The 288,358-nt window shown below is 44.5% G+C and overlaps 1 protein-coding gene and 2 long non-coding RNA genes across 5 annotated transcripts; 1 reads left to right on the plus strand and 2 right to left on the minus strand.

The window, feature by feature from the left end:
* Positions 1–1,917: 1,917 nt before the first annotated feature.
* PCDH19 (protocadherin 19) lies at positions 1,918–140,349 on the plus strand. Of its 2 annotated transcripts, none has more exons than XM_081179397.1 (5): positions 1,918–5,094; positions 9,281–9,608; positions 75,350–75,408; positions 83,582–83,754; positions 136,397–140,349. In XM_081179397.1, exons 1-5 carry the CDS (start codon positions 2,948–2,950, stop codon positions 136,987–136,989), a joined length of 3,300 nt encoding a protein of 1,099 aa, XP_081035523.1. In that variant the 5' UTR covers positions 1,918–2,947; the 3' UTR covers positions 136,990–140,349. The 2 variants fall into 2 exon arrangements, with proteins under 2 accessions (XP_081035523.1, XP_081035524.1); XM_081179398.1 differs by having other exon boundaries at positions 83,585–83,754.
* LOC308578896 lies at positions 98,006–106,628 on the minus strand. 2 transcript variants are annotated; one of them, XR_014004188.1, is made up of 4 exons: positions 106,381–106,628; positions 102,368–102,475; positions 98,319–98,404; positions 98,006–98,169 (listed from the first exon to the last, which is right to left on the minus strand). It is a non-coding gene; the product is annotated as an uncharacterized lncRNA (long non-coding RNA). The 2 variants fall into 2 exon arrangements; XR_014004189.1 differs by lacking the exons at positions 98,006–98,169; positions 98,319–98,404 and adding an exon at positions 102,031–102,103.
* Positions 108,958–119,493, minus strand: LOC308578934. Its single transcript, XR_014004223.1, has 3 exons — positions 119,296–119,493; positions 115,404–116,441; positions 108,958–109,232 (listed from the first exon to the last, which is right to left on the minus strand). It is a non-coding gene; the product is annotated as an uncharacterized lncRNA (long non-coding RNA).
* Positions 140,350–288,358: the final 148,009 nt, after the last annotated feature.

Below are 288,358 nucleotides of genomic sequence, written 5' to 3' on the forward strand. Positions count from 1 at the left end.
GTATCTACTTATAATTCTCCAAATCACCACGTTATCTTTCAGGTAGCCGGCTTCAAACAGCAAAGAGAAGAGTCACAGCGGCGGACCTTGGGGTCTCTAATTTCAGCGACGCCCAAACCCGTCCCCCCTCTTGCGCTCCATTCTTAATAATAGTTGCGCTGCCCCCGAGGCTCTGCGCCCAGTGCACCCGAACTGATTGCACTCCCCTAAATTTGCCTCCGAGAGCCAGTATAGTGTCAGGGGTTAAAGGTGTTTGCATGGAAACAGGTTCAAATCTCAGCTAAGCAACGGAGCTCACAGGTGTTGGGAAATGCACCATTCCTAGCCTAGTCTACCTTACAAGGTCGTCGTCTGCTTAATATTAACTCCTGCTGAAAAAACCCTACCGAACACAGTGAAATTTAGTTCTGAGTAAAAACGCACGGGGTTTGAGCCAAGCGAGCACTTCTTTAGCAACCCCCCCCCCCAGCCGCCCTTAGTACTGTCTGCTTTTGCCGATCTCCTCTATTTCTGCGCTGAAAAGAAGGCTGTTTGTGCGTGTGGAAGCAGGTTAATCATCAAGCAGTTTCCGTGCCCTTGCAAGTTTTAAAGGGAAGGAAAACGTTGCAGGATTTTTGCCCCGAGCAAACTCCCAGCCGTCTCATGATATTTGAACAAGTGCTTTTCACAAAACAGCCTTAGAAAAACAAAACAACAAACACTGATCGCTACAAACGTTAGTCAAACCTACAGGAGGGGGTGGGAAATCACGAAACGAAACGAAATATCCAAATCTTAGATTTGCCCCATCATATTTCTAAAGGGGTGGGGGGGGTGGGGATGACAGGGGAGAGGGGAAGCCAGTTGGCTCCCTGGAGAACCCTGCAGAGTGACTCCTCTTCGCTGCATCCTCGGCGTGCGCGCGCCCACACACGAAAAGGGTACTCTTATCTCTCGCTCCCTTGGGTACCACTCTTGTACATTTCGCCCGCTGGGCCCCGCCCCTTTCCTCCTCGCCGGGCCCCGCCCCTTCGGCTTGGAACGCGCTTCCCCGGGCTCCGATTGGCTGAAGCCCTGCCGTAGCTCGGGACCGGAGCCGCTGTGTCTCTAGCTCGCGTGCGGCCAGCAGTTTGCAGCAGCGGCAGCAGCAATAATAGCAGCAGCAGAAGAAGCAGCAGCAGCAGTGCGCGCCGGGTTGGTGGGGGGAGGAGGAGGTGGTGGAGGAAGGCAGAAGCCGGCGCTTGCAAAAGTCGGGCAGGGGGAGCGGGTAGTGAAATTTAAAATTTGGAAACAGAGAAGGAAGGGAAAAGGAAAGGAAAAAAAAGGGGAGAAGCGGCGGACCGAGGAGCTGACCCGCTGGAGAGCGATGCAAGCCACTGCGGTCTGGCTGGCCTCTGCAAAGGCGCCCGCAGCCCGCCTGGTGGAGCCGCGGATTGGCTTCCAGAGAACTTAACATTAAAGAGAGACAGAGAGCGAGAGAGAGAGGGGGGAAGCATCCACCAATTTAGCTCTTCTTTGCAAGGGATTCTTATATTTATTCTTCCACCTGGCTTCCTGCTCCACCGGAGCTCCAGAGTTGTCCCCCCGCTCCTCCTCGCCCTCCTCCCTCCACAGTTTGCAAAAGGACGATGAGGTTTGCAACCAAACTTTCCTCGCCTGCGCTTTGTTCCCGTTGGCGACTAGCGGCCCGGAGGATGCCGAGTGCGAAATAATCATGGGGAGAGAGAAGAGGAGAAAGGAGAGTCTCCCCGGCGAAGGATTGCAACAGCGGCGCCTTTGATTCTTTCTCCCTCCCCCCCCGCCCTGCTTCGTGCCTCCCGCCCAGCGCAGAGCCGTCAGCGGTGGTTCCTTCTTCCTTTCTACCCCACCCCCGTTTAAACCACGGAATACCATCCACCAGCAGTTCCTCGTTTTGCACACCGAGGTGAGGAGGTGGGTACTGTGATCCAGGGTGCCCTCCCCCCCCTTGCCTGTGTTTCCTCTCTCCCTCCCCCCCTTTAGTTTAGCCTGTAATTTGGGGATGACATTGCCTCCGCTTTCTCATCTAGTGCACGGAGGTGCTTCGGCGGCAGTTCTCTAAGAAGACGCTCTCTCTGCCTTCTGATTTTGCCGAGCTGACTCCTTTCCCCACCCGCGCCTCCCAGGCCACCCCATCCGCCCGATCTTCCTTTCCCACCCAGGGCCAGTTTCGCTCGTGTGACATGACCGGACACGGATTTTTGCCTCTGCTAGTGGCCCTTTCCTTACGGCCCCTCCTCCGCATGCCCTAGCCTTACTTTCCGCCTAGCCTCCCTCTCTACACCCCGATTTCAGCCGCTCTTTATTACTGTCATTTTTCTAAAATAATAATCTCCGGATATCTGAACACCTTCGCCAAGCGGAGGCTCCCCCAGAGAGCCCGCGTTTTGCATAAAGGTCTGTACAATTTTGGGGGGGGAAGGGAGTGGAAGTGAAGGAAAGGGGGGCAAGAAGAGAAAGAGATTTGCGCATGCCAGGTGCAAGTAAATTGAGGCGCCTCTCCAATATACAGACTGCACTTAGGATGTGTGTGTGTCTGTGATTACCCCCCCCCAAAAAAAAATTGAATATAGCTGTGCTGTAACTTAGAACTCTCCTTGACCTGGCTGAGTGGAAGATAAGGATTCAGTATTTCTCTCCCCTCTTTAGGTGGTGTTGCTTATTCTAGGGACTGAGGCTGAAAGATTTGTGGCAGGGAAGCAAAAAGCAATTAGCTCTTAAAGTAACCACATCCAAAGTCTCCCCTTCCTTCTCCTGATTAACCCCCAGCCACCCACCCTGTCCAGCTCCCCTGCCTCTCCTTCTGATTCGCTCCTTTCTTTCTATCTATCGCTGAAACAAACCCCAAACTAGTAAGCCCAAATCCCTCCCTCTCTCCTCCAGCCGCAAAATCAACAGGCAACAAGAGGGAAGGGGAGGAGGAGGCAGTGGGTGCACTGAGCCGTGAGCTATGGATATTCTGTGCCCACTGCTCCGTTTGCTGCTCCTTCTCTTGTGGACTCGGGCTGGAGCCCTGATCAACCTGAAGTACTCAGTGGAGGAGGAGCAGAGAGCCGGCACCGTCATCGCCAACATCGCCAAAGATGCCCGAGACGCAGGCTTTGTGCTGGATCCCCGGCAGCCCACCGCTTTCCGCGTGGTCTCCAACTCTGCACCACACCTGGTGGACATCAACCCAGGCTCAGGGTTACTGGTCACCAAACAGAAGATTGACCGGGACCTACTTTGCAGGCAGAGTCTAAAGTGCGTGATCTCATTGGAGGTCATGTCCAGCTCCATGGAGATCTGTGTGATCAAGCTGGAGATCAAAGACCTAAACGACAACGCGCCCAGCTTCCCCACAGACCAAATCGCACTGGAGATCTCTGAGGCTGCCAGCCCGGGGACCAGGGTACCATTGGAGAGTGCCTACGATCCGGACTCGGGCAGCTTTGGGGTGCAGAGCTATGAGATCACGCCCAATGACCTCTTCGGCTTGGAGACCAAGGTGCGTGGAGATGGTTCCCGCTTTGCTGAGCTGGTGGTCGAGAAGAGCCTGGATCGTGAGACTCAGTCTCATTACAGTTACATGATCACAGCTTTGGATGGGGGTGACCCACCCAACTTTGGCACTGTGGAGTTGAACATCAGGGTCCTTGACTCAAATGACAACAACCCTCTCTTTGAGGAGCCCGCCTACACAGTGAGCGTGCCAGAGAACGCTCCCCCTGGCACGCCTGTCATCCGCCTCAATGCCACAGACCCTGATGAGGGCACCAATGGGCAAGTGTTGTATTCCATTCACAGCTTTGTGTCTGAGAAGGCCAGGGACCTCTTTCAAATCAACCCCCAGACGGGCCTGATCACGGTCAGTGGTGCAATTGACTATGAGGAAGGCCATGCCTACGAACTGGATGTGCAGGCCAAAGATCTTGGCCCCAGTTCCATCCCTGCGCATTGCAAGGTGACTGTCACTGTGCAGGATGCTAACGACAACCCCCCTCTCATTAACTTGCTCTCTGTCAACAGCGAGTTGGTTGAGGTCAGTGAGAATGCGCCTCCAGGCTACGTTATTGCCTTGGTGAGAGTATCTGACCGGGACTCTGGTGCCAATGGCCGGGTGCAGTGTAAACTGTTGGGCAGTGTGCCCTTCCGCCTGCAAGAGTACGAGAGCTTCTCCACTATCCTGGTGGATGGGCGTTTGGACAGGGAGCAGAGGGACCAGTACAACCTCACCATCCAGGCTAAGGACAATGGGATCCCAACTTTGCAGGCCACCAAATCCTTCACTGTCAAGATCACAGATGAGAATGACAACCACCCTCATTTCTCCAAACCTTACTACCAGGTCATTGTGCAGGAAAACAACACCCCTGGGGCCTACCTCCTTTCAGTTTCTGCAAGGGATCCTGATCTAGGCCTTAACGGCAGCGTCTCCTATCAGATTGTGCCATCCCAAGTCAGGGACATGCCTGTCTTCACCTATGTCTCCATCAACCCAAACTCGGGAGACATATATGCCTTGAGATCCTTCAACCACGAGCAAACCAAGTCTTTTGAGTTCAAGGTCTTGGCCAAAGACGGAGGCAACCCCTCCTTGCAAAGCAATGCCACTATCCGAGTTATTGTCCTGGATGTCAATGACAACACCCCTGTGATAACCGCTCCTACTCTAGTCAATGGGACTGCAGAAGTTTACATCCCCAGGAATGCTGGGGTTGGCTACTTGGTGACGGTGGTCAAGGCAGATGATTATGATGAAGGGGAGAATGGCAGACTTTCCTATGAGATGGCAGAAGGGGATAGAGGATTTTTCGAGATAGACCAGGTCAATGGTGAAATAAGAACCACCAGAGCATTTGGGGAAAATTCAAAGACTGCCTATGAGCTGATTGTGGTCGCCCACGACCATGGGAAAACATCTCTTTCAGCTTCTGCCTTGATTTTGATATATCTTTCTCCATCCTTGGATGCCCAGGAATCCATAGGATCTGTTAACCTGTCCCTGATCTTTATTATCGCCCTGGGTTCCATTGCTGCCATTCTGTTTGTCACCATGATCTTTGTAGCAGTAAAGTGCAAACGGGATAACAAAGAAATCAGGACCTACAATTGCAGGTAAAGTCTGTCTGTTTCTTGGTACCAGAAAAAAAAAAAAGAATTTAGTGCCTGGCCTTTATAGCGTGCCATTTAAAACAAAATAAAATTGACTGCAAACAAAAGGAAGGCATCAAGTCGCTCCACATAAAATACCCACGGCCAATTCCTGGCCGACTTTTTTTTTTAATGTGTTCACACACCCACCCAAATCCCAGTTAGTGAAGTGGATCTAATACGATGGCTTGCAACAAATTATCCTTAATATAAACAGGCCAGCTGGGATCAGTCTTAAATCTGTACCTCGCCTATCTTTGGAAAGTGTGTGTGTGTGTAGAAGTCCCACACACATGCCCCCCCCCCAAGTACATAAAATGTTAGTACAAGAAAAAGAACAAGGGAAGGGTTGCAGCTACCTTTTGGCATGTAGGTGTGGATATATGCTTCTATGGAGCTCTGTTCAGGCTTGGATGTGACAAATTGCTGGGGTGTTTTGTTAGGGTGGTTTTTTTTTTGAGAATCACTGGAGTGATTCTCCATGGGGGAAGTTTGGGAGTAGGTGCTGTAGTGATGAATAAACCCATACTCACACGGCAGTTGCCACGGATGGACATTGCTTTCTAAGGGCCTTCTCAATCCTGTCAATAGCCTGTCCCCACCAGATGAGGTCACTGTGGGTGCTTTTTAGAGCTGCACTTGTTTTCTCTGGGAGGTAAGGAACAGGGAGCTGGCAGAACAGGAGATGAAAGGAAGGAAGGTTCGGCTAGAAATGCACCACGGAAGCCTTTTTAAAAATTGTCTTTTTGAGAAAGAGAGAGAGAGAGAGGGAAGGCGAGTGCTTCCTTACACTAGGAAATTGTGCTGCAGGTTTTGCAAAGAGAAAACAACAGCTAAGCCATCTGTTCTACTCATCACCCCGGCAAAAAAACCCCCGCAACTTTAAGCCCAATTGATTGCTAAGTCAAAAGGTTGTCCATAGCTCTTTCCTGACACTTAAAATAATGCTGTCTTATTTTTGTTACACTTTTGTTTGGTGATCTTTTTAAGTCCGAGATGCGGGGCTCTGCATGAACCCCCCCGCCTGTATCTGAAAGCTTAAGATGTGGATTGAAGTCCCCTGAATATGTAACAGCCAGGCGATTATTGTCTGTCTCTTGCTATTCTCTGTGTTGCACAAGTTAGTAGACAAACGCTAACCGCACATGAATATCAATTGGGCGCCATAAAGGAGCAGCTGCGGCGGCTCATAAATGGTTTAATCCTGTTACGAGCGAAATAGCCGTGACTTCTCCCTTCCTTCAGTCCTAAGTCATTTCTGATGGAAGGGATGGAAATTAATTTTGCCCTCTCTATTGAAACATACAAATGCCTCAGGCAATTTGGAGAATCTGGGAGAATGTGCAGCCTTTTAAAGTTTTATTTATACCGATATAATGACTGAGAGCTTGGAGTTTCTCTTTCATTCATTTTTACAATGGGCACCAGGGTTTTGTGTGTGCGCACACACAGATGCATACATACCTGTGTGTGTACATGTGTGTTAGTGTGTGCACATAGGGAAAATCAGCTGCAAAAATAAAACCATTAGATGTACTCTTCTAGGGAGCTACTTGGCTTTTAAATGAGAGCTAATATGCTGAATTTCTTTTCCATCTCGGTCCATTAAGCAAGGGCAGGCACTGAACATAAGCAGGAAAAAAGAATTTACAGTTGTGTCAACGCCACTAACAGATTTGCACTTCTGTATAACCAGTTGGTTTAGTGTGATGGCTCAGGGATTAATGAAGTGTGTGTTAATTAAATCATTGGTCAATAGGAGGAAACTGCACCATCACCACCCTCCAATAAGACAGCAGAACAAATGCGTGTCGGCAAAATTTTAGATTCTGCATTTTCAAACTTGAAAGATTTAGGCAAACACAGTTAAGGCATTTTCATGTGTCTGGATCTCTTCCCCCACACCTGGGGTTTTCGAAAATGTATAGAGATGTACACTGGGAGGAACATTTATTGACCGGAGTGAGGAACAAACCAGCTCTTTATACAGCCACACCAGAAGAGCTTTGAAAGTGAATGGAGAGAAGCATTCTTGCTGCAACGTATATTTTCTGTGGAAAAGAGCGGAGGGAGGGGTGGAAGGAGATGACGAGTGTCAGGAGCTGGGCAGTGTTCTTTAGTCCCACTGGCTCGGTTCTGATGGCTGCACATCAGCCTGCTGTGTCTGATTTTCAGACCTCCAGTGTGTTCAATTTGGATTCCTATCTCTCTCTTCCACTCCTTTTTTTTTTAAATCAACATCTTCTGACATTCATCTCCTATTACCCTTTCCTTTTCCAGTCCACTGTTCTCTCAGTAATCCATTAACCTTGCCTCTGGGGGAGGGTTCTTTAGTTCAGTGGTAGAATGGAAGCTTTTGCAACATGTAAAAGGCCTGAGGTTTAATCCTTGGTATCCCCAGTCAAGCGATTTTAGGTAGCAGGTGATGGGGAAAAGACTTCTCTTTGCCCGACATATTAAAAAGCTGCTGCCAAGCAGAATAGCTCATCCTGGGATAGCTGGCCCACTGGTCTGACTCAGTATGCAGAACTATATGTCCCTTTCTTTTGATATCTTTCCACTACTATCAGGAAATTTACATGATAATACCTTGGGAACAGGCAAACTTTCCTTCCTTCCTTCTTTCCTCCCTTCCAACCTGGGTTGCATTGCTCTTTAAAGTGTCCTATATTTCAGTGAAGCTATATAAACACAAATGTGCCAGGGGAGTTTAATAAAAAGTGCTCTTTCACTCGATGCATGTGATGAGAGGTAAAGATACTTTTTCTGGCTTAGTGTCGTTCGCCACCCTGGTCAAACTCCCCTGCTATCAATTAAGTAAGAATATAAGCAACATCCTTATGTAAGGTGGAAAGATCCTCTCAGGTTACTTCCTCTTGTGGTTTCATCATTACAGTTCCTGGATTTTCAAGCCAGGCAATTCTGAAAGTTAAGTGGACCCCACTTTTGGAAACAAGTATTTTCAGGCCTTGCTTAAAGTTGAACTGATTTCTTTCGGAAGACTGCAGTGCCTGGCATCTTCTCTGCATATCTACATCTGTGTGGCACTGATAACGATACACAGTCCCCAACGGTAATACCAAGCTACGGTTACTTCAATCTAGACTTACTGAGATAACGCTGAATGCGGTCATGTTTTTAATTATTTTTCTGGTCCTTGTTTACTGATAACTCCACTCCTCTGTCTCCCCCACTCTTTACCTTCTTTCCTTGTGTACAAGAGACAAAGCAGACCTACATTCTGTAAACCGATTGAAGGTCAAAAAGATAATTTTCTCCTTCTGAAGCGCAACACCTTTGTCTGCCAAAAAACAAACAAAACAAAAACAGTAGCCAACAGGAATGTTAAGTTTGAAGGGAGCAGGAAAGAGCTGGCATTGAGGGAAAGGTTCTGACTGGCCAGATGCGATGAGGAGAAACGAAACTGAAAAGAAAAGGCAGTCTACAGATGCAATAACATTTTCAAGACGGATGTTGCATCCTGGTCCACAAGTTCACAAAAACGACTTGCCCACAGAAATGCTTACTGGCCCACCAAACTGCTTTAAAAGGTCACCCGACTTTGTGGCCGCTGTTTTACTCACCGCAGGTGACCAGACAAGTGGCTGTTCACAAGTTTGCATTTGATAGTTTTACAACACACCTACAGGGGAGGTCGGGCAAAATGTTTGTGTCAGGTTTATTGCTATTGGGAACTGCAAATAGAACTGCTCCTTTCTCTGCTGGTTTTTTTCTCTCTCCCTGCTTTTCACGTTTTATATTAATCCGTTTAAATAACTTTTCAGATCCTTATTACCAATGGAAATGCATTCACTTTTCACTTCATGGATTTTTACATAAATTATTTTCTTCCCTTTTCTGCAGGCTGAACTATATCTCTGGTAACTAGATATCAACAATTCTAAGCAGCAGACAAAGCCAAGGGAACTTTTTGTGTGTGTGTCCTTATTCCTCACTTGTTGTCTTTATGTGTCTGACCAACAAACTTTATGCCTGTGAAAAAATAAAGACCCTCCGTTATCACAAGAGCCAAGTCGATGACCCTGCAGGTGGATGGGCAACCAGTCCTTTGGGATTCTCTGTTGACTAGTATACAGTCTTTTTTTGAGGATGAAGTAAGATACTCACTTTGCTTTCTTGTGTCCTGCAGAATTGCAGAGTACTCCTATGGGCACCAAAAGAAATCGAACAAGAAGAAAAAAATCAGCAAGAATGACATCCGCCTGGTGCCACGGGATGTAGAGGAGACCGATAAAATGAACGTTGTGAGTTGCTCCTCCCTCACGTCATCTCTCAACTACTTTGACTACCACCAGCAGACCTTGCCTCTGGGTTGCCGCCGATCTGAAAGCACTTTCCTCAACGTAGAAAACCAAAACAACAGGAACACGGGGTCCAACCATATCTACCACCACACCTTCACCGGCCAGAGCCCTCAGCAGCCAGATCTCATCATCAATGGGATGCCACTTCCGGAGGTGAGTGTGGAGGGAGCGGGACTTGAGAAATGTTGAGCTTTCCCTCATAAGGGATGGGGGGCATTGCCTTCATGGTCTGCTTGTGAATGCCCAGCATCATGTGTCTTGACTTTGGTTGGAAGTTGAATGCTGGGTTAGCTGGACCTAGGTTTAGATGGCTTTAAGAAATGTTTTGACATATTCATGGAGGACGAGGAAGTCTGCCAGTGGTGGCTAGTGGTCCTGATGGCAATACAGGACTTCCACATTCATGGTCCTCATAGATCACTTGAGTAATAGCTCTTGGGGATGGATAACAAGGGAGTCCTGTTGGCTCCATGCCATGATTGTGGGCTTCCCAGGACACCTGAAGACTCAGAGGTCCTTGATCTGACGCAGAAAGTAGTCCTTAGGTTCTCACTCTATGACATACTTTAGGACTACAATGGTACCTTGGTTTATAACCATAATCTGTTCCGGAGGTCCGTTTGTGAACCAAAACAGGTTGTAACACAAGGCATGCTTTCACCAATGGGGCCTCCAAAATTTTTTTGTTCGTAATAAAAAAATGAATTGTAATAAAAAAAAAGGTTGCAAACCGGGACACGCACTTCTGGGTTTGATGTGTTTGTAATCCAAAACATATTCAAACCAAAACGTATGCAAACCAAGGTACCACTGTACTTGTCTAAGTGGAGCTGTTGGCATTGGTTCCTTCCATTAAACCAGGGTTGGAGAACCAATGGCCGCCCAGATATTGTTGGACACCAGCTCCCATCAGTCCCAGGAATAATCTGGACTGATGGGAGTTGTAGTCCAGCAGCAGCCACGGTTCCACGGGCTTCCCACCCCTACATTATGTTGACCCAACAATGTGCATGTGTGCATGTAAAAATAATGTCTAAAGAATTAATTTAGGCTTTATAGTTTGGGGTTTTTTATGTGACCCATCATCATTGTCTTACTGTGGCTGATCTGGATCTTTTCAGGTGTCACCCTGCAATTTAAACAAGAGCATTTAGCACAGGTTGTGAATGCAGATTGAGCTTTCTTAATTTAAGTAGCAATTGAATGTTGATATTGCATATTGATATTGTATAGTTGGTGGCCAGATGTCACCACGTAAGATGCAGATAGGCATGGATTTTCTTCGGTCTTCTCTTCCTTTCTTCCGTCTTCATGAAACATGGCTGTCCCTGCTAGTGACATCATCATCCTGTCCTCATCCTCTGACTCTGTTTATGAACAGGATGTTAATTCTGACTATGTTAGTTACAAATGCATGGTAAAGGAGAAGTGTCTCAACATAAGAAGCATGGGTTTAAAAATAAGTCCATTGCTCCACTGCCTTTTATTTTAATTTTTATAAATGGAAAGACAAACTTGGGCTGGGGGGGGGGAGAACCCCAAGGTTTGCAGAAGTAAAAAAACATACAAAACCAAAACACTTAGGGAAATAACTAAGTGGGGGACACCCTCCCTTCAAACAGCCCAATGGTGGGTGATTGCTTCTGTTTTGGACATGTTAAGCGATCTCTGTTTTCTTTCACTAATTCAGGCTACTGAACTGTAAGTTTATTGAGATTTGATCAGAAATTCATCCTGTTAACTGATTAAGGTTGCAGTCCTGAGCATACTGGCTTGGGAAAAACCTTGATGAGCTAAATGGGATTTAGCTCTGAGCTAAAAGTCTGGGCTGTGCAAGAAACATGGTTACTCAACTAAACATCCTTTGATTGATTTGAGCAGGATGGTACAAGTAACTCGGATCTTACGCTTATTTAACTTATGCAATTGCAGCTTTGCGCAAGGTCCACCACTGATGGGAAACTGCCAGAGTTCTCAGAAGGCAGTGGGAGCGCCTCCTTCCCAAAGCTGAGCAAGCACTCAGCGGGTTTTGAGAAGGCAGCACAGGCTTTGGGAAGGTGGTGAGAGGACTCTGGGGTGCTAGGTACCCGAGCCCTCAAGCTGTCTTCCCAAGGCAACACAAGCACGGCCTTTGTAAAGTTGGCACTGGGTTTTGAGAAGGGAGCAGATGGCTGCATGGGCACTGCCAGAGTAAGGCATGCCATTTTAGGGGGCAAAACTCAACTTTTGCAAAAAAATTTAGTGAAGGGTCTTAAAAATAAGTTTTTGGGGTGTGATGAATTCAAATCAGCCATTGTTTTTGTGATTGGAAAGCATTAGCCTTGATCAGTCTACATTTGATGGAGGAGCACACAAACTGCTTTCAGAAAACCAAAGGATTTTAATTTTACCTTTTGAAAATGTCAGATGTGAAATAATAATAATAGGTGGGAATAATATTAATATGTATCGTAACCACAAGTACTTGGCAATCATTTTTAATGATTTCTGTGCAATCTTACAAATGTGTTACTTACCAGACAGAACTAATTTGTATTAATTTAACCAAAATGTCTTGAATTCCCAAGTCATTTTCAGCATCTCTCATATTTGGAATTTGAAAGCTAAAAACTCAACACGCCCTGCTGCCAGAGCCCTCACTGCCTTGCCAAATGCAGGCAAGCAGATTTTGGGAAGGTTAAACCAGACTTTGGGGAGCGCTCTGGGACATTACACCTTCTTCCCCAGCAAGCACCCTGAGCTCTCACTCTACCCAGGCTTTGGAAAGGCAGCGGAGGTCTCATGGCAGAGGCAGTTTTGGGATGACACACTTTGGGTTTGCCTGCACTTGTGCCACACTGCAGGAGGTGCCTCAACAATGCAGTAGAACAGAGCATGAGAAGCATTGCACAGGGCGCTGCTGAAATTTGAGAGCTTGAAGTCCACGACTGCTGTTGGATACTGCAGGAACCCTGGTGCCACCCTCCCAAAGCCACGCTAGTGCTCAGTAGGGTTTGGGAAGGCAGATCTGGGCTTTGTGAAGGATGCGACTGTGCTCCCCGGGCTTTGATTTTGGGAGGGCTCAGGGACACGGCCAGAGCCCTCGCCCCACCATTTCAAAGCCAGGCAAATATTTAGCGGGCTTTGGAGGGTGGCAGAAAGGCATTTGGTGCTGCCAGAGTTCTCACGCTCATGGGGCTTTGCATTCTCCGGGCTTGGGGAAGCATTGCCTTCCAAAAGCCAGGCAAGCGCTCTGCAGAGTTTGGGGAGGCGGTACCAAATTGGGTGGTCCAGAGACTCTTGGACAATGCCAGAACCCTTTTGCCATAGCCAAGCACTTACTGGACTATGGGAAATCAACCACTCCTGGGCTTGCCAGAGCTCCTGCAGTTACCAGCTGCAAGCACTCACTGGGTTTTGGGAGGTCAGCAGGAGGGCTCTGGCATGAGCTCCCATGCTGCCATTTCAAAGCCAGGCAACTAGAGCTTTTGGACCTCCTTTCCAAAATGGGGCAAGCACTCAGCGGGCATTGGGAAAGCTGGCAGAAAGGCTTTTGGATGCGGGCAAAGTTCTCACACTCGTGAGGCTTTGCACTCATTGGACTTTGGGAAGTGCTGCCTTCCCAAAGCCAAGCAAGTGCTCCGCAGGGTTTGGGAAGATGGTGGGAGGGTTTTGGGACTGTGCTAGAGCTCTTAGACCAGAACACTTGTGCTGCCTTCCAAAAGCCAGGCAAGCTCTCAGCAGTTTTTGGTAAGGGGAACTGGGCTTTAAGAAGGCAGCAGGCTCTGGGAAGCTGGCCAGCCCTTGTACCACCATTTCAAAGCTAGGCATGTGCTCAGCAGGCTTTGGGAAGGTGGCAAGAGGGCTATGGGATGCCCTCACACCTCCTTTCCAAAGTTGAGTAAGCAGCCTTCTTGTATGTGGCCCAGTTCCGGTGGTTCCTGGTTCTACACATTTTTGTTTATATGTGTCGACCCCCAGAACCAAACTCTCAGGCAAAATGTGAATCACCTGTATAGTGGTTGGACTCAGGAGTCCTGGGTTTGAGTCCTTTCTCAGCCTTGGATGACCCCAGGCCAATCATGCTCTTTCAGGCTGGCCTATCTCACACAGGAGCATAGCAAGCTGCCTTCTACTGAGGACATTGCTTCATCTAGTTTGGTATTGTCCACACTGACTGGCAGCCGTAGCTTTCCAGGGTTTCTTGCAGGTGTCTCTCCCAGTCTTACCTGGAGACTGAATTGGGGACCTTCTGCCTTCAAAGCAGATGCTCTGCCACGGAGCCATGGTGCTACCCACATAGCGTGTCTGGGGAAACCCAGCCAGATGGGTGGGGTATAAATTATTATTATTAAAGGATGTGACTACATGTGCAGTGTCTCAAACACCTGGGGAGGAGTTGGGATGCAAATTTCAACACTTAAAGCTGCTATAAATAAGGTATTATAAAATCCAAATGAAATTCAAGAGCCTCGTGGTTTGATTACAGGGTTACTTAGGTGAGCATCAGCACTACTTGACGGAACGGGCAGAGCTTTTTCAAATCACAAAGTCGGAAGGGGCATCATGAAGGTCATCAACTTAGTCCCTTGCTTGCTGTAAACTTGTGGACAGCTTCCAGTTGAAGCTGAATAACGGAAGATTCTGAAATGACAAAGGAAACTTATTTTCACATCGCGTAGTTAAGCAGTGGCATTTGCTCCCACGAGGGGCAGTGACAACCACCAACTTGGGTGGCTTTCAAAGAGGGCTAGATAAATTTGCGGAAGATAAAGCTACCAGTGGCTACTGGTCCTGATAGCTGTGTTCTGCCTCCACTGTCAGAGGGCAGTAGTGCTTCTGAATGCCAGTTGTTGGAAACCACAGGAGAGGATAGTACTCTTGGGCTCACATCCTGCCCATGGGCTTCCCCAAGGGATGGCCAAAGTGTTAGCAGGATGCTGGACTAGATGAGCTTCTTATGTTCCTAGGACCTGCAATGCAGGCTGCAGCTCAGATCATCCCTGGCAAATGGCTGCCTGGCCATTTGAATGCTCTTTCAGCATAGGAGAACCTATCACTTCCTGAGGCCGCTCTTTGCATTAGGAAGTTTCTTCTCCCGATGAGCTGAAGCCACCCAGAGTGGCTGGGGAAACCCAGCCAGATGGGTGGGGTATAAATATTATTATTATTATAAAGCCTGTTTCTCTGCAATCTCCAGCTCTTGGTTCTTGCCATGCCCTGTTGAGCAGCAGAGGGAGCTTTCCCATTATATAATGGCTTGCTTCCAGATGGAAGGACCATTGCTCTAGCTGGTGGCTCACACAGATTTGTATGTAGCAGGCTCCCGGTTCAATCTGTGGCACCTCCACTTAAAATGATCAGACAGGAGAGAATCGGAGAGATGCTCTTCTGCCTGAGGGTCCTGGACAGCTGCTGCCAGTCAGAGTAGAAAACTCTGGGCTGGGTGGAGAAATGGTCCTCTCTTGAATCAGGCAGCTCCCTATGTTCCACCATGATGATTACGTCATTGGTGGCTGGTGTCCATTGGTACTGGTGGGGAGGAAGGCAGGGAGCCCGAGCAGTCAATGACAAGCAGATCCAGCCAATTGTAGTTGTGACCCCCATCTTCTTCCCTGCTGGATCTTACACTGAGACTAAGGGGGGGGGGAGCTGACAGGTTGTGCTGCCACACCCTTGACTGGTTGTAGGTAAGGACGCAGGCAAGTGAGGGCTAGCTGTTAGTAGACTGAGGGTGGTGGAATAATGGACCAGTCACCATTGGTGTATCTGGTGTCTCTAACACATCACATAAAAAAGGAAGAAAAGTATGAAAGCCGTTGCGGATTTCAGTGAAATGAAGCCAATTTCCCCGAGGGTGATTTTCCTACATCTGTCCCTTTTTATATTTGAACGATGAAATGCCTTATTATTATTTTCCTTTCTTCCCCCCTTCTTGGGAGGGGAGAAAACACCCACATGCTGTGAAACAGTGAAACTTTTATCATGAGATAAGCCATTTTCTTCGCTGCTAGGAGAAGGAAATGCACATGGATTTGTGCTCACAACCCTTCTGTTGGGCATCCTTGACTAACGCTGGTTTGTTGCTCTTTGAATTATTATTTGGTATTAAGTAAAACAATCAAAGGTTTTGTCATGTTTCCTGCTTTAAACAGAATAACAAAGCTGAGAAGCTGTTGAAATATTTATGACCTACTCCGCTCCGCTCTTTGTTTTTTGTCTTTTTTGGTAAATGCAGGTGACTATGGATTTACTTCTTTGTAAACAGGTACACTGATGATGACTTTAGTTTTTGGGGGGTGATGAGCCCAATCCAGAGATTTATCACAGGCAATGTATGCCTGATTTCTAGTGGGAGGAAGTTCCATAGAGTTGGTCCCACTACACTGACGACACAACTCTTGGTCCTTGCATAATTCCTCTGTAAAGACAGATACAGTAGTTCTTTCACCCCTTCACTCTGGCACCAACAGCAGCAAAATCACTCCCCTTGATGCCCTTTAACTGCTGTCTCCTCCACATAGATGCCTAAGGACAGGTCTCTGACAAAGCTTCTGTTGTTGTCCAAGGAGCCCCTTGCCTGTGTTTTGGCTCACATGAGGTTGAGTCAGGGGATGGAGCAAATGCTGTTGACCAAGGGCTGCCCATGTGGTGACTTCAAGATATTGTTGGGACCACAATTCCCACCAGTCAGGGATGATGGAAGCTGTAGTACTTTTGAAGGTCAACATGTCTGATTTTTCTGCTGTTGGCCTGTCAGCCCTTAAACAGTCATGGCTTCCCCCAAGGAATTCTGGGAGCTGGAGTTTGATAAGGATGCTGAGAGTTGCCAGGAGACGCCTGTTCCCCTCACAGAGCTACAATTCCCAAAGTAGTTTAATAATAAATCCCCCTTCCTAGGGAACACTAGGCATGAGGGGCATAGAGGTCTCATAATCCTCAGCACCTTAACAAATCTCAGGAATCTTTGTGAGATGCCATGCCTGTTTAATGTAGTATCAAAGTGCTTTATGGTGTGAATGTGGCCATAAATCCTTTAATTCAGGCATGGGGCATATTAGGCAGGCTTTGCAGTTTCAAACATTTTTAGCTTTGTTTAGTAAATAAAATAGATGTGCTAAATTAGAGCACTCCCTAAGGCATCAGAAAAATTTTCCAATGCAAATCAACCTATGCAAACCTAACTTGCATAGGCCATTCCCCCCCCCCCCAATTGTTCAGCCTCCTGGCACCAGGTATATCAGACCAGTGACTCAGGCTCTGGACATCTGATATATCAGAGGCAGATGGATTGCATGCAGGTGCAGGCCGAAGTCAGGCCAGGTGTCAGGCAGTCTGTCTCAGCACAGAAAGAAAGCCAAGCTCTCCCAGCAGCTGCAAATTGCTAGGTTGCTGGTCTTGTAGTCCATTGGGATTAACAGATTAGCCCTTGGACATTACCTGACTTTCCTGCTTTGCAGGGTGTTAGACTAGATGATCCTCAAGGTCTCTTCCAACTCTACAGTTCTAGGATTTTCCAGGTGAGGGCAGGGGGTGTCATGGGATGCTGTAGCACTCACTCTGCCAGGATGGCCTGGATTTCTTCACTCTGCTGACTGGTTGCCCCAGTGGCACTATGGGGGGGTTGCCCTGGTGGTAACCATCATTATTTTTGTGGGGGTTTAAAGAAAAGAAGAGAGGGAATGTGTGTATTTAGGAGAACCAGCTGCCAAAGAAGACAAAGTTCTTTTGCCTTAATATTTTGCATGGAACAGGAGCAGCAAATACAGCGCCCTCCATATGTTGTTGGACTGCGGCTGCCATCATTCCCAACCATTGGCCATTCTGGTTGGGACTGATGGGAGTCTGACACCTTCTCTACGCAGCTTTTTGCAAATGCAAGGGGACACGCTTCTTTGCCCTTCCCATTGATGGCTGAGATGCATGTTTTGAAGACCCACCCTATGGCTGTGACTGATTTAGTTGTTTTTTAATACCGCATTTTGAATTGTTTGTTTCCTGCCTAGGACCTGCTGGTGAAGGGTGGGTACCATCACCACCACCATATAAAAAGTTGCCCTGATATGATTTGAAGAGCACTACTACAACACAGGGTGGCGCTGTGTGTTAAACCACAGAGCCTAGGACTTGCTGATCAGAAGGTCGGCGGTTCGAATCCCTGTGACAGGGTGAGCTCCCGTTGCTCGGTCCCTGCTTCTGCCAACCTAGCAGTTCAAAAGCACGTCAAAGTGCAAGTAGATAAATAGGTACACCTCCGGCGGGAAGGTAATCGGTGTTTCCGTGCGCTGCTCTGGTTTGCCAGAAGTGGCTTAGTCATGCTGGCCACATGACCCGGAAGCTGTATGCCGGCTCCCTCAGCCAGTAAAGCGAGATGAGTGCCGCAACCCCAGAGTCAGCCACGACTGGACCTAATGGTCAGGGGTCCCCTTACCTTTTACTACAACACAACACACATATCTTTCTCTGTGTCTGCACTGCAGTGTGGACATTTACAAACCATGCTTTGTGGTTAGATCTATTTCTAGAAGAGCCAAAGTAGCATGTTGTTTTCCAGCATCTGTCAGGGCAAATGGGGCACTGCCCTGCCAACCCCAGCCTGCCCTCAGCCACCCCACTCCCAGCTGCTTGCCTTCTTCCTCACATACAACCCTAGGGGTGGCATTGGCTGCCAGCTTCCCACAGTTGCCTTTGTAGAACTCAGGCAGAAAATGGGAACAAAGCTAGAATGAATTGGCTCTGCCTGTCATCGGCTCTGGCTCCACCTACTGTTGGCCTCCTGCCCTGCCTGTCCCAATGGGCACCATCCTCTGCAGCTGTTTTCTGTTCCCTGGGAGGCTTAGGAGAAACAGCGCTGATACCTTGAGAGGAATGCTGTTTTCCATCCCTCCGCTCCAACAGAGCTTTTATGCTTTTGCTAGTTGCATATGTGGCCACAGGTTTGTTTGCATATGGATTGGAGATGGAGATTAAAGCATCCAGATAAACACCGGGATATATCAACAAGGTTTTACCTTTTTTAAAAAACAAAACCAACAGCTATGAATTTCCCGTAGACCCTTTTCTGCCCTCCTTTGTTTCTCTTTCTGTGGCTAGGTGTGCACAGTACCTCAGGTAAGATGGCAGTAGACCTCAACTGCAGGCTGTGACGGGCTCTTAGAAAGCTCCCACCTGTCCCACATAGGTGTTATGTTCTGGAATGATCAGGAAGGTTTGGAACCCAGGTTGGTGGGAAGGGATGTAACTAGGTGGTAGGGCATCTGGTTAACATGCAGAAGGTCCCGGGTTCAATCCCTGGCATCTCCAGGGAGGGGCTGGAAATGCCCCATCTGAAATCCCGGAGGGCTGCTGCCAGTCAGCACTGAGCTTGATGGACTAGTGGTCAGACATGGTTCAAGGTAACGTTCTGTGTTCTTAGCAAGGAGGATCTGTAACCATGGGGTCTAAGAAGGTGATAGAGCATCTGCTCTGCATGCAGAAAGTCTCAGATTCTATCCCTGGCATGTCCAGGTTGGGCTGAAAGGGTCCCCTGTCTGGAATTCTAGACAGTCATAATCAGCCAGTGTGGACTGCAATGAGCTGGATGAACCAGCGGCCAGAGTCAGTGTGAGGCATTTTCTATGTCCCTAAGCTGTTTGTGCACCTACTTCAGAGGGAGAGGGGAAAATGTGTCCCTTTCTGCTTTTTTTTTTTTTTTTTTTTTTAAAATATTTTTATTGGGTTTTCACATTTTATATAAACACAAACAACACACCAAAACAAACATAAAAAACAACAAACATGAATAGTTCCCGAAAATCTTATTTTCTAACCCTAGTCCTTGACTTCCCCCCACCCCCTCCCCTGCATCCCTATTCCCAAACTTATGTCAGCAAGTTGGCATTTCTTCCATCTTAATATTAGTCCTTTTATAAAAAACAAAAATAAATTTTCCCTAAGTTGGACCCCAATTCTCTTCCCTCGATTTCTCCTTTTTTCTTACATAATTTTCTTAATACTAAACCCCCTGGTCTTGAGTGTTGTTTAAATTTAATACTTCCCTCCCTCCCCTCCCCGCTTTGCGTCCTTTCCCAAGACATGTCCAAATTAACAGTTTTTAGCCTGGATTCCGGATATCCGAGGCTCTCAATTCTCTTTTAGTCCCTCTCCGCCGGTTTTGTTGGTAGTCCTTTTTGTCTATCATCGAGTCTCGAAAGATTTCCTTAACAATCAATCCAGTCAGTCCATAGTCTCTTCCCATATTTAAAGGCAACTGCTGAGGAATTTCCACAAGGCCTAAGTCTTGCTGATAGTCAAAATCAAAGTCTATGTGGAGGCCCCAATTGTACTTCTTTATTTCGAGCTCCTGAATTCCATAAAGTCCCAGGGCCTCCACTTTCATCTTCTGTATCTTTCGTAGGCTTAGAGTGGATTTAATCCAATAGTCTCCTTGCTTGTGTTCTCCAGATGCCGGCTTCTGGTTAGTACTTTCCCAGATAACTTGTTCTCTTTCTTGTTTTGTCTTCTCCTCTTCTTTGTTTATTGTTTCAAATTCAGCTGTGGGTTCTTTCTCACTCAGGCCCTCATTACTTTCAGCAGAACTACTTGTTTCCAAATCCAAGGTCGTCAATTGTTTACTCATAGCTGTAGTCTGCTCCTGTAGGGTTCCCACCAGTGAGAACATTCTTTCGATTTCTCTCAGTATCTTTCCACCCACAGCCATTGTAATTCCACAGAATTCCCCCTAGAGGGAATCTGGTTACTGAGTAACCTTTTCTCCAACAATCCTCTGTCCTATTATTGTTTCTTTGTTTCTCAAGATTTTAGTTCAATTGTAACTCCTTTTAATCCGGAGAGGTCTTAAACAGCAATTTTTTTTTCACTATTAATAGTCCATTTGACAGCTTTTGACAGCTGTCAAATTCTGCTCCTCTATACAGGCTCCAAATCAGGTCGCTCCCGGGCCCGGGAGGGAGGGTTGTTTACCACAAAACAAAGACTCTTCCAACACTCCACTCTCCTGCTCAAATTTACCTTTCTAAATCTTGGAAGTTACTGTCTTTTTAAAACTCACCCTTTACAGGGTAGGCACTCCAGCTTAGTTCTTATTTCGTTGCTCTGGATCGTCTGCAAGGGGGGGTGTGGGGACTTCCTTTTAGCACACCCCCCGGTCGTCTCAAATTCAAAAGGTAAAAGTTTTAGAGTTCAGTTCCAAATTACTCACGGGTTCTTTTTTCAGTCCGAATTTCAAGGAAGGAAGTTAGCGCTCTCCGGTTATGGCTCGCGGCTTCGCTCAGCGGCGGTAGCGGTCGACTCTCAGTGCCACGCCGTCCCCTGTATCCCCTCCGTAGCCTTTAAAAAGGCTCATTGCGAATCAGGGGGGGCGCTTAAGGCACCCGCCGAGTCTTCAGTCCGCAGGCTTCCGCGCCTGCGGTTTTTAAGGGTCCCCGTGTCGCCGGCACGGCAAAGACCCATCCACCGCTGAGCCGATTCCCTCCGGAGCTCGGAGGGAATCCGCCATTTCCCGATCGCGCCAACCCGGAAGTCTCAAATGTGTCCCTTTCTGCTTGGTTCTTTCCTCACCTCTCCCTCTAAGAACTACCTTCTCCTCCCTGGCAATCATTCCCCAGTACCTGTTGCCATTACTTTCCCCGCTATTTCCTCTGGCTTATGAATTTTCCCCCAGCTCTGCGTCTTTGTTTTGGGAACTGCGGCATATAAATAAGACCACAATAAGAGCCCTGATGGATCACGCCAGGAGCCCATTTACTCCAGTGTTCTGCTCTCGCAGTGGCCAACCAGATGCCTGAAGGAAGCCCATAAGCAGGACCTGATTGCAAGAGCATTACTCTCCCTTCTTGTTGTTTCAAGCAACGGGTGGTGGAGGTAGCTGGGCATGCAACTGTTAAAAACGCAGGAGGTGGTGATGGTAGTGGCATCGGCGTCAAGTGTAATACTCCTGGGCAGAAACGGTAGGGTAGAATGTCCTTTTTTTCAAAAAGCAATGTCCTCTATCCTTCATTACTTAATGCAATTTGTGATAATTGCTGTTTTTCTGCTTGGTGGGTCTGCAAAACAAAGAGGAACAGCAGTAGTTTAATCCCCACTGAGGTGGTCTCTCAGTTGAAGTTAATGTGGGAGTAGACTGGTATTAAAAGGCAGGTGTGAGCATGCTCATCTGAGCGTTAAAGTAAGCAGCGTTAAAGTAAGCACTGTTGCGTGGTTATAGAGCTAGCATAGCAGAGTGGCATAGGAACCAACTCCACTTACTTGGGAGTAAGCTTCAATATAATGTTCTCCCGAGTGAGCATGGTTAGGACTGCACTGTAAGAGAATTATCTGCAGTGCGTACTTTCTGCCTGCTTTCTACTGGCTTAAGTCATGGTTTTCCAGTGCTGGACCTGATCATAGTTTGATGAGCAGTTCTTAGAATTCTGTTAAGGATCCCTGGGCTCTTCAGAAAAGCCCCAGTTCCCAGTGCTCCCAGGACAGTGGGGATGATGATCAAACCAGTTTAAGGCTGTTGTCCTGACCCTTCTTGCGTGACAGCAAGCCCCATTGAATTCAATAGGACTTACTTCTGGGTAGATATGGTTAGGCTCACCAACAGAGTAAGTTGAGGGGCCTTGGTTGAAATCTCACCTGAACTGGGTTGAAATCATTAGGGGGTTTTATGCCAGCCAGTATGTCACCTGGCACCCATGGGCAACTGCCAGGGCCCACTGGAATTGCCACTCTATGTGCCTTTCTATAGGCTTATCCAACTGCTGTGGTGGGAAGTCGCTTACCTTTGTGATTCTCCTACAATACCTTGAAAATAATACTCATTTTAATATGGCTCTGTAGCATCTGGGGATGCCCATGACTGGGGTGGGGAGTGGGGAGTAGTTGACGAGGAAACCGAGCGGGCAGAGATGGGATGGGAGATAGGAATGAGTCCACCACTGGGCACTTTGCTGGAGGCCCCCTCGAACTCATTCCCCAGCAACATGGGAAGATATCACCACCCACACCTGTACAGGAGTGTTTGAAGAACAGCCGAGGTGAAAGGAGGCACTGAGTGCTCGTGCTGAGTTGAGATTTCTGCCCCTTTCCCTACTCTGACTACATTTTCCATAGCTTTCTCTGTTTCAATTATGTTGTGCCAAGTTCCACCCTAGAAAGCTCCAAACTCGCACAGTCTTGGCCTTTTCAAGGTTACCTACTCCGAGTTGGTGCCAAGGCAACTTCTGCATCATTGCACAAATGCCCAGAGCCAATAGTGAGTGCAACAGCCTGTAGCTGCTGGGAGTGAGGGAGTGTCTAAAATGCAATTAACAGAGTACAGCAGATGTAATATAGCACCGTTCCAGAGAATTAAAGCTCCGTTTCGCTGCCGGTGTTGATATGAAAACCATAATGTGGTTTTTCCAACTACACATGAATGGCATTGACCTGTGAATAATATCGGTTGCTGTTATATTAGTTGTTGTGTCAGTCCTGGATTCAGATTACTTCACAACTGTATTGGGCAAAAAACACAGCAAGCTTTTGAGTTGCACAGAATCCTTCAGGTGGGATTAAGAAGAGGAAAACCGAACTGTGTATAAATAGAACAGGAGAAGCTTATGTGTGTGTTCTAACTGCAGAACTTCAAGGCACTACCACTAATACTGAGTGGTTTTGCGATGTGTAAATCTAATGGATTCAACATCCAATCCAACTATTTTTCCTTGGAAGTGTGTCCCTTCAGTTTTAACAGGGTTTGGATCATTTAGAGATGACCTGCGTATGCAGCAGGGTCACACAGCACAATTGTATTTGGCCTGTATGCCAGAAGTCAACATGTTCTTGGGAGCACACGATTAAATGTATTTCTGATTTTCTGTGAAAAATGCTCCCTGCACCTTTGCAAATTATAACGTTGTGAGAAGAGTTCTAAGCCAGCTTTCTCTTATACATACAACTTTTCCATTGGCACAGGGACCTTTCTCTTCTTCTTCTTCCATGGGAGAGCATTTAGAGGTGTGACTTCATCTGCCTGCAGCCTGTTGTGGCATAGACCAGGCAGAGTGGGATTGCGCGAGTCTCTTGAACGTGTAGATGACATGCTTTGCACATGCTAGCATGTTTAGGACAACATCCTGAGTTGTTTAAAAACCAGAAGTTGATTCCCAAATTGATTCAAAATCTGTAATTGATTGATAACACTGGGAAGTGGTCACTCTCATTGGGGTTTTAAGCATGTTCAAGTAACTTTGTATGAATGCTGTCAAAAGTAGCATAAAATGGCATCTCCTGGATTCTAGGACTCAGCTAAAGGTAAAGGGACCCCTGACCATTAGGTCCAGTCGTGGCCGACTCTGGGGTTGTGGCACTCATCTCGCTTTATTGGCCGAGGGAGCCGGCGTACAGCTTCCGGGTCATGTGGCCAGCATGACTAAGCTGCTTCTGGTGAACCAGAGCAGCGCACGGAAACGCCGTTTACCTTCCCACCAGAGTGGTACCTATTTATCTACTTGCACTTTGCCATGCTTTCAAACTTCTAGGTTGCAGGATCTGGGACCGAGTAACGGGAGCTCACCCTGTTGCGGGGATTCGAACTGCCGACCTTCTGATCGGCAACTCCTAGGCTCTGTGGTTTAATCCCCAGCGCCACCTGCGTCCCCCAGGACTCAGCTACATAGCTGTAAATAAAACATTTTAAATATGTTGTAAAGTGCAGTGTACAAATGTGACACTAGATGGCGACAGGGAGCTATGCCAAATTCAATATATTTTTCAAAACTTTTTTTTTTAAAGCATATTCACAGCATTTTTTTTGTATGTGTGTAGATTCCACCCTAGTCTCTAAGAATATTGAAGTCACTGGTTCTGGTCTCTTTTGGTGTAGGCTTCTTCCCTTCTCCCCAGGCCACACCTCTTGCCCTCTTCTGCTCTGTGTCCTCCTCAAGTGCCCTTGCCTGGCTGGCTGGTGTCCTTGAGTAGTATAACACCTTTTGCTTGCCTGGACAGCCAGGGGTGTTTGCTTGTAGGAACTTCAGATTTTTGGGTGGGTGCAGTGTTGCCTACTGCACAAAGGTAAGAATCTCATCTGTTGCTCCACCCACTTTTGCCTCTTGCTCCGCCCACTACAAGGGAATGTGACCTTTGGGTTGGAAAAGATTCCTGGGCCCTGGTCTAGTCTCTAGTTCTGAAAATTTAGACGTGGGGATTATTGTGTTGCTTTTCCCAGTTACAATGCTAGTGCATCTGACCTGGTTTGCAGCATTGCCTTGACGTTGCATTGCTTGCTGTGCTATGGGGCTGTCGTGCTAAGTTTCATTCACACCAGTGGGCATGGTGTGACACAACAGCAGGCGTCAGTGGACATGCCATTTCACCCATGAAAAATGTCAGGAAAGAACTTCATGCCAAAATACAGTCCCAGATTTCACCATATAGCATGACACATGAAAATGGCGAGAAAAAGGTGGTGCAGAACTCCTGGGATTTTCCAGGTTAAAGGTAAAGGACCCCTGACCATTAAGTCCAGTCGCGAATGACTCTGGGGTTGCGGCGCTCATCTCGCTTTACTGGTCGAGGGAGCCAGCATTTGTACGCGGGCAGTTCTTCCGGGTCATGTAGCCAGCATGACTAAGCCACTTCTGGCGAGCCAGAGCAGCGCACGGAAACGCCGTTTACCTTCCCACTGGAGTGGTACCTATTTATCTACTTGCACTTTGACGTGCTTTTGAACTGCTAGGTTGGCAGGAGCAGGGACCGAGCAACGGGAGCTCACCCTGTCGCGGGGATTCAAACCGCCGACCTTCCGATTAGCAAGCCCTAGGCTCAGTGGTTTAGACCACAGATTTTCACTGGATCCGGTTAACACAGAAACGAGCACTAAAATTCCATTGGATTCTGCTAGATTCCCGGAAGTGTCTTTTATGTTGTGCGAAAGATCATGCAAAATGCCGAATGCATTTGTGAAATGGAATGAAGTACTGCCTCGATGCAGCCTTCGGAGTGGCAAGCATATACAGTACCTGTGCGTCGCACCGATGTTTCCAAATCATAGCCCTTCCTACCTGGGTCTCGCTTCCCCTCTTCCATGCATCTGATATGGTGGAGAACTGCCTTTCACCTGAATCGCAGCACTTTATCTCATTAATAATAATGATTATTGTTCATTAGCAATTATCTGTTTACAAAGCAGATCATTACGAGGCCCGCCAGGTGGAGATGGTTTTTGTAATTACCACCACTTCCCAGCTAGAATTCAGCTAATAGAACTAGAACAGCTAAGGATAAGGGGGAGAGGCAGAGAAAGAATGAGTGAGAAAGGGAGAGCAGTTTGGGTTCATCCAGCCAGTCTCCCCACAGTGTATTTTCTAGGACTCTGTCCGTTCTTGTTTTAAACGACTGTAGCAGCCGAGCATTGCAGCTTCCCTGGGGAGGCTGTTGAACAACAGACTTATAGATCTGAGTGTCAGGAAGATTTTCCTAATGTTCCCGTTGAACGTGTGACTTTCCCCTTATTGCCATGACGCGAAGGCAAAACATTGTTTGATGTGAGATACGATACAAGGGTAAACATGGTAAGCTTTATATGCCACTTAGCGTTAGATGTTTTGTGTCTGAGTAGCGAGTGGGTGTCTATAAAGAAAAGAAAAGGGGAGAGAGGGGAAAAAAAATAAAATAACAGCTATCTGTCTTTATAGCAGGAGAAAGGCTTGGGATTGAATTGAGACCGGGCTGGTCTTTTTAAATCTCTAGGCTCCTTTTTATTTTAACAGTTAAGAATCTTGAAATAAAAAAGTCCCCGAGGATTAGATGTTTGTAAAGATTGCTTCCTGCTCTGCAAAACAGACCTTTCCCACCCTCCCCTTCTTCCTTTGAATGGAGTAGAATTTCAGATGCTAAGAATGTCAGTGCAAGTATAGATGGGGTATCTGTCATTGGCCCTTACAGGGAAATACCCTCAATTCTCCCTAACTATAACCCCAAATTCTGTGCTGAAGAAAACTGGGATTCTGTGGCCAGAATAAATTATGCAAACGAAACAAATTCGGATTTTTCTCTCTCTACTTGTTCTTATTTTCTCCAGTTTCTCCCCAGTAGTCATACCTATGCAGCGCACTCCAGTTCCTCCTTCTGCCAATGCCAAATAAATCTTATCAAGGCTCCTCTCCGGCTTCTGAGATTATGCCGGGCATTTCCTACAGCCTTTCAAAGGGTATGCCTTCTCATGCATACAGGCTAGAGACTTGATACTGAAAAAAATAATAATAAAAGGGAGCTGGAAACCCAAGGAAGCAGAATACTGTGCCCAGAGCCACTTACGTACACTTGGTTAAAACAAGACAGTCGGTGCCCACAGGCTTGCAGTTTGAAAGTCACAACACAAAAGGAAAAAGGAACTGGGAAGGAAGAGGAAAACAATTTGAAGTGCTGATTATTATACGAGTTTGCATAATCATCAGTTGGAACGTGAATAGTAAGGGGCAGGAAGTGCATGATGGTGCTGGCCTTTCAACACAGCTGATGGGGAAAAAATGTCTTGCTTCCCATCTCTTTCATTTAGGCAGCCTCCTAGAATGACTGTACCTGTGTTTCTTCTTCTTGTTTTTTTTTTTAAACTTAGTTATCTGAAAGCTAAATGAGATGTGATGACAGAAGATCAGTTGCTGAATTTCTTGATCTTCTTTTCTTCTCTTATTTGAAATGATAAATGCAGCTGTGACTGTGCCCAATTCGGCCTGGGACCATTGCACTGAAGGAGGAAGAATTTGCTGTTTCTCCCCTTGCCATTTCCCCAGTCCTAGTAATCCATTTGTAACTGCTATGAGCCTTGAGGGGAGAAACAACTCCAGCATCTCTATATAGGGCTGGGAATCATCCTATCTGAGACCCTGGGCAGCTGCTGCCAGCCAGTGTAGGGAACACTGAGCTCAGTAGTCTGAGTTGGATAAGACAGCTTCCTATGTTCATAACCACAAGGTATAACAGAGGTACTCAGTGGTGTTAATTGGAATAAGGGACTGCCTTCAGACTGTCAAAACCCGAGATTTCAATTCTCAGGAAGATTTCATTAAGTTCCTTTGAATGGGGGGGGGGGAGAGGACCTTTTCCACCACGTTGATCCAATTTGTAACACGACTATTGTAAAAGCCTAATAAAAATGAATCAACAAAAATTGATTGCACCTTTAATTAAAATTTAAAGGTGAGTTGTGATAATTAAGAGCAATAAATTAAAGGGTACTGCATTGTTCACATTTGAATTTAGATGAATTCTCTGTTCTCCGCAGACTGCCAGTCAAAGTGTTCAACAGAATAAACAAAGGCATAGATGTTTTTACGTAGCGTGGAGAGAATGGATTGGCTTCTGGTATGGGCTCTGTAAGGCCAAACCGGCAATACATTAAATGTGTGCCTGCACTGAATGCGTATGTGTGTTTTAAACAGCAGTTGTGTGTGTCTGTGTCTGGGTGGAGAAGCTGATATAGGTGTGTGAGCAGAATCAGGAACATGGCATTGCTCACTGGGAAGGATGATTTTTCTTCTAATTCTCTGGTTCCAGTGGCTCCTTCCCCCTACCTATAGGGATGGGGTGAGGTGGGGGTGGGAATTCAGATTAGTTCACATTTAAAGTTGATTCTGCCAGGTCTGTGTTCTTGGAAATAATATGTGAACCAAACCCCAGCCATCCTTTGAAACATGCACTTCTCCAAATTTTGCAATGCAGTTCTCCAGTCAAGCAATGTGTACGACAGCGCATGTACCGGTGTATAAAGTGCACATAAAAATCCATATATTAGTAAAAGCAGTGTACAAAAGCACACTATTTTGGTGAAAATAGCTTTGCAAAAATGTGTACGTTGAGTGAATTTGCACACAAAGAAGTGTACAGGAAGAGAAATTCACAGCAAAATGCTGATAATTTTTCTCAGCCTGATGTGGAAATGTGGAGAATTGAATTTAAGACCGGAAAAGGGGGAAATTGACTGATTTGCTCGTCCCTAACCACCAAGATGCTCTTCACCCCAGGAAGCATCTGTGTGGAACAAAGCCCTGAAAGACTGGAGAGCAGCTGCCTGCCAGTGTAGACAAGAGGGAACTAGGGAGAACTAATGGCCTGACTTGGTATAAGGCAGTTTCTTACACACTTATGCAGGCAAGCAAACCAATAAAAACTGCTGTAGGTTTATTCGCAAGGTTGTTTCAAGGCCTTACCTTGTTGATAATGGTGTTTGGGACTCTTTAGAATATCCCTTCAGTGTTTCACCAAACTGGAATGTCTCCTTGCTGTTGGGACGTTGAGCATGTCTTCGGCATGTCTCACCAAATCTTTTAAAATCCCATTATTTCCCCAGCTATTCACCCATGACCTCTGTGGATGAGGTGCTTTCTTGCTTAGGAAATTTCTGCCTGTCTTTCTCAGCATAGGACCATAGGAAAGCTGCCTTATTCTGAGCCAGACCACTGGTTCATCTAGTTCAGTATTGTCCACACCGTTTGGCAGCAGCTCTGCAGAGCTTTAGATGCAGAATCTAAAAATGCTGGGGTTTGAACCCGGGATCTTCCGCTTGCAGATGCTGTACCACTGAGCTATGGTACCACTGAGCGAATGGCATTTTCATTTAGGGAATGCTCCACAATCTCCCTTCTTCCCATTATCTGACTGGGCCTGCCAAAGTTAGCAGTTATTTGCGAGCTACGGAAATGTTATGTGGTTGGAAGCAAGATCAACCTCCGTGCATTTGCTTGTTTGTCTTTTCCGTGCTTGTCAGCTCTCCCTCCCGCTCCCACAGCTTGTCCTCCCATTCTGTGCCTGTCTTTTTTTTTAAAAAAATGTCAAAAGTGTCTTCTCTAATCACATTTTTTGTTTGTTTGCGTACTGCAACTTGAGTGAGTGCGCTTCCTCTAATATGCTCAGTTTGTGGAAATCAACTTGTGTCTGGCATGGAGACACTGAAAAACAACAACAAACGGTGCCATTTATAAAAGCTTAGGAGGGGCCAAGTGAGTAGAATGCCAGGCAATTATCATGAGAATAATTGGAAGGGGATTGGGGATGAGTAATGCTGTTTTATAGTGTTTACCACCCTGTCCTTGTCCCTTCTGAACAGACATTTTTCAGTGTACTGTGTTGTTGAAACAGATGTTATCTTAAGAATGGATCATTCAAGCTGGAAGGAAAAGTTTAAATCTATGAAGTGCATGTAAAACATGGCTTCTCTAGCTTGGCTTGCAGATACAATTTCCTGGCTTCTGTTTCTGCACTCAGAGCCTTGCCCAGTCTAATGCTCTGGTCTCACAGAGCAAGTCCAGGTTGGCTGTTTCAGCACGAAGCAGAGATTCCAGTGCACAACTTCGCTCTGACAGGGGATGGAAGAGAACGGAGGCCATTCCAGCATCTGCCTCCAGTCCTCTTTTCCCTGTGCTCTGCGCCCTTTTTGGAGAACTAGGGTCCCTTCGACCCTCTGGCCTTAAGAAGGGCACTTACCTTGTGATCCATGCCTCCTGTCTGGTGTGCTCTCTATGAATGATGTAGTGTGAGAGACTCCCTGGGCACATGGGAAGGGGACTGTGAGGGTCCTAGGTCCACTCTGGTTCTGTGGGATCTGATACAGAAGGCTCCTGCCTGCCAGACTCTGGTTTGATGGACCTTTAACAACTAGCACCAGGCTCAGAGCTAGGAACTCATCTTCAGCAGAGTGTCCAACTTACTGCTGGACTTTGGAGTCTCTCCCAGAGATGCAGGGGATTAAACCTGGGACTGGCTGCATGCAAAACAGGTGCTCTACCACTGAGTCACAGCCATTCCTACCCTTTTGAGTAATCAACTAAATGTGGCTTTCCTCCTGATCTAGATCCTACCTTCTAGGGTGGGTAGGAGCAGAAATAGGAGGCGAATGGCTGACTGTACTGCTAGTTTGCTTTCTCACTCGGCATTTAGTAATTAAATCATTGTAAGTAGCACAGCTCATCTTGTTGGAAGGCTTATTTTGCACAAAAATCTTGGCAAAGCCTGTTTTCTCCTTGGGAGGTCACTGTATCTCATCACTGTTTCTCAAGATTTACAGCAAGCAAGACCTGTGTCCACAGGTCACTTCTCTAATTAGCGAGTCTTTGTTTGCTTCAAGCGGCTGCCGTGATGCTATGTAGTGCGCAAATGTCTGTGTGTGCTTTTGAAAACCTCAAAAAGACAAGTGATGTTTTTAAAAATATCCAGGAGGTGTGTTTGATCCCCCCCCACTTTCTTTCTTCCTCTTCATGCTTAAATGACAGAAAATCTTTTGCTTGACTGGGATAACATCACATCCTCCTACAGCACTGTGTAAAACTGACTGGTATATGGGCTGTTCAGGAATCAGGGATCTGCCTTGTGCTTCCTGCTTCCTTATGGGGTGGGGATTATTTTTTTGCAGCCCAATACTTATGTACCTACTGATTAGTTAGTTGCAAGGCGGGCAGAGTGGCAGTGGTGTTCCCCATTGGGACTAGAAGGCAGAAAGCCCAAGAGTAGATGGAGGCAGAGCTAACAACAGGCAGAGTCAACTAATTCCAATTTTCTCCCCATGCTCCTCCATGCCTAATTTTACAAGGGCAGTCTCACCCCTTGGGCTGATTTTAAGAAATATGGCAGGAAGGTGGGGGCTGGCTGAGGGCAGACTGAGGTTGGTGGGACAGCACCCAATTTGGTGGGACAGCGCTCCATTTGGTCTTCACTGCTCCTCTGGCTGTCAGTTCAGATTAGAAGCAGGGAAGACATTCATTTCACATCGGGCAAACCTACTGAATCCCCACTTTTCAAAACAACACATGAACTGAAACTCATCCATTCTTCAAAATTCACACTTCTTCCAGTTCTGCAGCACAGTTCTCCAGCCAAGAAATGTGTACAACAATAGATATATATTAGGGTACAGTGTGCATTAAAAAAATGTATGTGTTAGTGAAAATAACACACAAAGCTGTGTTGTATTATGGAAAGTGGCTTTGCAATTTTTGGGGGAGGTATATTAGGCAAAATGGCATACAAATGTATGCATGTTAGCAGAAAATAGCATTATACCCTGCATTTTCATGAGGATGGTTTTTTTGTTTTTTGTTTTTTTAAATGCAAACTAATGTAGAAATGTGGAGAACTGAATCTAAGACTGGAAAAATCAGAAACAGAGAAATGGTAATTGAGACATTTGCCCATTCCTAGTCCAGATCATTGGCCAGAGTAACTTGTAAGAATAGAAGCTCCCTGCAGGATGAGGTCAAAGGCCCATTGTGACCAACATCCTATTGTCACAGTAGCCAACCAAATGCCTACAGGAAATCCCCAAAGGACCTGAATGCTACAGCAATCTACCCACTTGTAATACCCAGCAACTGGTGTTCAGAGGCACACTAAAATAATAATAATAATAATAATAATAATAATAATAATAATAATAATAATAATAATAAATATTTTTACCCCACCCATCTGACTGGCTTGCCCCAGGGAGGTGGAGCACCATGTAAATGTAAGCTGATGAGCCCTCCCTCTTATTGCTTAACAGCCTGCTAATGGCTTTTTACATCATTGTAAAAACATTGACTTTTTTTCTATGTGTGTTGGAGACCAGTTCTTATGGAAATTAGGATATTTTGTTGATTCCATTCTAAGGTCAACCTAAACAAATTAGGGAACTCTTAAGGTAATCACTCTTCATGCTGAATTTCTTGGTAGTGCACATCTCACTTCAGGGAGAAAACAACACTGTTGCGTGCTTGTTTAGTAGTTCATTTCATTGACATTCACTTCACACCTTCTGTTTAGGTAACCGCAGCTAAATCCGCACATATCTTTGATCCAGGGGCAGGTTTCTTGGCTACAGGTGTGGTATCTAGGAAGTCTGTGACCTCACATTCTTCTACTCTGAAGAAACAGAGGGTGGTGTTGAGATGTCTTTTTTTTTAAAAAAAAAGAAATTATAATTTTCATGTATATTCAACCATAATTTTAACATTTCCGATTCCCTTCCCCCTCTTTCTGTCGTTCTTTACATTAATTTTTGTCCTTTCCTGCATACTCCAAATTGTCTTCATTTGGTGTACGAGATGTCTTGATGCTTTCAACTACAGCCTCCATCATCCCCAGCTAGCATCGTTGTGTTCACTAGGGCTGTTGGGAACTGTAGTCCAAAACAAATGGAGGGCTCCAATTGATGAAGGCTGGCCTAGGTAATTGTTGGATAAAGGTCAAGGTGGCTAACAAGCCAAGGTCCATACACTGAATTTTGTTTTTAAGAAAGCAAGATTTCATTTGTATTGCCTGTCTTCAGGCTTGGGGGGCCTCCACCGTCCTTGAAGTCTGCCTCCTGGCAGATGATGATGACACCAGTAATTGGTCATTTGGGCAAAGCTCTGGGACAGTGGCTGACATTCGCATTTGTCTTTGGCTCATTTTGTGACACCTGCTTTCCTTACATGCATAGATGCTCACTTCTCAGGATTTTAGTTCCTGATGGTTCTGCCTCATATACTCTGAATATCCACCAGTAGAAAATTAATATACTTGTTAGTCTATTGCAAAGGAACTATGATTTCTCTATCAGCTTCTCTGCTGCCCTGTGGCTGGCACACCTCAATAAAGAGTTTTGAACCTCATCACTCTGGAATTTGCTTCGCTTTCTGATGCATATAATAAAACTGCAGAACCTGTAACCCTCTAGATATTGTTCAATTACAACTCCCATTGTCCCTGACTGTTGGTTGTGGAGATTTGGCGGGGGGTGACCCTAGAGAATTCATCATCAGGGGCAGCCCACAAGTAGTAAAATCCTTCCCCACAGATCTGCATCTGGTAGCTTTTGGTGAATTTTGAATACAGTGGTACCTCAGGTTACATACGCTTCAGGTTACATACGCTTCAGGTTACACCGCTAACCTAGAAATAGTGTTTCAAGTTAAGAACTTGGCTTCAGGATAAGAACAGAAATCGTGCTCTGGTGGTGCGGCGGCGGCAGCAGGAGGCCCCATTAGCTAAGTGGTGCTTCAGGTTAAGAACAGTTTCAGGTTAAGTATGGACCTCTGGAACGAATTAAGTACTTAACCCTAGGTACCACTGTACACACTTCTTTATCCTGGTCTTTGAGATGTGTGTTTTCAGGACCCACCCTGTTCCTTTGACTGTAATCTGCTTATTACTGTTTTTAATTCTGAACTTTTAAGTTGTAACCCACCCTGGGACCTGATTAACAAGATCATTTAACAAGATCATCAGCAACTGCTTTGAACACTTTAAAGCAGTGGTTCCCAAACTGCCCCCTGCCTGCCCGACCACTTTGAAATTGCTGAGGGTCCCGGTGGACCATTTCATTGTATGCTTTTAAATTTTATTTTATTGTGTCTTATATCTATCTATAATTTTATTGTGTTACAATTTGAATCTCATAGAATTAACACAATAAAATACCGTGAAAAAATCAATATGAATATTTAATACGATGGATCTGCCACCTCCGGTCTTCAGCCACAAATCCACAGACATGCTACCTGAATGAATGAAGAGGTCTATGGATCCTGCTTTAAAGCAAGTAAGTTGGCAACACTGCTAGCTTTTCCTGTCCCCGATCCCCTCTCTGGATTTCTGGGAGGGTGCAAATACATTTGAAAGGGCTGTGCAGTTTGGTGAACAGGGGCTGGAAAGACTGTGAAAAGGGGAAAAAACTAATTCATTATGAGGCAAACATTTTGGCATGCATATTATTTCATTGTATTGTTATATTTCAGTTTTTAAATGGAATTTAAAGAAAAGAGTACTCCTTGCTGATAGAAAACCAGCATAGGAGGAAAATGGATAAGCTTGAACATTTCACGCTGATTTGCTAGTTTTCTGCTGTCAGGGATTTTTTAAACACGGCAGAGGCATTCAACAGCTACATGCCTCAGCTCTGTGTTCAAAGGTATACGGACTGCTTTAACACCTCAGCATTCTACCGCCCTATTACCCCCTGCTCCTTCGGCATCTGTGGAGAGAGAGGGAGAGTGTCAGCATATATTTGGGCAAAATCACCACTGAAATGGGAAAACTGCTTTTAAAAATGAGTTTGGGAGTGGGGAGTTGCAGCATTGGCCTGGCAGCATTTTAAATAGCTGAAGATTTGGAGCGAACTAATAGCTTATGTCAGCCAGACAAGTGATTATTACTTGGCCTGAAAGTGATTCTCTGTCTAACGTGGAACTCTTCGGTCCCCGCTAAAGCAACTGTGTTTAGGGCAATGATTGTTAATGAGGCAGAGGTTAAAAGTGAAACGGGCTCCGCGTTCCCCCATGCAGCATAGCCCAGATTGGAGGATGCTCAGTCTGCTGTAAATAAAAAACCTGACTTGGGAGGAGAGCACCCTCATTAAAGGCAGACTCGATGGAAATTGGAGTTGATCATAGCCTTTCAACAGCACAGGAGAAGCCAAACACTAGCCCGCTTCATACATCAGCCATGGGAGATATGCACATTAATCCTTCATGTTCTCGTGGGAGCTGTGGATGTGTTGGATTATACTATCTTTTGCAGTGGCAGGTGTCCGCCACAGGGCAAACTTTAGAATCCCTTTGTTGGTGGATTGCATAATCCCACCCCAGATCAGGTATATATGAAATTCCATTAAGCTAAACCCCTCTGGCATTTCCTTCCCTCCCTTTCGTCCCCCAGAGCTGAAGGCTAAGAGAATTGTCAGCAGGATGGTGGGTCTATTAGGGAAATGATGGTTTTAAAATAATAATGTTTGTCTTTGGCCTATGAACCTGCAGTTGTTTGGTATCAAGGATAGTCCTCCTCTCTCTCTCTCTCCCCCCACACACTTCTTTTGCAAAAGGCTTTGCAAATGGTGCTTCAATGTAGGTCAAGAGGGGAGAACAAGATTGCCGGGAAGCACAAGTGCTAGATAGAGAGATCAAATGACTCTCTCTACCTTTTTACAGATACATAATGTTCTTGAAGAAATGGCTCTCTCCATAACCAGTTTAAAGGAATGAGTTAGGGTAATATAAACATTGGGCTACCTTTCTGCCTGTTTTGAAGAAAGTACTTTGAAGTGCTTGCCATCTGTGAGGCCGTCGGGCTGTCGGGCAGTCTGAGCCTCTGGAAATAATTCCTCCCCCTGGCCTAGCAATTGCAGCACCAAGAAAGGAGAACTTGTGGCTCTCCAGATTCCCCTTTGGACTACATCAGGCATGTCCAACAGGTAGATCGTGATCTACCGGTAGATCACTGGACATCTGTGGTAGATCACGGTAGCTCTCTCCCCCCCTGAAAAAGCTTTGGCTCCCCCCAAAAAAGCTCAGCAACTTTGACCTGACACCCCCCCCCCCAAACAGGGCTTTCCTCCTTCCTAAAAAAGCTCATCAACAACTTTGACCAGAACCCCCCAAAAGGGGGTAGATCACTGGGAGTTTTTAATTCTGTGAGTAGATCACAGTCTCTTGGGAGTTGGCCACCCCTGGACCACATCACCCCTTACAACAGCCCCTGCTGGTTGGGGCTGATGGGAGTTAGAATTATCAGAGTGCTTTAACAGCCAGTCCCTCCTCCTAGGAAACTCTGGGAACTGTACCTGTCTGAGGGGAATTCTAACAGCTAACTAAAGTCCCTAGGACTTTTTGGGAGAAGCTGTGACAGTTGAAAATGACATGATAATGCTTTAAAGGTATAGTGCAGATGGGACCCTGGTCATGTTTATTAATTTCATTGGGTCTACTCTTGAGTAGGACTAACGTTGGCTACAATCCAACACATTTATTTTGGTTGCATGTGCTTGGGATCTGGGTTTTAAGAAGGAGCAAGATTCTACATTTCATTGTCAAAGCTCTGTGTTTTGATGTGTAGCCTGTAAAATGTACACACCTAGTCCACCTAGTCCACACGTAATACAGTTGCTGGCAGGCGTCTGACCCTTTTTTTGTGTGTGTGCGCGCATTTGTGTGAGTTTGTGCTACAATATATATTTCTGAACCTCGGACCACTATCGGGAGATTACAGTGACTCCCTAAGAATACAGTGGTACCTCGCAAGACGAATGCCTCGCAAGACAAAAAACTCGCTAGACGAAAGGTTTTTTCGTCCGCGATTTGCCTCGCAAGACGAATTTCCCTATGGGCTTGCTTCGCAAGACGAAAACATCTTGCGACTTTGTTAAGCCGTTTAAACCGTGCTTCGCAAGACGGAAAATTCGCTAGACGGCAAAAATTGCGGAACGAATTAATTTCGTCTTGTGGGGCACCACTGTACAGAAGCTGGTGTAGAATTTTAGACTATTTGACTGGAAACAAATAACCTATGTGAACGGGAAAATAACATATGCAGACTGAATACTCTAGCATATATTTTTTATTGATATTTATTGTATTTGAGAACTGGACCTCTGAACATTAACACATTTCAATGAATGAGCAAGGAGAAAAACAAATCTTGAATTCTTTGCCATTGATTACCCAATTGATTATTGGTTTGCAAAGGAGCAATGTACTCTAATGTGTTGACTCAGAGCAAACAATTAATGAATTAGCCTCTTACTGTTTTCTTGTGGGATTCAATCATTAGGAAAACACAACCAATGATTGGATGTTCAAATGCAGCATTCAGATAGGTGCTTAGCAGTTCCAGACAGTTCTGAGTAGCGCTACATTTGGGATCAGCCCCAGCGTCTGTTTCCTTCCACTGCTGGGGATCAGCATTGAAACAAGTGAAATGTCTGCAGAATGGAAAGCAAATGAGTTGTGGGCCCTTCCAATGTTTGTCTAGCTCTAGACCATCTAAGAGCAGTTTGCATGCCACATAAAGGCCACTTCAATTCATTCTATGAGGCAGCCATTGCCACACAAAGATTCTTCACTACAAAACATCCCTTGCCCCCTTTCCCAAATAAATTATTTTCTGTGTCAAGCCATCAACGGGAAGGAACAAAAATGACATGGAGCAATGCAACTCAGCTTCTGTGCAGCTGCCATAATCATGTCAATCAAGCCTATCAAACAGCTGAACTATCGGGAAGCATGGCAGTTTTTAAGTGCATAATAAAATTCCTGCAGATTTTACCAAAAGTCCTTCCAGTCTAGCATTCTGCTTCCCACAGTGGCCAACTAGGAGCTTTCTGAGATACCATTAAGTCCATACTCCACATGTGCTCATTTGACTACTTCAATCTGCAGAACTTGCACTGATACAGGTGCCACACAAAAATCATTCTGCAGTTGTAAGAAATTGATCATTTAGTATGGCATGTGGTATTCTGGTTTGTATTAAAAGACTTTCTGGTTTGCTGTGGTTTATTGTGAATGAGCTGCATTCAGATCTTCCTGGAGAGTGGAGTTGGGAGGGTGGCAATAATTAACCTTCCTCTCTAGCTGCAATCTCCAAGAAGATCACCTCCCTCCCATAACAATCAGGCTTGAAAAACGGCTTCCGTTGGAGCCAACAGAAGGGTTTTTTCAAGCTCAATTGCAGCGGCGGGATTTTTTTTGTGGGGGTCAGCTGTAAAGGGAAGGGTTCTGAACCTGAAGATCCTCTAGCACTGCAATTAGACCTGGAAAAAGGCCTCTTGTTGGCTACAGTGGAAGGCTTCTTTCAAGTCTTCTGTAAGCAGGGTGAGGGTTGGGGGGTGGAACCCAGCCTTGGTCCATGGGTGCCACACTGGTGACCCATGCAGTATGATCACTGGGTAACAGAGCACTGGTGTTTTTCCAGGAAAAACCCCCAAACTATTTGTCTGATGGTTGGGCAAGAGATAAGAAGTGCATTTATATATGTCTAAAGGGCTTAAGTGTCCATGTTGGTGGAACACAGACATGTGGAGTGAAATATTCCCACCATTTAGATACTTCCACTTCTCAAGTGGAAAATCCTTCTTTTCTACTGGAGAGGTGGTGATGGACTCTAGAACTCTCCTGACAAGCTAGTTTCACATGGGACCTCAACTGGTAACTGCAAACATTTCTATGTGATTGGGGTGGGCTGGGGGAACTCTTCAGTGGGACTTACCTCTGAGTAAACATGTTTATGATTGGGTTGCCAGACTATTTTGTCATGAGATGATATTTAGTTAGGTGTACTATCATTCTTTCTGTTTATCACCTTCTTGAAATCCTCATATATCTATATTGTTCTCTAAAACCTCTCACCCAGAAGTTCCCCTTCTTGGCTATTAGGTGAGCCACTAGTGAGCTGCTGTGATGTCATGGAATGTTTGCAAATATAACATCTCAAAGTGCCAGCAGCTGTATCTTGAGAAGCACTGGTGTTTTTGTGAAGAAATCAGAAAGATATTTTCCATGAGAGTTCAGCCGGTCAGGGATTTGGGTGGGGGGAGCTGTGTGGTGTTGGCAGGAAGGGAGCAAGGATTAAAGAGCAGAGATAGTGGTGTGGGGCTGAATTATGCATTTTGATGAGACTGACCAGCCTTATTTTTGATGGTTTGCCTCTACGTTTAATAGCTTGTTTCCCTCTGAAAAGATTGTATTCAGTTGTTGATGATGAGAGCAGTGGGGTCGACAAAAGAGAGGAGAAAGGTTGCTGTGACTTTTGCTCTCCCTAGATGATGTATTGTGCAAGAGGTTCGTTGCAATTTTTGGGAGTGGACCTATATGAAATGTTACTTGCTGCAGATCCAGCAGAGGGAGCCTAGAAGCATAGTAAACACTATGCAAACCAGTGACAGCAGCCGCTTGCTTTCTTGATTCAGACATGTTTGCAGAGATATGGGATGACTTTTCATTTGAATAGGAAGGGATGTGTCAGGTTTCTTCCAATTGTCAAAACAGTGCTGTCATTAATGCTTGAATTTCAGGTGCAGTCATTTAAAGATATAGATTGGCTTGATAGATCAAAAGCAACATTTTCTAAATCATTCCTGACAGATTGCACCAATCTATCCTGGGGTGAGGGGAGAAGTTAGTTTGCACACTTCTTGAAACAATACATGCACTGGAACACAGCCATCCTTTGACATTTGCACATCATTTAAATTTTGAGATACGGTTCTCCAACCCCAGAACTATGTAGAAAAGAATGCATATGTTTGAGGAAAGTGTGCATAAGCATGAATAATATTTGTGAAAGTAACATGGACAAATGCATTTTCTAAGGGAAACTGTAAAAATGTGTAAAAGTAAAGGGACCCCTGAGCGTTAGGTCCAGTTGCGGACGACTCTGAGGTTGCGGCGCTCATCTTGCTCTATAGGCCAAGGGAGCTGGCGTTTGTCCACAGACAGCTTCCGGGTCATGTGGCCAGCATGACTAAGCCGCTTCTGGTGAACCAGAGCAGCGCACGGGAATGCCATTTACCTTCCCGCTGGAGTGGTACCTATTTATCTACTTGCACTTTGACGTGCTTTTGAACTGCTAGGTTGGCAGGAACTGGGACCGAGCAACGGGAGCTCACCCTGTTGTGGGGATTCGAACCGCCGACCTTCTGATTGGCAAGCCCTAGGCTCTGTGGTTTAGACCACAGCACCACGCATGTCCCCTGTAAAAATGTGTATATTGGAATAAATGTACACTAAAATGCTGATGCATTTCCGTGAGGACTTTTTTAAAAATTGCAAACCAATGCAGAACTGTGCTTAGCTTAACTTAAAATTGGAAAAAATGGTAAACTGAGAGAAGCCAAAATTGACATTCACCTATCCCCAGGTGGAGATACGGCAAAGTCAGTTGGGGGGCAGGGGGAAAACGTGACCTTTCTGCAGCCACCGACTTTGGGAATCTGGTGGCTGTGCTTTGCTTAGTAAAACTGAGGTGACCAGGTGACTCAGGTTTTTAAAAATAAAAAAGAGCAACAGAGAGATGCACACTTTACCTGATTTATAAATGAGATCTCAGCAGCTCTGATTTCTCTGGGGCAGTTTCTATTTTGAGTAGAGTGTCCTGGAGTCCAGAAGACTCCATAGGAGTGCAATATGTTGTGGAACGATGAATGCCCAAAATGGTTGAAAGCTGTGCCAGAGAGACTGTTCACCAACTTCAGCTTCTCAGGACCCCTCTACATGAGTGAGGACAGTAGTGCTGTCAGGATCAGTGGGTATCTTAGTGGCATCTGGTCCTTGGCACATGCTTGGCTGTGGCAACTGCTAGTGCTGACCATGCCATCTCTTTTCCATGTACTTGAGGGACAGCTTGTGTTTGGTCTGATATCAGTGTGACTTGCAATGTTTTTACAACATGCTTAGATTTCCAGATTCTATGAATGAACTTTTTTCTGTGAGTATGAGAGAGGATTTACCGGATGTGGGATAGGGGTGGTGGTGGGTCAGAGCTTAAGATTTGATAGCACATAAGGGGCCCCTTTGGAGATCACCAAAAAAAGAGAGAGGAAATTTGTCACTGAGAAGAGGGTAAAATAAGACTTCATTTGCCTGCAGTTTGATGTGCTGATTTGTGTGTATAGATGCAAATTTAGAAATAAGTACTTTATTTTAAATAGAAATGCAGTACAGCTTATCATAGTAGGAAGATCGTGACCATGTGAGTCTGCTGAAATTGCTGCCCAGTTTCAATGGTTGATGGGCAACGTTAAGAGCCATCTTATTCTTCCTCTTTGCATCTAGACTTGAGGCAGACATCCCTTCAGATAGAGGATGCCTTCAAGCAGAGGACTGTTCTCTGCAAGGTAGGGCACACAGCCATCCTATACACCAGGGCGTAGAACATTTTTTTCAGCTTCAGGGCCACATTCCCTTCTTGGCAATCTTTCGGAGGCCGCATTTCAGTGGTGGACAGAAGAAGAGGCAAAAGTGGCTGGAGCAAAGGGATTTATGTTTTACCTTTGCGCAGTGGGATAGTTACCGATGCGCACCTCCTCTAGCTTCCGTCTAGCCAAGTAAGACTCATTATCTGAGTACAGAGACACATTCTAGCCAGGAAACAACAAAACAGGGTGTAAAATAGGATATGGTCTGTGGAAAGTGGGTGTGGATAAAGAGGGGATGTAGCTTGGGGAGAATTCCATGGTCCAGACGATGGCCAAATTTGACCCCTCCTCTGCTGTCGACAGGTAACTCACCTTTCACCATTTTGACAGATGGAATTGGGGACGCTCCATTTCTATGCTTTTGACATTTTTCGTGCATGTTTCCTCAGATGTTAAGTCCCACATTGCTGCATTTATTTTCCCCCCAAAACAGCCTTGTCCTATCCTGGTTTCTGAAGTAGGCATGTTACAAAATGGACCGTAATAGTTTCCTTTAAAAAAACAACACACAGCCCAGCATATATATATATATATATATATATATATATATATATATATATGCGCGCAATTGCATGTTTAAATATCCCACTGTTTGAACTGCTTGCATTTATTGAATGCAATAGCATAGCTACTACAACTCAAAAGACATCTAGCAGCATTTTCTCCTTTTTAATAAAAAATTAAAATGGGAGTTGTAGTCCAACAATAGCTGGAGACCCAAGTTTGAGAAACACGCCAAGGGTGTGTGTATGTGTGTGTGTGTGGGGGGGGGGGAAACCTGTCTCCCTCCAGGAGTGGTTGGACTCCCAAGTGTAGTTAAAGCATGGACTTTGCACAGGTAAAGCATGGCCAAGGATGAAGGGAGGTGGAATCCAGCAGCATCTGGAAGGCTACAGGTCCCTCACTCCTGTTAGGTGTCATGCTCTGCCTAGATTAGCAGTAGCCCACATAGCAGTTCAAAAGCACATCAAATGCAAGTAGATAAATAGGTACCGCTCCGGCGGGAAGGTAACTGGCGTTTCCGTGCGCTGCTCTGGTTTGCCAGAAGCAGCTTAGTCATGCTGGCCACATGACCTGGAAGCTGTACGCCGGCTCCCTTGGCCAATAAAGCGAGATGAGCGCCGCAACCCCAGAGTCGGTCACAACTGGACCTAACAGTCAGGGGTCCCTTTACCTTTTTGACAGAAAAGGTATGAAAAGCATGCTAGGATGCCACACAGGAACACAATATACTGTATATCAAGTCAGAGCACTGTTCCATCTAGCACAGAATTATAAACATTGACTGGCAGTGGCTCTCTGGACAGGGACAATCAGGCAGGAGTATATCCCAGCCCTACCTTGAAATGCAGGGAGTTGAACTTGGGATCTTCTGCATGCAGTACAGATGCTCTACCACTGAGATGCAGCCCTACCTGAGCTATGGCCACTCAAGCGGATGCTACAGCACACATGCATCTGCTTTTGCCTTGCTACAGTTATTGTAGTCAGTTGAGCAAGGAAGATGGCAGCAGCAAAGTAAGATGCAGACAGGGGTATAGGTCTGGCTTGACCTGGGCTACAGTCAGACCTTTGGGCTGTCCTATTCATGACCAGGTGTTCTACAGACTTCCTCTGATGGTGCCATGCATCGTACCCATACTGCAGTTTGGCTATACCTGTGGCCTGGAGACAAATAGGGCTGTATCCGGCCGAGTCTTACACTAAGTAAGCCCCTTGAAGTAATGAGCCTAATTCCAAGGGGTCTACCCTGAGGAGGACCAACATTGGGTGCAACCTATAAGGTTTAATCTTTTCAGGCACAGCAGCACTTTGGCATTAATGGAATTTGCATTTCATTTGAAGCTAGCTCCAATTCCTGCATTTAAACTCTACTCTAAACAATGTGCACACAAAAAAACGCTGTTTCGCAAGAGGTATATTTCTGAAAATGACTTTGCTATTAAAGTTGTTTCTTTTAAAATGACATAAAATGGAAGATTTTGGGGTTATTGCTTAAAGAAGAAGAAGGAACCAGTGAGGAAATGTGTATCTTTCTCCCCCTCCCCACCCTCCCTATCAAAGTGAAAGGACTCACAAACAGTTTGAGCTGAAACTGCTCTGAATTGGAAGTAATTGACATGCCTGGTACTTGTGAAATTCACTCGGCGTTCTCCATCCATTCTCCTGCTATAAGCGCTGTTACACTGTGCCTGAGCAGCCCATAGTGCTTCCTGGCCTAGCCTAATCTAATTCCATGCTCAAAGGGGATTTGCTGGCACATAAAAATGAAGAGGAAGAAAAAAATATATATCCATAGCCCACTTTTTAAAAAGTCCGTTTTGCTGTTACAGGTGACCCCTGCACCCCTCAGTGCCACTGTAACAAAGCTAATATAGAGGCAGGCATTCGTGCCTCCTAGACTTGAAGAGCTTGCCAGCTGCCTGCTGCCCCAGAGGACCAAGTTTAGCTCTTCCAAGCCCTCATGCGATGAGGGTGAGTGGGGACAAGCATGCAAGCTCTGTCCCCACCTCACCCCACCCCACCCCACTCCATCATCTGGACAGGGGAAAATGCTGTCCTCCTTATCTGGCCCTTCAATCTCTCCCCAGCCACATTACTCACCATCCCAGCTTCATTCCACCATTGAGAATTTTCACCTGTCATGTGTGCTTGAACCCTGGCAATGCCACCTGCTTGCCTAGAGACGGTGTGTGTGTTTATAGAAACTGTAAGAAAGGCAAATTTTGCATTTATTCCTCTGCCCACCTTTGCCTCTGGCCCCGCCCACCACTGGTAGGTGGCCCCTGGAAGGTTGGCCAGAAAGCAATGTGGCCCTTGGTTCCCAAAAAAGCTTCCAACTCCCGCCTCGAAAAGTTTCCTCTTTCTTCCCTGGCCCCGCCATGGAACTTGTGTATGGCCACATCCTAAAGCACTATGATAATCACTTTAAGCAGTCATGTCTTCCCCCTAGGGATTATGGGAGCTGTCATTCATTAAGGGTGCTGAGGGTTGTTAGGAAGCCTCTATACACCTGTAATTCTCAGAGTGGCTTAGCAGTCAATACCTCCTAGAACTATGGGAATTGTAGCTTGGGAAGGGGTGGGAATGGAAGGGAGTTTCCTAACAACTCTCAGTACCCTTGATGAACTACTGAGGCCACGACGGTATCAAAATGGCATCGTAGCGCTTGAAATATGTGGTGGGACTGAGGCCCTACAAGGTATATCTGATAGGAGCCTGCTGTTTACATAGCTAAATGTACCCAGAGCACTCAAGTCACAGAGAGGGAAATTGTTTTGCTTTGGGCACGGAGTAGAAACTGGATTTGAGAGACCTGCATTTATATACCTCCCTAAACCACAGATTCACCGTGAAGCCTTGGCCATCTTTCCCATCCTTAAGATGAGGATTATTTCCGCACAGCGTGGAGCTTGCTGCATGCTAACCAAGATTAGCAAAGCACTTGGAAAATTAAAATGGCTATTTAGTGATTAGTAGCAGAGCGGGGAAATGAGGAATCCCCCTCCGGGAGAAATGCAATGCTATGATTTTCAGGGGCTAGGCAAAAGAATTTAATCTATTATCTTCCCATTTGGAAGGCATCAGAAATGTATAAGCATAGTGGATCTGAACTGGATTTTTTAAATTTCTTTTGGGCATTAGTCTAGTTGTGTCAGTGAGGATTCTTGATTTTATGGTGGGAAAGCCTTATTACATTACTGTTAATGCCCACGAAGCATAGGATAAACCACAGGCTTAAGTCATAGAAACGGGGCAGATTTAGAATAAATGCGGGGGAAATATTATTTTTGCTGCAAGAATAGCTGGGGCATGATGTGAGGTGGTTGGGACAGCAAAGCATGTAACACTGCGGTTAGATAAATTTTGTTCTATTCTGGAACACAACACATCTGAAAATGCCTAATTTTCAGGTTAAGGCAGAGCATGGGGTTCTAGTCCTGTCAAAAGACTCCTGTCTCTTCCCTCTGGTAATAAATTTTGGCTAGCTACCAAGGCTAGGTATCACGTGTTGACTTCAGACCATACCTGCTTCCTTTAACCACTAGATGCAGCTGACCAACAGGACCCTACTTGGGATTTAATCAAAGCCTCTTCCCACAGCTGCCTTCTTCCCTGCCTTCCATATATTTCTACTTAGCACTCCCCCCCCATTTCTCTTTCTTTCTTTCATTCATTTCATGCTCACCTGTGCAAGGACCCCTTTGATGCTGTGTGCAGTAATTGCAAAGACACAGAGAGCAGCGGTCAACAGTAATGCACCCGAGTTTTAATTGGCTTGCGATTTCCCTCTAATGTTTAACATGGATAATTTTCCTCTCTGCCCTGGCCCTGCCGCTCAGATTCAGATCAAAGAGGCATCTCAGAGTGAGATGGTCCCTGAGCGTGGGCCAGTGACTTCTTATAAAGGCAGGAAACTTTGTCTCTGTTGAGCATGGTTGTTGTTTTTTTGAGGCTCGCCCACTGACCGCATGAAAACGTGCTGTTCAGAAACTATTTAGCACCGACCTTTCGTATAGTGGCACTCATTATTATCTCACGAGCCCCGTAAACTAGGCTGGTAATTATCAGGGATTGATTTGAATGGACAGCAAAGCTATTCTTGGCAGGTTAGACTACACAGTTGTCATGACAGCTGCATAAACGAATACTATGAATCGGGTTAATTAAGGGTAATTAATAACTGCTGTTTTGCCCTCATTGTTGTTGTTCTTTAAAAAAGTAAATAAGATATTTCCAGGGCGTGATAAAGAGGGAAAAATTGTCAAATGCAGTTTTCTTCACTGCCAACAGAAGTCCTTCCACACCCTTTATGCACGATGCTTTACAGCAGGGGGTGTGAAACCTATGGACCTCCAGATGTTGTCCAGCTTCCAGCATGTCTAGTGGTCACAGTGCCACCCCCTGCTTTAGAGAGTGGCATGAACAACAACAGGAGTGAAAAGACAAGGCTCTGCCTTGAGATGCTTACAATCTAAATTTCAGCAGGAGGCAGACAACAGAAAGAGGGGAAGGAAGGAAGAAGCCACATCTTTTGAGCCCTTTTTAATTTAGAAAAAGGCAGCTACAAGGGATAGGATAGAAGGTTATAAAATTATGTGTGGCATTGTGAAGATGGGAGCAAGAATGCCTAGAAAGCACGGGGTCTGAGTGGTTTTCTGCTTGACCTGCTCCTTTTCCAGGGCAAACTCACTCTTTAGTGCTAAATTGGAGCAATCTTCAATCCGGAGAAAACTCGAATTGCTGCTTGTTCCGATTGAGTGCTAACAACTGGTTTTCTCTGGAGGAAAGCGAGGGCACAAGAGGAACTTTGGATAAGCCTGAAATGTGGCTTCCTCATGATAGAAGATCTCAGGGCCAGCCTATATTACTGATGCAGGAGGATTGATTGAGGATGGGCGAAAGGAAACATTTCCTCCCACCATGTGTACTTCATTGATGGAATTCACTCTTGGTGGGCACTAGCTTTAATGGCTTTGAAAGCGGATTAGACAAACACATGGAGGAGAAATCATCCACGATGGCTATGTGCAGCGAAGCTGAGCACCAACTTCTGGTTGAGCAACAGCAGGAGTGGGCTAAATCCTTCCCACCCTGTTTATGGACTTCCCATAGGCATCAGATGGGCTATTGGACAAGGGGTAATTAATCTGATCCAGCAGCGGTCTTCTTTTGATCTTAAGAGAAGAAAGAAGTAAGGGTAACGGGGGGCGGTGGGTCTTTTATGGTGTTTACTCCCTTTTCCCTCAAAGCCGCCTGGGTAGATAATGGGTTTGATCCAGGTTAAGTCAGTTGCATTTAGGTCCCATTGGAATCCCTGCAGTTTAAGCTAATCATAACAAACTATTCATGTTGATTCCAATATGTGCTGAATACACATAAGGCTGAAATTTCGGGGGTAAGTACTGATGACCTTGGCAAGGCTTTCCTCTGCACTTACATGTATAGGGTTGCAATGTTAAGTTATTATTCAGAATCCAGCCCTCTGAGTCTTAAGAACAAGAAGGGGTGTGAACATGCAGACACCAAAGGCACCAACAGGTTACCAGCAAACAATGAAAAACAAGGTTCACTTTTGCTTTTAGTTTCTCAAAGCATCCATGCTTCTCTATTCTCTTCACCCCAGTCCTGTACAGATCTTTATGCCTGCCTAAGTGCTTTTCCTGTTTCTGATTCCAGTGGGCACCTGCTCCTGCCTTTGTTCGGGGTTAAATAATAGTGTTGAAGGCTGTGAAACATTTTTCAGATTGTTTAAAGAGCACATATTTGAACAACATTCAACAACAAAAGAAAGAGAGTTGTCATCATTAAATGCTTATCGGTCACTTTCAGAAGCTCTTCCTGGGAGCTGTGCTAGTCTAGGGTTCACATCTGCCTAAATTCTGTTGGGATGTTTCCCCCACTGCTGGGGAACAAACACATTAATAGGAACATAGGAAGCAACCATATACCACCAGGTCCATCAAGCTAAGTGCTGCCTGCTCCAACATGCAGTAGTTATCCAGGTCCTCACCAGGTAGAGGTCTTTCACATCATTTGCTCCCTGGCCCTTCTAATTGGAGATAGTGGGGATTGATGTCAGAAGGCAGTCATTTCCACGCTGGCCTCTATTTGCCACAATGTTAAGTCCTGTTACATTCATTTCAATGTAAGGAAACATTAAGACAATGTAAAAACACCCCACAACTTATTAATTGTGTGGTCCCTTCCAACGCTACAGTTCTGTGATTCTATGATTCAGCATATATTTTGCTGAGTTAAGAACAACAAGCAAGCTGAATGGATACCAGTCATATGCCCTAGAGAGATTTCCATTCATGACCACAGATGAATGCCTGAACTGCTGCAATTTCTGCTTCGTTTTCCATTTTTGTCAGAATTCTCACCTTTGTCTGTATTGCTCACTTGGCATTTCGCACTCGTTAGATGTTGCCCCTTCTCTGAAAAGCAAAAAAGGACACAGACAGACAGACAGACAGACAGACACACATAGGATCTGATTGGGGACTTAGCAGCCTTTAAAAAACATGGCCAAGACAAAAGCTGTTACTGAATTGCAATGATGTAAGTGTTGGAGAGCAAACAACCCAAAAATATTATTCAAGACAATAGCTGAGTTAATCCCCACATCACCTTCAAGCCATGTCTAGTTTTAATCATCTCTAAGGATTTTCAAGACCTCTTTTAGGCTACAGCTTGTTTGAAAACACACCTATTTTAAGATGATGCTCAGAAAATGAAGGGAAGGGGAAAAAGGAGAGAGACAAAGACAGACAGACAGACAGACAGACAGACAGAGGACTCTATAGAGCTTTTTTTTTTTTAAATTAAGGGGGTGGGGAATCATTATTGTCCAGTAACTTGAGAGCTGATATCTTGGAACTTGTATCCAGGTTCCTTAAAAAGCCCAACCAGGCAAGCCATTTTAAAATAAAATAAATAAATAAATAAATAAATACATACATACATACATACATACATACATACCTTATCATTGGCAATACATCCTTGGCCAGTTAACTGAAAGTACTCTAGGAGAAATAAAAAAATTCCTTCCAGTAGCACCTTAAAGACCAACTAAGTTAGTTCTTGGTATGAGCTTTCGTGTGCATGCACACTTCTTCAGATACTCTAGGAGAAACAGATGGTAAAAAGAAAGAAAGAAAACTGCTAGAAAAACTAGGCTGTTTACCAAATGGCTACTACTCACAATGGCTAGGTTCTACCCACTATGGTTGGAGGCAGTTTGCCTCTGCCAGTTGCTAGACTCACCGGTGGGAAGTTGTTGCACTCAGGTTCTGCTGGAGGGCTTCTCATGGGCATCTGGTTGGCTGCTGTGAGAACAGCAGGCTGGACTAGGTGGGCCTTCGTTCTGACCCTGCAGGGTTCCTCTCTTGTTTTTAGAAATGGGATGCAGGGAATGTGATTTTCAAAGATGATATAAGGGAGAGGCAGAGATGGAAGAGAACCCAGTGATAGAGAATAGGCTTTGAACCTTGTTCTCCAATTCTTCTCATGTACCAGGTGTGGTCATCACCTTGCAAGAACACACACAGAATTGTCTCCACATGCAAGGTTGGGATTTTGTACCCCTCCAGATGCTGCTGGACTACAACACTCATCATCCCTAAACACTCTGTATTCTGATGGGCTGATGGGAGATGGAGTCCAAGAACTTTTTGCAGAGCCACCAGTTTTACATGGCTTAGCATGTACAGTTATTTACCTGGTCTACCCTGACTGGCAGTGGCTCTGAAGGATTTGGGACAGGAGTCTTACCCAGTTCTGTCTAAAGATGTCAGGCACTGTCAAATGCCCTGCCATCAGGTGTCAAACAGATACGCAATTGTATGACTTTTTGAAGACATCTGAAGCCAGCCTTGTACATATGGTGCAATCCTCTGCATATCTACTCAGAGGTTATGCTCCATGGTGGAACTTGCTCTCATGTAAGTATGCATCTGCACACATTCCAGTTTGCCCTCTGCACACATTCCAGTTTGCCAATATCCTCATTAAATTATGGTGCCCAGAACTGGATACAGTACTCCATGTCAAAAATTGGAGTGAAGGGTAGAACCTGCACCGGATTATCTTGCCCTGCAACTGAATACTGCTTGTTTTATGAAGGTGAAGTCTTGCTATATGACATTGTTGTACTCATTCTAGGCATTTCTGTGTTATGTCAAAATCTACTCTACATGTAGTGTTCACCATGAAACAAACGCATCATTTCTAATCCTCAGCCTTAGGAGTGGATGATGGTGAGACTTATTTAAACCTTTAAAGAGCAGAGAATTTATGGACAATAAATAGATGGATAGATAGATAGAGCAAGCAAGCATTCATTCATAACATGAAGAGGCAGGGAAGAGAACAGCCCTGAGCTGAGATGGATTTGAACGGATTCTTGGCTCATCCCCATTACTCTCTTAAGCTTGTTGATTTTAAATCTGGGTTGTCTGGGTAGTGACAGCATTGCTTTCTGTAGGAAGGATGTTGACAGAGCTGAGGGACAACATCCATAAGCCAGAAACCATGGTGGCATATTATGTGTGAATGCAGCCATTGAGAAAACAAGTTTCTGTAGGTCAAAGGGCTACATGGTGATGATTATTTTTCACAGATGAAAATTCAGAGACTTAGGCTGCATCCATGTCACACATTTAAAGCACATTTAGAGCACATGGCTTCCACTCAAGAAGCCTGGGAAATATAGTTTACCCTTCCTGGAGTTACAATTCACAGAATCCTTAAAAAACTGTAGTTCCTGGGATTCCTTGGGAGAAGTCAGGTATGGTGTATAAGCAGGTAGGGTTTTAAAAAATGCATCTGTGGTCCCCTCTTTGCTCTCACCTGTTTCCTCAGGTTGATGAAGAGTTTTGCATACTCCTGGAAAAATGTGTTTTTGGGTGCCGTGCCTGAAAAAGTTGGGGGGGGGGTTGGGGGGGCAGAAGAACTGTGGTGCAAAATTGTGTGAGATCACGGCAATCAAAATAGCCACTATGCTCTTGTGATAAAAAAAGGAAGATTGTGTCCAGGAAGATAATGTCCTGCATTTTGGCTTTAAAGCTTTGGTCTTGTGCATATCTAGGGGCCACGAGCCATGAAAAAGCATTAGAACATTTTATTCTAATTCAGGGAACTGGAGGCTAGTATGTTTCTGTATGCTGAGAGTGGATCGGGGGGAGCATGTTGGTCCTAGCTGGAGCCCCTACCCTATTCATGTATCTGGATGCAAATGGTACCCAGTTAGTTTTGCCACAGCCTGGTAAATATTGCCTTGTAGTACTTCGGAGGTGGGTTCTTCATTGGTGGTACACACAAACGTTTCACTGACTTCCTGATTTAATCTCCTGCTTCAACTGTTGTTTTAACTGCTACAGTGTTTTAATAGACTTGCTTATTATATATTTTAATTATGGTGGTTTTGATGTAGTTGTTTTGCTATGTATTTTTAATTACAAGTAGATTTTTATAATTGGTTTTATTTTCCTTATTTTGCTTTTATTGGTTTGCGAACTGCCTTGGTATTTCTTCTTGAGATGAACGCTGGTATGTGAATAATTATAATACAGTAAGCCTGCATCTCACGTGAGGGTTTGGTTCAGGGGATCCATGCATAAGCGCAAAAATGCGTAAAATGAGGAACCCTCGGAACCAGACTCCCTGCAAGGTGGAGGGCTGCTTGCCTGGTGGTGTGAGAGCTCTGACGGGGTCCTAGAGTCCTCCTACTGCCTTCCCAAAGTTGGGTAAGCCCACAACTGCATTTATGTGGGGGAAATAAATAAACAGAGCGTGGGTTTCCTCTGCTCTCTGTTTATTTATTTCCTGTGCAAAGCTGCAATCACATAAGTAAAATAAGCATAAGATGCTTTCGTACTGTATTAAAACAACAATAATAATGCACACTTAGACCCCAATACAAAGACACGGGTGGCGCTGGGGGCTAAACCACAGAGCCTAGGACTTGCCGATCAGAAGGTCGACGGTTCAAATCCCCGCCACGGGGTGAGCTCCCATTGTTCGGTACCTGCTCCTGCCAACCTAGCAGTTCGAAAGCACATCAAAGTGCAAGTAGATAAATAGGTACCGCTCCAGCGGGAAGGTAAACGGTGTTTCCGTGCGCTGCTCTGGTTCGCCAGAAGCGGCTTAGTCGTGCTTTATGCCGGCTCCCTCGGCCGATAAAGCAAGATGAGCACCACAACCCCAGAGTCGGCCACGACTGGACCTAATGGTCAGGGGTCCCTTTACCTTAGACCTCAATACATGCATGGTTGAATATACAATCTCTGCGCTGTAATTTTAAATTATGTATTAATTGCATTTTTATCTTACCCTCCCTCCAAGGACACTAGGATGGCATGCATAGTCAACAACCCCACCCACCCCTGCATTTTCAGTGACCTTATGAAGGTAGGTTAGGTTGGGCAGCCCATTGTTGCCTGGAAAGCTTTGTCTACCAGTGGAAGTTTGATTCTGGGAGCTCTCTTGCCTCAGTCTAAGCACTCTAACCAAGGTGTGGGGAACCAGGTGCGCTCCAGGGGTTACTGGACTCCAACTGCCACCAGCCCCTGCCAGCATGGCTGATAGTCAGGGATGGTGTGGGTGTTGTAGTCCACCAACACCTGGAGAGCTGTAGGTTCCCTGCCCCCACATTATCCACCATATAACTCTGGTTTTTGCTGCCTGCAGAATACACAGTTGGAGGCTATTTGCATAGACCCCTATGCAGATGTGATAGCCAACATCTGCAGTTTGGGTGTGCTGAGGGAGTGAGGCCAGCTGGCATGGGCATTATTCCCCAACCAGAATGTCAGCGCAGGGCTATAGCAATGACTGCGCTTGTACTCTCCCCTAATGCTGTTACAGATTTCCAATATGCCAGCCCGACAAATGTAGCTGATATTATTAGTCGCTTTTGGGTAGCATAATTACATCTTCATTGTGAGCAGTAGCTCTGAGAATCTAGGTTTCCAATCCAAGCTTCTTTTTAAAAATCCAGTCACAGCTGCTCCTTCCTTTGCCTTTTAAAAAATCCGTTTTCAGATTTTTAAAAAATGAGCAAAGATGCGTGTGTGCGTGCGTGTGTATTTGGGAAGGGGGATTCAGAATGGATTAACGAATATGCTTGTGCTGTAATATATAATCTGTTGTGATACTTTTTTCTCATTACGGTACACTGAGCGATGTGGAGGGATCAGCTCTCCTTTGCCTTGGATAGTGCTTCTCCTCCCCTGCTTCCTGCCACGCTTTTTATTTTATTGGGTGGAAATGGAAGCTCAACTTGAGTTCTCTCACTCTCTTTAATAATCTCCATCAGAATCTGCTGCCCTTTATGTAAGCTCCGGCAATAATTAGAGGGTTGCGGGAGTTAAGCAGGCACGGAGGCTGACTCTGAGAAACATTCATTGTGGCTCATTAAATTTGGAATTAGGACTTAAAAGGTCAGGAATAAGTATTCTGTTTATATTTCTGGACAGTAAATCTAAATGGACACCGCATTTTGCACACGCCTCTGCCTCTCTTGTACCGCCGCTCCGCTTCAGTTGAGCAGCCATCGCAATGTCTGCTGGAAACAAAAATGGGGGCCATTGCATTGATCAGAGGCAGGGAGATGATCTCCTGTATTCCCTGTAATTATAAAACATCGATATCAAAAAGCTGAATGCACTTACTGTTTCAGAGAGAGCGAGAGGCTCTTGATTGCTACTGTTCGGTTTCCAATCTTGGGTATTATTGGGGATAGCAGTAAGCTGGGAGGTAGGAAAATGGTTTCCAAGGGAGATGGGAGAGATCAGAACCCTTTTAACCATTATTGAACTTGTTCGGGTGACTGGCACTTAAATGCTATTTAATAATAGATAGTCGGTCGACCCGCCTCCAGTCTGCTTTGTTGTCTCGTTTTGGGACGTTGAGCTGGTGTAGATATGCAATGCTGCCCATGAAGGCTGGGCAGGACAAGACTGGGCCTTTCACTGCATTCTACGTGAGGTGATTCCAGAGTGGCTGAGATAGGATTTTTGCTTCTGTTGTAGAAGCTTCGTTGGGTCAAATAGACAGTGGAGCTAGGTCTAAGCAGGAGGCAAAAAAGATAGAAGAAGAATGGATGTGGATGTGGATGGGTATGGGAACAGAAATCATGCAAAGGTCTGCTCCCTCTTCTCCCTCTGACTACTTGGCATCATCCCACCACCAACCCCCTGGCTCTGAGCCTTCTTTCCCTGGGGTTCCCTTTGGGGTCCGCCAGCTGGTTCCCCCAACACTCCTGCGCATCCAGCCAGTCCATGGCGCAAAGTTATGTTTTTTTGACCCCTGAGACTGTGCTTGGACACATGAAGCTGCTTTGCACTGAGTCAGAGCATTGGGTGAGTGATGTTGCACAATCTTGATGTATGATCTAGTTGAGATTCCTGCATTGCAGGGGGTTGGATTGGGTGACTCTCGAGATCCCTTCCAATACTACAATTCTGTGATTCTTAGCTTCTTTCCAGGGTCTCTTGCAGAGACTCTGCTTACTACATGATCGTTAAACTGGAATTGCTATGAATTGAACCTGGGCCCTTCTACAAGCAAAACTGCTGAGCTGTGGCGTCCTCCCTGGTTCTAGTCTGCCAGCAGCTGCTGACAGCTGAGGGGTAGAGCTGAATGTCTTTCTAAAGGGAGTCCCATAATTGGGGGCCATGATCGAGAAGGCCCTGTCACATGTTTCTACCCACACAGCAGACACTAAATCTGGGATGGCAAGCAGGGCATCCCTGCATAAGCTTTGAATAGTCGGTTAGGGCTGTACTAGAGCAGGTGCTTTCTCAGGTAGCTGGACCCCTAGTTGTGTAAAGGTAAAGGTACCCCTGCCCGAAGGCCAGTCGTGTCCGACTCTAGGGTTGTGCGCTCATCTCACTCTAGAGGCCAGGAGCCGGCGCTGTCCGAGGACACTTCCGGGTCACATGGCCAGTGTGACAATGCCGCTCTGGCGAGCCTGCACCACCGCAGCTCACGGAAACGCCATTTACCTTCCCGCTATAAAGCAGTACCTATTTATCTACTTGCACTTAAGGGTGCTTTTGAACTGCTAGGTGGGTAGGAGCTGGGACTGAACGATGGGAGCTCACCCCGCCACAGGGATTCGAACCGCCGACCATATGATCGGCAAGTCCTAGACACTGCGGTTTTACCCACAGCGCCACCCGCGTCCCCTAGTTGTGTAGGACTTTATAAATTAATACAAATAATTTGAATTGGCCCAATAGGTTCACAGGTAGGCAGTGCAGGGATAGGGCCATCTGGGTAATTTAGATTCTGCCCCCCCCCCACTTGCCATTCAAGATAACAACCAGGCAACTTCTGGGATTCTAGAGTCTGTGAGGCCAGGGCAGCACAAATCCTGTCTGTGCCTTTGCAAGTGAGTCCGGAGCAGAAGCCTCAGCGCCATGCTTTGCTTTCCCTACTCAGATTTTGAAATTCTGTGTGGGGAGATTTTGTGATAAGATCATAGGTTGCAGATTCCACTACCTTTGATGCTGGCAGAAAGTCACTTGCTGGTACTTCCGCCGCAACACCTGTTGCTTAATGGGGTAGAGGTCCCCAGTGAATACCTGGTGATGGTGAGTCGAAACCGTGACTGGCACTAATTGGCTCCCTTGTTGGCAGTCTCGACAAAGAGGCCCAGGGTCCAAAGCGGTCACGGCAGGGGGAACATCCTATCACTCTGGTCAAGGTTGAGGTTCGTTGGGAGAGCTTGCAGTTTCCCTGTCTGCTCTGCAGGATAATTAGAGACCTCTCTTTGTTCAACTTGGCACTGAAAATGTACAGGAAAGGAATCTGAAGGACGTTGATCCAGTTCTGATTTCAGTGGCTGAAATTGCTTGTTTTAGAGAGACTGGGTTCTGCTGGGCTAAAATAACTCCAAAAAGAGGGAGTTGATATGGTCTGTAAGGAGCAAGAGGAATTTGCCTGTTGCTCCCTCACTTTTCTCTCTCTTTCTCTGCCTCACACACTATCTATTTAATCCAGAATGGTATTCTGATGGTGAAACAGTGCTGTAATGTGTAGTGGTTAGAGCAGGCATGGAGAACCGGTTGACTGAATGTGGCTCTTCAGATCTGTCTGGCTCACAAGACTGTCTCCAGGTCACACACTCTGAGGCCTCTTAGCAGTCCTGCTCTTGCCATCCTCCTTTGAGTCCATTTTTCTCGGCTAAAATGAACTGTGACAATGGCTTTTTGTGTATGTGATCCCTCAGCAGCTCAGGAAAGTATAGGGCAGCTAAAATGGTGGAACTTCACATTTTGGTGTCCCTTTGAAGAAGCTGAATGTGAACTGAACATCTTTACATCCTTTGAAAGTGCCAGCTTCTACTGATTTAAAAGACACCCTCACCCATGATTGAAAAACCTCCAGTGGTATCCTCCTCTTCTCTTGGCAAGTGAGCAGCAGAAGATCAGAACGTGCAGGTCGCTGTGCAGACTAGGGATGCATGGATCTTGTTCTCTCACGTTCTATTTTTTCCAGTCTTAAAATGAGTTCTCCACATTTCCACAGCAATCTGCACAATCCTCAGCATCTTAAGGTGAATTTCTCCTAATGGATACATTTTCTCATACAATTCCCCTTCCTGTAATGTAGATCTGTATGTTATTTTTACTAATATATTTTTACTAATATATTCGTTTTATGCACACTTTTCCCTAATACAATATACAGTGGTACCTCTGCTTACGTACTTAATTCGTTCCGGAGGTCCGTTCTTAACCTGAAACTGTTCTTAACCTGAAGCACCACTTTAGCTAATGGGGCCTCCCGCTGCTGCCGCGCCACCAGAGCACAATTTCTGTTCTCATTCTGAAGCAACGTTCTTAACCCGAGGTACTATTTCTAGGTTAGCAGAGCCTGTAACCTGAAGCGTATATAACCTGAAGCGTATGTAACCCGAGGTACCATTGTATACGTTTTTGTTGACATTGAGAATTACATTGCAAAATTTGGAGATGTGTGAATTTTGAAGGCTAGCTTCAGTTTTCATATTGTTTCAGAAAGCGTGAATTTGATAGACCTGGCTTTAAATGCAAGCCAGCTTTCTCTCCCATCCCTACTGCAGACCATCTTTTTTGAAATGGATGCAGCAGCCACTTTAAAGGAGGAGGATGGTGGCATGCTATTGGTGCTTTGCGGGGGGGGGGATGTTGCTCTCCCCGAAAAGTTAGTTTCACTGCAAAAACCGAAACCTACCAAAATTCAGCTTGGCCTAAAACTGCCTTTGTCCACCTTGGGTCCCCAGATGTTGCTGGACTACAAGTCCCATCATCCCTGACCACTGGTCCTGCTAGCTAGGGACCCAAGCTTGACAAAGGCTGGCCTAGAATGTGAACTCATTTTAAAGATGTAAAACATGTGGCCATGGAATAGTTTTCTCCATCAGGTGACCTGAGGAGTGTAAAACCCAGTGTAATTGTTTTGGATACAAGGAAACCTGGGTTCAAGTTCCCATTTGGCTTACAATCTCCCCAGGTAGCCTCAGGGCAAGTCATTCAGCCTAACTTGCTGTGAATCAAAAACTCCTCCTTGGAGGAAGAGTGGAATAAAAATGTAACAAATAACACAAGACATATATATATATATACATACATACATATTTCTACTAGTATGAGGTGCTCTATTTCTGTTTGCACTGGTAAATGATGAGTCATTCTGGAGAGAATGAACCAGTGGGTGCGTCTTGTGATAAGAATTCGCAGTCCAGGCCTTTTTATTCTCTCAAGGATTAAAACAAGGAACGCCTTTAAATCAATGAATTTGTGCTGGCTCCTGCCCGATTGTACAGATATTTGGCTTTTGTGCCGTTTCCTTTAGGCCTCTTGATACTTTTCATTGCCTTACTCATTATTTCCAAAACAACTAGACTGAACATCGCAGCTGATCTGCAATTCTCAGAGTGGTTTCGTGAGCAATCCTTATTTCCACGGAACTCTGGGAACTATAGCTGTGTGAGGGGAATGGGGCGCTCTTAAGAGCTCTCAGCAAAATACAGTCCCCTGGATCCTTTGTGACTGTTTAAAGTGGTATGGTACTGCTTTAAATGTATACTCCAGGCTCACCTTGTTATTGGTGTGTGTGAATGTGTCAAACAGCAAAGGAGGTCTTCTGAAAGGGACTGGACACTCCTGGTGACAGGAAGTTGGACTCCCAGGACCATGGACCATTTCCAACATCTCTTGTTTCTGAGCCAGACTTTGAAGACACAATGTTGGAAGTTCAGCTGGTAGTCCTGTCCTCTAATGGCAGGTCCATTTGCCAGTTCTAGCTTACATGAAGACCATTGAAAGTCAGGGAGTAGGACCACAGCTGGCCTGAACTGCGTTCAGAAATTACCATGTTTTCCAAATAAGGCCAGCTGTTTTGATTTAATGCATGTACTCTGCATTACATGTAATCATAGCAATTAAGTGTTGGCATGATTATCCCAATAGTTTGGAGCAAATGTCTGTGAGGCTTTGCAGTTTCATGAATGATTGTCCCTCAGAGAATTCGGCGGATGGACAGAGGAAGAAAGAAAGAAGAAAGAGACAGAGGGAGAGAAAGGGAGAAAAGGACTGAAGTGATGTTACAAGCTTGGCTTTTCCCCACTGGGAAGGCTTGTGTGTGCTTTCACTGAACGATTTGACAACCCCCTCCCTCCCATTGCAGTCTCCGAGTATGTCCGCAGGCCTGACGTAAGCTCAGAACACCTGTTCTCATGATGAATACATGCAACTCGATACAGGGAATGCCAAGATGAAAACAGGGGCCTGTTGCTTGGTATTCTGCGGGATTTGCACTAATATGTGCGAGATGGATCTGGGATTTGGCGCCGGGTAAAGGTCTCTGTTGTTCGGTAATAAAGAGCGACATGCAGGCTTTATTTGTCAAGCATGCAGACAAAAGGTATTGGTGAGGGAGGGTAATGCAATATATCTAATTTTTATGCAGTCTGGTTTTTTACAACTTTATATAGGAGGGCAGCTCAGTGTGTTACACAACAAATGTGAACACTGCATGTACACTGTGTTTTCTTGAAGAAAATGTGCAATGTGCAGAAAATATACAGAGCCAGCCGCAACATCTGGCATTGACAGGTATCTGCCTGGGCTACAGTGTTCTTTTTGAAGCCACTGGCATTGATGCCTGGCCTAAATATAACAAATAATAATAATAATAATAATTTTATTTATACCCCGCCCACTATGGGTGGCTCCCAATTGAGTGTTAAAAACAATACAGCATTAAATATTAAAAACTTCCCTAAACAGGGCTGCCTTCAGATGTCTTCTAAAAGTCAGGTAGTTGTTTATTTCCTTGACATCTGATGGGAGGGCGTTCCACAGGGCGGGCCACTACTGAGAAGGCCCTCTGTCTGGTTCCCTGCAGTGAGGGAACCGCCAGAAGGCCCTCGGCGCCGGATCTCAGTGTCCAGGCTGAACAATGGGGGTGGAGATGCTCCTTCAGGTATACAGGACCGAGGCCATTTAGGGCTTTAAAGGTCAGCACCAACACTTTGAATTGTGCTCGGAAACGTACTGGGAGCCAATGCAGATCTCTCAGGACCGGTGTTATGTGGTCCCGGCGGCCACTCCCAGTCACCAGTCTATCTGCCGCATTCTGGATTAATTGCAGTTTCCGGGTCACCTTCAAAGGTAGCCCCATGTAGAGCACATTGCAGTAGTCCAAGCGGGAGATAACTAGAGCATGCACCACTCTGGTGAGACAGTCTCAGCCTGTGTACCAGATGGAGCTGGTAGACAGCCACCCTGGAGACAGAACTCTCTCCCCACCACAAGTTGCCATGTAATTTTTTCAGCAATGTCTCAGACCTCAGGCCCAAGGGATCTGAGGCAAACCATAAAATGGGGCCCTCCTCCCCACCAGGAAAGAAGTGGTGAGTGAAGATCTAAATCAGGAACCAAGTGGGGTGGGGTGAATAAAGATCTACATTGGGATCTGCTGCACCTGTGGATCCTGCCATCTGAGACAGTCGCCACACCTTGCCTTACAGCTGGACTGTCCCTGGTCTCAGAGCATGGGTTGCCAAATTTTGGGAGCCAATGAGCGCATGTGGAATTTTGAGAAAATTTCTTTGGCTCCAGTCACAAAATGGCTGCTTTGGGGTGTATAGCTTAACACAAAATGGCTGTCACATTTTAAAAGCCCCACAGAATGGGGGAAAGGCACCTACCATTCCCCTCTCCTCTTTCCAAAATGGATGGTAGTGTGTGTAATTGACTTCTGGCATCCATTGAAATGTGGGCATGTTTAAGGAGGCATGTTCGGTGTAGAAGGAAATGCACCAATGCAAACAGAAACAGAGCAGGAAGAGCAAACTATCTCCTGGTCATTGCTAATCTTTGAGGAGATATTTGTTGCAACCTTTTGTGAGTGCCATAGAAGGTACACATGGGCACTGTGTTGGTGGCCCCTGCCCCAGGGCATTTGAAGTTGCATTGTTCTGTGGCATTTTGGGAACTGAAGTTCAGAAGGGCAAAGGGCTGGATTTGCCCTGCAAGGTAAAGGTTCCTCAACCTTGCATTAAAGAGGGATGGGGGTGGTAGTGGCTGAGAAGCAGAACATCTGCTTTGCATGCAGAAGGTTCCCAGCATCTCCAGGTAGGGTGGGGAAGAGAACCCTGCTCTGGAGAGCTGCTGTCAGTCAGGTTATACCATGCTGAGTCAGATAGACCAAGTATCCGACTCAGCAAAAGGTACCCCTGGTACTTGGCAACTCCAAGCCACAGTGCTCTGAAGCAACAATTGCATCAGATGCTCCAAGGCACTGTGGAAAACTTAAAATAGTGGCTTGCAGCTACTTGGCACTGCCTGTAGGCAACCTCACAATTGGCAGGACACCATTGTAGCAGGGGTGCTGTGGTGAGCACTTTGCTGAGGCCTTGCTCAGACCTGGAGCCAGACCCAATACACCTGGTTGTGATTTTGCAGTGGTACACTGCTTAAAAGACTCACACAGGTCCGTGGCACAGATGTGCCTATACTAACAAGAACATAGGAAGCTGCCTTATGCTGAGCCAGGTCATTGGTCCACCTTTCTCAGTACTGGAAGCACTGACTGGCAGCTGCTCTCCAGGGTTTCAGGCAGGGGCACCCCTAGCCCCACCTGGGGGTTGAACCTGGGAACTTCTGCATGCAAAGCAGGCACTCTACCACTGAGCTCTAGCCATGGTTGTACAGTATAGGTGCAGAATTAGGTTTCCAAGCAGTTTAATAAGGTGTGTGGTTGGGGTCTCACTGACACTGTGTTTTGCATTTTGCCCAGCAGCCCTGCAAGCCTGGAGTGGGAGACCTTAGGCTCAGGGGCAAATGTGGCCCTCCAAGCCCTCCATGGCCCCTAGCCCTCTCTCCTGGCCACATTTGCTCCCCAGCTACGGCACTCACTGCTGGCCACGACACCCTGCACCAATCTTGACTGTTTTTGCATGGCAAGAATGTTCCCTCCTCTTTCCTTCGATGGAGGATGGAGAGGGGTATGTGAATTGGTGTAGAAACTAGCCTATTATACAAAGCTAAAAGTTCCAGCCATGGCTCCACCCATTTTTGCTGCTGGCCCCGCCCACCACTGGCATTTAGCAGCTCCTAGTGGCACTGTGGGTTAAACCACAGAGCCTAGGACTTGCCAATCAGAAGGTTGGCGGTTCGAATCCCCGCAACGGGGTGAGCTCCTGTTGCTTGGGCCCTGCTCCTGCCAACCTAGCAGTTCGAAAGCATGCCAAAAAGTGCAAGTAGATAAATAGATACTGCTCCGGCAGGAAGGCAAACTGTGTTTCCGTGCACTGCTCTGGTTCGCCAGAAGCGGCTTAGTCATGCTGGCCACATGACCCAGAAGCTGTACACCGGCTCTCTCCGCCAGTAAAGCAAGATGAGCGCTGCAACCCCAGAGTCGGTCACGACTGGACCTAATGGTCAGGGGTCCCTTTACCTTTACCTTTACCTGTATGGTTTCTCCGAAGGGAATGTGACGATTGGGTTGAAAAATGTTCCCCCTCCCTGCTGTGTTTTTTTAAAAAAATTAAAGAAGGGAGGTATGGCAACAGACCCAGCATAAAGACTTGTTGCTTCTTTGGCTATCCCTTAAAAACATCCCTGGCATGAAGTAAGAGAATTCACTGTGCTGGTGCAGAAAATATTAGCAGTTGGCTTCGCCCTTTTCACAGTGCTTGATTTTATTAATACAGATTTCCTCCCTTATATCGTTGCATCTCCCCCTGCATAACTCTCCCCCCCCCCCACTACTCAACATGAAAGAGAAGCTGTAAGCATTTTCTAGTTGGTATCTTGCAGCTTTCGGGTCACTTGGTTATGGTGAGGGCACCTAACAGCATCTGATTCCAGAAGAGCCTTTCTTGGACTGCCTAATGAGGCTTTTGTTGCTAATGAACATCATTGTTCTCCCCAGAAAGTAGTAACGGGTTAAAAATAAATAAACAAAAGAGATTAATATGTCTAAAACGTCCCTGCTGGATGCCTGTTTCAGTGGGTTTCTGTTGATATATTTGTGTTTTGTGTTGCTAAGACAACAGCTAAGAGCACTTCGAGAAATTATATATTAGTAAGCTGCATGGGGGCTCGAGGCTTTTTCGTTGATGGAACGGCTGTTAAAATGCCTGTCTGTAGAAATCAAATCCCAAAGTTTCTTTCCTACCCCCCCCCCGTGTGTGTTCATGCAATTTCTAACATTCCCTTGCAAGAAGAATGTACCTTCTTTGCGTTTAAGCAGAGAGAGGCATTCAAAATCCCCCCCCCCCGCTTCTTTCTGGAGTAATTTTACTCTTGTTTACAAAAACCAAAGGCACAGGCAGTGCTCCCCCCGCCCCCCCTGAAAAATGGGTGCCAGAACCCACAATGAAGTTGTTAGAGTAGGTCACTGGGTAACTCGGGGGCAGCCCTGAACAGATACCAGTGCCCCTGCTTCTGGTGTAGGTCAAATATATGCACCCCTGCCTCTCTTGTTCTCTTGGATTCAGAAGGATGGCTAGGGCAGCTCGGAAGGAACCTTGCGCAAACAGGCAAGTGCAATGGTAAGGGCATGGCTGGAAAACCTAAACCCCAGTGCCGCTACATGGGAAACGGATTGAAGAAAAGGAAATATGAATAGCTTGACCAATTGTGGCTAGCAGCAGTTAGCAGATAGATGGAGTCATAGATTTTTTTAACTGGCCAGCTTCCGTTTTGACTTGAAATGTTCGTTTGGGGCTTCTCAGAAGTATGTAAAGGCAAGAAGCAGGTGGGGAGAACACCGGTCAGCAATGGCTCCCACCATAAGATGCTGGAATTACGCCCCAGTGTGCTCCGACTGAGAAAGAGGTACAGCTAATATTTTAGGGTAGTGCAGGGCCGCTCTGCCATAGTCCTCAGGCTATTGACTCTCCAGCAGCGTGGTCATGTGCCCCACTTTACAAAAGATAGCTGACCTCCATTTGAAGGAATCTTGTATTTGATAGTTCCTACAGGCACTATGCACATACCTATGTACCAGCGTGATAGTGTCTACATGGTCTGTCCACAATGCAGGCCTAGAATCAACACGCAGGATGATAGCCAGGTCCTAGGCATGATTGCAAGAGCCTTGGCGCCCTGGCACTGCTGCCAGTGTTAGTGTCTTGTCTCCTTCCACTGTGCCCACAACCACTTGGGCCCCCTGATGACTGTGCTGCTGTAGTCATTGGGGCTCCGCTGGCATTTTAACTGGTGCAAAGCTAATTTGAATATAAAAAGGCACAAGAAAGGAGAGCTGGGGCCTTGATGTTGTTCATCCATCAGCAGTTAGCTCCCAGACTGTGGATTGAACAGGAACAAAGGTCACCTGGTCGCAGTCTTCCAGACTGTGGGGAGAGCGATATTGTATTTCTAGTTAAATATAGCAGTAAATCAGCATATGAACATTTTAAGCAAATCTGCTGGGACTTTCAGTTACTTTCTACATGTGGGTTGCAGCCACATGTGCTGCACCAATGGTGGCAAAAGATGTGTGTCCTTCTTTAAAAGAAATATGATTTTGGGGTGGCTGAGGTAGGGATTTGAGAAGAGAATGAATCAGAACAGTTTCATATGCATTGCTGAGAGAATCCAGGGCTTAGTGAGAAGACATGAGTGTGTGGGCTGTCAGATAGGAGATTGTACCTGCGGTGATTCTCCCTAGTCCTCCTCCTGCTGCACTGCTGTGAGCTAAGCCATGGTTTGGCTAAGCAGCTCATCTGAATCTAGGCTCATGGTTTGTCTCACTCCAGACAGACCATGAGTTGTAAACTTGAAAACAAACCTTAGTTTCAGATCACAGTGTGTTTAGAGCAAGATAAACAACAACATGCTAAGCCAACCTAGGTCTTAGTTCACAGCAGAAGCAGGACCAGAAGAGGAGCAAAGTGGCCATGATTTCCTCTCCCCACCACACATTTACCCTGGCCTAAGCCATGTGTGAACCTTGGGAGGAACTAGGTAATCAAGCCTTTTTTCTTCTCCAGTCTGCCTGAGAAGCTCAGCATGTGAAGAGACTAAGCTAGTTGCTCCAGCTTGGGTTCATGGCTTTCACAAGCCATTATTGTGTTCCTATACAAATAATTTAGGAACCACTGTAACTAAGCCAAGTTTTACTACCTGTGCAACTTTTTCTGAATGCTGTATGGAAAAGCAAATGAATCTGACCTTTGGAGAATTTGTAAGTAAACCATTTTAAACTTATCAAATATGTTGTCTTTCTCTATGCTAAGGGAAGAGGTTCGTTTTGGAACTCAACACGGGCATATTTTAAAGTGTATATTTACTTTCCTGCATATTTTGTGAGTTCAAAATCTCAGATGGGCTCTCTCACCAAAGAGTATTTGCCCCAAACCTGGATCTTTACATCCAAGAAGTCTCCTTTGTGTGTATCTCCTTGTCACCAACAGTGTTAACTATCGTGATTGGGCCCCAAAGCCTGAGATTTGTAGTTTAGTGTGAGTGATAAAAAAAATTCTGTTTTAGAGTTGTTTTTCTTTCCAAAAGCTACATTTCCCAGGGGGAATGCATAACTGTTGAAGGCCTGCCATTTAGATAATACTTGAGAAAGATAAGAGAATGAGGAAAAACTGTGTGTGTGCAAGAGAGAGAAGCTCTTTCCCCATGCTCCTTCTGTACATTCAAGCAATGCACACAGGTGAGGAGGGCTGCATTGGCTGGACTTCCACTGACTGCCGTGTGACTGCTGCCCCTGCAACATCCAAGCTTGGTCTGACCCAGCTCCAAAATTTGGGGGGCCCTGGCCAGTTTGCCACTAGGAATTCTCCCCTATGCCTGTTGCTTCTTGGGGTCCTCTACAGCAGCTTTTCTCCAACTCTGAGCCCTGCTGTACTTGCAAAGGTTTAAGGGGCAGCCACCCAGCCTCCCCCTCACTTGCAGGCTTATGGGGCAGAAGCGGTAGCACTGTAATGTTTATCTCTTGACCTGCTTGCAGCACTGGCACCTCTGAATATGCTTGTGAGTGAACAAGCGCACAAGAGGAAGTAGAGCAGTGCTGCTGCCAGGGGGCCTAAGTGGTATAGGTGTGCCTGTGAGTGTCAGGCAGGGCATTATTAGTCTTGGTGGCCCTGCAAGGGTGCTTGGGCCCTAGCAAGTCTGCCAGCATGCTTACACCGGTGGCCAGCATTGTGCCCCATCAGGAACCACGGTTCCCTGTTGGTGTGTAGATCACTCTACACACACAGTTGTGTACATGCATAGCTCATTGTGCCCACTGGTGGGGAAGTACTAGAAGCCATGAGTCAGGGGTCGGCAGGCTCACTGCAAAATGCAGCAATGAAGGTTATCATTGACTAGTAGGCACAACAGCTATATTCTAGCCCACTATTGGAGGCAGTATGCCTCTAAATGCCAGTTGCTGGGAATAGCCAGTGAGAATGATATGGTTACCAGAGGCATCTGGTGGGCTTTGTGTTTTACAAGCCCACGTTGTTGGAGACAAGTGAAAGAGGTCTAGAAAGAGAAAGAAGGTGGGACTTGAATCCCTTAGCAAAATTAAAGCTAAGTCTGGTGCTGCAGATTGAGGATAAGTATGCATGTGCAGTGGAGTGGTCAATCTGGACAGTTTTGATGCTATTGCTTGTTAGCGTGCTACACTTCCTTAGTCTTTCTTGCATACCAGCAACAAAATCATGGCTTTTTATGTGATCTTTTATTCTGGAGAGAAGCAGAACTGATATCCTTCCATGACTTCATTGAATACAGTCTTTCTTGCAGGGAAGTAATGGTGGACATAGAGTCCTGTGCCTAAATAACATGCCAAAGAATAGATGATTGGATCCAAACATTATGGGAAACTTCATAATGACGGGATAAACTCAATCAACAGGTCTGGGTTAAATGCAGTAGGAAGGAAATAAAAGGACAAATTTCTTGAAGGAATGATGGACTTTTATTATTAAATAAGTGGGATCTACACAATCATTACACACAGTGCTGCACTTTCATAAAAGATTGCATTCATATTAATATTAGATTTTGGTTTCTTTTTGATAAGAATTTGCAGAGTTGATAGGTAATAATTATATGTCTAGAGGAGTGATGGGGCCAAGCTTAGATTTCTCTCTCTCTCTCTCTCTCTCTCTCTCTCTCTCTCTCTCTCTCTCTCTCACACACACACACACACACACACACACACACAAATTTCATGTGGATATAAATGTGCATTCCTGTTCACTGGGGTTGGATGACAATTTTGTGATTATTTGGGGGAGATCTGTACCCCCCCATTTTTTAAAAAGGGGGTCTGGGGGGTGCAGAAATAAGTCTCATCCTCCCAGTTGGTCCCTTCTGAAATCCATCAATATTGTTATTATTAATTTCAGTAAAAAAATCCTTCCTATGAATCACCTCGGAGCAATTTCAGGATATATACATAGCGTCATAGCCTTATACTGAATCAGACTCTTGGTCCATCACTCTCAGTACTGTCTACACTGACTTGTCTACACTGACTGGCAGCAGCTGTTCAGACAGGGGAGATTCCCAGACCTACCTGGAGATGTCCCCTATTGAACCTGGGACCTTCTGCATTCAGAGCAGACGCTCGACAGCTGAGCTACAATTGCACATACAAAAACAAAAAAGAAGTATGTAAAAAGGAAGTGCATTAAAAGTACATTTTTAAAAGTACATAAGGCCGTTAGCCTTTGATCATGTGAATGCTGTTGCTTTTTATGTTTCTTCATCTCCCTGCCTCCTTCCCAAGATTGTGGCCTTTATTTATAGCCCTTGCTGGGCATGTCACATTTTCTCCCGTCTAGCAGGAAGCTTCCCATCTGCTCATTCTTTAACTCCAGGCACACACACACACACACACACACACAGAGAGAGAGAGAGAGAGAGAGAGCAAGCAAGAGAGAAGAGCTCTGGACCTCTTCCCTGTCCCTTCCGCACACCCCACCCCATGGGACAGATATAGGCACACATGCTCAACACATGCGTGCAGAGCTGGCACTCAGAGCGGTTTTGCACAGGTGGGAGCAGAATGGTCTGGGCATTAGCAGCTGGCATGGGGAGGTGGAGATGAGGCCAGCTTTCTTCGGAGCCAGCTCTCCATCTGACAGCACGAGATCATTCAATAGAATCCCACAAGAGGAGCAGGGGCATAAAAGCCTTCACTGCAGTTCATCCTCGCCTCCACAGCTTACCTCCTTTTTCACAGCCTGTTTACGGACTATATATCTGCCCTTTTCTCCCCTTTATTCATTTATTTATTTTAAAACAAGGCCATCTGCTTTTCAGGAACCCTCTTAACGGGGCTGTTGGGTGGATGAAAACGCCACAGTGGATTCTTCAGTGTCCTGAGGAAGCATGGATAGCCAGCTGGGTTGGAGGGAAAGACCCACAGGGATTTATAAGCAGAGATGTCGGCCTTGCGCTTAAACGATTCATTTTTCTACTGCCTTCCATGCTCATAAACGTTTGTGGGAAAATGCAGGAGCAAACTGAGGTCGAAGGAGAAGGTGATGCCCTCTCTATCCATGTACAGAGGCCAGCTGGACTGACAGTTGAATCTTACTTCAAAATTGGCAACAGAGCAGCTAGCAGAAGGGGGTCAGCTGTGTCATCCAACACCTCACTGCTTCTCCTTGCCAAACAGCACGTGCTACCTGAGGCAGCTGCCCCACTCTTCCTAACGGTCGAGCCGAACCTGGGGGTGAATTCACATGAACTTGGAGCATGAAGCTCACCATTCCTTTTGATCCCAGAATGCTTTCAAATGATTGATTGCTTTTCTGTGCAAGGACCCCCCCCCTCCGCCAATAGATCCATCTTGCAAATAGATGAATAGGAAGTCAGGGGAAAAGGCTCATCTTGACATGCTGGTTTTCTCTGTGCATATTATTATTATTATTATTTTTAAATAGAGGATCATTCATTCACACACAGTCTTATGCAGTCTAGCCCACGCACTGCTTTACTACCTCAGTAAGAACAATGCCTTAGAGAGCAGGTCAAGATGTAGCTGGTGATATTTATTTTCCAATAAGGTAGTGATTTTTATTTTTTTGGTAGGCAAACAAGCCCCCACAACCAGCAACATGCGTAGGGTGGTGTGAATTGGTTGCACATTGCCATTCTGAAGCAGTGAAACATGGACTGAGAGCATGTCATTTTGACTCTTTCCCCCCCAGATGAATATGTGGAGCTAATCAACATCCCGTTTCCTTTCCCCAGGTTGTTTGTTGTACCACTGCTCCAGGTGGTTGAGTCAGCAGGTCAAAATGTGGTTGTGCACATGAAAAACCAAGACCTAGGCACATGTGTGATCCATTATCCAGCCATTGTGTACAAACCTCATATGGTCAGCTCTCATCTCCTCCTGGTTTCATAATGGTTGCATAGTTTGAGCCACAGCCTTACTGGAAAACCGTCAGAGTTAGGGTTTTGGTGCTTTAGTTTTAACATCTTGCCCCAGAGGGGGAAAGAGGTGACATTGTGCATGTGTGGGTTTTACTTTGATGATGCACCAAGCAGCAGGGGAAGCAGGGGCGATGGTGGACAGGGGAGAGCTGCAATGGCTGGGCCAAAGTAGTGGGCATGCTGTTTCCCACAGGGGTCAATTGGATGCCTCTGGGCAGCCCAAAAGCAGAACATGAAGGCAAAATATATTTCTTGTTGTTTGCCAGGGACCAGGAGTGAGAGTCTTGTTCATCAGGTTAAGGGGGTGGGCAAGGACTCTGAACCTGAAGGGAAGGTCACACAGGGCCAGCCACAGGGGTGCTGCCACCACAAGAACCTGAGGATATGGCACTGCCATCCTTGGACTTAAAGGTAGAAGACCCTGGAAAACCCGAGGCTATCCCCACTCAGGTGCAGTAGAGCAGGATGGACCCCTTAAGGAGAGGAGCCCCTTGTAGCACAGGTGGTTCTGACAATTAGGTGCCACCTGGTGAAGCTCCAGAATGCTGTGTTCCCCAGAGCCCAGCCTTGCATCCTGCCCAAACTTCACCTACACCCTGGTTGAGCCTTGTCATACTGCAGAGCAGAGTTCCCGAGCAAGTGGTACTCAGAGAGGTACTCATGTAGACTCTGAACATGGATTTAATTATGTGTTAACACTCTCCCCTCCTGCTTTTCCTCTGGAACATATTCCTTTGCCTCATTTCCCTTCCTAGGCAGGCAGATCTGTTTCAGAACTTCCCTGCTTGGGGTGAAGACAGCTGAGAAGGGAGTGCTGTAAAGGAAAAAGCAGTGGGTGGGAGGAGGGTTAAGCAGCCCTCCCACTTGCTGCTTTCCCTGGCAAATCCCCCCTCCTCCGGTTTTGCAGATTGGCAGCAGGCGTGCAGTTCAGAATGCTGTGTTTGCTGCCAAGCATGTCATTCTGTGCTCTCTTCCTCATGTCGGCACAGCCGTGGCGAAAGCGTCATCCCAGCCCGCTTGGCTACGCTCCCGACAACCCCGTGTCAGAAATTGGAGGCCGTGTAATTTTACAAAAAAGTGTGCATGTGTTTTTCCTGCTGAGACCCCGGGCGCTTTGATATTCAAAGTCATCTTTGCAGGAACAAGGAGGAAAGAATCTCAGGGACTGAGTGTTTTGTGCACTAAATCTGCAGCTTGACTGTACAGCAGTAATTACAAAGCGGACGCAATAACTGAGCTGTGCTGTCTGTAAGGCTGACTCCCCCCCTAGCTTTCTCCAGATAACATGTTTCTCCCTGGGAGGCGCCTGTTTTTCTTAAATTAGATATTGTGTTTGTGTTTTTGAAAAAGGTCACAGTTAGCCAGCACGCCTTTAAGCTTTATTATCTTGGAACCGAAGCGTAGCCTCTACTGGCACACCCTCTGCGGTTCCAATCTTGCACGTCCTGCCGCTGTGATTGTTCTAGCAGGCGACGCAGCCCTCGTCCCTTATTTATTGCACCATTAAAGTTGCATATGTTTATCTCTCCCTCTCTTTTTTCTCTTTCTTTTTTAGGCTTTCTTTGTAATTGCCACAGGGAAAGATTAAAAAGGAGCTCTTGGAGAAAGGGGAGCATCGGAGGGTGCAAAGCAGGGGTGCAGGACTGCATCCAGCCAGCAGGCTGCATTCCTACCTTCTACCTCTCCCTCCCCACCATCTCAGTTGCAGGCCAGCTTTGTAACATTATGACATCGGGTCACCAAAGGAGCTCCTTCTCAGCACCTGTCAGCTAATGGGAGTTGCCTTGAGTCCCATTTGCAGACAGATGGGGTCCATCTCAGTGACCATCAGCTAACTATCACTTGAATAGGAGCTCCTTCAAAGGTGTGCCCTCCATGCACATCAGTTGATAGGCACTGAAAGCAGCACTACTGGTTGTACTAGGGAATTTCAGATGGGGAACTTCCTACTGCACCCAACCCAGCCTGTCCCATACCTCATGTCACATATGGCATCAGATGTTGGGCAGATTGGTGTGATTTTGGGCTGCAGTAGTGTGGGCATTGTGGTGGAACAGTGGTGACTTCTGGTTGGTTGTGCCGCTGCTGCTTACCAGGAGGTAGAGCAGGGAGGTGAGGGGGCAGCAAGGTCAGTGTGGTGCAAACGTACCAGCAGGAGCTCTCGTTGACTCTACCAGTGCGTTTGCAGCATGCCAACATCAACACTGCCAGGCCTCCCTACTTCCTGGTAAGCAGCAACAGTGGGACTAACGGGAGGCCACGTAAGGGTCACCACCCTACCATGCCACCTGCAGCTGAGTGGCTGGTGATTGGGATGAGTTCTGTGAAGCCCAGTGCTGTAATAACCTTGGGCTGTGTAAAGGGGAATCAGGCCAGATAAGAGAAGACACGCAATGCACATTCATATGAGAGTCTTGATTGGGCACTCTCTTCACTGCTTGGAATCCACCATGCTTGGTGTGTGAGACACAATTCGGTGGAAGCATCACCTTTCATTTTTTGAAATGAGAAGTAGAAACTAGGCCTGTAAGTTTGCCTGGGGGAAATCTCAGGAAATCAGTGCTTGTTACTCTGTATGTGGAATCTGAGCAGAGTGACAGATGACCAGGAACTGGGGCATCAATACTCTATATAGCTTCTCCCATGACTAAACAGTCCTCTCTCTCTAGGCTCAGCTCCCAAACCTGCTCCCCGAACTTCCAAGGTATTTCTTATTCTCTCTCTGTCTTGGGTACACAGCGTTTTCTCTCTCTAGACTTTGTGAGTTTTTCTTCAGGTTTTTTTTACCCTGCCTTCCTTCCTTTCTCTCAGACTCTCTCTGCTTCTCTGTTCCTGCCACCTATAGGTCCTGTGTTTTCTCTGCTTCTTTTTTCTGTATGCTGAACTGTTTGGTCACATCATGTTATGGGTCCCTTCACCCTGAGCGGTTTAAATGTTTGTGAACATTCCTTGACATTCTAGCAGCCCATAGACAGGCAGCAGCCATATAAGATAAAAGAGACATGACTTTCTTTACACCATACTGGCGTGGTGGGATTGTGAAATATGGAAGAGATCTTATTACTAATAAAACTACAGATTTTGAGTCGGAGCAGCTGTCAAATCTCCTTAGCCAACACATGTCGTTCGGTGCTGAATATTCCTTAGCACTTTGTCCAGCTCTATTTTGCCAAGCGATGCAGAATGGCTGTTGCTTTCCCTTGGGAGCAATTTCCATTACCTAATAGACTGTGACACTAAAGCTTTTCTCTTTCCTTTTGTTCCCCTCTTCATACCTGTTGCATGAGAAGCAGAAATAATGGGATTTTTGAATGGGGCAGGGAAAATACACAATGCTAAATGTCACTGCAAGAGGAAAGCTGCATGTACAGGTCATTGTGTGGAACCCCCACATTCTCAGGGCCCACCTGTAGTGTATGATTAAAGCTGTATCATGCCACCTCAGACAAGCATGGCTTCTCCCAAATAATCCTGGGAACTGTTGTCTTGCTGAGAGTTGTTAGGAGACCGCTTATCAGAGCTGTTTAACAATCATTCCCTCCTCCCAGAGAATTCTGGGTATTGTAGGAACTCCCAGTTTCATTGGTCACAATTTGAGGGAAGCTGATGGCCCTGTGATTTACAGTTGCTGACCTGAAGCCCTGAGGATGGTCCATCTGCTCTTCGCCTCTGGGCCTGCTAAATGTGGTGGCATATTAGTCAGGTAACTCTCACAAGCAACTCTCACAAGGAGAACTAGTGGCCTGTTATGGCACAAATGCTGCTCATCACCACAACTTCTCTGGCCTAAAATTGGTGAAAAGCCACTCTCCAAAAGTTGCCTTGGGGGCTGGGAGTTTGATCGAGGAATAGTGGAAAGGGGGCAACTATTTACCCCTGGACCTGTCATTTCCTAATCTCAGTTCCTCTGCCGCATAACTCCCCCCCCCCCCAGGGTGGGAAAACAGGTGGAGGGGAAGTTTTATGAGTAGAAAATCATCCAGAGTGGAAAGGGTTCAAGAATACTAGCATGCCTGCACTTAAACCTGAATCCTCCTGTTGTGAATGTCAGTTTTGTTTTGTTTTTAAAAGTGCTTATATGTGTAGTAGCAGTGTTGCTTAGAAATCCTAAAACCAAGCAATCAGTACAGTTTTGAAATCAGTGATTAAAACCAGTGCAGTTTGAAAGGTTCAGTCTGCCATCTTGATTTAAAATGACATCCAATCATATCCAGACATAGACAAAAACCTGCTCTGTGGTCTTCGGAACCATCTTGCAAAATTTGGTTGAGGTGTCAAAACACACACACGCACACACGATATATGGCTCATAATTATTTATTTGTGTCCCACTTTTCTTTTAGAAGGTGCCCAAAGTGCCTTACGGACATTTTGACTAGTTTTCCAAACTAGTTTTCCAAAAAAGAAATGTAAGCATTTTAGAAAAAATGTTTTAATAACAAGCAACAGCAATTGGCAGAATAAAACTGAGCACTTAAAAATATGCTCTGTGAGGCTATTTCAAGGCAATGGTAATTCTATGCGCTCTAGGTCTCCTCTGAATTAGTCTGTGCTATTGCAGACTGCTCTGTAAAGGCAGTGTTCCAAAAGACACTCAAGTGCATAAGTTTCTGATCTAAAATATGCATGCTCATTGTTTAGACGTTGGACAAAAAAGCATTTTTTATTTTAGAGACATGAGATGTTGTTGTTTATAATAAAATTGGTAACCTACCAACTCGTACCATTCCTGGACAGGTCTGGTCTGGTCACAGTGGTCTGTCTCCTGTTTGGATTATTGTAATGCAGTATACATGGTGCTCCCTAGAATATATCTCAGAAGCTTCACTTAATGCATAGCACAACTGCCACAGTTGGTATAGCCAGGAAGGAACAGACAGAAAGCAATACCATGCCTTAAAGAACTGTGTGTTTGATTCCACAGGATGTTATGCACAGGCCTAAGACATCTTTCTAGGGCCACCCAGTTGGAAAATGCTGGGTTAAGATGTCTTCGAATCCCCATGACTCAGCCATGAAGCTCACTGAATCAGTTATTCTTTCTCAGCCTGGCATACCTTGCAGGGCTGTTGGGGATCAGAGTATAGTGCATTACCTGGGGGGGGGGGAATAGGATGTAAATTCAAGTATGTAGTAACTGCAGTCACTACTCTGTGCATGGTATCAGATTTGCCAGATCATGGTCCCAGTAGCCTTCTAGAAACAGCAGCTAAAAGGAAGGTAATTCAAGCCCTCTCGGTAATCCAACCTTTGCAGGTCCTTGTATCTGTCTTTTACCATCCAGAGGTTTTCTTGTCATCACTCTGCACAATTTGGCATATAAGCATCCTGAGAATCTCTTAAGTTGAATTAAACCTAAAATCAAGGTTCCAGCCTTTATGACCATTTTGAAAGCGTATAACCTATGTCCATTGATTTCACTGTGTCTCTACTCTGGGTGTGATTCAGTTGGATACAAACTAGTATTATTGTGAGGTTGGCAGGCACTGGATCTGTGATTTTTTTGGGGTTTTTTGTCGTGAAGTCTTGCATTGTTAAGCTTTAATTCGATAGTGAGTCTTTTTTGCACCTTGTGTAAAATTTGCACCTTGTGCAAATTTAAAAGGATTTGTTTTAATTCTCCTGGATCCAGCTTTCACCCAGACCCCCTGGAAAAGCAAAGTGTGTGTATGCATGTGTGTGTGTGTTTTGTGTGTGTGTGTGTGTGTTGGTATTTGTGCGTGTGTGCACGGGCTTTCTCATCTCTGTCTGCAGCAGCTGAGTGTGAGATAAGCAACCAAAGGGGTGATGCCCATAGCACTCCTACCAAATTCCAAATGTGCCCTCGAGCCCTCGGAAAAGTTGGCAATTGTTGCTGTGGAAGAGCAAAAAAATAAAAATAAAATAAATTTCATCCATCAACTTTGTGACAGCCCTTCAAATATTTGAAGATGGCTATCATATTGCCTTTTAATAATCTCCAGGCTAAACATTCAAAGCTCGTGGCCAGCATCCCACTGTGCGGCAGCCGTTTAAATTATGTGCTCTGATGAAATATATGGCATTCGCTTTCACAAGACTGCTGTGCGGGTTGGCTTTCTTGCATGCCACTGCAAGTGGGGTGTTTTTTTAAAGCTTTGCAATTATGTGCAGTAAGCTGTTTCATGTGAAGGTGCTGGCACACCTGTATGCTGGCGAGAGGTGATGGTGTGGCTCAGATCTACATTATTCACCAACTTAGGGATGGGGGAGAAATTTGATTTAGTTCACATTTAAAGAGGTTTTCCAAACAGTATGTGAACTGGAACCCAGCCATCCTTCAAAATTTGCTGTTTTCTGACTTTTACAGTGCGGTTATCAAGCCAGGTAATGTGTAGGGAAATGTGTTTCTTAGGGCAGAGTGTGCCTGTAGTAGTGAAAATAACACTTAAAATGCTGAAATAGCTCACTCAGTAGAGTATGAGATTCTTAATCCCAAGGGCCATGGGTTCAGGCCCTACACTGGGCAAAAGTTTCCTGCACTCCGGGGGGTGGAGTGGGTGTTGTGACTCTCACAATCCCTTCCAACTCTAAAATTATATGATTCTGTTGGGGAAATGGCTTTCAAAAAGGTGTACACCTGGCAATACTGCATACAAAAATGTGTTTGCTAGGAGAAGTTTGCACTAAAATACTGATGAATTTTCATGAGGATTCACGAATTGCTGCAGGAATGTGGAGAACTGAATCACAAGGATGGAGAAGTGAGGAACTGAGGTGGGGCAGATTAATCTACCCCCTACCCCTAACTTGTGGCTTTTGTCCCAGCTTGCCTGGCTCTTTCAAACTGTGCATGTAACCATCTCTATTTCCCCTCCCCCCTCTCCTTTCAGACTGAAAACTACTCTTTTGATTCCAACTATGTGAACAGCAGAGCTCATTTAATAAAAAGGTATGTAGGGTGTTTGTTTGCTTTCTATGGGGTGGCAGTGGGGGGGGCAGGGGGGAGAAGTACTTAGTTTTAAACTGAATTCACATTGTCTAACTCTTTACTTCCCCCATTATTTCCTGCTCATTTAGTGTGTACAGAATCTGTTCATTTGAAACCCCCCCCTCTCTCTCTCTCTCTCTCTCTCTCTCTCTCTCTCTCTCTCTCACACACACACACACACACACACACACGCCCCCCCCCCAGCATTTGCATCCCATTAAATTCTCACTGCTTTGGCCTTTAGTTTACACACACACACACACACACACACACACACACACACACACACACACCCTTCTCCAATGAGCTGTGCCTCATTCATATAGGAAAGTGAGCATACAGTTAGGCAGAACCCTGTTACCCTGACAACTTATAATTCATAGAGTTTGTTCTCTTTCAATGCACAAGAATAAAATGATAGATGTGGATGAAGAGAGCTCCCTGGCATATCAGGAGAGAAAAGGAACTTGTCAGGGGTGGGGGGAGGTAAGGCAGCTGAGCTTGGGATCCTCCCCCCCCCGCAACCACTCTTTCCTCGCTTGAAGTTTGAATTGCAAATAAAAATACACACATTTGTATTGCAGTTCATTCCCATCCCCCATACTCCCCTCCCCTCGCCCTCTTTATTAAAATAAATCTATCCTTGCCCTGGCTTCATCCAAGCATAAACTCAGGAATGAATTTGGTCCCCAGTGAACGTGTTGACAATAATTACTAACATTTCAGAAGCACTTCACAGCGGACAAAAATGCATTCTAATTCTCCCTACCTTTACCCTCGCTACAATGCTTGTGGCGTAACTCATGTGCACCGGAATCAAACTGGTAAATAGTTGGTTTTGGTTTTGATTCCGTTTCTGCCAGCAAGAGCTTATTGGCATGGCATAGATGTTTTGCTAAATGGTTGCTTAGTGTGCTGATAAGAAGCATCAGCAAGCCCTTTGGTGGGGGGTGGGGTGTTCAACTAGTTAGTCCTGTTAGTGGAAGGCCATGCAATGACTTTCTCTACAGCAGTGGGTTCCCTCAGCTCTTCTCCCCTGTGGGCCCACTGCAGCCCCTGGGGAAAAAAGAATCCAGAACAACATATGGAATCTTCAAGCTGAAAAGCACTTTTGTCATAGCACTATGTTGAATTCCTTCCATAGGTTTGTGTGATCCCCACTCTTTCTCCAGTGTGCTGAAAAGAAGGAGTTTAGAAGGGTTTGCTTCCAGTTGAGATTAATCACAGCTTGCCTACGGTTTTATCAGAACTATTGTTAATGTAAATTTGGGGTAGCTAATATGGTGTCATTCAGAATTTGTGGACTCCAGCTCCCATTAGGGGTCAGGGATAATGCGAGCTGTAATGCAGCAACATATGGAGGGCAGCACATTGCCCACCCCTGATCTATGTGTATCTGAAGAAGTGTGCATGCACACGAAAGCTTATACCAAGAACTAACTTAGTTGGTCTTTAAGGTGCTACAGGAAGGAATTTTTTTATTTTGACTATGGCAGACCAACACGGCTACCCATCTGTAACTGGAACCCTGATCTATGGTTATTTGAAACAAGTCACCTTCAAAACATGGTTTGTGGTTGTTTAAACAAACCACAGTTAATACTGATCACAGTTTACGATTCAGATGACATGCTAAACTATGGTTAATCTAAATCAGGAAGGAAGGCTTCCAATCTATTCCTTGTGGCTGTCGACAAAGGTATGTTAGTAACCCATGTGATCAGAGAACATCAAGGCAGTTTAGGAGGATAACAGTGTTTCATGTTTTTTTCTTCTTTCTCTTCCTTGCTGTACCATGCAAGCTCTAATTTCACTATGTTAACTTCATTTTTAGTTTTAAAATATAATTCTGTGCATTGGTGTCATTCATATGCAGCCGAACCCTGCTGTTGTTTTGGTTAGCATTACCATAAGACTTTGGAACCCATTTCTCTGCAGTTGTTATGCTTCCGAATGCCAGTCGCAAGATGCAAAAACCCCATTTCACTGCTGATTCAGAGAAAATGGCAATCTGCAGAAAACCCAATTTATGTTTGCTCCAATTCAGTGGTAAAACACAGGTTTTCCCAGGAAAAGTGCTGGGGCATAAATACCTACTGCTTGGATTTGGGCTTGGAAAGCCCAGACCTGTGCCTAGAAAACATGGAACAAAGGTGTGGATGAGCCCCTACAGTGCAGACTTTGCTTGTGAAAGAAAAAAGCCCCATTGCACTAGTGGGGGCCCTTATGCCAGCTTCCACTAGCAGTGCTTGTTAAGTTAGATCCTGCTCATCATCTTAGAAGGGGAATTTCTTGTAGCTTCCCGCATGGAAAGGAGCTCTGTTTTTTGAAGATGGTGCTTGCCACCTGCTGATTTTACCAGGGCCAGCTCCTGCACAAAGTGCTCTCTGGAACAAAGGAAGCTGCCTTGCTTTGAGTCCAAACTATAGGTCCATCAACCTCAGTATTGTCTACACTGGCTGCCAGCAGCAGCTTGCTAGGATTTCAGAGTCTCTCCCAACCCCTCGTCCTACCTGGAGATTGAACCAGGGACCTTTTGCATGCAAAGTAGTTGCTCTAACATTGTGCTATGGTTCCTCCCTAAAGGACTTTATGGATCCATTCCATGAGAAGTTAATAGGGTAGCTACAACAAGCTGGATAGTGCTGCCTGGAAAACTGGACTGGGCATTCTCATTTTAATGAAGTAAACTATGGCAGGCATCAGTGAACTGTGCTGTGCTGCTGGGGCCCTGGCAATTGCCTGTTGTTGATGCCAGCCATGCACAAAGCATGAATCTCTCTCTCTCTCTCTCTCTCTCTCTCTCTCTCTCTCTCTCTCTCTCTCTCTCTCTGTGTGTGTGTGTGTGTGTGTGTGTGTGTGCTTGCATTATATAGGTAGATCAACCAATAGATTGATAGATCAATAGATATGCTTGCATTAAATATAGTAACAAAAAAAAATTCTGCCTAATTAACTGGAAGCTGCTTTTTGTCTATCAAAATTGTTTTTAAATTGATTGTTTCCATTGATCAATTGATTAAACACTGCAGCCTTAATTACAACTCCCGTTTTAAGCATTGAATTGTTGAGGGGAAACCCACTCAGGAACCTTTTGGTCCCTTTCCCAATTCTATGATTCTATTAGCTTGCTTGAATCAGTGCACCCATGAGGACTTGACGGATTGCACAATGGGTTCTGTGCATTTTGTTACATCCTTTCAGAGGATCTGATTATCCCCTTGCCCCAAAGCTCCCATTTTGTAAAAGAGACATAAGGAGTATGGCAATTATGAGCATGTCATGTAGACAGCTTCCATTCAGACAAGGAAATGAATATTTTTTTGTCTGCATTGCTCATGATATTCAACCACAATCTTCTAATTGCTGTGGTAGAGAAAATTGCGGCCTGCATCGTATTGTTCATTGCAGTCCAATATGGAGTTTGTCCTTTCCGTAGAAGAAATCTATTCATGTCTTTTGCTTTGCACCTACCATTAAACTAAACTGACAGTTTGGTGGTAGTTTACTGTGATTTGGTGGGAGAATTATTTAACTGCAGAAAAAGCTTTCCACACTTTGGGAAAGGGACTAAAGAGAGAGTCTGGTGTTGTAGGTTGACCTCTTGCATCATGGGCTTTGCTTCTGCTAAAAAGGCAAATGTATATATGTATAAAGTACAGATTGCCCAGATGTTTGATTATATGGAACTTGGTGTATGCAGCTCTTTCTCCCTGCCTCCCTCCATCCCTGCTTCATAGCCTTGGAAGTGAGACTAAGCAGAAATTCGGGAGCCAGAAATCAAGACCTGCGACAAAGGCATCAGGACCATGGACAGAGTACAGGGGAGATCTATGGCTACAGCCAGCAAGCAGGGATCCTTACGTGTTTCTCTGATGTTGTCTGCCTGTGGACCAAGTCTGTCCCAGAAGCTATCCCAGTTTGGTCCGCCAGGTTATTCCTGACAAATTATACCCATCTGCCCCATACCTGATGTCATGTGTGATGTCTAACTGGGACAGGTTACCAATGAGCCTTCAAAGGAACACTTGAAGCTGCTGGTGTGATTGTTCCTTTGCTGGAGCAAGGTATGCTAAAACAGACCCCTGTTCCCTTCACAGACCTACAATTCCCAGAGTGGTTTAACAGTTTAGCAGTCAATTCTTCACAGGCAACTCTGGGAATTGCAGGTCTATGAGGGGAATGTGGGAGTACCCTAACAACTCTCAGCACCCTTAACAATCCATGGGTCCCAGGATGCTTTGGGGAAAACCATGATTATTTAAAGTGGTATGATATTGCAGATGGGCCTTGGGCCAGTCACCACCTCTTAGCCCAACCTACTCATAGGGTAGTGTGAGGATAATATAGAGAGGGGAAGAGCTGTATAGCTCACCTTGAGCAGCTTGGAGGAAAGATGGTATATAAATGCAATAATAGATAGAGATGGCTCCATATGCTTGATCTGCAAAGAGAATTCCTGATATGTCAAGGGATAAAGCCGAGGAAAAAAGAAAAAAGAACTGCATCCAAGGGGTGCTGCTGAAAGTCTTGCCCTAATGAATGTCATGAGCATGATGTATTCATCAGAGAGCTGAAATGTCAACTATTAATCCTCCGGTGTGTTTTTAATCCAGCAAAACGTCGCTGTTTGGAGAAGTGTGATTGCTGCCTTAACTTTGTGGTGTGAATCTCAAAATCCTTACTTTTTAATTAATCTATTTGGTCTTTCTGAATTGATTTCTCCCTCGCCTCCTGCCTCCTGTGCATGCTGGCTAAATCCTAGGTTTAAAGGGCTTCTGCAGGGATGTCTTTATTTTAAAAGGCTGCATTTGAAGGTGTTCCAGTTTTAGTGTGTCTCAGCCCAGGCTTTTCTCTCTCCTCTTTCCTGCATGCTGTTCTTGGTTCCGCACAACATCCCGTGGTCGGTGGTCCACTTGGTTTCCATGGAGACCTGAAAAGGTCTTTGCAAACAGATGCATGCGTAATTCCCCAAGGCTTTGAAGTGTGAGCCATTTCCATGGCCCTCTTGTCCTGGTGGCCAGCAAAGAAATTTGCCAGGAAGAATTGCTGGCTGGTTTTGGTTTTTTTGCTAACTTGTTTGATCATGTTAGGAAGGGAATGTCCAAACATATTTCAATATGACAGGAGGCAACACTGGAGGCAGGGGGGATTTCGGTCACCATCATGCAAGCATAGGATTGGTGACTGGTTATCTGGGACCATGTGGGGAGGACAGCTAGACATTTAGCAATCTGCTGACCAGTCAGGAACATTACACTTGCTTGGTCGCTGACTGAGGAGCCCATTGTGTTCACCAATACCTGATCTCTCTTAATAGCAAGACTCAAAACTTCTGTTCCTCCTAAGTCATCCTGCAGGAAGGGTCTTGTTGTTCCTACTAAGAAACTGTTTCACTGGCTTCCAGTGTCTAGCTGCCTTCAACGCAGGGTCTTCTAATTTTCATGGTTTATTCCAAACCTCCAGAAAGCAAAACTGTGTTTTAGCTACTTCCACAACAGCTTTCTGTGGTCTGCCAGTTGAACTGCAGCTCCAATCACCTCTGGCCATTGGTCATGTTGGCTGAAGGTGATGGGAGTTGGAGTCCAACAACATTCAAAGGGCCACAGTCCCCCCCCCAAAAAAATCTCTATTAGAGAACTAAAAAAGGAAAGTTCCTGAATTTAAATTGGATGTTGGCTGTAATAAGACGAGTTTGGAAGTCCTTCTCAGGTAGCTTCCACATATAAAGCAAACAGGAAAGAGGATTTTGACTTAACCTTAAGAAGAAATTATTGACCCTGTGAGTTGTTCAGTCATGGAGCAGACTGCCTCAGAAGGTGGTGGGACAGGTTTTTAAGCTAAGAGGTGAGGAACCTTTTTGCATCCACAGCACAGGCCAGATCTTTATCAGGATCAGCCTTGCAGGCCAAATTTGACAGCTTTACAAGTCTCCCCACTCTTCTTTTAAACTTCTGATCTCAGTACTTTAAAAAGAGAGTATGGTGAGACTTGCAAAGTCTTATAATTTAAAATTTATACATTAAATCAAAGGTGGGGAACCTGCTCCTCTTCCAGATGTTGCTGGCCCTGACCATTGACCATGGTGGCTGGGGATGGTGGGAGTTGGGAGCCCAACAACATTTGGAGGGACTAGCAGAGATTGAAGCACTATGCAATATGTACTGCAGGGCTTGGAAAGGCTAGGATTGAGTATCCTTCCTTACTAACTGCCTACGTGTGCCCTGTCTGCTGTATTTGTGGTTGAGAAGCCATTTCCTGTCCATTCTGGTTGTTCAGCTGGAGATCCTTGGGCTTTTGCCTAGCTTGAGTCACTGGGAGCAGTGCAAGCCCCAGTGCTGTTGGAGTTGTGAGGGTTAAACTTTGGCTTTGCCAGCTTCAAAGCAGTGAATTGTAGTAGTTTATTTCCTGACTCTCTCTCCAGACTTATGGAACTATGAGTTGATTCAGCAAGACGGAAGAGGTTAAGGGGTGATATGATAGCCATGTTCAAATATATAAAAGGATGTCACATAGAGGAGGGAGAAAGGTTGTTTTCTGCTGCTCCAGAGAAGCGGACACGGAGCAATGGATCCAAACTACAAGAAAGAAGATTCCACGTAAACATTAGGAAGAACTTCCTGACAGTAAGAGCTGTTTGACAGTGGAATTTGCTGCCAAGGAGTGTGGTGGAGTCTCCTACTTTGGAGGTCTTTAAGCAGAGGCTTGACAACCATATGTCAGGAGTGCTCTGATGGTGTTTCCTGCCTGGCAGGGGGTTGGACTCGATGGCCCTTGTGGTCTCTTCCAACTCTATGATTCTATGATTCTAAGACTGTGGTTCCCCTGAAGCAGTGTCCTTATAGAACAGCCTTTCCCAACCAGGTGCCCTTCAGATGTTTTATTATTATTGCATTGGTCCATTGAGCTCGGCAATGCGTACATTGACTGGCTGCAGCAATCCAAGGGGTTTCAGACAGGGGCCTTTCTAAGCCCTACTTGGGAGATTCCAGCATTTGGACCTGGGACCTTCTAGCATGCAAACCAGATGCTCTATCACTGTCTTTGGGCTTTCCTTATATTCTTATGGCACCAGGGACTGAAGCTCTGGCAGCCATCAAAGGTGACAGTGCTGGATGCCATGGTGATGGGAGAGGGTGGGAAGAGCAGGGAAATCTCAGCTGATCGGTTGACTGGGCCTCTTATGCCATCAGACATGGGATCCCCCGCAATGGAGAGTGTGGCAAAGGAAGGGGGGGAATAAGGCAAAGCAGGTCTGAAACCAGTCTTCTTGCAGCAGCTCTGCATGCCTGACACAGGAGTTTTTTGCTGGTTTCTTCTTTCTCAGCCCTTTGGATGAATTCCTGACTCGCATTTCTCAGGCCACAAGCACAAAGCCCATGGCAGGTGCATGCAACACCATGTTCCTTGCAAATTGCCTGTTGCGAAAGATAGTCTTACAAGGATGTGAACATTTAAATATTGCATCTGTTCCGTGGGTTCCTTGCTCAGCTGCCGTGTCCTGTTAGGTGTTTCCTGTGCATTTAGTAACCTATCCCGGGAGTTCTACTTAAGCATACCTCGTAATGTTCAGCTGCACTTCACTAGCAATCACAGGAGACCACTATTTCTGTGCCATTGCAGGAGTTCAGAGATGTACATCTTGTGCTGAGCTGAATAGGTTGGGTTGTTGTTGTACTTTGTCTCTTCCGATTACTCTGCTCTTACAGAGAAGGTGCTCCTGCGCCTTCCCTCCCACCCCAATATTGCCTCTAGTGGAGCTCTGGCTGTGATCTGCTCAAGCTTCCCTCCTTGTCCTCACTTTGTTCTGCAAGCTACAACGCAGCTTAGGCTCGCAGGAGGATAAGAGCAAGAATCTTCTCTAATTTTCTGCACACCTTGGGGGCTGCCTCCAGTTCTGACTGCCTTGTTGAATGCCAAGCGCCAAGATCAATGAGTTGGAGTGGCTGCTCTCTTGTACTGGAAATAGCCCCCTTGTGACACCCTGGTGGAGAAAGCTTACCTTGCTCCCTACGGGATGGTAGGAATGCTGCAGATCCTGCCTGAGGCTTTTGACACCCTCTGAGCCATGGGGGTGCTTTGTGTTTTCAGACACAGCTCTGCAGAGTAAATCACTCTTCTTTCTTCCACCCAGCAGTTCGACATTCAAAGATCTGGAGGGGAACAGCCTGAAGGACAGCGGGCATGAGGAGAGTGACCAGACAGACAGTGAGCATGATGTCCAGCGCGGGCTGTACTGTGACACAGCTGTCAACGATGTTTTGAATACCAGCGTCACCTCCATGGGGTCTCAGGTGCCTGAACAAGGTTTGTTGTGTCAGTTATTTTACAAATGCTACTTGTGATTAGCTTTTTTTTTTTTTTTTTAGAGCACACAGGACCCATACAGATAGCCTGCTGTTGCTTGTGAGCTGTTTGGCCTCTCCTTTGCCCTGAGCCCATTGATGGTGCTGCTGTGGAATGTTTGTGAACATTCTGACTGCTCAAGGAGAAGGTGCCTGCAAGTGACCAGTAATGAAAACAGTGCTGTTTTAGGAAGGAAGGTAAAGGCCTATGGAAAAGGCTCGTGACAGACCTGCAGGCAGCAAGGGTTGTTGGCAGGTAGGTTAGTGGGGAAGAGAGTGACATCCAGGAGGTGTGAAGCAGAAGACATGGAAACGAGTAAGCCAAAACCAAAAGGAGAAAGGACTGTTAGAAAAAGATGTCTTCTGAATATCACAATTGATCATTAAGCTAACCTACGTCTGCCTGCAGATTCTGGCCTGTTTGTGAATTGACCCTGTAGCTTAAGAATAATATAATGAAATAAAATTGTCGGTCAGTTCTCTATGCCACACGAACTTGCTGTTCCAGGAGATATTTGTGTTTACTTAACAAACATTTATGGGCAGTATGTGTGATGTCTTTTAAAAAGCTCACCACATTTTTACAACTATGGCAGTGGTGGCATCCAGGAGGAGTCATGCTGGGAGAAGCATGACCAAAACACCACCACCACCACAACAACAACACATCACAAAAAAGGTGTGCGGGGGGAGGAACATTTTTTTGCGCATATGCTGATTTTTATCCCTGGATGCATATTTAGACATAGTTAAATAGGAATACAACACATTTCATTGCAGTGGGGAATACAGTAACAGACCTGCAGACTGTTAATGGGAAATGTCAAGGCCCCTCTACCTCCTTCTTAACTTTAAACTGAACTTGGACTGGACCATTCCTTAAACGGACAACTGTCATCTGCAGACTAGGATACTTTGTCACCCTAGCTGCAAGGAGTCCTTTGTTTCTCAAAAGGGTTCTATCTGCTCTGGAAACCGTTCCACCTCTTACCTAGGACTGAGAGAGATCTACTCAGTGCATGCTCAGAGGCACTTTCCTCTTTATTTTTATGCACCCCGAGTGTGAATCCTGACACTCAGACTGTTTCTGGCATGAATCTCTGCTTGCCTGTATTCTGTTTGTCCTTCGGGGCCTCTCTGTCCTTTCCTTTGATGTCCCTCAGGCATCGATGGCTGGGATCCAGTTCTTCCAGACTGTGTCTATATGAGCAAGAACGCTGTCAGAGACTGAAAATGCACATCCATTCATAAAAAGAGATGCTTTAGAAGTGTAAAGCATCTGTTTCTCATCCTGACATGATGTTTTGAAACTGTTCTTCATGCCGCTTGACAAATGATGTTGGTTTGACCTGTTGCAAAATGTTCTTCTCGTAACTGGAAGTCCCAAGTGATCAATTTTGCCTGCTGCAGAGGCGTTATACAGCTCAGCTCAGGACCTTTTCTGAATCTGGTTTCCTCCCTTGGCTGCTGCAACTTTAGATCTTGCTGGATGAGGTTCAGAGAAGATGAGGAAGTGATTTATAAAGATGCGTTTTAGGGGAATATGCGAACTACATTGTGCTTTGCACATGCCCCTCTCCATCTTCCATCCAAGCAAGCAAAATATATTAACACAGCTCAAGGGCACTCAAATGTGGAGCAGAGCCAGTGAAGGGGTGTGGCCTCTAGGGAGGGGGTGTGGCCTTGGAAGTGCTAGTGAGGGCTGGGAGGGTCCTGGATGGAGTGACCTGGACAATTGTGTTTGGCTCCTAAGCCTGAGTTTCCCACCCCAATATACAGAAACAGCAAACTTAGCTGCTGAATTATGATGGCTATGTAGCCAGAACAGGTGTAGTGAGAAACAAGAAGGAAGCATTGGCATGAGAGCAGGTTTGCAGAAGTACAAAAAATGTTTGTGTGTGAGGAATCTAAGGAGTGCCCCACAGAAAACCACCCCATTGAGGAGTGAGCGATGTTCAATGACCACAGAATATTGGAAGTCTTGTGAAGTGGGGGTAGAGGAGAGAATTGAATAGTGTCCTGAAAGAAGGTGTGGCTTGCTAAATTGGGATCATTACACACTGCAACTTTTTGTTGCAGATCCCAGTTATCAAATGGATTCTACGTCTGAGGTTTTGAATGAGAAGTGAAAAAATATGCCATCTCCATATTTTTCTTTTTCTAGCAATCTGCATAGCTTGAACTTCATACGTACTAAGATCCTGTTTTCCACCTCATCCAGACATGCCTTAACAGTTCTGATCTGCAGTCAATTTGTAACCCAGGCACTAGGCATACACATTCCAACCCCACGTAATTTGTGCGGTGGAGCACATACATTTTGACAGTAGGGGTGAGGGACACGCAATTCCCTTCTGTTTCAAAGCTTCAGTATTTCCGTGTAAGAATTAACTCCACGGAAACTGAACATTTAGAAGACTGGAGGAAGCCACTGGTTTTACAAAACAGGGATTGTTATAAAATAGGCTTTCACCATTTTATTAGAAAAGCATCTACAATAGGAATCTACAAAAAGATGAAGTTCTCCCCAGAAATTGGAAGTTGGTCATTTCTTAAAAAAAACATAAACAAAACAAAATCTAAGCATTAAAAAACAACACCTCTTGTATCAAATGGAGGGAAGCAGTTATGTGAGAGCATGTACAAGTTAAAGATCTACCGGTACTTCAGATCAGCTAACTCCCTCCAAGAAAGATTTCTTTAAAAAGACGACTCCCCCCATCACCAATGAGTTTGCCTTTCCTGTCCTTGGGAGTGCCACTTCTTTTGTGATTTCCTGTCTTTACTTGAAACTATAATGAAGAGCTTTCAGTCAACAAGATTAAGCTCCCCAAACCATTTTGAGTTTCTCATGGGGTTGGGGGATAAGATTAACTGCAAGGCTCAAAGGCCTACTCTTAGATCAACTCAAGATTAAATTACAAAGGAAGTGATGCATTTTAAGAGATTTGTTGTAGTTATTGTTCATACCATATAATAACCAGAGTTATATGTGCCCTCGAGGAATAATTCAATCTGAAGCAAGAAGATGGGGGCTCGGGGGGGGGGAATGGAGGAGGAATTATCCAGGGCCTGCAAACATTAAGTGTCTTGCAGGATTGTCAAGCCAATATTTGTAATTACCAGGGCCCTGCCCCTTCCTTTCAGTACAATACAAGGCATGTATACTTCAGTCGTGGCTTGTGCCCATTGGGGCTGTTAGGGCAGCAGGCAGGGATCCTAGCAGTAGTTAAGAGACAGAGCCAATGACAGGCCAAGCCAATTAATTATAGCCAGGGCTTTTTTTCAATTGCCTAGAACTCAGTTCCAGCACCTCTCAGCTGGGTGCCATTGCCATTATAAGAGAACAAGGGAGGTGTTCATAGTAAGTTCTGGTGCCTCTTTTTCTAGAAAAATAGTACTGATTATAGCTTTATTCCCATCCTCCACTACACCACACTAAGCTTAAGGAGGAGGAAGCTGACAGTGCTGTCCTTAGACTGGGTTGTAAGTAAGAAGGCAGACAAATGTGAGCTACCTGAGAGCAGAGTGAGGTTGGTGGAGCAGTGCCCCCATTTGTCCTTATAGAGCAGCCTCCACTGGTCTACTTGGAAGAATGTTCCAGTGGTGTTCACTCATGCTTACTCCCAGGGAAGAACAAATAGATTTGTAGCCTTAGGCTCCCTTTCATTTGGCTGTGGAATGCATGACCTCTGGGAAGATGTGGCCAGGGAATACATTGGTGTGTGGCTTGTAAGTGTGAGCCCACCTTGAGGACTGCCTCTCCCCATATAAACTGATCCAGACTCTGCAGTCATCCTCTGAGGCCCTTCTTCGTGTGCCTCCTCCACAAGAGGTCAGGAAGGTGGAAACATAGGAATGGGCCTTTTTCTGTGACAGCTCCATGATTGTGGAATTCTCACCCTGGAGAATTTCCACTGGTGCCTTCATTATACCTCTTTAGGTGCAAGGCAAAAATGTTCCTCTTCAACCAGGCCTTTGGCTGATAATAATTATTTTTTATGTGCATTTATTCTGTACTCTTAGCTTGTGAACCACCCTGATGTCTTCAGTTGAAAGGTGGTATATAAAGTATAATAATAATAATAATAATAATAATAATAATAATAATAATAATAGATAAATACTGATCATTGACCACAGGAGGATATTTCTCTGAACAACCCTTATGGCTGTGGGCGTAGCATGGTAGCTAAATGGCAGCTGGATTAGGCTAGATCCACCTCGACTGTTCTTAAGTTTCCATTGTCTCTTAGGAGAACCCCCATCTCCTGATAATTTCTTCAACACCCACCCTGGGAAATATGACAGCCCCACCAAGGAAGAAAAGCTGGCTGTGACCTAGGGAATCAAAGGGCTTCTTTCCCACACTGTCCAAACAGCAGAATGCTCCTTGCCTGAAGGAGAGGAAAGATGCCTGAAACCTCAATTCCTGGGGTATTTTGGTGACATGACTTCAGTTGACCCTGTAAAACTTTCTAAATGGGAGTCCATGGCCATTACTTTCCAATTTACCACCACCAGCCATGCTTAATGGGCAAGCGGTAAGATCTCCTGTAATAATGTATTTTCTGGACAGCCTTCTTATGGGCAGAGATGAGAAAATTAAACATTTATAGATTTGTGCTATGGAAGTTTAAATTCTTTCCAGACCTAGACTGTTTCTGAAATAACTTAGCATTTATTATTCTCCTCTAAGAAAGGAAGGAAAAGTCTTTAAAAAAAAGAAAAGTTGGTGGGAGGGGGAGGGAGCAGGGAGATTGGGTCAGTGCCATCAGACCTCGAGACCCAAGCTGGTTCGTGATTTTGAGCAAGGCGCGCTCAGAGGGGAAACTTCTCCCTGAGTGGGCTCACCTCCTTGGTATTGTCATTCCTCCCTCTTGGACTTTTCCTCTAGGTTTAAACTCACCTCAAGGGGAGCGGAGACGGCTGCTTCTTGCTTCTGTTAGTTTTTGCAAACTTCCTTTCCTGTTGCAAATTGTGTTGAACAGCAAGGAATTTGTAAACTATCTAGGGAGTTTGTAGAAGGCAATAGAGAAATTAACATTAAAACTATGAAGGATTTGGATGGGCCTTTAATGAGTTTTCAAAAAGGGTCACAAATACGACTGCTGATGACCCGCTTCTGACTGAGATATATGAGCTGACTGTAGCTATTGACTGGTGGGAAGGTATTTCTTTTCCATGCTCAGAAACAGTCTTGTTGTATCTCCTGTTCCTCCTCATCTCCGTCTCCCAACCCCACACCTGATGTTTCAGGATTGGTTTCTGCCACTGATACTTTGGTAGTAGTTTTTTTTTAAATGAAGCATTTGTGAGATTATTGTAGAGCTAGTGTGTTAAAAACTGGAGTTGCATATCTGGGGAAACCAGTTTCTTGATGAGCATAGAGCAAGTTGTCATTTTTTGTGCATACTACTGTATTTTTCGCCCTATAGGGTGCACCGGCCCATAGGGCGCACCTAGGTTTTTTTGGGAAAAATAAAGAAAAAAAAATTTTCCCCCCAGGCACGGGGCTGGAGCGGGGGAAGCCCGAGATTAACCTGACCCCAGCCCCCAGAACAGGCTGCTATCCGCAAGCCTTGGGAGCCCGGCGGGAACTCCCGCCGGGCTCTCCAGGCTTGCGGATATCTGCCCGAAGCCCAGGGCGCACTGCTCAGAGCACCCCAGGCTTCAGGGTGCAGGCAGCTCTCCGCCAGCCTAGGGAGCCCGGTGGGAACTCCCGCGGGCTCCCCAGTCTTGCGGAAAGCTTCCTGAAGCCTGGAGAAAGCCTGCATTTGCCCCATAGGACGCACACACATTTCCCCTTCATTTTTGGAGGGGGAAAAGTGTGTCATATAGGGTGAAAAATACAGTACTTTTACAAGTGAGACCTGCAATAAAAGGTTGCAGTTCACCACCAGCCATTCCCTTCTTCACAGTACTCCATTACACTGAACCTCTCACCTGATTTTCACTCCCTCCCAATCAATCAACATTTCATGGCAATTGAGTATGCTCGGGTCTCATTGGGCTGTTTTTGAGGTTCCGTTGCTCATATTTTCCCCTCCACTCTAAAGCTATTTTGTAATTCTGAAAGCCTTTCAGTTCTCTTGAGTCTGTTGCTACCTCCCTGGATATTGGAAATGCAGTGTATTTACGTCAATGGAAGCATCGTTTGTGGCAGTCTTCCCCCAACCTCCAGGTGTTTTGGATTACATTTCCCATCATCATCCCTGACCATTGTCCCTGATGCCTGGGGCTCATGGGAGTTGTAATCCATTGCATCTGGAGGACACCAGGATTGGGGAAGCAGGTTTGATTGTATGGCCATCTGGAACATTGCAGGACAAAGAACCCAAAGAGAACTGTGGACATTAGTTCCACCAATCCAGAACGGCTTTGGACTTTCCTCCAACATGCCATGAGTTGCTTCCAGAACTAATTCCCTCTGTGCTGTGCCTTTTTGTGCTTGTGAACAAATATTTCATCATGAAGCGAAAGCACCTGTAAATTGAAGCTGCTGACGGGTCTCAAAAGCTTTCTCAAAAGAACTGCTACTGCTGCTGTCTCTCAGCTAATATTGCATAGAGGAGGTGCAAAATACTTTAATGTATTCCGTGCAAATATTATGTAAATTACATTTAGGTGTGAATGAGATATGCAAATACGCTGTGCTTCTGCAGACTCTTACAGCTTTCTAACGGGAACCTGGGTGGTGATCCCCATTGCCCTCACCTCCTTTCATCTAACTGCTGCTCTCATGACTCTGAATCCAGAAGATTTGCATAAAGTACTTTTTTATTGCCAAACACAGGTGTGTTCACAATACAGTAGAGTCACATCTTCAGTGGAGGTTAAGTTCCAAGGCCAGCAGGTAAGGCAGAAATTACATGTAGCCAAAAGTATCTTACCAGATTTTCAAAATTACATCATTTGCAGCACCTTCCTTGGTCCCAGTGCTGGCAAACAAGGCAGTGGGGATATCCTGTGGGGAGGGCCTTCCCTGTGTCTCTGCTTGCCTCCCTTCACTCCTCCACATGCGAGTGACTAGCAGAAGTGAGGAAGAGGGAGGCAAAAAGAAGAAAAGGACTGGAGTTGATGGTGGCTTCTTAACTTCTTCCTTTTCTTAAGCTTCAGCATTCCTTATTCCTCACTACTCCTGTTTCGTTTTGCTAAGCTGCATTACATTACTCATTGTTTGTGCTGGTAAAAGGTTGCATTTTGAAGGATGTTGGTGGCTGGTTTATTGGGGTTGAGCATTTATGGGGCAATGTCATAATGCAGTGTTGGGTTTAAATCCTGTCATCTGCAAACTGGGGGAAAGTGAATTTGAAAAAGAGGCTGTCTTCTTAATATTTTAAGCACCGAGAGTGGTTTCTATCTACAAAACAGGTGCTGCAGCTGAGCACTTATAGTTGAATTTGCATAAGCTAAATGTGTATATGATGCAAGTTGACTGTGGAGTCAGGTGGGCCAGTGTGGGGAATAACATGACTGCTTGGAGCTGGAAAGTTATTAATCTCAGGGATGGAGGGGCGTGTAGTGGCATAAAATGATGGCACCTCAAAAAGGGTTAAAGAGAAATTGGATTGGAATCTGGTGCTAGTGGCAGGGAATTGGCAACCCGCCCCCCAGCCCAGGTGTGCCCAATTGTCAGCTTTTGGTTTGTATGCGCCTCCTGAACAATGTTATCAGGTTTCTTACTGCTATAGTAAACATGTTTTCAAGCTGTAAGAGAGAGAGAGCGCTTCCAGCACTTCAATGCTAGAGCTCTCTTTATATGTAATATAATTAATGTCTGTATCTGGATGCAACACAATTATATGCCTGAGTGCACATGCTCCATAAAGGTTAAGTCCATACTATTAAATGGTGCCAATTTTATTACAGAGCTGATCATTTGAAGCTCCTGGACATACTGTCTGGACAGTCAGTGTCACACAAGATTATATTGAAATTGGTCATTTCTGCCATGGAGGCACACTTGCTAGAATCTGCTCTCCCACTGCAGTTTTACTTACAGTTTTTCTGCATTTAGAGTAGCTGGTCTTAAGGGTCATATACACAAATGTAAGACTTCAACATCCATGGTTCAGTGTGAATGAAAGTAAACATGTCCATGAAAAAGAGAAAAAGTAGTCATGTACATGTTCTTCTCCAGGCAATGGACTCAACTAGATGGGTTTGTAGCAAACGTAGCATAATTTTAGGTATTTGTTTAAAAGAGAAGCAGCACACTGTCAAGCAAATCCAAAGCGCCAATAAGGCAATAGCAATTAAGGCAAGGTTCTGGTTTTGATAAGGCAAGTCAACCTGACCAATAAGGCAAAGTCAAGGCAAAGCAGGCAACACCCTGGAAAGCTCCATACGCAGGGCTTATCCACTTGGACAGCAGCCTCTTCAGTTAAAGGAGCCTTCCTTCCTTGAATAGTCATTGGCTGTGGTGTAAGGAAAGACCTTGCTACAATGGTGGCTTCTGGGCTAGAGTTCAGGAGATGCTTCTGAGTCAGCAAGGACATTGGCTGGTTTTGAGTGCAATTCCCTCCTCCCCAATTCCAAATCCATGGCCTTTAACATGATATCAGTTTACATTGCGACCACAGTCTGCAAGGGATCGATCCCCCAGCTGTCTCAGATATGCTATTGGACAGCTTCATTGGTAGTGCCCTTATTTAGGATTAACCAATAGTATCAAAAGGATGAGAAGGGGAGGGGGAGTCCGGTGGTCAGCTTTCAAGGTAGGGTTTAGAATCTCCCACTCAAAATGACAGGTCCAGTCAAGCATTTTCCCATTGCGGTAAATTTTGTGACTGGAATTAATGTGCCATTGTCTGTGCCTTAATGGAGCAACTCTCGGCCCTGACCCCAAGCACTTGTGTCTGCCTTTACAGGAAGTCTATGGCTCTTCCCTTTTCTCCTATTGAATTATTGAGGCTTCCCCTCCTCAGTGGAGTCTCTTCCGAGGCAAAGTCTGTCAGTGTGGCATTACAAAGGGGTGGGGGGAGTGGGGAAGGGAGGGGCTCAGAAGCGTCCTCCTGACTTCTGCCGCTCATCTTATTTTAGCAGTCGGAATTGTGCCCAGTCCTTTTAAACTTTTTGATGGTCTTAATGATTGATTAGAATGATTTCATCAGTTGGAAAGATTGCTTTTAATTGCTCTAATATGCACCCAATTTGGAGTTCATTACCGCACTGAATTGTTTTCCTTCCCCTGCTAATTGATACCAAATGGAACCCACCGGAACCTGCACTAATGTGCTGTTCCTTTGGTGTACCTGCCTACAAGTTAATAATCTGTTTATTTCTGAGGGTGCAGAGCTATCGCTTGGAATGCACTCAACATATTTATTTACTGGTTCTTTTTGTCAGCTGAACTTTCACGTAGCTGGTTTGTTTGGGAGAAAACAAGGCTCCAGAGAAACCCAGTGCCTTTCTAAAACCCAACAGTCTGCTAGGAATTTGCTCTTTAAAATGTGTAATGTGGGATTTAAAGCTCTTTCCAGCTATGCATACTCTGTGCTTTTTTGTAAAAAGCAAACAACCTAAATTTCTATGCTAAGGTTACCTGGATTCTGTGCTAAGAAAATTCATATGGGGAAATGGCCATAGCTCACTGACATAAGCAACTGCTTTAAATGCAAATGTTAAATCCCTGGCATTTCCTGGTAGGGTAGCAATTGGGAATGACTCCTGTCCGAAACCCAGGAGAACTATTGTTATTCAAAGTAGACAGTACTGAGCTAGATGGACCAATAGTCTGACTTTGTATAAGGCAGCTTCCTATGCACCTTTGTATATATTTTGTTTTGCATAATTTAGTCTGCTCTGCTAGTTATATGGGGAAAGAGTTGGAGAGTACCCCTACAGTACTGAAGTCAGAGGGAATGGGAATCGGGGGGGGGGTGTTTGTAGAAGGTAGAAGATTAATTCCTATTGAAGGAATGGCAATTGCCAGTCCAGCTGTGGCAGTGATAGACAGCTGGGTGCTTTCCAGCCGCTAACCCAGAAGGGCAGAGGAAGATGCCACTGATGGTGTGCCAAAATATTCCTTCCTACCTCGTTCAACACTACTCCCTCATAGGGACTGATCTCCACCCCCCTGCCCCCTGGATGGGAGCATAACTAGGGAGCTGGAAAATGGTACAGGAAATGGGTGAAACTTGTTGATGGGGTTCGCATATTTGATGCTAACAAAGCAAGTTTAGGGATAAGGAAAAGACTGAATGCCAGTCTCTCTCTGCCTTCCGGAGGCATGGATAAAACTAGCTAGGGTGGGACCAAGGGAGGGTCACTGGTGTGTGTGTGTGTGTGTAAGGGACACCATCCTCCACACACGTTAAGGATAGGTAAACATCTATTTGGTGGGCTGTAGCGATGCCATTTGAGTACTGATAGTTCAGCTCCTCTCTCTATGGTCTCTGGGATCTTGGCAGGCTTCTTTGTCCACTCAAATACTTGTTTTTGGGTGGGTAGGCGGGGGAGGCCCATGACTTGCAACTACAGGTTGTTGGCTATTTGTAGCCTTTATATGGCTGTACCCCACACACCATTGCATGGTGCTAAAAAGAAACAACCAATTTAACAACAAAAGAGTAAGGCACTAGTAGAAAGACATATAGAATCAATTTGCCCATTGAACAACTGTAATGGAGGTCTCTAAACCATATTAAAAACCCCTAAGGCTGAATTTCACGCTTTTTACAAAGAATTATGCCAGGCATAAGGCCTGAAACCAGACAGACTTCTTTGTTAAAGCTTCTCTGCCCATAACACAAAGGAAAATTGAGTACAAAGTGGGTCATTCCTTAAACTAAAACAGGCGTCCTCAAGGGTCTTGGCCCAAACGGTCAATAAGTTTTACAAATTTCTCCTTGAGATAGCTCTTCAGCTTTATTGACACTCAGCAAACACAAGGCAAACAATCACACATTGTTGAACATAGTCATGTCTTCACCCTGTGCAAAGTGTTAAAAGGATTGTTCAGTTGTACATGTTGTAACTGGGAGGGAAACTGTGGTAAAAAAACACCATTTTAATAGCAGGAAACAATTTGGTGTGGTCCAATAGTTCAGTGAGGTTTAATGATGGGTGTATTTTTTTTTTGGGGGGGATGTCCTTTTGCTCATAACTCACACCAAATAACATATACACTCCTAAAGTTTTTAAATTTGTAAACATCCTGAATGGAATCTGCATGGGCTTGAAAATCTGAGGTAGATGTAATTTCAGCAGCTGAATAGGAATTGTCTAAGAAAGTGGTTTTCAATGTGCCATGCCACCCTGGGGTAGTTGAATGGTGGTCAGGGGTGCCACGGGCAATACTGGCCTCTCTCCCTCTTTCCTTCCCTCCCTCCTCTGATGCCCTCTTGCCTGCCTCCCAAAGACTTGCACATCTGTTTGTTGCAGCAGCCCTGGCTACAAGCTTCAGAGGTGAATGGTGCCTCTGGGGCTAGCCAGGGGGTGCTGGTTGCCAGGAACTGAGGTGGCCTCAGAGTAAGCAAGTGGGTGAGGAAGCCCAGCCAGCCTGTCCACCGGCCCTTGCTGTTGGGAATGAACAGACAAGTCCCAGGCCCCTGTGGGCAGCTCTTTGGGGCAGCTCAGAGAACAGGGGTTGCAGCAGTGGCTGCTTGGAGGACTTCCAAGGAGAGGGGAGAGAAGAAGAGGATGAGGGAACACCCCACAAGGGAGGATGTTCGAAAAAGGGCGAGAGTCTGCCAGCTCTGCAGGCAGGGGCTCCTGCACCCCACTGGGCTCCTGTGCCCCACAGGAATGCCGCAGAAAGAATGTAGTTGGTCAAGGGAGCTGTGGACTCAAAAAGGTTGAAAACCTATGGTCTAAGAGATCATGCTAAGTCTCTTGTTGGCTAGCTAGATGTGCATGTGTCTGTGTACTTCAGAATAAATAGATACATTTAGGATTCTGAGGAGGGGGAGTGTTCCCCTTGTCTCCACCCTCCAGAGGACACCCATGACATTCATTCAAGCTTATTGTTGTGCATAAGGGCTAGAAATCTGTTCCTTTGTTTTTAAAATCGAAATGAATTATTTATCAAATTTTACTGTAGCTTGCCATACTAGGAATGCCAGCATGACATGGATAGTTCTGTCTCCTCCCCTCCCATGTTTGTGTGGTCTGGCCCTAGGTCGACACAGGTTAGCAGGGCATCATGTTTGTGCCAAAAAATACTTTGGACTTCTTAAGTGATGGTCACTATCATTGTCACCCTACCCTTTGTACAAGGAGCTTGGGGGGGGGGGTGTATTTGTAAACCACTTGGAGTTTTTTTTCTACAGTCAAGCAGTATATAAATGTTATGACATAAACATAGGGTTCCCCTCCACACCTTTGAAGTACAGTGGTACCTCAGGTTAAGTACTTAATTCATTCCGGAGGTCCGTACTTAACCTGAAACTGTTCTTAATTCATTCCGGAGGTCCATACTTAACCTGAAACTGTTCTTAACCTGAAGCACCACTTTAGCCTATGGGGCCTCCTGCTGCTGCTGTGCTGCCGGAGCACGATTTCTGTTCTCATCGTGAAGCAAAGTTCTTAACCTGAAGCACTATTTCTGGGTTAGCGGAGTCTGTAACCTGAAGCGTATGTAACCTGAGGTACCACTGTTTGTTAGGTTGAGAGCGGGTTCTGGCTCAAGGTCACCCAGTAAGCCCTGTAATTGAGCAGGGATTTTAACTTGGACATGGGCCATTGTTCAGCATGATATATATGCAGCTTTTCTAGTCATGAGTAGGTTAGATGGCCCATTGATTGGCTGTTGCTCAAGCATGTTCTAAAACCTAGAAGTGGCCTGAGATGTGTTGACAGTACAGCTCCCATCAGCCTCAGCCAGCACAGACCAATGATCAAGCATGATGGGAGTTTTAGTTCAGGAACATCTGCAGGACTGCAGGTTCTTCACTCCTGAATCAGTTGTTTTCTTTTCAGCTACAGCGACAGTGTTTATGTTTACATTACAAACTGGTTTAAGCACAAATCTTATAAGGCCTCACAAATGAAAAGGCACAGAATTTACTTTGCACAAAACATACTGGTCAGTATAGGTCTCGTTCCCAACCTCTCTCAGCAGTGGGAGAAGCTGTCTGTGCGGAATAGCTTCTGACATTGCAAAGCTGCACGGCGCCTTGCTCCATAAACGATGGCATGGACCAGATGCTCATAGCATAATTGAAAATTCCATTTTATCAGAATAGCATTTGCTGTCAGAAAGTTTTATCTTTACTTTAACAAAGAGGTTGATTAGATCCCTCAGGGCCCGAATTAGCATCTTTGAGGCTGGATACCCTCTTTTGCAATTCATGGAGTTATTTCTCCTTTGGTTTTGCTCACACTGAGTGCTTTTAAAAAAACAGACAGAAGACAACACATGCCTCTGCCCTCTTGCAAACCTGTCGGTTCCCAAAGTTTAGCTACTTCATTTCAGCCCAGTGGAGAGGGGGAGAGGGATTATTTTATTTCTTCTGCTGCCTTTTTCATGTTCTGCCTTGGAGACTAGAAACTCAATTTGGTTGGGAAATGCGTGTTTTAATGTGGGGTATGTGTGTGTGTGTGTGTGTGTGTGTGAATTTGAATGAGCTTGCTACATGTTTCGCTGTGTCTAAATTTTCTCCTAGAAGCAGATAGAGTTGCAAACTAAGTTACTAAGCCTGAGGTTTGTGGCATGGGGACTTATGAAACCACAGGGCTACAAACTGTTAGAAAAATAAAATAAAAATCTGATACTTAGGCAAAGCCCAGGGATATGGTCCAGTGGCCTGGGGATTTAACAGTGGTTTAACAGTCAATCCTTATTCCCAGTGAAGTCTGGGAACGGTAGCTCACTGAGGTGAATATGGGGTTTCCAAACTACACCCAGCATCCTTTACAAACCGCAGTTCCCAGTAGCCTGTGCAGAAAGCCACAACTTTCCAAAGAGGTATAACAATGCTTCATATAGTTCAGGTGCCATTGTGGAGATTCTGTGTTGTTGTTTTTTTAAGCAAAAACTAAACACTCATTGGAGGGTGATGATGGTGAGGAAAGAGAGAGAGAGAGAGATTAAAATTATGACTGTAGAAACATATTGTAATCCATTTGGTTTAAGGGCACACTAGTAAACAGGCTTGTAATCTCCTTTGTTTGCACATCAAGGTTTATTAAATATCACAGGCATTTGAAAGACTTTCTCTGATTTGCTTACCTCCTCCGCCCCACCGCCCAACCCCACACCTTGTCACATGAAATAATATAATGTTGGAATGTGTCTTTCACTGGAGTTAATGAATCCAAGGTCACAGGAGTTAGATAGAGATTGCAGCTATAATTGTGTCTCTGTGCAACTGCAGGAAATGGCATCCCAGATGGGAGTGTGCTGCTGATTTCCCCTCTGCTTAAAGGCCACCTGGAAAGGAAAATGAAGGTTGATCATGTGGCCTTTCTGGCTGAGACCTGGAAGGTGTTTTCAGTTTTAATGTATGGTTTTCCCCCCTGGTTTTTGATTTTTTTTTAATGAAAAAAAGAAAATAATAAAAAAATTGCCTTGATGCTCACTCTTTGTGCTTTTTTCTGCTAGCACTCTTGGCAACTGGAAAAATACGAATCAGTCTTTGAAAGTGGAGGTATTGAGTGAAAAGCAGCTAATTAACAGAAAGACAAAGCGGGTTTTGTTTAAAATCTCATGTTTTCTTTTATGTTCTTGTTTTCGCTAAAAACTACATAGCACCACCATCATCTAAACAGTGATTATTGGAGGGGGCAAGCTACACATTTCACATAGATTTGTGTATCAAAGCTCCATCATTCCTTTTTAAATGGGGATAAACACAAATCAGAAACCCTTTGGAGCAGGGTGTATCTCATGATTTTGAGGGGGAGTGGATAAAGCAGATACCATAAAGCACGGGTGTCAAACACAAGGCCCGCGGGCCGAATCCGGCCCGCCAGACCTCGTCATGTGGCCCGTGTAGCTGCCACCGGCCGCCAGCCTTCACCTTTTATTCTCGGTTTTGGGGGGTTTTTTGACACAAGGAAGTTTACATGGTGCGGCTCCCTACTCGCCTCCCCCGGTCGCTCTTAAGGACATGGCTACTGCTTCAAATGTCTCCGCGTCTCTCAACTTGCGCCTTCGTCGTCGGGGGCCGAAGCGAGGCGGGCAGCTGGCTTCTCTCTCCCGCTCACTGCTCAAAAAGAGCAAGCGGAAGGTCAGGTCTCTCCGTGCCGCGGAGGGGGAGTCTTTCTCCTCGGAGAAACTTTTTTATTCCAGCCTTGGATCTTCTCCGGGGTGCAAACTCACCAGCCCGGGGCTTCCCTTCCTCTTCATTTTGCCTCCCTCTCCATCTTTGCACAGCCAGCCTTTCCAGGACCGACGATGCCTGTGATCAAGTTGTTCTTTGGGAATATGGGGTGGCTGGTGGGGGGGTGTGAGTGGGAGAGAGACGCGCGCGCGCACACTCCAAACACCCTTAAAATAAATGTAAAGTGGGGGCGGCGATGATGATGGCTGTGATGGGAGGGGGCTGTGTTCCCTGGCACCCCCTCCACTCCCTGCCCCCCACCGCCGCCTTCCTCTTCCTCCTCCTCTTGCAATTTCGCGGCAAGCCAAGTGAGGAAGGCGATCTGGCGCCCAGCTCTCTATCTCAGCTCCCCAAGTTGGACTCCGCGCCCACGCAGCGGTGCTGGGCGGTTCTGGGCGGTTCTCCCCACCTTCCGGCACATGTCAGTCCCGCTGGCACATTCCTGGGAGGAGATCGGACGCGGCTCCCTTGCAGCCCTTCCATCACTCGGTCACACAATTGGGCGGCTCGCTCTCCGCCCTGCCAGCAGCTCCACCTTGATCTCTCCCTCCTGCCTCGGGGAAGGACAGGAAGAAGCCGGAGATCCAGTTGCAGGCAGCGTGCTCGCGCTCTTTCGCCTTTTGCGCTATGCAATGGCACCCCGAGATGGGGGGGGGGCAGGGGAATTAGCCAAGGAAAATGAGAGTGCACAAGGCATGTTGATGCTTTCCTGTCAGAGCTCTCTCTCTCTCTCTCTCTCTCTCTCTCTCTCTCTCTCTCTCTCTCTCTCTCTCTCTCTCTCACACACACACACACACACACACATTTTATTTACAGCCCCATGTCGTGTATGTTTACTCAGAAGCCAGCCTCACTTTCTTCAACAGGAGTTTCAAGTAAATGCACATAGGATTGCAGCAATCGTCTCATTAGGGCTCATTCTTTGTAACAACTTTGTTTCCTAGTTCTGCTGGATCTTTCAGCGGCCTTTGATACAATCGACCATAACATCCTTCTGGACTGTCTACATTTTTACAAAAAACAGTAATAATTGAATGCAGTGACAATAATTTATGATAATAAAGAGTGGACACATAGTCCTACAGATACAACTGGCCCTTTGAGGGTGACCAAACTGCTGATGCGGCCCCCCGATGAATTTGAGTTTGACACCCCTGCCATAAAGGGTTAAGCACCCTCTTCCCTCAAAATTAAGGCTAGACATTGATGTAGGCATGTATAACATGTAATTTGGCATCATGTCTCCAGGTTCTTTAAGATCTGTTTATGTCCCATGTGTAGAATTGATTTGGGGCCTGGAAAGAAATAAAAAAAAACCCCAGTTATTCTGTGTGCTATTAAGAGAAAGGGGGTTTACATCTTAACAGAGGACAAGAATAATGAATAAGCCTTGGAGTTTGGTGAGGTTCTTTGCCAAAGAACATTTAATCCTTGAAAAATGCAATTTCCTGCCACACAGACAGCATCTCCCATTTTTAGATGAGACTGAAATACTCCAGAATTTGAACATTTAAGTGCCTGTGAGACTGAGAGCCAGTTCTCAAATATATATTTTTTTCCAAAGCATTTTTTCAGTTTTGCAAAGGAACCAGAAGAGTTGTTATTACGGGTGTATGGTTCAGCAATAAAACTGCTAGCACCTTTGCAAAGCTAAGCGGGGTCCAGGATGGTTTCAAATTGGATGGGGGACCATGTGGAGAGCTTCCTGCATTGCAGGGGCTGGACTAGATGACCCACAGGGTCCCTTCCACTCTACAGTTCTATGATTCTAAGTGCAAGGTGAAACTAACAAGAAATCCTAAGGCAGTTCAATTTCACCACTGCTAAAGACTTTACTCTGCAGAAACTGAGCTTATCATTCTATCTACACTCCTGAACTTTGCCAGCAAAAGCAACTCATCCTGCCCTCTTTAAATTCCATCTCTGGCTGTCCAGTTGAAAGATGAGATGCTATGAAACCATTCTGTGAATGCGCCCTGTTACCCAAAAGAAAGATGTCTTGGTGCATCCAAGCTTTAAGAAATCTTTTGGCTTCCACTAGCCATACATTAAAAATAAACTTAAAGCACATTTTGTCCCCCAGAGAATCCTGGGAGCTAAACTTCCTAGCAACCTTAAAAACTACAGTCCCAGTATTCTTTTTTTGGGGTGGTGGTGGTGTGTGCTTTAAATGCACGATGTGTACTCAGCTAGGTAATGCAGCTTGTCAGGGCATGATCTTGGGACAGATGTCTGAGACTCTGCTCAGCAGAATGAAGTGATGGAGATGGTGAATGTAGCAGGGTAGGCTTAAACACATGTTGAAGTCATTGAATTAATATATACTAACACTCTAAAGAAGACACCCCCCCTTAAGACCTTTAAGTCTATAATATAAAATTACCTAATAACACTACAGAGGGGAGGCCTCTTCCGTTGATTCTTGTTCCCAAGATTGGGCCCAGTAAGTTGTTACTTCTTGAGGAAGGAACTTAACTTCTTTCCCTCTTTCATCTGCAGTTTTGAGCCCCACAAAGAGTTAAAGCCATCCATTTCATATTTAGCAGTAGGGTAGGTGTATGAATAAAAAGGAACCTTCTGCTAACACAGCAAGCGAGCAGTTCCTGATCTGAAACTGTAATCAGTCTACATAGCTAATGAGTCTGAAAACAGACTGAACCGCCAGAGTTGGCACTAGGAAGCGTGCATTATAAACTAACAGTCTCTTGTTAACCTTTTGGTGTTTCCGTCATGACACTAATTAGAGCCAAAATAAAACTACAGTATATAGATCTCTAAGCTTGAAATAGCAATGGTGTTTTTTATTTATTTTTACAAAAATGGACCAACTCCCTAGACCACCTTTGCATGGAACATTTACCTTTTAATTCTGATCTTGAATGTCCACGTTCCTCTTCAGCAGAGGCGCAGATGATTAATGCTGGAATGGAACTGTGCTTAAAACGGCAGAAAAAAGATACCTAACCTGAATGTAATTTATTGGCATTTCCGCTTTTGACAAAAAGGCATAGAGCATGGCTTAAAAGTGTTGCATTTGCGGATCTGTTAAAAATAACAACAATAATAATAATATTTCCAATTAAAATGGTTTGAATAACTTAATAACAGGGTGACTTGGATAACCCAAGCTGCACAATTTGGAATGAGAATCTGAAATCAGAAAATTGTACAAGGCTGTTGATTATGCTACTAAATAGGAAAATGTGTATTTGCCATAGCAACCTGCATCAGTCTTGCTGCTTCCCTTAAATCCAGGACACTTTTATTAAAGAAACATTATAAACACTGGACCATCTCCAGACATACCTGTATGTGTGTGAAGGAAGAGGCAGTGGGGGTGGGACACACGTTGATACTGATCAAAGAGTTGCTTAAAAGAACACTGAAGACAATGGGGGGTGTTCTTCTGCATCTCTGCATAAAATAATGAGATTCTACATAAGATGGAGTGGGGATTGATTGGCAAATATATTTGTAAAGCCCTAAATGGCTTAGGACCAGTATACCCTGAGAATTGCTTCCTTCTATACCATCCTGTCTGCTCCGTAAGATCAAAAGAGTCCCTTATTTGTGTTTTGAACAAGTGAAGTGTTATTGTGCAAGAGCATAAGCAAGTTGCTGGTAATTTACTTGCACAATCTGATGCCAATTTGTTTCTGCTAGTGTGACTGTTGCACAACAGTGAATCTCACCAGTCCACCAGCTCAACAGCTAGGAGACAGACAACCCTGGGAGCGTGCATACCGCTACTGCATAAAAACATCAAAGCCATTTTCAACCACCATACATGTATACAGTACAATTTTTAAAAAACACACATGAAAATTTGAAATCGGAGATCATCAACCAGCTATTACAGAAAGATGTTTTCATAATTGTCTGCATAAGCTTAGCATCAGCTTAGCAACACAGAAAAGTTTTCAGCAGATGTTTAAAGGTTGAAACAGAAGGTGCCTGCTGAACCTCTATTGGCAGATCATTCTGCAGCATCGAGACGATTAAACTAATGGCTCAGTTTTTTGTTGTTCCCTGATGAGCCTCACCAACTCGGGACTACCGGTGACACTCCTGCAGATGATCTCAGTGATCTAGCTGGGAGTTTAGGTGATCGAGCTATAAGAATTCAGGTAGCCCATCAGGCACTGTAGGTCTAAATTGTTCAGGGCTTTGTAAATTAATGCAAGGACCTTGAACATGGCTCAGTAGTAGATGGGCAGGCAGTAAGGATGTTCTAACAGTGATATTGAATGTTGGTGGTAGCAGTCTGGCTGCCTCATTCTGCACCAGCTGGCACTTCTGGATCAGGCCCAAGGGCAGCCACGCATAGAGTACATTGCAGCAATCCAGCCTCAGGGTTATCAATGCATGGACTCCAGTGGCCAGCTGTAAACATGTTTCACTCCATTTTTTCCCTTGCAGCAGTGGTTGCAATGATTGGCCCATAGCCACTCAGTAGCCAAGCAAGACTGAATCTTGGTTTCTGCAGTTGAAGTATAACACTCTAGTTATCACAATACACTAGCTCTTGTTATCATTGCTTCCTTTGCAAGTTCCCACTTTCAACTCTACAATTCTATAAGTATATGATTTTCCGACTCAGCAATGCCTCTCTCAGAGGGAGCACCTCCACCCACCATCCTCTTTCCAACAGTGTCCAGACAGATGTTGCTAGGAAGCCCTCTAGCAACTGATATGCTGTTTCACATTGCCTCTGAACTTGGAACCATTGTTCCTTCTTAAAGCTAACTCAGCTAGTGAATGCCAATAGCTATGCAGCCAAAACAAACCCACTGAGAAACAACAGGAATATATCATTTTGGGTGAAAGCCTGAGGTTTGACAAAATATCTCTCTCTCTCTCTCTCTCTCTCTCTCTCTCTCTCTCTCTCTCCCTTAAAAACTGAAGGGGCATTTCCTTCTGCAAGCCCAATGAGAACGGAACATGCATGATAGTCAAGCAGTGTTGAAGGTTGGGAAAGAAAACCAGACCAGGGGAGGAGGAAAGAGAATTGAATGCCTTGCCTAGGCTGTCTGAAATCCTGAACAGGAACTTTGTTGTTAGGAAGGAACACACAATGCAACAGCTTGTTGCAGGCCCTACATGTAATGGCTAACAGCCATTAACACACCTCCCCTCCATAACTTGTCCCCCTTTAAAACCATATATTTTTAGCTTTATGCATCTTATGCTGTGAACATCTGGTTATAGAAGAAACAAAGGTCAACATAGCTTTTGCCTATGGTTTTCTGCCACTGCAGTCTTTGCTGTTTTGCTTGTACCATTGTAGAGCCACATAGTTTTTTGGGTTTTTTTTTAAAAAAGATATGTTTTTATTGTTGATTTAAATTTAAATTTATGAAAGCCCCCTCAGATAGTGGGAGCAATGGAATGAAAAATGTTTTTAGTAAATAATAGTGTACTTTTTGGGGCTCTTAGTCCAACAGATGCACAACTTGAAATGCAGCCTTCACTAGCCTGGTGCCTTCCAGATGCTTTGGACTATAAAGCCCATCAGCCCTTGCTTGCTTAGTGCTGATGGGAATTGTAATTCAGAACATCTGAAAGACATCAGTTTGATGAAGGCTGTATAGCTGAATGTATAATTGAATATGTGCAGCTTGGTTTCAAAGCTATTGTTGAGTTCAAATATTTCTCCTTTCAGGATAGACACATATGTTCTGGGCCAGAAATTGAGCCTTCAAAACCTGTGTTTGCCTCATAATGCCAGTGTAGAGGATCAGGGGTGAAGTCATTGAGGGTTATGATGTCGGGGTCCTTTACCCTTTACTTTTTGAGGAGCAGGGTTCCAGCAGGTTCCCATGTAATAGTCCTACAAACCGAGATCCCCCCAAAGTAGTGATTTGCACTGGCTTGTGTCTTGTCTTCACAAACTTCTGGTGTTAATTGCCCTCTAAGTGGCTAAAGATTGAGCCTAATAGGCCATTATCTGCAACACCAAATATTTTCCCTTCAGGCAGTTTGGCAATTTTGCACCCGAATGTCTGTTGTTAAGGTCATTGCTTCTGCTTATTCCTTCCCTTTTCCCCCTATTCTCTGGAGAAACACTTCAAACAAGCTTCATTTGAAGGCAAATAGCTATTACTTTGATAAGGGCCATGATATCTTGAAACTTCATTTCATTTCTGCCTCTACCCTGTAACTTAACACTCCCCCACCCCCCACTTGTGGGTTGAATTATTGAAACTTTTGAAAGCTGCTTTACTTCGCAAAACAAAAACAAAACCACCATTTTGCTCTGAGTGTGTGATTTGCTTTCTGTGAGCTGTAATTTATTCACAGCAACAGCAACAAAACCTTCTGCTGTCTCTATCATTTGTCTTCTTACAGGACCTCAAAAAACCCCACACACCTCATCCTGCATTCATTGCTCAACCAAACCACAAACAAAGATACGGAAAGCTCATTTTTATTGTACAAGCTTAGTAGGGCGTGGTTGGGGGTGGTGTGGTATGACAACCATGAAGGCATCCTGCCTGTAACCTCATTGAAATATGTGCATCAACAGGTTGAAAAGGCTTAAGCAGACCTTTCTGTCCGCCTCTTCTCCCCTTGAAAAGACCCCTTCTGCCCATGCGTTCAGCAAACCCATGTGCATCAGGATGATGTAATTCTGCCTTGATGGAAAGGACCGAGTTTGAATCCTGTTCCCACTGGCTAGCTGCCTCTAAGTTCATTGAAATATGTGCATTGGTGATGGCTGGAGAACTGTTTAATTATCTGTTTCTGCTTTGCTTGCTTCTGACCTTTGTGAAAATAAAGGAAATGAATGATGCAGCCCAGCACTAATAGAATGGAAGGGTTGCTCGTTCACCTCTCTGTTCCCACCAATTAGTCATTTAAATGCAGAACTAGCAGCCACGGCTCCCGAAGTTCCTAACGGGAAAGTGATGGCTTTCACAGTTCACATTAGCTGCCATTGGGTCAGCAAGTCACAACACTAAATGAAGCCACATCGGGGACATTTCTGGTTTAGAAGGAAAGTGTTTGTGAGGGGCGGGAGAGAGATTTACTACATTTGTATACCACTTTTCTGATGATGATCGCATTTATCACCCACCCTTCAGCACGTACCAGGGCAGGTTACAACAATCAAAAATTCAGTATTGAAAAAACAAACAAAGCAATTTACACCACAGGGACAGGGTGGGTCCTGAAAACACACATTTCAGAAGATGCCAGGTCAAAGAGCTGCATTCAAGCTGGCTCAACATTTTTTTTTTTAAAGCTACCAATCTAATAGACATGATACAAGAGGAGAAATGGATAGCGAGTGAAGAAAACATGTCAAATTCACTTACCAGGAGATCATTCTGGGAGGGGAAGAGAGGAGATCAAGCATAGTTGTTCCCAGCTAGGCCCATGGAGGAGCTGTTGCTGTTTCACATCTCCCTCAGATGTAGCCAAGTGGAAAGACCAGGCTAATTGTCTTGCTGTCTCACCTCATTTTCTGAAATTTCTAGACTACCTATTAAAGTAGGTCAGCCTGCACAACATATCTCACATCAAGCCAACACAGCTCACCTGTCTTGTATGTTGACCTACAAGATACATGTACTGCGAGGGACTGGAACAACTAGGAAGGGTGTCCAGTAACTGGCAGGCCACAAGGTGTGGTTTGTGGGTTGGGCTTCATCTTAGTGCTTGATAAGTGTTGTTGTTGCTTAGTCGTTTAGTCGTGTCCGACTCTTCATGACCCCATGGACCAGAGCATGCCAGGCATGCATGCTCTGGTCCATGGACAAAGACAACAGGCTTGATAAGTACTAGAGCCTATAAAAACATTTGATTATGCCAGGTAAACCTATAGGTTTGTCTCCACTGGCCCAAGACCCAGAGTGCAGCCAATACAAGCCACTCAGTCATTGTTCAGTGGGTGAGCAAATAGTCTGTGCATGCATCAGGTGCATGGCCAAGGTGCTGGGTTCACTTCCTAGCATTTCCACTAGAATCCCTCAGGAAAATGCAGCATTCAAATTGGTTTTGAATTAAAAGGTCTAGGAGATTTTTAAAATATTTTTAAAGCCTCCAAGTTCTATCCAGCAGTGTCCCTCTGATAGTGGAAATTATTCCCTTTTCCCACAGATGCTTCCACCTGTGTGACAGGGAAACTGTTGACCATGGGCAGAGTCAACTAATTCTAATTTTGTCCCCCATCCTCCTTCCTGTTCTACAAAGGCAAAATGTGAGACTAAGGAAGACATTGACAACCAATGTCACCCTTGGAATGGTTGTAAGTTAGAGGGCAGGCTTAGGTTGGTGTGACAGTGCCTCATTTGCCCCAGCAGGGTTTTCTCCACTGTTTCTTGGGCTCCTCACTTCTTCATTTACCATTGCTTCCCCTGGGAAATGAGCACACTCCTTTCCCCCAAACTGACACCAAGCCACATGCTTAACCCAGAAGCTCCTGCTACTCGTGTCAATTGAATTTTGCTTGCTGTGCTGCTTAGTCTCGCCATCTTTCTAATCTTGCCATTAGCATGTGTAGCCATGTTTGAAATGGAGCTTGCATCAAACTCATTTTATGTACAAGGGAAATGAAAGCCAGTGTGGTGTAGTGGTTAAAAATGGTAGTCTCATAATCTGGTGAACCGGGTTCATGTCTCCGCTCCTCCACATGCAGCTGCTGGATGACCTTGGGCTAGTCACACTTCTCTGAAGTCTCTCAGCCTCACTCACCTCACAGAGTGTTTGTTGTGGGGGAGGCAGGGAAAGGAGAATGTTAGCCGCTTTGAGACTCCTTCGGTTAGTGATAAAGTGGGATATCAAATACAAACTCTTCATCCAATCTTGGAGCTCATGCTTCTGATGCTAAAGGTTGATTATTCCCCTTGAAGTAAATGAATTATTCTCCCTCCCTTAAAGTAAATGAATTATTCTTCATCAGCCCCATGGAAATTGCACCTTCAGAGTCCATGCTGGTTCCCCATCAGCGTGCCACTGGACTGTGTTGCAGCCGAAAGCTGTACTTAGTCCTTCCCTGGGATCCAGGAGAAATGTTGTGTCGCCATCTACCTTCTACCTGAGCCCTCTCTGTCTTAGGGAATGTATTCATTCTTGTAAGTTTTTCCAAAACTCGCAGCACCTGGGACCTTCTGTTAGTTAGAAACATGCAATTATCATGAACAGTTTTCACCATCCAAGGTCGTAAAAAAACAACCTCTGCTTCTTGCATCTTAAACATTTCACATTGGTTATTCGGAAGACCAGGATTGTCTAATAACCCCCCAAAAGTTGCTAACTTGCTTTTTTAAAACTAGCCTGCTAGGTGCTGGCAGAGAATGGGTGGGGGGACTTTCTGCATTTCTGGGCTGGGTAGAAGAGGTGACTGCCCTTCTCTGGCAGCTCAGTTGTTGTCTATGCTGAGTGCAGAAGAGGAGAGAACAGTCCCTCCCCTGCCAGCCTACTCAGTCACTTGCATGGGATTCTAAGCACTCTTCTGCATGCAGTTCTTTGTTGCTTGTGGCTGCCAGGCTAGTGCTTAAATGCAAGGGTAGTAGACTCCTTCTCCCGCAGTGTTGGAAATTGTGTCCAAAGGGCTCCCTCCTTCTCTGGTGTCCCTCAGGCTACTAAACTCTGTATATGGCATATCATGGGGAGAAAAAACACACACTTGTGATGCATACATTTAAAGCACATTCAACATATTTCTAAAGCCCTTGACATACCCCAAAGAAACCTGGGAACTGCAGTTTCCCCTTCATAGAGCTACGATTTCCAGCACTCTTAAACTACAATTCCCAGGATTCTTTTGGGGGAAGCCATGTGCTTTAAATGTGCATTGGATGTGCTTTAAATGTATGGTGTGAATATGCCCCCCTTCTGTTGAAAATGCCCACTGCTACTGTCTCCAGCCCAGGGAAGGTGATTGCTGCAGAAGCCTTTGGTGTTTAGCTGAGCACAGTTTAGTTTTTACATGGTCCTGCTTTCCAGTTACCTTGAAGATTGGGAACCCATTCCACAGCTTTCTGGAACGTATGAAATAATTGCATGCAAGTTTCTACTGCTTTCAGTTCAGCAGATCTCCTTTACTTTGTGTGAACCTTGAGGCTCATTTACAGTCTTGGCTTTCCATATCTGTTGTGGCAGCAGGTAAGGGATATCTGGGGCCTGCAGATGGGTGCAGTGCATCTTCTTTTCAAGATATGCACACCTGTTGATTCAGAATAAGAATTTAAAAGAGTAATGTTGGATCAGATCAAAAATTTATCTAGATATGGGATCCTCAATGTGGCACCTCAGAAACCATCTTTGGTGCCCATCAAGGTCCCCTGCCCCTCCTAATATTTTTTAAATGAGGTGGATTTGTTGTCGTAGTTGCTGGGGGCGGGGTCTCAGGTTTATAAGGAGTTGCCTGCTTTATATGTCTGTGTTTTATTTGTTTTGGGGTGTGTGTAGTTGGTTAGCCTGTTGTTTTGGGAGGAGGAGTGGCTCCTGAGAATCTTAGACAGGTTCTGAGCACTGCCTGTTGCTTTTCTGTGAAATGGGTATTTTGTGGTGCTTATGGCAGTTTCTTAAATTTTCTTAGAGTTTCTTAGATGTGTCCCTGGGTCCAAAAATGTTGGGGACCCCCTGATCTTAGACCATTGCAGTGTGTCCTGCAGTTGCAAAACATACACATTCCCCCCCATTTAATATTTTGTAGATTTTGTTAAAACAAAGTGCGAACATAAAAAAGAATAAAAAATGTAAGCCATAAAGTGTCACTGCTTGGAAGGATAAAAGAATTCCAAAGGGCTCCAAAGGGATAGTAAAGTATTGACTCGTACAAAGATCCCCTTTACAAATAATAAAGATTTGTAAAAATAAAAAGTATTTTCTACCTGTGAGTTCCATCACCATTGAGAATAAAAGTTCTATAGAGTCTTAGATGAGCCAGATGTTTGCATATACTGGTTACTCTGAGTAGCCATGTGCTTCAGTATTTGCATATAAGAAGTAAAACCATGCCACAAAACAAAAAACACTAAAAAACCCACCGTCATTTGAGCTCTGCCCTTTACATACTTTTAGTTTATGAGATATCTTTAAAAATATATTTTGGGTATTTTGTGGTGCCTTGGGGACCATGACAGTTTCCTGGATGCACAGTGTTGGAGAAAAGCAAACACATTTTCTTCTCTTGAATTTATAGTTAATGCATGTGTTACTTTAAACTCCAAGAGGGCACTAGTGATCCAGCTACTCCCTGCTTGTAGTCTCTCTCTCTAAATTAATTCCACCCCTAAAAAGCTGGGCCATTTTGGTTTATTTTTCTTTCCTAATATTGAGCCAAGATGTCAGTCATTTTCTCTCTCTCCTTTCCACTCATTCTATAAATAGTTTCTGCATTAATAAAGCCTTTGAACTCCAGAAACTGTAAACAATTGCTTCAATCTAATTCACCCAAGCTGCAAGGACTGTTAATACAACGTCCTCAGCAATATTCCTTTTCCTCAGGAGTAAGTTATAAATGCATGTGAGAGCCATCTGAGATTACTAATATGAAGGCTTTTGCATAGCGCTGATACACTAGGGTGTGGAACTGTGTTTCTCTGTGAATGATGAGTGCTGGGATTGGCAGCATGTCTCAGTATCCTTGCCTAAAATTGTTCATAAACGTCCCTAGATTAAATATTGTGACTCAAATGTGCTTTTCCTCTCTGAGCTCATAAAGGAAGGCTCTTTGTGAAGCACACATTCCAAAAACATTTAGTAATATCACTAGGAATTAGCTTTTTCCTACATCACCCCTTTGCAATGGATGAAGGCTTGTAAACACCACATAAAATAAAACGATCGGTCCCTCTCATTTTTCCAGCCTTTCCCTTTTGCCCTTCCTCTCATGGCAGCATGGAAACCAGCCTTGCCTGTGTGCCTTGTAGCTCCCCCTGCCCTTGGCAAGCAATCAGGAGAACCATTGACAAAAGCTTTTTCCACTGGGAGAACCCCTCTTCTCTTTTGTAGCTTCATGGGCATCATTCAGCTGGTGCTTTGTCAACTTCTGACTGTTCTAATTGCTTAATTATCTGTGCTGATGGAGTCGTCAAGCTTGTTAAAACTTTGCCCCTTGGAATATTGTGGGGGATATACAGTTCTGTCTCTGGGAAACTGGTGCTGCTATAACGGCTTCAACAGCAATAGACTGAGAGGGTGGCATGTAGCTTAGTCTTCCATCTATATGTGGCTTTGTGTTTCTTCATTTTGGGTGTGCATCTGCATTCTCAGACCTCACAACACTGAAATGTTGACCTCCTTATTTTATTCATAGGAAGCTGTCTTACACTGAGTTGGATTATTAGGCCATCTAGTTTATTATTGCCAGCAGCTGCTCTCCAGGGTTTCAGACAGGGGGCATTCCCAGCCCCACCTGAAGATACCTGGCATTGAACCTGGGATCTTGTGCATGCAGAGCAGATGCTCTGCCATTGAGCTGTTTACCCCTGCAGCCTTCATTGCAGCTTTTGTAAGATAGCTGTTTGTTAGTTACCTGGCTTTCTTTTAATTATCTTCTCTTGCATTATTACTTCTTTCTCCTGCATTTTGCTCCCTTTCCCCGGTACGCATCCTTTTGAAAGCCACGTCTTCCCCAACTCTCTTGAACCACTACAGCCCTGCTTATTTCCTTTACCAGGTGACGCGCAAAATATCAGTGCATTACTATCCTGATTCCAGCTTGCCATCCTCTTCTGCCTTCTTCCCCTTGTGCCTCATCCAATTTAATTAATTTTACTTAGCATTAGATGCAGCTTGTCAAAGTTTGAGCACCCCCTCCCCAGCCCCCTTCTGAAGTTTAATGTTTTTTTAATTCTATTGCCTGCTGCATGGCTAAGTGTTTTCTAAATGACTAGACTGCATAGTGACAAGAGGCGGGGGTTGCATCTGTGCACCAGACATGGAGGAGGCGTCAGGAAGACTCCCCATGGAGATGGTTCGGCAGGATTTCTATAGGGCTACATTTGCCCTTTCAGAAGAGGAAAGTTACTCTCAAAGTTCAAATGGAGACTCTGGTTGCTGTTGTATATGGAGGAACTAGAATCAAACTTTAAATATTCACCAGCTCCAACCAGGCTCCTTTCTGGGACTGAATTCCTGCTGTTCCCAGAATGTGAGAGTTTCATCACTCCCTAGCATTAAAAACCCTGTTGATTCCTTGTGGGGAGATCAGGGAAGCTTATTGCAAACTCAGATAGAACAGCCCTCTGCCCCACCCTGCATTCCATTTAAATGAGTGTATTTTAAAAGTTCCAAAGTTGCTTCTATTATGAAAGCCCTCTTTTCTAGAGTCCAGACTGAGGCTGAGTGAGTAGTTTAAGTACTTTGGGGTATGGAGTCAAGATCACATGAGAAAGATCCCTGATGGATAGCTCCACTATAGTAGAGCATGAGACTCTTAATCTCTGGGTTGTGGGTTCAAGCCCCATGTTGGGTGAAAAATTCCTGCATTGCAGGGATCAGGGGTCAGCAAGGTTTACCTCTCCTGGACCAGTTCACTTCAGCAGAGATCCCTTTGTGGGTTGCATTGCACACGCGCCTGCGATTTCCAGCACCTGTGCATGTGCAGACGTGATTTCCGGCGCTGAGGAAGCGAGTCCCCGTGCCACGCTGCGCTGCTTTAGCGCAGCACACGGAGACTTGCCAAGCGGGAGGATCGGTTTGGGGGTGGCTTGTGGGCCGGTTAAATGACCCCCGTGGGCCATTTGTGGCCCATGGGCCTTAGGTTGCCTACCCCTGGACTAGATGCTCCTGGTGGTCCTTTCCAATTCAGTGATTCTATGAATTATCTGACTAGTTACAGACCATTAACCAGAACTTCATATGCTCTGTAATAAGTTGTTCTTTAAAAGCAATCTGATTTTTGCACTAAGGAAAGCTGGATTCTGCATTTTCTCTCTGACTCTGGGTCTCTCTCTCTCTCTCTCTCTCTCTCTCTCTCTCTCTCTCTCCATTGCACCTAGTATTTAATCATTTATTTTGGATGTCTGTCTTTTTCATATTTTTTGCTAGTCATAGCTAAGGTTGGGGATCTATTTCAAGACCCCTAAGCATCATGCTTACTCCGTACCCATCACTGTTGGTCCTGATGATTAAATGGAACCTTCATAGGCAGAGGTAGCGTGACTCTTGAATTCCATTTCCATTTCATATCATGCTTATATCCAGTGTTTCCTGCCTAAAGGAAGCCCAAAGGAGCTAACACCAAAACAGAACAGCAACCCAATTAGCACAAATTATCAGAATGCAAGTTAGTGCAACAAATCATAGCATATATCAACATTTTAGACAAGCAAAAGCTAAATTCAGCACAAAACATTTTAAATAATGTGCTAATCCTGTTAAAGCCTTGCAAAGGTCTTCCTTCTGGCCTTATTGTCCCACCCCATGTCCTAATACTCAGCCTCCTTTGTCTCCTGGTCACTGCAGTCTCCCTTCAGGCAGCAGAGAGCATTCCAACATGCCCCCAGCTTTGTTTTCAAGGATGACATCACACTCTTTGCCTGCTCATCACCCCAAAGGCACAACCTCTGGCTGCCACTGCTAGTGTTATAATGGCAGGATTTCCTCTGTACAGCAGCAGCCCAGGTCTCTCCCATTTGGCAGATCAGTGATGAGTAAAGTTCCAAAGATGCTGCTGCATTTTTAAGGCATAGGGAGCTCATTCACGCATCACCAAAAAGTGGAAATGTACCACCAAAAAAACAAGTCATGCACTGATTAATATGCATAGAAACACATTTATAAACTATTACAATAAAGGCAGAAACCATTTTGTGTGTCCAATTGATGCCCTCCTCTGTTCGTACAACTAAGGTAAAGGTAAAGGGACCCCTGACCATTAGGTCCAGTCATGACTGACTCTGGGGTTGCGGCGCTCATCTCACTTTATTGGCCGAGGGAGCCGGCGTACAGCTTCCGGGTCATTAGGCCAAGGGTTGAAGGTTGCGATAGAGTTCATCATTCATACAACAGCCAGTGCTGGATTTACGTATAAGCTAAACAAGCTATAGCTTAGGGCCCCACTCTCATGGGCCCCCCAAAAAAATTTAAAGGGAAAAAAATCCTGGATGTACATTTCCAAAATATAAGATAAAAAACAAATAAAATAGAACCTACATACAGCAACAGTTTTTGTGTTGTGTAGGCTCCTATGATGTAAGTAATGGGCCCCGCCTGCTAGCCTGCTCCCTAAAATATCACTGGTTTTCTTATTTCTATATATAGGGTGCCTACATTCTGCATGGACTGGTTGCATGGCATATATTCAACACAAACAGCAGTGACAAATTTGTTGCTGACAAAGGACATCTGGACATATAAAGGGCCCCCTTACCTTCAGTACCTTCAGTAGCTTAGGGCCTCATCAAACCTAAATCCAGCCCTGACAACAGCCCATTGAATATTTGAAGATGGCTGTCATCATTTCACCTCTTAATCATTTCTTCAGGCTTAGTCTCCCTTCAAAAACCTACTGCCAGTGAGAGTAGATGGGCAGATAACCTTAGAAAACCTCTGGTTTGTGGCAATTTCCTAGGGTCTTATGTGTCATCCTACCCCTTCCATCCTTCTCTCTTACCTGCCTGGTATTCAGAGCCCCATTAAAATGTTCCTGTCTGAGTATGGTACACTCAGGTAATTTTAGACTGCATTTAATGGTCTTGCGGGGGCCTCCCATCAGAATGTGGTAAGTTACCCCAGCTGTGTTTGAGGAGGCCATTCTGTTCAATCTGCTGGGCCGGGCCCTAGACTCCTGCCCCCAAAGTCCTGTCCTGATGGCACCACTGTGTATGAAGTTTCTTTACACAGTGTCAGAACTTTTTGTCCATCCAGATCAGTGCTGCCTCCTTTGAGTGGCAGCAGATTCCCAAGTACTCAGACAGAGGGTATTTCTTGCCCTGCAGGCCTAAGGTCCTTTTTAACCAGAGATGCTGAGGATTGAATCTGAAACCTTCTGCACAACATAGAAGAGGCTTTGCACTGGGCTGTGTACCCTGCCCTAAGTGATGTGTGCCACTTCAGAAGAAACTTACACTGTTCACCTTTCTTCCCATGAACATTGCTTGAAAGAGGATCCCGGACTTCCCCTCATTAGTGGGAGCTACCCTCACACAGCTGAAAACTGTGCCAACTCTCTCACCCTGGCACTCTCTCTTTGTAAAGACTCCAAAATAGCTCCTTTTGATTCCCCACCCCCGCTTTTCTTTGCCCTGTGGTGGATCCATTCTGTGATAGGATTAATTAAGTCCTTGCTTACGTTCCCACTAGTGCCATAACAGCAACTGAAGTTCCTGAAACTAAAAGAAAAGAAAAGGAACACTTGGCACTTTCCCCCTTTGCCATCACTTACACTTAAGCTATTGATACTTGATTGGGATCTGTAGACTGTTGGGCTGGTGCCATGGAGCTTCTGAGCATATTCAATGGCTGGAATAGACAGAGGATTTGGCAAGCAGGAGGTCTCATTAGTCAGGCTGGCTGTATCTGACACTAGAGATTCCCATCTTGCTTGAAGAGGCACTCCCTTCCCTCTGCCTTGGCTGTCGTCCCAACAATATTTACATGAAGGACAACAGAGGGCCAGTGTTAGGTGGAGGCTGCCAGGTCCCAATAGGCAGGCTATTGAAGGGTGCTATGAATACACTTTTGACTGCCCGGTCCACCCCGAAGTTGATATTCTTGCCTTTGAGAGACGTGGGAAATGGTAGGTTTGTTTCCTCAAGCATGAAACATCACCATTATATTTACTACTGGGCTGGGTGAGTAAATAAAGGGCTGGTGGTGTGTCATTACTAAGAGTTAGGAAGCAACAGCCATAGCTCAGGGGAAGAGCACATGTGTTGCATGCTGAGGGTCCCAGGTTCGGACCCTGGCAGCTCCAGTTTTTTAAAAAACTGCTTATAAGATAGCCATTCCTAGTCAGAGTAATACTATTCTGGGCTAAATAGACCAGTAGTTTGACTTTGAATAAGGTCACTTCCTGTGCCCTAAGAGCATGAACAGTGAGAAAATCCCTGGTCTGACTCTTGCTAAGGTGAGGAATTCGCATTAGGCTATCGCAGTGGGTTAGGAGCACCTTTCATCAATTTTCAGCTGGCATGGAAACCGTGGCTGTTCCTGGACTCGGATAGCTTGACCACAGCAGCTCAGGTATTGCACTTGGTCAAGAAATTGCAGTTAGAGCAGGAAACTGCAGCTCAGCTGCTAACAGGAGTGAGACGCTGTCAGCATACCCCTGCCTGCAGTTCTCACTGTTTGCTTATCTATTCTGCAATCTGCCCTATTCCAAGAAGCTTAAATGGAAGATCTTTCTCCTTGGAATCACCCAGTGAGGTTGGTTAGGCTACTTGCTCATCTCCACAAACAGATCACCAAAAAGTACACTGACCTGCAAAAAGAAAAGAAAAAAGAATTATGTGTGCTAATTAAGAAGCATTTTTTTAAAATAAATAAATAAATAAAATACTTACTATAATTTCAATACAGTGCACCCCCCCCCACACACAAAGCAGGGAATACTGTGACCTGTGTCCCTGTTCTGTATCCTGCCTGGGTGCTAACTGTTGATGGGCAACTTCAAGGCCCCTGTGCTCTCCCGTGTTATGGTTCTTTATCTTTAAACTGAACCTTGACAAGCCAGCTTGTCAAATGAAGGACTGCCCTCTGTTAAGGAGGACACTTGGCCGCCCCTAGGTTGGACTGTGAGAATAATTGAGTGGCCCAGGATCACCCAGGGAGCTTTATGGCTGAGCAGGGATTTGAACTCAGGTCTTACTAGCGCCTTACTAGTCACTACTACCTCACTACTCTCATTTACACCATCAGCTTTTAGGATGTATGTGCCTTACATTACCTTTCAAGTCAATTAAAAAGCTAGTCAGGTTCCAGCTTCTAGTTGGAGAGCAGCAAGGTCTTTGGAGAAAAAATGTTCTGAACAAATTTTCTGCAGGTTAATTCCAGTTCTTTCCAGTTTAAGGTGTGCCCCACTGCTGCACCTTGGAATCTCTCCTCTTATTCCCCCTCTTCCCCACCCCCCCACTGGCAATTTCAGTGTTTTGTATTTTTTTTATATGAGCATAGTCAAGCGGTCATTTTCTGATTGACGCATAATTTTGAATAGGATGTTCTAATAATTGGATTCATTGTTGCAGCTCAGATTTGAATGCATGGCTTGTGTTGAATCGCAGGAAGACGAGGAATACTTGAATTTGTATCTGTGAGATTTGACAATAGGATAGAAAAAGTCACCTTTTGGATTAATTTGCTTTTATCTACTCTGGTCCCATTAAGCTGAAGGCAGCCAGTGTCAAAGGCATAAATGGAGACAAAAGACTTGCTTCCAATTGTGGAGAATGTGTTTTAAACAGCCTAGAAAATGTTTCCTACTCAGCAGGGTACAGTACACTCAAATGGTCGCATTAACTAGGAAATATATAACAAAGAGAGAGTATTTAGGGCAATCCCTCAGTATCCTGTGGTAATGAATTTTAAATTTCCGTAATGAAGTCAAAAGGCCTGTATTCTTCTCTCACGGAACGCAGTACAGTAACTCCCATTAGCATTAATGGGAATTGGGTATGCAAACTATAGAATCATAATGGATAGAGATGAAAAAGCCCTATCAGATTATTGAGTTCATCCCCCTTCTTAAGGCTCACCTTATTAATGCAAGCGGTCTTGGTGACAATGGCTTTAGTACAGAATACCCTATTAGCTACGTTGATGATTTAGCAGTCTTGCTTTGGGTATGATGCAAGGATGAAGAGCAAGCTGGTGTTGGGCCTACTGTTTACAACAAGCTTAGGAATGTGCCAGTGGGACCCACCAGATTTGTGGGTATGCAATAGACTAGACTAGAGTAGACTAGTAGACTTCAACTTTTTCAAACCCTTTAATTCAAACATGCACTTGGGGACCCATTTCCCTTTTTTAAAAAAATCAATATATTTGAATGCTGTTTGAATGCTGTTGTGACCCCCCCCCCCACTGACTGATCTAAGATGCTTTGTCACAGCAGCCTTAGCTCTATACAAATAAATATTTTAAAAAATCAGTCCATAACCTGAAGACCAATGCCACAGACAGTGGGAAACTGAGTCTGGTCAGCAGGCCAGATTGCTATCTCTTCCACCCATTGTAGGCCATCTTTGACAGGAGGGTAGGACTTCCCAACTGCCTATCACCAGATGTCTGAATGACATCAGGTGACCCTGTTTTGCCCACATGGCTTGAAACCAAGCCATGTGGGCAAAAGCACAGCCCATGGACCCTCCAAAATTTGATGCTGGCACTGGCTGTTTCAGGCTCATGTTCCTAGCATTGCTGGGAATGACAATTTCTGCAACCTTCGGTTACCTCAACAATGTGTCCGAGGACCCATCTGCACTATAGATCTGAAGCAATATGGTGCCACTTTAATCAGTCATGGCTTCCCCCAAAGAATCCTGAGAATTGTAGTTAAGGGTGCTGAGTTGCTAGGAGACCTCCAACCCAACTTACGGAGCTACAATTCACAGTCAAGCCCTCTTCTCAAGGAACTCTGGGAACTGTGGCTACGTGAGGTGAATAGGGGTCTCCTGACAACTCACAGCATCCTTCATAGAGTACAATTCCCAGGATACTTTGGGAGGGAAGTCATTACTGTTTCATGTGGTGTGGTACTGCTTTAAATATATAGTGTATATGGGACCCTAGATCTTGCCTAGGCAAACAGCTCACCACATGGCAAGACTGTTTCTATAATATACCACCAGACTTCAAGTGAGTGTGCATGTAAATATTGTTTGATTAAATGTCCCAAGAAGAGAAACATCCATACACATAAGAGTATTGTTTCAGGGAGAAAGCTAGACTTGAACCTTTCTGCTGTTTTCTTTATGAACTTTTCTCTGTTTTCTATATGAACTGAGTTTTTCTCTTTGTTTCAAATATGAAGGAGCAAGGGATTCCCATGACAATGCAGGGCCAGTTTTAGGAGAACATAGGAAGCTGGCTTTTGCCATTGATTCACCTAACTATGTATTGTCTCCATGCTGACTGCCAGTGGCTTTCCAGAATTTCACACCCTTCAGGTGTTGTGGGTCTACAGTTTCCACCAACCCTGACCATGGCCATGGCAGCTGGAGCTGATGAGAGTTGTAGCCCAACAACAACCAGATGGCCATAGGTTTCCCATCCTTGTTTTAGATGGGTGCGGCTTTCCTACTGCTGTCACCCCTCTCCTGCCCTTCCTTGTTTCTCACCAGTTCCTCCTCTTTCCTCCTCCTGCCATATACCAGGTCAGACTATTTATCCATCCAGCTTTTTAGTGTTGACTGTCAGCAGCTCTCTGAAATCCCTGACAGAGGTCTTTCCCATGATGGGCTAATCAATCAATTTTAAAACTGGAGATGCCATGGATTGTATTTAGGACACTTAACATACAAACCATGTGCTCTACCACTGAGCTCTGGTTTCTCTTTAGTTCCTCAGTTGCTGGGAGCAGAGGGGCCAGCTCATATCTCTGACATCACAGCAGCACAGCCAAAGGCTGCTGGAGGTGTCACCAGCAGCAAACCCCTTACAGTATAAGATTGTATTTACTCATTGAGGAAGCCAGTTGTGCTTCCCTTGTTAGAAACAGGTATCTGAGGCTGAACAAGAACGACTTGTGCATAGCCACCCAGTGAGTTGCTGAAGTCCATAGCTGAGAACTCATGTTCAAATTTAGCATCCTGTCTGTTGAAATAAACCACCTTTCTTGTTATTTTTGCAGCCTGAGCAGCTGCTGTTTCCTCTTGTTTTCTATTTATCTGCCCACTATGTCATGAGAAAATTATCTCGGATGTAAATAACCAAAGGTGTCACTCTTCATGTGCTACATGAGTACAGTAAACAAGAAGGAATTAAATTATTAATGGCTATATAGGCTGGGAGAAAGAAAAGGCCAGTGACAGTTTTACCTGGTGCAAATGTGCACAACTCCACTGCTTTTTTCAGGGCTACAGCGATTTCTGCAGGCTGCGGATCTAACCTCTTTAGCAGGGTGATCACAGTAGAAATCCCCCACCTGCCCCCACTCCCACCAGGCTGGATTCTCAGACCTTGGGCCTGTTTGATGGTTGCTTGATAAATTGGTGCAATTCAAATTCTCTTCCTCCTTCCCCATTAAAAGAATTTCTTTTTGAACCAATGCTTCTTTTGCCCAAACTCTGTCCATTTCTTGAAATGGTGGAACAGTTCAAATTGTGTGTCTGATTTTTTTAAATTATATATATATATATATATATATATAGAGAGAGAGAGAGAGAGAGAGAGAGAGAGAGAGAGAGAGAGAGATATGTCCTGAGTTGCTGTAAGATGTATTTGCCACTTTCCCCTGCTATTAGCATCTTCTAAGCATTATCCAAAGGGAAGCCATGCCTGGATTATATTCCTGAGGTTCTCTGATTAGCAAATGGAGAAGGCTAAGAGGTGAGAAATATTATGCAGTAATTCTTTCCCATCTTGTCTCCTGACATTAAACCGTGTGGAGAGATAAGGAAGAGAGGCAGCCTCTTAATTTATGAGCGAGCAATGATCCATCCACAGAGGGTGACTTGCATTTCACTATGGATGGCTAAGCAAGTGGGTTGTTCACTAACCAAGGACAGTGGTACCTCGGGTTACAAACACCTCAGGTTACAAACACTTCGGGTTACAGATTCCGCTAACCCAGAAGTAGTACCTCATGTTAAGAAATTTACCTCAGGATGAGAACAGAAATTGCGCTGTGGCGGCGTGGTGGCCGCGGGAGGCCTCATTAGCTAAAGTGATACCTCAGGTTAAGAACAGTTTCAGGTTAAGAATGGACCTCCGGAACGAATTAAGTTCGTAACCAGAGGTACCACTGTACACTGACTTCGTTCCATCCTGTGATTGATAAATAAATAAATACAGTAGCCAAGAACCTTCCACAGAAAGTAAAATGAAACAAAAACTTCCGACTGCTTAAAGGCATTCCTGCTTCAATCGATTTGTTATGCAGATGTAAAATGTAGATTGGTCCGAAATGCTCATTTGCATTACATATGTCTCTCTGTCTCAATCTATTTCTCTCAACAAACATAAGCAGTATCCTGTTTATTGGATCAAACGAGGGATGTAGAATCATTTTATTTCTCATCTGTGCCACGTGTGTTTTTTAATTCACTAGTCCGTTCTGCCGTGTTTCCACATTAATCTGCATTCTTTGAATAAACACACACACATAAATATGTATTTTATTTCAAGATATGCATTTTTCTAAGTGTACAGGCTTTAACAAGCTTTATATACTGCACAATCAACAAAATATATACATAAAACAATGAAAAACATTCACACAAAAATACAAATAAAATCAAACTTATATAAAATTTGTAAAAATATGAATAAATCCAGAAGCCCCCCCCAAAAAATATACATAATAAAATTATATGTGTGGGTAGGCTTGCTTTTTTTAAGCACCAAAAACAACATAGTGAAGGGGTTTTCTTAATAATATATACTATTCTCAGTATGCTCATTTCATTTCTAAATGTTTTTTCTTTGTCAAAATGCACATTTTGGAAAGACATAGTGATACCTTTTTGAGCTCTGTGTCACAACATTCATAAATGCAAAACCTAATGGATAGCTAAGCTGCTCTCTGCACATTTAGTCGGAGCAGTGTGGATTGAGTCGTTTTGTACCCGGAATTCAAGATGATCGAATTTCCCAAGCATTCTAGAATCTGCTAAGCTGTTGGTTGTCAAGTATTAGCTTCAGCTAGAAGCTCCTGGCATTGATTTATGGCTTTCTAGGACCTGGAACTTCTCAAACAATTAAAGTAAGCTGCAATTTTTACAAAATATAGTTCAAATTTGGTATGATTTGTTAGAGCAGACCAAATTGTCACATGAATGCAGCGATGCGAACAGAGCTACAGATTGTGAATTATGAACATTGCTTATCGATCAAGGATGATGTATGTATCTCGCTCTCTCCTTTTGTCATTGCTTGCCAGCTTTATGTATTGTATGATTCAATGTTTAAAAAGTACAGGGAGGGAGAAAAGAAAGCAAACAAGACACCCCCTCTGATGCTTCCATTTCATTTCAATGTAGTAGCTTGATTTGTGGTCCTGTGCTCACTTACCTGGGAGTAAGTCTCATGGAATTCAGTGGGATTTATTACCTTGCTAAAAAGGCTGCCAGAGAAGGGATTCAGGTCCTGATTTAGGCAAACCATCTAAAAGTTGTGAAACACACAAAAAGAGGGATGTGAAGGGAAGGCGGGGAGCATACTTGGGCACCAATTCCTAAAGTTCTTACAACTGCTGGGATGCAATAGTGCTGGTGTCTGAACAATTCTCTATATCTGTGATCATTTACATTTTCCCAGCTTGAGTGTAGACAATGGATGGATGGGGTCAGAGGCTTCTTAGAAAAGAAAAAGAAAAAAGTAAGATTGTGTAAACTGTCTCTAAGTTTAAATACTGTGGTACCTCTGGTTACGAACTTAATTTGTTCCGGAGGTCCATTCTTAGCCTGAAACCGTTCTTAACCTGAGGTACCACTTTAGCTAATGGGGCCTCCTCTTGCTGCGCGATTTCTGTTCTCATTTTGAGGTAAAGTTCTTAACCCAAGGTACTACTTCCAGGTTAGCGGAGTCTGTAACCCGAGGTACCACCGTACAGAGTTGTTGCAGAATGGTCTCTTTGCTTTCCTTTCCCCAAGGCCCCCAACACAATAAAATTTAAAGTTGCTTTCCAGATGCTGTCTGGGAGAGATGGATAAATGTGGGTGAACACTGAATGCAATGTTTGATCCCTTCATGTTTACTATTTATTCATATTTATTATTCATAAATTCAGGCACAAATGTTAGGCCTGCACCCCAGTGACATATTTGCATTTTATTTTAAGTTTGATGGCCCCCACCCCCCGCCCCTTGCTATCCATTTTTGCAAACAGGGATTTAATGATTTACTGTTTCCAAACCATTGCTGTGGTTCGTTCTCTCTCTTTTCCCTTCCTCGGCATTTTAGGGAAAGAGATTTCTAACATGGAAAAGTGATATTTGAATATATTCCCCTAAGGCAATCAATTTACTTTTAATTTGTCTGGAACTAAGCTTTCCTTTGTTGCAATGAGAAAGGATTGAAACTGCTGTAAAATTTATTAGCTTCCAGGAAGATTTTGAAATGAATTTTTTAACAGTCGTGCTGTTTGCTCGTACCCAGGCATGGTGTTGTACTGATTGCAGTAGCACCACGGGGGTGCCAAAAAAATGCACCAAATTTTCACTGTGGCATTGTGCTCTTGTTGGTAGGCATTCCTAATTAGGGGCGACAAAACCTAGCTAGCCATTTTCCGGTACGTTCCTTCATTGTCGTTTTATTTGCATGCCGAAAGTGGATCACAAACTCAGAAAAAAAAGTACATAACCAAATACAGTAAGCCCGAAAGTTGGGCTCACTTTATCTCAACTTTATGCAGATGGTGGTAGGGAAATAAATAAATGAATGTAGAACTGGGGAAACCCACCATTCTCCTCTCTCCATTTATTTATTTTCCCCACTTGCACCCAGCGCTTACAGGACTTTGGGAAGGAAGTAGGAGGGCTCTGGCAGCTTCCCAGAGCCCTTACATGGTGATGCCTTCCTTCCCATCCTCTGGGAAGGAGGTGGGAGGGCTCTGGGAGCACCCCAGAAGCTGGTAAGCAAGGCGCCGCTTTGCTTACCAGCATCTGGAAAGGTCTCAGCAAGGCGCCGCTTTGCTTACCAGCATCTGGAAAGGTCTCAGAGCTTCCTCACTGGTGTTTTTTTTTTGGGGGGGGGCATTTCTGCATTTCCCTGACTTTTTGTGATTTTGCACTTGCACACAGACCCCCAGATTGCTGTTCGCTTGCTAACTCTTAGTAAACAATGCACAGCCTTTTAAACAGCGTGTGGGATTATCGTTTTCATTATTATTGTATACATTATTATTTTTTGCATTTTTATATTGTAAACTGCCCTGTGATCTTTGGGTGAAGGGTATGCTATAGAAATGCTAATGCTAATAATAATAATAATAATAATAATAATAATAATAATAATAATAATAATAATGCAACATTTCAAGGCAATTCGCAAGCAGTTATGAAATATCAGCCAATTTAAATAGTCGTGCAAATATTAATAGGCCAAACATTTTATGTTGCTAAATATACTCTAAGATGAAACAAGCTGCTAATAATTCATATTAAGAAGGGGACAGGAAACATATGTCCATGCAGATTAACTTTTTTCAGCCCTAGCAACATGTAAAATGGTTAAGGATGGTGAGAACTACAGTCTCCAGCAATCTCTGGAGGGGCCACAAGTTCCCCATCCCTGTAATGAGGCCTGACAATACAAATGAAGACAGCAATATTAATCCAAATAGCGCAGAACCAGTACATCTTATTCAAATCTATATATTGATCCATATATATAGACCCATATATCAACATAAAACTATATATTAGCACCACTTAAGTCTGAGCCCTGTCCCATCCCCCCACCCTATCCCCAGACAATGGGCCCCTGAAACATCAGGAGCAGCCTTTATAACTGGAGTCAGCAAGAATCTTGCTCTATAATTTTATCCAGTATTCCAGTGCCTTGAGAATCTATTTCTTTTTACGTGGAATTCTTGATGGTAGATTCTACATGCCTTATATGTAGAGAGCCCAAGATTCAATCCCTGGTATCTCCAGTTACTAGGAACATGAATCAGGCAATAAACATCTTTCTTGGACATGGAGAGCCATAGTCACTCAGAGACTCATTTCACACATAACACTATGCCAAACTATGGCTTTCTGTGAATGTGTTCAGGCTCCTGGGAAGAAGATAATTTCTGCTTTGGTCCTCTGCTGCTGCTGCTGTGTGTTAAGCCATGATTTGGCTTAGCATGTCATCTAAACACAGGCTTGTGGTCTGTCTGAAGGAAACAAACCATGAGCCTGGATTTGGATGAGATGCTAAGGCAAACCATTGCTCACTGCAAAGCAGTGAATGTAAGAATGTAAGAATGTAAGAAAGTAAGAAAAGTTTGCTGTATCGTGCCAGCATCCTCTTCTCATAGTGGCCAACCAGATGCCTGTGGGAACTCTCAGCTCCTGTGGTTTCCAGCCACTGACATTCAGAAGCATCCCTGCCTCCAGCTGGGGAGGCAGAACACAGTTAACACTTCCAGTAGCTCTCAAAAGCCCTCCCGTCCATGAATTTGCCCAGTGCTTTTTTTAAAGCCATCCAAGTAGGCTGCCATCACTGCCTCCTATGGGAACAAGTTGTACTTGTGTTCATGAAGAAGTACATTTTTTAATCTATCTTGAATCTTCTAACAGGAGCAGCAGGAGCAGAGGAGGAGCAAAGCAGTGGCAATATTTTAGCATTACATTGAACTGTGCCAGGGTAAATAGTAGCAGGCCAGATGAACAAGCAGTCTGACCTCATAACAAGGCGAATTCCTTATGGCTGCTGAAGCGAGTTTGGAATCAGGTGAACCGTGGCTGATGAAATTTCAGAACTTGGAGAGGGGTTGGTGCTTATGGTCACTGAATAGTTATAGCAGTATTGTTGCTTTATTGACCATTTCCAGGGGGGCAGTGGTGAAAAGTAGAATAATTCTGGTGGAAATTTGGGAGTGCAGTCACAGCTGTTTTACTAGGGGTGGGGGAAGGCACGCTTGCACCATTTTGTGGTCCTGACTCTTAGCCTGCTCTTTCAGATGTGGATGCCATTTTGTGGCACTCCTATCACCCCATGGCAGCCATTTTGTGGCACCTGCAGCATTTTCTCATCATTTCAAATGTGCCCACTTGCTCAAAACACTTGGCGACTCCTGCATAAATACTTGTATCGTTAGCGTGCCAACTATCTTGAATGTAAGCACATGACATCCAGAATTCCCCTTGAAGCCTGTTTTGTCTTAAGGAAAACTTTTAGTAAGAAACAGTTTTGTCTGTATTGGTTTTCTTCAATGATGCTCAAAAGTAGGCAGACACCTGTGCCTTCTCTGCATGCTTTCTCTCTCTTCCATTTTTAAGAGACCCAGCTGCTTCAGTTCCCTTTCAGTATGAAATAGTCCAAATGGCTTCTACTTATATGCCTCTTCAAAATCCCTCTGACATAGATTGGAATGAATTGTGCTTCTCTCCACAAAATAGAAGCTCTGGGGTCTATTGTGATTGCCCAGGCTGCATAACCATACATGCCATCAGAGCATTTATCAGTGATATTAAATCCCTAAGCACTTGTACCTCAGTACTTTTCAACTTTGCCTCTGTGTCTGGTGCTGGAGATTCCATCACCAATAATTCAATTGCTTAGGAGAGCTGAGCAGGTCAGTCTTTCAATCTTGTTGTGTGCTCGGCTACAGTGAATTTGGATTTGAAATATATGGAAGTATATGTGGTCATATAGCACCCAAATGCCAGCTGATGCATATTTTAATTGCATGCACTGGGTACTTTTGTTCTCCCTTTCTATTCCATAGCAGAGTCGGATGTAATATAAAATGAGAATTCACAGCGGTGTGTCCTTCAAGCAGAATGCATAAGTCGAGTTAGTGATTCCTACTGCATTTTGTTGGGAATCATGTACTTCCAATGTATGGTGTCTACATCTTCTCGCAGCCTTAACACCCACTGTTTCTAGCGGTTGCAGTTTGCTTACATTTTGCTGCGCTGATATGAAATCATTTGCATACCATCTCCCTGCCCCCAAACTGTAATTTCAGGTTCTCCCTATTTCAAGCTGCTCTTTGAAACCAGTTTTTGAGCAGTATTTCTTGAAGCCCTCTGAAAGTGAAAACCCTCTTACATATTAGAGTCACAGTCATGTTTTCCTGATCTTATTAAACTAGCTTCATCTGCTCAGTAGCTGCCTACCTCACAAATTTGAGGAGCAGATAAAAGGGGGTGGGGAGAGCTACCTATGCCACTCTTAAGAAAGCAACCCTGTGCACATTTTCTTGGAAGCAAGTCCTATTCAAGTCCCGTTTGGGAGCATGTCCCACTTGCTTAAAAGGTAAAGGTAAAGGGACCCCTGACCGACTCTGGGGTTGTGGCGCTCATCTCGCTTTACTGGCCAAGGGAGCCGGCGTACAGCTTCCGGGTCATGTGGCCAGCATCTGGCGAACCAGAGCAGCACACGGAAACACCATTTGCCTTCCTGCCGAAGTAGTACCTATTTATCTCCTTGCACTTGGATGTGCTTTTGAACTGCTAGGTGGGCAAGAGCAGGGACCGAGCAAGGGGAGCTCACTCTGTTGCGGGGATTCGAACCGCCGACCTTCTGAGTGGCAAGTCCTAGGCTCTGTGGTTTAACCCACAGTGCCACCCGTGTCCCTTCCCGCTTGCTTACTTCTAAGCAAATGCACATAGGATCAGGCTCTTTGGTGATGAAAATGCAATAGACAGCTAGATTTTTTTTGGTTGTTTTGCTTTTAAAAGAGCACCCTGCACTTGCATCTTCTCCTTATTGAACCCACCTCACATTTCTCTGTTAACATGATCCAGGAAAAGTGCAGCCTGGTCTTGAAACCTAGTTCTGGGTTTTCAGTCTTGGCTCCAGTTTAAACCCATATCTGTTTGGGTGAATAAGAGGCTTTAAAAAAACCTAAAGCCTGGCCTGGTGTTGTGTTCAGTTGACGGAGGAGGCTTGTTCACTCCCCCCACCCCATTCCACAGCTTACCCAGGGAGCTAGTAATGTGTTTCTGTAATAGACTTCTGTAAATGCAGTGAAACCGAGGGGGAGCCGCAGTCGTCAGGCAGCCGAGCTTAGCACACACTGTGGGCCTAACGGCGGGCAATTCCGGCATGATTTTTTTTTTTTGCTCCTGCAAGGTCCTATTTGTTTTCTGCTTCCTATCAGCACTGCTCCAACATCTTCGCAGAAAATAACCACCATTTCATCTCTGGGGCACCTCTGAGCTGGGCCTTCTGCCTCCCTCTGTGCCTTCCTGCCCCTTCCGGCTTCTTTATTTTAACGATATGGGCTTCGTTCTGTCTTTAGGTGAGCGGCGGGGGAAGCGTCAGAGTTCCTCGCTACTCCTTTTTACCTAAGACTTCTGTGAAGCAATTTGGCAGCTCTGCAGCCAGCCCACATCTCAGAAAGCCTCACGGCTCAGACCTTCTCGAATCAATACAGACACAACATGTCTGTGGTTGGGGATTATTATTAGCTGCTTTGTGTGACAGTCCCTTGAGGTTGGAACAGAGGTGGTTGGAAAAACCGGGCTCACTTGGGGTTGTTAGCTGTACTTCTCCGAGAGAATGATATTTCTGCCACAGTTGGCTGAACTGAGGTCTTTTCATACAGGATGGGAATTGCTTTAAACTTTGACCATGGGAAGAAGGATTGGTTGTTAAACCGTTCTGGGAACTGTAGCTCTGTATGGGGAATAGGGGTCTCCTCTCAGCACCCTTAACAAACCACATTTCCCATTATTCTTTTGGGGAAGCCAAGGCTGTTTAAAGTGGCATAATACTGCTTTAAGTGTATAGTGCAGATGGGTGCCCCCTTTCCTACTAATACACACACAGACACCCATGACACCCATGCTATTTTTGAAAAATATAATGCTTTGTTAATAATTTTGCAATTATTGGAATACTTGTATTACTTAAATACCCATATGGTCTATTGTATCATAATTTGTTTTGTTTTTTCTTCCTCTTTCATATTACTCTCGCACTAAAAACTTTTAATAAAAATATTATTATTTTTTAAAAAAACCAACCACACACCTATGCCACTATTCCAGACCATGTTTTAAAATATGCATTCCCAGGGTTGTCATATACAGCAGCCAGACCTGCAGCCACGAATTTTGTGGTGAGGGAATCTAAAGGCTGTATGGTGTGTGTGTGTGTGTGAATTTATGCAGACATACAGTCTATAAGTCATGACCATAAGAACAACGGCAGCCCATGCAGCAGCAAATGTTTCTCAATATATTATTATACATAGACTGCTTAAAAATGCAGGATATAAAATACAAAATATTTCAACGCAATAAGGTGATGTTTTTTGTTAGAAGACAGAGAAGGACATAGCTTGCCTCCTGCAATGTGGATGAGGAATCCAAATTGGTTTAATTTTAGTAATATGCTGAAAGGTTTTGCATTTAAAAATTGCATTTTGATTATGTACAATAATATATTGAGTAAAATTTGCTGTTTCTTAAGATCTTGGCTTACTTCATAGGGTTGTTCACATGTTGCATTTGACAATTCTGCAAGGGCTCTGGGTGAGCTATCAAGGGGGAAGAGGATGAGTACCAGAGCTTGCATATGTCTAACTGGAGCTCGGGGAGAGATTGACAGCCTCACAGTTGCTAGGAGAGCATGCCTATATGGTTGTATTCAGCAGTGGTACGTCTGTTATACAGGCAGAAATCAAGCTGCTTCCCACTATTGTGGCTGGCATGCTGATTTTGCAAAAAGGTTAGGACTAGTGTTACAGATGCTGCAACTGCCATCACTTTCCAAGGACAATCCTCATTTCTTAATCCTTGTCCCTGGTAATTCAGTCTCCATTTTTTACTTTTCAGGCTGTCTTGTCAAAATGTCAGCGTGAGTTGCGAGCATTGCCATTCTTTGCAGTTCAGCCACTTCTCCAGGGTCTCTAAACCTTGGAGTGGAGAGTGGACTTGTCTCATCTTTGATGCGCATGCATATTCATTGACACATGAAAACTAAGGTGTTATGCAGTGCACACCCTCCAATCTCAAACAGTGCAGTTGCTGTGGTGTATTCTGAACTCTGCAGGATCAGACCAAGTACCACCTAGTACAGCATTTATTTATTTTTGTGCAAATTCTGGAACTATGTGGTCCAGCATAAACTAACCAGTGGCCCAGCAGTAGGCAGTCACCTGCCTTCTGTCGTCCTCAGCACAGAGCTCTGGGCTTAAACCAGTGAGCCTGCTGCTCTCACACATTGTTTAAGGCTAGGGTCTGTCACTTTGAGGCAATTCCCAACCTGGGCTGCAAAAACAGAAAGAGGTTGAAGGATGCCTAATGGCAGCTTGGCAACATCAATGGAGTACAGATAACTGGAAACTTATGGACGCACTTGGCAAATAATATAACAAAATGGGGGAGGAAAGGGGGAAGCTGTCTGGGGGAAAAGACAATCTGGGATTTTGGCAATCCCAGCCACCATCGAACCCAATGCGTTTTGACTAAATGTGATTTTGGCTTTAGGCTCTATCCCCAGGACATAACCTTTGTGTAAGTTGAGAGTTGCCTGTATTTAGTTGCTCTCTCTTGTGTGATTGAAAGCATGGGCATGTGGTAGTATTCCTTCATGTCCCAAGCCTTTTGTCTCCTTTTGGGTACAACTGGATATAGCTAATAGCTCTGTTGTTGCCACTCTTTAGATCTGCTGCCCTGCCTATTCTGCACTGAGGGAGAATATTATTGAGGGATGCTAATAATAATAATAATAATAATAATAATAATAATAATAATAATAATAATATATTATACTCCACCCATCTGACTGAGTTACCCCAGCCACTCTGGGCAGCTTCCAACAAAAAATAAACAAAACATCAGGAAAGGGGAGAAGAATTCTGCCTCCTGCATAGATTATACAAAGAAGCCTGAATGGAGCATTAACCGTCAATTTCCTAATTATTGTGAGGGGTATCACAGAACAACTTCCTAACTGGTAGAAACCATCTACAGTGATCACACTGTAGATTACATACACTTCAGGTTACAGACGCTTCAGGTTACTGACTCTGCTAACCCAGAAATAGTATCTCGGGTTAAGAATTTGCTTCAGGATGAGAACAGAAATCGTGCGGTGGCGGCAGCAGGAGGCCCCATTAGCTAAAGTGGTGCTTCAGGTTAATAACAGCTTCAGGTTAAGAACAGACCTCCAGAACGAATTAAGTTCTTAACCCGAGGTACCACTGTACCCCTTAACTTTGATTATTAACCCCCACATTTGCAGTTGGACTGGGAGCTTTCTTTAAAAGCAAACAAATAAAGTTTATCAGTGTGCAGATTTCTGCATACAGTGCCAAGTCCCATGCTTATGCTGAATGCTAGAATACACACAGGTCTTCACAGTCATAAGTACTAGGTGCATGCATTGATACATAACGATCACCAGGATGCTGATTGAGGCATGCAATACCCAATTCCACGCTTGTGCAAAATACTAGAATATCATGGTCTTGACTTCAGGTGTTCATTTGGGGATGAACAGGAAGATAGAGACATTTAATCCTTTGTTTTTGCTCAAGAACTGAAAACAGTAAAGCCAGCATTTTACTGGGCACCAGTATTTAAACACTTCTAAGCAGTATGTTTACATGTCTGGCAGCTTCATTTGCTGAGAATGAGAAGGGTCAGCAGCGCCTAGACCACAGTCACTTGCTGCTGCCACTTGAACGATGTGGTGGCTGCTGTGAAGGAGAGAGGAGCCTTTAAAGACGCAAGATTCCATCCACTTGGTTTCTTCCTCTTTTGTTTCCCTGCCTTCCACAAGTTCCTTAAGGTTTTCTTTTCTACAAGCCGATTCCCTGTAAGTGCTAAAGCTGCTCTTTCTCTCCCCCCCCTTTTCTCTTTTTTTGCTGCATTGTGTTATGTGCCAAGAATTTTTATTAGCCCCCTTTTTTGTGCTAGAATGTGGTGGAAATACAAATGGAGCTGAAAAGCAGAAGTTACATACACAGATGAACAAAGCACCCAAATGAACTATCTCCTCAGACAGTTGGGATCCACCACTGTGGCTGAGTGGATGCCAAGGTCTGTATGTTTGCAAGGTGCGAGTGAGGTTCAATACATCAAACTCTGAAGGTGTGATTTAGTTGTGGCTTTGGCTAATGTTATGGAAAATAAGGAAAGTGAGCTAGAGCTGGAAGGTGGCTAATTAAAGGTGAGAGTGTTTACTAAAAGATACTACTGAATTCCAAAGAAGAATATTTTAGTCAAGAATTGGTATGGTCAAATGAAATGGGTTCTGTTTCAATCATGTTAGGAACATAGGAAGGAGTGTACAGGCTGTGACTGTTTTAGGCACATCTAATAGGTGCATGTCTGTGCACAAGCGCATCGTGCTGAACCTGGAAGTGACCTGAAAATGTTTGCAGGCTTTGTCAGTGGTGTTTCAAATATATGCAATTTCACTTAAATGTGTGGTGCCTTGGTACGTAACTCCCGCTCCAGTTGGAAGTTGCCTGTATACCAAGTCAGACTGCCAATACAGTATTGTTCCCCCAGTGACAGTAGCTTTCCAGATGCTCAGACAAGGGTTTCACCTGTTCTGTGCTACCCAAGATCATTTTCACTGGAGATACTAGGGATTGGGCTCATGCTTTATTACTGAGGTAGGTCCAGGTTGTAAGAATGTACAAAGAGCCTTGCTTCATCATGGCATTCAAAGTGACCACCCAGATGTCTATGGGAAGCCCACAAGCAGGACAAGAATACAACAGTGCTCTTGCCACTCATGTTCTCCAGCAGTTGGTATTCACAGCCATGCCTGCCTCTGATACTAGCAGGGGTCAGCAACCTTTTTCAGCCATGGGCCGGTCCACCGTCCCTCAGACCTTGTGGTGGGCCAGACTATATTTTTTTGGGGGGGGGGGATGAATGAATTCCTTTGCAAATAACCCAGAGATACATTTTAAATAAAAGGGCACATTCTACTCATGTAAAAACGCGCTGATTCCCAGACCGTCTGCGGGCTGGATTGAGAAGGCAATTGGGCCGCATCCAGCCCACGGACCTTAGATTGCCTACCCCAGTACTAGAGGTTGTAAAAGGCCATCCTGGCCATTAGCTGTCGTTAGCCTTATCCTCTATGAATTTATTTTAAACCCCTTTTTCAAGCTATCCAACTTGGTTGCTGTTACTGCATCTTGTGGTGGCAAGAGGCTAACCCTGATATGTGTAATGGAGTTCAGGGTCCCCCTCCTTTTACCAATTCTATGACTGGCTGTTCTAGGGCACAGCCATTTAGGGTAGCTTGATAATTTCGCCCCTTTTTGTGACTGACGCATGCATTTACCCAGTCAATGTGAGGGTAATTGAAGTCACCCTTTACTTACAACATTTCCTCCCTTGGATGCCTCCTTTATTTATGTTCTCTTTATTGTTAATACCAAGTAACGACAGGATAATACATATAGACAATTGTTGGTGCTCCTTTTGGTTGCATCTAGGATGGAAATCTCCAAGAGTTTGATAGAGATATTATTAGCACTTCATTAGCAGAAAATGAAATGCATAATAGATTATTCAGAGGGTCAGGAAACTCAATAGGCTTATAGAGCTGTGATGTTCACCTTTAACCTATGTTCATGAAGTTTTATCAGGCATTTACCCTCTAGGGACATGTAAGTCCTTTAAAAAAATGTGATTGGATCTCTTTGATAAGTGCCATGCATGAACTATTTAATGTTCTCTTGTATGTTCACTAAAACATTGTGAGACTATGTGAATTCAAGATCCATGTTTGTGTTATGGTTGTTGCTTTATTGTTCAGAACACGGCATTTTGGTCCAGGAGGGGTGGGGGCACAATACATCCACAGTACTAAATTACCATAAAGCTATCCCAGAAGCCAGAACAGTGAGAGGGATCGCTGCTTTCGCTGTGAATATTTTTTTCTTGTTTTCCTCCTCCAAAAACTAGGTGCGTCTTATAGTCTGGTGCGTCTTATAGAGCAAAAAATACGGTACTTCCTATGGCTTTTGGGGGGGAGGGGGTCTATAGCTGCTTTGTCATGTGGAGTGATATCACTTCCAATGTACCCTTTGCTGTCCTTCCTAGTATAGAGCATGTTAAATATAACAACTAGCTTTCAGGGGGCCTTTGGGCTGATGGATAATTAGACATTCATACCCTCTTTTGCCCTGTTCCTTTGTCCTAGAAAAAAAAACCCGAATCATTTTTTTATTTGCAAATTTAAAAAGTAAAAGAAAGGGGGAAAGGGAAAAAAGAATTAATATAAATAAAATATAGATACAGCTACCATTACTACTAATAATATACAGTATCAGTTCACATTATGGATGCAATAACTGTCAGTACACGCAACTTAAATTAAATAGATAAGTTAATATAAAGTCTCCAGATGGCCAAATAGGTTTCCATGTGAGATTGGTACCTATATGCAATATGTTCAAATGCCGCCAGGGCCCTGAGGTCCTTAGACCAATGCATGGACAGTGAATATTTATCCTTCCAGGCTCAAAGTATTGTATAAGTCCATTAGCAATCATAAGAGCTCACAAAGTTAACTTTTGTTTTTCTGTTGTTAATCCTCATACTGTGGCCAAGTAGTAAAACAAGCATCATTTAGTTGCCCCTAAGTAACTGTGGCACATCACCTGGCATGAGTAAATATCTGGCTACACGGTGAATCTTAGCAGAATTCTTGTTTATAGCCCCTCTCAGACTGGTAGGTGCCTACAAACACCACTGCAGTTCCGTTGGAAATCAAGTACAAATCAACTAAAGTATAAAAAGAGGAGCCAGCAAAATTCATTGCCTGGTGTGGAGTTTATACTTGGATATCTCATGTCGAGCAAGGTTTAAAGCACAATGCCTTTCAGCGCTGGCAATAGGAAGAAGAAAATGCTGACTCCTACGCAGCCAGCCACGCAGGCTGAACGTGGTTTAATTTATTTCCCATCGTAATGTGTTTCCCTTCAGCTTTTTGTTCTGACAGCAGCAGCAGAAATTCTGAACGACACCTAGCCTGTTGGAGGCTGAACTTCAGCCTGTTAAAATAATAATAGAAGTGGGGGCAGGGGAGAGAAACCCACTGCGATAAAAACAGCCCTTTAAAATGTCACTTTGCCAATGTCTACTACTTGTTATAGAAACGAGAGGTGTGTATATGGGATTAAAAATAGGCAGAATCGCAGTTCTCCTGGAAATCTACCCTACAAACGTAGGTAGTAGGTTTTATGCCAATTTAGCTGTTAATGGATTCCCTAGTGTCCTTGCAGGTAATTCCTTTTCTACATGCCTTATAGTAGGGGTGGGGGAGCCTTTTCCAAGGGCTGCATTCCTGCACATGCAACTTCCCGGGGGCCACAGGCCAGTGGCAGTTGGGGCCAAAGGCAAAAGATCAATGGGCACGACTCTTCCCTTTGTATGGCAAGAAGACTGTATTCTAGCCATGCAAAAGTCAGAGATTCTTATACACCCCACCACTTGCATTCAGGCAAGCAGGAGGCACTGTCACAAGACATTCCTCCAGGCAGGAGCCCTTGAAAAGTGTGTGGAGCAGTTCTGGAGAGAGTCCAAAGGGCCTCATAAAGAGCACTTGGGGGCCACATTCAGCCCACAGGGCTGAAGTTGCCTGTCTGTGGCTTACATAATCACAATTCCAACAATTTCCCTGGGAGAAGAAATGATTGCTGAACTACTTTATCTGTGGTGTAGTTATACCCTCAAACACTAATTGGTTTTCTTGAGGCATATGTATCTGACCAAAAGTATTCAGGTATACTTAGTTGTCTGCGCCAAGCGGTCATATTCAACCAATTACTACTAATAAGAAATCAAGTTCCCAGGATTCTCTGTGCAGAGAGCACATTTGAGAGCTGTGGTGTAGATACGCCTGTTCCCAGAGCATTGTCTGAAGGCACATAAGACAATCTTGCTGAAACTAAGCAGTTTCTGGGTCTGGTGACTAGATGGAAGTGTGTTTTTGATTTGATTTGATATGATTTGATATGATATGATGTACTGTACTGTACATTGTCCCAACCACTCATACTACTGATGATATAATGGTCTTAAATGATGGCTAGATTTTTTTTTATAACCCAGTCTGCATCTGTGCTGGCCCTGTTTTTAAGTGTTTTTATATATGGAACAGTTTGTAATTGTACTTACACTTCTTTCGTTTTATAGTTGTTTTGTTTGTTTCATAATTATATATAATTTTATAGTGAACTCAACCTGGTAAGGGTATTGGGAAGAAGTAATAATAATAATAATAATAATAATAATAATAATAATTTCTCTCTCTCTTACATACTACATATATTCCAAATGGTTCAAATGTTTTTAATAGCATTGTGTATGATTGTGCCTGTGCACCAAGAGTTGGCTTTTATATTTTTAATTATTTGTAGATTGTTCCCCAGAAGAAGGATCCTGCCTTCCAAAATGTGACGAAATGCAATAAATCTTCCAAGCTGGCAATTTTGAGAACAAGTTTCTTCTCTGCATTCTTCCTTGTAATGTCGTTTATCAATAGGTCTTGGAGCTAAGCCTCAGCAAGTGAGCATTTCGGATTGGGTGTAGCAGCTCATGATATATCACCTGCCCTTCTTTGTCTTTCTCTCTACAGATCAGAGTGAGGGATTTCATTGCCGGGAAGAGTGCCGGATCCTTGGCCATTCTGACCGATGCTGGATGCCCCGGAACCCTGTGCCCAGCCGAGCAAAATCCCCCGAGCATGGAAGGAATGTTGTGTCCCTCTCCATAGAAGCTACCACTGTGGATACAGAGCTTTACGAAGACTGTAGCACAAAGAGAACTTTTGCAACATTTGGCAAAGAGGGGAGTGAACCTGTCTCCGAGGAGCGGGGCCCAGTCAACTCGAAAGGTAAAAGAACAGTGGATCCGGCCATCTGTAGCCCGAAGGTAAACGGTGCCGTCCGGGAGGCAGGGAATGGTTGTGAAGCTGTCAGCCCCATCATGTCGCCTATCCACCTGAAGAGCCCCTTGTCTGGCAAACCATCAGTGTCCTACAACGTAATGCACTGCCCAGGAAGTCGCGACCTGGAGCCGTTTGTAAACAATGGCCCTTCTCGGCCCATTGAGGCGGAGCCGAGGGGTGCAGACAGTGAAAATATCATGCATGAGATTAACCCTCTTCTGCAAGAATGTAGAGAGAAGGACTCACCTGGTGTGAAGAGGCTAAAGGACATAGTACTCTAAGTTGCACTGTAAAGGAAATGAAACAACAGTACTGGATGTGTGTATTGTTTCTAACGGCTTACTGATGGTTCACAAATTTGCTGTATTTAAAAGCTTTCCCTAAATGTATTGTTTATATAAAAAAAAATATGAAGCTATCATTAATGTGACAATCCCACTTGGTTCAACAGGCAGCAGGGGTGTTGGTCTAAGTAAAAGTAGCACCATGCTTCAGCTTCTCCCCACTATGGTAGAAGTGGTGGCATTTCAGTGGTTGGAAGTATTATCTATGAAGTATTTTGAATTTATATATTTTTGTAGCTCAAAAACTCTTATTATGAAATGGCATTCTGTATGAAGAATTGAATCTAAAAAACCCCCCAACAAAACAAAAACCGCTAAAGGAAAAACCACACCACACACCTCAGTTTCAAGTAATCTCTAGGAACATAATCAGCTGCCTTCTACTGAGTCAGACCATTGGTCCATCTAGCTTAGTATTGTCTTCTACTCTGATTGGCAGTGGCTCTCCAGGGTTTCAGACCAGGAGTCTTTCCTAGCCCTACCTGGAGATGCTGAACCACTGAGATGGCTCTTCCCCTTAGTACTCCCCTTGTCATGCCTCCAAACTTCAGCAATGGGGTGCTCGTTTGCCATGGCAAACTGGAGATTGGGTTGCCCTGATCGGCAGTTTTGGTGCACTTGTGGGAGCTCTGATGTGCAAGATGGGGCCACTTCAATGTGTTCCATGCTGGAAGGGGCTCCATGCTCAACATCTCCAAATGTACATTAGCACCCCATGGAGTTATGGACTGTGGCCGGTGAATTTTCTGTCTCATCCCACACCCAGAGCCTAATTTGTACTTTTTAAGGTGTTGCTCTTTTGCTGTGGACACCCCTGCCTTTGGAAACCTTTTGCTGCCACATGCTTCTCTGTACTATTATCGTATTTGATATTGCAAATTCCTGTATGTCTAGTGATGGGAAATGCTTTCAAGTTTGTTTTCTTTTTTTCGTTCCTTTTCTTCAAACAAACAAACAATCTTAAGACCTGGAGAAACTGCAAAATTTAGAGCCAATCTTGTCATAGCTCTTTGTCATTTTGCCAGATGATTGTACCACATACTATCTCCACCACTGTGCAATGTTTCTTCCCCAGGTCTTTTAGGGGTTATCTAGCATCTCATTTGCAGTTGTTAGATGCACTGTCTTGAAATTTTTATGAGATCAATTTCTCCCCCCTCCCACCCTTTTCCTTTTCCTTGCATTTTCAAGGAAGAATATGACATTATTTCTCCAAAACGACATTCTGGTTTCCTGCTGCAAATCTCCCATTTTTATTTTACCTATCTAGGAACCAGAAGAATAGGATGCTTTAAAGGCCTAATTTATGTATGTTGTAGGCCACAGGTTAAATCATTACTCGTGTAAACATTTCAAGCACATTCCCGACTTGCTTAAATGTACTTACCATATGCATCATCCCATTTTCCATATGGCTGGTCTAGGCAACTGTGCTGTTGACATCCTAACACCTCATGAGAACAGGCCAGCAAATGTTTACGCCCATTTATACGTAGCAGCATGGAATGCTTACATGAATAATGGCCTTGCCATTATATATATTCAAGTTAGTATTTTGCTTAACTACATTGTCCACTGTTTCAAAATCACAATCACATGGGCATAGCTCGGCAGACCACCCACTTCCTTGGGGTGCTCCATACTTCAGGTGGATGAAGTCCAAATTGTTTTATTGCAATCCTAAACTGTAATTTCATTTGGGACATTTGTGTTGGCTCCAGAAACAGTGGTCCTTGTTCATGGCTATTCCATTTCCCCACGCCCTAAAATTCTGAAATACCAGGCAGCGTAGAGTACTCCTCTTCCCTCCTTCCTTGGGAGCTAAATAGGGCTTGCACTTTTACTCTTAGGCCCCCAAGAAACTTTTTAGTGTGTGTAAGTGGGGGGGGGGAGGATGCCACCCGTGTTAATTAGCATTAGTAAAAACTCCTCCTCTGGGTGTGCCTCTTGATTGGAATCAGGGAAGCACTGAGCAAAGAGCCCCCCAGGGACACACGGAGAAACTTCAGAAAATGAAGTTTTGTGCCTGCTTTGGCAGTAACTGATTGATCTAATCATGCCTGTGGCAAAGACATGGCATAATTATCTGCCCTTAGCAGAAACTGATCAGAAGGAGGTTGGAGGAAGTTAGTGTAGTCGATCCGGTAGAGGCGCAGCATGTCTGGATGGGTACTCTTCACAGACATTACAGTGTGTTTAGCAGATTGGCTTGGATTTTCCAAACTTTTCAGAATTGATTCATCCATTCATCATGAGCCAGGTGCATGGGTGGGGGGTGGGGGGTGGGGACAGCCACCCAGAAGCAAAAAAGCTGTGTGACTTACTCTGTTTATCAAAGTTTATCAAACTGAGTGCAAAAATGTAGGTACATTTGAGTGCTAGTGTGAATGTGTGTTTGCACATCCTCACGGGATGCTCTTTTGAATGCTGGGGTTAATTTGGTTTTCTTCGTGCACCATGGAAGTAGTGAAACTAGGCAATAGAAAACGTGCATCAAAGAACAGACAGACTGGCAGAGCAGTCATTACACATGCCTACTCAGAAGTTATTGTAGTCAGTTAAGTGAGTGTGTTTTGGAATCGCAGCCTAAATATGAGAAGAGTGCTGCTGATCGCTATGGCTATATCCCTTTCATTTGAAGCAAGAACATTGGTGAATAATCATTCCCACCCACGGCAAACTATTTTGCGTGGCTACAAAATTTGCACGTGTGAAATTGTGAAGTGATGCCTGTCCCATCCCCATAAGAAACATTTGGTAAAAAAAGGAGGGACAAATTTAGTTGACTTGAATGGAATGTTTCGTTTATTATTATTACTATTATTACTACTACTACTATTTTTATTTCCCACTGGATAATTTTTCAGTGATGGTTGGGAACACAGGTTAGGGCTATTGTTCTTGCTATTAGCCCTACATCTGATAGAATTTGCTGCTCTACAACATACTCCTCAGAGCTTGGAGATCACTGGGAAGGAAATATATTGCTGTTTCAACACTTGCTCTGCCAATCAACAGAAAATAATGGTTTCTAGAGAAACAATCTTCCTGGCTCTAACCTATCTTGATAAAAAAAAAATTAGTCACTTTTGATTTATTTAAATTAAAAAATAGCTACAGAAAAACAGCCTCCAATCTTTATCGGACTGCAGATCAAATAAGCTGGAGTAATTTCTTTTCTTTAGAAAAAGGTAGAGAAAATGGATAGGGCTTGGTGTTCTGCTTTTTCATGCAGTTATCTAATTTATAGACTGTCAGTGTGCTTTTTTGGCCCAATAAGTTGAAAGTTGCCTTTTTTTTTTTTTAAAAAAAAGAAAATTTAATGAAATCACGCCCACTTAATTGCTGTTCACTTATTCCTAACTCTTGGAAACATGATCCTTTGATAGGACCTGATCCATAGGTACTGCTAGTGTAAAAAGACCCCCACATTTGTGATAGGCACCAAGATCTGAGTGCTAGCAAGATCCAGTCTGCATGCATTATGTATTTGGAAGAGCAGGAGAAGGATTCCAGCCAGCAGCTGGGAAAGAATAGAAGGGATGGCCCAGTGCCCTGCTTTAGCAAACTGTCAAGACCATGGGAGTGCAAGAGGTAGTTGGAGCTATAATGCCAACAGTGGTAAGAGTTTGGCTCCTGGGTCACCTGACTCACAAGATTCTGCTTAATATCCCAGCATGACACACACACACCTTTCATAGTTCCCACCTCCAACCAGCACTGATTTCACAGGACTCATTGTATGAGATTTGTGGCATTTTGCAATTTGTAGATCCATAGGCGAAAACATTGCGCTTACTGACATTAGCCACTTTCATGCTTCACTAGTGTTGGATCCTTGTCCAAGTAGAGCAGAAAGAGCACATCAAGGAATCAATGCCCTCTGTCCATAGGTTGCTCTGGAAGAAAATTCTGTAGTGTGCAAGTGTTGGCATATGCAAAAGCAAATGGCTCAGCGGGTGCATGTGCTCTGTTGTGTCATCTCATAGAAGGCAGGCCATGGGCCCAACTTTGTCAATACTGCCTACACTGGGGTTTCAGAAAGGAAATTTCTGGGGTTTCAGACAGGAGATTACTGTGATTGAATCTGGAACCCTTTGCATATGAATTATGTGCTCTACAACTAAGCTGCATCCCTTCCTATCAAAGCTCCCCAGCAGCAAGGGCTTCTTCATTCATTTAAATGAAGGGCCATTCATTTCAATGAAGGATTTGTGGGCCATTCATCCTTTGAAATGAATGGGCTGCCCATGCTTGTTGTAGAGCATGCAAAGCTCCAGATAGGGGGGGTCACTGTTGCGCTTGAGCCATCCTTCATTGCCTTTATCAAATATAGGATTGCAAATATTTTTCGCTGCCACCGTTTCACTTATTTTCATTTCATGGAAAGTCATATTAGCACCCTGCAAAATGTTCCTCACTGTCAAACTTGCTTTGCTTACCTGTTGAATTAGTGTAGCATTTCCCCTGCCCCCGGTCAGGTATAATATGGATTTTGATTTGCAGCAATGCTTTTTATTCACATTTGTAATTTAATCAGTGCTTATTCTCTGAGTATCTAGCTCCAAAGATACCATAACATGAGTGGATTTATGGGTAGTTCATTTTAGAAGGAGGGAAAACCCTCTGCCTACTTGCTAGACTAGCCGTCAGGCAGTTCCTCTCACAAGTCAAATTATACTTTTTCCTCCCAGGAACATCCATTTTGTTGTTGTTTGAATGAAATTTACAAAGGCAGTAGCGTGGGAAGGGCTGGTAAAATATGATTCATGGCTGGAATGAACATGAGCATTTAACTGTGTTGTCAAGATGAGGCTGTTGCCATTTCCCTTGTTTTATTGTGAAGCTGGAGATGGCTTGTGGATCACACACATTGTGCAGAAGTGAACTATGTTTTCCTTTTTTTTTTTCCAAATAGGAAACAAGTTGTAAAGAACACGTTATCCAATTAATATGTTGAAATTACTCTTGGAGAGGGAGGGCGGGAAAGAGAAAAAGAGAGAGAAACTAATCACAAATGGAAACTTCATTTGTCGATCAATGGGGGAAATTGATTATCGTGTTGGTACAGCTGTCTTTGCAGCTTTAGATAATCGTTGACCCGGCATAGAAGTTGTATTCACTTTAGTGGAGGAACCCGGCAAGATTTTCACCGTGGCATCGGTGAAAATGGATTTGTTACTGGCATCAGCTGACGTTCAGCTGATTCAAGCTGGGATCTTGTAATCTTTATGACAAAGAGCTGACCTGGCAGAAGCTTGTGTTTTTCAGCAACGGATGCCACCTGGCGCTAATCAAATGCCAAGGTCTAAAGTTGCAGAAATGTTTGAAGTCCTGCAGCAGCAGCAAAGGAGAAAAAGAGACGCGTCGCGATGCTAAAGACACTTGTGTTGCCCGCTTAGCAGTGGAAAGATTTTGGTGGGACTTGAGTTTTCTCCTGCTTTCTCACGTGTCTCTGCTGCTGATAATATGAAGAACAAAACTTGTTGTATATGCTGATATGTATGTTATGTACATTTTCACAGTGATTGAATCATTGTAAACAGGGAAAAATGGGGTGGGGTGGGGGAAATAATCACCATGCTGTCTATTTTATGAAAATGATAAAGCAGCTTTATTAAATTATTACAACTCTGTTTGAAAAGAATGGTGTACCTGCCACATTGTTTTTTTCTTTCTTAAAAAACCTGATGCAAACTGTTTTCCCCACTTTGATGTGATTTTTATTTCTCTGCTTCAAGAATCTAATGCATTTTAGTATTAAAGGCAATTATTGAATAAAAATGGAAAATAAGTGTTTGGTTAAATCTGCCTGTGTGGGTTTGCTTGTCAACTGAAGTAGATTTGTGTTTGTAGGGTTGTGTTGTTTTTTTTTAAAAAAAATCAGTCCAGCAAGAAGTGCCCAGAGAAGCAGAATCACTCTTGCTGCACATCCTTCTCTATTCCTTTATCTAGACACGTTGGTGTATTCCTTCCCTGTCCCACATATTTTGTGCTGAGCTATCTTTCAAAATGCGAAAATCCAGACACAAAAGTTGTTGAACTTAATTTGCAAAATCTCAAAAAGAGAGCTTTTTGAGATATTTTAAAGGAAATTTGCCAAAAATCTAGAGTCCCGACAAGGGTTGCTATACACCTGAATTTTCCTGGACATTTCAGCCATTTCCAAAGACCAAATCCTGGCTATGTCCAGGAAATTCTGGACGTATGGCAATCCTAGCAGAGCCCTTGCATGCATAGCCTGCTTTGGAAGTTAAGACCTTATACCAAGTCAGGCCATTGGTCCATCTAGTTCAGTATTGTCTACACTTATTGGCAGTGGCTCCCCAGAGTTTCATTCAGGAGTTCTGTCCAGCCCTACTTTGAGATTCCTGGGATTTTCTGTGTGCATTCTGCCACTGCACAAGAGACCTTCCCTGCTGTGAATAGTCTTGCAAATCTACTTCACCAAAAACAAATGGGGCCACTCTTGCAGGAGAGAGGAAGAGGCCATTCAAGAGGCTTTTGTTGACTGTCCATTACAGAAGCAATGCCTCTTGCTTCTTCTGTTTCTATTCATTCCTGGTCACCATCTACCAACTGCTTAGATGGATGAGAGCACATACATATTATGTGTGCAAGGTCTTTGGTTAAATCCCAAACATCTCCACTTAAAAGGATCTTTGGTACCAGAGCTAGGATAGGACATTGCCTGAGATTCTGGATAGCTGCTGCCAACAAAAGGCAACAGTACTGGAGTAACTGGAGCAATGACTTGGCCCAGCATATTGCAATTTCATGCACTCGGTGGTTGCCACTGCTTCTGGATAGTTTTTCTTTTTTTTTAATAAATATTTTATTAAGTTTTCACAATAGAAAAGCATTCAAGAAAATATACCAAGACAAATACAAAATCACAAAAAACAATACAATACAAAAATACAAACATTAAACACATCAAAAAAAGAAAAAAGAGATAAAAACACATATAATAACAAAAAAACAAAAAATCCCTCTTTCTTAATTTCTCATCTTCAATTAACTTATTTTCCCGACTTCCTCACGTCTCCCGTTCTTGTATCCCTTTTAGAAATTAATTCAGCAAATTCATATCCTATTAATTTATCTGTTATTAATCCAATCTTACATTTTACTTTGTTGCTAAAGCCCCTGCGATTCATTTCAATGTCCTCAACATTCAAAAATTTTACAATATTTCTGCAAATAAATTTTTAATTTCTTCCAATCTTCCTCCACCGACTCCTCTCCCTGGTCTCGGATTCTGCCAGTCATTTCCGCCATCTCCATATAGTCTATTAGTTGCGTCTGCCAATCTTCCAAGGTGGGTATAGTTTCCAAGGCTGGATAGTTTTTCAACAAAGCATAGCAGGCAGGATGTCAAAGAGTGGGAACTGAAGGAAGGACACATGGTTGATTGATCTAATAGTCATAGGCTAAATTGCTTAGGCCTTAGGGAATACCCAACACATATCAGACTCCATCTAGATATATCAGCATATTAATAATATCCATAGCTGGCAACGTTTTCCCCTTTTTTAGGGAAATTTCCTTATTCTGAATAGGATTCCTCTCAAGAAAAGGGAAAAGTTTTCCCTCTGAGTAGCAATGAGGTTTATAGTCCTTCTGAAAAAGACAAGAAAGAAGAACAGTTTCAAAGACAGGTGGTCCTTCCTCATACTACGCCTCATCCAAATATCACAGATACAAACTGAAATCACAAAACACATATTGTGATAAGAACAACCAAAACGAAAACCCAATAACTCCCTCCCACAAGCACATTTAAAAGGCCATTGATCGTTGAATCAGCCAAAGGTCTGGTTATAGAGAAACATTTTTGCCTCATGCCTAAAGATATGTAGTGAAGGCGCCAGCTGAGCCTCCATGAGGAGAGAATTCCACAAATGAGGGGCCACCACAGAAAAGATAGGTGCTTGAATTGCAAGGATGGATGCTAACTGGTGCAAGGACTACTTTGATGAATGAAGAACATAACAGAGGGGGCTAACAAGAAGCCTGTTGGGCTAGATCAAGGGCCCATTCATTCCAGCATCCTCCTAATAGGGGTGAAATAGATATTTCTGGGCAGTGATGCCATTAGGGCAGAACTTCAGGCCCCATTCAGAATAGTGGACAGATCCCCCTAAAATGAAGCTTTGTTGGCTTTCTGGATTTTCAACCAAGTGAAGCAACACACATTACCTTCTAAATAGGGAGCTACCCACAAAGTCTAACATGACCTAACTTGACCACTAAGATCTAGGAAGCCAATAGGAAGACATGCAAGCATGGTGGCTAGAAGGTTGATATATAGGTAGTGCCATTTTTTAAGGTTTGTGAATTAATTGGATTTTATAGCTCAAAACTAACAACATCACGTATGGCCAAACCTGTTGGTTTGATCTATTTTTATTTAGCAGATTCAGTGTGGTACTCAAGAGCGATGGAATCATACCCTCAAGAGTTTGGGCTACAATCCCAACCCCACTTATTGGAAATAGGTTCCACTGAATTAAATAGGACTTAACATGGTTAAGATTGCAGACTTAGAACACGTGAAGGCAGGGATGAGGAAACTCTGTTCTGCAGGCTGACCTTGGCCCACCAGGGGTCCAAGTTGACCTGAGTGGCCATTTCCCCCCAATCATGCTCACAGGATGTCATTAGCTCACTTAAGTGACTAGATGGGGGCAGGGTTCAATCCTGCTGGTTGATGTTTTGCCAGCACATTCTCTATGGAAAACACACTAGGTGGGACCCCACCAGCTGTCAGTCACCTGAAATCATCATGATGCCAGATGGCTCCACAAGAATGGAAGAAGCTAAAGATCTGGCCCACTGAGCCAAAAAGGTTCCCCACCGCTGTGATAGGATGAGAATGGAAGATATGTAGCAGCAACACCAAAGAAAGCAATGAGCAGTTGGGTTGGAGAGGGTGTTATGGAAGTTGCTGTGGTGAGCTAGAGGTAAAACTACAACAAGACAATGTAAAATGTTGAAATTTTGCAAAAGTCATAAAATTCAAAATACAGCCTTAAATGGGAAAATCAGAACTTGCCATAGAGCTTAGAAACTGGCTGCTCATGGTGGGGTTGTCTTACCATTTGCTAAATTCTATAGCAAGCCATCTATCAGACACTGTCAAATACTGCAGTAGGTAATTGACAGTATCTGATAGATGACTTGCAGTAGGATTTAGTAAAATGCTGGATGGCAGTTGCTGTCATACATTGACTGCTGCAGCACAAAATCTTTGGATGTCAAAATCCTGAATGTAAAACAGAGTGATGTTGAATATTCACAATATCTGCTATCAAAAGCCATAGGGAAAGATGAAAGAAATATCACACTGTAAGGGGGAAATCAGCCAATAAAGGCATTTTCATATAACCACCCTTCATATCCACAGAAAAAAGTGGCCCATTCTAGTTATTCCAGATGAATCATGCTAGTGTGCTCAAATTCCAGCCTGGGGCAGCTTTCAAGTAGTCAGATACAGTTTTCAATTATCTGCAATGCCAATACAAAAGCCAACTTTGGATGGACTCTTCTGTGCACCAGGAGGTTTCTCATGTCAACCTTGTCATATCCAGAGGTGCATGAATTTTAGTTTCCATTTCTTGAATTTCCAATCTTAAGTTCAGTTCTCCACATTACCACATCAGCTTGCTTTAAAAAAAGTTCTCATGAAAATTCAACAGCAATTTAGTGTCAATTTCTCTTAATATACTCAATTTTTGTATGTAATTTTGCCCATTATACAAATTTTTGTAAAGCAATTTTCCCCTAGTATAATGCATCTTTATACCAGTAAATGCATTTTTGTGCACAATTTAACTTTCTATAAGCATTTTTTGTACAAAAATGTACTGGAGAACTGCATTGCAAAATTCAGAGAAGTGCAGATTTGAAAGAGTGCCTAATTTCAGTTCACATATTGCTTCAGAAAGTGTAAATTAGGTTGGTTTGACTTTGAATGGGAAAGGAACCAAATTTATCCTCTATCCCTAATCACATCACTGGAATTCATCATGCACTGATGTTTTTCTGCAAATGCAGTTAGCCTGGTTTGCACATCACAGTAAACCAAGATATGGCTTACTATGACTTGCCCCTGCATTGCTGTTCCCTGGACTTTTAAGGTCAGTGTGGGATGGCAGGTAACCCTGACCAATTCTATTTCATTTTTCAGCCATCTTGGGTCTCTAACAGTTGACCTTTGAGCTTTCAAAATGGGGAGTGGCCACTGGTTCATTTCACCTGAACCCTAGATTTGTAACCTGTTTCATTCAGTGCCTAGCAGAGATATGTTCCATCTGCTCCAATCTCCATGTTGACTTCAACATCCAACCTAATTTGTCTGCTTCTGAAACTTTTCCTCATCCTCCTCTTCCATGTAACAACCTGCCTGGATAAGAATTCTGGAGAACTCAAAATCTTGCTCATTATTTCGTGACCTTTCGGTTGGTCCAGATATAGGTATTGCCCAGTGGTAGATTGTGGATTTTTGGGGAGAAAGGAGAGGGATGAAAGAAGCCTACAAGCACAATAGCACCATGTTCCCTTTGGATTTCACGGATGCTGAATGAGAGCGACGTAATAGAGATGGATCAGGCCGATGATCTTCAAACACTTGTTAGCCCAGAATCATTACACTATGCATTCTACAAAGCTCCTGCTTGCCGTCAGGGCTGAGCTGTCTGAAATGCCAGCGCTATGATATCTTTCCCCCTCCCAGCTTCCTGGCCAGCTGTTAACAGCCTGTGCCTCTTCCGGGTACATTTTGGGAGCTCACTGTGTCTTAAAACCGCAGCGTGCTTAGATGATAATCATGTTGGTATTGAAGTTTGCATAAATAACAGGCCTGTGGGGCACAGCTTAGGTGAGGCAGGTGATTTATAGACCTCCACAAAACAAAAGGATTCCAGAGTCACGCTCCAGCCAGGAGTAATGTGCTAAATGTTATTCCTTTCAAGGACAGCAGTCACATAAACAACAAGGGTGTGAGCCTGATGCTGGAGTTAAGGCAGCTAGACTCCACTATAGCCGAGAGCACCATGCTGATTTGTGCCATGCAAGGATTGTAACCCATGGCTTCTAATGGGCTCATGATCTATACCTTGTGTACAAAGCACATCCACAGCTCACTAGCGTGTAGAAACACAGTCGATGTTTACTGTAAAATCTTTAGATTTCATATTTTCAATTACATCCTCAAATACATCAAGATTCTACAAGGTGCCTGCGCTTACGCAAAAGCCAAACAGTGTGCTGCAGAAAGAAGCTATGAATGTAGTGTTTTAGATTTGAATTCCAGGGATGGATTTTTAATAAGGAGGTACCACTGGTTGAAAGGGCTGCTGGTTTTTTGTACTCATGTGCTATGACAACAGCCCAGGGCAAAAATCTTCAGAAGTAAAAGGCAAAAAATAAACAAACAAATCAACTTGCCCATTAAATAAAATGTATATGAAGCAGCCTCTTCCCAATCACTTGTATTTTAAAGGGACAGGCACACACTGAGACCCCATCTGCATTAAACACTGAAAGCACTATTATATCACATTAAACACTCACAGAGCTACAATTCCCAGAGTTTCCTGGGAAGAGGGTTTTTTCATTAAACCACCCTGGGGACTGTAGCTCTGTGAGAGGAATAGAGGTCTTTTGACAACTCTCAGCACCCGTAACAAACTACAGTTCCCAGGATGCCTTGAGGGAAGCTATGACTTTTTAGGAAGGTAAAATAGTGCCTTAAATATGCAGTGCGAATTGATATGTAGTTTGTTGTTGAGCCTGAGCACAACAGTACGCTCCCCATTGGTTATTCCCAGCAGCTGGTATTCAGAGACAATAATTCCTCCAACAGTGGAGGCAGAAATGGTTAGCAGCCTTATCCTCCAGGAATTTATCCAATCCCCTTTTGAAGCCATCAAATTCTACAATCACTGGTGGCCATTGGGTAGAAGATTATAAACAATCATCTCAATCAGTGCTGGAAACTGTCTCCTTGACATCAACAATCTTCTGCACATAGCCATTTTTGGAGATAAAAGCCACCGAAGCAATGAACAACAGATCAATGTTATGGATTATCTAGTCCACCATCTTGTTCTCACAGCGGCCAACTAGATGTCTATGGGAAGCTGGTAAGTAAGACTTGAGCCCAACAGCACTCTTCCATACTTGTGGTTTCCAGCAACTTGTAGTCAAAAGCATTACTGTGTCCAACAAGTGGAGGCAGAACACAGCCATCAGGATTAGTAGCCATTTATCACCTTATCCTCCATGAATTTGTTCAGTTCTCTTTTAATGCCATCTAAGTTACCTCACTCATCACTGCCACATGTTGAAGCAACGAGGGTCCCACAATATTTCTGGGAGAAGGGCTATCCATGGGTTGCCCCCAGGTAATACCTGGACTTGGCAAAGGAGTGTTTGGTAGCCCATGATGTTCCAGTAATGTGGGACCTAGGAAGGTTGGTGGTGCACTTGAATGCATCCTGAAAATACTGACCAGGGTGAAAGTGAAAATGTTTGTGAAAACGTCCAGATGGAAGAAGGGTAAAATTAGGCAATGAAAATGCAAGGGGAAATGATAGCAAATCCAGAGGCCAAAGCACTGTAGGATAACCTGCACATTCCAGAGACTCTTTGAGAGAGACACTGAGTAAGTATAGGTGAATGTCTCTGAGCCAAGATTGGCAAGCTGGAGTGCTTGGTATTTAAAGCAAGCACAAACACAGAGTGCATAAAGGAGAACTGGTAGAATGGAGATAACCAGTGAGACGCAGCTATCTCTGGATACAACCTGTTTAGGAAGAACAAAGAAGGATGTATTGGAGGTGGTGTCAGTGTCTATGTCAAAGAGCACACTGAGAAATCCCAAGGAGGACAGCCTTCCACAAAATTAGTATGGGTGGCAATACTGGGTTCCAAGAGTAATTTAGTACCAGGGACATAATATTGCCTTCCTGACCAAAAATGTCCAGGGCAATGATGAGATGGAGAATGAAACCAAGGAGGGAGTCAAACAATAAATGTAGTATATTTGAATTGCCATCCCATAGACTGAGTGAATGCATGCTCCAGCCATGACAAAGAGGTAACATTTCTAGATATCCTAAACGATTGTACCCTAGTCATGGAACTGACCAGAGGGAAGGTGACCTTAGAGTTTATCTTCCAGGACCTGGTGAGGTATGTGTTGTTGAATTAATTGAAAAGGTGGCCACAACACAACACTATCAAAGTATTTTCAAGTGGACAATTGCCAAGGAAATCCAACGTAGTCACATTTGACTTTGCAAGAAGAAACTACTCAAAAGGAAGCTGAAAGCAGATGTCAAGAGGGTCAAATCTCTCCAGAATTCTTGAGGGTTATTCAAACCCACAATAACAGGAGCTCCAGTAGAATGTGTAGTGAAAATCAGGGAAGGTTCCACAGAGGCCAGCTGGGTTAACAAGCCGAGTTGAAGAGCTTATAAGAGGCAAAAAGGCTTCATTCAGAAAACGAAAGTTTTGTTCAAATGAGAAGCAAAACTTTGGCAGAAGAAATGTAAGCAGACACCCCCAAATCAAGGAGCACATGACTAAAAACATTAAGACCTGCAATGAAAAAATATTGGGATCACAGTGGATTGTTTGATGAAAACGTTGGCTCAGTGTGCAGCAGCTGTGAAAGAGGGGATTCCATGTTAGGGACCATTAGGAAAGGAATGGAAAATAAAACTGCCAATTATCAAAATGCCATTATCCGAATCTATGGTGTGAACACGCAAGGAATACTATAGCAGGTAGAGTTTTGGTCAGGTTACTTCAAAATGGATATTGTAGAGCAGGAAAAGTTTCAGAAGAGAGCAACAAAAATGATCAAGGGACTGGAGCAAATTCTCTATGAGAAAATGTTACGTTTTGGGCTTTTTCATTTATAAAAAATGCTAGTAAGGTGGGATATGATGGAGGCGGAGAGGCCTGTGGATAACATGTATAGCAGTGAATTCTAACAGGGAACAAAAGGTTTTCTCCCTCTCTTATAAGACTAGAGCCCAGGGGACTGCAATGAAGTTGAATGGTGGGAGATTTGGGGCAAGAAGAATAGTTATATGAAATTCACTACCATAAGATTTAGTAGTGGCCCCCAACTTAGTTGAATTTAGAAAGGGGGGGCTAGACAAATTAACAGAGAAGGTTATCAAAGGCTAATAGCAATTATGGTTGCTGTCAGAGCTGCTCGAAGATCCTAGCTCACAGAGGATCACGCTAGCCAGCGATCATTAAGTAAAAGTCTTTATTGAGTTACAGTTTCCATTCTCAAGCTGCTGCGTGCAACTCTACGCCTAGTAGCTAGATCGCGAAGCTCCGTCTGATTCTCCGCCCCTTGTGCACCAACTTAATATCCTAGCCCTGCTCCACCTTTTCCGCCTGACTGTTCTCCTCTGGGTCCCTCTGCCCCCCGGGGTTTCTTCCTTCCGGGATTCTTCTGACGCTGACCCGGACCCTCCTGCCTCCTTGCGCCGGGCTTTAGGACCTGGCTCCCTTTCCGGGCTGCTTACTGCGCCGCCTTCCTCTGCATTTGAACTTGGCGCGCGCGCCCAACCTTCCACTTTCCGCTTAACCGTTTCTTCGCTCCCCGATGGAGGTGTGGCCACTCCTGACTCATGCCCTCCCTCCTGTGGTGAGCTGCCAGCGCTTGCCCCCTGGCTCCCTTCCTCCTCCCTGCTCCCTAGCGGTGACGCTGGTCCCGATTTCCAACTGCTCTCCTCTGAGTCCCCTCTGGCTCTATCTTCCTGGGGTGCCCCCCTAAACTCCCCCCTTGCCCTGGCCACTGGTGCTCCTTTCTGTGAATCCTCTGATTCACTGGAAAGACTCGGAGATCTCGGGTCGTCGTCATCACTCATCTTTTCTTCTGCCTCCTCCCCTTCGCTCTCTGTTTCCTCCCTTGCCCTTGCCTCTGCTCCTAAACCCCTGACAGTTGCGTGTTCCCTTCAGGGCCGTTTTTAGCACATGCGGCGCCGGGGCGCAAAGATCTGCCCAGTGCTCCCCAATATTTTTTTTGGGGGGGCAGGTCAAACTTGTTGACCTTTTAAGGAGCGGAATCAGTGAAAACAGCTGACTTGAAAAAATAAAAAGCGGCAGCGATAACCCCAGAATTTGCACCCCCGGGTAAAGATGGCCCTGGTTACCTCCACTTCCAGAGGTGGTCTGTTTCTGAATATCAGCTGCTGAAAAGTACAGGTTGGGGAAATTCCACTGCACTCCTGTCCTGCTTGCAGGGTTCCTATAAGCATCTGGTCGGCCACTTTGACAACAGGATGCTGGAATAGGTGGTCTTTGGGTGATCCAGCAGGGCTCTTCTTACGTTCTAATGTGAAATGTTGGAATTTTGTCTCTATCCTGGAAAAACCTTCATCCCAAAAACCCTATGTCAGAGCTGCTTGAAGATCCTAGCTCACAGAGGATCACGCTAGCCAGCGATCATTAAGTAAAAGTCTTTATTGAATTGCAGTTTCCATTCTCACGCTGCTGCGCGCAACTCTACGTCTAGTAGCTAGATCGGCGAAGCTCCGTCTGAGTCTCTGCCCCTTGTGCACCAACTTAATATCCTAGCCCTGCTCCACCTTTTCCGCCTGACTGTCCTCCTCTGGGTCCCTCTACCCCCCGGGGTTTCTTCCTTCCTGGATTCTTCTGACGCTGACCCGGACCCTCCTGCCTCCTTGCGCCGGGCTTTAGGACCTGGTTCCCTTTCCGGGCTGCTTACTGCGCCGCCTTCCTCTGCATTTGAACTTGGCGCGCGCGCCCAACCTTCCACTTTCCTCTTAACCGTTTCTTCGCTCCCCGATGGAGGTGTGGCCACTCCTGACTCATGCCCTCCCTCCTGTGGTGAGCTGCCAGCGCTTGCCCCCTGGCTCCCTTCTTCTTCCCTGCTCCCTGGCGGTGACGCTGGTCCCGATTTCCAACTGCTCTCCCCTGAGTCCCCTCTGGCTCTATCTTCCTGGGGTGCCCCCCTAGACTCCCCCCTTGCCCTGGCCACTGGTGCTCCTTTCTGTGAATCCTCTGATTCACTGGAAAGACTAGGAGATCTCGGGTCGTCGTCATCACTCATCTTTTCTTCTGCCTCCTCCCCTTCGCTCTCTGTTTCCTCCCTTGGCCTTGCCTCTGCTCCTAAATCCCTGACATCCATCCCCCCCTCGAAGCCCCCCATTCCCCCCTCCCCTCCTTCCGGTGCTGGAGCTGGGTGCTGCTGTTGCAAAGGGACGAACGTCGGATATCGTTCGCTTCCCGTGGCGGGCCTCCATCTGAAGTCTCGCGGGTCTTCCTCCCTGCTCTCGTCGACGACGGTCACCTCCGCTTCCATCTCTGTGCCGCCGTGCTCGAAACCAGGGTCGTCCCCGAAAACGTCCATGTCCGTTTCTCCCTCACTTCCTCCTGGCGGCGTTGCTCGTCCTGGGCCTTCCAGCCACCTTCTGCGGAACTGCTCCTCTGGTCTATCGTCCCACCAATACGAGGGTTCTGATGCAGATCCCGAGGGTGACCCCTCCGGGGAACGGACGTCTTGTGTCGGGTCCTCTTCCGAGTCGAACCCCCGGAAAGTGCTGGCCGAAAGCGTGGGCGTGAAAAGCCAGTCGTCGAAAAAGTCTGCTGGCATAGGTCTATGTGGGAAGAGGGCATGAAACTCGTCTTTGAGTACAGGTTCGTCCAAGGCGTAGCCCGGCACCCAGCTGTTCGCACTGGCCGGGGTGCCCTCCTTGGCGAGAAAGTATTCTACCCCCTCTTCCCCCCATCTGGAGTCCAAAATCTCTGTGACTTCGTTGATGCGCTCCTTCTGTGCCACTCCCGCGTGCCCTGTTCTGTCTCTGACCGGACTCGGCGCCGTTCCGGGTTCCTGGAACCTGTGCGGTGCCTTGTAGGGAGTGAGCACCGATCTGTGGAACACCGGATGCATTCTGGAACCCTCCGGAAGTGCCAGTCTGAAAGCTACCGGGTTGACCTGCTCTTCGACTTGGTAGGGCCCCAGTTGTTTATGCCCTAGTTTCTTCTTGGCCAACGACCTGGCCGGCACTGCGTGGGCTGCTAACCAGACCCAGTCTCCCACGTGGAGCTCTTCGCCAACCCTTCTGTGTCTGTCCGCTTGTACCTTGTATGCGTGTTTGGCCAGCTCCAGGTGGCGCCTCAGCTGATCGTGGACTTCCTGCAGCTCCGACGCGAACGCATCTGCCGTCTGCGGCTCCCCCTCCCCCATTCTTTCCAGTCCCGGGAAGGTTCTGGGGTGCCTCCCGTTGTTGGCGAAGAACGGCGTGACCCCCGTGGACACGTGCTTCGTGTTGTTGTAGGCGAACTCGGCAAGCGGCAGGTAATCCACCCACGTCGCAGGCTGTTGATTCGCATAGCATCTCAGGTACTGCTGCATGATGGCATTGACCCGCTCCGCTTGCCCGTTGGTCTGCGGGTGTCTCGCCGACGCCAGGTTGATCTTGACGTTCAGGAAGCCCATCAGCTTCTGCCAGAAATTCGAGATGAACTGCCGCCCGCGGTCGGACAGAATAGACCGTGGCAGACCGTGAACCTTGAACACGTGGTCTATGAACAGTTTGGCGGTTTGCTCCGCCGTGGCCACCTTAGCACACGGAATGAAATGGGCCATCTTGGAAAACAGGTCCACCACCACCAGCACTGCCGTCTTGCCCCTCGAGCTGGGCAGATCTGTGACAAAGTCCAGAGCCACCCTTTCCCAAGGTTCGACCGGAGTTTGCAGCGGTTCCAACAGTCCGGCCGGCGGTCTGTGCACTGGTTTGGCCCTCTGGCAGGTGTCACACCTCGCCACGTAGTCTGCGACCTCCCCTCTCATTCCAGGCCACCAGAAATCCCTGGCTACTAATTCCACCGTCTTCTCCTTGCCAAAGTGCCCGGCCGTGGGCGCGTCGTGCAGCTGCTGCAGCACCTTGGCGCGAAGGTCGTCTCCCGGCACGTAGATGGCCCCTTTACGGATGAGCAATCCATCTCGTAGCTGGAAACCGTCGGCCACAGCCTTGCCCCTTTGCACCTCTGCCATCTTTGCTTGCGCGAAGGAGTCATCCTGCAACGCTCGTCGCACCGCCTCCAGGTCCACGGTGGCCGCGGCGCACGCCCATACTGTTGGTGCGAAGATGTGCATGGCTGCCGCTGGCGTTGCGTCCTCCAGATACTGTGGCTTACGGGAGAGGGCGTCCGCCATGATGTTAGTGTCCCCCGGGACATACTCTATGCGGAAGTCGAAGTTCGCAAAAAACTCAGCCCAGCGTATCTGCCTCTGGTTTAGGAACTGTGCCGTGCGCCAGTGCTCCAGATTCTTGTGGTCCGTGCAAACCTGCACCGTGTGCTTGGCGCCGATCAGGAAGTGCCGCCACGCTTTGAACGCTGCATGAATGGCCAGCAACTCCCTGTCCCAGATGGTGTAGTTCTGCTCGGACTTGCTGAGCTTCCTGGAGTAAAACGCTCCCGGTCGCCACACCCCCTGCTGGTCCTTTTGCAGCAGGACCGCCCCCACGGCTCTGTCCGAGGCGTCTGTCTCCACCCTCATCGGCCTGCTGGGGTTGACGTGAAGCAGCTGCTCTTCCGACGCGAAGAGACGCTTGAGTGCCTGAAAGGACTGCTCCGCCTCCTCCGTCCAAACGAACTTCTTTTTCTTGGAGCTAAGCGTGTCTGTGATGGCCGCTGTCTGCATAGCGAAGCCCTTGATAAACTTGCGATAGAAGTTCGCAAAGCCGACAAACCTTTGGACCTCTTTCCGGTTGCGTGGGCTCTTCCAGTCCAATACCGCTCGAACCTTGGCGCTGTCCATGGCGAGCCCCTTGTCAGACAACTTGTAGCCCAGAAAATCCACCTCCGTCACGTCGAATTGGCACTTCTCCAGCTTGGCGTAGAGCCTATGTTGCTTTAGTCTGGTCAGCACTTCCTTGACGTGCCTGTCATGCTCCTGCTGCGATTCCGAAAAGATCAGGATGTCATCTAAGAAACAGACGCACGTCTTGTAGAGAAGTCCCGCCAACACGTGATGCATGAAAGCTTGAAAAACGTGGGAGCCATTTTGCAGTCCAAAAGGCATAACTCTGTATTCGTAGGTACCCAGTGGCATGAACATGGCCGTCTTCCACTCATCCCCCTCCCGCATGCGAATGAGGTTGTACGCCCCTCGCAGGTCTAATTTGGTGAACACTTTTCCCTTCCGCACCTTCGCCAGGAGGTCGTCGATTCGGGGCATGGGGAAGTCCGACGGCTTGGTCACACTGTTTAAAATGCGATAGTCCACGACCAGTCTTTTTTGGGGCGTGTCTCGCTTTTTAACAAAGAATACAGGACTGCCCCCCGCTGCCTTGGACTCTCGGATGAAACCGCGCTCCAAATTATGATCGATGAACTCTTTGAGTTCCTGCAGCTCGTCCTCCGACATGGAATACAGTTTCCCTTTAGGCAGCGCCGCCCCCGGCAGCAGGTCAATTTTGCAGTCATATGGTCTGTGAGGGGGTAGCCTGTCCGCCTCCTTCTCGCAGAAAACTTCCAAAAATTCTGCGTACTTGTGGGGAATCGCTTGCAGCGTGCCTAGCAGCAGCTGTGACTCCTCTTCCTCTCCTTCCTGCCGGTGCATGATGCAGTGTTCAGCACAAAAGGAAGAGCCGAAGACCAGCTGCCTCTGGTACCAAGCCAGCGTTGGGCTGTGCTTGTCCAGCCAACTCATTCCCAATACAATGGGCGTATCCGATAGTTGAGTGACATTGAAGCTGATGATTTCTTTGTGATTCCCAAGTCGCATCGCCATTGGCGGCGTCTGCTTCACCACTTGCCCCCCTAGCAACTCCCTGCCATCCACCGTGACAACCTGCAGGGGCAGTGTGGCCGGCAGCAACTGTATAGCGTGCTTGTCGACAAAGTCCTGCCCTATAAAGTCCGCGTTGCTGCCCGAGTCCACTGTGATGGGCACGTCCATGGTGATTCCATTGGGCAGCTGGAGAGATGCGGTGAGCCTCACCACTGGTTTGGGCGGGAGGGGGTTCACGGGCTGTAAAATCTCTGGGGACTGCGGCACTAACACGTCTGGCTGGGCCCCAGGGCCTCTTCCTCCAGCCAGACTGCTTCGTTTCCCTGCTGTGTTCCTCCTTGCTGCGTTGCTGCAGTCACCATTGCCGAGGCTGCAGTGAGCTTGTGGAGCCTCTGGGGACACTCTTTCGCCATATGCCCTGGCTCCTCACAGACGTAACACTTCCTGTTCCCTCTAGGAGGCTTCGCTTTCACTGCTGCCGGTGCTAGGGCTCTGGTTGCTGACTGAGCCCTTGCACCACCAACCTCCATAGGTTCGGCTCCTCCTCCTGGCGGAGGCGTGGATTGCGCCCGCGCTGCTTCTCTGGGAAGGAAGGAGGGGCCCCTGGCTGGTTCGCGCCCTCCACGCCCTTCGTCCCTGCTCCACGGGCAAGCTCCACGTCAATGCTTGATAAAAAACACCCATCCATCGCTTTAATAAAGGCATCTGCATTCTGGAGCGCCGGATCCTTATCTCTCCATAAATTGCGTAGCCATGCTTTAGCATCCCCATGCAAATGAGACATGATGAATCCCACTCTCTCTTGCTCATCTCTAAAGTCTTTATGCAGCAGTTGCAGTGCGCACAGTACGTCTGCTCTAAAGTTGGGATACTGTTGCAGGTTCCCGTCGAAGTGAGAGACCAGCCCGCCTGTGCGTCTCGCCAACCCAATTCCCTCCTGCCGGGGTGTCTGCTTTGTCAGCACATCTAACCTGACCTGGAGATCCCTGCAGGCGGCAGCTGCCTCCTCCTCTCTCTTCCTGGATGCGAGAGCCTCGGCATTCAGTTGTGCCACTGCTTTTCTGAGTTCCTCTATCTGCTGCTCAGCCGTCATGTCGTCTGCCGTTCGTGAGCTCGCTAGTGGGCACCTGCTTCTCTCCCCTCCTCGAGGTTGTAGATGCCCACAATTGAGAGAGACGGAGCTTACTGTCAGAGCTGCTTGAAGATCCTAGCTCACAGAGGATCACGCTAGCCAGCGATCATTAAGTAAAAGTCTTTATTGAATTGCAGTTTCCATTCTCACGCTGCTGCGCGCAACTCTACGTCTAGTAGCTAGATCGGCGAAGCTCCGTCTGAGTCTCCGCCCCTTGTGCACCAACTTAATATCCTAGCCCTGCTCCACCTTTTCCGCCTGACTGTCCTCCTCTGGGTCCCTCTACCCCCCGGGGTTTCTTCCTTCCTGGATTCTTCTGACGCTGACCCGGACCCTCCTGCCTCCTTGCGCCGGGCTTTAGGACCTGGTTCCCTTTCCGGGCTGCTTACTGCGCCGCCTTCCTCTGCATTTGAACTTGGCGCGCGCGCCCAACCTTCCACTTTCCTCTTAACCGTTTCTTCGCTCCCCGATGGAGGTGTGGCCACTCCTGACTCATGCCCTCCCTCCTGTGGTGAGCTGCCAGCGCTTGCCCCCTGGCTCCCTTCTTCTTCCCTGCTCCCTGGCGGTGACGCTGGTCCCGATTTCCAACTGCTCTCCCCTGAGTCCCCTCTGGCTCTATCTTCCTGGGGTGCCCCCCTAGACTCCCCCCTTGCCCTGGCCACTGGTGCTCCTTTCTGTGAATCCTCTGATTCACTGGAAAGACTAGGAGATCTCGGGTCGTCGTCATCACTCATCTTTTCTTCTGCCTCCTCCCCTTCGCTCTCTGTTTCCTCCCTTGGCCTTGCCTCTGCTCCTAAATCCCTGACACCCTACAACTGGTCTTGTAGCCTGATTCAGGTTTTCCTGAAATTCTATGCCTCGTTCTGAGGATGACAGGATAGATGGAAAACCTGCAAGTGAAGGAAAAGCAGAGTTTCCCTGCTTTTCCAGAAACACCTGAAAAAAGTTTGTGCTTATTTTTAAAATCTAAACCCTTCTCCAGGGCAGCACAAAAAACCCACACACATACAAAAAAACTCCAACCCTATCTGATGATCACGGGGAATTGCAAATGTGCTTACATTGGAATCATTTAAATGCACAGCATCCCTACGAGTTACCAATCATGAGTTAGAAAAACTCTTGACACCTTGCACTTTTGGAGTGAGTGTGTTCGCCTGCCTGCTTGCTTTTCTTCTTTCCAGCAAACCAAAGGTGTCAGCAAAATGCTCTGGACCCAAACGGCCTTTATTTATTCCCTCTCCCCCTTTCTTCTTTTCCAGGTGAGACTTACAGTGCAGAGGGCAAATGGCTTGTTATAATCAGATTCCACTCAGCCGTTGGCCTGTGGGACCGAGTGACAACCTGCTCTGATGCCCCACATTCCTAAGCAGCTGGGCTGGAGCCTAGGGAGGGGAAAGGGTCATGGGGCTTAATTGGAAAATAAACCAGGCTGAGGAACAGGCACCCCCTGCCCTCTCCAAAGTGGAAAGTTTGGGATAATGGCCAGGTTTCAATCAAAAGGATATTTATGCAGCCCCCTAAATCAGGGGCATTTTGTAGCTTAAAAATGTGGAAACAATGGCAACCTTGTGACATGGAGCGACAAAGGCCCATACATTTCAATGCATTGAAATGTGCCCCTCAGCAGTCCTGAATGCAAAAAAGTATGTTCCCAGTAAGTCAAAAAAGTATGTTCCCAGTAAGTCAAGCTTCTATTATTCCTGGAAAGCAGTTATCATTGCCTGTTCAGCCTCAGGCATTGTAGAGGGAGCCTTGTCAGAGGCAGCAGAGAAGGCTGTTGATTTTATCACCACCACCATCATCATCATCTTCCAGTATCACCTTACCCCATACATGCCCATTCAAGTGCTTTGATTTGCAGAACTTGCATGGCTGCAGATGTCATATGATATTCATTCTGCATGCATACAAAACCAATCTCCCTAACTTTGTAACTCCCTGCACCAGGTAGGCACCTTTGCCACACTCCTTTTGGTGCCTGCTTAACAATGTTTTTGTTTAGGCGAGCCTATCCAGACATATAGGAAGTTCACATGTGTTTTAATATCTTTTTGGACTGAATATTGCAAAAAGCTTCCTGATGACACCCTTTGTTTATAGTGGAGCAGAATGCTTTGGAAGATGACTGGTTCTGCTTTGTTAAAGGTTTTTAAGCAGAAGTTGGAAGGCCATCAATGAAGGATGCAGTTGCCATGGATTTCTAGCATACCTTCCAACATTTCTCCGATGAAAATAGGGATGTCCCATTCCATAACGATAATTTTACTATTTATACACTACACATCTTATTGAGTTGCCCTAGCCACTCTGGGATGCTTCCAACACATATAAAAAAATAAAAACATTAAAAAAACAACAACTTCCCTATACAGGATTGCCTTCAGGCAGCTCGGGGATCAGAATAACTCCACACCCTCCAACATTTCTCCAATGAAAATAGGGACATCCTAAGGAAAAGCGGGACATTCTGGGTTCAAATCAGAAACTGGAACAGTTTCTCTAAATCAGGGAAATCTTTGGAAAATAGGGACACTGTTCCTACTAGGGCCTGTTCCTGGTTTGATGTAAGGTTGAATCAAGTTATTCACTACCACAGATTCTTATTTCTCCAACTGACTTCCACATCAGTTTGTGATTTTTATATAGTCTTCATGAAAATTCACTAGCATTTTAGTGCATATTTATAATGTGCACATTTTGCAAACAACTTCCCTAATATAATTGCACGGCTGTATGTTGAGAAGCCCACAAGCAGAATCTGAGTGCAACAGCATTATGCCAGCAACTGGTATTCAGAGACAATACTGCCACTGACTGTGGAGGTGGAAAACAGCGCCATTATGTCTAGTAGCCATTGACAGCCTTATCCTTCATGAATTTGTCTAATCCTCTTTAAAGCCACCCAAGTTGTTGGCCATCACTGCCTCTTGTAGGAGCAAATTCAATTGTTTAACTATGCACTGTATAAATGCTTGAGAAATTGAAGATGCAGCTTTGTCTTGAATGCTCAAACTGTTGCATCCCCCCCACTCTAAAGTATGCTGATCTTGCAAGATGAACGCCATAGTTGAAAAAAGTTCCAAATCAGTTGGATGTTTCTGGAATTCTATTGTTCCAGAAAAAGGGCTGTGTTGCCTATTGCACTGGGCCAGCCCTGGGCTGGAACTGGGTTCGTTTTCCTCTTGAGCTGGAGTTGTTTGAGATGGAAGTTTGCCTGGGTTTTGGCCTTCCTTTGTGCCTTGAAGTTGACAAAGAGAGCAAAGTGTAGCTGCCTGTGGAGCTACATTTTATGAGAATTTACACCAGCCAGCAGTGGAACTCCACCTCAAGCCCACAGATCCTCTATGCTAGACCCTGTTTCAAGAGGAGGAGACCACCAACCCTGCACATCAGATAGAACAAGCACATGCAGGTCATATTGCCAAGGTGAGTGGAGAGAAGATCTGCAGAGCTTTTGATGGTGAAGATGCAAAGCCAATATTTGATACTAGCTGGAAGCCCAGAGTTGTGAGAGGAGAGAGAGTCAAGAGCTGCCATGGAAGAAAGATTGACTTGCCAATTGACCCAAGGAGCAGAAATAACAAGCAACTTAGCGATTTAAGACTTCAGCCTGGTAGTTTTCTTCAAATACCTGAAACATTGTCACACAAAAGAGGGCAAAGTCTAGTTCTTTGTTGCCCCAGAGGATAGGAACAGTTCTATGTGGCTTAAATTTATGGAGGGTAGATTTGGGTTAATATTATGAGAAACCTCTCAACAGGAGGAGCATGCCATGCCTAGCCCTGACCTGGTACCAGTCATGGGGGTCCTCAGAAGACAAACCAGACACCCTACAGGGACCTTGAGGAGCAAGCAGAACCCCCCGAATCTAATGCTGAGGATCCACTAGCAGGATCCACCAATTGTTACCTGATGAAGAACCCTGGAAATGCTGGAGGTGGAGCAGCCCTTCCATGCTCAAGGGCACTGACACAAAAAGTCTTAAGTAAGCAATCCATTATAGCTCCTTAACTGCCAGAAGTTGTGGTTAAGAAGGCAAGAGTATAGAAGGATTCCTCTTTGAGCCTTCCAATTGCTGGGAGTGACACAGACCTGTGGCTCCTTCTTCCTCCCACCTTGCTGAAACTTCAAGTGATGTTGACTTTGGCCTGTTGCCTTTGGCCCTAGACTGATTCTCCATGCTTGACCTTGGCTTGTTTGGATTGTGCTGCTCACCTGAGTACTTTGGTGAAGGCTTGTCTCTCCAATAACTGCCACCCCAGTCCTTGTAGTTTGAGAATGAAACCAATTGCCTAGAGGGGTTATGGACACTCCCTGGCTGCCTCTTGGGGATACTCTAGGTCAGGCTCTCCTACACCAAGCAAGGGACTGGATTTGATGGCCAACAAGGGCTCCTCCAACTCTGTGATTGTGTATGCATCACTCCGCACTCTTCTTACAATAGATGGACCTGATAAGATACATGTAGAAATGGATATACCAATCTGAGTGCAGCAATTGCTGCATACAGAAGTTGGGAAGCTGCTCTGTTCAGGATTTGTCACACTTGTGCTTCTCAGGTCTGCAGTTCAGGGGGAGAGCATTTGCTTTGCATGTAGACAGTCCTAGGCTCAATTCCTGGTATGTCCAGGTACGGTTGCGAGAGACTCCTGAGTCTGAAATTGTGGAGAGCTGCTGGGGGTCAGTGCAGAAAATGCTGAGATAGATGGATCAGTGGTCTCACTCAGTATAAGGCTGCTTTGTATCTTCTCCTACAGCAGGCATGGCCAAACTTGGCCCGCCAGCTGTTTTGGGGCTACAATTACCACCATCCCTGACCACTGGTCCTGTTAGCTAGGAATGATGGGAGTTGTAATCCCAAAACAGCTGGAGGGTGAAGTTTGGTCATGCCTGTCCTACAGGAATAGGAGGCAGTGCACAGCATTTCAGGAACTCGGGAAGCTGCCTTACACTGGAGTAAAGGATGTCATTTCCAAGCAGACTTCTCGAGCATTGCCATCTCCCCTTTTTTAAATAGAAATTGCATGTTAGGCCCATACTGCTAAAAGTGTTTCCACTGTCAAGTAGGCCTTATGTTTGTGATTGCTGCTTTTTCCTCACAGCTTACCTGTCATGTTGCCAGGCAACTCTTTTACCTCCCCCCACAAAAACCCCGAAATCCTGCAGCTTTGGTTTCTTGTAAGTTTCATTATCACAGCTCTTTAAAAATAGAATAAAATTGGGGCCCTGAAAACCTTTGGCTAGGGCAACAGGCCCTGCCAGAGCTGCTGCTTCCATTCCTTTATTTTAAAATCGGACTTCGTTCCTTTCAGAGATTCTGAGTTGAAAATTATTCTATTGACTCTCATAAGGCCTTGCAAGGAATAGGTCGAGCGCACAGCTTTGACCTTCCCTTGCCATATGGCTCAGTTCTCCCCTGGAGACTGGAAAAGGTTTTATTGGTAGCACCCGGCACTGAGCAGAATGTGGGAGCCAAGCTTTTTTCCTCCCTTTTGGCAGACGGCATTTTGCTGTTGCCGAAACTGTCTCACCGTTGCCCTCAGGAGCTCTGAACCCACGCGGCAATTATTTAACAGCAACCTCCTTGTGTTTTTCTTGAGGAAAAGCTTTTAAGCTTGATTGGTGATGGGGTTAATATTGTTTGCCATGTGTCTCTATTTGGTTTCAAATCTGCATTCATAGAATGCACCAGAAGAGGGGCTTCCTGTGACTGTGCAATGAAAATGCAGCTTTTAAACGACTGAATGCACCAACACATCCCAACAGTAGCTCTTTAATGCTCTCTTGAAGGACTAGCTGCCACCCACAACACATACAGACCTTAGCCACGCTGCACCATGCACTTAATAGTTCTCTGGTATTATACCTTTCTTAAAAACAATGCCATATGTCAGTATTTAATTAGGACTGCCATACGTCCTGTATGCAAACACAACCAGGATTTGGCCTTTGAAAACAGTGGCTGGGTAGAAATCGCTGAAACATCCTGGCAACTCCAGATGTATGGCAACCTATGTTGGAAGTGTGGATTTGGGTGAATTTCCTTAAAAGTAGCCCAAAAACTCCATTCAACAACTTTTGTGTCTGGATTTTCACTTATTGAAATATGGCAACCCAAATTTAATTCGTTCAGGTTTCCTGCGTGTTGCAATTGATCACCTGGGTCTAGCTTCAGAGTGGAATTAAACTACTGACTTGCTCTAGGGCAGGGGTAGGCAATGTTGTACCCTCCACATGTTGTTAAACTACCATTCCCATCATCCTTGATTATTGGCCATGCTGGCTGGGAGTGATAGGAGTGCAACAATCATCTGGAGGGCATAATGTTGCCTTCTGCACTCTAGAATAGGAGGTTTCTGACTTCTGTCCACACCTGTATTTGTCACAATCAGCACTGTTTCCTTTGTCCTGCATTTCTGTTTCTGCCAAATACTATGTTATTTGTCTTGTTGCCCACTATTTAATGTAGAATTATGTGGCTTATATAACAGAACTCACAGTGCAAAGGAAAGGGCAGAGCAAAATTTTAAAAATCCCACATCATTAATATACACTATTTGTGGAATTAAAAACAACGATCTGGACAAATATGAGTAACATTTGCATGGCTGATTTCTGTTCATGACCACAGATGAATATGCAAACTGCAGCAATTTTGACTTCCTTTTTGGATTTCATCGGTGTGAGCCAGCACAGTAGCCAACAGTGACCAGCTCTTCTTAAGGGTCTAAAGATACTCTTTTTGCATTTTTCTAAATTTTACGATGCAGTTCCCCAACCAAACAGTGTTTACAAAATGCATATATAAGAAGAGAATGTGACTAGAATTGAATATATTACTGAAAATATAATGCAAAAATGCTCTATATTACAGGAGAAGAGTTGCTTGACAGCGGAATGGATGACATTGGAAGGTGGTGGACTTTTTAAATAGAGGTTGTGTGGCCACCTGTCAGGGATTCTTTAGCTGTGATTTCCTGCACTGCAGGGGGTTGGTTTAGATGGGGTACCTTCCAACTCTACAATTCTAGGAGAAATAGCTTGCAAAAAAACATGTACATTAGTAAAAACTGCACACAAAAATGTGTGCGTTGGAAGAAATTGGCACTGACTGGCTGATAAAGTTTCATGGGGATTTAAAAAGAATAATCACAGATTGCTGAGGAAATGTAAAGATTTAGATTTAAGATTAGAAGAGTGATAAATTGAGAGATCTGAAATGGAAAGATCTGCCTATCCCTAAATGTAAGAAAACAAATGTTGCAGAAAATGTGCTCTGGAAACGCAGGAACCTGCCTTTGCCCTGAATGTGAGAAGGAGCCCTTAGTGTATAGCATGTAGGGAATGACTTCCCGTAAAGTGGTGGAAGATGTAATAACACATGAAAACCCCGAGAACTTGTACCTGGAAGCACTGGCAGGTGTGTGGGATTGAGTGCTTTCGGAGGGAGGGATGCGTCATAAACTGTAGCATTATTGAGGGGTGCCTAGATGACTTTCCGCCCTTTTGAAATATCAAAAAGCGCAGAAGTATATTTCAATCTCCTCTTAAATAAGTCATCATGACTGCTGTTTGCTGGCATTAACCACAGGAAGGCATCTTGTACAGAGAACCAGAGGCATAAATCTTATCTTTGTGCTATGGGAAAATGACACCCACCCATTACTATGGTGATGGGCAACGATGATTCCTCGCCTTGCAGGCTGCTGGAGGCAGGTGCGCCAACTCCTAGGGGCCAAGGCAGTGCTGAGCCCCCTCAATATTCAGAGAGTGTTCGGCTCCGCCTCCTGGCTCTTCGCAGCACTGTGCGCACAATGTGCATTGGTGGTTGGGGTTCCCAAAGTATTTCCCCCCCAGATGCCCACCCCTTTCCCACTCCCTTTTAAAATTTAACTTCTTCTTCTTGTTGTTGTTATTTTCCAAGCATGCAAAGCTAAATGCACACAAGTTAAATGTGCATAAGTTGTGGGTGTTCTGAAATGGCTGCACAGGATAGGAAAGCCCTATCCTGGTGAGTGTTGGTCTGCCTCTGTAATATGACTATCTAGGGCAGATGTTTTGGCCTACAAGTCCCATGATCCCTAGGTAACAGGACCAGTGGTCAGGGATGATGGGAATTGTAGTCCAAAAACATCTGGAGGGCTGGAGTTTGCTTCTGCCTGATCTAGGGTGTGGATGAGGAACCGGAACTGGTGATGTTTCCATGGATGAAGTCATCATGCTGTTTGCAGAATGGCATTCGAACCATAGATCAGCCTGACAGTAGGAGCCACCAAAGGCATTTAAAAAAGAAAAGAAAAAAGATTCTGGGCCTATCTGTATTTACGAGTTTTTACACGGAGTCAGCACTAGCTCCCACCTCTGTTAAAATATAATGGGCATCCTGCTATGCAACTCAATGAAAGCAACGGATCGAGATTTTATAACCGAGACGTGTTGTGCGTCCAGTTTAGGAAGAATAGCAGAGGTTTACTAAAGCAGCTAATGGAAAATCTGCTTTGCAGGATGCAATGCCTAGGCAATGTGTGGCCACAGAGCTTGTCCTCCTTTCCCTTCTCAGAGATCTGAAGCCCTGCGCAGGGGACAAAAAGCAAGAAGAAAATAGTAACGCCACAGACCTGATTGGCATGGTGCAAAGAAATTACAGTCTCTCTCTGCTTCCCAATCCCATTGGCTGTTCTGCTTTTTCATTCTTTAAAAAGGGGTGCAGTTCTTCATTATCTTGAAATCCAAAATATTGACAACTGAGCCACTGGAAAATGTTTAAACTAACTTTAATACCCTTTCTTACACTGCTATAGCTTGCCCTGGAATATTTTTTTATTATATTATTGGTCCTTCACCATGCTGTGCCAGGTGCCAGGGTAGATCACAGCAACTTAAAAATGCAATATTAAAAATAGTTTGGAACAAGTTATGTTCAAGGGCGGGTAAGAAATTGAATTAATAATGACCATAATAATAAACAAAAGAGGTGAAGAGAAGTTAGAGTGGGCACTTGCACTACATTAGAAAAGAAGAAACGTGCCATCAAAAAGGGCATGTTGTTGCTTAAAATTTGGATAGGTTAGTTTGTATACAAATTTAGAATTACCACAATTTAAATAGATATACATGTATCTCCCCATAATGTGGGAGGCTGTGCCAAGTGACCCATGTTATGGGCGACTTCAAAGCCCATGTTGCTCTCCTGTCATATTGTGTTCTGTATCTTTAAACTGGACAGCCCTTTAAATAGAGGGCTCCTTTCCTCTGAAAAGCAGAGCATGTGGGCTACCCTAGGAGGAGTGCTATGAGAAACAGGAGGAGCACAGCCACTTCAAATAGCCCAGTCTTCCTCTCCAGCCCTGCAGATGCATTCACTGTCTGAAATCTTCACTTTTCCAGTCCTACCATGTTTGCTGCCTACCTGCCCTTCTCCTGTTTCTTTAATAAAGGCTGCATCCAACTAGTATAATCTGCTGGCTGGTTTAACTTCCTTCCAGGTAAAGAAAGAGAGATTTCGGGGATGGAGGGAGTCTTCCTGCAACAAAGCGGTTCCCTGTGTAAATGTGACAAGTTCAAGGCTGGAAAAGAAGAGGAAGCAGTTCCAATTGTTTGAAGGAATCAGTATTGTGGTATACGCACTTGATGAGAACTGCTGTTATATATATATATATATATATATATATATATATATATATATATATATACACACACACACACACACACACACACACACACACACACACACACATATGGAGAGAGAGAGAGATTGGATAATTTGTGTTAGGGCTGCAGAGCGCATTCATCCACTAACTGCACAAACCTGAAGTTCCAGAATGCAATTGAATCCCTAAATTTTCATCTATACATTTGTACAGGAACATGTATGTATTTGTACAGGAACATGTATTGAGGGGGCAATGTGTAAGTGGCCCTCCTAGTGTGTTGAAGTTGAGACAAGGAGGTGCAGGATATAAATAAATTCTACTCAGAACAATAAAGGTAAAGGTAAAGGTAAAGGTAAAGGTAAAGGTACCCCTGCCCGTACAGGCCAATCTTGACAGACTCTAGGGTTGTGCGCTCATCTCACTCTAGAGGCCAGGAGCCAGCGCTGTCCGAAGACACTTCCGGGTCATGTGGCCAGTGTGACATCGCTGCTCTGGTGAGCCTGCACCAGCGCAGCACACGGAACGCCGTTTACCTTCCCACTGTAAAGCGGTACCTATTTATCTACTTGCACTTTAAGGGTGCTTTCAAACTGCTAGGTGGGCAGGAGCTGGGACCAAAAGACGGGAGCTCACCCCGCCGCGGGGATTTGAACCGCCGACCATACGATCAGCAAGTCCTAGGCATTGTGGTTTTACCCACAGCGCCACCCGCGTCCCCACTGAATAGACCCACTGAATTTATGCATCTTTACGGGGTCTTCGCTGCGGGATCACATTCATCCGGTGCTATACCAGCTGCACTGGCTCCCGGTGGAGTACAGGATCAGGTTTAAGGTGCTGGTTTTAACCTTCAAAGCCCTACACGGCCTAGGACCCTCGTATCTACGGGACCGCCTCTCCTGGTATGCCCCACAGAGGAACTTACGGTCCTCAAATAAAAACATCTTGAAGGTCCCAGGCCACAGAGAGGTTAGGCTGGCCTCAACTAGAGCCAGGGCTTTTTCGGCTGCGGCTCCAACCTGGTGGAACGCTCTGTCACAAGAGACCAGGGCCCTGCGGGACTTGACATCTTTCCGCAGGGCCTGCAAGACAGAGCTGTTCCACCAGGCCTTTGGTCAGGGCGCAGCCTGACTCCCTCCTTTGGCAATCTTTACAATACTTTAGTTTATGGTTGCCATCAATTTTGATTTTAATTAATTCTTATGATGTTTTTATAATGTTGAACTATTTTAGTGTTGTTAGCCGCCCTGAGCCCGGCTTCGGCTGGGGAGGGCGGGATATAAATAAAATTTATTATTTATTATTATTATTATCTAAGTTAGCCCTGTGCATTGATGTTGGTGGGGCTGCTCTGAGTGACAGCTAACACTGAATGCATACTTTAATACATATTGCCATTCATTTTTAAGGCTATTATGGTGGGGGCTGAATTAGAATCTCTCTGGGTTCAGAGTTCAAACCCTGATGCCTGGATAGCTACGTTACTCCTGGCTACATTTCTCTCATGCTTGTGATTTGAACAAGTGATTTCATGCTTTGGTGAAGACTGAAGCTGTAACTTCACGTCCTTGAGGTATTGCATTTGAAAGAAAATCACTTGGCAGGCTGGGCAGTGTTTTTTAAATCCTGTGTTTTGCTTCTCATTGCCTGTCCTCCTCCCCTGGCCAGGTTCTTCCGAGAGCACCTGGAGTGTTGATTTCATCAAAGGCCTCTAAGCAAGTTTCATTGCAAAATTTTTCACATCTTAGAGAGTCTGGGATTCAGGCTGGCTTTAACATGCCTCTATATTTGTTACCATTATGCCAACTAGGGGAAAAAACAGGCTTGTTATTAGTTCCTTGATTTAATTTTGGCGGAAACCTCCAGGAGTGAGAGATACATATTGCTTTTCACACCTAAAATGTCAGTGTCTTGACCAGAGGGGAGTGAAGAGAATCTTTACCTTATGGTGTTTATTATTATTATTATTATTATTATTATTATTATTATTATTATTATTATTATTATTATTATTAAAGGCCTGTACGCCAGCACTGATGGTAGAATATAGGGGCTAAGTAGTTGAATGATGAGTGCCTGGTTCAAATCCTACGGATGCTGAGGACTCAGAGCTATATTTGAATAGGATCTCCTGCCTTTTAAAAACAAGAGCTTGTAGCAGCTGTGGGGAGAGTGCAAATTGAAGACTTTTTACGTTGCAATTACAGTTGAAATTGTGCCCTTGAAACCAAGCAAACAAATATCATAATTATTGTATTATGCTTGCAACTTTATTCTTCCACCAAGGAGCTAAGGACAGTGTACATGGTTCTCTGCCCACCACCCTCCAACACGTCCCTGCGGAAAACCAGAATGCACACCTTCTGGGGCTGCACTCCCATGTGAGTCATGTGATCCATGCGAGAGCATAGCGTTTTGGGGCCATGTGCTCTCATGCGAGCGTGGGACTATTTCTGGGTCAGCGGAGTCTGTAACCTGAAGTGTCCTGTAACCCAAGGTACCACTGTAATGATAATACTGGTCTTCCTTACATTCAGAGTGCTTGAGGAGTTTGATCTTTGCAAATTCCTAGCCTAAATCACCTGATAATGTGTGTGAATCAGGCTAATGTTTGAATCAGAAGTTAGCTATCCACAGGATTCCACAAATTATCCAGAAGTATTAAAAGGCACATTTAGATATGTATTTTGTGCATGTTCTTTTCTTCTTCTTCTTAAATGCAGATTAATGCGGAAATGGAATTTTGGTAAATACATGTGGAAGTTACACAGACTGGAAATGGAAAGATTCTCCCATTCCTAGTGTAGATTAGGGCGTCTTTCTAATTTCATCTGCATGTTTAGTTACAGGATTTCCTCCCTAGGTAGCAGCTAGATTAGATGACACATAGCATCGTTTCTGTGATTCTAAAGCACTAGGATAAAAGTGAGCAAAGCCGATTCTCTCTCCCCCTGCCAGGATGCTTGTACTTTCCTAGGCCTACTGTTTCAAGGCATTCAGATTCATACAAAGATGTTTCCTACCAAAGTGGGCTACTCCACTGCTAGAAATCCACATACTGAGCGCATTCGGAAGAATCCCCAGATAACTCGGAAGCAGCCTTTCTCCGTAAAATACAATGTTAATACAATGCAGCCACGAATCACTAATGCAATCCTACTTCTATACCAGCATTTCTATGTCATATGAGAATGAGATTCGACTTTTAGATCTCTCCCCCCTTTTTTAAAAAAGGTAACAATTTAGCTCAGAAAGGCTTTTATTATTCATAAAAAAGCAGCACATTGCAGTCTGAAGGATAATAGCACAGGCATTTCTTTTCATTTTAAACAGGGCAGAGAGTCCTCTTGGTAACTTTATTCATACGCTCATAAAAGGCAGAGGGGGAGAAATCACCTAGGTCCTGTTATCTAAGATTGCATTATTTTTCAGTCCTTTTTCTCCAGTCCACTTCTAAATACCCCAAAATATGCTGCTCCCATTTGTCTATACACCTTGTACAAAAAGAGCCTATTCTCTCCTTCCTCTGCCACCATCTATTACGGAAGCTCAACCTTTGAAAACAAATTGGTGCATGTTTCACTTTATGTCACTTCTTAGCAACTTTTCTTGTTTACATAGTGGGTGGAAAGTTGTGCATTTGTTTTAAGTGACAGTACCTCTGGTGGGGAACACGTTGTGCTCCTTCTGGGGTAATTTGTTCACCTTTTGTCCCCACCCTGCACTCAGCTCTCACCTGTGGCTCCTAGAAGCTGTCAGCTTGTGACAGCAACCACAACCTGGCAACGGCTTTGACTGGCTGGCTAAACCAGGCGAAAGTAGCCAATGGGTCTCAAAACCTCAGTGAGTTAGGGACTTTCCCTGCATGTGAAGACAGGCTCTGGTGGATTGAGCAGTTGAGTCCAATAGTGGGTCCAATGGTCAAGACGGCCCACTTCTCTTCCTACCACTACAGTAGCCCCTCCCCTCCCACCCCCAGAGAGGGTACAGGTGGCTTCAAGGTGGAAGAGGAGACCAGAAACATTCCTTCAGTGAACTTCCATACTAGCACAATCCATGTCTACTCAGAAGTAAGCAGTGCATTTTTTCTGGAGTGATGCAGGGGTACGCATACCCCTAAACATTTTGTGAATCTAATGGGAGAAGAAACTCACTTTTAAAAAATTGTTAGTTTATTCTCTAGCATGGTGAATCGTCAGTTCCATTGAATACCACAGTGAATCATCAGTTCCATTGCTCTACCCCCTGATGGCGGCCTCATTTCCTGTCATGGTGTTTCCTGAGTCTCAGATGGAAGCGAGCATTTAATGTGTGATGTAGGAGTTGGAATCTAGCATGGTGATTGGTCAGTTTCATTGTTACCACCTCCGATGACGGCTTTATTTCCTTTCCCGGTGTTTCTTGAGTCTCAGATGGAACTGAGTTACTGTGAGCTGTCAGCTATGTAATATGAGGTACTGCATGTTCTTTGTACTTTTGTCCATTTACTGTATTCATTCCCCCTCCCCATTTGAACTATAAAATGGTGGGTTTTTTTGAGTCAAAATGAGAGTACCCCAAACATTTTTTTTAGAAAAAAGCACTGGAAGTAAGTATCATTGAATTCAGTGAGATTTACTCCCAGTTAGCATTCACAGGATTAGCCAATGTTCTTAGAAATCAAGCTGATATGCTTCATTTTAAAATGAATTCTTTTTTTTTAATTCTGACCACTGAAGACCAGTTAAAACTGTGTTGGGCTAGAACCCACACATCGCTCTGGTTTGAGCCACACTTCGGGGCTATTCCATGGGCAGTGAAGTGTTCATGGGCTCTGGAATGACGCTGAAGCCAGTAAAATGCTTCCTTCCTTCCATCTGCTAGCAGGCTTTGCCGACTTCCTTATTTCTTTGCTTAGAGCAGATGCTCAGGGTGGAAGAAATAGACTTTCCTTCCAAAGCAGGGAACTCATCACATTGCATTAGAGTCCAGAAGCTTGTCTCAAGCTTTGTTACACTTTCCCTGCTGACAGAGCGTGAGACGCAAAACACTTTATACACGAAGATCTCCACAATTGCAAAACATCTACTAATAAATATTCATGTGAACACGTTAAATAGTAAACCAGCAACGATGGCAGAACTTTTGGGAAGGCCTTGCTGGATGTGACATATCTGTGCGTTGGTGTTTGTTTGCCCTGTGTCCACAAGGTGATTTAGTGCTACAGCAGAAGATCACAACATAAAGTCATTCTCTCCCTCTTTTCTCATTCCGCATCCTGGTCAGCTTCATCTGCTACGTGCGTTTAAACCAGTCTTGGATCTCAAGCCTATAAGCAGACCTTGAAGATGGAGGTAGCAACCCATGCATCTATAAGTATTTTACAAATGTTTCAAACAAACACATAAAATTAAGCTAAAAACCAAATAGGGAAATTCAGGTAGAGCAGCAAGGAAGATTTTTTATCATCAGTTGGGGATGGCCCTACCATTAAGCAGAGTGATGCGGTGGCCTCAGGCAACAGATGCTGGATGCTATAAAGAGGTGTTGTAGGACAGAGCTATGTGTGGCATTTTCTCCAATGAAAACAAAGGTAAAGTAAAAGGACCCCTGACAGTTAAGTCCAGTTGCAGACGACTCTGGGGTTGCAGCGCTCATCTTGCTTTACAGGCCGAGGGAGCCAGCGTTTGTCCACAGACAGTTTTTCTGGGTCATGTGGCCAGCATGACTAAGCTGCTTCTGGCGAAACCAGAGCAGCATATGGAAATGCTGTTTACCTTTCCGCCGGAGTGGTACCTATTTATCTACTTGCACTTTTTGGCGTGCTTTCGAACTGCTAGGTTGGCAGGAGCATGGACCGAGCAACAGGAGCCCACCCCGCCGTGGGGATTCGAACTGCTGACCTTCTGATCGGCAAGCCCAAGAGGCTCAGTGGTTTAGACCACAGCACCACCCGCATCCCCAGTGAAAATAGAGACATCCTATTCCATAATGATAATAAAAATAATACTCTGGGTGGCTTCCAACAATATAAAAAACATAATACAGTAAAGCTATATAGGACTGCCTTCAGATGTATAGTTACTTATCTCCTTGGCTCTGGGTTCCCATAACTCCATACCCCTCAACATTTATCTGATGAAAATATGGACGTCCTAAGGAAAAGCAGGACCTTCTGGGATTAAATAAAAAACTGGGATGACTTCTGTAAGTTTGGGATGTCCGTGGAAAATAGGGACACTTGGTAGCAGTGGGCAGTCACCCTCCTCTGTGGTTGCTCCTGGCATCAGAACATAAGAAGAGCTCTGCTGGATCTGGCCAAAGGGTGCCCATCTAATCCAATATCTTGTTCTCACAGTAGCCAACCAGTCAGGGAGTCTTGATAACAAACAAGCATAGTTAACTAAAAGGAAGATTTTTTTGCAAAAAACAGAGTTCACCGGAGCGGCGATCACAGCCATCCGTCCATAAATCAAAGACGTCCCTTCTAAGGAGGGTGTTTCCGGCGAGACCAGAAACAGCCGAACTTTCTCTTGTGACGTATTCTATCTTGAAGACCCCCCCCCATACACCTAGACCTTGGTCTAAGAGGGTCAGCTCCCATCCTTTCCTCATTCTCTGAGATAGTACTTCTGTGGTCTTTCCCGCTCTCTGAGCTGCTTTCGTTTCTAGCCTCTGCATTTTGCCCTTCACTAGCAGGCTGGCAAGCTGCTGGCTGACTCTCAAAACTCTGTTATCACTTGGCATTCCTAAGGGCTCTCGGCTATAATCCTCCTGTCTTGCAGTTAACCCTCTCTCTTCTTGTTAGCCACTTTGAGACTCCTTAGGGCAGTGATAAAGCGGGATATCAAATCCAAACTCCTCCTCCTCTTCCTCCTCCTCCTCTTCTTCCTGGCTCCTTCCTTCACTGGGAGCTGGCTGCAAACTTCCCTTGGGGACTGGCTCATTCATGACACAACCAGATGCCTAGTGGAAACTCACAAGCAGAATCTGTGTGCAACAGCATTCTTCTCACTTGTCATTATGGGGGAAGGACAGCTTGGTGGTAAAGCATCTATTTTGGACAGAAGTCCCAGGTTCAATCCATGCCATCTCTACCTAGAATTTTTCTGCTCAAAAACTAGACAGGGATGAACTTTTCCTTACAATGGTGCTATTCCTGGGAGGGAAGTGGGGAGTTCAGCCTTATACTAATCCTTTGGTTAGGGACACACTTTGCCTCAACCTCACTCCTTTTGTGGCCTTGCGTAAGTATTCGAACTATGGGTGGTGGTGACCTCACTTGACATGCTTTTTAGGAGGTGGGGGGAACACTCTGCCTGTTTATGTGTGTTATAGGAAGGAAATGTTTTCAGGAGTGCCTTGAGACCTTTGGATTAAAGACACTTCAGAAGTGCAAAGGAACTTTATTAATTAACATATTAAATTAATTTGAGAGAGTGGATGGTGGAGGGGGGAGGGAGAGATCAAAAGCAAATGCTCAATTTTGATCTCTCCCTTTGGGTCCTTTTTGTGGTCTGTAAATAGAACATGGATAACTTTTATCCTATTCTCAGTCTCTCTATTTCCTGCTGGATATTTGTCTTCTTTTTTGGTGATCACTCGTAGCAGAGTAAGATTGTCTTCCATAAACACAGTTTTAACAGTGAGTCCGTCAGTGACTGTGGAGGCCAATTCTGGATCCACACATCCTTCCACAGTGGGGACATTGGTTTCCAGGCGGGAGATCAAGGTGAGGGTTTACCAAGTGTGCCTTCCTCTTAGCACGTGTCTCCCTTTCATCCTGAGTTTGAGTGTCTTCAAAGCCCATTGCACTTTTGGTAAAGACTGTTGTTGGTGTTTATACTTCATTTTTTTTAGATTTGCCTTGAGAGAGTCTTTAAACCTCTTTTGTTGACCACCAGCATTATGCTTTCCATTTTTAAGTTTGGAATAGAGTGGTACCTTTGGAAGACGATAATCAGGCATCCAAACAACATGACCTGCTGGATAATGCTGCTATTGTCCAGGGAGGAAGTGAATTTTTAGGGGATTCAGCAACCCCAAAAGGAGAGCACCTCTCTCTCCCCCCCTTAAAAGTTGAACGTGTCCAGGAAGAAAAATTATTATTATTTTGTTATCTCCAACATTTCTGAACCTTTCTTTCTGTCAGAGAGAGGGAGAGGGAGACAGATGCCCTTGTGTGTGTGTGTGTGTGTGTGTGTGTGTGTGTGTGTGTTTTGATGTTCGGCTTGTTAAATATCTTTGAAATGTATTTTACAGGTGATCAAGCCTGTTGCCTGCACCATGCTGGGCTGGCATATAGTTGTGCTGTTCCTTACCCAAGGGGAAGAGTGATTAATTTGCAAATCATAGATGCTCTTTCTGGTCAACTGCATTCAGTATGGGCCAGGGAAGGCGTGCTCTCATGGGAGATAAGATTCCAGGCTCATCCAGACTTCTTTTTTTGTGTTGTGTTTCTAGGCACAGGTCTGTGAAAACCTGCTCTTTGTCACTGAATGAAAAACCAAATGGTTTGTTCTGATTCAGTGTTAATGAGTGGGTGGGTTTTCCTGGGGAAAGAGGTGGTGGGGAAGAGTGGAAGTGCTCAGACATGAAGCTTTTAAGTGCCCAGAAAGCACAGGGCAAAAGGTAAGCATGGATGAGCCCTCTGACTCTTTAAACACACACACAAGTAATATCCATACATGCCTTTTTTAAAGCTTCCCCTTTCATTGGGCAGAGTGAGGCAACCACCTCAGGTGGCAGATAGAGACAGGCAAATCTGCCAGTGTTGGTTTCTTTCAGGTGCGTAGCGTGGGGGGTGCCAAGGGTGCTGTGGCCCCGGGCACACAATTTTTGAGGGGGTGCAAACCAGGTGCCCCCACACAGGAGACCCCAGTGCAGCACGGCCTGGCATTCCCCACCCCTTCTCCAAGGGCTGCATTGGCCAGCTGGGCTCCCCCCTGCATGGGCGGGTGGACAGGTGGTTCAGTGTGGCCCTGCTTTGGTGCGGGTGGGTGTGGGTTGGGCTGGTGCATACACCTGGCACATGCCGCCCCCCTGCCTGGCACACACATGCCTACCCCAGGTGTTGGCAAATGATGCTATGCCACTGCTCTCAGTTTCTTGTTCTTCCAATATTTTGAGTTTTCAAGGCATCCAAAGGACTTTTCATGTATTAGCTCAATGACATCCATATAAAGTTGCCCAATATTAGTATCACCATTTCACAGAAGAAGGAATGAGGCTGGGAGGTAGTGGCTTGCATAAAGGCATTGAGTGAATTTATAGCACAATTAGATTTATAATAATCCTTTGGTTAGGGTCTCTCATAGCATGTGCTCTTGGCCATTAGTGCACAAACTGTCATCTATTGTTCTGAGCCAAGGAAACAACTGTGAGATAGAAATTTTCTTGGGAATTTTGCAAGTGACTTAACTCTAGAGGTGAATGGATTTCCCTCTTTTGGTTCCTTTATCATTCCAGAAGAAGGTGACCAGGATAATGAGGGATCCAGAAACTAATGCTGCATCTGCGCTATATATTTAAAGCAATATCACACCGCTTTAAACAGTTGTGGCTTCGCCCAAAGAATCCTGGGAGCTACAGTTTGTTAAGAGTGCTAAGAGTTGTTAGGATACCCCTATTCTCCCCACAGAGCTACAATTCCCAGAGTTCCCTGGGTAGAGGGATGTAGTTAAAGACTCCTCTGCATAGTGCAGATGGGGCACGAGTCCTATCATGAATGATCGAAAAAAGCTGCTTATCCAGAAAAAAGAAGATTAAGGGGACAGGTAATAGTAGTCTTCAAATATCTTAAGTGCTACCATGCAGAAGACAGAACAGACTTGGGCAGGACTAGAGTTAATGGGTGGAAATTGCAGGGAAGCGTATTGCAGCTAATAATTAGGAGAAACTTTCTAACTGTAAGAGCTATTACACAGTGGAGCTGGCTTCCTAGGAAATTGGTGGGCTCTCCTTTACTGGAGATATTTAAGCAGAGGCTGCATGGCCATTTGTAAGAGATGATGTAATTTCACGATTCCTTATTGCCCTGGGGTTGGATTAAATGACCCCCAAGAAACCTTCCAACTCTGTGATTCCATAGATTCCCTCTGTTTTGCATTCCTGGATTCTGGTAAAACTAGGGTGATTTCAAAAACTGCTTCTGGAATTGGAGTGTGCATAGATTGCTTCAGTTTATTTGTATCTTTCCCCCTTCAGCAATACTGATGTGCAAGAGTGCACTGTAAAACACCACGAAAAAAGAGCTTTTGACATGATTCTACATACCATTGTATCAAGATTATTTTTGTATGTTGTTCGAGTGATGCACAAACGTATGCCCCTGAGCACTAATAAAACAGCACACCAAAAAGGATTGTGATACAACTATACATGCAATCACATATTTTATTTTATTTTTTGAAGTTTTACCAATGCTTATGTGTGTACTGGTGATACAGACAAGCAGAATAATGCAAGAGATTAGAAAGAACAGAAAACTCTGGCAACCTCTATACAAAATTTGGAAATTAAATGAAAGGGGGAAAACACTGAAGATTCTTAATTCATTGATTCTGCTTTGGAACCCAGAGTTTATTAATCCAAACTAGGGAGGAATTCCTATTCAATAATACATCAGGTAATTCTAGACTCTGGACTTAATGGCATTTACATGATCATACATGATCTTTAAATGGCAGTGAGTGTTTCTTTAACATAGGGTCAGCTAGTCTTGTTGTGCTTGGCAGCCCTCCTGCTCATTCCACTGAGTGGGCCTCCAAACATCTGCCCCAAAATCCTTCGCTGAAGGCAACTAGTCCCTCTTTAATCCAAGCCTAAGTGCTCTTGCCACTTAGATAAGAATGCAAGTGAAAGTGAGGAGTTTCTGATAGAGTTTCTGCTAGCAAAATATAATGGGTCACTGCAGGCTTCATTTTTCTGCTGCACAGTTTGGCCCTTATGCCTGTCAGAAATGAATAGGGAATGGATATTGTGGCAGACCAGGGACAAATTCCTTGCTTCTCTGTCATACAGGAATATTAGTCTTTGATTTAGTGGTTCCTGCTCTGTGAGCTGAATGTTAGCATGTTCTCCTTGACCTCTTCCTCCCTGCCTCCGGCTTCTGTGCTCCACAGCATCGTTCGAGCATCGATCTGACACCTCAGCAGGAATGGCTTTGAACTGTAGGGCTAACATTTGTGGTGTACCGTGGCTCTGTCAGCAGGCCTCGTGAGGCAGGATGGTGTTGTGGTGATTAAGCCTGAGGATGCTATCCAAACGGGGTGAAAGGATCTGAAGGTTAAAAAACCCCACCCTATTTCCACCCCACCCTTCCTCTAAGGAGCTCAGGGGAGCATATATGGGGCAATATATATATGGGGTCTTGAGCCAGGTCTTCCCAGTAAAATCAGGGACAGGGAACCTTTCTTTCCACCTGAGAGGCACATTCCCTTGTGGAGAACCTTCTGAGAGTGATGAGCCATTGGTGGGCCAGGCCAAAGTAAGAGACGTTATTGCCATGGCAAAGCCTGGGATACACACAGACCCACTCCCATCCTCAATCAACCAAGCAAGACCTACGTATCCCAGCCTTCTCTTCTCACAGTGACCAAACACATGGCCATGGGAAGCAACAGTACTCTCCCCTCCTGCAGTTCCCAGCGACTGGTACTCAAGAGGCATACTGCCTCCAACAGTGAAAGTAGAGCATAGCCATTATGTCTGGCAGCCACATTCTCCATGAATTTATCTAATCCCCCTTTAAAGCCATCCAAGTTGGTGGTCATCACTACATCTTTGCGGAGCAAATTCCACTGTACTGTGCACTGTGCAAAATGGCACTTCCCTTTGTCTGTGTTGAATCTTAGAATTGTAGAGTTGGAAGGGACCACAAGAGTCATCTAGTTCAACTGCCTAAAATACATTTTGCCTAATGTGGGGCTCAAACCTCCTCTACACAATTTCCCCCACGCCATGCAGTATTTTATAGAACTCCATCGTGTCCCCTCTTACTGAACCTTTATTTAAACTAAAATGCTTCAAATGCTGTTAACTTTACTCATGCGGGGGGTTATGTCATCCTCTTTATCATTTTGGTTTTACATGATGGGAGTTTTCTGAAAAGGCATCTCCCACCTGCTATCCAAAATGGGACCAAGCATTTTCCTACCCTACTCTGTTGCATATGTAGATAAAATTAGCACATGTTCCCAGAGCTGTTTTGGTGCTACTGACTATTGAGATAAACAAAACCTGAGATAAATCTGGAAGACTGGAGTAAATATGCTTTGTTTTAACTCCAGTTTCAGAACAAGTGAAACATGGTTTGATCCTGCCTTGATGCCTTTCACTGACCAGAGTTCAAACACACCACAGTTCTGAGTTCTGACACCATGAGAAACTGTAGTTTGTTTAAAAGCATATGCTCAGTAGCAGATGGCATGGTGGGGCGGCACTGGTCACCATACCTCTGGTTGGTTGTGTCTCTGCCATATATTAGGAGATAGGGAGGGATGCGGTGGCGGTGAGGCCAGCACAGTGCAAACACACTGGCAGGAGCACTGGACTGGCACCACTGATGCATTTGCAGCACACTGACCTCGTTTCCCCCTGGCCCTCTACTCTAGGTAAGCAGCAGCACAACTGACCAATGTCAGGTGAGTGGTGCAAATCATCCACTATGGCTCTTTGTAATTTGTAAGCTTTTGGAAGCCTTGATGCAGAATATCTGTGTACATGTTTTTCACCCCCATTCTTTGGTGCAATTTTTTTCCTCCCAGAATTGATTGCAATTAGAGTACTACTAGCAAATGAAGATTGCTTTCATGCTACTTTTTAAAAATAGAAAATATATTCATGCTAACTATGTTCCAACTCACTGGACTGAAAAAGCCCATGGCTTCACTTCAGTGATCTCCAATTTTGCTCTGCTCTTTACATGCCTTAACTACTTGGGAAGCAGATTCACACGGCTGCCATTGCTTAGCTCTGCTCTACAGTTGTTCACTCAGGGTGGGGGGGGAGAGGGGAGTTTCCTGTCAAATGCTCTTGGGCTTTTCTCAACTGCTGTGATTACTGTATGGCGATGGCAAATAGTTCACACTGTAGTGACTGGCTAAGAAGTCCACTCACCTTTTCCGGTGGGCGGTGTTGCAGCCGGGTGTCCTGGTCCCTGCAGTGGTCCAGCAGAGATTGACACCCCCATCATGCCGTCCTGGCTGCGTCAGGAGCGCTGGGCAGGGCCTCATCCAGGGGTGGCCCCACTGTCCAATCAGTGCCAGTAGGGAGCATGTGGGGAAAATTTAAACCCCGGTGCGGCTGGAGGGCCCTTCTCTCTCACCCTTTGCCAGCAGTTATGCATAGGATAAGCCTTTGTTTGGATGGAGGGGAGGTTGTAGCCTTTGTCTGCTCCTCCTCATTAAGGGTATCCTGTTAAAGGAATCCAGGGGTGTGGATTCTGTCTGATGCCTGGACGTGGACTTCTGCCATGCCACGACCCCAGTGGGTGCCCCTCGGGGTGCTCCTATTTGATGTAAGTCATAGGGTCCCCTATTGGAGGTTTACCCTTAGATGGACTCCCTGCAGAGGGGCAGGAGTTGAGATATTTTTTTAAGGAAGCCACCAAAATTGTGGAGCTCCCTGACACCATTTTTACACCCAAAAACCAGGACATGTCAGGAATTTTCCCGACGTATGGTGGCAAATCTACAGATAAAAGCATCATAGAATCACAGAATTGTAGAGTTGAAAGGGGACCCCCGGGGCTAATTAGTCCAACCCCCTGCAACGCATGAATCTCAACTAAAGCACCCATGATCTTGCTCAGTATAAGACAGCTTCTGATGTGCATAAGGGCTAGGAATGAAGTTGCTTTAAAAGAAGAAGAGGAAGAAGCTGAGACCTTCAGGAAGTGGAACTGTGCCTCCCAATAAATGCAGCCTTATGGAGTTTTCTGTGCAATGGCGAAATTGTGCCTGGCACTCAACAGCCCAGCATTTACATAGTAATGTAGCAAGGACTCCATGAGGAGCGAGCGGTGGGCAACTGGAGTCACCCACCGCCATGCGCTTGTTGCTAACCAAGTCACCGTGAACAAGAAACCCCATGGAATCTAGGTCAGAGATTTCTGTAGCTGCACCTTGTCGCTCACAGTGACTACAAATTTTGCTCTGAGCCTTGACAAGGAGACATGCTGTCTCACCACCTTCCCGCTGCTTCTAGCTCTATGACAACTGCATTACTTTCCCCTTGTATGCTGCAGGGCTTTCTGATGCCCATGTGACCGTAGCAAGAATTATATACCTGCATCACCAACCATGCTCTCATATCTAAGTCCCTTGTTTTCAGCACCTGATCAGGGAGAGGCACACAGCCATACAAAATAAGCCTTGCTCCAAGTCAGGATGTTGGTGCATCTAGTTTAATTGGCTGTCCAGGGCTTAAGACAGGAAGTATTTCCTAGTCCTGTGTGGAAATCCCAGAAAATGGACCTGAGACCTCCTGCATGAAAACATATATTGTAGCTAGGATGGATGGATCCGTCAGGTTTTGTTTCTCTCCATTTCTCATTTTCCTGAGCTCCTGAGTTTAGCTCTCCACATTTCAACATCAGCTTGAGATGCATTCTTTCTTCTTAAAAAAGGCCTTGTGAGAATGCACCAGGATTCCAGTGCAAATTAATATAGACATTTTTGTACATGATTTTGCCTAATGAGCACATTTTGGCAAAGCAGTTTTTCCTTATATAATGCATTTTTAAATGCTATTTTCATTCATGTGTGCATTTTAACAGGGCTGGCCCAGGGCTCTTTGCCACAGAGGCAAAACAGCAAATGTGGTGTCCCACTTTGCTGCCTCCTCCTCTGTCGTGCACCCAACCACATGCCTGCTGGCAGCAGCACATGGGCACACAGCAGAGGAGGCAGTGGGCATGCATGCTGTGGCAGGTGGGTGGTGGGTGTGTAGCAGAAGTGGCAGCAGCCAACAGATGCAGGAGGTGGCAAGCGGTGCACTCCTTGGAGGCAGGATCTGCTGGCCCTCACACCTGTCATAAGCCTGCTGCCCTGAGGCCACTGCCTCACCTTGTCTCATCAATGGCCTGGCCCTGCATTTTAGTGTACATTTTCCCCAAGTACATGCCTTTTTATAAGCAGCACTTCGATGGGGAATTGCACTGCAAAATTCAGAGAGGTGCGGATTTTCAAGGACATCTGTGCTTTGGTTCCCATAGTGTTTCCAAAAGTACAAACTAGGTGGGTTCACCTTTAAATGTGAACTGAGTTGGATTTCTCCTCTATCCTTCATTGTCCCACTGAGGTAATTCTATAACATTCCTCTGAACAGAAACCTGCCTTCTATCACTGGTCCATCCAACTTGGAACTATCTACACTGATTGGCAGCAGGGATCTCTCAGGTCCTGAAACTAGCACTCTTTGTATGGCCTCATCTTCATGATGCATTTAAAGCATCATCATGCCACTTTAAAAATCATGGTTGCCCCACCAATGCATCCTGGGAGCTGTAGTTTGTTAAGGGTACTGAGAATTGATAGACTCCTAATCCCCTCACAGAGTTCCAGTTCCCACAGTATCTGCTCTGGGAATTGTGGCTCTGCGAGAGGAGTAGAGGTCTCCTAACAGCTGTCAGCAGCCTTAACATACACTTCCCAGGATGTTTTGGGGGAAGCCATGGCTGTTTAAAGTGGTATGATGAGGTTTTAAATGTATATTACAGATTGGGGCCTATACAAAACAAGTCTTCTGCTGCTGAGCCACCATCCCTCCCCTAACCACCATCCCTCCTCTTGAAGCTGTGGCACCAGAAGTCAGCTGATCTATATTAAAGTCCCTTCCAGCTCCATAATTCTATAATTCTCGCTCTCTCGCCATTTAGCACTTGAAGTACTGCTGGCTCCTAAGTGTTGCTTCTCATGTTGCTTTTTGCTCTGGGTATTGCTGCTCCCCAAGCAAGTTGTAAGATGTATTTCATTTATGAAAGAATCTCTCTCTCTCTCTCTCTCTCTCTCTCTCTCTCTCTCTCTCTCTCTCTCAAATTGTTAAGCAAGAATTTATGAGTGTGAGTGGCAAGTTCTTTTTCTCCTCCAAAGAATTCATCTTGCAGAAGTTCCACCTTTCTGCTTCTTTGTTCTCTGAAACAAGACATCAAAAGGCTTTCCTAGCCCGCCCTCCTCTCCCCAAATCTACCTTTGCTACTACCATCTCTCTTCTTTCATAATAGAATACCTGCATCTTTGAAGGTTCCCCCTCCCCCCAGGCATGGGGTGCACACAGCGGCCACTGAAAGAAGTCCAAAACGATTGTTTCCAGAATGGCAGGTAGGTGTCTTAAGCAGTCATTTCTGTGCTTGGGACAGACTAGTATGAATTCCATTGCCCCATCCTGGAGCCAGCATTCGGGTGAGTTCAGAATAGGTGAGGACCAGTGGTGAGGAATCTCAGGCCAGGGGCCAAATATGGCCCTGCTTGTCTGGCCCTCAGAACTGTCCCTGGGCCACATGCATTAATGGCCCTGCTTTCTACCCTGAATGTGTTTTGCTTGGCTGGAAGGTGTCCTCATAAGGCCTCTCACTTGCCTGGATGAAGGTGATAGTGGGGAGTGGTACATAGAGTCTGCATAAAAAGCAGCCTACTGTACAAAGGTAAAATTTGCCACAGGCCCTACCCTACACTGTAATGGGGCCCTTGGAGAGTCTCCCTGAAGGGAGTGCAGCTCTCAGACTGAAAAAGTCCCCCACCACTGGTGTTGTTGTTGTTTAGTTGTTTAGTCGTGTCCGACTCTTTGTGACCCCATGGACCAGAGCACGCCAGGCACTCCTGTCTTCCACTGCCTCCCACAGTTTGGTCAAACTCATGCTGGTAGCTTCAAGAACACTGTCCAACCATCTCGTCCTCTGTCGTCCCCTTCTCCTTGTGCCCTCAATCTTTCCCAACATCAGGGTCTTTTCCAGGGAGTCTTCTCTTCTCATGAGGTGGCCAAAGTATTGGAGCCTCAGCTTCAGGATCTGTCCTTCCAGTGAGCACTCAGGGCTGATTTCCTTAAGAATGGAGAGGTTTGATCTTCTTGCAGTCCATGGGACTCTGGTGTGGAGACTATTAAAGCTGATGCAATTCCTTGTTGTCATGACTATCTGCTCTTATTAAGTAGATGCCATTGTGTAGAATAAATGGATCGCTGCTGTCCAATGTTGATTGTCTCTGATATTTGCGCACCCCTGCAATAGTCCTCAGTGGCTTAATGTGCTTTGTTGTGTTTGGCTGCAGGTGCAGGACCAGCCCAAAGCTATATTTGTGCCATAGTGCATGACTTTGTAGAGGATCAGAAACAGACAAATGCCATTTTAGGCCAACAGCAGCTACCACCCTGAGGCGAGTGTGTTGTGTATTGTTTGCTCTGCTTTTTGCAATCACTACCCCTCCCTTTGGAACGTACTGTTGAGGAACAGCAAGGAGAACACCCCCTCCTATAACAAGGGTGAAGGTAAGGAAGTAATACACCACAGAAATGAAGAACAAGTAGAAAAAGTTGAATAGTGTGCAAATACCTTGATCCCAAGGCAACATATACACCAACGCTTTGTAACCAATCAGCACATAACAGGGTACACCCTCTTGGTGGCTTGATGTATTAAAACATTTCTTGGTCACCCAGGAGGTGTGCAGGCTTTGGATTCCATCCCCCTATGCTTTCTTACTGCACCCTGGATGTGTTCACTTGCTCAGGTCACCCCAGCCTTGGACTCTTAATTTGTAACAGCTTATTCTGAGCAAGTGGCCTGACTTTTCTTTTACCATCTTTAAAAACATGTCCATTGCTCCCCATTGGAGACATGGCCAGATATGATGATGTTAAGAACTGTTATTATATATTATGTGATCTTTATCTATGCAGCTCTGCAATCTGGGTCAAACACAGGATAACCATGAGGAGCTGCCAGGACTTGAACTGGGAGCCTTTGGGTTCTGTGCAGCACATCGCAGCCTCTGCTCAAACAGTGGGCCACCTCAGGCCCAGAGACTGAACTTGCCCCAATCCAGGCCTGCCTATCTGTCTCTTGGGACTCTTCCCAGATCAAGCTCCCCTCAGCCACTTCCTCAAGTGCTTTTGCATAGAAGGAATGTGTCCTTGAGCTGTGATAATGTCTCATGCATTGTACATGGATGCTATGTGTACAAAGTGTGCTTATACGTATATGAAGAAGCCTTCTGCACCAAGTTAAAAAGCTTTGTCATTTTTATCCTGGAAACAATCAGTGAAATCAGGATAACCTTGCCCTTCCTCCTGCTTTCAAAAGTGACTGCCTGACTTTGGCTCACGTGATTCTTTGGCATTTTCACCTCCCTGCAGTTTCCTAAGCTATGGTTTTGATCTCTGGCTGAGTTGAAGGGAAAATAAAATAATAAAAATAAAAATAAAATACAGCCCAGCTCTCCTGCTGTTGTTCAGATAACATTCATTCAGCTAACTACTATGGCCCCCTTTCTGCCCTCTTTTTTATTGTGCATTCATTATTATTTGTGTTCCTAATGGTATGTGGGCGTTTACATGTCTTTCCTGTTTCCAATACTGTTAGTGCCTGCAAAAGTTTAGGGGTGGACACACTGCTGTGTTTCTAGCTAGTGCATGTCCCATAACATCCTGCTGAAATCCTGTAATTTTTCATGCCACAAATGTCCTAGTTTATTTTTCGTTGCACTATAGTGCATGGGTGCCCCTCCAGAAAATAATAATGCAATAACTTGCTTCACAGAACAACTAATAAAGCAGAATGATGGGTCCCAGTATAAACCCACCACTATTTTGATTTGTTGCAGAATACACTTGCAGAAAAGCACCAGTCTGGGAGTTTCAAGAGCCAAGTGGAGGAGCTTTGGGATGGCTACAATTGGCCACTGGGGTTAAGGTTCCCCACTCTGATCTACTCTGATTGGCAGCTGACAGATCCCCTTCATCAGAGATCATCAATGGCTTTGCTTGCAACACACTAAGGGATACCATTGGAATGACTACAAATAGGAAATAGCACTCCTGGTTTTCTTAGTTCCGTTTCCATTGGGGTGAGGAACTTGGGACACAAGGGTGGGGTTTTTGAGAGATGTTTACACGATGTTGTTTAACATTTGTGTAGCATTTCTAAGTGGTCAAGGTCCTTTGCATGTGGTATCTAGTTGTAATCCTTACTGTAGGAAAAGTCAGTAGTCTTTTTATTCTTCATGCTGAAGATGAAGAGAGCTCCTGCCAACCTAGAAGTTTGAAAGCACACCAGTGCAAGTAGATAAATAGGTACCACTGTGGCGGGAAGGTAAACGGCATTTCTGTGTGCTCTGATTTCCATCACAGTGTTCCGTTGCACCAGAAGCGGTTTAGTCATGCTGGCCACATGCCTTGGAAAGGTGTCTGTTGACAAATGCCGGTTTCCTCGGCCTGAAAGCGAGATGAGCAACGCAACCCCATAGTCGCCTTTGACTGGACTTAACCGTCCAGGGGTCCTTTACCTTTACTTAGTATATTCAGGGCAAAGGAAAGATTTGAACCAGGGACTTTCTGATTCACAGCTCTGCCTCTTAGCTACAGTGCCTCACTGGCAATCTTAATTGCTGCAGTGTTAAGAATATGTGCTTGGAATCAAGCCACACTGAAGTTAAAGCTGCCTGTCTTTCTTCATTGGATTTTTAAACATTACCTGGCATCTGCACCTGGGACATTCCTGGGGTTTTTCCATATCTGTTGCTTTTGAATAGCCATCTGCAAGTATTTTCCACCCTCAACTCTGTCTCCATTTCCCGGAATGCTCCTGCTGAGCAAGGGGAGTGTTAGGTCTCTGTTTATGCCTTCCTGTGGTGATAAAATGCACCAAAACCTTGTGATTGGAAGTCCATGCCTCACCATCCTGACTGTCTGAACTGGCACAGCATGTCGACAGTTACAAAGGCATATGTGCAAAAATCATTTTGTAAATTATGTGCTGGTAATTTGATGCTGACAAGCCATCCCTGGGCCAATTGACCTACAGAAAGGAAATTATATATGGACTATGAGAATAACGGCCAGTTCATACATCAATGCTTAATTAATACATTAACACCTTAGGGCAGTGACGGATAACCTTTGTTTAGACCAAGGGCCACATTGACTTCTGAGCTACCTTCTGAGGACCACATGCCAGAGGCAAAAGTGGGTGGAGCAACGAATACCAATTTTCCCATTGTACAGTAGGCTAACTTGCACATCCCTCTGTATCCCCAGCCAGACAATCAAGAAGCATTATCAGTAGTTCAAGGAGACATTCTAGCCAGGCAAAAACATTCAAGGAGGGTGCAACAAAAGCCAAAGAAGGAAGTTGCCTTGGGATGGGGGAGAGCATGCGTTTGTACTGTGACCAGTGCTCTCCCCCCTAGAAAAATCGGTACTGGTACTCCCCATGGAGTTGTTAAAGTAAGTGTTACACTTTCTAACAACAATGAAAAAGAGTTGCCAGTACTGTGTACCCTTGAGTACCCACTGGGGAAAAAATAAGCACAGTCTGTGCCTATGCCTGTACTCCATGCAATCTGCTCCCCAACACTGTCCCTATGTTTGGGAAGAGGTCTGCAGTGGAGCAGCCTGCTGGATGAGAGTAAACCATGTCTTTGAGCTGGAACCTTGAGGATCGCATCTCATGGTGACAGTCTTCATGTTTGGAAGGTTGCTGAGCTTCAGGAAGCCTTCTCAAATGCATGGGTGGTATCAAGAAGGGTCAGGTTGTGAGGTGCAAAAAAGTGAGCTCAGTTCAGTTTTCTTGGCTCAGTTGATGTTAATTGTTTGTTCTGAATGCCCAAATTAAGTTTAGATTACATATATTATTATTTTTTGAGTTTGCCATTACTGCTATCGGTTTTGGAATCTGCTTTCTGAATATAAAATTCATTTCAACACCCAAGTTGCTAGGATTTGTTTTGATCGCTGTTGCCAGAGCAGCAACATGTTTGTGTGGCCATTTATGGATTTCAGGTGTGAATCTAAACATAATGGAACAATAGTGCATCATGGAGTTAGCAACAGTAGCACAGATATTTTAACATTTAGTTGTGAAAGCGAGGTGGGTATGGCCAAAACAGCACTAGATATCTTTGTTTCTATTTTGGTCTAGAAAGTTACACTGAAAATTTGTAGTGCATTTTTTTTTATTATTATTTAAAAAAAACCTAGACCTGAATAATTATCTTCACTTAGGGAATCAAACTCTCATTTCATATTTGCGCAGTTTAATACTGGGAGAATTGCTTCTTCTTCTGTTTTTACAAAACCGATGCCAAGGTGAAGGAATTGCTCTTTAATTATCAGCCCGGAGTGAATTTTTTACAACCGAGATGAAGGGATTCTGGAAATAATTGCTAGCTACAGCCTTATAAATCAGGACATATCCATCTCAGCATTACTGGGGATTTCCGAAATTAGAGGTGGAAAAAAGGGCTATTTGCTCATCTGCCTGCCAGTACGGAGGATTATTTCATACAGTGTGGGATTTATTATTTTTTTTTCGCTTTTAGTACCTTCACAGTGACTGATGAAGCTTCAACTGCTTTCGCTTAAAGGACTTTTTCACCGGCTAATAGGCCTGTTAGCAGATTAGAAGGTTACAGTCACGCATGTTCATTGATGTTCTCCAGGATGGAGAGGGAAAAGGTGTTGTTACGCACAGCTGTAAAACCTTCGGCGTACGATTTGAGGCCGGCTTCCCTATGGTTTTGTGTCTGTGCTTTTTAAAACCAGAGATGGAAGGAAGTACAGTGATACTTAGTGCATTTGCAGAATGTTCATGTGTTCTCAAAGTCCTTTGTACATAAATAATCTCTGTAGTCTTTACGAAAGGGATGGGAAAACTTTTTTCCAGTGAAAGGCTGTTGACCCACCAAAGATTGGGCTGAAGTTGATGGTATGAGGAGCTGGGGCCAAAATAGAGGAACTGTCAGGATTGTATAGATCTCCCTCACTCATTCTCTGCCACCCCATCTCTCCAGGCTCCATGGAATTGCTTTTTAGCACAATAGGCCCAATATAAGTGACTGATCTATTTATTACTTATACCCTGCCCATCTGGCCGGGCCTCCCTCCCCAGCCACTCTGGGTGGCTTCTAACAGATAAACACACACACACACACACACACACACACACACACACACACAAATAAAAATAAAAGATCAAGCATTAAAGTTTCCCTAAACAGGGCTGCCTTCAGATGTCTTCTAAAAGTCAGGTAGTTGTTTATTTCCATGACATCTGGTGGGAAGGCGTTCCACAGGGCGGGCGCCACTACCGAGAAGGCCCTCTGCCTAGTTCCTTGTAACCACACTTCTTGCAGTGAGGGAACCGCCAGAAAGTCCTCGGAGCTGGACTTAAGTATCTGGGCTGAATGATGGGGGTGGAGACGCTCCTTCAGGTATATTGGGCTGACTTTAGCATGGTAAGAGAAAGTGAGAGTAGAAACATACCAATTTGTTCCCCCCCTCTCTCTAACCAGGAAAAAAAGTTTAAAATAAATTGAGGGTTTTCAGCTAAAATACTGCCCTTTCCAATTGTTTTGAAACAACCTAGAAAGGAGGGGGGAGAAATTTGAAAAGCCTTGGAAAATAAGGAAGAAACTAGCAGGGAGGGAGGAACTCTGTGATGGAAGAATGGGGCAATTTCAAATGACATTAAAGGACACATAAAGTGAGCATTGGGGGCCATGTGTTTCCCCTCTCTGCTCTATTAGCAGTTTGACCAGTAGCAATTAACCCATAATAGTACAGTATTCATCTCCAGGCAGGTTTCAGAGGCTGGTATCACTGGGTGCCTGTTAAGGTTCACAGCATACAAATACTGATTATGAACAAATATACCATGAGCCAATACTGTACAGCAGTTCTAAGCTCGTAAAGGTAAAGGTACCCTGACCATTAGGTCCAGTCACAAACAACTCTGGGGTTGCGGCGCTCATCTTACTTTACTAGCCGAGGGAGCTGGCGTTTGTCCACAGACAGCTTCCGGGTCATGTGGCCAGCATGACTAAGCCGCTTCTGGCGAACCAGAGCAGCACACGGAAACGCCATTTACCTTCCCGCTGGAAGGTACTGCTAGGTTTCATTTTTTTATATAATAGTTTTTTTATTTGCTTTTTTCCAGGGTAAAAAATACAACATCAGTAACACAACAAAAGCGGTTTTACAGAAAAGAAAAGAAAAGAAGTTATAAAGAAAAAGAAAAAATTCACTTTTTCAGATCAATTTTCATAATCAACCAGACTTCCCCACGTCCTCCATCCCCTGCTTTCTTTACAATGAAAAATAAACAGCAAATTAATACCTTATTTCAGTAGTTTTTGTGTTTTCATTTAGTTATATAGTCTATATTTTATACGTTTCAAAATCTTAAAACCTAGTTTCTATCATTTACCAATTTCAATACTGAAGCATGTTTTTCCAAAGCACTTAGCAAACTCTCAACATTCATATAACTTATAATGTTTTTGTAAATAGTCCTTAAATTTTTTCCAGTCCTCTTCCACTGCATCATCTCCCAGGTCTCGGATTCTGCCTGTCATTTCGGCTAATTCCATATAGTCGATCAGCTGCGAATGCCATTCTTCCAGCGTGGGTAGTTCCTGTGCTTTCCAGTATTTAGCTATAAGAATCCTTGCTGCTGTAGTTGCATATAAGAAGAAGGTTCTATCTTTTTTTAACACTCTCTGGCCCACAATGCCCAGGAGGAAGGCCTCTGGTTTCTTGTGAAAGGTGTATTTAAACACCTTTTTCAACTCATTATAAATCATTTCCCAAAAAGCCTTCACCCTCGGGCATGTCCACCAGAGGTGAAAAAAAGTTCCTTCAGCCTCCTTGCATTTCCAACATTTATTATCAGACAAATGATATATCTTTGCAAGTTTAACTGGGGTCATGTACCACCTGTATACCATTTTCATAATGTTTTCCTTTAAGGCACTACATGCCGTAAATTTCATACCGGTGGTCCACAACCTTTCCCAGTCTTCAGACATAATGTTGTACCCAATGTCTTGTGCCCATTTTATCATTGCTGATTTAACTATCTCGTCTTGGGTATTCCATTCAAGCAACAAGTTATACATTCTTGGAAGCACTTTCGTCTTAGGTTCAAGTAGTTCTGTCTCCAATTTTGATTTCTCCACCTGGAAACCAATTTTTTTGTCCTTTTTAAAAATCTCTAGAATTTGGGCATAATGAAACCAGTCTCGCACCTTTCCTTTCAATTTTTCAAAACTCTGCAACCTCCAAGTATCACCATCTCTCTCAATTATATCACAGTATCTCAACCAGCCACTCCCCATATTACGTAGTTTTATGGCCTTGGCCTCCGTCGGTGATAGCCACCTCGGGGTCTTGCTTTCAAGTAAGTCCTTATATTTAGTCCAGACAATAAATAAGGCTTTCCTGACAATATGGCTTTTAAACAATTTATGAGACTTTGCCTTGTCGTACCACAGATATGCATGCCACCCATACACATTACTGTGCCCTTCTAGATCTAGGACATCAGTGTTTTCCAACAGAAACCAGTCTTTCATCCAGCAGAGAGATGCAGCTTCATAATACAATCTTATTTGTATAAGAGGGCAAACCCCCCTCTTTCCTTTGCGTCTGTTAATATCTTAAATTTTATTCGGGGCTTTTTGCCCTGCCAGACAAATTTCGTAATATCTCTCTGCCACTTTCCAAAACATTCCACTCTGTCCACGATCTGAAGGGTTTGAAACAAGAACAACATTCTTGGCAATACATTCATCTTTACCGCAGCAATTCTTCCCGACAAGGTAAGTTTCAATCTTGACCAAGTTTCCAAGTCCTTTTTAATTTCTGACCAGCATTTTTCATAATTGTCCTTAAATAAATTCAAATTTCTCCCAGTCAAGTTAACCCCTAGGTATTTCACTTTTGTAACCACATTTAATTCTGTTTCCTTCTGAAACCCATCTATTTCTGCAGATGTCAAGTTTTTTGCCAGAACCTTAGTTTTTTGTTTGTTCAACTTGAATCCCGCCACCCGACCAAACTCAGAAATTAGTTCAAGAGCTCTTTTTGTACTGGTTTCTGGCTCCTGTAGTGTCAAAACCAAATCGTCTGCAAAGGCCTTAAGTTTGTATTGCTTTTCTCCGACCTGTATTCCCTCCACCAGCTGATCCCTCCTAATCCAGTTCAGTAAAACCTCCAGGACAGAAATAAATAACAAGGGTGATAGGGGGCACCCCTGTCGTGTCCCTTTTTCAATTTTAAACTCCTCCGTCACCACACTGTTTACTATCAATTTAGCCCTTTGTTCTGAATAGATAGCTTCAATACTATTTTGAAACGCCCTTCCCACTCCCATCCCTTCCAGATTTTTCTTCATAAATTTCCAAGATATATTGTCGAAGGCCTTCTCCGCGTCTATAAAAATCAAGACTGCTTTTGTATTCATATTTGTCTGAAGTAACTCCAAAACATCAATAATATTCCTAGTATTATCAGACAAATGCCTACCAGGGAGAAAGCCTGCTTGGTCCTTATGAATTACTTCATTCAAAACTTTTTTCAGTCTGTTTGCTAAAATATCAGCAAAATTTTTGTAATCCACGTTTAGGAGTGAGATGGGACGATAATTTCTGAGTTGAGTCTTTTCAGATTCCAATTTTGGTATCAGAGTGATGAATGCTTCTTTCCACGATTCTGGTGCCCCCTTCCCTTCCATGATCTGGTTGCATACCTCCATTAATGGTTGTGTCAAATATTCCATCAGAATCTTGTAGTATTTGGAGGTAAGCCCATCTGGGCCCGGAGATTTGCCTATTTGCAGATTCTGAATGGCTCTTTCAATTTCCTGTTGTGTTATTCTACAGTTCAGGGTTGTTTGTTTGTCTTGTGTTAGCTTTTGCAGGCCGTGACTTTTTAAGAAATTATTTATTTCAATCTCTGCTTGTGGTCCTTGGGTGTACAGCTTTTTAAAGTATCTCTGGAAACACTTTCTAATTTCTTCTGGTTTCTGAATACATTCTCCCTCGACCTCCAGATTGGTGACAAAGTTCAATTTTTGTCTCTTCTTCAGCTGCCATGCCAGCAGCTTCCCACATTTATTCGCCGACTCAAATGATCTTTGTTTCATCTGTCTAATTTTCCATTCGATTTCTTGGTTTATCAATTTTGTATATTGTGCTTGATAGAATTTTATTTCTCTTAAGACCTCTTTTGATTTTGGATTTAATCTCAATTTTCTTTCTCCCTCTCTTATTCTTTCCAAAATCTTGTCCTTTTTACCATTCCAGAGCTTCTTTTTGATAGTGTTCTGTTGTATCAGGAACCCTCTCATAACGGCTTTACTCGCGTCCCAGATTATCTTCTTTTCCACCGAAGTATTCAAGTTTATTTCAAAATAGTCTTTCAGCGTTTTTTGGGCCTTCTTCACAATCTCCTGGTCTCTAAACAAGTAGTCATTCATTCTCCATCTGAAGGATCCAGCTGGTGTAAGTCTCAAGTCCATTTTCAAAGCATTATGGTCGGAGCAGGTTTTAGGACAGGTCTCTATTTTTTTTGTCTTAGGTGCCAGTCCTCTTGATATCCAGATTTGGTCGATTCTTGTCCATGATAGATGGGCCTCAGAGAAGAAAGTTCCCTCCATGCCTAGAGGGTTCTTTGTCCTCCAAATGTCAATCAGATCCATATTGTCTGTAAGTTCAAAGAAGGTCTTTGGAAGTCTGCCATCCTTGTTCAGGTTTTGGTTTTGTGACTTATCCATGTAGGTAGAGACTACCCCATTCATATCTCCCATCAAAATGATGTTGGTGTAGTCAATATGATCCAGCATTGTCTCGTGCAGTTTCTTGTAAAATTCCGATTTCCCATCATTTGGTGCATATATTCCAACTATCAAAAATTTTTCTCCTTGTGATTGTATTTCAATCGCCAAAATTCTTCCTTGTTCATCTTTAAATACCAATTTTGGTGCCAGATTCTCCTTTGCATAAATCACTACTCCTCTTTTTTTAACCTTGTCTGATGAGATAAACTCTTGGCCTAGTTTCTTATTAATTAACACTCTCCTGTGGAGCCTGGTCACATGCGTTTCTTGAAGACAGATGACGTCCAATTGCTCTTTTCTTAAAATGTGAAAAATCTTCTTCCTTTTCTCGGGAGAATTTGTGCCATTAATGTTCCAACTGAGTAACTGCAGAGACATCCTGGATCAATTTATTTGTCGGTGGGGGTGCCTCCTTTGTCTTCTTCACCTGGAGGTGGAACCGGATTAGAACCAAACGGGGGAGGTGGCCAGGCTCCTGCTACTCCTTTCCGAAGGTCCTCCCCGTGATCGTTTAAGAACTTTTCTTGCTCCTCCGCTGTTCTAATTCTTACCTTCCTCTCTTTCAAGGTAAAAGATAGTCCTTGAGGGAATTCCCACCTATAAGGGATTTTATTATTTCTCAATAGGCTTGCTAGGTCTTTATACGTAGTTCTTAAATCCAAAAGCTGTTTTGGTATATCTCTGAAGATTTCTGCCGTCTTTCCCTGTATCACCAAAGAATTTTTAAAATGTAGGCCGAGTATGTTGTCTTTTTCTTGCTTTGATCTCAAAATGATCAAGCAATCTCTTGGTTTATCCTTCTTGACCACTCTTCCTAGTCTAAAAGCGGTGACTATTTTAAAGTCCTTCTCTTCTGTCAATCCCCAAAATTTGGAGATTTCTGTTGTCAAGAAGCCAATCAAGTCCTCTTTTCCTGATTCTGGAATATTTCTCAATCTGAGATTATTTTCCCTGTTTTTCAATTCTGCCAGGGACAGGTACGCTTGCTGTTCAGTTACCTGTCTACTCAGTGGCCTCACCTCCCCTCTTAATTCCTCTATCCTCTTTTTGTTTTCGTCTGCTTTTGTATTTACTTCTTCAACTAATTTTCGGTTTTCTGTTGTGGCCTTTTCAATATTACTTATTGCCTGTGTATTTTTAGTGACCTGGTCTGTTAATTTATTAATAGAAGCTGTCACCTGGTCAAATTTAGCAGATTGTTCATCAAATCTGGCTGCCTGTTCGTCAGCTTTCTTATTCAATGCTGCCAGTTGTTCCAATATTTCTTTAGAGACAGGATCTATCCCTCCAGCAGCCATCTCCCCTAAGGGTGGTTGTATAATTTGTCCTTCTTGCAGACCTGTCACAATTGGAACAGACGATCTGCGTAGCTGTCCAGGCAAAGTTGTTTGCACAAGTTCAGATTGTTTTGCTTTCTTTGCAGCCCTTGTTTTTGGTGCGCCACTCATTCCACAGCTGTCCCAGGATCAAGGTCAAATTGTAAATCCCATGGGAAACAATCCAGAGAGAGTAAACTTCCAGAAAAAAACCCCGATTAATTCTGTAATCCAGTAGGGGGAGCTCCCAAAAACAAATTTAGGAGAGAAGGATAAAAAGTTTCCACCATTAAATTCCCACAAAGGAGGAGAAAGAAAAAAAATAAAAGTTAAATAACATCCAAAACAGGGGGATCTTCCATTCAATTTTAACTGCAGAGAATAATAGTTCTTAACAAAGGTGCATGCAACAGTTCCCTTTCTTTTTTCCAAATACAAAGTAGCCCGATCTAATTTTGTATTTTGTATACAGTTACCGCAGTCCGATACAACTTATATCCAGGCAGATCGGGAGCCGGGTTTCGAAACTTTGTAATCCACAGGCGGGGAAGAAGAGAAACCACAGTTTTAATCCACTTACGAAGCTGTTATAACTTTTTTTTTTAAGATTTAAACAGTCTAGATCGAGTTTGCAAAGTAAATTCCAACTTCTTTTAAGCTCCTTTCGATGCTTCCGCTTTAAAAAAGTCTTTGCTTGGCACTTTAAGCAGAGCCGGAAGACTGACTTCCTTTTTAGCGTCTCCCGCTTTCAGCCGAATTTCGCCAAATTAATTCCAAATAAAACTTTAGATTTCTTACTCACGAGTAAGTTGTTTCAATTCAGTTGTTGAAGGAAGAAAGGTCAGCGCTAATCAGCAGCAGCCACGCGGCTTCGCTTCCGCGGAAAGAGCGATGGATTCACAGCACCGCTACCCCCTCCACGTTCCGATACCCCTTACGGGGTCTCTTCTACGTATCCGAGGTCGCTTCTGGTGCCCGCCGAACCCCACGGCCACGAGCTCACTCTACCCGTGGTTTATCTGGATGGGTCGTCGCTGTGCCGCAGCGCACGACCCTTTTCCGCGGAGCCCCTCTTCAGCAGCTGAAGAGGACCGCCATTGCTGAGCGCGCCGCCTCCGGAAGTCCGGTACTGCTAGGTTTCAAACTGCTAGGTTGGAAGGAGCAGGGACCGAGCAGCGGGATTTGAACTGCCGACCTTCTGATTGGCAAATCCTAGGCTCAGTGATTTAACCCACAGCACCACCCACATCCCTATTATGAGCATCTCAGCTCATAACACTTCAAAAATGCAGCATGAGAACAACAGGCACGCTAACCAAGCGAACTACAAACAAAACCCAATTTACACCATCCATTAAAAGAGCCAGAAAAAAATGGGTGGATCTTAAAAGAGACTGGCACCACAGGTCCACACTCAATGACACCCTCATACCCCATTCTATAAATCCATGTGGCTCCATTTGGGGATGCATTGATCAATCTGTTTCCAGTCAGTGTCAGTTTCACATATGATCATTCATCATAAGCCTGCTCTCTCCCATTTCCACATCAGTCTGCTTAAAAAACAAAAGCAAAAAGCAGTATGGAAATTCATGTAGTATTTAAATATGTCAGGGAGTCCTCCACACCCGCCTGTCTCCTGCCCCCCCAAAACAGTAATTCTGTCTTGTCAGGATTCAACCTCAATCTGTTAGCTGCCATCCATCCTCCAACTGCCTCCAGAGACTCACACAGGACCTTCACCGCCTTCTGAACACGGCCCAGGAGGAAGGAGCGGAACAACTGTATAACAGTGCCCCCAGCTCCCAGCCCCTCTAGACGGTCCAGAAGGATGTTATGGTCGATGGTGTCAAAAGCCGCTGAGAGATCCAGCAGAACTAGGAAACAGCTCTCACCTTTGTCCCTAGCCAAAGATCATTGACCTGCCAGAGATCATCAACCAGTGCAAGCAAGGCAGTCTCAGTCCCATGATGAGGCCTGAATCCTGACTGGAAGGGATCCAAATGGTCCACTTCATAACAGAAGTTTATAAAAATCTGCACAGCATGGAGGAAGTGGATAGAGAAAACTTTTCCCTCAATAACCCTAGAACTCATAAACATCATAGAATGATAGAATCTTAGAGTTGGAAGGGGCCCCAAGGGTCATCTAGTCCAGACCCCTGCAATGCAGGAATCTCAGCCAAACCATCCATGACAGATGGCCACCCAACCTCTGCTTAAAAACCTCCAAGGAAGGAGAGTCCACCACCTCTCATCTGTTCCACTGCTGAACAGCTCTTACTGTCAGAAAGTTTTTCCGAATGTTTAGTCAGGATCTCTTTTCTTGAAACTTGAAGCCATTGGTTTGAGTCCTATCCTCCAGAGCAGGAGAAAACAAGCATGCTCCCTCCTCCATGTGACAGCCCTTAAGATATTTGAAAACGGTTTTCATATCTCTTCTTTACCACTCTAAACATACCCAGCTCCTTCAAGCGCTCCTCATGAGGCTTAGTTTCCAGACCCTTGATTATCTTGGTTGCCGTCCTCTGCACACATTCCAGCTTGTCAACATCCTTCATAAATTGTGGTGCCCAGAATTGGACACAGTATTCCGAGTGTGGTCTTACTAAGGCACCTACTCCTACAGGAGGCAGCAATGCCCACCAAACTGGATGGCTTCAAAAGAGGATTAGGCAACTTCATGGAGGAATCATGGCTACTACACTCTGCCTCCGTAATTGAAGGCAGTGGTGCTTCTGAATACCAGTTGCTGGAACCTGCAGGAGAAGAGAGTGGTCTTTTGCTCACGTCCTACTGGTTGGCCACTTTGAGAACAGGATGCTGGACTACATGGGCAATATGTCTTATTTTCACTTAAATCATGGATTTCTAAATGTGTTTAACCCTAAAATGCACATTTTGGGGAAACATTTGGAGAAGCGCAAAATCTGAAGGTTAGCATTCTGTTCTGGATGCAAAGTTCAGAAGCTGGAGATTGAACCAGTTCATATTTCTCAAGCATCTCTAGCCCCCAACCCATGATTGTTATGGTCTGTCTCACGGGTCTTGCATCTTGGGGATGCTGGAGACATGATGCCTCTATATGCAACTTGCCTGATGTTATTTGCAAAAGTAGAAGCCAAAGCCATAAAAGGATAATGAATTTGCAACTGTAGGAACAGCAGCATGGCTGCCAAACTCTTTCTCCCTCCCTCTCTGCCCCCTCTCAGTGTGTGTGTATGTGTATGTGTGAGATATATATATATATATATATATATATATATATATATATATATATATATATAGGTTTTGGTGTCTTCGGGTGTCTTCCCGTGTAAGAGTTGGGGTGTCTAGGCGACGTTTCGACGAGGTCTCACTCGTCATCTTCAGGCTGGTGCTTTCGGCTTCTTGTTACTAGAACAGAGCAGGATCTCAGTGTTTGAGTTCCTATAAATACTGTTGAGGGGGTGTGGTGTATAGCCTCCAACGTTCTGGGCAGATAGGAAGTTCCTAGGTTAATGTGCCTTTTCTTCTTTTGTTCATTAATTACTTGAGGGATATCTTGAGTGATTACTTGAGTGATATTCTGAGTACCACTTAGGAGGGTCATTAGGTGTGGATTAGTTGCTAAAGCTTTCGTGTCTTGACCTCTTGACCTTGTGAAGAGTTTTTCTGAGAAGATGGCTGTACTGCACTTAGTTGTGCTCTGGCTTGGCTTCGTGTATAGGGGCGAGCTGTGGTTTTGTGCCCTGTGCCAGCCAGATCTGTGTAGGGATTGCAGGGGGGTGCAGCATCCGGAGGTGCCACTATGGTTTGGCTACTGGATGGTGTCTGTAATTTATCTGTGGAGAGGGTCTGGGTTTGGGTCTGGTGTGGTTGATTGGAGATGGCGTTCTGTGTGCCTCTGGTTCTGGTGTCGGTTTTTGTGGGGAGGGCTAATTTCCAGATGTCTGGCAGGCGGGACGTGTCGTCACGCTTGTTCATGTTGTGAGGGTGTTTCTCTATCTCGATGGCTTCCATGATTATTCTCTTGTGGTGATGTTCCATGTTAAAGAGCAATTTGGAATCTGCAAAATTAATTTCGTGTCCTGTTTCTTTCATGTGTTGGTAAAGAGAGGAAGTTTTTTCTTCTTTTTTGACGGCATTCTTGTGTTCTGCGATACGTGCATTTATTCGTCTGTTTGTTTGTCCAATGTACGTGGCTGGGCAGACTTTGCAGGGTATTTCATAGACCCCTTGGTTTTCTAACTGGATTTTATCTTTTGGGTTTCTGAGGATATTGGCTATTTTTTGGTTGGTGCAAAAGGCTGTTTTGATATTGTGTTTATGGAGGATTTTGCTAATTTTATCTGTAGTGCCCTTGATATAAGGAAGGAGGGCCATGCCATTGTTTTCTTCTGTGTCTTGGTTTTTGGGGGGTGTTTCTTTTTGGATTAGCTAATCCAAAAAGAAACACCCCCCAAAAACCAAGACACAGAAGAAAACAATGGCATGGCCCTCCTTCCTTATATCAAGGGCACTACAGATAAAATTAGCAAAATCCTCCATAAACACAATATCAAAACAGCCTTTTGCACCAACCAAAAAATAGCCAATATCCTCAGAAACCCAAAAGATAAAATCCAGTTAGAAAACCAAGGGGTCTATGAAATACCCTGCAAAGTCTGCCCAGCCACGTACATTGGACAAACAAACAGACGAATAAATGCACGTATCGCAGAACACAAGAATGCCGTCAAAAAAGAAGAAAAAACTTCCTCTCTTTACCAACACATGAAAGAAACAGGACACGAAATTAATTTTGCAGATTCCAAATTGCTCTTTAACATGGAACATCACCACAAGAGAATAATCATGGAAGCCATCGAGATAGAGAAACACCCTCACAACATGAACAAGCGTGACGACACGTCCCGCCTGCCAGACATCTGGAAATTAGCCCTCCCCACAAAAACCGACACCAGAACCAGAGGCACACAGAACGCCATCTCCAATCAACCACACCAGACCCAAACCCAGACCCTCTCCACAGATAAATTACAGACACCATCCAGTAGCCAAACCATAGTGGCACCTCCGGATGCTGCACCCCCCTGCAATCCCTACACAGATCTGGCTGGCACAGGGCACAAAACCACAGCTCGCCCCTATACACGAAGCCAAGCCAGAGCACAACTAAGTGCAGTACAGCCATCTTCTCAGAAAAACTCTTCACAAGGTCAAGAGGTCAAGACACGAAAGCTTTAGCAACTAATCCACACCTAATGACCCTCCTAAGTGGTACTCAGAATATCACTCAAGTAATCACTCAAGATATCCCTCAAGTAATTAATGAACAAAAGAAGAAAAGGCACATTAACCTAGGAACTTCCTATCTGCCCAGAACGTTGGAGGCTATACACCACACCCCCTCAACAGTATTTATAGGAACTCAAACACTGAGATCCTGCTCTGTTCTAGTAACAAGAAGCCGAAAGCACCAGCCTGAAGATGACGAGTGAGACCTCGTCGAAACGTCGCCTAGACACCCCAACTCTTACACGGGAAGACACCCGAAGACACCAAAACCTACATTCCTGTACCCGTGAAAATCTACGAAAGCATATATATATATATATATATATATATATATATATATATATATATATATATCTCCTTCCAGTAGCACCTTAGAGACTAACTAAGTTTGTTATTGGTATGAGCTTTTGTGTGCATGCATGCATGCATGCACAATTCATACAGCATTGCTGTTAATTTAGGAATTACTGTTATATGGGAGTCAGGAGGGATAATTTATATAATTGCCTTTTCAAGTTGCTTTAAGTGGATGTGTTCTCTTCTCCCTATTCAGATCAGCTTCTTTCCATTCTATATGTGTGTGTGTGTTCTCACAGAAAGAAAGAAGAATTAAACTGGCTTAACGAGGTTCCGAGTCAGCAGAGTTGTAAAAGGGAAGATGAATGAGGCTCTTTAACCCTTTAGCCCTGTTCATTGTTTAAACGTGTCTGTGCTTTAAAAAGAAGCAGCAGCAGCAGCTATGCAGCTTTAGAAAAGTATGCCTTTATTTTGTGGCACTCTAATGTCCTCCCTTCAAGGTCATATGATTCCCCCCCCCCCCCCATGGGATAATGGCAATTCCCTTGCTGGAGAAAGATGGTAGGTCCCCTCTTGCCTGCCTGCAAATTTTAAAGGTATTATTGAAGAAGCATCATTGCTCTTGATGTCTGCACTCATCCCACTATTGTCTTGAGTAAAGGAGGTTTTGAGGTTTCTGTCATGTTTCAAAAGCCTACAATCCCTGTTTTGCCCCATTTGCAGTCTCTGGTTAAAGAAATGTGCATGTCAAAGACATCTTCGTCTTACCATTTTCATAGGAAAACAAGAAGAGCCTTGCTTGATCAGAACAAAGGTCTGCCTGCTCCAGCATTTCCCACTGTGGCAAATCAGATACCCACAGGCATGGTAGGAAGACATTAGCCCCTTCCCAGTGTTACATCCTAGCAACTTCTACTGTCTCTGAATCTGTGGGTTGCATATAGCCATCAAAACTTATTTATGAGATCCCTAAAAGCAAGGTATGAAAGGACAACCTTCTCCAATGCATGTCCTGAACATCTGGTACTCTGGAGTATACTTTCTCTGAATACAGAGGTTCCATTTAGCTATTGTAGTTTAATACCCAGTGACAGATCTAACCACTGTGAATTTGTCTAGCTGCATATAGAAGCTATCTAAGCTAGGGGTCACTGACATGGCAGTGAATGCCATATGTTAATTATGCATTGTGCAAAAGATCTTACCATTGCCTGGCAGGAGTAATGGATCCTAACCGGACTAGTGCCTAAAAAGCACTGCAGATTTATTCAGATCAAGATGTATCCATCTATAATGCATACAACCTCAGGGGGTGGGGGTGGGGGTGGGGGGTTAAGCCAATGCTAGGTTGATTTTTGACCCCCCCCCCCATAGCTCCATGTGTTAAAAAGGAAATTTATTCCACAGTGGTGCCGTTTGAATGCAGAGTGCCTTTATAAATACTGTATTCCCCCCCTTTCCTTTTATTTTTATAATTGCACACAGTAAGAACACAAGAAGAGCTCTGTTGGACCAGACCAGCTAATCTACTGTCTTCTTTCCAACAGCGAACAACCGGATGCTTCTGTGAACCTCAAAGTAGGGAAGACTACCGTAGCACACTTTTTTCCATGGAAAAAGAGGCGTGTATTTAATTCTTAGTAACTCCTTTTAAAGCTCACGCTCCATTTTCCTAATAGACCTTTCTTTTTGCAAAGTCTGCCAAGAACAAAAAGAAAATGTAAGTCATCCAAGAACTTTAATCTGTCCTGACTCTGCAAGAGGCAAAAAGAACTCAGTGATCTCAGCAAAAAATGCAAAAAAGGTAAATGTGCACCTGAGCTGCATGCCTTGCCGCGCTGCTATTCCAAGCCTCTAACTTCCAAATGCAATTCCATCCCAGAAATTGCATGTTGGCAGATGCTTTGCATATTTGCAAGAAACACAAGACTGTCTCTCTGCAGATACTGTACATCTTCTATTTTCTTTTGATCTTCTTGCAGCATCAAGTGCCTCTTTCTGCTTAGGTGCTCTCATCCCAGGTTAGTGAGGGGGCTATTTCCCTATGACCACTGTGGAAACTTTCAGGAGAGGCAATTGGAGTGGAGGTGGTTACATAAAAGGAAACAAAAGGACAACTGTTTTTACATCAGAGTCTTCATCTGCCACCACAGCCTAAAGAAACTCTTATGCTGATTTGAGCATAATTTCCCCCCTATTATTAGCCACCTTGTAAAACTATAGCTGTAATGTCCCAGCAGCCTGGCACAAAAGAAGGATCACCAGAAGACTGAGTGCAAGAATGGCCAAAAATGCATCCTGGAAGGCACCCGGAAGCAGACACTTCCATAAGACCAGGGAACCACTGCTACCACTTCCATAGTCTGAGAAAGTTGCTTTGGCTTTGACTCTTAAGACTGAGCCCTCAGGTGGACAGATCCTCCTCACACCACAGACACAGCTAGCACCAATGGAGCCAATGCCAAAGAATCATGAGGAATCAAACATGGCTGCTTTAGGCCTAGGCACTGTGGTCTAAACCACTGAGCCTCTTGGGCCTGCTGATCAGGTGGTTGGCGGTTCGAATCCCTACAACAGGGTGAGCTCCCGTTGTCCTGTCCCAGCTCCTGAAAGCACGCCAGTGCAAGTAGATAAATAGGTAGTGGGAAGGTAAATGGCGTTTCCATGCACTCTGGCTTTTGTCACAATGTTCCTTTGCACCAGAAGTGGTTTAGTCATGCTGGCTACATGACCCAGAAAGGTGTCTGAGGACAAACGGCTGCTCCCGTGGCATGGAAGTGAGATGAGCGCCACAACCCCATTGTTGTCTTTGACTGGACTTAACCATCCAGGGGTCCTTTACCTTTTACCTTTTTAGTTTCCCGGGGTGGGACCTAGATATCCTGAGCTAACAATAGTCTATTTAAGCATTCAGTTGATTACATATCTTTGCTGGCACAGCATCATTCTCTGATTTACCTTTGTGTCCATGTACACTCAGCTAGAAACTTAGTTGGCTAGAACATGGTGATGATAATGCCAAGGTTGCAGGTTCCTGTAAGGGACAGCTGCATATTCCTGCATTGCAGGGGGTTGGACTAGATTGTCCTCAGGGTAACTTCTAACTCAATGATTATACAGATTAAACCTGTTTCTTCTCTACATTGAGCCATCCATGGTCCTGTCACCTTGCCTAAATTCTGCCCCACCTTCTCTGTTCTTCTTGTAGTCTCCATTTGGAGTGGGGTAATTGTGAGACATAAAGGGAACCAAAAATTGTGGGATAATCAGCCTCCTATAACCAACATGCTTAAGTCCAGTTAATGCATGACAGGCTTAAGCTGTCCAGCCAGGCTTAACTAGGTCACTTCCCTTCACCTCAGGAAGAAGGGTTATCAAGCCTTTGGCCTCCCCATTCCACCATGTGAACTCCTGCAAGTAAGGAAGTCTGAGCTGGTCGTGCCAGCTCAGACCACAAGCAAGCCATCTTTATGTTTCTATACAAATAATTTATAAACATTCACCACTTTGGAACCTCAGTTTTACTGCCTGGATGTTCTTACTGCTATATGGAAAGGCACATGAATCTGACCTTTGAAGAATTTGTAAGTAAACCATTTATAACTTGCCAAGGATGTGGTCTCTTTCACACTTCACTTTGTAGTTTTGTGGTTTTTAATTTCTGCTGGGGCTCTCTCACTGAAGAGTACGAGTACTTGCCCCAAACCTGGATCTAGGCATCCAGGGAATCCTCCTTTTTTTTTCCTTTCACCAAATTTAAACCAACATAAATATCTCAAGTCATTTTTCTTCCTTCTGTGAACTTGTGAGGTAGGTGAAATATTTCCCACCACTCAACAATTCTTGAGACGTGTGTGTGTGTGTGTGTGAGAGAGAGAGAGAGAGAGAGAGAAAACAATGACAGGAAAAGACAAGAAAACATCTATAAAAACCGAAAAATGCTTGTAGTGCTGAGTTGCCCTTATGCAAAAGTCAAGCACCAGAAGTGAATATTTCTTTTGCACCATCCCTTCCCAAAACAACAAGAAAATGCTTCCTAGGTAATCTTGAGTTCTTTAAAACAAATACCACTCAGCCTTAAGAGTGTGTCATTCACGTGGGTGACTTTTAGACTAAAGCAAAAATGGGGGGTTTTCGTTTAAAAAGAAATCACATTTAAACCTGACCTTTCATGTAGCAGAGCATAATAGACTATGTGCAAGCAAATAGCATCTTTCTCGTTGGAGACGGCAGTGAAGTGGAATATTAGTTTTCTAGGAGGGCATTTAATTTTTTTACAAATTCATCTGTCAGAAGTTGGTATTTCTAACTAATGGCCCCATTAATGTTGAGTCTCTCTCCCCCCCCCCAAAAAAAGTGCCTTCCCACACTGGGTGTGTTGCTTGGAGATTTGCACTCATGAGCCATTTGTATGAGCAAGTGTCTCCTATGCCAGCTCATGGTGGTGTCACCTATTGGGGACAATAAAAGTATTGCTGTGTATGTTAATGATATAATGAATGCTTCCCTGGGGACTGTATATCGGGGCTGCGGAAGAAGGGGGAGTAAAAATTACTTTAACGTTTTGCTGAAGGAGAGAGGACTAATTAAGAGTAGGGGTGTGTGTGTGTGTGTGTGTGTGTGTGTGTGTACACACTTTGGATAGCCATACAGTGGTACCTCAGGTTACAGACGCTTCAGGTTACAGACTCTGCTAACCCAGAAATAGTACCTTGGGTTAAGAACTTTGCTTCAGGATGAGAACAGAAATCGTGCTCCAGCGGTGCGGTGGCAGCAGGAGGCCCCATTAGCTAAAGTGGTGCTTCAGGTTAAGAGCAGTTTCAGGTTAAGAACGGACCTCCGGAACGAATTAAGTTCTTAACCCGAGGTACCACTGTAAACTGTAAATGAAAAGTGGACCAGTCTCATGTGGGCTGGTCTAAGACATTTTGGTGCTATTGTAGCATGGTAGCTGAGCTGAAAGTCAGGATAGCAACCCCATACCCCAACATCAACAATTTCCTCTGTCATGAACTCACAGGAGTTGGGACAGAGCAACAGGAGCTCACCCTGCTGTGCGGATTCGAACCGCCAACCTTCTGATCGGTGAGAGGCTCAGTGGTTTAGACCACAGTGCCACCTGCATCCTATTTAAGTGAGCCAAAATCTATGTCTCAGCACTAACTAAAATAGATAGGTAATACTTCACACATGCTTTAGCTGCATCCAGGTTAGTTGCATCCACTGCAATGCCCCCCACAAGGGGCTGCCACTTGTTCCACTAGTGGAGATTGCCACTGCCAGACTGTTGACTGGGACATGTTATATCGCAAATCCAGTAATGACATGGAAACTGAGGGCAAGAGGTCAGTGGTGCAGACTGAGAAGTTCTGGGCTGAGTTCACAAGCCCAACAAGCAATGTCTGAAAACCCTAGAGATAGCAGCTCTAAGCTCAATTGGAGGACAGCATCCTGATCTGATGCACCAGTGCAGGTGGTGAATCCAGTGGAAAATCACGGGGAGACGATAGAAGGCTAGATTCCAAGCCAGCAGTGCCCTCTCTAAGATTCTGAGCCAAGCAAGAGAATAGAAAACTGAGATGAGTAGGAAACCTAAAGAGTATAAAAGGTAGGTAGCCGTGTTGGTCTGCCATAGTCAAAATAAAAAAAATTCTTCCAGTAGCACCTTAAAGACCAACTAAGTTAGTTCTTGGTATGAGCTTTCGTGTGCATGCACACTTCTTCAGATACACTGAAACAGAAGTTGCCAGATCCTTCTATATAGTGAGAAGGTGGGGAGGGGTGTTACTCAGAAGGGTGGTGGGAATGGGAGATAGGCAGATAGCTGGGAGAGCCTGTTGACGACTCTTAACGACTGTAATAGGTCTTACAGGAGAAGGCAAGGGGTGAGAAATGGTTTAGTCATGTATAGTGAGATAAGAATCCAATGTCTTTGTTCAGCCCAGGTTTTTCCATTGTTTTAAGTTTGGTAATGAGTTGTAATTCAGCAGCTTCTCTTTCCAGTCTGTTTCTGAAATTCCTTTGTAGTAAAACAGCTACTTTGAGATCTTGTATAGAATGTCCTGGGAGATTGAAGTGTTCTCCTACTGGTTTCTCTGTTTTGTGATTCTTGATGTCAGATTTATGTCCGTTTATTCTTTGGCGTAAGGTTTGGCCTGTTTGTCCAATATAGAGAGCTGAAGGACACTGTTGGCATTTGATGGCATACACAATGTTAGATGATGAGCAATTAAATAGTCCCGAGATGGTATGTGTGATGTTGTTGGGGCCAGTAATGGTGTTGTCCGGGTGTATGTGGCAGCAAAGTTGGCATCTGGGTTTATTGCAGGCTCTGGTGCCAGTGTCTGTGTTAAGTCTGGTTGTAGTATTATTGTGGGTTAGGAGTTGTTTAAGATTGGGTGGCTGTCTGTAGGCAATGAAAGGTCTTCCTCCCAGAGCTTGAGAAAGAGAACTGTCATTGTCCAGGAGAGGTTGTGGATCTCTGATGATGCGTTGTACTGTTTTAACTTGGGAGCTGTATGTGATGACTAGAGGTGTTCTGTTATTTTCTTTTTTGGGTCTGTCTTGCAGCAAGTTCTCTCTGGGTATCAGTCTGGCTCTGTTGATCTGTTGTCTAACTTCATCTGCTGGGTATTTTAGGTCTGAGAAGGTTTGTTGTAGATCTCTTAGGTGAGAGTCTCTGTCTGTAGAGTTGGAACAGATGCGGCTGTAACGTAGTGCCTGGCTGTATACAATGGACTGTTTGGTATGTTAGGTTTGAGTGGGTAGGAGTTCAGGAAACGTTGTTCTAGATCTGCCATGAAGATGTTGGCATACTGTGGGGCCATGCGGGTGCCCATTGCTTCAGATCAGCGGCACAGCAATGGGCACCCGCATGGCCCCACAGTATGCCAACATCTTCATGGCAGATCTAGAACAACGTTTCCTGAACTCCTACCCACTCAAACCTCTCTTGTACCTGCGATACATTGACGATATTTTTATCATCTGGACACATGGTCAACAGACCCTGGACACCTTTCACCAGAAATTTAATGATTTTCACCCCACAATCAACCTTACAATGAATCAATATATGCAAGAAATACATTTTTTGGACACTACTATAAAAATACAGGATGGGCGCATAGACACCACCTTATACCGCAAACCAACTGACCGACAAACATCTACATGCCTCCAGCTACCATCCCAAACATACCAAACAGTCCATTGTATACAGCCAGGCACTACGTTACAGCCGCATCTGTTCCAACTCTACAGACAGAGACTCTCACCTAAGAGATCTACAACAAACCTTCTCAGAACTAAAATACCCAGCAGATGAAGTTAGACAACAGATCAACAGAGCCAGACTGATACCCAGAGAGAACTTGCTGCAAGACAGACCCAAAAAAGAAAATAACAGAACACCTCTAGTCATCACATACAGCTCCCAAGTTAAAACAGTACAACGCATCATCAGAGATCTACAACCTCTCCTGGACAATGACAGTTCTCTTTCTCAAGCTCTGGGAGGAAGACCTTTCATTGCCTACAGACAGCCACCCAATCTTAAACAACTCCTAACCCACAATAATACTACAACCAGACTTAACACAGACACTGGCACCAGAGCCTGCAATAAACCCAGATGCCAACTTTGCTGCCACATACACCCGGACAACACCATTACTGGCCCCAACAACATCACACATACCATCTCGGGACTATTTAATTGCTCATCGTCTAACATTGTGTATGCCATCAAATGCCAACAGTGTCCTTCAGCTCTCTATATTGGACAAACAGGCCAAACCTTACGCCAAAGAATAAACGGACATAAATCTGACATCAAGAATCACAAAACAGAGAAACCAGTAGGAGAACACTTCAATCTCCCAGGACATTCTATACAAGATCTCAAAGTAGCTGTTTTACTACAAAGGAATTTCAGAAACAGACTGGAAAGAGAAGCTGCTGAATTACAACTCATTACCAAACTTAAAACAATGGAAAAACCTGGGCTGAACAAAGACATTGGATTCTTATCTCACTATACATGACTAAACCATTTCTCACCTCCTCACCCCTTGCCTTCTCCTGTAAGACCTATTACAGTCGTTAAGAGTCGTCAACAGGCTCTCCCAGCTATCTGCCTATCTCCCATTCCCACCACCCTTCTGAGTAACACCCCTCCCCACCTTCTCACTATATAGAAGGATCTGGCAACTTCTGTTTCAGTGTATCTGAAGAAGTGTGCATGCACACGAAAGCTCATACCAAGAACTAACTTAGTTGGTCTTTAAGGTGCTACTGGAAGAATTTTTTTTATTTTGAGTATAAAAGGATACTTTGAGAATGGGCTTCTTTCTGAAGAAGGCACCTAAGTGTTGGGATATTCCTTTCCACCTTAAGAACAGACGTGTGGAATTGTTGTATGTCACGTGTCTGTTTACACTCCAGCACAGCTTGCTGGGAACTTCCGTTTTGTGTATAGCTTTTGCTTTAGCTTTCTTGCTTGGACACAGAGGAGATCAGACATGTTTTCCTTTTGCCCTGATGTATGCTGAATAAACTGCTTGTAAATATGCTCACACAGCCTTCTCCTGCCACTTCTCCTGCGTAGTGTTTACTCTGCTGAGCAGCATGCTCTAGCTTCTGAAGCCAGGGTCTCTGATGCTGCACCAAGGACTGGAGATCACCCGGCACACTGGCCGGTGGGCTGGAGCCACCTGGGGGCCTGCCAGTTGCCCCTGTTTCCTTGGTTGCATGCCAACACTAAGTTCCTGTTCTCTGTCCAGGGTCCTGGAAGGCTTGCCTTCAACTGCTTTTATTTTGGGGGGTGCCTGCCTGTGTATTTTCTGCTGCTCCTGTCTCACTGTCCCAGATCACTTGATAAACCTGCCTTCTCTTGATGCTCCCACAGGCTCTGCTTCTGCAGAACTGAGTATTATTTGATTGGCATTGGCTTCCTCTTTTGTTTCCAAGCCCATTTCAAAGTGCTGGATATCGCCTTTAAAGCCCCACTTCTGATCAATAAATGTGGGGCACAGTCATTTGAGAGGTTTTTCTGTGCACATCTCACAGGAATGAATGGGAGTTTTCCAACTGCGCTATAATTATCAATTGCATTCATAGCCCACCCTTCTTCCAAAGACCTTAGGGTAGTATACATTGTTTCTCCCTATTTCACCTTCAAAGTAACCCTGGGGGACAGATTAAGCTGAAAGATAATGACTGGTCCAAGATGACCCAGTGGGATTCATGGCAGAGCAGGGACCAATGAGAAGGTTTCATTTCACAGCTCTGTCTTCTGCTCTAGTACTGTTGCTTACAGATCAGAAGTAGGGGACTTCAGCTGATTGGCGATGCTTGCATAGGGCTTTGTGTGGCATAGCTGATTGGCAGTCTCTGCAACCTCCTTTTTGACCCAAATGTGTCTTTACCTGCTCCACACCTGACATCATATATGACATCTGGTGTAGGGCAGGTGGGTGCAGCTTGACCAAAATGGCTTTGCATGCCAAATGGAGGAACCTGGTGGGCTAGAATTCCCCCATTGGCTGTTATTGGTGGTCAACAGCCAGCTGCTCCTGTGAACCCATAATGGCGACCCTTTTACATTCATATCTGTCAGTCAAGATGCTAGTTGACTCAAACCAGATCAGATCCTGAAGTACTACCCCCTCGCTTGGAAGCTTACATTTACAACTGTCAAAGAAAAGAATGCTTCCTCATTTTTTAAGAAGTACAGCAGATGCTGTGTTGATGCATTTGCCTTGGTGTTTCCTTCCACCAATTTTTGCTTCACTGGCTCCCTGGTCGGCAGATGAAACATGAAGGTGCCTTATCAATAGTTTTTTTTGCTTCTACACGTGGAGCTGCTCTCAGCTTCCAATGACTCTCAAACTATTTTTTTTAAAAAACATCAGCAACAACTCTTCCTTGAGTGACCAGCACTTTGCATTCCATCCACAGCCCAACTGTTATTCTCTCAAGTGCAAGCTGGTTCCGAAAGCCGCTGCTGCTACACCAAGCATTTATGCTAATATCCTACCAGGCCTCTCTGTTGCATCACCTTCTTCATCAAGACTTGGTTTTATGCTTGAAAAGAAATGCTTTCAAAAGACCATTACTGGTCTGCCTGTTTCCCTGGCCTTGTGCCTTCCTGCTGTTAGGGCTTTTTATGAAGGCATATATTTTCTTTGCTATAAAACTCACAAAAGCTGTTTTTCAGGGCCCACATTGAAGTCTGTTGTCAGCTTAGTCATTCCTGTGCACTCTCCCTGGTTGAAATGATCTTCAGATTGCTTTTTTGTTAAGCCAAACATTCCTTCAACTATAGCAGGCATGGGGAACCTTTGCCACCCCCCAATGCTACTGAACTACAATTCCCATCAGCCTCAACAAGCATGGGCTGTGTGCCAGAGATTATGGGAGTTATGGTTCAGCAACATCTTGGGAATTGGCCTTGCCCAAACTAGAGGGCCAGAGGCAAAAGAGGATAGGATTCCTGCACCTGGTTGTGTTGAAGAGGGAATTTCAGCAGGCACAACTTGTATGGTAAACTATACCTGCTGCAATCTCCAACAGAGCCACCATAAGGTGCAGGGTCTTTGTCCTAGTCTGACTACCCTCCCGTCAACTCTTAGAAACCCACCAAAGCTTGATCCTATAACGTCAAGGAAGGGAAATCAGTGGCCCATGAGAGGTTATTAGACTCCAACTTCATCAGCCCCAGCCAGAATGGTTGCTGGTCAGGAATGATGAGAGTTGTAGTCTTAACAACATCTGGCGGGCCAGAGATTCAATCATACCTAGCTTAAGACCTGTCTGAATGTACAGTTTTATTGCAAAGGAGAAATGGGGAACAGGTGCCCTGCCAAATGCTATTGGACAACAGCTACCATCATTCCTCTACTGGCAATTCTGGCTGAGGCTGATGGGAGAGTTGAACAATATCTAGAGTGCCATCTATAGGGAGAGGGTGGTGATGTGGTCTAAACCACTGAGCCTCTTGGGCTTGCTGATCAGAAGGTTGGCGGTTTGAATCCCTGTGACAGGGTGAAAGCTCCTGTTGCTTTCTCCCAGCTTCTGCCAACATAGCAGTTTGAAAGCATGCCAGTGCAAGTAGATAAATAGGTACCACTGTGGCAGGAAGGTAAACGGCATTTCTGTGTGCTCTGGCTTCCATCACTGTGTTCCTATGTACCAGAAGTAGTTTAGTCATGCTGGCCACATGACTTGGAAAGCTGTCTGTGGACATACACTGGCTCCCTCGGCCTAAAAGCGAGATGAGTGCCACAACTCCATAGTCACTTTTGATTGGACCATGGGTCCTTTACTTTACCTTTTAGAGTGTCATTTCTGTTGCATGTAGTAACTAGAAGTCCCCATTGTTTAATGTGGAGCTTCAGGTAGTTGTGCTGCACAGGCAAACTGGATATTATTGCGGGGTCAGATGGTTGTTGAATTATAAGATCAGGTAGCAGGTGATGACAAAAACACCCATCTGAGAGCTCTGCCAGTCATGGGAGAGAATACTGGGCTCTTTGGACACCTAAGACAGCTTCCTATGACCCTGACCAGTTCCGTGCTCCTAGGGTTGCCACTTGTTGTGCCACTGCAACGTTTTCATAGACCAGCAATGAAAGGAGAAGAATAACAGAATAAGGAGCTCCCTTGAACTAGCCAGGACATCAGTCTACTTATCTCCAGTATTTTAAATGCCACCAACTTCCTAAGGTCTCAGGCTTTCTACACCAGAGATCCTTGCAGGTGAAGATGCCACAGGGTCTCAAGTCAAGGTATTTTCCTGACCTGGTACCTGAGATCCTGTACTGGAATTACATGCATGCAGAGTATGCATTGTACCGCTGCAAACATTTGCACCTTCTGCAATAGAAGAAAACTGGCAAACATCGTAGAGACGGTGCAGACTCCTCTGTCATTTCAGGTCTCGAACCAAAAGTCAGAAACTGCAGGGAAGCAGATGTCAGTTAAGCAATGCTTAACAGTATACTGTCTTAGGAGATAATTGGCTCTCCTTCACTGAAGGGTATATGGTCATCTTGAAGGGATCCTGTTGTTGCATCTTGTACTGCAGAACCAGCATTGGGAATTAGACTAGATACCCCTCCCACACACACTCCAAGGTGGCTTCCAACCCTATGATTTTTGAGGATTAGAATTCAGGTTGCCTGCATCCTCGTCCATGCATATGAACCAACTGGAACAGTAAAATAGCTAGGCTTATAATGACAGTTGCCTGTCTGAAACCACCCCACCCTTCTCTCCATCACTGGAACAAGAGATCAGCCTTATTCAAGCAAGTGCTATTTTTAACCCGAAAGGGAGGCAAGGTGTTCCTTTGCACTCTGTAATTAAGCTGTGGAACCTGCTGCCACAAGATATTATTGAAGCAAATGGCTTAGCAAGATCCAATAAAGGATTAGACACGAGGCGGGATAAGAACAGGCTCGGCAGTTCCTCTTGCGGGGATCACATTAAAAGGATTAGTTTCACTTCTGCATGAGAGCACAAGTAATATCAGCAACAGTGTGGGGCATAGGAGAAATGTCTCCTTCTCCCTGCTCCCATTTCCCTATTGTATCTTGTGTTGGCTTAAGCATTTTTTAATATATAAAAAGACTTCCAGCCAAGCATCCAGGACTGATGAACAGCAGCTTGAGACTGCATCACAAAGGCAATAATGTCTTCCTCCGCTTAATGTGGCATTCAGCTCCAGCTCTTGGCTTAAAAAATAAAATAAAATTGTGAAATTTCCCAGAACATGAAAGAACAGAATTTCTCTAGCACCTGTGCAGGTGTCCCCCAAGAATCATTACCTTTAGAGTGAGAGAGCTATCTTACTGCACCGAATCCCATTATCGCATACTCATGCGCTACACTGGGAAATCCTGCTTGCAAATGCTTATTTCAAATTACAACCCTCCCACTTAGGGAAAGAAAGAAAGAAGGAAGCCGCAGCTATATGTCACCTCTTAAAAAGCATCTTCCAGCACTGTGACACTGACAAGGCTGTAGACAATTCTTGCACTGTGTTGAAGTTCCAGGCCAAGGGCACTTCCACAAAAGATGCCAAAGCATGTTAGGGGGCATGGGAACTGTTGTTGGTTTGTGCCATGGGTGCTTCAGAGTGTGGGGGCTGATGTGAAAAATGGTCAGTGGCATAATAGAGGGAGGGAAGGAAGGATTGCTCCCCTCCCCTTTCTCACAGCAGGAGAGATGACATGTGTTGGAGTGATGTTGTAAGTTTTGCTGGAGTGGCTTCACACATGGTCCCTTTGCTTAAGTAGACTAGGGTGCAGGAATGCTTTTCAGCTTGGGGTTATATTCCCTTCTGGACCACCTTCAGAGAGGTGGGCAGAGCCAGAGGCAAAAGTGGTTAGAACAACAACTATGGATTTTATCTTTGTACAGTGGGCTAGTTTATACACACAACTCTCTAGTCTCCATCCAGACAAGCAAGAAGCAGTATCAGAGTTTGAGGGTTTGAGAGTTTGAATTCTAGCCAGGCAAAAACACTCATTGTGGGTAGAAAGCAGGGTCAGTGAGTGGAATGGCCTGGGGAGAAGAAGCATGGCTGAGGAAGGGACCTGGCCTAGGGAGGAGGAGGAGGCATGGCTGAGAAGGGAGTATGGCTTGGGGAGAGGAAGCAGGGCTGAGGGAGCAGGGCTTAGGAAGAGTTCCACTGTCAAGGTAGAGAGGCTTGGAGGGCTGCATTTGGCTCCTGGGCCTACGGTACCCCAGCCTTGGTTTAGACAGTGGTTGGCCCAAGTCAGCCAGTGACCTTCATGGCTGTTGTGAAAGAAGATCACCACAGGCAAAGCCACTACTAATACCTCCATGTACCACCAGGTCTGCCTATCTCTCATGGACAGCTGCATGCATTTTTGGGACTCTCCTTGGAAGCGTGATAATGGAGGCAGCTGTGATGAGCTCCCCACTTCCAGACTTTACCATTAAAGGTAAAGGGACCCCTGACTATCCGGTCCAGTCTTATCGGCAAGCCCTAGGCCCACAGCGCCACTATTATAGCATTGCATTCTCTAGGATGGGTTGAATTAGATGTCCTTTTGGGATACACTTCTGCCTTGTGCTTCAATAATAATAATAATAATAATAATATTAAAAGGATTAACCGCAGTAACATGCCAAATGGCAGAAGGTCTTTGGTGCACATTAAACCCGGAGAGAAAGTCTAGGGATGAAATGGTCATCAGTACACAGGCAGTCAGTCTGCCGGTGAATTGGATTCTATGCAGTCAATTCTGTGTTTTTCTCCTGCCTCCGTTGTTTTTATCTCATTAAAGTAATAGCAGTTAATTAAAAGGTCCTAATGGATTTCAAGAGAGAGGCTCAAAATGGTCCTTCCCTTCCCCTTGTCGACGCTGCTTTGAGCGAGAGTGGCTGCGTGTTTTGCCTCTGGCATACTGTTTTTTCCCCCGGAATCCTCCAGGCTTCTCAATCTTAATGTACTTTATTAAACAGAGGGACCCAGACTGCCTCCCCCAGAGAAATAAAATGCTGCCACCGGCCACCTGTTGCCAGTAATTGCCTGGCTGGGGCAGACCTGATAAACGTCTGTGTGTGTGTGTGTGTGTGTGTGTGTGTGTGTGTGTGTACATACATATCTAACAAATTCGAATGAGTAGCTTCTATTTATTAAAGAAGGTGCCGTGCCAGCAGATTGGAGAGTTTGGGATTAAAAATGTATGTAACTTTAGATGCAAATGAAGGGCAGCCTGGAGGCTCTTAGCAAGTTACTAACTTGGCATTCTGAATTTCCAACCAAGTTGACCTCTGGCTTTGAAGAAGAGGAGAAACTTGAGTTTCCTTTTCCATGCAAACCTTTCTTACAAAGATCCTTAAAAAAAAAAGGTCTGGAATGGAATTTCAGACCAATGTATAATGTAAATGCAGACCAACGGCATTGCCTCAGAGTCTGGATCTCAAGGAAAAAATGCCTTGACACAGGAGCTGGAGGGACCCGCATTTAAACTACATGTAGGCGAGGGCGGGTAGAGGAGAGAATGGTCCCTTAGGCTCATCTGTCAGTATGAGATTAATGCAGTTGGACTGCCAATATACAATGGAAACTGGTCTCCATTGTCCAGCCTTCTCCCTGATTGCTCTGATAGGAAAATGATCTTGACCCACCCGGCAAGTGAACACTGCAAGGATTTATTAAGTGGGACAAAGAGAGCATGTTTGGAGACTTGGGACGACGAGAGGGATATTTCTGTTGCATTTCTGCCTATTAATAATGCTGGCTGCCTAAGTGTTCTTTGCATCTTTCCTCTGACTCTGGGAAAACAAGTCCCATTTCTTTTTCCTTTCTAGGCAGAAATGCATCCACCTGATGGTGAACTTGCTCAGACGATGCTTTACATCAAGGAAAAGATGAAGAAGGGGAACAACAACCACAATAACAGGGTAAAGTTTTTACAGAAACAACAATGAACAGCAGTGGCTTAAAAAACAACTTGCTTCTGTGTAAGGCTGTTTAGGAAGCACTGAGCAATCTAGAACCATAGATACATAGTAGGGCTGCCATACACCTGGGGATTTCTGGACATGTCCTCTTTTGGGGGGTGGGTCTTACATGCCCATTCAGGGGAAGGACTTTACATTTTAAAGCAAATGTCCTGGATTTGGGGCTTTTAAATTTTGTCACCAAGTGCAAACCTCTTCTGATGCTGGAAATCCAGGATCCCTAAAAGGTTGGCAATCCACCTTCTACTTAAAGTAGAGACTTCAGCAGCTTCCAGGACAATCTGATTTACTGTTGAATAACTTGTGCTGAACCAGGAAGCCTTTGCTATTGCTTTGCAGAATCCCTTGCCTTGTAATTTGTGCCTGTTGGTTTGGATCCTGCCCTTTGGAGTAGCAAAGTTCCTCTACCTTAGGAGTGGGGGAACTCAGGTCTGGGGGCCAAATGCATCCCTCTGGGCTTTTCTCTCTGGTGCTTGGGAACCCCTCCAGGCTAATGCCCCACCTCCAGGTCATGGCCCTTCTTCACAAACTCCACCCTTTGCTAGTCCTCCTCCATGACCTCCTTGTGTCCTTCTGCCTTGCTGGAAGTGCCTGTAAACTTGATACATATATTTCAGGACCCACTCTAGTTCTGACTGTAATTTAAACTGTTTTAATGCTGTATTTTTCGGGACGCGGGTGGCACTGTGGGTTAAACCACAGAGCCTAGGACTTGCCGATCAGAAGGTCTGCGGTTTGAATCCCTGCGATGGGATGAGCTCCTATTGCTCGGTCCCTGCTCCTGCCAACCTCGCAGTTCGAAAGCATGTCAAAGTGCAAGTAGATCAATAAGTATTGCTCCAGCGGGAACGTAAACAGTGTTTCTGTGTGCTGCTCTGGTTCGCCAGAAGTGGCTTAGTCATGCTGGCCACATGACCCGGAAGCTGTACGCCGGCTCCCTTGGCCAATAAAGCGAGATGAGCATTCCACACATGGGGAGCCACCACCAAAAAGGCCTGTTCTTGTGTTGCTGCCTTCCTGACCTCTCTGGGAGGAGACATATGAGAAAGGGCCTCAGATGATGATCACAGGGTCCAGGCTGGTATTGATATTGATATCAGCCCTTGTCATGGTCAGATCACTTCCTGTTGAGATTAAGGCTCTCAAGAATTTCTCCACTTTGCAGAGGCAGGGAACTGCTCCCCAGGGAGGCTTGTCTGACATGCCTTCGTTGCATATCTAAATTGCCAGGTAAAGACATTCCTCTTCTCCCAGGTCTTTGACTGATAAAGCAATTGTGGCCTTGTAAACTGGGGGGTGTGTGTGTGCTTTTTTAAATTGCTATACATTTTTGTGTTTTTATATTGTAAACTACCTTGTAATCCTAAAATGAAGGGCAGTATAGAAATTTAATAAATGCATACCTTGAGACAGGTAATCCTCCTTAGTTTCTGTATCATATACTGGTAGTGCTCCCCCTCCCCACTTCCCCTTCCTCTCCCCCTCCTCCTGCATTTGATTCTTTTTGTACTTAATTGAGGTCCATGTCTTATTTTGCAAAGAGTCTTCTCTTCCCCTTCAAGTGTGCTGCAGACAGAGAACACACGTCTGGCCTCTCTGAAGGCAGCAGGTGGGCATCCCCAAGTCTAAGACAACCCTGATGGCTTATTACTTTTGATCAGAACAGGGAGACCCAACAGGGAAAAGAGAGAGACAGAGAGTTGTGTGTTAGAGGTGCATTTGGAGAACATATTACTGCTTCCTGCGAGAATGGTAATTCCCATTCTGGCACAAGAATTAGACTGAACGGTGGTGAGAGCAAAGGAGTCAGGTCAAAATTGGTTCAGACAAAAGACTGACCCTCCAGTTTCACTTCAGTGGCCACAGTTTGTGCATGGAATTAAACGGAAAGTCTATCAATAGTAATTCCTGCATTTTTTTGTCATTACAGAAAATCTCAGACCCCACGGCCTAATGGCGTTCAACAGGCATCTCTATTTGGCCCTCAGGACTCTCCCCAGCTAAACCCTTCTCTGAAAGCCACATTCCTCACTGGACCTGCATTGCACCCTCCTTGCCTGTTTTTAACTGGCTGGTTTTTAACCTTTTTGGAGTGTTTGGGTGGCATGTGAAAGAAGAAGAGTTCGGATTTGATATCCCGCTTTATCACTACCCGAAGGAGTCTTAAACCGGCTAACATTCTCCTTTCCCTTCCTCCCCCACAACAAACACTCTGTGAGGTGAATGGGGCTGAGACTTCAAAGAAGTGTGACTGGCCCAAGGTCACCCAGCAGCTGCATGTGGAGGAGCGGAGACACAAACCCGGTTCCCCAGATTACGAGTCCACTGCTCTTAACCACAACAACACACTGGCTCTCAGTGCGTAAGAGCTGTACAGGCACACTTTCAGTTACTGACCAGATGTGTGAGTAACTGTGTGGTCTTGTGACCGCTTTCATTCATTGCCCAGCACTTGTGGAGTCACCTGCACCCACATTATGTATGGGTTTGTCTAAACACTCTCTTAGTGACCCTTGATCAACTGAACATGCTGCACACCCCTGGATTCTGAGTTGATTGTGTGTGTGTGTTTTAAAAAAGAACAACAACAACAGATTTTGGCTGTGCTGCAGTTGCATACACACCGTATGTTGAAAGCACATGTCTTCCTGCCCCCAAAGAATCGTGCAAACTGCAGTTTACAGAGCTACAATTCCCAGAACCCTTAGCAAACTACAGTTCCCAGGATTCTTTGGGGGAACGCATGTGCTTTTAATGTGTGGTGCGTACGCAACCTGGTTTTTCTTTGAGGGTGGGTCCTTTTATTTCCTTTTCTTTTGGGATTGTTTGTGGTTGTTGTACAGTATTGTTCTTTTAAACGATGAGTTTTAATCCACCCTCTGGACCCTGGGGTTGAAAGGCAATGCAATAATATTTTAAATAAATAAATAGCTACAGGAACTAGTGAGAATGTTGTCCGTTGAAGGCTGAGGTGCTGCTTTGTGGCCTCAGGCAAACTGCTGTCTGTCATCCTATCCAGCCTCAAAGAGAATTTGTAAAAGTGCCGGAACATTCTGTAGAAGTGAGGGAAATAATCAACATGACCTCATTTCTCCTTCCTGCCCTTTGCATTCATTCCCTTACCCCTGCTTTTGTTTTGGCGGGGAGGCATCCAATGGGCTTTCAACTGTAGGCCAAAGAGGCCCAACAAATTACCTCAAGACCCTTCTTTCTTTCAGTTCACAGCATTCTGTAAGAAGGCCGCTGATGTTTCAGGTTGTGGGAGAATTATTGCTGACTCCTGGAATAAGGGTCATTCTCTGGAGATACTAAAATGTGTGCCCTTTTTTATAGAGCTGTTTTATTAGAGTCTTATTAGGGGAGAGTGAAGGAGTCCTCCATTTGTCTTAAGCGGCACAATGGAGACTAAGACTTTGTATTTGGGGATCTGGGAGGGAAGAGAATTTGTTTTCTGACATGAATAATAGATAGTTGGAGGCTGCACTGATTTCCGCTGTAAAGAAACTGTTTGCTGGGGGGAGTGTGTGTGTGCGTTTCTGTGTATAGTGAAAAGTGAAAAGAAGGGCAAATAGACCTGAAACTTTGAATTCTAGCAAGGCTTTTGATGAGGCTCAGAACATGGTCTAGGTAGTGGTTCACTACCAAACACTTTAGAGTTTATGTTTTGAAGCAAACTGGAGAATAGAGAAGCCAATTGCGATGTAGGCCAGAATAACGAACTTAGTGCTTTCTGGACATTGTTGGTCTGTAACTGCCATTGGACACATCTGACAAGACCAATGGGTAGGGATGATGTGAGCTGGAGTTAAAAACATATGGAAGCTACCATGTTGAAGAATGCTATACTAAGATGCATTCCATGAAAATGCCATAATGTAGGTTAAGCCTTATATACCTCATCACTAATTATAAACATACAAGGCAAATAGTCTGCTTTTGTTATCTTGATATGTCCAGTGCCAGGGTGGTGTAGTGGCTAGCGTATCAGGCTAGGACCTGGGAGTCCTGAGTTCAAATCCCTACCTAGCCATTAAACTCATTTGGTAACCTTGAGCCAGTCCCTGACTCTCAGCTTAACTTTTCTCACATGGTTGTTGTGAGAATAAAATGAGGAGGAGAACTATGTACGTTACCTTGAGCTTCTTGGAGGAAAGGTGAGATATAAATTCAAGTGCACCCCCCTCAAATTTATTTATTGGTACACAAAATAAATCATAGATAAACAGCATACAAAAACACTTGGAATTTTACAGCAGGTTGGAAGCAGCATAAAGTTGGACGTGAAGGTTAACTACTTTTGTAATGTTCCTAAAGCATTACCAAAAATACCTATTTCCCCCTAAGTCTGTTAAGCTGCTTTACTACCAGGTCTCTTTGCTTTAGCACTTTTCTTGTGCTAGGCAGTGGTCAATACTACTTTAACAATTTTTTAAAAATTATTATTATTATTATTATTATTATTATTATTATTATTATTATTTGTTTTAAAGAATCTGCTATTAAAAGGCAAATTAAATATTCATGCAATGGTGCTTAAATGAAAAGGCATTTTAGCATAAATGAGAAAAAAATATTCAAAAAAATTCCATGCTTCCTTGCATTATCAGTTGTCCACACATGTAGCTACACCACACAGCAGGTAGCAGGGATGGAAAATACAAAGGCAGTGGTGTTCTTGGCAAGGCTGGTTGCAGTTCGGCAGGTAGAATATTCATGTATTTATGGAAAGCATTTTGAGCCTGCTCAGAAAGAGAAATAAAAGACCCACCCCCCACCTACTGCCAGCAGTCTGCCTATCACTTTAGAAAAAAAGTCATTCCTAGCTAGGGGTGGGGTGGGAAATTTGATCCAGTTCACATTTAAAGGCAAGTCTATCAAATCTGCATTTCCAAAACAATGTGAGGACGCAAACATAGCCAGCCTTTGAAATTTGCACTCATCTGGATTCTGTGACACAGTTCTCCAATCAAATAATGATTACAACAGTGCATATGTTGGGGTGAGGTGTGCATATAAATCAGTGTTGTTAGGGGAAGTAGCATACAAAAATAAAAAGTGATGATGATGATGTGTTTATTTGGAGAAATTTGCACTATACTGCTGATGAATTTTGGGGTGTGTGTGTGTTTTAAATCACATAAATCTGGAGAACTGAATTAAGATTGATCAAATGAGAAAGGAGGGTAACTGAAAGTGACAGATCCTTCCAAACCTAGTCCCTGCCCTCCGGCCTGACAAAAAGGGGTAATGGACTGGGAGGGAGGGAGGAGAAGAAAAAGACCCAAGAGCTATTTCTTAGTTAGCTTTCATAAAGACCAGCTGGAACAGAATTTTTTCAAGGTGAGGATGAGCCAAAAGGTAGCTACTCTTCCCACGGAACAGATGGAGAGATTCTTAGTTTAGTCCCATCTCTGTCCTCCTCCTATGCCCTAGTGGAATGGCTGCTGTGGACTGCAGTTGTGGGACCTATGCCTAAAAAGCGTGGGGCAAAAGGCAAGTGTGGATGAGCCCATAGATGACAAAAGACATTTTGCTGTTAAGTTACATCCCTCAAACAAAATGGTGATGGTGGTCATTAGGATGGTGACAATAGGCAAAGAAGCCTTGTTAGAGGGAACAAAAGGTGCTTATTCTTATGTGGTTAAGCAATCACTACCTCCTTATTCCAGCAGATGTCGAAGAAATGACAGAGAAAACTGGGTTTTCGGTGCTGAACTCGGTCTCAGATGTAGGCTCTCACTGGGAGACTTTTTATTTTATTTTTTGACGACTGCTGCTTTCCATCTATGTGGGGGGAGGTTGCTCTCCAGAGTGACATGCGGTGATTTAGCCATTAACTTTAATGCTCCATCTTTCTCTGCCGCCTTGTGAAGCTTCTAGGCTAAGCAGTGCAAATAGCTTAGCCGGTAGTTTTAAAGGTCACTGTGTAAAGGAGGGGGGAGGGGGGAGTCGCACACCATTCAGGCAAATGTCCTTAGTAATCAAAGCCTGCTTAAGGGAGGAGCGAGTCATGAGTTCTTTCAAACATATATCTTTCCCCTCTCAGATCTTTCTGCGCAAGCCTTTGGATTTCTGGCAGCTTGAAAATGTGTGAGACGGAATCCTTTCTTTGCTTTCTGTCTTTCATTGTATTGCCTGCAGGATGAAATGGGTGCCCACTGTCATTTCTTTTTGAGGCCTCCCTTTTCCAGCAGCATTAAACGCATCCCCCTTCATTTGCTCAATGATGGTGTCAAAGGGCAACTCAGAACTCTGGAATCTAGGGCGGGACACCTTTTGTCTGAGCAGCTTCATTGTGACCAGACATTCAACCGGTGTGTTTAGACATTCAACCAGCCGGAATGTTCAATGAAGGAAAAGGCTTCTGTTGTTAAACTTCCGACTCCTGTGCAAATGTTCAAGACAAGAAAAAGCCCCTCCCTTCCTAAGAAATGGTTATTACATATTTATGCAGCACTATCAATGCACATGGTATTTTACAGCAAGGGTAGCGAACCTATGGCTTTCCAGGTTTTGGTGGACTCCAGCACTGCAGCTTCTACACCTCTGCTTTAGAGCATAACATCAAGAGGACAGAAATGCTACTCTCTAAAAATGGTTGTGAGGAAGCAAGAGGCCATTGTCGATGGTGGACATGGGTACTATGGTGCCCTGTGCAAGGCCAAAATTTGGCACCAATCCAGTCCCCGCACTGCATTCCCAAAGGTGGGTAAAGAGGCACCCAGCTTTGGGAAGCCGCTAAGTGAGGTGCCAGGAGGGATGCGGGTGGTGCTGTGGGTTAAACCACTGAGCCTAGGACTTGCCAATCAGAAGGCTGGCGGTTCGAATCCCCGCAACGGGGTGAGCTCCCATTGTTGGGTCCCTTCTCCTGCCAACCTAGCAGTTCGAAAGCACACCAAAGTGCAAGTAGATAAATAGGTACCACTCCAGCAGGAAGGTAAACGGCGTTTCCGTGCGCTGCTCTGGTTTGCCAGAAGCGGCTTAGTCATGCTGGCCACATGACCCGGAAGCTGTACGCCAGCTCCCTCGGCCAAAAAAGCGAGATGAGTGCCGCAACCCCAGAGTCGGTCACGACTGGACCTAATGGTCAGGGGTCCCCTTACCTTTACCTTTAAGTGAGGTGCCAGACTTTGGGAAGGAGGCACAAGGCTCTGCCAGGGTCCTAGAGCCCACTTCCCACTGCTGAGAAAGTGCTAACTAGGCTTTGGGAGGTTAGCAAGAGGACTGTGTGACCCTATCAGAGCCTCGTGCCTCCTTCCCAACGCCCAGTGCCTCACTTACTAGGCTTTGAGATGGTGCCCCTTTGGCTCAGCGCCTGGTGCTTCTGCACCACTCGCATAGCCCTAAATCCACCCCTGCCATTACCACATCAGAGGAAACAAGAGGGGCTATCTCTTGGCATTCAGAGCCATCTGCAATACATTCCAAGTGAAGGTGAGTCAGGAGCAATAGAGGGGATGACAGACAGGAGGGGGAAAGAGAACGGAAAATGACTCTGGGGTCAAGAAGGGTGCTGGAGGGGAAGTTTAGGGAGGGGGGGAAGGCAAGTGCAGGGTTGGATTAAGACTTTTAGAGGCCCTAAGTACGGGGGGGGGGGGGAATATGGTGCCTCCCAAATGCAATTCAAAATAAAGCAACACTAAACCGTAAAATAAAATCTTATAAACGAAACGAAACAAAGATTTATTGCAACACATGACAGAATCTGATTTCGTCACATTATTTTGATCTATGTTAGTAGGATGCCTCCTGGCTAAGGTGCAGATGAGTAATAAAAAGAGAACAAAGGGAGGGAAGAGTGTGTAGTGGAACTTAAGGAAGTCTAACAAAGTTCTGATTTTTCCCATGATGACTACTTTGATGGCATAAAAATATATATATCAAATGTCAAATTCTTTTTAAAAACTTTTTTTTCCTTTTTGGTTCCTCTGCATTGCTAGTTCTCTAAGTGCATACTTGGTTTGCCTACTGGGTAGTTAAGCACTGAGTTAGCAATTGGCCTGGCATCAGCAAGTACAGTGGTACCTCTGGTTACGAACTTAATTCATTCCGGAGGTCCGTTCTTAAGCTGAAACCATTCTTATCCTGAGGCACGCTTTCACTAATGGGGTCTCCCATTAGCACCTCTGACGTGTGATTTTTGTTTACATCCTGGGGCAAAGTTCATAACCAGGAGCAGCTACTTCTGGGTTAGCAGAGCTTGTAACCTGAAGTGTTTGTAGCCAAAAGCGTTTGTAACCAGAGGTGCCACTGTAGAATCCTTAGGTAGGTTTTTTTTGGGGGGGAGGGGTAATTATTGCTGATGTTTCTCCTAGGCCCTCCTCCTCCAGTGATCTTCTGATGAATGCAGGTGTTCACTACATAGTATGATTAATTAAAATAGTGTGTGTGTTGTGTTATTTGAAGAAATGGCACAAAGCAGGGAAATTCTTTCACATCTTCTCACTGGTAGGCCTTATCATCCAAAAGATCTGCATGTTCAGAGTCCAGTTTATCTACGAGATGTAGTGGTTTAAAGGGGAATGTTTATTACAACCCCACCCTTTGCACAATGTTCATTCCCCTCTCAAAGTCTGGCCTGAACAGGAACTCTCTGTCACGTTATGTTGATGCTGTGGCTTCTTAAACGCTCTGCTTTGTCATTGCAGTCAGACAATATGGTATATCATTGGGATCAATACGTAGCTTAGGAAATGGAAATGTCACAGCCTTCCAAGTAACAAGGCAATGTAAATCGTGAGTGTGTGTGTGTGTGTGTGTGCACGCGTTTTGGGAAATTGAAGACGACATCTAAGGGATCCTTTAGAGCTTGGGGTAATTAGTTATAAAATTGAGGCTTGATCAGGAGAGCGTTAATGAAAGGAAACAAGATTTCTGGAGATTATCGTGATGGCTCTGATAGGGTTGTTAGTGATCCTATCTTTGTTAAGGAGATGTTTCTGAAAAGAGAACCATTTGGGAATCAGAGATTGACCTCCTTCGCTTCTCCTGGCTGGGTGGTAGTGTGGAAGTTGAATAGTCAGCCATTCCTTTCTTGAGGCTTAAGACAGGGGGCAAGTGTGGTGTAGTGATTATAATGTTGGACTAGGGCCTGGGAGGCCAGGGTTCAAATCCCCACTCATCAATGAAGGTCATTGTCCAGGGGATAAAATGGGGGCAGGGGAGAACCATGAATGCCATGTTGAGCTCTCTGAAAGAATGGGTAGATATGAATGTAATGCTAAATTTGATCTCTGTGAGAATCCAAAGCTTTGGATTTCTTGCCCTCCTAGAAATGTAATGGGGGGAGCAAACACTTTTGGAGTGTCAATACTGCGAGCCCTTCCATCTTAGGTTTTGCTGGTATATATGTGTAAAGAAAGCCATTTATCACAGACACTACAAGCCTCCGCTGACCTTCATTCCTAGGAAACGAAACCCAACTTAGGTGTTCAGACTGACCAGATGTTGCTGAGATACAGCTCCCATAAGCCCTGAGCGTCTTCTAGGAAAAATAAGCTAGATGGACTTCAGCTGAAAGCCACTATAAAATCCGCTTGGATAGGAGAACTGTTTTTAAGACAATGGGCATCCTAAGAATCAGTTTGCCAAGGATCATCCCCAGAACAAGAAGACCATTAAAATGGGCAATGAAAAGCAGTGGGAGCCCTTTGCAAGAGCAGCTCTAGAGTTCTCTGCAGCCTATCCAAAAGAAAAGTTTCACGAGACTACCTACCACTCCTAAGTGTTTTATTTCCAGCTGTGACAGTTGAAAGCTGTTGCGGTGGCAAAATAGCAATCCTTGCAGGTTATTACAACCAGCGGTAAGAATTCTGCAGACCCAATTGCTTCTTACACACTGCTGTAAATGGCTTCAGCAAGTGGAGCTAATCCAGGGGAGATGAGTGCCTGGATCTCGTCAGGATTCATTTAATGCTGGTTTGGATTCTCTTAAGACTAAGCCTCTTGATTTCTCTGTCTTCACTGCCTGTCACCTTCATCAAGTCTGCACATCAAGAGTAGCAAAAAACAACAACCCTATATATCTTTCCATTTGGCCCATCTAGATAAGGCATTGAAGTATGGAAAGTTGGGGGGTTCCAAATGATGCCCCAAAATGTTTTCTGCCTGATGAAGCAATTGGTGACACTCATAAGCGCCTGATACTAATCTAAGATTTAGAAAATGCACTCCAGTGAAGGCATCACAAAATATTTATTTTGCTTTTATTTCACACAACCATCTCACATAGAATCACTACATGAAGCAGGATTATGCCTTCTGAACACACCACAAAACTCAGTGGTTGGAATCAAGACTTTGTTCCCAGTGAAATCAATGGGACTCAGCTAATATAATGACTAACTTCCCACACTGACCTTAATGGGACTAGACACAAGTAATTTAGCCTGCAATCCAAATCCCATTTAGCTGGCTGGAAGTAAGCCACATTGAATGCCAAACCCTGTGGAGACACCTTGGCGGAGCTGGGAGGAGAGGGAGAAGGAATGGGATAACAGGGTGCAAGCTGAAACTGGGGAGGGGCCCAGTGGGTTGGAAAGTGTTGATCAGGACTATAGAGGGGCTGAGGGGGTTGCCAGGAGAAAGCATCAAGGGAGAGCTGCTCAACTTGGCCTTGGTGATGCCTCTTGCCAGAAAGCACTTCCTGGTCCCTGGTCCTCAGGACGTACCAGAGCCTAGGCTGAATAGGGAACAGACATTGTTAACCCTACCTCCATCTCCAAAGAGGTAATTTCAGTTGCAGCAGCTTGAGTAAACCCGGTCTATTTGTAGAAGGGCTCACTCGCTTGTCCATTGACTCAGGGTGTTGCCTTCATGAAAGTCTGTTCCCACCTTGGTCTTCACAAGTGTTGGGGTGACATTTTAACTTATGCAATGAACTCTGTTTTATGAGCTGTGTATCTTGCAACTTGATCTATGGGCATTTAAGTGAATTCTGGAGTGAAGTTTTTGGAAATAATTGTGCCAAGAGTCTGAGAACTGTGTCCATGAGTGGGAGCCAAGGCAGTGCTTAAGATTGCAGCATGTTGATCCAAAGATCAGCAGAGAACCTATGCATGTTGTATACATGTAAGACCTTCTGCACATGATCTTTCCAGTTGCACAGTTCTGGAATCCACATGTTGTAATCTATGTGCAATTGATGTGTGGAAAAGAGTGAGGTCCAGGGTGGGGAACTGGATCTAGTAGGTGGGCCATATCTTTATGTCCCCCATGCCATGGAGGCCATGTTTGACAGGTGGGCAGGGCTGTTCTCCAGTAAGCTACCTGTTGTCACAATGATATCATGTGACCCATTTTGCCCATTGAAATCAAACCATGCGGGCAAAATAGCAGGGCTTCTCTTACCCCAGTGACCAGCTGATTGTCAACACTTGCAAAGTCCAGCACCCATCACAGCTGCTGCCAATCATCTGGTTGTTGGTGCCTGCTAACTCTTTATAAGCCCAGCCACATCTTTACTTACCCAACACCTGATATTTTATATGATATCAGGTGTAAGACAGGTGAGTGTGGCTTGGCCAATAGCCTTACATGTAAAATGGGAAGGGCTGGATAATCTAGAGGTTCTGTCCAGGCTTGTGTCCCAAGCACTATGACAGATTCTTGGAAGAAAGAAGGTCAGCTTTATTCACAGCTTATTACAGCACAGGTCTGGCTGTGGGGGGCAGACTGTCAAAGGCATAGCTAAAGAGTTTTTCTTGACTTTCTTGTTTTATCCTTTTGTAAACCACTTTAAAGTTGTTGCTGTTGTACAATCAAGCAGTGTATAAATTTTATGGAATAAAAGACAAAAATAAAGCATTTGAGAACAGCATGAGGTGTCCAAGACTGGATGAAGCTATGAAGATGTCTCAACAAATGGTTATGCCTCTCCCTCCAGCTTTTAAAGGCTGTTGGGATGTGGTACACTCAGACACCTGACTATTTTCCCCTATGAGGCAGGTGTGCTTGAAGGTGCATGCTTCTTTGAGGGCTGTGGGTCCAGGGCTGGTGCTATCACTAGAACAACTAGGCAGCCACCTAGATTTCAAAAGGGTGCAGTTTTGTACAGATAAGCTTTTGTTATCTTATAAATTTCTGATATTTAGCTTTTATTGTATATTTTGAATTTTTTATATCATTTTTGATATAATTAGAAAATATTATTAGAATATGTGTGTGTGTGTGTGTGTGTGTGTGTATTCTAAAATAGATTAGAAAAATATATATATGAAATAGACTGTAGAGTTGATAGGATGTTTTGTGTGTGTGTATGTATTTGCAAAATGCTTTGAGAATTTTTTTTTAAACAATCAAATGGTGTATAAATTATATGAAATAAAGTGAAAATGCAATTGATTTTAAATCTTACAGTCACACCTTAATCTTATTTAGGAAATGTATTCATTTTTTCCCAGGGAGCTATGGCTGATTAAAATATGACCATATGGAGTTCAGTATTGCAAACGAAAGGCATAAAAATCTAAGGAACAAGCAAAGCAAGTGATGCTGTTCCTGAAATACTTTGTACACAGAAAGCAACTGAAGAACAAGAATATGACTATACTCTTGTTGAAACTAGCACTGAGGGAGCTGAATGTGGTGCTCCTACCACAGATGATATAAACTCTAGACAGAAGTTTCACAAATTGAAGATATTTTTGGAAAACACACAGAGGAACAAGAAAAAAAAAAGGTGAGAGTACTGCAATGTCTGCAAAAGAAGATTGCATCCATCCTGACTTGAATTACAGTGACCCAGCTAAGTGGCTAACTATTGCAGTGATAATTTTGCAGCAGCTTATAATACAACATTGACCACAGCAGGTTACATCACATGATTTCCTCAAAGACCCAAAACGCAGAATATTTTCTCCTATATACTAGCAAATGCTAATCTCGTAGTATATAGAAGTACATAGTATACAGGAGTGGGCCATCAATCGCTGAAAGATTCAACTTTTTTTTTTTTTGCTGTAAGTTGTACAGCAAAAGGAATGGTGCATCTACCCTACAAGGAATAGGTTCAAAAGACTCAAACAGTTCTGTCTTCACATGAGAGGAATACTGACCATTTAGAAAACTACCAGGCCTGGAGTGAACTTGAATGCTAAAGGAAACTACAGTTGCCTTTTTGACAGAATCTCTTAATGGACAGCTGGAGCGAATGGAATTGCGTGACCAGGTGGAGCCCAGCCCCCCCGGCCCCCAGGGACCATCAGAAAGGAATAATTACTCGTGACAACGTGTTATGGAATTACAATTTTGGCCACAACTTTATTAAACTTCCGAATGTAGGAAGGCCTTGGCTTAGGTATTGGGCATGTATCCCTCCCAGCTCCCCAACTGGGGGAAACTGGGGCTCCTCAGGGTGAATGGGATATGGGGGTGCCCTGCAAGACTCATGTGTGTGCAGGCAGCCCACCTTTCAGTGTATGGCCAGTGATACCCATTTACAACCCCTTTAAAAGGGGACCATGGAATCGCCACCATAGGGGTGGGGTGGGGGTGTGAGTCACCACTTCATGTCCCCCCCATTTTAGGGAAGAAAAGACTAAAGGATTCCGCCAAAGTTGTGATGAATTGCTATGAGGAAGACAAAACCTGCCAATGCAGGAAAAAAAATTCTCAACTCTTTTTGCACCCTGTGTGCCTTTTTGTACCCTGCAATGCACACACTTGAAACTTGGTAGTCAAGTGTGTTGCTAAATGTTGTCTGGAAGCAACTAGTTTCTTCATTTTGGTTCAACAGATCTATAATAATTTATCTGCATTGACAGTGTTGGCAAATTCTAACTATCCATGTAGTAGACTTGGGCATAACTGTTAAGACATAGAGCAAAACCACACCATAAGCTATCATCTTGGTAGCTTATGATGCCTTAATAAGAGATATTTGATAACACAAACCTAAAAGGTTTATTTGGAAATACTTCCCAAATTGAAGCTATGGCCCTTGCTTATGCAATTTGTAAGTTCAAGTTTGTGGTATCCCTCCTTACATGGTACACAACCTTTTTGAAGTCAATCTTGCAAGCAAGCTACTACAAAATAAGGGAGGTGATTTACATTCAGCTACAAGCCAATTGTAAGTGACCAAGAATTACTTTGTGAGTTGCAGGTGAGATGAGGTTTGTCAACAAGTTTTGATGGATACAACTGAGATTGCAAAGGAGCCAGAAATACTACCAAACTTTGAGACACAACAAGTTAGAAAAAGGAGAAAGGAATAGCAGTTTGAGGCCCAAGAAGGGGTGCTCCAAGAGCCAAAGCAGAAATTTCAAATAGGTTTCTCCTATGCTTCTTAGACATGGCCAACTAATCTGTTGAGGAGAGATTCTAACAGCTACAGCAATATAATTCCCTATTTGGCTTCCTGTATGATATATACAATATCAACAAGAAATCTACTGAAGATGTACTTAAGGCTTGCAAGAATTTGGAAAAACAGTTGATGCACAATGGCAACAAACATAATTGATACTGAAGATCTGTTCTGTGAACTTACAGCAATATCTCGAAGACTTCCAAAGTCTATGCTGCTTCAAGGAGTACTTCTCTTCATACTACAACAAAAAACTCCTGGATAATGTGCCTAATGTTTCTGTTGCTCTAAGGATCCTTCTCACACTTTCAGTGTCAGTGGCAAGTGGTGAGCACAGTTTCTCAAAGTGCAAACTTATGAAAACACACATATGCTCAACAATGTTGAAAAAGAGACTAGTTGGCTTGGCAACTATATCAGCTGAGCATGCCCAAGCATTGGCACTTGACCTGAAGGAAATGATGACAACATTTGCAAAGAAAAAGGCATGCAAAGCGAGATTTTGATATGTCTGAAGTTGAAAGTTAAATTCTAACAGATTATTGTGTGCTAAAACATTTTCTTTTGTATGTAAGAAATATAATCAAAGATTGCTTTATCATTTATTCTTGCAATTTAAAATAAATTCAGCAGTTTTCTGATTTTCATTTTTTCTACAAGTCATTTTGTTTTGAAAATTGAAGCTAGCCATTTGTGTGTTGTGTTTGTGTGTGCAGGTAGTTTACTTTGGCTAGGGTGCAAAACAGCCTGGCATTGACAATGCATGAGGCAGCACTTGGTTCTATGACTTTTAGAAATGGCTTTTGTATGCTGACTTATGCTTACTGTGGCTGTCAGTGTGTACATTGCCTGTCTTGTTTGCCTTCCTTCAACTGGTATGGAAAATTCCTGTAAGTTTCCCATAAGCTGATGGCTGTTTCCCATAAGTTCATGTACTGATACATGAGCTAAGTGCTTTTTTTTGGGTGGGGAGGGAGGTGTCAGTACTTACCATGAAGTTGGTATAGTAAGTGCCATACTTTTAACATTTGGGGTGCCGGTACTGCATACCCTTGAGTACCCCCTCAAAAAAAAGCACTTCATGAGCCCATCATACCAAGTGCATCCAAATGCTGTCATGACTGATGCTATGCACCATGGTTGCAGCAGGAACACATTTAATATATTGCATGGATAGAGATGCTTGCTGTAGGAACTAGCTCTGTTTAGATTTTTCACTGCAGACATCAAAATGTCTGTAGCCAGTCCTGACTGTTTGCATATTGGCACTCTCATGTCACAATTCACTGGGATGGGCTGATGTTTGCTTGCACCAGCCCTAACTCAGCTTGTTTGACATCTTCTCAGGTGGCTGTCCCTTGATATGTTGTTGGCTGTGTCATGATTCTGGGCCTTTTGCTGTGAAGCATGCTGAAGGCAGAGAAATTTATTTCCCTTCTGGGGTTGAATATGTGATGGTAAGAGAGCTACAGAGGTGACAAACTGCCCTCTGGAGGGAACTGAGCCAGGGATCAGCCAGCCAGCAAAAAAAAAAAAAAAAAAAAAAAAAAAAAAAAGAGAGAGACCAAAAAGAAGAAGGCTGTTTTGTGTTAATGCAACTTTAAGCAAGGAAGTGCTTCAGGACAGAACGTGCAATTTGTATCTTGTTAGCAGTGAAATCATTATGTGTGAATTAGATCAGCGGACATCCTTTATTCTCGACTGCTGCCCAGAAGGAGCTGCTGGGGTAACGCAGGAGTAGCCAACATGGTGCCTTCCAGATACCGTGAACTACAACTCTCACCATACCTGACTCTTGGCCACCTGGATGCGCCAAAAGGAGCTAAGGTCCACAATATCTATTGGGCTTACAGCAGGAGCAGCCAGCATGGCAGCCTCCAGATGTTGTTGGTCACTACAACTCCCATCATCCCTGGTCATGCTGAAGTTGTATAACCCATTCTGCTACTTCATTCTCTGCCATATGTGGAGAGCAGAATGGAGATGTTGAATACTGGAAGAACTTTTAGGAAAGGGGAAGAACCCTATATCAGCGCATGTTTTGCCTGCAGAACGTGCAAGGAGCAAGGAATAATCCCTGAAGTCTCTAGGTAGGGCTGGAAAGGCCCCTGCTTGAAGTTCTGGAGAGCTGCCTGCAAGTGTATGCAAGCTGTGGGGCACCTCAGGCCTAGGGGCCAAATGCAGTTGTCTCCCCTGTCTGGCCTAGGGGACTGTCTCCAGATCACATCCCTCACACTTTCCTTGAGTGTTTTTGCCTCGCTGGCTTGTGTCCTTGGATTCTGATAATGTCATGGTTGAAGTTCAGTATTTCAAGGGTTAATATAATAGTTTTGCTTTCACTTTAATTAAGATATTCCTTTTAGCCCAGTGAGCCTTTGGTTTACAGATGAGTTGTATTTGAATACATATATGAAGCAGGGGTGGTATACCTTTTTGAGGTGGTGGGCATTTTTGCAAAACTGCAAACCTGTTGTGGACTCCCCTCTCACTATCAAGCGCAGACTGTGACTTATTAAATCAGCTACAATGAAATGCTTCTTTGAAGCCTAATTTCTGTGGAGGAAAGGTGGGTGCTGCATTGACAACCCCTGATGTAAAGCCTTAGATAAGAATAGGCACCGTTGAGTGATGTTGTTTTTATTATGAAAAAACGAATTCTTGGTAAGCATAGAAGACGTGTGTGTGTGTTCCTGTGAGTCGTTGTTTTATGTTCATTAAAAGAGGTTTGTAGTAAAACAATCTTTAATTCTCTCATCTTTCTAATTCTTGTTCATTTCTTTTCCTGTGCCAAGGGGGTCAATAGATTTTTATTTGCTATCAACTATAATTTCTTTTAGGGATTTGTGTGTATGAAGGGATTTCTAATTATAACATTGGTGGTTTTGTAATGAGAAATTTTAGCTCTGTAATGAAAAACAAGTATATTGGATGTGATTGAAGTTGGCTTGCGTTATGACTAGTTGAAGTTCAGGTTTTCTAAGTGAGAAGCCTTCTTTAACCTGGTGCCCTCCAGATATTTGGACTTCTGCTTGTGTGTGTATTCACATGGGTTGTGTCCAATGTTAATTCGCACAGACAAAACTTTATAGAGGTCCATAGACCCAAAATACACAGTACAACAATAGTATATATCAACAGTTATTAAGGTGTAAGATCATCCTTGCTAGCCAACAGAGGAACTTTAGCCTGTACATACTGATTTCTGATTTTTACTGCCTCCCTCCAAGATGAATTTTGCTACAGCCCAGTGTAATAGTGTCAATCTTATTCTCAAGGAGAACGTTGACATGAAGTCCAACTGCTAATGATGGGAGGAGTTATTTAAAAATAACCTCATGGAATATTGCAGGCTGGGCCCACAAAATCAGGGATGGGTCCTTCCACGAGTATATAAAGGGTTATGATGTGATAATGCTGTAAGAAACTTGGCTAACTGACAGCTTGTTAATGTTAATCCCAATGTTAATTCCCTGCAGAGGAGATCCATTGAAATTAATGGACCTTTGTTTGTCATGTCCATTTATTTCAATGGGCCTACTCTAAGGGCCCATCCACACTTCCCTAAGAGCATGGATCCAAGGGGTTTTCTGCTTGTCCCATGCTGTTTAAACATGGTCCCAAATGGTTTTTTGTTTGTCCAACTGCTTTCCCCAGAGAAACCCACTGATGATATTGCTGAATTGGAGCAAACATCAGTCTGAGGAGGGAAATGTTTTACCGGTACTTTGTTCTGATTCAGCGGTAAACAGTGGGTTTTCTCAAGTGAAAGCAGCAGAGCAAGTAGGAGTGTTGATGAGCCCTGAATAGAACCAACATTAGACAGAACCTCTATGTATATTATATGGAGCCTGTATTATGCTTTAATTATGTGGTGCATGTTCTCTGTGTACCCTTGAACAAGGTATTCACCAGATGGTTTTTGGCATATTCTTTTTAATCCCCTCCACAATTCTTCACCTTTTGGAAGGAGGAATCATAGAATCATAGAGTTGGAAGAGACCACAAGGGCCATCGAGTCCAACCCCCTGCCAAGCAGGAAACACCATCAGAGCACTCCTGACATATGGTTGTCAAGCCTCTGCTTAAAGACTTCCTGTGTTGACAGCTCCTTCCCTTTCTGTCTCTCTCATCAGAGTAAGTAACACTGGAGTAGACAGACCAATGAAATAAGACCCCTCTACCATATACGACCATCTCTATTTTTCCCAATGGGAGGGAGCACCAGCCATTCACTGTGAAATGTTGGGAGGAGAAGGTCCAGGGAATTAGTGCTGAGAAGGACTGCGTTGCACTGGAACAACATCTGTTTTACAATCTGAAGGTCACAGTTCTAACCCCGCTGCCATCTCCACTGGGTGAGACCCCCTCCCTGCAGCTGCAGAGAACTGCTGCCAGTCAGTCTACAAAGTAATGAGCTGGATGGGCCAATGGTCTGACTCTGTAAAAGGCAGCTTCCAATGTTGCCACCCCCCATTCTAAACCAGTTCTTCATTGCCATGTGGTCCAGTCCATTTCTACCTTTCTTCCCCATCTCCAATCGTAGATTCTTACTATGCTTTCGAAGTTTCTTAACTAAGTTTTTAGAAATGATTCATTAATTTCCTCTGCTCAAGAGCTCTCAGTTGTGAGACCCATTCACATGAGCTCTGGAGGGAGGAAGTTATTCTGTCTAACTAGCTGGCCAGTTTAGTAGCACAAAGGGAGGAACAAGGTGATGGTGGAACTTCACATTGCTCCTTGAGATCTGGCAGAAGTGTTTTCCCCAATTGGCTATGTCTCTAAAGTTCTTATACGCCCTGCACAGTCTTTTAGATTGATTGGAGATGTTCCTTTTGGACTGCAAGGACGATGTGGTGAGTAAACCTGACATGTCAGTCACACACACTCCCTGGGTTGTACGGCCTGTCATCATCCTTGGGTCTTATCAGAGTGCCTCTAAGCAAATGGGCACAACTGTCCTAGAATGTGACATTTCTTCCAAGGAATGTTTTCTTACTTACTCTGATATTTTAAGTCCTGTTTATTTAAGATCACTGTCAGCGATGATAACATTCCCTGCAGTGGTCACCTTTCTTTCAAATGCACATACATCTTCTCATTCATCCAAAATAGTAATATGGAATGAGTATATTCAAGGAATCTTCAGACTTGTTTTGCAAAATGATGGGTCCATGGTATTGTAGTGGGCTCAGTGCTGTTCTTTGAAGCTCTTAGCCTAGCGGACTGGGTCACATCCACACCATACATTTAAATCACTGCTATACTACTTTAGCAGCCATGGCTTCCCACAAAGAATCCTTACAGCTGTAGTTTGTTAAAGATGCTGACCCTCACCGACCTACAATTCCCAGTACTCTTAAGAAACTACATTTCCCAGGATTGTCCATGACTGCTAAAGTGCTGCAAGAGTACTTTAAATGTATGATTTGATTGTGACCTGATCTGCTTTGTGTGTCTGCTTTTATGGATGGCATGATTGGTCAATTCCAGTGCTCCATTTCTCATGTTTCCAGTCTTAAATTAAGTTCTCCATATCTCTGCAGCAAACAAACAAACAAACCTTAATGAAAATGCACCAGTATTTAGGTGCAATCTCCTAATAAACACATTTTTATGCAGTTTTTAAGTAACAGACGTTTGTTTGAAAGCAATTACCTCTAACATACTGTATATTTGTATGTGATATTCATTAATATAGCCTTTTTCATAACACCCCCCCCCAAATAATATATGCATATTTGTAAACATTGGTCAGAGAAGTACATTGCAATATTCAGAGACATGTGAATTGCAAAGGCTAGCTGTGTTTTGGGTCTCATCGAAAAAGTGTGGTGAAATTGAGAACTGATCACTAATCTGAAATAAAGAACCAGCCAATGAGGCTCTTGAAAGGACTTAAAAACTGCAGGCCTTCTGATTCCTCTCCCCTTGCCAGCTTTCCCACCCCCCGCCCCTCCACCTCCGATCCTTTCTGAAACAAGATATTAAAAATAGCTGGGAATATTAATTTGGCAGATGGTTCCGCTTGGGCTTTGGGCAGGAGGCTGTGAAACTCTGCAGAGCCTCTGACCCTCGTCTCTAGCTCTAGCACACAGAGCTACATCCTGGCTGTCAGCCAGCCAGCCAGCCAGCCAGCGTTTTCCTTAGGCTTTCTTGCTCTTGTTTCACTTAGTGAGCCTTGGCAGAATTGTTCAGATCTGAAGGGACCTGGGGTGGGTCATCTGGGCCTATCCTGCATACATCATTATGGAACACTCGGGTTTGCTAAAAAAAGGTTTGCTAATTGTTAAACACTTTGCAAGGGAGGGGATGCTTGTCATATTACTGCAGTAGAACCTAGTGGTTTTTCAGGCTTATTTTCTTAAATTTATATCCAACATTCAGTATCTTTCTTTCAATTACACACACACAGAGAGAGGGAGAGAGGGAGAGAGAACTCACAATAGAACAATTAAAACACCTAAAAATAATTCCAGTGTCTGTTCTGCATGCAAAAGGCCTCAGGTTGAATTCCTGGAATCTCAAGAAAAAGCTAGGACCCTCCTGTGGCACAAAGGGTCACTGCATCTGGCTGTTAACCAAAAGGTTGGTTGTTCAAGCCCACCCAAGGATGGCTGTGTGTTACATTGCAGGGAGTTGGTCTAGTTGACCCTTGGAGTCTCTTCCAATTCAATTCTACTCCCTGCAGAGCCATAGCTGGGGACTAGCTGGGTTTTTTGCCCTGGGTGAAGCCTCCAGATGGCTCCTAGTCTCTCTGTGTGAGCCTCTGCCAGTTGTGGTGCCTCCAGACTATCTTAAGCTGCAGCAGGAGAGAAGAAAAATCCACTGCTTAGTTCCTCTTTTCACCTTAACTGCAAAGGTTTTTACATTTTTGTTTCCTCTTGTGAGTCTGCCTGCCTTGCTTTGCATGTTCTTTGAACTCTCTCCAGTTTGTCTATCTTCATTAAGATAAGATGCTCAATCCAAACACAAGGAATCAAATGGGGACTCAACTCCTACTGCGTGGAGAGAAACAATTATCATGCCATTGACAACAGCATCACATTACTGAATTGGCTCTGTTCCTGTAGGATTACCGGTTGCTCAGAATCCACACCACTTCTCAACTCTGCCTTTCCAAAAATGCCCATCCGCTGCTTCTCTACCTCTCACCTAGCCCTAATCAACTATCTTGAAAATAAGTATTGCTGAATGTGTTTGGAAGTTGCAGCTGTTCCATATAACCAGATGCATGGTGAGATTAAACATTCAATTACAATACTCTCATGCTTTTTTTTAAAAAAAGTAAACAATAGGCATTTTGGAATTTACAGCAGGCAACTAAGAGACTTCAGAGATGTTGTATACAAGAGCATCCCTAGCTGTGGAATTTTTTATGGGGGGTGGGGGGGCATGCCTATTCCCTAATCTTCTGGAAAAGAAGATTAAACCATGTAGACGCCTTCCTCTGTCCTACAGAGTCTCATTTTATTGATCTCAAGCCACTGCTCAAATTCATGAAGGTCATAAATTAGTTTATCCTTATTTGGCAAAAATTGTTATCACCAGGCACACCAGCTGGGGGGGGGGAGAGGTCTCCTGAAGTTCTTAAGGAGGATGCCAAGCCCCCTCAATATTGACCGGTTGACGTGGCATGCCATGGCAGTGTGTTGTGTGATGTGGCACACAGCTTTCTGGACACTTAGCTTTCTTGTGGAGGGGGGTGGGGAGTTGGACAGTGCAGTCGGGCCATGATTGGTGTTATGTGCTCAGACCATCTTGGCCCAATGAGCAATGGCACATGACATCAGACGTCGGCCCCCTCAAAAGCAGGGGCAAGCCAGAGCTACTGGTTGTCACTCTCCCATCACATAGCCTACAGATTTGAGAAATGAGCTCTCTGTCTCTTGCCCCAACATCCTTCAGCTAGTGAATGGGATTATTGGGTGCCATTGTGAGCACTTCACTTGTGAGCACTTCACAAGAGAGCATGTCTCTTTCATTAATTAACCAGTGCATTGCAATGCAGCTTGCTTCTTTTAAGACTGGACGGAGCTATACCTGAAAGTAGTTACCATAATTGCAGGGTGAACTAAAGGTGAATTAAGTTGGTTTGGGTGTGAAACTTTGAACAATTGGTAGTTTATCTTCACACTCATCCTTGCACCTCCCAAAGCAGGAGACCTGGACACTTAGCCATCTTGGTCCAATGAGCAACCTGGCCACTGAATTCTGTATGAGCTAAATTTTCTGAACCGTCTTCAAAGGCAGCCCTGTGTATAACATATTGCAGTAATCTAATCGAGAGGTTACTGGAGCAGAAGCAACATAAGTTAAACTAACCCTGTCCAGATGGTGGTATAGCTGGGTCACCAGCTAAAGCAAATGAAAAGTCTTCTGTGCTCCTGAGGCCATATGAATTTCAAGCAACACTGATGGCTCCAGAAGTGCCCACAAGCTATGTCCCTTCAGAGGGAGTGTAACTTCATCAAGAGCAGGCAACCTCCCATGTATCAGGTCTAGAGAACTCACCCACTGACAGTGCCTCAGTCTTATCAGGACTGAGCTTCAGTTTGTTGGCTCTTATCCAGCCTATCACCGAGGCAAGGCAATGGTCCAGCACATTCACTGCCATACCTGCAGATGTAAAGAAGAAGCAGAGCTCTGTGTCATCACCATGTTGCTGACAACGTATGCCAAAACTCCAGGTGACCCCACTCAGTGGTTCTATGTAGATGTTAAACAGCATAGGAGATAAAATTGAACTCCCATGGAACCCCACTCTGAAGGCTCCATGGGGCTGAACACCACCACCCTCTGATATTGACCCATCCCAGTAGGACTGGAACCACTGCAAAGGAGTGCCACCTACTCCCAACTCAGACATACCATGGTCAATGGTATTGAAAGTCACTAAGAGACCAAGGAGAATTAACAGGGGCACACTCCCCCTGTTTCTCTCCCTAAGCTGACTTTAACATGCAGGCCAGGCCAATTGAATTTCTACCTATGGCACCAAAAACTGATTGTTTTTGTTATCTGCATTTGATTTTTCTGTGTGTTTTCCCCTGTGTCTTAGGATGCAGCTCAGGTTGCTGCTTTCACTTAGCTGGGATGTTTCAATTTTGGGAAGCTTAGTCTTGACTCCTCTTGCCTGAATAGTCCCTGCTGTATCTCCCCCCCCCCAGCAGGAAGATTTCAATGAAAGTAGCTCCACCATTCCCTTCAATACATCTTCCTCTTCTCCTCCCATCTCCCCAGCACACTCTCAGGGTGCCTTCAAAGCTTTTCATTTGATCAGATGCTAAAGGGAAACTTCAGCTGTAGTGTAATTCTCTAGGACTCCCCCCCCTTTAATCTTCTGGAAAATAGGATATTTACCCTTTCCTGCTCATCTCTCTCCTCTACAAACTCTCAAAAGTGATTGCAAATGCTTCCTTTTACCACCTCTGCTTCTCTCTCTGAAGCCTCTGGGGTGAATTTCATTGAGCTCCACAGATATGAATATATTCCGTTTATCTAGATTCAGGTATTGCCTCTTCCTTCAGTGGTCTCATTACCTATAATTGCATTAAGCACCCGCCTCCTATTCTTTTTTCCCATTCAGCCAAGTAACTATTTCTTGTATCTTCCCCGACTCTAGCTATTGTCTGCTTGGCAGTGACATTCCACCCCCCCTTCACCTATTTGTGGATAGTAAATCCAGCTGAAAAGGCCTGCTAAATCATATATTTGGTGAATTTCTCTTCCTTTTGGAAAAGCCACCTCTGAGAATCCAGCCCTGACCTCAACAGGGTAGCACCAAATGATGAGTATTTATTGTAATATTTGGGTTGTTAACATTGCTACATGCACCCCTGCTTCTCTGAGTAGTGGCCAGGTTCAATGGGCAGTGCTTCACCCTAGTTAGGTTCCCTTTGGAAGGAACTCCCTGGAAGCTTTTGGGCATGTTATAATAATTTGAGTTTGTTCACAAAGATACAGGTTGAGCATCTGTGGAGTGACAACCAAAACACTCTCAGTGGACTGGCCAAGTCAATAGACTAGTGAATTACTGTATTTTAATGTTGTGTTGGAAGCCACCCAGAGTGGCTGGGGAAGCCCAGCCAGATGGGCGGGGTATAAATAATAAATAATAATAATAATAATAATAATAATAATCCTTTAGTTTTTTTTTAAAAAAATCTTCCATAGTTGATAAAACCAGGCTAATAAAGAATGCTAAAACTATGTGAGGGTGCAGCAAGCAAATCTCACCTGCTTCTCCGGAACCTTCTTCAGCCAAGCCGTACTATTTTTATTGATTGTTATCACCAGATTATCAAATGATTAGAGCCATTAACAATCCACTCTTGAATAGTCAACATAACAATTGTTTCACTGCCTTGCAGTAACAATTAAAAGACAAAGCAATTTGCAATAATTATGTTGTGTCTGCCGATGGAGTTGTCATAAAGAGACATTAAAAAGCACTATTTTAATGGTTAGGGGGGAAATAGAGCAGGCAGGCATCTCCCTCTCTCCCTCGCTCCCTCTCCAGAAAAACAGAAAGAAAATAGTGTTGCTTTTTGCCGTATCAAGAAAGAAAGAAAGGAACATTTTCTTTCTCTTTTGGCAGGAGTTTGCAATTATGCACTATGCAGACTCTTTGATTCTGTCAGATTCTCAGTCTGCCTTTCTTCTTGCTGTTGTTGGGGAAATTGGCTCATTTTGGCTACAATCCTACAGCCACTTACCTGGGAGTAAGCCTGACTGAATTCGGTGAGACTTTCCCATTCAGAAGGTGTTGTGCTGTTCACTGAGGAAGGGTGGTTGAAATAAGCCAGCACCTTTCTCTCTTTTTGAAATTATTATCCTTGTTGCTTTTTGCAAGAGTAGTTGCAAGCAATACTTTGTCATGAATGGAACATGCTAGACCTGGTCAAAGCCCCATCTAATACAGCATCCCTATCCTACAGTGACAAGCCAGATGTCTATGGGAATCCCACAAGCAGGACCTGGGGGCAATAGTACTCTTCCCAATTGTCTTCCCTAGTAGCTGGTATTCAGAGGCACACCCACCTCTGATGCTGGAGGCAGTACATAATCATCATGGTTGGTAGTGACTGAAGACTTTATCCTCTGTGGAACTGTCCATTTCTTTTTTAAGCTATTCGAGTTGGTGGTTATCACTGCTTCTTGTAGGAGAAAACTGACTGTTAGGTTACTACACTGGTTGCCTATTTTCTCTCTCTCTTATGGCTCTGCTCCCAACTATTTGTGGGGGCATACCTAAAAGATTGGGACGCGGGTGGCACTGTGGGTTAAACCACAGAGCCTAGGACTTGCCGATCAGAAGGTCGGTGGTTCGAATCCCCACAACAGTGTGAGCTCCTGTTGCTCGGTCCCTGCTCCTGCCAACCTAGCAGTTCGAAAGCACGTCAAAGTGCAAGGAGATAAATAGGTACCACTCCGGCAGGAGGGTAAACGGCGTTTCTGGATGCTGCTCTGGTTCGCCATGCTGCTCTGGCTTAGTCATGCTGGCCACATGACCCGGAAGCTGTATGCCAGCTCCCTCGGCCAATAAAGCGAGATGAGCGCCGCAACCCCAGAGTCGGTCACGACTGGACCTAATGGTCAGGGGTCCCTTTACCTTTACTTACCTAAAAGATTGTCTCATCCTGTATATATGCTTTCAATAGAGGCAGCTCTTGGGAAGTGTGGCTGGTGCAGTCGCACCAGGCACAGAGTTTCTGGGGCAACACAGCAGGTGCCATCACTATTACACCCATTAGAAGGCAAGAGGTGGTGCTGGTGGGGTTTGCCACAGATTTTGGCATCGCACAGGGCGCCACTGAAATTCGAGACACCAAGGTCCGCCACTGCAACCAATCACTGTGCTCTGTAGGAATAGGCATTCTGCAGATTCCATATTATCAGGAGGTGTGTTTCACCCAATCTTGGAATCAGACATTTAGTGTAGTGGCAGTCACTCCCTCCCATTGCATATCAGACAAGTGCCATCTGCATTGTCTTTTGAGCATCTTTTGAAGAGTTTCTTCCTTCAGTGAGCCTTTGAAGTGGATGTTTCAAACCCAATTCAGCATCTGTATTGAAACTATTTTTCTATATGCAATTGTTTTCTGTATGTTTTTATTGCATTGTGGAATTGCTTTGAGATGCTTCATAGGAAATGATTCGTAAGTGAGATGAATGAATTATTCTTAATAATATAACAACAACAACAACAACAATAGCCTGCTTCACCACTGTGAGAAATTGGATGCTAGACTGGATGCGCCTTTGTTCTGATCCAGCAGAGAAACTTACATTATTATTGCAGGTTGGTCAGTGCCGTTTGAAATGCTGTGTTCCCCTTCTTGCTGAGGTCTCCCTCTAAGAACACTGACCACATACCTCTGTCAGCACAAGTGATTAGAGCATGTCTCCTCCCCAGCTTCTACAACAGCAACATGTGTTAATGGCTGTAGGAAAATACAACTGAAGCCTCCCCAACACCTGTCCAACCAAGTGAGTCTGGGCAGCCTGTGCCGTATTTTGATGTCTACATAATGTTCAGAAAGAAAACATTAAGAGAACTTGGAGGGTTGCAATTCCCAGTGCCATGTGCAATCTTCAGAAAGAACATAGGGATGAGGAGGAGACTCAATTGCCACTGGTGATGCAGTACTAGTGTGTGTCGTTTTCAGTTCTGCCCATATGGAGTACCATCTGCCGGCAGAAAGCAGACTATGCCTAAGTCGTCATATGCTGAGATGGAATGCTATAGTTTTGGGATGCAAAAAATAATTTGTGCTGGATGCTGTGAAGTTCTCACTAACTGAGAGGATCCTGTGCTATTCAGTAAAGTCCTGGTGTCACCAGTGTGAAATGAAATTGGATTATGCTGTAATAAAGAAAATGTGAGAATAAGTGCTTAGCATTTCCTGCAATGTTGATAGATCATATATTATAATTATTTATAATAGGGTGAATGATTTGAGAGTCTACTTCATCCTGCATTGATGGAAATAAATCAGAATTTTCAGTATATCTGTGGTGAAAGTTTTTCCTAGTTAATTGAAACCAGTGCTTGCCAATGAGGCGCTCTGATGATGTTTTTGACAAGAGCTCTCAGCAGCTCCAGTCCCCATAGCCAATGGTCAGAGATAATGGGAATTGTAATTCCTAACATCTGTGGGGCACCATATTGGCTACACACATTTTAAACCAACACCCACATTCTAAGTTTGCCCCCCTATTTTTTAAAAAAATTAATTTTATTAAACTTAAAATTAGACAATCCAATACATTACATACAGTACATACATTACGTACATGTAAATACCCCTAAGTGTTTGACTTCCAACTATTCTCATTGTGCTATTTTACAATTTGGTGGTCTATACGCATTTCATTTTTGTTATTTTGGTTTCCAATTTTTTCTCTACACAATTTTTACTATATATTCCTCTATTTTCTAGTTTCATTCGATATCTGTCAGGAGAATTTTGCCCCCCCCCCTATTTTGCTTTGCTTCAGTTCTCCTTTAGCTCTCTGGTTATAGTCTGCAGATTCTAAAACTCCCTTGCTTGCCTACTACCTTCCTGCATACAGAACCAAACCCTTAAGAATCAAATGCTTTAAAAGAGGATTATACAAATTTATGGAGGATAAGACTATCAGTGGCTACCAAATCTGAATGCTATACTCTGCTTCCACTGTCTAAGACAGTATGCTCTTGAATGCCAGCTGCTGGAATCACAGGAGGGGAGAGTGCTGTTGCACATGGGTCCTGCTTGTGGGCTTCCCCCAGGTATCTGGTTGATCACAGTGAGAACAGGATGCTGTACTAGATGGACCACTGGTCTGATCCAGCAGGTTATTCTTATGCTCATGTGCGCATGCATGCATGCATTCATATACCTGCTTTTGCAAGTACCTTGGTGCTTTGTATTTTGAGCTGAAACTCGTGGCTGCATGTGCACTATTCCACCAATGAAAGTGGGTTCTCTAATCTTGTTGTTTGCTTTGGGATAGTAAGGTAAACGTACCCCTGCCCGACAGGGCCAGTCATGACCGACTCCAGGGTTGCGCGCTCATCTCGCTCAAGAGGCCGGGAGCCGGCGCTGTCCGAAGACACTTCCGGGTCATGTGGCCAGCGTGACGAAGCTGCATCTGGCGAGCCAGCACAGCACTTGGAACGCCGTTTACCTTCCCGCTGGTAAGCGGTCCCTATTTATCTACTTGTACTCAAGGGTGCTTTCGAACTGCTAGGTTGGCAGGAGCTGGGACTGAACGACGGGAGCTCACTCTGCTGCGGGGATTCGAACCGCCGACCTTACAATCAGCAAGTCCTAGGCACTGAGGTTTTGCCCACAGCGCCACCCGCGTCCCGTTGGGATAGTATACATTGCCTGTAGATGCTTTGGACCCGGCACAGTGTGTATGTCCTACTTGTGGTGGCACATGGGAGTGAGATTTTAGGTCATTGGTCCCTAAAAATGTGTAGAATTTTTAAACCGGCAAGATGGATTGAGGAAAATTTGGCTGTGGACTTGAGACCTCCAGGCCGACAACATACAGACTGATGGACATGGGGAATCCAAACCGGGGAAGGGAGGGGGAATTCTAGAATCCAAAGGCTATGTAACCAACTTTTGGAATCTTCTTCTATCTTCTATCTTTTATCTTTCTATATAACTTTGGTATTTTGATTTAACATGTTTTGGGGAAAAAAGGGGGAATTCGTGGAAGGAAACGGGGCAGATCTTGGGGGAAAAATCTTTGTTCTATTTTGTTAAAGATGAGGAGTGATGTTAAGATTGTAATTTAAATTGGCTAATAGGTACAACATATTAGGTTTAAATTGGGAATGAGAACTTGTGGAACCAACGTAGGGAAAGGGGAATACAGTCGGGAGGGGAAGGAGGGAGTCCCAGAAAGAAGGTTATGAAAATAAGGGTTTAAAATTGGTCTTTCTTTTTCTTTCTTTTCTTTATCTTTTCTATTTTTTCTATCCTGTTATTATTGGAAATTTTAATAAATATGATTATAAAAAAATAAAAAATAAAAATGTGTAGAATTTTTAGTCTGACTTGAGGTCTACAAGTCTCCATGTGTATGAAAACAGGCCACATCCACACGATCTAGATATATAGCTCCCCTCCCCTTTTGCAGTGGACAGACTGTATGAATGGGAATTAATCACATATGTAGCCAGATCTTGGCAGAGTTCACACCCAAGAACTTTTCACCCTTGCTGCTTACCAGGTTGTCAGAATCACTGTCCATGGTGCTGATCGCAGCTTCCTCCCCAGCCCAGCAGAAAGATCTCCATTGATCTTTATTGTACTGACTGGGCCACTCTGCAATACGGTGGTACTTCGGGTTACATACGCTTCAGGTTACAGACTCCGCTAACCCAGAAATAGTACCTCGGGTTAAGAACTTTGCTTCAGGATGAGAACAGAAATCGTGCTCCGGTGGCATGGCAGCAGAGGGAGGCCCCATTAGCTAAAGTGGTGCTTCAGGTTAAGAACAGTTTCAGGTTAAGAACGGACCTCCAGAATGAATTAAGTACTTAACCCGAGGTACCACTGTAGTATCAGTATGCAGTTCAGTATGTGGCTACTGGAAATGAGCACAATAAGCAGGGGAATGTGGGTCATTTGCCTTACAGATGCTATAAACTGTTTCCTCTGCCAGCAAACACATATTAAATGCATATTTTGAGGGGGAATACATTAAAATGTATTATAGAGAAAATGCATACTGTAACACATACATTAAATTTAAATGTTAACTTTTCATGCTTCCTTTAAACAAAAGCAGGATAGGATAGACCTATGATTTTAGTGCCAGTGAAACACAAATGGGATAGGCTTGGGTTGATCTGATTATTCCTAGCATTGTGGGAGTTGTATGAGTACAGTTGCATTGGTGCAACTTCTATTTGAAGCCCTTGCACTGTGTACAACCCACCTTTTTGCCCTGCACAGCCAACAAAAGGAATCAGCTGCTAGATGTATCCATAGGGTATTCAGTACTCACTGTTAAAAGATTTGCAATAACATTTTCTGATTCAAAGCACAACACAGCTCATGCTGTCAGTCATTAGAGTCCTTGAGTTATTTATTTCTGAATGGCAAAAAAGCCCCAAATTTCTCTTAAAGGAGAAATATAACACATGGAAATATAAACAAAAGCTGTGCTGTGCATTACCAAAAACAAAAGAAACCAACCCACCACTTTGTCACTACAAGAATACATAATATGGCATTTGACTGTGTATGGCAGTTAAAAGTCATTGAAATGTGTGAGCATAAGAGAGAGAGCGTGCGAGAGAGTGCAAATATATCTATCTCTCCATTTACAGCTACAACCTTACTCTGCAGTGATTAAGAACACTGATGGAAAAAAGATGGCATATCCTACTTTTCCACTTTGGAGAAATGTCTAAGCTTATTCTTTAATAAGTGTACACAGGATTAGAGCCTGGGGAACACTTTTCTCACATCACCAGCATGTAAGGCCTGTGGCTCAGAATTGCTTTAGCAAAGGTATAATATCAAATATCATATAGGAAGATCATATTTCTGTAGCTGCTGGAAGCTGTGGCTAGCTGCCCCATGTAGTAAACCACCAAACTGCAAGGGGGAAGCTTCTCAGCTAAATATCCTCAGACCCTAGACTGACTCTGACCACCCAGAATAGCCATGGGATCTTTCTGGACTGGAAGTAGAAAAAGAGGGCTTCCTGCTCCGGTTGTGTCTTGTTGGGCAATAAAGTCCTCCTGAGTTTTGGCTGTTCCTGATTCCTTGGTTGTTCTGACGTCCTGATTTCTGGCTTGCCTCTCAACTCTACCTCTTGATTCATCTTATAGTTCTGATTTACTCTTCAGTCCTGTCTATTGACTTTCTCCCATGACTTCTGAGTCATTTCAGCTTGCTTCCTATAACCTAGCCCAGGTCACTGTCCAGTAGGATAGCTATGGTAGCTGACAGAGAAGACACCGAAGAAGTTAGAAAAGTCCATTGTTCATTTCTGACAACTGGTATATCATAACTCTCAACTCAGAGATTTCTCTAGTGAGCATGGTTGTTGATCCTCCAAGAATATGCTAAGTTTAAGCAATCTATATCAGCTCACTATCTCAATGCCAATGTAGTCCAAGGGTTAGAATAATGGGAGTAGGGCTGGGGAGACTAGGGATCCTATCCCACTCAACCACAGCACATCTTGGACCAGTAATGATCTCTTGGCCTAACTGGTCTTATAAGGATGCTGACATGGGACAGATAGAGAGCATTGTGGACCACCCTGAACTCACTAGAAGAAAGATGAAGAGAGAGAAAATGAAAAAATCCCCTTATATTTTTCACTGAATGATCCTGAATGCTGTTGTTTGGAGAGGGAAAACCATTTCTTTCTATTTGTCACATAAATCTATATTTTTGTGCACCTTAATTGTATCCCATCAGTGGCTGCATTCATATACTCACTTACCTGGGAGTAAGTCCTACTGAACTCACCTGTTTTTAGAAATGACATCCCATTCTGCAGTCGGTGATAACTCACTTTGTTGGTATGCCTCACAACTCACAATTTGCCCTTCCATGTAATCATATGATGTGAACATTTGTGGCATGGTGACAATAACAATTGTGGCAGCAGCAATCTCACTGCTCTAATTAAAATGTAAAATAGGTAGGAGGTATTGACATTGAAGTCTTTTGGACCTAATACCTACCTCTCAATATTTGACAGAGGGGAAAAATGGCCCACCTGTTTCATGTCAAGCCCTTCGGGTCAAGGTAATGGGCAATTTTGAACATTTTAGTAGTTGGGAAATGAGATGTGCACTGGTTGTAAAACCAGGCCAGTTTTTTGCACTTAAATGTGAAAAATTGCTTTTTGGGAGAGGTAATAAAGAAATGTATATTTGAATATGCAAGACATTATTTGGTATCAAACACCATGGGAATGGCAACTATATGAGACACTTTTAGATTGGGGGGGGAGTGCAAGGAAGGTCAAGAGATTTCTTTTGTGTGATGAATTGTAGCAAACCTCTAAGACCCATTCCTAGATATTATCAGGATAAAATCTGCACCCATAGGTGGTAATAATATAAAAAACATTTTTTATTAATTTATTTATGAAAGGAATTTGCATTCCACCCTGTATGCAAAACACATCACAATAAAACCAATTATATAATTAAAATACATACACACAATTAGAACAAAAACACTTTCCAAATTCAGCCCAACATCAAAACAAAAAAACAACAAAGTTGGATTGCTCTGTAGTATTTAAAATATTTATTCCTTTCCCATCAGATTTTTTTAAAAAACTTCATTCATTTAAAAAGCCTGAGATGATAATGATGATGGTGATGGTGAGGATGAGGATGATGATGACAATAATACTATCATCTTAACCTGCTACCTAAAATACAAACAGACAGAATTTTGTCACCAGGATGCCATAAAGGAAAAGGCCTCCATTTTATGTCTAATAATTTCAGCAATGTCATCAACAAAGGTCAATCAAATTCCTACCTTTTTTTTAAAAAAAGAAGCAACAGGATTTGCACATGTGGCTTACATACATAGTGTATTTAGGCCCACAGGCCTCTTTACAAAACTGGTCTTCAGCTTTCAAAGTGGTTTTCAAAAGTGCATGGGTAGAGCTAGTGCTTTGCATGCAAAGGGCTCCATGTTCAATCCTTGGCACCTCCAAACTGGGCTGGGAATGTCTCTTGTCTGAAACCCTGCAGAGCTGCTGTTCAAGACAGTTAATACTGAGTAAGGTGCACCAATGCTCTAACTTGGTACCGGACAGCTTCCCATATCCCAACATTCTCCCTAGGAACCACCGCATTCTGAAGAGGATTTGGGAGGGCATCTTAAATTGTGCACCGGTTGGGTCTCTCTGTGTGAAAACTGGCAATGCAACCCAGAATGCAAGCAACATGAATTCAGTCCTGGTTGTTGCAGGGGAAACAGCCATAACTCTGCCTGTGCCACACCTGATACCACGTATGATGTCGGTTATAGGGCAGGTGGGCATGCTTTAGAGAAAATGACCTCACAGGCTAATTGGGGAGTCCAGTAGGTCAAATTTAGCCAACTGACTGGAGCTTCCCAACCCGTAATGGCTTTATGGGAGTCCCCTCTTTAGATGATAGTATGTATTCACTTGCTTCAAAATTGTGGATAAGCTACTCTTTGTTGCATCAGAGGGCCCTCCTGATTACTCTGTTGAATGGAGCTCTGGACTTTTGCCCAAAAGTCCTGTTCTGATGGTTTCACTGAAACAAACACATGGCCAGCTGGTTTTCAGACTTGTCTCCTCACTCAATAATTGTCTCTTAGCTTATAAAGTAAAGTGCAGTTATTTCTGACAAAGCCCCCAGGATTGTAACTCTGGTTTAATAATTGCAGAGCTGTGGCTGTTACAAGGGTTATTGATGTGTTTGATCATCCACATAATCAAATGTAGAGAAAAAAATGCCTCTGGTGCTCGAGGAAGGGGGTTAATATATCAGCACCTGCAAAACAGGTGCTGCAAAATGCAAGAGAAGAAGATTAAGTGTCAAATTCTGTCAATATTCTGTTATCTGCCTTGAGCTTTTGTTTATTTTTTATTCTTTTTATTTTAAATAATGGTATTTTATCTATTTGCTAGGTTCATGTACAGCTTTTGAGCAGGGGGTGGTGGCAGGCAGTTAGGTCATTTTAGACACTGGATTTAATGGCCTTATAGGGAGGGGCTTGTTGGATGACAATGTGTGCTACTTCACTTAGATCCCATCCATCTACACTGTCCATTTACAGCACTATTGTAGCATTCAAGCATTTACACCCACCCAACCCCCTACACTAGCAATTTCAAATGGCACAGGCTAGTGATGTGGAAGCTGCCTTATATACCAGGTTAGATCATTGGCCAATCTAACTCAGTTTTGTGTACTCTGACTGGCTGTGCCCTTCCAGGGTTTCAGACAGAGGTGTTTGTCACCACCTGCCTCCTTGGTATGCGCTCCACTGTTGAGATATGTCACCTTAGCCCTAACTGTCTAATGCATTGCTAGGAATTCTAAGGCCTTGTGGTCAGATGCAGCTTTCAGGCTTCTCTGTCTGGTTCGCATAACTCTCCCCAGACCACACCCCACACCAGCACTGTTTCACATCCCAAATAATTTTGCTTTGCTGGACTGTGTTCTTGAACTCTGACAATGCTTCTTTCTTGTCTGGATGAAGGTGCAAAGAGGGGTATGTGAAGAAACCAGCTTACTTTCTGAAGGCAAAATTTACATTTGTTGCCTCCACGAACTTCTGCCTCTAGTCCCACCCACCAGAATATTTGGACCTTGGAAAGTTGGCCAGGAGCAAATGTGGCTCTAAGGCTAAACAAAGGTTTCCACCCCTGATCTAATGTAACAAAGCTGAAATACAGGTCAGGCTTCAGCTTATCACTTCTAGTTTTTAGCATAAGAAGTTTAGGAGACAGGTGGCGCTGTGGGTAAAAGCCTCAGCGCCTAGGGCTTGCCGATCGAAAGGTCGGCGGTTCGAATCCCTGCGGCAGGGTGCGCTCCCGTCGTTCGGTCCCAGCGCCTGCCAACCTAGCAGTTCGAAAGCACCCCCGGATGCAAGTAGATAAATAGGGACCGCTTACAAGCGGGAAGGTAAACGGCGTTTCCGTGTGCGGCTCTGGTTCGCCAGAGCAGCGATGTCACGCTGGCCACGTGACCCGGAAGTGTCTTCGGACAGCGCTGGCCCCCGGCCTCTTGAGTGAGATGGGCGCACAACCCTAGAGTCTGGCAAGACTGGCCCGTACGGGCAGGGGTACCTTTACTTTACCTTTATGATCATAGAATAAAGTGAACTAAACTGTTAAACATTGCCAAACAAAGAATGGCTTCAGCTCTGTCTCCAATCAGTAGTCCTTTGAAAGACCCTGATCCCAGGTGTGCATACCAAGTTCCTGGTCTTAATTGGTGCAGATGGATAAGCTAAAGTGTCTCAGGCACTCATAAATCTGCAGGTGAGCTACAGCAGTTCATTTAATAAGTTCCCACCACGAGCATAAATGGAGCTGTCTTCGGTGTTGCTATCTGGGAAAAATTTAACGTTCAAAGAACTTGGGCTATAAAAAAAGCATCGGAGACGTTAATGGTTGCAAGCAAAATGAATGAAACAAGCTCCGTGAGGGAACTGTCAATAGCTAGTTACATCAAGTCTGCTCCACTTCTGAGCTGTTGGTTCTGATTGGGCTGGTGGTTTCTTCAGCTGCTCTTGCATGACAGTCTTTTCAGCCACGCTACATAAGCTCCTGGAGTTCTCCAAAGCTGACACTGAATCAAAATTTAAATCTGCTCTAGTCACTTAAGCAATTTTAAAATGCCTCCAAATCATTATAGATGATTCGAGACAAAATCCAGATGGCCACGGAATTGGCTATAATACTATCCAAAGGCTGTCTTCCCACTCTTTAAAATGAGGATAACTTAATACAGACCTACTTTCTTAAAGTATCTTAGAGGCTGCTAAGAACTATGCCTTTAGGAATTATAACATGAATCCTTTTATCTTTTCAATCATTGATCACTAGGATTGTGACGTAATCCTTTGGATATGGTGTTGCTTCATGCTCCTCTCTATCTTAAGAATTCAGCAGCTATGCCAAGTGGTCTGAAATACCCCAGGAGAGACTGTGCAAAAAATTATGGAAAGGCATGAGAGGTTTCTCTACAAAGGCTGTGATGTCTTTGGCATAGTACAGTGGTTTGAGACAGAGAGATGTGACTACTGCAATGCAAAGCAAGAGTGATGGTGTTTTTCTTTCAGAGTAGCAACAAAAAGGCATCTGCCTGGAGGAGCACACAAACTAAAATCTGACACTGAGAAGGCAACTGGGTGTAGATAAGATGAAAGCAACAACAAATAAGGGAAGTCCAGATCTATCTACTTAGTGGAGCATGAGGCCTTTGTAGATATATCCTAGTATACAAGGAGTATACAGTATGATAACATCTAATCCTTGAAATATGCCCATGTTGTCAGGACTTCAGCCTACCTCATTAAGTCTTCCAGCTCTAATGGAGATTGGAAGTGTTAACACTTTGTTTCAAATCAGAAGGTAACTGAAAAGAGACATGTGTCAGTGGTAGAGCAGCTGCTTGGCCTGCAGAAGTAAGTAGGGTTGGGAAGGACACCTGCTTGAAACCCTAGAGAGCCACTGCAAGTCAGTGTGGCCAATACTGAGCTGGATTGACCAATGGTCTGACTTGTTATAAGACAACTTCTTATTTTTCTGTGTTCCAGTGCTGTTTGTGAATCTCCTGAGTGCAGCAAACATTGTAGTTAGTGACTTGATGACAGAAATTTACAGTGATGGAGCAGTTTGTTAAAGATACTTGGAATTGCCCCAATGGACAAGTTGACAGTAATGGATAAATGATTGCTCTGCAGAAGTGGCCACAATTTATTATATATTGGAATGTGCAAAATATAGAAAGACATGATTGCTGGTTCTGTTCTATCCAGGCTGGCTTCTGACCCAATTCTTCTAGGTTCCACACTTGAGCAAATGGGTTTTGCATTTGGTTCTTCTTCTCTTACCTCAGCGATTGGTAGTCACAGGCCTGTGAGCCAAATGCAGGCCTCAAAACCTCTCTGTGTTGTCCTTGAGAAGATGTCTTTGAAATCTGATAATGGCTTTTAGTAGCCTGGATGAAGGATGGAAAGGGTTGTGTGAATGGATATAGAAATTACCCTGCTGTGTGAAAGGTTCATTCATTGCTGCAACCACTTTGTCTCTGGCTCCATCCACCACTGGCACATGGCTCTCAGAAGGTTGCCCAGAAGGCAATGTGGCCCTCAGACTCAAAAAAGGTTCCCCACCCCTGCCTTATCTGGTTAATGTACTTGTGTGTGTTGGGGGGAAATATGATGACAAGTCATAAGTGAGGCGGGCTACTTCTGGAGAATCGAAGTTCTGGGAACATGTTGTTTATTTATGTGCTCATGTCACATGGTCTTGTTATCCTGGGAGAGGACCATCAGGCCCAATCTGTTGACAGAAGAGCACTGAGTTCCATTGTGTTTAAAACTGACAGTCAAAAGCTTTGCAAGAATCTCAGTTAGTATGACAAGACAAGAACAATTTTTTTTTATTTGCATAAGTCTTGGCATGTTCACACCCACAAGAATCTGTTCAGAACGATAACATCACTTTGTTCAGTTCTTCTGTAGCAGACCTTTTCCTTCACTCCTTCTCCCTCTTTTTTTCTCCCTCTTAAAAACAACACACTGAATTCTTATGTTTAGGTTTACTTCCAATTTTGTATACAAATTACATTTACTGTTGGTATCAAAACAGCTTTCTAATAAGCCTAAGGTGTTAGAGGAAATGTTGGCATTAGAAATGGAACAGAGTCAGTTTTGTAATGAGCTTTAAATGGGGCAGGGGGAGGCCTATATGGAAAGCTTGAATTCAATTATCCTTTTAAATCCCCTACTCCTGCATAGCCTGATGATACCCAACAAAGTCATACTCAGAGGACCTAAGCGAGTCATAGCCATAAATTTCAGTGGGTCTACTTTGAGTAGGATTTGCATCAGCTACAGCCATATTGGTTATGACTTACATTAGATACCACCCCAGTAATTTAAATTTGTACCAAACCTGAAGTAAGGTAATGAATGTGTATACACACACACACACACACACACACACACATGATTTCTTAGTAGTTTTTAGCAACTCACAGTGCAAATATTTTAATAAGTCATCCCAAAGTGTATGTATGATCTTTAATACAAATAAAGGGTATCTATCTATCTATCTATCTATCTATCTATCTATCTATCTATCTATCTATCTATCTATCTATAGAGAGAGAGAGTAGTTTTCCCCTTCATGGATCACTGCCTTGCCGTGGTGAAGGGGCTTGAATAACTCAGAGAAGCTATGAACTATGCCAAGCAGGGCACCCAAGATGAACAGGTCATAGTGGAGAGTTTTGACCAAATGTGATCCACCTGGAGGAGGAACTGGCAAGCCACTCCAGTATCCTTGCCAAGAAAACTCCATGGACAAAGACAACAGGCATATAAAAGTTATGACGCTGGAAGATGAGCCCCTCAGGTCGGAAGGCGTCCAAAGCTGAGGCTCCAATACTTTGGCCACCTCATGAGAAGAGAAGACTCCCTGGAAAAGACCCTGATGTTGGGAAAGATGGAGGGCACAAGGAGAAGGGGATGACAGAGGATGAGATGGTTGGACAGTGTTCTCAAAGCTACCAGCATGAGTTTGACCAAACTGCGGGAGGCAGTGGAAGACAGGAGTGTCTGGCGTGCTCTGGTCCATGGGGTCACGAAGAGTTGGACACGACTAAACGACTAAACAACAAAATAGTAGTTTTAACCACAGGCCCCATATTTTTACCACTTGGGGATGACTTATTAAAATATTTGTACTATGAGTTGCTAAAAACTACTAAGAAATCTTGGGGACGCGGGTGGCACTGTGGGTAAAACCTCAGCGCCTAGGACTTGCAGATCGCATGGTCGGCGGTTCGAATCCCCGAGGCAGGGTGCGCTCCCGTTATTCGGTCCCAGCGCCTGCCAACCTAGTAGTTCGAAAGCACCCCCGGGTGCAAGTAGATAAATAGGGACCGCTTACCAGCGGGAAGGTAAACGGCGTTCCGTGTGCTGCGCTGGCTCGCCAGATGCAGCTTGTCACGCTGGCCATGTGACCCGGAAGTGTCTGCGGACAGCGCTGGCTCCCAGCCTATAGAGTGAGATGAGTGCACAACCCTAGAGTCTGGCAAGACTGGCCCGTACGGGCAGGGGTACTAAGGGTTACTAAGAAATCTTAATGCCCTAGCAATAGATGAGAACATAGGAACCTACCTTATACCAAGTCAGACAGTATTTTGCTGCATCTAGCTCAGTATTGTCTACACTGACTAGCAGCAACCATTCAGGATTTGAGGCACAGTCATCTCTTCCAGGCCTTCCTGGAGATGCTGGGATTGAACCTGGGACCCTCTGTATGTAAAGCAGATGCTCTACCACTGAACTACAGCCACTACTCACTGTTCGGGGAAACTGGATCAGCCAGCCTGATCTCCAAATGCATACTCTCTTCTCAAGAATCCTTTATGTGCCTAAATATTGCAGATCCCAGATCCTTCCACCACACACTAGAGAGCTCAGAAATATGGTGTGGCTATTGCTGGCTGGTTGTTTTACAGCACAGCTGGAAGAGTCCAGCTTAACAGCTGGGCAAGTTGTCTGTTCCCAGTTGGGAAAACAGCTGCCTAGATGGATAGATGAATGAATAAAAGGTTGCTCTGGCTTGTAAATGCATACCGTAATCTTTTGCAAGCCACTAGCAGCAGATCACTAGCAGCTAACCACTTTCCCATTCTCTACCAAGTGTTATCCAAATCTTGCATTCAGAAAAGTCAGATTCTGCAACCTGAATAAATGGAGCATTACTATATATATTTGAATTAGTGTAATGGTAAGAAGGAATGAATTTGAGTAAATGAAGATAAAGAAATAGACTTAGTGTCAATTTATGCATTACTCAGTTAATTTGCACCACATACTTATGTACACAACACAAATTTATGTTCCCAGGGCCACCTAACAGAGTAGTAAGAAACAAGAGTTGCACCTTAATAGCATATTTATTATTTCATACATTCATTTATTTCATAAAATTTATATACAATTTGATTGTAAAAAAACCCAAACCCCTCTCAAAGTGGTTTACAAAAACATAAAACAAGAAAATCAAGAAAAATCTGCAAAACAGGCCAGCCAGCAATAATGGAGCCTGAAACTAGCATTTTCCCTAATACCAATGGTTTCAGAACTTTTACCCTTTTGCAACATTTTGACTGCCTGGGCATCTTATCTGACTGCTATATGGAACCACACATGAATCTGACCTTTGAAAAGTTTTGTAAGTAAACAATTTTATGACTTACCAAGTATGTGGTCTATCTCTGTGCTAGCGATGTGGGATAGTTTGTAAATAGAAGAGGACATTTTGGGGATCACTAAAAAGGCACATTTTAAAGGTATCACAGCCTATTTTTCCAGTACTTTACTTTTCTGCTTGTTTTGTGATGTTAAATCTCTGCTAGGGTTCTCCCACCAAAGAGTACTTGCCCCAAATGTGGGTCTTGACTTTCAAGATTCCAACGCATTCCTCCTTATGTTTTTTTTAAAGTTTTTTTTAATTGCCACTGTTAGCATGCTGCTGCCCCATCTCCTTCTTCTCCTTGGCTGAACCTTGCTCCAAGAAAAGGAAAGTGAGGTACATTGCTATAGTGAGGTAGGCTGGGGAAGGTGGCCCAGAAAGTGCCTGTGCCTCTGCCTTAGTTTTGCCATGGCAACTAAAAAGACAACTTAAATGGAAAAATACTTGTAGCTTCAATTCCCTTCTACAATGGTACCTTGGGCTACAGACGCTTCAGGTTACAGACTCTGCTAACCCAGAAATAGTGTCTTGGGTTAAGAACTTTGCTTAAGTGGGAGGCCCCATTAGCTAAAGTGGTACCTCAGGTTAAGAACAGTTTCAGGTTAAGAACGGACCTCCAGAATGAATTAAGTTCTTAACCCGAGGTACCATTGTACATTTGAACAGCTCTTTGAGCTGCTGCAGCATAGGCTGCCTCTCCCACGATGTCTCACTGTGGGCAAAGCCTCCTTGGGTCCTTTCTTAGAGTGAGGCTCAGGCCTCCTTAGGAAGTGGCAGCAGTCTCCAAGGAAGCCTCTCCAGCACCTGGGGTGGTGCAAACTGCCCATAGGGAGGGATGGGGGCGCGGCACCCACAGGGATGGGACAGGGCATGTGGCACCCATTCCCGCCCCCCTCCGATGATTGCTCACCTGCTCCTTCCTGTCTTCTCCCCTGCCTGCCTCTTCTAGCTGGGAGCACGGGGTAATGGCGCACCCCCCCCCACAACTCCCGACCCCCGACCCAGGGGGTGGGGCGATGTGGCTTGGGGGTTTTCTCAGCTGTGGGGGCCAGACAAGGGGTGTGATCCAGCTCAGCAGCCCGGCCAGGGGGTGCACTCTGCTGCAGTGCCCAGGCCGGAGGGTGCTTTCTGGCCCAGCTGGGGTGTGTACTCTGGCCCAGCGGCCTGGCCAAGATCAGGCCCATCCAGGATTTTGTCAGCTCCCCACTCAGTGATGGCACTAAGGGTGGACCACACCCACCACACCCCCTTGCTCCACCTCTGAGTGGTAGCAGTGAAGAGCCTAGCCTCATCTGGCTAGGTGGCTACTTGCAGACCAGCCAACTCACTCAGTAATGAGGTGAGAGGGTAAGGGAATTTGGTGAGGGCACCAAATACCCAATCTCAAGTGCCCTCCACCTGAGACAATCACACTTCTTTTCCTCATCATTGGACCAGCCCCAGAGACAGAGAAAAGTGAATACAATAAAGTATCTAGATTACCAGTCCTTCTGACGGCAGAAAGTCTACTTTCTTTTTCTGCCACGCTTCATCTGCAGCATGTGAGGTGATCCCGTGCAGCCCATCATAACAAAGCAGAGCCTTTCTCTCTCTCCTGCTCATCTGACAAGCTCTTGAGTAATTTATTGTGCGAATGCTGGAAAATAAGTAACATTTGCAATTTGTGTCTGCCGGAGACACATCTCCCATTAGCCTTGCTTTTTAGCCTTTCTGTTTTGTTGTAGGAGAACCTACCTCAGTGGCCTCGTTAGCATCAAAAATGTAACTTGGCACATATCACTTTGAAACCTTTTAAGCTGATTTACTGTGAAGTCACCTCATTTGATTTGGGTGGTAATGATGCCAGAGAAAGCTTAGGAGATTTCAGAAATGAGGACAAAGGAAGACAGCCTTTCTGAAGACTCTTTCCTGAAAGCGGGAATGGAGAACCAGAGGCTTGCAGGTCAAGCCAGCAACGTGTGTCCCTGTTTGCCCAGGATAGTCCTGGGAAGGGCCCAACTTGCAGGAAGAGCACATGCATTGTAAGTAGCTCTCTCTCTCTCTCTCTCTCTCTCTCTCTCTCTCTCTCTCTCTCTCACACACACACACACACACACACACACACACACCACTTTTAATCTCTTTTTCAGTGTTTCTTTTTAAGAAGATTTCCATTTTTAAAAGCCCACTTAGAAATGTCTATGGGATGGACTTGCTTTTGGGCGCATGTAATCTTGGGATGAAAACAGAATCCGGCTGTTCATCCACCCAGTACCTAATGTACTTAGCAATGCAATACGGCAATGTTGACCTTTTGTTACACTTGGTCTTACCTTGCAAAGAAGCTAAGCTCTTACAAAGATCTCCATGACCTGCCACCAGAAGCTCTGAGATGCTTGTTTACTAAGATTAGTTGTTCAAGTTGTTAGGCTATATTTTCCCCCCAACTCAACTCAGTTCCTTGCAAATTTTCTCAATAGAAAACAAGACATTTTGCCACACAGAATTGCTCTCTTTGGAAGCTGGTTGGGCAAAAACAAAGCACCTTGTAACCCAGAGATGCTCCTTTGGAAGCTAAGCAAACCTTTCTAAAATGATGGGGGGCAGTTTAATATTAGGAACTTTAGGTGGTCTCCCCCCCCCACTGTCGAACAGCTCTTACTGTCCGTATATAAATTTTTTTTATTAGTTTTTCACAATTTATATAAACACAAACAATACACAATACAAACATACAAACACAAAAACAAACATGTATAATATCATATCCTTTTTTTCTTAAAACTTATTTCACTGACCTCCCCATACCTCCACTTTCTGCGTTCCAATTCCTAAATTTATTTCAGCAAATCCTCCCCCTTAAATTTATCTAATTGTCTAATTATTTCCTTTTCTTTCCTTATACTTAATCTTTACAGCTGTAATCCACTTACTTTTTATAACCATAACATTTTAGCACTCATTAATTTTACAGTATTTCTTAAGATAGATTTTAAATTTCTTCCAATCTTCTTCCGCCGTCTCTTTCCCCTGATCTCGGATTCTGCCAGTCATTTCAGCCAGTCCCATGTAGTCTATCACCTTCATCTGCCATTCTTCCAGAGTGGGTAGATCTTGTGTCTTCCAATACTTTGCGATGAGTATTCTTGCTGCTGTTGTAGCATACATAAAAAAAGTTCTGTCTTTCTTTGGCACCAATTGGCCGACAATGCCCAGGAGAAGGGCCTCTGGTTTCTTAAGGAAAGTACATTTAAGTACCTTTTTCATTTCATTATATATCATTTCCCAGAAAGCCTTAATCTTTGGGCACGTCCACCAAAGGTGAAAAAAAGTACCTTCAGTTTCTTTACATTTCCAGCATTTATTATCAGGCAAGTGGTAAATTTTTGCAAGCTTGACTGGGGTCATGTACCACCTATAAATCATTTTCATAATATTTTCCTTTAAGGCATTGCATGCCGTAAATTTCATACCGGTGGTCCACAACTGTTCCCAGTCAGCAAACATAATGTTATGACCAATATCTTGTGCCCACTTTATCATAGCTGATTTCACTGTTTCATCTTGTGTATTCCATTTCAACAGCAAGTTATACATTCTTGACAAGTTCTTAGTATTGGGTTCTAACAGTTCTGTTTCTAATTTAGATTTCTCCACCTGGAAGCCAATTTTTCTGTCTTGTTTGTAAACCTCCATTATTTGATAATAATGGAGCCAATCTCGCACTTTATCTTTCAATTTCTCAAAACTCTGTAATTTCAGTTTATCTCCCTCCTGTTCCAAAATTTCCCAATATTTTGGCCATTTGGCCTCCATATTGAGCTTTTTCACAGTTTTTGCCTCCATTGGCGACAACCACCTTGGGGTTTTATTTTCCAGCAGAGAAACTTTAGGTGGTCTTAGAGGGCATCTAGTAGCATAGGTAAGAAGTGGAGTTTTTGTTGTCTTTTGGCTTCTTTTAATGGACCTCAGTGTCTTTAACCCAATTTGTGAACCAGAGTCCTATATGTGCTTATCATTGGTCAGCATGCAAACCTTTTCACACTTCAGCAGCTAGTTAGCAGACCTTGGTTTTGATCGCCCCCTGGGAGTTGGCGTTGCCAGCAGCTACACTAACCCAAGCAAAGATTTATTTATCTCTCTTGGCACTACCTTTTTGCCGAAGCAGACTGACATTTTATTTGATAGGAACATCAGTGCCTGAAGTTTTACAGTTCCAAGTTTGCGGCACGGGTCATTGAGTCATAAGATGTGAAACATCTGTTTGCATTTGCAGTAAAATGTCTAACTGAGACTTCTTAACATGGCTCATGAAAACAGGAGCAAAGATTGGAAAGAGCTGCTGGGGTCAAGTGCAGCGTTGTGACCATTCTTTAGTCTGGGGAGGATTGAAAATGGCTTGTAAGAGCATCCAACCAATAGGTAGATAATGGCCATTGTAGCAGAGATATGCCAGAGAGGGAAATGGAGGCAATTTACAAGGATTAACGGGGGACGTGATACAGGTACGAAGGAAGTGGAAGGCTTAAAAAAAACAACCCTCCAAAGACAAGAGGCTGTCAGTAGATATATTGAATGTGTTCAGGCTTGGACATTAGACAGTTTCAAAAGGAAAGGATTTTATTCTTGCGTATTGGCTTTGGAGAGCCAATTTAAGTATTCAGATATAGCAGGCCATACGATCCGTTTGCGTTGTGTGAAAAGTCTAATGAAGCAGGAATACGGCTGAAGAGCATAGCTAGATATAGACCAAAGGTATAGCATCTTTCTTCCTTCACTTACCAACCAGATGTTTCTAGGAAAGCCCACAGAAAAGGGCTGCAAATAGCCCTCAATGGACGGCAGTGAATTCTGGAAATAAATTTGTGTAAAGGATACCTCTTAAACTATCTGTCCTAGGTCATTTGGCAATAGAATGCAATGGAGGGCTATGAGTTTTTAGTATCACAAAACAGATTCAACATGTATTTTAGAATTCAAAGGATAGGGGAGTGCAAGCAAGGATGCAGATTTTGACTAAACACAGGGCAAAATGTCCAACCAGCAAGAACTATTTTTCTTATACTGGGTCAGATCACTGGTCCATCTAGTTCAATACTGTCCACACTAACTGGCAGCCACTCTCCAGGATTTCAGGTTGGGAATGTTCCCAGCCTTGCATGGAAACACCAGGAATTGAACCTGGGACCTTCTGCATATAAAGCACTGAAAGCGGATACTCTACCACTGTGCTACAGCCCTTCCCCATGGAAGTGACTGCCTTGAGAGGTGACAAGTGCTCCTTTGATTGGAGGTAATGAAGTAGAGACTCTGGGTGAACATTCTGTCAGGGGTGCTATACTTGAATCCTGCCTTGCAGATCCTATGTTAAGCAAGGCTGGGGGGAGCTGACTAAATTAATTATATGGTTCCTTCCAACTCTACGATCTAATGAACTGCGTGTCAAAGTTCTCAGCATGTGGAAAAGTAGCAGGTCATGGAACAAGAATCTAAACTAGGGGACAAGTTACATACTATGTATAGTCCCATGATACTTTCTTTGGATCTCCACCATCATCTACCACCACAAACAAAGCAGTTGGTGAGGATGCTATTGATATAGAAGGCTACTATGTGTGTTTGAGGAAAGATGAACTGTTTAAACATTTCTCTTGAGCTGTTTTTCACTGAAAAATCTCTCCCAGTGACTTCTACCCCATAAGCAAAAGGCAATGAGTAATTCTGTCACCAGGGTTCATCTAATGAAGAATCATTCAAACACCTGCATTTGATGCGCAGGATTGTAGCATACAGTGTTTCAAGGCACTTAAGCTGACCCTGAGATTTTTTGAGATAGTAGGACATGGATGGTGGGCAGCAGGGCAGATCTGGTTGTGGGATAACTTCCAGGGGTGACATGTCTATGTTGGTGGGGGCCAGAGAGGCAAAAGTGGACAGAATATAGGATGTAAAATGGTACATTGTTTGCTAGGCTGCTGTCAGGGAACTGACATTGGAGCTAGAGGTGGAGGGAAGGCTCTCAAATGATGCTGGAGAAGGGCCCAGCAGGGAGAGAGGCAGCTCCGCAGAAGGGGAAGCAAATCAGCGCAACACCAGGGATATAGAGGGGCTGATGGGGGAATCGGCGAGAGGGCTCCAGGACTCTTCACCAGACACCAGCGGGGAGAGCATGGGTCCTCCGCTACCCACGCCCACCCTGCGCAGAATACTTCCGCGCAGAGAGAGTAGGAGGAGACTGGGTGTCAAACAACTTTTATGTTGGAAAAGATTTAAGAAACGCCCACTGACGGATTCTGCTAGCGACTGAGGCAGCCACGAAGTGAAGGGCTGTCCAGACAGAAAGGTTTAACAAGGCAACATAGCCAGGAGAGGCGGCAACTTACGCACGAGCAACCCCATACCCATTACAGCTGCCTTCCAGCTGTGTAGGTTTTCTCCCCCAGGCAAGCAAGAGGCATTATCAAGAGTTCAAGGATACACTCCAGCCAGGAGGAAACATCTTAGAAAGGCATATGTCAGGACAAGCAAGGTGGCATGACCTAGGGAAGGGTGTGTGACCTGGGGAAAGGCGAAGATAGAGCACAAATAAGCCTAGAGGGCTGCTTTGAACCTCCAGGCCTGAGGTTCCCCAGTCCAGCAGTAAAAAGGGATGGCTGGATCCTTACAGCATAAACCACTTTAGGCCTGTTTTGGAAAGAAATATACATTGGTTACTCTGCAGTAAAAGGGGTGGTATTGATGTTTTACACCATTAACCTACAGTTCTGTGTCATAATTAGGGGCACCAGAGAATTCTGCTGAAAATGGAAAAGTGGACGTGGTAATTGCTGCAGTTTGCATGATCATCTATGGTCAGGAACAGAAATCAGTCAAACGACTATGATCGGCATTTGTTCACATCAACATTGTCATTTCCTGAAAGTCTGCAAACCATACATAATTAGTGTGGAGGGATTTTTACATTGTTTTGGCAGTTCTTCTACATTGAAATTAATGTAAGTTAGATAAATAATTGTGTAGCTTATGTAACATATATATTAATTAGTGGACAGTGAGATGAATAACGTATTTGATGGAAACCAAACTGCAGTGGAATAGAAACAACAGTGATTGTGATGAATACAGGTCAGTTTGGAGTTTGCTGTCTTTGCTACTAATCATCAGAAGGATCCATATGGTGTGATAAAGAAGTTAAATTTAGACTGGGGAGACCTGGATTCAAATCACCATGAAGCTTAGGAGTAGGTGTCCATATGCCAGATCATAATCATAACCTAACCTACCTCACAGGGTTGTTGTAAAGATAAAAAGGGGGGGCTGTGTATACTTCCAAGAGCTCCTTGGAGGAAGGATGGGATAAAAATGTAATAAAAGATCTTTATAGAGCATGAATCCTCTTCAGTTAAATCATTATGTATCTGTCTCTGTTCTGTTCTTCCTTTTACTTTCTGAACTTTCATCAGACATTGCTCATTCTACAGCTTCAATCCAATCTTTGCAGCTTTAAGCGCTAGACGTTTTCTTTTCTTTTTGAAAGAAAGCAGCAATTTTTCTGGATGATGAATTCTGTGCCCAGTACAAAATGTTGCACTTGTGCAGAATTGATGATTTATATTCAGCCATGGCTGGAAACAGGAGCTGATCCACATGACACTTATTTGAATCTTTGACTTCATGTTTGGGCAAAAAAGCTCAGTGTATGTGATGTAACCCCTGGATCACTCTGCTACATGGCTTGTGATTTGCTACCCCTGAAGCAGTGGCACAATTGGGTAATTTAAGGCTATGGACAAAGTAGTGTTTCAGGAAGTGCCATCCTTAGATGGACTGTGTATTACTTCACTTACTTCAATATGTGATAAGCCCAGCCTGACTGCATTGGAGGGATGGGGGGGGGGCTTCCTGATCATTGTGCAGAGTGGGGCCCTAGACTTCTGCCACAAAGTTCTGCCTTGACAGCACCATGGTTCTGAATAAAAGCTTGGGACCAGAATACCTATGGGGTTGGACCTTGGTGCTATGGCACCTTGTGCAAGGCCCAAACTTGAGACCCCCTTCCCCCAGTATTCAAACTGCCTTCTGAAGGCTGGGTAAGTGAGACATTGGGCTTTGTTAAGGAGGCGTGTGTGGAACAAGACCCTCTTGAGATGTGAATGCTGCAAACTGCACTCTCCCCATCTACACCCAGGTTGTAAATATGTGTATATTTCTTAAAGACCTGAGAGTCTCTGCTGCATCTTGGTTCCCAATGGAAACATGACCCGGGGTAAGTGCCTGGAACCCCCCCCCCCCGGAGTCTTGCTACTTACTCAACAGAGATTGTGGGTGGCACACAGCCTTTGTAATACTATCTTAGCCAAAAGGCTGGTGTCCTTTGTGACAAGCCATTGTCAATTGTTAGAGGAGAACAAGGAGCCCAAAGTTGTGCCAGGGAGTCAGAGCTGAAGAGCGCAGCAGAGCCAGGAAGTCAAAGTCATAGACCAGATGTGAAGCCCTTAAAGCCTTCCTGTCTAGAAGGACTCAGCGGCCAAGCTGCATGGGATGGGGCAGCTGAAATCTTGAGACTACCAGAAAGGTGCTCCTGTTCACAGTTCACAAACCTGAGGATTTGTGGTTCTTTGGCCCCAGCATCTTCTGATAGCTCACATGAAACTTTAAAGATGATTGGTTTGGCTCTGCTTCCTACTTGGGGGCTTGAACAATGACTGTACTAGCTCTACCCAGCCTCCCAACCAACTGCTAGAATTCCATTGTAATCAATAATTTGTGGTCTGTTGTCTCCAGGCACTGGGCATTTGGGTAGCATTTGATGAAAGATGTATCCCATCCATCTGCTGCAAATATGCTGGATTCATCAGTACCAGCAATGGAGTTCTTCCTGATGACATAGTTGGTTGAAGCTGGAGAGACATGAAATCTGCATCTAAAGTTTGCAAAGCTGTGAGCAGAACTGCAGAAAGTAGATGCGCAGGAGCTCTTTTTGTACACAAATGAGTTCTGCAATTCTCACAGTCAGAAGAAGCTTGGACAGAATACATAGAATTACTGATGCATGTTGATACTTGGGAAGCTTTCTCTCCCCTCTCCCCAAAATTGGTGCTCTATTAAAGGAAGGGATGGGTAAATCTTTTACATAATCTGGGTAAGATGGAAGAGTTGCTCACAGTGGGCTATTCCTGGTAGTAGTAAACTAGTAGAAATGTATATTGAAGGACATGGAAGCTGTGGCCCTCCAGATGTTGTTGGACTAAAATTCCTATTTGCCTGAACTAGCATGGTCAGTGGTCAGGGATGATGGGACGTGTAGTCCAACAACATATAGAGGGTCACAGGTTCCTCATCCTTGACTTGGATAGTGGGACCAGGTGGTATCATAATGGTCATCTCTGCCAATAACCTATGTGCATTTGCTTCAAACCCTGAATTGGATGTTGGAGGTTGGAAGCCTACACACATTGATTGATTTACAGTGGTGCCTCGCAAGACGAAATTAATTCGTTCCGCAAGTCTCTTCATCTTGCGGTTTTTTCGTCTTGCGATGCACGGTTTCCCATAGGAATGCATTGAAAATCAATTAATGCGTTCCTAGGGAAACCGACTTCAGACCAGGTCCGGGGACAGTCTGTCCCCCGACCTCTTCTGAAGGCTGGGGGGGGGGGGACACAAGGGCTTTTCTTCCCACCCCCAGCATTTTAAAAAACCCTGGGACAGCGGAGGACTTCTCCGCTGTCCGGGGCGATCTTAAAATGCTGGTGGGCGGCATTTTAAAATCGCCCCGGACAGCGGAGGACTTCTCCGCTGTCCGGGGCGATTTAAAAGCCCCTGGGAAGGCAGGCAGGGGGGACAAAGACTTTCGCAGGTGTCCCCGCCCCCCCGCCCCACTTCGGAACAGCTTTCCGAAGTGGGGCGGCTGGGGCAGGTGTCCCCGCCCCCCTCCCCACTTCGGAACAACGTTCTGAAGTGGGGCGGCTGGGGCAGGTGTCCCCGCCCCCCCTCCCCACTTCGGAACAGCTTTCCGAAGTGGGGCGGCTGGGGCAGGTGTCCCCGCCCCCCGCCCCACTTCGGAACAGCTTTCCGAAGTGGGGCGGCTGGGGCAGGTGTCCCCGCCCCCCCTCCCCACTTCGGAACAGCTTTCCGAAGTGGGGCGGCTGGGGCAGGTGTCCCCGCCCCCCCTTCGGAACAGCGTTTTAAAATGCTGGGGGTCGGGAGCGAAGCGCTGCCGACCCCCAGCATTTTAAAATCTCCCCGTGTCCCGGGAAGATTTTAAAATGCTGGGGGTCGGGCTGCCGACCCCCAGCATTTTAAAACCTTCCCGGGACACGGGGAGATTTTAAAATGCTGGGGTTCGGCAGCGCTTTGCTCCCGACCCCCAGCATTTTAAAACCTCCCCGGGACACGGGGAGATTTTAAAATGCTGGGGGTCGGCAGCGCTTCGCTCCCGACCCCCAGCATTTTAAAACCTTCCCGGGACACGGGGAGATTTTAAAATGCTGGGGTTCGGCAGCGCTTCGCTCCCGACCCCCAGCATTTTAAAACCTCCCCGGGACACGGGGAGATTTTAAAATGCTGGGGGTCGGCAGCGCTTCGCTCCCGACCCCCAGCATTTTAAAACCTTCCCGGGACACGGGGAGATTTTAAAATGCTGGGGGTCGGCAGCGCTTCGCTCCCGACCCCCAGCATTTTAAAACCTCCCCGGGACACGGGGAGATTTTAAAATGCTGGGGGTCGGCAGCGCTTCGCTCCCGACCCCCAGCATTTTAAAACCTTCCCGGGACACGGGGAGATTTTAAAATGCTGGGGGTCGGCAGCGAACGCCCGACCCCCAGCATTTTAAAATCTCCCCGGGACAGGGGGAGATTTTAAAATGCTGGGGGTCGGCAGCTAACGCTTCGCTCCCGACCCCCAGCATTTTAAAATCTCCCCGGGACAGAGACTTCTCTGCTGTCCCTTGGAGATTTTAAAATGCTGGGGGTCGGCAGCGAACGCTTCGCTCCCGCCCACCAGCATTTTAAGATCGCCCGGGGCAGGCGGGGGGGAAGGCAGGCGGGGGGGAGCAAAGACTTTTGCCCCCCACCGGCCTTCAGAAGAGGTCCTCTTCTGAAGGCCGGCTGTGGGCGAAAGTCTTTGCTCCCGACCGCCAGCATTTCCCTATGGGCTTTCGTCTTGCGATGCAAGCCCATAGGGAAATTCGTCTTGCGAAGCGCCTCCAAAACAGAAAACCCTTTCGTCTTGCGGGTTTTACGTCTTGCGAGGCATTCGTCTTGCGGGGTACCACTGTATAGGGAAAGGGGTTTACATGGAGCATCAGCATAAAGATATGAAGAGCTTCAGGCTATCAATTTACACCCAAAATCCCTTATGTCCATTATTTATTGTAAGCTACTTCAGATCTCTTTTGAGAAATAACGGCCATAAATCTTATAAATAAATATTGTGTCTCAACTTACCATGCCACTGAAAACTCTTCTGAAAAGCTGTTCTCTGTGAATGGCATGAAAAATCAATACTGAGAGTGATGGTAGATCATTCAGACAACTGGTTAACCCCACATGCATGCAACCTGAGCTGGGCACTTTAAATTGCCATTTGTTGCAAACAAACCCCCAATCTGTCTGGGAAGTGGCCCCAAGGGTCTTCAGTTTGAGATGCTTGCCTAATTAATGGGTGCCTGCTAATTGATCTTCAGCTGATCCTTTCTGATTTCTATCTAGGGTGGTCATGGGCTCTACTTTTCAGACTCACTATTTTGGAGGGCAGTGTTGTAATTTAAAGAGTCCTCAATTTGACAAACTTATCTGGTCTAAGCCTGGTTTAAAGACAAAAGAAGCCTAAGAAGAGAGACTTGCAGGAGCCTTGGAGTTCACCACCAACACTTTATCTGGACAACAAATACAGCAGAGGCCCATTAACTTACTCACTAGGGTGAGATGTATTAATATTTTTTAAAAATGTATTTGTATCCCAAGTTGGGATTCAAAGCAGCTTACAACATTTAAAAATGTTGTTGTTGTTGTATTTTAAAAAAAGCAATTAAATTAATCAAAATAAATGTAGAACCAGCAATTAAAATAGTGTTTGCATGACAGTAGTCCAGTGATCAGCATGGTCTGCACCTTAGTTTTCAATGGTGTGTCTGAATAGGGAGATCTTAGCCTTCTGGCTGCAGGAGAGGGAATTCCACAATATGGCAGCAGCCACAGAAAAGGCTCTCTCTAGTGCTACCACCAGATGTGCTGAGAAAAAGTGCTCACCTGGTTAATTCAGCACTTGGGAGATACAATCTTTCACTTAGGCTGGGCCCAAGCCATTGCACTGTATTTCTATTATAGCAATTATAGCAATATTAATTCTAAATTGGCATGCATACATATAAGTTAGCATGTGCAAATTTTATGCAAATTCATGTCCTGTTTGTAACAAACAGCATTGTTCTCTGCAGCCGGGGCAGGAAAAGAGAGGACACACACCCAGTGGGAACCAAAGGATCAGTGCCGCAAAACAATTATGCACAGTCACGGCCCCACAACAGCCCCTGTGACTGAGCACCTTGATAGCTGGATGAAATGAAGAGATGTTCAGGGTTGGGGGAAGAAGAAGAAGAATGCAGTGTCTGGAGCATCTTGGAGAAAAGGTGGCGGGGCTGCCAGTGTTGTTTTGTCTGAAGAAATATAACCTGCACCTGCCTATTGGAAAAGCTTCATAAAGCCAGTAGAATCTGTCAAGGGAACTTGCCACCATGATATATCAGGTGCATGTCCTGGATAATTTGCTATATTTGTGAGAAAGCAGTATGCTGTGGAAAGCCACGTATTGTTCCTGGGCAGCTGCTCTGCTGCTTGGTACCATCTCTTTAAAAAGAACTCCCCAAACCTGGGGATGACATTAGTTAAAAGGGATGACACGAGTTGGTACATCTGTCTGCTGTGCTCAGCCATTCTGAAATGCATCCCCTTCTCCCATGCCTTGGTTCCCCTCATGAAGCAGATGCAGAGACTGAAGGTCCCCACAGCTGCCTAATTCCCCTCCTGTCCAAGGTTTTTACCAAGAAATCAGAGACTGTGTCTGTGCATCACTAATCTCTCCTCCACCCTTTTCAGGCCTCTTCTGGTTCTGGGAGACAAGAGGGACCAAGGCATAGATGGGGATGCTCCAGCCTGAAACCATTTATATCAAGACTCCATTTATATCAAATTACCCTGAATCACCCTCCCCCCCCCCATATTTTGTGCTAAAGGTTAGGATATGGCGGAGGTGACAGTGGCTTCTCCACTTAAATTGGAACCACCAGCAGTTCTTCCATGGGTTATTTAGGAGACAGTGTGCTGGCTGCTTTGGCTGGCAGCAGAGGAAAAAACCTTCCCCTTCTGCCCCGTTTGGTGTGAGTCGGCAGTGCTTTGGAAACCCTGTACTGCTGCTTCTCTGCTGGGGATTAATGTTATTCTGCCCATCAATCTAATCATGTAGATTAATTGATTTTTTAATAAAAATATATATGATTGATTAAAAAGGTGCATCCATTAATTTGGACAGTAGACATTTTGCACGTTGCCTGCTATGCTATTTGTGAGTATCTGAATCCATTTGGAAGATCTGGTGCTACGTGGATTTTCATAATGAAGTGACAGCCAGCAGGCACCTTATGGAAAGAAAATGATTGCATGAATCAGACCTTGGAGGATTGCTTAGGTCTCTAGTTTCATTCCGCCCCGCCCCCCCTTGCATTTACGTTCCAGCTAGTTACAGAAATAATACGATTTACCATTATTGTCATGGCGATCCACCTTGATTTAGTGGTGGAATTACAATGATGAACTGTGCTTAATTATGAATATTAACAGGCATCCAAAATATAATCGGCTGTTCATCAAATGCTCTCACTTTCTCTCTCTGTGTGTATTTGTATGAAAAGATGATAATTTGAAAAGCTGAGCTGAATTATTGTTCTCGTAAAATTAAAACATGTTTGTTCAATCTGGGACACACTGATCTTTCATCACTCTCTTCCATTCCTCTCCGTGTATGGTTCCTCCCCCCCCCCCCCGGTGATATTTATTTATGTATTTGTTATGGGTTGCATCCAGCTAAACTTTATTCAGGGTAGATCCACTAAAATCAATGAACCTAAAGTAGTCATGTCCATTAATCACTATAGGTCTACTCTGAGTATGACTAATGATGGATAGAACAGTTTGGGTTGCATCCAGTGCTAGTCCTACTTTTCTGCTTCTCCCTTCCCTTCTACACTACTGTTTTTTATTTGCATAGTGGGCCCTTTTCTTTCATGCCTTCTTCACCCTTCCTTTTCATGTAGCAAGCTGGGAGAGAAGATACACTCTTTCTGGGGATGCACGAAAGTTTTGATATTTGGGGATGCCAGCACAAATTGTTTTGATCCAGCTTGGGGTGGAGGGAATGATGCAGTTTAAAGGGAACTCTATCTAATCTCCATTTTCCAAAACAATACATGAACTGAAACAGAGCCATCATTACAAATAACATATAAAAATAATTACGATGAGGGACATTGCTTTGCAAAAATGGGTATATATATGGCAAAATTGCAAACAAAGATGCATATTGGGAGAAATTTGTACTAAAATGCTGATGCGATTATTATTATTATTATTATTATTATTATTATTATTATTATTATTATTATTATTATTTTAATGCAAACTGATGAGAAACATGGTGAACTGAACTTCAGTCTAGATAAATGAGAAACTGAAGTTGGCAGAATCGCCGATCTTTAAATCCACCCCTCCTGGACTAATGTGTGATTGGAACTAAGTGCTGGTGCAGTTCTTGACTGGGTTAAGAGCATCTAAAATACATTTTGAAATATGCATTTTGAGATAAAATACATTTTAGAAATTGTGTTTCAAGGGAAAATGCTATGTAAAATGTATTTCAATTTAAATGTGATTTTTTTTTGGTCTGTGTATGCAGATTAAAATAAAAGGATTAATATGGAAATGGATGGAAAGGCTGTCTGAGTGAACACATGCCAAAGTGATTCATCCTGGAAACAAATTGATTCATCCATCCCCAGCTCTCTCTGCCTTGAATAGGGGCAGAACTGAAAGCAACCTCTGAGGATTCTGACGATTGGAACTAAGGATTGGCGGGAAGGCACAATACAAATGCACTAGGGTCAATCTGGGCCTCTTTATTATTGAATGGGGGGGTGTCAAGCGTTAATTAGCCCCTTCCATTTAACTTAATGGCAGAGGAGGAAAATGGGAGAAAGGTTAATTATAAAATCAAAATGTAATAAAACAGGAGCACCCTCAGTATTGGAGCAAACTAACTGATGGATGTTTCAAACCATGAGCAGAAACCAGAGGAAAAAGAATAATAGTAAAAAATGATACAATAAGCTATTTATAGCCAAGGTTAGTGGAGGGATTTTTAAAAGACCAAGGAGACAATTAGTATTTATTTCTTGTATAACCCGCCTTATTGATAACAGCTCAAGGTGGCTGATTGAGGTTTAGAATGCAAAATAATCACCATGTTCAAACAATATAAAATCCAAAATGGAAATAACTGCCAGGTTTGTAACCCAATTAAAGATGTATTTGGTAATTAATTGTGTGTGTTTAGTTGATTGATTGATCAATTAATTAAATCTGCATACATTTGCATATGAGGAAAAATGGTTCTAAGGAAGAAAGCAAACCATACTTTTTTGTAAATGAATCATGGATGTGTCTCTTTGGGGCATTCTCTCAGAAGAGGCATTCTCCATTCTTTCTAGGAATAAAAAGGTCCATTTCCTTTTCTTAATTATTACATGATTTTGCCCTTTCAAGATAGGCTGCATCCAGCCAGGTCCTACTCAGAATTAGGGATGTTCTGGAATTCTCACAAGAACAGAAGCAGAAATTTTCAGAGTTCACCAATCTTGATCAGTTCTTCCCCCCGAAATGCTAGTGATTTGTATAAAAAACAAGACAACCTGAACTTCAATGCATAGTTTGGCCTTCAGATGGCTTTAAATGGGGCTTGTTTAAATTCATGGAGAGTAGATCTGCCAGCTAGTTGTATCTCTCTTGGCTCATTAGGACTTTGAGGCCCAGAGAAGCAGTATGACATGAGCAAGAGTGGGAGATGGCCGTTGCCTTGAGGGTTTCAAGTCCTACTCATGGTTGCTTATGTGGGGGAGCCAGTGTGGTGTATTGATTAGTGGATGATATTGGTCAAGTCACCATCTCTCTCAGCCCTGAGGTATTACAAGGTTGTTGTGAGGATAAGAAAAGTAGGAATGGGGCTGGACTTCAATGGCATTTTGCTTGACCCTCCTTATGCTGTGGCTTCAATATACAAAGCCTTATCTTTCAACCTGTGAAGCAGAATGCATCATGTGTATGGGTTTTGCTCAGCCTCTGGAGCAATGCCCTTTCTGTTATGTAGTCTGATAGTGTTCGCTGGATTGAGTCTTAACCCCCCCCCCGTTTGTTTAACCTAAATTCTGTTTGCCAGAAGGGCAATGCTTTCTCCGAGCGACTTGACCGCGTGCCTGCCATGGGTCTGATGAGTATTTGCAGTGCTTCTCATCTTACGAGCCAAGTGTTTTCACGGAGACAATGGCAAGAAATTAAGAATGGCACATCACGATCATTTATATCATGTGCATCTCCGAAAGTTCATCAATTCATATTGCATTAGGGAATTTGTAAACGAAATGTGCTCTCATTTGGCAGAGTCCTCAGAGCAATTATTCTCCAGCTGATTTAGTGCACTTGATAAAAATAAAGGTTAAGGAAGATGGTAATTGGGATATATATATATATATATATATATATATATATATATATATAGTTGAAGAAAATGATAAGAGGAAGATTATTTTTAAGCTTCAAGAACATTAGCCTCAGGGATTAAAATACCCCCCCCCCACTTGCCCTCATGCCCTTTCCCCACAGTCTGCAGAGAAAATTCCCATCGTGCCAAGTCACTAGCTGGGTTAAAAAGCCACCCATCATACATCTCTTATAGGACCTGTAAGAAAATGTTACAACATGAGTTGATCCTTGCTCAGGATTTCAGTCACTCCATCCCATTCCCTCCCCCCTGGTCCCCCCACCCACTAACAGTAATTTTTTCATGGCCACTGAGCCCACTTGGTCTGTGTTAGGCTCTATTTGGGATCCTCCCACATTGGATTTTTCCCTCAAGATTTTTTTTTTAAATGGTTCTGCAAACATTGAGGTTTCTCCAAGCCTGCTGTAATAAGAATGGAAAGGACCCAAATTCAGCTAGCTTGGTTACTTAGGCATTGCCCAAAAAGAAAAGAAAAAAAGAAAAGGCAGACTAGGGCACAGATCTGCATAAAAATTTGCATATGCTTATTTATATGTAGATATGGAATTTAGGAAGAATTAGTGTAGCTTAAATAAACAGCACATGGTGGGAAAGACTGTGCCCATGGGGCCTATGTACCCACTTAACCTGCTGCCCAGGTGGTGTTGATGGGCAATTTCAAGGCCTCAGCACACCAGCTCTTTATCATTAGATTGGAATTAGACCAGAGTGCCCTTCAAACAGAAGATGAAACAACAGCCCAGAAAAATACAACTGAGAAGTGCAACTGAGTTCATATTTCTTCCATCTATTTATGGGAAAGGCTGTAGCTCATTAGCAGAGCATCTGCCCTACATGAACAAGGTCCCAAGTTCAGTCCCTGGCACCTCCAGTTTAGGGCTGGGAATGTCCCTGGGGAGCTACTGCCAGTCAGTGCAGAGCAGACAGTAGAAAGCTAGATGGATCCATGGTCAGATCTGACAGCTTCCTATGTTCATCTGTGTAACCTTTGCAGCCGCCAAGAATACCGTGGTAACTGGTTTGAAATGACATATACATTAAGAGTGAGCTCATTGGTGTGGCTGTGTTTATGCAATGAAAATAGCACCATCCGCACACAAAAGGAATGCATAAGGAGGCTTGGGGGGGGGGAGTTTAGAAATATACACATACAGAGAAAAGCTGTAAGCAGGATACCCCCTAAAAACCCAGCTTGTTAAGGTTGAGCATTCACAGTGGTTATGGCATGCTGGCTGAATGTTGGGAGATGGAACATATGAAACTGGGGCATTTGGATGGAATATTCTGAAACAGTGCATGGCAAGCAGGCTAGAACCCTGAACAGGAGAGCCAGTGTGGTGTAGTGGTTAAGAGCGTTGGACTCGTAATCTGGGGAACCGGGTTCGCTTCCCTGCTCCTCCACATGCAGCTGCTGGGTGACCTTGGGCCAGTCCCGCTTCTCTGAAGTCTCTCAGCCCCACTCACCTCACAGACTCATAATCTGGTGAACTGGGTTTGCTTCCCTGCTCCTCCACATGCAGCTGCTGGGTGACCTTGGGCCAGTCCCGCTTCTCTGAAGTCTCTCAGCCCCACTCACCTCACAGAGTGTTTGTTGTGGGGGAGGAAGGGAAAGGAGAATGTTGGCCGCTTTGAGACTCCTTAGGGTAGTGATAAAGCGGGATATAAAATCCAAACTCTTCTTCTACTTGGCAGCTTTTTGTTGCAAGTACCACTTTACTTACATTTATTTAAACACATTTATACAGTGCTTAATACTTTAAAAATCTCCAAGTTGCACTTGTTGCAACTCATTTTCTGTTATCATGGGGTGGAGTTGGGGAAGCCGACAAATTCATCTAAACCAGAGAACAGGGCTGATTCTTTTCTCATTGTACTCATAGGGAATTATTTTGCTGACTCTAGAAGGAGCAAACTAGATGTCAGAGCTGATATACAACAAGAATTAATGCAAAATACAATAGGCCTCTGACTGGGATGGGGGGTGGGGGCTCTCTGGAGTCCAATAAATCATAGCAGTGAATTGATGTGAGCATTACTGGGGAATAGGGGATCATAAGGAAAAGCTGGTGGGAGAATAATTAAGGAGGAAATGATTGCTATGAGAGACCGTTGGGTCCAAACAATTCTCAGCCCATATGAGTGAAGATCAGGGTTATCTGAGTCTGTAGAAAGAAGGGAGATAGGAGGCTTAATAGGATATTATTAGACAAATCCAGGATGATTATATTGGTGGGTATTTACGTGTGTGTGTGTTTTCTTGTTGTTGTTTTCTTCGAAGGGGAGAAAAAACTGTAGATTCAAAATAAGATACTTTTGGGCTTGGTTAAACATTCATCAGAATCAAGTGTTATAGCTTTTCCCAGGCTGTGCTATTTCAGGTTGCTGATGGAGAACGGTGTGTTTGAATTCTATCCCCCTAAACAAAGCAAAACAAAAACAACTTTAACGTTGAAAAATCACTCAATTAAAAGGATTCATCAGTATTTTCTTGAACATTTTTCTATGTGTAGACAAACAGGAAGATAGGAGGCTTATTGTCATGAGCCCCATGGAGATGTCCCCCATGGAGGGATGAGGTGGATTTCAAACAGGTGGGGTAAGAGATCGGGGAATTGGGGTTAGGCAAGAGCAGGATGAGGAAGGTGAAATTGGGGCCTCAAGAACTGTCATAATTCAGTTGGTGGAGGGGGCTAGTGATCAAGAGAACCAGGATCCTGGGGAAGGTTCAAAGGGGTTGTCAGAGAGGTGTCCCAGCCCTGTGGTATCAGGCACCTCTAGTTGGCCCACCATTGTTGGCCCTTCCTGTCACTCCTGTCAGCAAGGAGCCTTTTCTGGGGGAGGTTCACAGACTCTCAAAATTGTAGAGTTGGAAGGGACCCCCAGGGTCATCTCGTTCAACCTCCTGCAATGCAGGAATATGAAAGTGGCATGTATGGGGATCAAACCTGCAACCTTGGCATTATCAGCACCATGCTCTAACCAACTGAGAGTAAGTCAGATACTGAGACACCAGCACTGACATGAACAAACCTCACAAGCCAAGGTCACTTGCAGACATTTCCTTTTGCTTGCCCAGACCAGAAACTCCAGTCATTTTGTTTGTGCCCACCCTGCTCTTCAAAGGAAGAGGCAGGAGGCATGGAGCTTGTTGGATCAATGTCTCAGCTTGTGCTCAGCCATTCTCATGCAATGTCGTTAACCATTGCCTTGCCTGTGTATTGCTTGGATTTATGCATTAAAGTGTTTGGCAGAAACAGAAATCCAAGTCTGAGTTCTTCTTTCTGGAGTGAGGGCCAGGACACTTATACTTTTCACCTAGTTAGACCAATGACATCAGCTACATTGACTAGCAGCTCAAGTGATTGCTACACATGTCCTGCTTACAAGCTTCACGTAGCCAACTGGTTGATCACTGTGAGAACTATAATAATAATAATAATAATAATAATAATAATAATAATAATAATAATAATACTACTACAGTGGTGCCCCGCAAGACGAATGCCTCGCAAGACGAAAAACTCGCTAGACGAAAGGGTTTTTCGGTTTTGCATTGCTTCGCTAGACGAATTTCCCTATGGGCTTGCTTCGCAAGACGAAAACGTCTTGCGTTTTTTTAAAAAAGCTGCTTGAAGAGGCGCAGTTGCGACGGACCGTGCTTCGCAAGACGAAAAACATCGCAAGATGAAAAGACTCGCGGAACGAATTCTTTTCGTCTTGCGAGGCACCACTGTAATAATAATAATAATTATAATAAATAATTATTATTTATTGTGCCTGGAGGCGGTTGGAGGTTGGATGGCGGCTAACAGATTGAGGTTGAATCCTGACAAGACAGAAGTACTGTTTTTGGGGGACAGGAGGCGGGCAGGTGTGGAGGATTCCCTGGTCCTGAATGGGGTAACTGTGCCCCTGAAGGACGAGGTGCGCAGCCTGGGAGTCATTTTGGACTCACAGCTGTCCATGGAGGCACAGGTCAAATCTGTGTCCAGGGCAGCTGTTTACCAGCTCCATCTGGTACGCAGGCTGAGACCCTATCTGCCTGCGGACTGCCTCGCCAGAGTGGTGCATGCTCTGGTTATCTCCCGCTTGGATTACTGCAATGCGCTCTACGTGGGGCTACCTTTGAAGGTGACCCGGAAACAACAACTAATCCAGAACGCGGCAGCTAGACTGGTGACTGGGAGCGGCTGCAGAGAACACATAACACCGGTCTTGAAAGACCTACATTGGCTCCCAGTACATTTCCGAGCACAATTCAAAGTGTTGGTGCTGACCTTTAAAGCCCTAAACGGCCTTGGTCCAGTATATCTGAAGGAGCGTCTCCACCCCCATCGTTCTACCCGGACACTGAGGTCCAGCACCGAGGGCCTTCTGGCAGTTCCCTCACTGCGAGAAGCCAAGTTACAGGGAACCAGGCAGAGGGCCTTCTCGGTAGTGGCGCCTTCCCTGTGGAACACCCTCCCACCAGATGTCAAAGAGAATAACAACTACCAGGCTTTTAGAAGACATCTGAAGGCAGCCCTGTTTCGGGAAGCTTTTAATGTTTGATGTATTATAGTATTTTAATATTCTTTTGGAAGCCGCCCAGAGTGGCTGGGGAAGCCCAGCCAGGTGGGCGGGGTATAAATAAATAAATAAATAAATAAATATAAATAATAATAATAATAATAATAATAATAATAATAATAATAATAATAATAATAATTATTATTATTATTATTATTATTATTAATTTATACCCCGCCCATCTGGCTGAGTTTCCGCAGCCACTCTGGGCTGCTACCAATCAAATGTTAAAAACAGTACAGCATTAAATATTAAAAACTTTCCTGAACAGGGCTGCCTTCAGATGTCTTTTAAAGATAGGATAGCTGCTTATTTCCTTCACATCTGAAGGGAGGGTGGGTGCCACTACCGAGAAGGCCCTCTGTCTGGTTCCCTGTAACCTCACTTCTTGCAATGAGGGAACCACCAGAAGGCCCTTGGCACTGGATCTCAGATGGGCTTCTGGCAGGGAATCTCCTTCTACCAAGAGATGCTGGGGAATGAACCTGGGGTATTCTGCATGCAAAACTGATGCACTACCATCCAGCAATATTCGAGCATGCAACTCCATGCCACCCAGCAGCCTGGAATGATACAGTCCAGGAAAAGCTTTAGCACTTGATTGGTCTGAAAACACAGCTTTGTCCTTTCCTTGTAGAAGATCCATTCAGTGATATACAGATGGAATTTGGAGGTTGCCATTATGTACATGTGGCAAATGTAAAGCCATGGGCAGAAAGTATAGTGATGGTTAGTAAACAAGAGCACTGTAGCTTGTGCTGGCCCAAGACAATTTGCTGTCTGAAGTGGATCACCCAAATAGTAATCCTCCATGCTGGGGATTTTAACATTTTAATATAGTATTGGCTAACCTCCAGAGGCTGCTAAACTATAACTCCAGTCATCCCTGACCATTGACCATGCTGCTTGAAACTGATGGGAGTTGTAATTCAGCAGCACCTGGAAGGCAAAAGGTTAGCCCTGGTTTATTAAGCTGTGCTGCACCAAGTACCTCCTGTTTCACAGTTGTTCTATGGTAGGTTTGGACCTGCTGAGAGATGTCCCAATTTCAGAATGTGTTCTGGGAATAGATTTTGGGTTGTGGATCTGAAATATACACCAACCCAATTGCTGGGATGATCTAGCATATACCCACAAGTAGCTTGCAGCTTCCCTGGACCCCCTTGCTTTATTCTTCTGGAAACAGCTGGGCTATTGTTTCCAGATGATCTCATTCCATTGCCCTTTTTGAATGTCACCAAAATGAGGGGAGGGTTTCATGGGATTCCTTTGGATAAATGACAGACAAATATAAACACACACAGCTATACAGAGCAGGGAATTGAAATGTCGGAGAAAGCTGGCTGCTTATGCCAGGAACTGTGTGCCTTGCAAGCAAGGTCAAAGCTCTTGGCCTGCTTAGAAGGATTTTTAAAGCAGGCAGAGCCGCTGTCAGATCAAATCCTTGGATATTGCAGTCACGTTTCAGTAGAACTTCTCTTGACCAGGTCAATTGGTTATTGGGAAAAATCTTGAGTACCCTTGAGAGGAGATGGACTGTGATGGATCTAAAGCATGGATGGCTCTCCAGATATCCCATGAGCCCTAGACAGAATTGCGAATGATCAGGGATGACTAGAGTTGTAGCCCAACAACATCCAGATGACCACAGGCTCCTCACTCCTGAACTATAAAGACCTGGAGGTCCAAGTGGTAAAATGCAGCTGGAATCCAGCCATGGATTGGGTTTTTATACCCTGCCTGATTTTCTGCATCTTCTATTGTAATTTGTTTCCATTTGTTTCAATGGGTCATTTTTTCTTTCCTTATTGGAAAGTAAATTTCAGCTGCAGGGCCACAACAGGGTTCAAAGGGTTAAAGCTCTCCATCCCTCATCCTAGGGTCCCAGCCTGGACTCTCCTCCCCCTGCATTGGTGACAATTGGTTAAAAAACAACAATAACTAACCATTGGGGAAGCAGTCCTTTCTCCAATGCTGCTTCTACAGCAGCCTCTTGGTGAACGGGAGGCACTGCTGGTCTCTTCCCACCCTTGATCCCAGTGTAGATCTTTATTCTGCTCTTCTACCCTAGTGGGAGGGGAAGGGCATCATTTTGTGGTTTGCCTTGGTTGCCACCTGGGGGCAGGTGTGGTGGAAGAGGAGGCAGTGGCTTTGCCTTGAGGAGTCATCTCAAATATCAAGCCCGTGCAGCAGAGCGTCTGCTGTGATGCATTACTTTTAAATAATGTAAATATATTAACATTAGAGCAGCCTTCTCAATTCTCCTGTACCTAAACATTACATCATTCTTGGGAGCAAATGCAATTAGACATCATAAATATGAAAAATACAGGGACATTAACATAGAGAACCGCCAATGCATTGCTTTACTTGTCATGTAATTGAAAAACATTAAGAGAATGTGTGGTAGTTGTGCTTGTACCACAAGGAAATATCAAGACTAATGGGAAAGGACACATGCCTGTAAGCAAAACAGGCTACGTCAAAGAGGACTTAAAGGGGTGGGCAACCTGTGACTCTGGGGCTCAGGCTGATTTCATGCTGCCATGGTCAAAATTTGATGTGCGTTGCGAGGAGGGAAAATGGGGGGGGGGGAGGAGAGACAGAGAAAAGGAAGGAGGTCATACCTGTACCATATATTCAAAGCACTCTTATACCACTTGAACATTCATGGGGATGACTCCCCCTCCCAAAGGACTCTGGGAACTGTAGTTTGTTAATGGTGCTGGCTCAAGAGAGCCTCTTCCTCTCACAGAGCTATGTTTCCCAGAATTCTTTTTGAAGAGAGTTTAAGTGCTAAACTACTCTGGGACCTGTAGCTCTGGGAGGGGAAGGGAGGTCTCAGCTACAGTTCCTGGGATTTGTTGCCTGTTTAAACTGGTATTACAGTGCTTTAAATGAGTGGTGTGGCTGTGCCCCAAGTCTCTGGGACCCATGAAATAGTAATGAGAAGTTCTGAAATCTCTTAGAATCATAGAATTGTTGGAAGGGACCCTGAGGATATACAGCTGTCCCATACGAGGATCGAACCTGCAACCTTGGCATTATCAGCACCATGCTCTAACCAACTGAGCTATCCAGGCTGCCTGCCTATCTATCTATCTATATCTATCTATCTATCTATCTATCTATCATCTATCTATCTATCTATCTATCTATCTATCTATCTATCTATCTATCATCTATCTATCTATATCTATCTATCATCTATCATCTATCTCTATCATCTATCTATCTATCTATCTATCTATCTATCATCTATCTATCTATCTCTATCTATCATCTATCTATCTATCATCTATCTATCTATCTATCTATCTATCATCTATCTATCTATCTATCTATCTATCATCTATCTATCTATATCTATATCTATATCTATATCTATATCTATAGCTATATCTATATCTATATCTATCTATATCATCTATATCTATCTATCTATCTATCATCTATCTATCTATCTATCATCTATCTATCATCTATCTATCTATCATCTATCTATCTATCTATCTATCTATCTATCTATCTATCTATCATCTATCTATCTATCATCATCATCTATCTATCATCTATCTATCTATCTATCTATCTATCTATCATCTATCTATCTATCTATCATCTATCTATCATCTATCTATCTATCATCTATCTATCTATCTATCTATCTATCTATCTATCTATCTATCTATCTATCTATCATCTATCTATCTATCATCATCATCTATCTATCATCTATCTATCTATCTATCTATCTATCTATCTATCTATCTATCATCTATCATCTATCTATCATCTATCTATCTATCTATCATCTATCTATCATCTCTCTACATTTGAATTTGCACATGGCATATATGCTAGCCCCCAGACGATTTGCTCAAATCCACAGATTCTGACATGCGGCAACAGTACATGAGGACCTCTGATTCGTCATCTTCCAAATAGAAGGTTGGGTTACACAGGGGGAAACCAGGAAAGTAATGCAGAATTGAGAGGGAGGCTTTGGATCATGATCAGCGAGCATGCTTCTGTTTACTCCCACTTGAATATATCTAAAGAAATGCTCTGTGCTATCCAAAAGCTTACATGCAGCATGGTGAACATTGGTGGGCCCCAACAAAAGCTATTTGTTTTGCTGCCACTATTTATTTTTTTAAAAAAACCACCCTGCTGTTTCTGCCATTTCTCTTTTGTCTAAGCTACTCTGGCTTTGAGCTGCCTCTTATGTCCCCTTCAGGGAAGCTTGTTGAGCCTCACTGTTTCACATCCAGCTCCCTGAAAATAGAATTGAAATCCTCCTGTTGAGGGCATTGGATTGACATTCCTGCTGTGTTTTCTCACTTCATAAATGTTTCAGGTTCCTTGATCTTCATTTTAACACTTGGAATATCAATCTAGGCATGGCCATTGTTAAGCAAAGGCATCTTCTCAGGCTCTCCTTGATTGCAGAGAATGAATGAAGAAGAAGGGGAAGGGGGGAAAAGCTTTCAAGCTTCAAGGGCTGAGATGAATTATTTGAACTTCTGAAGGGGTTTCTCACCTTACGATAATAATGATTTGCCCTGAGGTTGCATGGTTTTTATTTGCTTTACAGGAACTTTTGAATCTGCAGCAGGACGTGCTTTTTCGTAAAGAAGCTGGTAGCTGTTCCTCATGCAGTAGCCCCTGAGGAATTAAAATCCAAGATATTTATGGGAAGTGGAAAATTTAAGAGTGGACACCACTGATAAATAAAGGGCATTGATGTGATTACACTATTTCAGATGGGCTCATAGACTTATTGATTTTTTTACTTTTTTTTTACACTCCCCTTCTGCTTTTTCTCTTCTCAAACCCACTGCAAAAATATGACCAAGCAGGGAGAAGGGATGCTGGGCATTCATAAATTTATAAATGGTATGCCGGAAGTAGATGAAATGCTAACACACTGACAGGGGAATCCAGCGCAATAGTTGTACTGGTGGCAACTCATTGCACAACAGATTGTGTGACAAAGTTACCAGCAACTTGCTTATGCATTCTGTTGCACAACAAAAATTTGCTGGTGCAGAACAGTTTGCTGGTTGAACATGTACAGTGGTACCTTGGGTTAAGAACTTAATTTGTTCCGGAGGTCCATTCTTAACCTGAAACTGTTAAGCACCACTGAAGCACCACTTTAGCTAATGGGGCCTCCTGCTGCTGCCACGCCGCCGCCGGAGCACGATTTCTGTTCTCATCCTGAAGCAAAGTTCTTAACCCAAAGTACTATTTCTGGGTTAGCAGAGTCTGTAACCTGAAGCATCTGTAACCCGAGGTACCACTGTATACTGTTAAGTGACTTTAACTTAGTTCTACATTGGATACAACCCAATGAGTTTAATTTGCAGCACAAACCTGTGCATGCCTATTTAGAAGTCAGTCCTATTATGTTAGATCCTAACTGGGTATAGGATTGCAGCCTTAATATGAGCTCTTTAAATGTATGATGTGGGCGTGAGATATAAGGAAACCAGCCTGATTTGCAGATCAGAATGACACTTCTGCAATTGGGAAATGTGTACAATAAATGCATGTAGTAAGGTAAAGTGTGGATAAATGTGCGTTCGCTAGTGAAAACAACATAAAAATGCATTATTTTAGGGGAAATTGGTTTGCAAAAACGTGTATATTAGGCAATGTTGCACACAAAAATTCACATTAAAATGATGATCAGTTTTCACGAGGACTTTATTTTTAAAACTGAAAGCAGATGTGGAAATGTGAAGAACTGAATTGAAGATTGGAAAATGAGAAACAGAGTGAAATACAAATTGACAGATTCACCCATCTCTGCCTAAAAAAAACCCTCCACATTTTTGTGGGCATTTGAACCTAAATGTGCATTCTGGTACATTTTGTGAGCTGAGAACCGTGCCACAAAATCTGGAGAAATGCAAAAAACGCAGGCCAGCTGCAAATTCAAAGGACAGCTGTATTTTGGTCCTCGTATTATTTCGGATTTGTGAATCAGGCAGCTCACCTTTGAATGTGAACTGAATTCAAATTCTCAACCATCCCCACTTTTAGGATAAAATATATGCAAAAGCTCAGAGATAGGGAACCTGTGTGGCCCTCTAGCTCTTGTTGGGCTGCAGATGCCCGGACCCCTGACAACTGGATATACAGGCTGGGGCCAATGGCAGATGGAGTCCAAAAACATACGGAGGGCCACCAGCCTCCCATCCCTGTTTTAGGGTAAAGCATGCTCCTAGTGATGTATGGAAGTGAGAGCTGGACCATAAAGAAGGCTGATCGCCGAAGAATTGATGCTTTTGAATTATGGTGCTGGAGGGGACTCTTGAGAGTCCCATGGACTGCAAGAAGATCAAACCTATCCATTCTGAAGGAAATCAGCCCTGAGTGCTCACTGGAAGGACAGATCCTGAAGCTGAGGCTCCAATACTTTGGCCACCTCATGAGAAGAGAAGACTCCCTGGAAAAGACCCTGATGTTGGGAAAGATGGAGGGCACAAGGAGAAGAGGACGACAGAGGACGAGATGGTTGGACAGTGTTCTTGAAGCTACCAGCATGAGTTTGACCAAACTGTGGGAGGCAGTGGAAGACAGGAGTGCCTGGCGTGCTCTGGTCCATGGGGTCACGAAGAGTCAGACACGACTAAACGACTAAACAAAAACAACATGCTCCAAATATTGTGCAGAATAAGGCCAGAATGGGCATATGAATGTGTGACTGATACGACTCAGAAACAGACTAATTTGTCCATGCCTAAAAGATTGTCGACTTCAGGGAGTGATGGGCCAAAACAGTGTGTTGTAGGAAGTGCTCAGCATTTCCCAGGATTTGTCCCTCCTGCCCGATATTGAAACAGAGGAGAAATTAAACAAACAAACAAAGCCAGAATGAAATCCCTGAGATGGTGGCATGTGAAGACTCCCAAGCCCAGGAAAGAATAAAGTTAGTCCCAAGGGAAAACATATGGGGCACCAGGAGCATTTTCCTCTGATTACGCATTTCTATTTGAAAGTTAGCAGTAAGACAAAACAAACACAACAGTTTCAAAGCAAACAAGCCATAGGGGGTTCGCTTGGTGGTGGCAGATGCTGGAGCAAAAAACAAAACAAAAAACAGAAGCCAGTTGGGAGGGGGTAGTGGAGAGGAGAGCAGAGGAGAGGAGAGGAGAGAGAGAGAGAGAGATGTAGAAGAGAGCTAAAGGTATCTACTCTTTGCTAGGAGGCAGATGTTATGGGGCTGTAAAGTGTACACCAAGCTGAAATGCTCGTTTGCTCAGGGCAAGCTATCCACTGACATTGCATTCAATTGATCCTTTAATGGAGCAGTTGAGGGATTGTGTTCCTTTCAGATGCTGGGTGTAAAAGAGGTTTTAGTGCAGGGGGTGTTTAGCATCTTTTGGAAAGCCTCCTATATTTTGTATGATTCTTCAGCCAGCATCAGGTACCATTCCCCTCTTTGAAGGAGTGACGTCTGGCTTGGCTGGCTAGTTGGCGTATCCCTGTACTGACAGCAACTGTCCAGCATTCTCCACTCTGTCCTTCTTAGTGTGCCACAAAAGAATTACAAATACAACTGATGCAATTACAGTTTTCAGACCTCCTGGCAACCTCTCCAGATGTCACGTCTTGCCTTTCCAAGAAAACAGAGGGGCTGAGCTATGATTTCAAGTATTTCATTGCCGTGTCTTTGAAACATCCTTCCTCTGTAGCAAGCTCAGCTGGTGACCATGAACAGGGATTCCATCTAAAATGAGGCTGCTGAAAAGCAAGAGGAGTTATTGTCATGCTTGGGGGGGGGGGGGAAATCCAAATCTTGAACAAACACAGATTTTTTTTTTAAGGGAAGAAACCCAAAATTGAGCATGCATGGAGTTCTAAGTGCCTGATGGGCGGGAGGGAATGGAGAAGGGCTAGATGGGGAGTGGAGCATATCAGAAGACCTTTCTGTCTTTGTATTGCACCCTGAATAGGGAAACTCCGTGTGCTACAATATTTTGTTGCAGGTTCCACTTGTTCACATTAATGATAATCAACTTTCCTATCTGTCTCAGTTGTTTCTCTGAATACAAAGCCCCTCTCAGGTCTGCAATAGGGGATCCAGTGCAGTGTGGCTCCTCCTAATGCTGATGCAATGTGGGAAGATAAGGATCTGCGGACTGCCTAGCCCCAACCAATCAGTTCCCAGGCCCAATTCAAAATTCTGGTTTTGACCTATAAATCCTTAAGTTGCTCAGGACTGCAATTCCTCAAGGACCATCTCTCTGCATATGAACCAACTCATACCCTGCAACCACCATCTGAGGCCCTTCTTTGTATGTGAGAGGTCCGGAGGGTGGTAACACAAGAACGGGCCTTTTCTGAGGTGGCTCCTCATTTGTGGAAAGCTGTCCCCATGGAGGCTCACCTGGCGCCTTCATTGCATACCTTTAGGCACCAGGAGAAAACATTTCTCTTTAACCAAGCCTTTGACTGACTGAACATTCCATGGCCTTTTAATTGTGTGTGTGTGTGGGGGGGGGTTATTGGTTTGTTTTTGTTTTATTAGGTATTTTGTGTTCCCCTTTTTTGTATTTCTATGTTGTGAACTGCCCTGTGACCTTAAGATGAAGTATACAAATTTAACAAATAAATAAAAATAGATTAACCTGACCTGGTACCAGGAGCAGAGTCCTAAGAGGATGACCCAGACACCCCACACATCTAGGATCTTGAAGAGCAGGCAGAAGTCCTTGGAACTAGTGCTGAGGGTGGAGGCGATCTCTGTGTGCCAGATTTTGATCCACCCTCCTAGAGTCACCCTCTTGGTCCTGTATACTGGACCACTGTGCTCCCATCCATCAGACCAGTGCTTGAGATCTGTTCTTGCAGGGAGCATCTAAACAGCCACTGAACATGTGCTGTTAAAAAGCAGCTTGCAAAGGAGTAAGTGGAAGAGAGCTGCAGTTGGGCACGTACTATGCAACTACGCATAGGAGACAGTTGCATATCTTTGCATTCCTAAGCTGTTCTGGGAACCACAGTTAATTCTTGTTATTTTAACAGTGTACCAGGCTACTCACCATTTTTCCTCCCTACCCCCCCCTTTTTTGAGAAAAGGATAATGATACATTTTATTGTGGGTAATCTCCCATGGGCCAAATGGAAGAAGGTTTGCCAATTAGCAGAACACAAGGGATGCTGTAAAAGTACAGCTACATCCACAGGGGTGGGAGTTTGGAAGAGGCTGAGATTGTCTGACTTTCTTGCTTCCCTATGTTAATTACACCTGGGCCAACAAAGGCTTTGTGATTGTTCATCTTAAGAGGAATTCTACATGTTTCCCCAAAGGATAATTTGCTCATGATCTTGTCAGGTCTGGCAGCTTTGTCTTTACCTTCTTACATGGGGTTCTGTTGCCTGGAAATAGTAAGAAGTAGGTGGAGGAGAAAGGAAGGATAGAAGGCTTGATTTTAAAGAGGAGTAAGAGAAGATGAAGGGGAAGAAGCAGTACATACAGCAGAGGTGAAAAACCTATTTCATCCTGAGGGTTGCATCCCCATCTGTGCAACATTCCCAAGGCAAAAATGGGCAGAGCAGCAAATTCAATTTTTATATTTGTAAAGTAGGCTTTTATATTTGTAAAGTAGGGGGTTTCTGAATATCCACACATTTTCTAGTCTCCATCCAGATATGCATGGCACTGTGTCCTAAACCACTGAGCCTTGGGCTTGCTGATCAGAAGGTCAGCAGTTTGAATCCCCACGACGGGGTGAGCTCCTGTTGCTCTGTCCCAGCTTCTGCCAACCTAACAGTTTGAAAGCATGCCAGTGCAAGTAGATAAATAGGTACCACTGTGGCGGGAAGGTAAACTGAGTTTCCGTGCGATCTGACTTC

Source organism: Podarcis bocagei, assembly GCF_964188305.1.
Source record: "Podarcis bocagei genome assembly, chromosome: Z".
Taxonomy (NCBI): Eukaryota; Metazoa; Chordata; class Lepidosauria; order Squamata; family Lacertidae; genus Podarcis; species Podarcis bocagei.

Excerpts from the sequence above, each read along its gene's own strand:
- PCDH19 (XM_081179397.1), top strand. The coding sequence starts at position 2,948 with ATGGATATTCTGTGCCCACTGCTCCGTTTGCTGCTCCTTCTCTTGTGG. Across the intron at positions 9,609-75,349 it reads ATGGGATGCCACTTCCGGAG|ACTGAAAACTACTCTTTTGA; the intron begins GTGAGTGTGGAG and ends CTCTCCTTTCAG. Across the intron at positions 83,755-136,396 it reads GTCTCAGGTGCCTGAACAAG|ATCAGAGTGAGGGATTTCAT; the intron begins GTTTGTTGTGTC and ends TTCTCTCTACAG.